This window comes from Physella acuta, unplaced genomic scaffold, assembly GCF_028476545.2.
Source record: "Physella acuta isolate Inbredline_101_S28 unplaced genomic scaffold, ASM2847654v3 ptg000794l, whole genome shotgun sequence".
NCBI lineage: Eukaryota > Metazoa > Mollusca > Gastropoda > Physidae > Physella > Physella acuta.
Genome location: NW_026732312.1, coordinates 311,261 through 539,272, shown reverse-complemented (window position 1 = coordinate 539,272; position 228,012 = coordinate 311,261). Strand labels below are relative to the sequence as shown.

At 39.0% G+C, this 228,012-nt stretch overlaps 17 protein-coding genes and 1 non-coding gene across 40 annotated transcripts; 12 read left to right on the top strand and 6 right to left on the bottom strand.

The window, feature by feature from the left end:
- The first annotated feature begins 4,048 nt into the window (after positions 1–4,048).
- Positions 4,049–9,746, top strand: LOC131951010 (uncharacterized). Its single transcript, XM_059313257.1, has 2 exons — positions 4,049–4,304; positions 7,242–9,746. Exon 2 carries the CDS (start codon positions 7,262–7,264, stop codon positions 8,024–8,026), a length of 765 nt encoding a protein of 254 aa, XP_059169240.1. The 5' UTR covers positions 4,049–4,304; positions 7,242–7,261; the 3' UTR covers positions 8,027–9,746.
- Positions 9,747–15,144: 5,398 nt separating this feature from the next.
- On the top strand, positions 15,145–24,656 carry LOC131951026 (uncharacterized). 2 transcript variants are annotated; one of them, XM_059313283.1, is made up of 4 exons: positions 15,145–15,295; positions 20,819–21,035; positions 22,350–22,449; positions 23,283–24,656. In XM_059313283.1, the coding sequence occupies exons 2-4, from the start codon at positions 20,853–20,855 to the stop codon at positions 23,720–23,722; spliced, it is 723 nt and encodes a 240-aa protein (XP_059169266.1). In that variant the 5' UTR covers positions 15,145–15,295; positions 20,819–20,852; the 3' UTR covers positions 23,723–24,656. The 2 variants fall into 2 exon arrangements, with proteins under 2 accessions (XP_059169266.1, XP_059169267.1); XM_059313284.1 differs by lacking the exon at positions 15,145–15,295 and adding an exon at positions 20,375–20,406.
- Positions 24,657–25,918: 1,262 nt separating this feature from the next.
- LOC131951040 (uncharacterized) lies at positions 25,919–26,776 on the bottom strand. Its single transcript, XM_059313304.1, has one exon. It carries the CDS (start codon positions 26,774–26,776, stop codon positions 25,919–25,921), a length of 858 nt encoding a protein of 285 aa, XP_059169287.1.
- A 328-nt stretch (positions 26,777–27,104) lies between these two features.
- Positions 27,105–39,279, top strand: LOC131951039 (uncharacterized). Its single transcript, XM_059313303.1, has 13 exons — positions 27,105–27,265; positions 27,916–28,031; positions 28,486–28,612; positions 29,370–29,516; positions 29,969–30,105; positions 31,308–32,792; positions 33,245–33,357; positions 33,474–33,611; positions 34,129–34,284; positions 35,370–35,861; positions 36,115–36,326; positions 36,893–36,953; positions 38,894–39,279. Exons 1-13 carry the CDS (start codon positions 27,245–27,247, stop codon positions 39,265–39,267), a joined length of 3,579 nt encoding a protein of 1,192 aa, XP_059169286.1. The 5' UTR covers positions 27,105–27,244; the 3' UTR covers positions 39,268–39,279.
- Positions 39,280–41,658: 2,379 nt separating this feature from the next.
- LOC131951042 (fatty acid-binding protein homolog 8-like) lies at positions 41,659–45,445 on the bottom strand. Its single transcript, XM_059313309.1, has 5 exons — positions 45,370–45,445; positions 44,318–44,760; positions 43,407–43,576; positions 42,860–42,976; positions 41,659–41,941 (listed from the first exon to the last, which is right to left on the bottom strand). The coding sequence occupies exons 2-5, from the start codon at positions 44,664–44,666 to the stop codon at positions 41,855–41,857; spliced, it is 723 nt and encodes a 240-aa protein (XP_059169292.1). The 5' UTR covers positions 44,667–44,760; positions 45,370–45,445; the 3' UTR covers positions 41,659–41,854.
- Positions 45,446–48,399: 2,954 nt separating this feature from the next.
- On the bottom strand, positions 48,400–59,276 carry LOC131951041 (vacuolar protein sorting-associated protein 33A). 3 transcript variants are annotated; one of them, XM_059313306.1, is made up of 16 exons: positions 59,161–59,276; positions 57,626–57,691; positions 57,267–57,397; positions 56,976–57,063; positions 56,685–56,789; positions 56,129–56,245; positions 55,836–56,010; positions 55,144–55,340; positions 54,894–54,984; positions 54,435–54,509; positions 54,057–54,223; positions 52,894–53,025; positions 51,457–51,625; positions 50,908–51,030; positions 50,398–50,527; positions 49,345–49,469 (listed from the first exon to the last, which is right to left on the bottom strand). In XM_059313306.1, the coding sequence occupies exons 1-15, from the start codon at positions 59,272–59,274 to the stop codon at positions 50,403–50,405; spliced, it is 1,875 nt and encodes a 624-aa protein (XP_059169289.1). In that variant the 5' UTR covers positions 59,275–59,276; the 3' UTR covers positions 49,345–49,469; positions 50,398–50,402. The 3 variants fall into 3 exon arrangements, with proteins under 3 accessions (XP_059169291.1, XP_059169289.1, XP_059169290.1); XM_059313307.1 differs by having other exon boundaries at positions 49,361–49,469; positions 50,387–50,527; XM_059313308.1 differs by lacking the exon at positions 50,398–50,527 and having other exon boundaries at positions 48,400–49,469.
- Positions 59,277–64,195: 4,919 nt separating this feature from the next.
- Positions 64,196–96,873, top strand: LOC131951023 (small G protein signaling modulator 1). Its single transcript, XM_059313279.1, has 25 exons — positions 64,196–64,433; positions 65,926–66,001; positions 79,189–79,366; positions 79,461–79,598; positions 79,746–79,813; positions 80,174–80,328; positions 80,559–80,702; positions 81,379–81,509; positions 81,731–81,798; positions 82,662–82,838; positions 83,526–83,672; positions 84,289–84,502; positions 85,593–85,657; positions 87,138–87,283; positions 88,343–88,411; positions 88,653–88,889; positions 89,777–90,036; positions 90,678–90,946; positions 91,591–91,670; positions 92,025–92,149; positions 92,368–92,450; positions 92,710–92,819; positions 93,441–93,537; positions 94,453–94,620; positions 94,928–96,873. The coding sequence occupies exons 1-25, from the start codon at positions 64,350–64,352 to the stop codon at positions 95,014–95,016; spliced, it is 3,378 nt and encodes a 1,125-aa protein (XP_059169262.1). The 5' UTR covers positions 64,196–64,349; the 3' UTR covers positions 95,017–96,873.
- A 4,014-nt stretch (positions 96,874–100,887) lies between these two features.
- On the top strand, positions 100,888–107,619 carry LOC131951024 (uncharacterized). Its single transcript, XM_059313281.1, has 4 exons — positions 100,888–101,101; positions 104,551–104,698; positions 106,230–106,347; positions 107,295–107,619. Exons 1-4 carry the CDS (start codon positions 101,084–101,086, stop codon positions 107,518–107,520), a joined length of 510 nt encoding a protein of 169 aa, XP_059169264.1. The 5' UTR covers positions 100,888–101,083; the 3' UTR covers positions 107,521–107,619.
- Positions 107,620–112,232: 4,613 nt separating this feature from the next.
- On the top strand, positions 112,233–122,315 carry LOC131951011 (uncharacterized). 8 transcript variants are annotated; one of them, XM_059313262.1, is made up of 11 exons: positions 112,738–112,834; positions 113,327–113,417; positions 114,264–114,353; positions 116,327–116,442; positions 116,702–116,851; positions 119,635–119,672; positions 119,922–119,974; positions 120,272–120,396; positions 121,043–121,204; positions 121,553–121,599; positions 122,117–122,315. In XM_059313262.1, the coding sequence occupies exons 3-11, from the start codon at positions 114,304–114,306 to the stop codon at positions 122,249–122,251; spliced, it is 876 nt and encodes a 291-aa protein (XP_059169245.1). In that variant the 5' UTR covers positions 112,738–112,834; positions 113,327–113,417; positions 114,264–114,303; the 3' UTR covers positions 122,252–122,315. The 8 variants fall into 8 exon arrangements, with proteins under 8 accessions (XP_059169248.1, XP_059169246.1, XP_059169247.1 ...); XM_059313258.1 differs by having other exon boundaries at positions 113,327–113,524; positions 122,117–122,314; XM_059313265.1 differs by lacking the exons at positions 112,738–112,834; positions 113,327–113,417 and adding an exon at positions 112,233–112,251.
- Positions 122,316–125,551: 3,236 nt separating this feature from the next.
- On the top strand, positions 125,552–142,761 carry LOC131951049 (uncharacterized). Its single transcript, XM_059313316.1, has 13 exons — positions 125,552–125,754; positions 128,616–128,749; positions 129,625–129,846; positions 130,577–130,818; positions 131,906–132,212; positions 133,302–133,405; positions 134,131–134,276; positions 139,013–139,145; positions 139,613–139,764; positions 140,297–140,433; positions 140,853–140,984; positions 141,519–141,759; positions 142,106–142,761. Exons 2-13 carry the CDS (start codon positions 128,695–128,697, stop codon positions 142,248–142,250), a joined length of 2,016 nt encoding a protein of 671 aa, XP_059169299.1. The 5' UTR covers positions 125,552–125,754; positions 128,616–128,694; the 3' UTR covers positions 142,251–142,761.
- A 3,250-nt stretch (positions 142,762–146,011) lies between these two features.
- On the bottom strand, positions 146,012–149,327 carry LOC131951027 (uncharacterized). Its single transcript, XM_059313285.1, has 4 exons — positions 148,611–149,327; positions 148,131–148,279; positions 147,829–147,953; positions 146,012–147,643 (listed from the first exon to the last, which is right to left on the bottom strand). Exons 1-4 carry the CDS (start codon positions 149,299–149,301, stop codon positions 147,445–147,447), a joined length of 1,164 nt encoding a protein of 387 aa, XP_059169268.1. The 5' UTR covers positions 149,302–149,327; the 3' UTR covers positions 146,012–147,444.
- Positions 149,328–150,875: 1,548 nt separating this feature from the next.
- LOC131951006 (BTB/POZ domain-containing protein KCTD7) lies at positions 150,876–156,678 on the top strand. 4 transcript variants are annotated; one of them, XM_059313251.1, is made up of 4 exons: positions 153,018–153,078; positions 154,652–154,673; positions 155,037–155,218; positions 155,343–156,678. In XM_059313251.1, the coding sequence occupies exons 3-4, from the start codon at positions 155,042–155,044 to the stop codon at positions 156,042–156,044; spliced, it is 879 nt and encodes a 292-aa protein (XP_059169234.1). In that variant the 5' UTR covers positions 153,018–153,078; positions 154,652–154,673; positions 155,037–155,041; the 3' UTR covers positions 156,045–156,678. The 4 variants fall into 4 exon arrangements, with proteins under 4 accessions (XP_059169232.1, XP_059169233.1, XP_059169235.1 ...); XM_059313249.1 differs by lacking the exons at positions 153,018–153,078; positions 154,652–154,673 and adding an exon at positions 150,876–150,956; XM_059313250.1 differs by lacking the exons at positions 153,018–153,078; positions 154,652–154,673 and adding an exon at positions 151,009–151,060.
- A 4,497-nt stretch (positions 156,679–161,175) lies between these two features.
- LOC131951028 (clathrin heavy chain 2) lies at positions 161,176–169,672 on the top strand. Of its 8 annotated transcripts, none has more exons than XM_059313292.1 (11): positions 161,176–161,210; positions 162,287–162,405; positions 162,668–162,787; positions 162,984–163,086; positions 163,399–163,557; positions 164,887–165,005; positions 165,709–165,741; positions 166,131–166,295; positions 166,534–166,650; positions 167,761–167,934; positions 168,225–169,672. In XM_059313292.1, the coding sequence occupies exons 2-11, from the start codon at positions 162,313–162,315 to the stop codon at positions 168,327–168,329; spliced, it is 1,188 nt and encodes a 395-aa protein (XP_059169275.1). In that variant the 5' UTR covers positions 161,176–161,210; positions 162,287–162,312; the 3' UTR covers positions 168,330–169,672. The 8 variants fall into 8 exon arrangements, with proteins under 8 accessions (XP_059169275.1, XP_059169274.1, XP_059169272.1 ...); XM_059313291.1 differs by having other exon boundaries at positions 161,200–161,273; XM_059313289.1 differs by lacking the exon at positions 161,176–161,210 and adding an exon at positions 161,219–161,337.
- Positions 169,673–177,244: 7,572 nt separating this feature from the next.
- LOC131951022 (ceramide glucosyltransferase-B) lies at positions 177,245–184,887 on the top strand. The gene is made up of 10 exons (XM_059313278.1): positions 177,245–177,375; positions 177,581–177,736; positions 178,375–178,516; positions 178,858–178,960; positions 179,119–179,220; positions 179,477–179,589; positions 179,746–179,924; positions 180,103–180,189; positions 180,473–180,662; positions 182,692–184,887. The coding sequence occupies exons 2-10, from the start codon at positions 177,633–177,635 to the stop codon at positions 182,878–182,880; spliced, it is 1,209 nt and encodes a 402-aa protein (XP_059169261.1). The 5' UTR covers positions 177,245–177,375; positions 177,581–177,632; the 3' UTR covers positions 182,881–184,887.
- A 1,727-nt stretch (positions 184,888–186,614) lies between these two features.
- LOC131951043 (putative uncharacterized protein DDB_G0271606) lies at positions 186,615–197,119 on the bottom strand. Its single transcript, XM_059313310.1, has 8 exons — positions 197,090–197,119; positions 196,150–196,234; positions 192,438–192,473; positions 191,393–191,455; positions 188,427–189,935; positions 187,942–188,001; positions 187,521–187,623; positions 186,615–186,898 (listed from the first exon to the last, which is right to left on the bottom strand). Exons 2-8 carry the CDS (start codon positions 196,232–196,234, stop codon positions 186,682–186,684), a joined length of 2,073 nt encoding a protein of 690 aa, XP_059169293.1. The 5' UTR covers positions 197,090–197,119; the 3' UTR covers positions 186,615–186,681.
- Positions 197,120–199,378: 2,259 nt separating this feature from the next.
- On the top strand, positions 199,379–209,412 carry LOC131951009 (TRPL translocation defect protein 14). Of its 2 annotated transcripts, none has more exons than XM_059313255.1 (13): positions 199,379–199,651; positions 202,114–202,181; positions 203,023–203,060; positions 203,171–203,208; positions 203,849–203,977; positions 204,436–204,518; positions 204,790–204,906; positions 205,496–205,573; positions 206,568–206,663; positions 207,221–207,317; positions 207,690–207,781; positions 208,113–208,228; positions 208,981–209,412. In XM_059313255.1, exons 1-13 carry the CDS (start codon positions 199,438–199,440, stop codon positions 209,114–209,116), a joined length of 1,302 nt encoding a protein of 433 aa, XP_059169238.1. In that variant the 5' UTR covers positions 199,379–199,437; the 3' UTR covers positions 209,117–209,412. The 2 variants fall into 2 exon arrangements, with proteins under 2 accessions (XP_059169238.1, XP_059169239.1); XM_059313256.1 differs by lacking the exon at positions 199,379–199,651 and adding an exon at positions 199,959–200,056.
- A 1,468-nt stretch (positions 209,413–210,880) lies between these two features.
- LOC131951050 (coiled-coil domain-containing protein 63) lies at positions 210,881–222,727 on the top strand. Of its 2 annotated transcripts, XM_059313318.1 has the most exons (13): positions 210,881–211,004; positions 211,569–211,688; positions 212,023–212,234; positions 212,956–213,145; positions 213,994–214,110; positions 214,354–214,535; positions 215,381–215,571; positions 216,535–216,678; positions 217,703–217,830; positions 218,407–218,513; positions 219,022–219,166; positions 219,434–219,552; positions 222,183–222,727. In XM_059313318.1, the coding sequence occupies exons 3-13, from the start codon at positions 212,050–212,052 to the stop codon at positions 222,340–222,342; spliced, it is 1,668 nt and encodes a 555-aa protein (XP_059169301.1). In that variant the 5' UTR covers positions 210,881–211,004; positions 211,569–211,688; positions 212,023–212,049; the 3' UTR covers positions 222,343–222,727. The 2 variants fall into 2 exon arrangements, with proteins under 2 accessions (XP_059169301.1, XP_059169302.1); XM_059313319.1 differs by lacking the exon at positions 211,569–211,688.
- Positions 214,981–215,053, bottom strand: Trnat-ugu (transfer RNA threonine (anticodon UGU)). The gene has a single exon. It is a non-coding gene; the product is annotated as a tRNA-Thr (tRNA).
- Positions 222,728–228,012: the final 5,285 nt, after the last annotated feature.

The following is a 228,012-nucleotide window of genomic DNA, read 5'->3' as shown; positions in this document are numbered from 1 at the left end:
GGAAAGCCAGGTAAAAGAACCAAATTTGGACAAAATAAACCCATTTAAATCTGTAACGGCTAAATGAAACGAATCTCGCAGGCAACAAGGCACATTACAGCAGTAGCGTAGCGAAGGGGGGGGGGGGCGGGGGGGGGGGGGTGGGGGGGGGACATATGTCCCCGGGCGCCGACCTTAGGGGGGGGCGCCAATTTGAAAGGTTTGAGGGGGGGGGGGTGCAAATGAAAAGTTCGAGGGGGGGGGGTTGCAAATCGAAAGTTTGAGGGGGGGGGGGTTGCAAATGAAAAGTTCGAGGAGGGGTGCAAATCGAAAGTTTGAGGGGGGGGGGTGGGTGCAAATGAAAAGTTCGAGGGGGGTGCAAATCGAAAATTTGCTCCCAAGGGGGCGCCAAATTGACAGTATGTCCCCGGGCGCCGGGAAGGGTCGCTACGCCTCTGCATTACAGCAGCCACAACATGATCCGGGAAAAGGCCGACATGGGCAAAAGGCCGATAGAAAATTAGGCCGACAAGAAAAAAGTCCGACATCAAGAAGGCCGACTGGCCTTATAAAAATAACAAACTCCAATAACATACAAGTTTGGTATTTCTTGAAGACAAGCTATAAAATGATGAAATAAAGTGAAACATAGATCTTGAGCCTAGTAAGGCAAAAATTGCATACATTGCACGTAAACATTAATCAATAGATTTGATTTAAAACAGATTTTAACAAGTTGTTCTGGGGCATGCAACTTTATTTTTTTATCACCCAGCGAGAACATTAGGAAAAGTATGATCACCAGTAGGAGCATGAAACAAATAAAATATGAAACTATAATGTATGTCGGAGAAACCGGGCACTGAAAACAACTGAAAAAATACGGAATATCTGGGAAAGGAATATCGTCATGAAAATGTAAGGGTCGAATGGGTGGAGAATTCGAACCCAACATGAGATTAAAGATATAGCAGCTTGGAGTTTGGAGACCAGACGTGGAAGCTGTAGACAGCAGACGTCTGAATGGAAGAAAGTGGTGTAGTGGCCAAACACCTCCAAGGGTTGTAGAGCCGCAGAATGGATAGATGTGATGGAGCGATATAGAAGTAAAAGCAAAAGTTATGATCAGAAAATGTTTTTGAACAGATTTATAGAAACGCTTTTATTTTTTATTATTGACCGAACATCCAGTAGACCTGTGTGTCCGTTCATTAGCCAATCAACGTGCTTGTGTTAGCTGGTGTACCACTAACATTAGTCCAAGCACAGCCAGATAAATTTGTGGGACTAGAGGCCAAATAATTTCACGTATGAAGCTAAAATTTTGGCTTAATGTTTTGACTTGACCAACATTCTCCCGCTACTTAAGTTGACCGTATACAAACCCTTTCGCGTATTCGTGTTCTAGTGTGGAAATTAGGTCAGGGACGCTATCGATTATTTATGCAAATTAGCACAGGAGGTAAATGTCGATAAACGTAGCATACAGCTCCCCTCGCGTCTATCTGGTCCCCGCCGCCTACGCTTACATCCAGCGCTACGTACCAGGCCAGTGATTCATGCATTGTTTGTTATTGTCACTGGGGTTTTTTTTTTTATTGTCAATGTTTATTTTCATTGTCACTGGTTTTTACTGTCACTGTTTTTTCATTGTCACTGATTATTTTTATTGTCCCTGTTTATTGTCACTGTTTATTTATTGTCTCTGTTTTTTTATTGATACGGTTTACTGTCACTGTTTATTAATTACACTGTTTATTGTCACTAGTTATTATTGTCACTGTTTATTATTGTCTTCACTGTTTAATATTGTTTTATTTACATTATAACACATTATTGTGTGCATTTATTTGTAGTGTTCATAACTAAACGCAAAATAAACACATTGAAATATTAAGTCAGTTAAGTCATTTCTAAAATTGAACTATCTTTTTACGATTTCGAAGTAGTGGCGTAGCTACCGTAAAGCTAGCGTAAGCAAGGCACAGGGGCCCAAGGCAAATAGGGGCCTTTTTTCAAAAGTTTGAGGGGGTGCAAATCGAAAGTTTGAGGGGGGGGGGTTGCAAATCGAAAGTCTGAGGGGGGGGGGGGGTTTCTAAAATGCGACATAAGGGCTAAAATTCGTTTTCTAACATTGCTTTTTTATAATGCAAAAAAGTGACGTCACACCATCTGAACACGCCGGGAAAGGTCGCTACGTCTCTGAGGGGCCCACTAACACTTTTTGCATAGGGGCCCAAAAATCCTAGCTACGCCACTGTTTCGAAGGGCCATTCTAGTTAACCAAAGCGGTTTTATTTACTACGAGCCGACCCGCTGCGTATCATACGCCGCTATTTAGTTTTTTTTTCTACTTTTCAGTAATTTATAATTTGTGAATTCGACAGTACCAATGCTGCCACTGAAAATATGTGCTTAAAAACACTAAACCCCCCTTCCCCCCCCCCCCCCACGTGAAAGCAGCCTCCTCTTAGTTACCTCCTCTAAGTTTAAAATCGTTTCAAACTAAATTATCTGCCCCTAATAGCCGTCACCAAACCCGTCTCTATGATTGTAAAATGTAAACAGCGTGACCACAGCTCACCAGACAATGTTGGGGTGGGGTGGGGGTGGTAGTGATAGTGATAGAGAGAAAGAGAGGGGACTGCAAGGAGGCGCTTGCAGCTTGTTTTCTAACGGCTCCCAGAAGAGAATTATTATATACGAGCCGACCCGCAGCGTATCATACGCCGCTATTTAGTTGTTTTATTTTTTACTTTTCAGTAATTCATAATTTGTGAATTCGACAGTACCAATGCTGCCACTGAAAATATTTGCTTTAAAACACTAACCCCCCCTCCCTTTCCCCTAACCCCGACTCTACACCCCCCCCCCCCCCCCCGTGAAAGCAGCCTCCTCTTAGCTATTTCTTAGTTACCTCCTGTAAGTTTAAAATCGAACTAAATTATCTGCCCCTAATAGAAACCCTGCTCTACGGCTCTTCGATTTGTAAACATTTATCTTTGTAAACATTTAGAGTGAACACCGCTCACCAGACAATGTGGGGGTGGGGTGGGGGTGGTAGTGATAGTAATAGAGAGAGAGAGAGAGAGAGAGGGGGGGACTGCAAGGAGGCGCTTGCAGCTTGTTTTCTAACGGCTCCCAGAAGAAAATTATATATACGAGCCGGCCCGCGGCATAACATACGCCGCTATTTAGTTGTTTCTAATTTTCAGTAATTCATAATTTGTGAATTCGACAGTACCAACGCTGACACTGAAAATATTTCTTTAAAACACTATAAGTAGCTCGTTTAGGACCGTACCCCCCCCTTCCCCCCCCCCTACGTTTAAAATCGTTGGCTCTGCTTGTAAACATTTAGAGTGAACACAGCTCACTAAAACCATGTAGGGGTGGGGAGGTAGGGAGCGCGTTTACATCTTGTTTTCTAGGCGCGTTTGCAGCTTGTTTTCTAGCGGCTCCCAGAAGAGAATTACATATATAGAAGATAGATATATTTTGATAAAGAATTGCTTATAATTAAATAACATCCCGTGGAATTGGGTGACCTCAAAATGCAGGCATTAAGTTATTTGAAATGCTAATTTCCGTTTCCTAATGAATCCTATAAAATGCAAAACCAAATTTAGAGCAAGAGATTTAGAAATAGGACCATGGTATGGGGTAAAGTTTATTTTTAGAAGCCTTCTTTTAAATGTGTGCTATAATCTAACACTCTGCTTTCGCATACATGCTCAGAAAATAAAAGAGAATATTCCAATATGCCAGAACAATATTTGATGTCAGGCAAGCAAATTTAAAATCCAAGCGTCCAAAATCTTAGTTTTGTCTGGAGTAATCCCCCCTGAGCATCCCTCTTCAATTCTGTCGCGAAGGAGATTAAAACCTCCCCTGACGCAAGAGCCGCGAGCTTCACGCCTGGTTGGGTAAGGAAGACGTCATCAAAATGCACGCGGCCCGCGCGGCTGGTGAATAATTCAGGCCGTCCTGTGTGCGCGTGCATCGTGGCGACACGCGACACGTGCGGGTGAGTCGTGCTGTAGGTGTGACGCGCCAACCGTTTCACCAACCCGTCCGTGTGTCACTCCCGTGACTAGCTCTCGTCAGAGAGGGGAGGTAAAAAAATTACAGGCGATCAACATGACTATTGATCAGCTGTTGATATCGTCAGCGGGTCGAAGCTAAAGGGGGGTAATTTCGCGTTTTTATTTTTTCATCGATATACTGGTACACTGTGCAGTTCATGCTCATCACACGATGCAGTGAAGCGAGATAAAAATAGCCTACCACATCGTGGATCTCGGGATAGTCTATAAAATCATTCCGTAAGTGTCATTGTTTTATTTGTAATTATAGTCTAAAGTAAATACAGAATCTATATTCCCTTCACCGAGTAGCTGTTTATTAACACATTTTGTAAAATGATTACGTCACATTATACTGTAGTGTTGTCACGAGCGAATCTCTATGTGACGTCACCAGCACTCAGAGTGTTGTGATTTATCTTGTAACCCAAGAAACAATGTCTTAAGCCCGTGTTGTTCATTCTAAAAATAGACTTCAAACGGTTACTTTTTTTCTTTACTGGATTGAAGTATCGATGTATGCGTGTGGCAGGTGATTGAGATTTGGCCTGACTTGCCGCTGATTTTGTAAAAGCTAAATCATGTCTACAGCGTCTATCTCGTGGTGTTGGTAGAGGCTGAACAAAAGTGGGATTTTCTTTTTACATTGTGGATACTCGTGCTTTTAGAGGCTCTACAAAAGTGGGATTTTCTTTTTACATTATGTATACACACGCCTTCAGACGGCCGAACAAAGTGGGATTTTCTTTGTGGGTTGTTTGTACACATGAGAGGCTGCACAAAAGTGGGATTTTCCTTTTGTTTTTTATACACATATATGCCTACACATACCATTAGAGACTGCACAAAGTGGGATTTTATTTTTGGAATGTTTGTGTACATATACACATACTATTAGCTACCCGGTCAGCACTGAGCTTGCTGTTCGTTGTTTGTAGATATGTACAGATGTGTGAAAATTGTACACTTAGCGCTTATTCTACTTTGAAATTTAACGAAGTGTCAAGTAATGTGTATTAATAAATGCCAAGTAACTAAGGCTAGAGAAATGTCAGATACAACATTTAACAATATTTCAACGACTGAATATTGACATATGTCACAGATGACAAATGCCATGTAGAGTAAAAGGCTTTTGTTTAGGAATAATTTTTTTTAGTTTTACGACATCTGATATAGCAATGCGTCAGTTTCGTAATGTCAAATGTTACATCCGTGTAATTAACGGAGAATAACCTATTGTATGTCACTGTAATCTATACAGCACCATGCATTCTGACATACGTTGTGGCACTGTGTTGCGAATCTGCAACATCACAGCAAGACCAGAACAAGATCAGAACAAAACCAGAATAAAACCAGAATAAAACCAGAACAAAATCAGAACAAAGTCAGAACAAAGTCAGAACAAAGTCAGAACAAAGTCAGAACAAAGTCAGAACAAAGTCAGAACAAAGTCAGAACAAAGTCAGAACAAAGTCAGAACAAAGTCAGAACAAAGTCAGAACAAAGTCAGAACAAAACCAGAACAAAACCAGAACAAAACCAGAACAAAACCAGAACAAAATCAGAACAAAACCAGAACAAAGCCACCGTTAAACATCATCACAATGTCGATAGTCCCCTGGTAATCGAGAACTCTTCATCTTTAATGGCAAACTCAAAGTAAACAAACATGGCGGACACAGTTCATTCTCGGCTAACTACCCCCCCCCCCCTCCCCTCCACCCCTATCTCACCGACTTGCAGACGACTCAATGCAGCGTGATCAAGTTACAACATAATGTACGCGCAGCGAGATTTGAATGTTAGATTGTTGCACAAAAACCTAATGCGTTTTTTTTTTTGTCGATCTACAAACAGGAACATCTGAGTTTCTTGTTAGTGATGTGTATTAAAATTAGTGGTGTGGGTGTGTGTAGTTAGAGGTGTGTTTAGGTTTGTTGTGAGTGAGTGTGTGTGTGTGTGTATTTCTTGATATAGTTTGTGGTGTGTTTATTTGTTGATATAGGGCGTGTGTGTATAGTTTATCGATTGGCCTGTAGCTCTATGTGCAGGGAATTTTAAACGTTATCTGTCAATTACATATCATTAACTCATATTACAAAGTAGATCAATTTTGAAAAAAACTACTCAGCTTGTATCAAAGTAGGTCAGATGAAGTAAACAACTAGAAGTGAAGTTCAATTCCCTAGTTGATGTCACAACAATATAAACAACTCACACAACACACGTAGTTCTACAACTGTATGGGAACACAGGTTCGTGTTGACACTAGAATCCATTGACACATTCAATATTTGAGACACATCAAGTTCACTAGAATCCAGTTGACACAGTCAAGATGTGGCCCACGTGACGTTAATCAGACTAGTAGAGAGTTGTTAACGTCAATGCGAGCTGTGGAAATGTGTATGTGTATGTGTCGTGTTGCTGTGTATGTGTCGTGTTGCTGTGTATGTGTATGTGTCGTGTTGCTGTGTATGTGTATGTGTCGTGTTGCTGTGTATGTGTCGTGTTGCTGTGTATGTGTATGTGTCGTGTTGCTGTGTATGTGTATGTGTCGTGTTCCTTTGTATGTGTATGTGTCGTGTTGCTGTGTATGTGTATGTGTCGTGTTGCTGTGTATGTGTATGTGTCGTGTTGCTGTGTATGTGTATGTGTCGTGTTGCTGTGTATGTGTATGTGTCGTGTTGCTGTGTATGTGTATGTGTCGTGTTGCTGTGTATGTGTATGTGTCGTGTTGCTGTGTATGTGTATGTGTCGTGTTGCTGTGTATGTGTATGTGTCGTGTTGCTGTGTATGTGTCGTGTTGCTGTGTATGTGTCGTGTTGCTGTGTATGTGTCGTGTTGCTGTGTATGTGTCGTGTTGCTGTGTATGTGTCGTGTAGACAGTCAGGACTTTAACATAGCAGGACATAACATCATGACCTGTCCACAGATCCCATAACACGACTGACCGTTGGTCTATTATCTGACGTGATCGTGCATTAAGTCTTTAAACTAATGAGAGAGGACCACATATATGATTAGACGTAGGATCACAGACTAGGACCAGACATAGGACTACACGAGAGGACATAAAATACACAGATGTAGAAAGCCTTAACGTTAAAGTCTCAGCTACAAACAGGCAAACAGCCACTTGTACTAAAACCATGTTCTCTTTATCTCCAGGCGCCAAAGAACCCACTGCCATGGCCCGCTTCTTGCTGCCTCCACTTTCATGTAAACATTTGTACACGATTTGTGCCTTCGCTCTTTTAACCTGGGTTGTCTCCGCCAGCGACCCACTGGACACATCCAACATTGACCACCACCTCAACGTCTTCAGCCACTTCCGGGAACCTTACGACCAGCGCTTGTACGGGATCCTCCACATCGAAGCTGGCGACATTAGCACGTCGTCAATCCAGGTCAAATGGAGCTTAACCAACCGCACGTCGTCAGACAGCAAGATGGAGGCTACTGCACTTTGCGAGACACCCAACGGGAAGATCGTGTCGAACAAGCTGACCAGCTCGACCCGATCGTTCACGTTTGAGCTGCTGAGCTCCAACACGAAGTACCTGGTGTGCGTGTACCTGCTGGAGAAGTCGTCCTCCAGCAACACCAGCATCCTGCACTACAGCTGCGACATCATCAGCACCATCCCGCTCATCCGCGTCGACAGCGTGGTGGGCGTGCTGCTGACCCTGGGGTACATGGGCTCCATGGTCGGCCTGGGGTACGTCGCCTGGAGGAGGAAGGTCCGACAGGTCCGGCTGCAGGAGGAGAAGCTTCTGGAGGAGGAGGAGGAGAGGGAGGTGTACCCGAGCAAGGGGCAGCTGGGGGTGTATGAGGGCGCGGACGGGGCGTCGATGAAGATGAGGGCGGGGTGCAGCGGGAGCACGAGCTGCATCAAGGGGGAGAAGGAGGAGATGATCCACTATGACGCCAAGAGCCGGGAGATTTCCTTCTAGAGGAGGGATGGGGGCAACCATGTGGGCTTAGAGCAACTATGGGGGCTTACGGCAACATGATGTGGGCTTAGGTCAGTGTGATGTGGGCTTACGGCAACATGATGTGGGCTTAGGTCAGTGTGATGTGGGCTTACGGCAACATGATGTGGGCTTAGGTCAGTGTGATGTGGGCTTACGGAAACATGATGTGGGCTTAGGTCAGTGTGATGTGGGCTTACGGCAACATGATGTGGGCTTAGGTCAGTGTGATGTGGGCTTACGGCAACATGATGTGGGCTTAGGTCAGTGTGATGTGGGCTTACGGCAACATGATGTGGGCTTAGGTCAGTGTGATGTGGGCTTACGGCAACATGATGTGGGCTTAGGTCAGTGTGGTGAGGGCTTAGGGCAACCATGGGGGCTTAGGGCAACATGATGTGGGCTTAGGTCAGTGTGATGTGGGCTTAGGGCAACCATGGGGGCTTAGGGCAACAATTGGGGCTAAGGGCAATACGTTGTGGGCTTAGATCAGTGTAGGGCAATATATTGGGGCTTTAGCGAAAAATAATGGGCGCTTATGTCAACATAATGGGGACTTAATCCAATCTAATGGGGGCTTACGGTAATGTAATTGGGCTTTAGCGCAATATAACGGGAGCGTAGGCCAATATTTAGGAGAAAATTGATTGATTGTAGAATGTTAAACACAGGTTTAACACTGAACAATCACACTGAAACATTGAGTTGCAGACGACCAATAATAACACGGACTTGCTATTGATAAAACCATGAATTCTAGCACTCTGGGAACCAACGTATGCCGAATGACGACATTAGGATTCTAACGAACTGTGCCGCACTAAAGGTTTAGCCGTTAAACGCTTAGCCCAGCCTTGACCTTCTTTTACTCACAGGGTACGACTGGCCAATCAGGGCTTAACTATCCCCTCGGGGCCATCGATCTACACCGGGCATGCTGGGATCGCATTTCGGCTGGGCGTGGGGAAGCTCAGGGTTGTGGTGAGTGAGGGGAAAATTAAACTTCTGGTCAGGACCCAGTCAACATCAAGGTTATATTTTTATCAACAACAGCCAACATCAAGGTTATATTATATCAATAGTCAACATCAAGGTTATATTCTATCAACAGTCAACAGTTTATCAATAAACTTTCAACATCTCAACATCATATTATACCCTAACATCCAATCAACATCAGCCATCAAACATATAGTCAACATACGGCCCATATTCAGAGATTGTGTTATGTAACTCTTCATGAAGACAATCAGCAGAGACCATGTTTTTGTTTATAAACATTTCTGCGCCAACTGAATTGCTCTAACATTGTTTATTTGCTTGTTGTCTTAGGTAGTAGTTAGCCTGTCGTACCACTAGGACATAGTCCTGTCGTCTCACTAGGACATAGTCCTGTCGTATCACTAGGACATAGTCCTGTCGTCTCACTAGGACATAGTCCTGTCGTCTCACTAGGACATAGTCCTGTCGTCCCACTAGGACATAGTCCTGTCGTCCCACTAGGACATAGTCCTGTCGTCCCACTAGGACATAGTCCTGTCGTCCCACTAGGACATTGACCTGTCGTCCTAACAGGACATGTCTGTCCTCTCATCAGGACATAAGCTGCCGACAAGAACCTCACAAACAACTATGTCCTGGACTAGTTTCCTTAATGATAACCAACCTTTCATATAGCACTCTCCAATGTTATAGTGTTTCTTTCAGGCATTTTTCCGGGTGGGAAGGGGTGTGGGCTGGAGGGAGGGGGGGGGTGGCACCACCTTAGACAAAGTAAAAAAAAATATATATGCTTTAATCATTAACCAGTGTCCATCCCCACTTCGAAGTTTTAATCCCCCAACCCGCTCCCTATGAGAAAAATGTCTGAAAGAAACCCTAGTTATACCATGGGTAGCGTTAGGCTAACCTATCGTCTGGAACTTTTTAAGCACCAGAAGTTTCGATTTCTGAACTTTTCAGAAATTTGGAATTTCGTTCCAGAATTTTCTTTTTACTGCCATCTAGTGTCAGTCTTTGTAATGTTAGATGAACTCACTGGGAATTCTGTTCTCGCTCCAATAATTATTGCAAATGTTTAAATACCAAATATTACCGGAGACATTCCAGTATTTACTTTAATTACAATGTCCGTAAAGATTTTAGAATGTCGAATTATTATAGTCAGGTCTAATTAGTTCAGAATGGTCTAATTTATTTTGCTTGGATTTATTTTTTTAATTACATTAATTATTTTTTTAAGGTAACATTAGTTGTTTAGTTACATTGTATTTGAGTGATACTTTTTTGTTTCATTTTGTTTTTCATTTGTGACCATACATTATTTTATTTTGTACAGCCACAAATAGTGTGATAAGAAATATTGTTATGTACAGCTGCTTCAGATTGTAGAGATCGCTGTAACTAGATCTAATTGTTTAAACAATTTTTAAAAAAAATACAGTTTTTCAAAACTTTATCTCGTTTGTGTTAATCTCGTTTGTATTATATTAATCTCTTTTGTGTTAATCTCGTCTGTGTTAATCTCGTTTGTGTTAATCTCGTTTGTGTTAATCTCGTGTGTGTTAATCTCGTTTGTGTTCATCTCGTTTGTGTTAATCTCGTTTGTGTTAATCTCGTGTGTGTTAATCTCGTTTGTGTTAATCTCGTTTGTGTTAATCTCGTGTGTGTTAATCTCATTTGTGTTAAATCTCGTTTGTGTTAATCTCGTTTCTTTTAATCTCGTTTGTGTTAATCTCGTGTGTATTAGTTAATTCAAACTGGCCACGACTTGGTCACTAATCTACATCTCAGAAAATCTGGCACCCCCAGCACTGACAGCCCCAAAATCGAGCAGTGACAACCCTTAAAGACTGACAACCCCAGGGTTTACTCACCCGCCACCCCCCCCCCCCCCGCTCCCCTTTGACAACGCCCACACTGGTATCCCTAACACTAACATTCCCAATACTTGACAACCCCATCACTAACCCCCACCAAAAACCTCAAACACACCACAGACAACCTCGTGGTTGACGACCAACCCGGCCAACCCCTGTGCCGGGTAATTAAAATTCTGGTTCTCTCCCCTGACAGGATGGACGGAAATCTCCTTGAGAAAATGCCGGTCTGCATTTTGTCAAGATATTGGAAACTCCCCCCCCCCTCCCATCAACTCTTTTGTGTTGCATTTCTTATTTGTATTCGCCTTATCTCGGAAAGTAATATAAGCGTTGAAGTTTGCCAGCCCGCCCCTTCAAGCTAGTCGACGTCACAGAAAAATCAATTCTGTAGACATATTTCTTACAGCTTTTTTTTTTGTTGTGTCTACACTTCCCCAACCACCCCTCCCCCCTACTCCCCCCCCCCCCTGTTTACCATTACCCAGTTTACCCAAGCTGAATCTATCGCCTAACGTCTTTTCTGTGTGCATTCTTACCAAATGGGCCACGAGGAGCGATAACTCATAACGCCAAACTTCTCACCATAGAACTGGCCGTAAGTTATCTCCCCATATACAATAGACCGGGGAAAAGGAGATGTCGGTTTGGGTAAGGTTGTATTGAGAAATGGGGCTGAAGGTCACGTTTGTGGTCTAGTTGTGGTCAGTTGGTGGTCTAGCTGTGGTCAGTTGGTGGTCTAGCTGTGGTCAGTTAGTGGTCTAGTTGTGGTCAGTTGGTGGTCTAGTTGTGGTCAGTTGGTGGTCTAGCCGTGGTCAGTTGGTGGTCTAGTTGTGGTCAGTTGGTGGTCTGGTCTAGCTGTGGTCAGTTGGTGGTCTGGTCTAGCTGTGGTCAGTTGGTGGTCTAGCCGTGGTCAGTTGGTGGTCTCGTTGTGGTCAGTTGGTGGTCTAGTCGTGGTCAGTTGGTGGTCTAGCCGTGGTTAGTTGGTGGTCTAGTCGTGGTCAGTTGGTGGTCTAGTCGTGGTCAGTTGGTGGTCTAGTCGTGGTCAGTTGGTGGATTGGTCTAGTTGTGGTTAGTTGGTGGTCTGGTCTAGCTGTGGTCAGTTGGTGGTCTAGTCGTGGTCAGTTGGTGGTCTGGTCTAACCGTGGTTAGTTGGTGGTCTGGTCTAGCTGTGGTCAGTTGGTGGTCTAGCCATATTCACATGTTCATAAGGTCCTGTCCTGGTCACATATGACCTTTTTTTGTCACATGATACTGGTGTGGGTTATCTAAGTGGCTGCTAGTTTGTTTTACTGTTAAGGTTATCACGTGTTTTGTCCACTTTACTTTTAGGTGAGCTATCAATTGTGTAGTTAAAAAAAACCCACTGCATTATGATACGCTGTTGAGTAATTTACAGAATGGGGAGGTGGGGGGGGTGGGCACACCGCGCCTTATCTTGACATATAGATCCCCACTCCAGGACACATTGACCCATAGATCCCTACACTAGGACACCTTGACCCTATAGATCCCCACCCTAGGACACCTTGACCCTATAGATCCCTACACTAGGACAGCTGGACCCTATAGATCCCCATCCTAGGACACCTTGACCCATAGATCCCCTCCTGTGGACGTGTTCAATAACTCTGGCCTATGTAGTGTGAGATAAAGGACACATGGAAACTGGACTGACCGCGTTTCTTAAAGTTAGATGCGCGTTCTGTTTGCCTTCACTATCTTTTAGTGTTAGAATATGGGGCATTGTTTTATTTAAAAAAAAAACATTATTAAATGAGTGTAATTATGCGATGGCTTCTTATATTTATGCTAAAACCATGCATGCTAATAAGTGATATTAATCACATCTTAAATTTGCATTATGAATGTCATTATCAAGTTTCAGCTGTAAAATAGATTAAAAAACGTTTCGATGGTGTGGTTAGTGTGGTCTAGTTATACAAGATACAGAGATAGCTCAGAGTTTACCCCCCCCCCTCCCTCCCACAATATCAGACGTCATAATTTCACTGAAAAAAAAACCTACCATTTTCATACATGCAGTTAGGGCTAGATTGCTGGGGACAGCAACTCATAAAGGAGAGACAACTCTAAAATCAAACAACTGCTGCCCTGTAGCTTTCTCTTACATGGACAAATGCTATGGAAGCAAATCCAGAAAGGAAAGCAGGCTGAAATCGGAGTCAACGAGCCATATGGTGCATTACATGTTGACACGCATTGTAATAAAAAAACAAAGAAAAAAGACGAAGGAGAGAAACAAACATATAACCATCTGCCAGTTGAGAGGTCTGGCGTTACAGATCAAGATACAACCGTATAAAATAGAATTGTTGACTTCCAGATAATTACAGTGTAAAACAGAAATGTTGACATCAAGACACACTAACAACGAGTTGACATCAACATATTAAACACTAACAACGAAATGGTGACATCAAAATATTACACGTTAACAACGAATTGACATTAAGAAACTACACGCCAACAACGAAAGTCGAAATTTTGCTGACATTCTCTGCTAGATGAGGCAGAAATTTCCGTTGTGATTAGCCGGCAGCTGTTTGCTAAATCTGGACAAATGACCCCAGTCTGACCTTTGACTTTTGATTGGGTCGAGGACATCTCTCTGTCCGTGAGTTTACTGTTACAGTTTACCTATTATTTGCTTATGTGGTTAAAGTAGACACACAAATTAATCGATAAATTGAGAGAAATCTTTGGTGGTAGATATCGAAATGTGGATGGAGTGGCTAGTTTGTGAGCTTATGTTACCTTGGTATAGTTAGTGCAGACATTCGACTAGGTCGTATCGGTGTCTCTATGTTTCAGATTGACAATTTTGCGTCTATGTTAAATTAGTATCTCTATCAAATTGACAATTTAATGTAGTCTTCTAAAAAAGTTTTCCAGCTTTGTTGAAGATTTATAGAAGGAAATTAATAATTTTATTACTTCCGGTGTTTTATACAACAACTATATGCATATGGACTTAGTTGGACAAGGCCAAAGTTACAACGACTGTTTTAAAAGACGCGAATATTTAAAGTTTAGTCGTCACCAGTTCGAATGTTAGGTCGGTAGGTTGGTAGGTTGGTAGGTTGGTAGGTAGGTTGGTAGTTGGTAGGTAGGTGGGTAGATAGGTTGGTAGGTCGGTAGGTTGGTAGGTAGGTTGGTCACAGGCATTTATTTTATTCCAAGGTCAGCCTAGACAGACAGACCTCTCCCCTCAGTCCACCGCTGCAGGCAAGTTAATTTTTTACATGTACGTGTCCATAAAAGATGTCAGCGTTTGTAATCTGAACATTTATACCGAGCATTAAAGTCTTTGCCGCGATTATGTATGACACAATCATTCGTGCATGTCTGTATGATACAGCCTATCTGCGTATAAATGTGTACAACCATATGTATATGTACACATCTATGTACGCGACAACTGCGCATATCGGAAAGATTTTAAACCATCTAGTCTTGACTGTGTACACAAAAACTATCTGCGCGTGTATGTGTACAATACAATCATATGCGCATGTCTGTGTACACGATATCTGTCTGCACATGTTAGTGTACACTAAAACTGTCTGCGCATGTCTGTGTACACGGTATCTGTCTGCGCATGTCTGTGTACACGATATCTGTCTGCGCATGTCTGTGTACACGATATCTGTCTGCGCATGTCTGTGTACACGATATTTGTCTGCGCATGTCTGTGTACACGATATCTGTCTGCGCATGTCTGTGTACACCACATCCATCTGTGGGCATGTCTGTACTATGCCTCTGTCGGCTGATTTACAATGCTAAACAGTGGGCGTACACACGTTTGCTAATTTACACAAAAATTGTGTTTAGTTATAAGCGATACCCGCATCTTGATTATATTGTCCTCTCAAATCTTTATTAATCTCATGTGTTGTTATTTCCCCTGTTTTAAGCATACCACCTTATCTTCTTGCTACACGCCCATATGGGCGGCATGTTTATGTGTGTACTATATGTGCACATCCACGTCAATATGTTGTGCACCTTGTCATCACGTCTGACATCAAACAACATCACGTGACCACGTGTGACAGTTCATCCAGAACAAACAGCCCGCAGTAAATATGAATATTCCGGGCTCAAAAAATAACAGAGTTGTCGCTCTTCTGACAAGTTCTGTTCACTCATTCTATTTTTAGCCTGGGTCGTCAGACCAACCCTTTGGAGATTATAAATGCGAACTTCGTCCATTAGTCCCAGCACTTTTCGCGTGTTTGGTTAGAAGATGCAGTTTTGATTAGATTAAAAATTTTAAATTAGAATAAATAAAATATTTATTTCATTTTTTAAAAACCTCATTAGGACGAATACGTTTTCAATTAAGGTGAGTAAATCCATCCAAGAAAATTATGCGCGATTTTTTAAAAAACCTTTAAGAAATAACAAATGTTGAAAGTATATGGTGCTTTTAGTTTTTGAAAAATAATGTGCTTTCTTTTAAAATTCTGTAAATTATGGACAATATATTTCTATGCTGTTGAAATAATTCACGCTCCTGCAGAAATTTTATCGTTTGGCCTCTTTTTTGGCCTTGGTTTTTTTCTTTGGTCTTTCTTTTTGGGACTTATGGCCACCAACTTTATGTGATTTCTATTTAGTGTGGTTTTTCGACTACACTTCTTTTCGTGACTTTCGGCCTTTTTTTCTCAATGGGATCTTTGGTCTCATGTTTTATGTGGATCTTTGGACCCCTCCTTTTTGAGATCTTTGAACCCTCCCTTTTTGAGATCTTTGAACCCTCCCTTTTTGAGATATTTGAACCCTCCCTTTTTGGGATCTTTGGACCCCTCTTTTTGGGATCTTTGGACCCCTCCTTTTTGGGATCTTTGGACCCCTCCTTTTTGGGATCTTTGGCCACCTATTATGTAGATCTTTATCAGATAATTTTTAAAGAAATAGAACCACCGTTTATGGATATCTGTGATCTTCCGCCATTTTTGGGTATTTTCGTGACAGTCTTTAACTATTGTGATATCTCGCCACACTCCCACCAAATGCAGCCGGCATATCCGGAAAGGGAAATCGATCACTTATTTACGACTCTGAGAGAGATTGACAATCAAGTTATTTGAAATTAGTAGACTTAATTTAAAAAAATATTTTATAAGACCTAATTAATTATAGTTATCCTGTGATTGCGTTGATATCTTTCATATGCCGGTTAGTATTTTTGGGCGTGCAATGGATGGGGGCTGGGTCAGCGCGACCCACTAGATCTATATTGAGATCATACATGCGGTCATGTATGACTTTACATACTCCATTTCCTGGCAGTGTTAGCTCCAGAGCTCTTCATAGATGATGATCTTAACTCTAACCCAAACACATGTTTCATCTACTAAATGGTCCTAACCCGATCATATATTTTATCAATCAGTGTTTCTTCCAGGCATCTCGTCTTCCACCCCCTCCCCCTCCTACGAAATTGAAATTAATATAGAAAATACATACTTTTACCAGTATCCGCCCACTCCGGAAAATTTTGTCCGCCCCCCCTGGAAATATCAAGGGCCCCTCCGGAGAAAAAAGTCTGGAAGAAACACTGTTATCAACATGATCCCAATTCTAACATAATTATATTTCTTCTATACGACCCAAACTAAAACTGTAACATATATTTTACCCACATGACCCTAACTCTATCCCAACCACATATTTCATCCACTACGTTTTTACCTTTCACTAAAGTGCATTTCTTGTACCGACCCTCATACCGAAGTTTTATAATTTACTGTGTTTTTATTTGTTGTTGTGTTTTTCTCTGATACGCATCACTGCAAAGAGGAAACTTGACAGCGCCATACATTCTAATCCAGCAATTTGTACCGGTAGATTTTATTCATAAATCTTGTTACAAGTTCGAGTCTTTTTGTCAAATTAAGAAAATTGTCATTCTAGCAAAACGTTGAAACTTGTCAGTCTAACAAAAATGTGTCAGTTCAGCATGAATTAGTAGATTAATAGACTGAGTTAATATTCCAATATTTGAATGGTGCGTGAGGCTTCACTCCATACCCAACAGTCAATGATTCTTCCAGGCTTTTTTCTCCGGGGGGTGGGGGGGGGGGGGTCACTTGAACTTTTCGGGAGAGTTGGGGGGGGGGGGGGGAGGGGAAGGGAGCGACACACTGGTAAAACTATATGTTTTCTGTATAAATTCCATTTCGAAGAGATGCCTAGAAGAAACTCTGCCAACAGTTCAGACTGTATTAGAAAATTTAGCCGGAACTTGACAATAATATACTTTTATGTGCTGGTGTGCCTTTTAAACAGTGCCATGGTGTATAATTAGGGCTGTCACAAACTACTAAACTATAGACACCTTCCCGGGGACAAATTTTCGATTTGCACCCCCCCCCCTCAAGTTTTTCTCTATATATTTTGCTATTTTGTTCCTTGGTGTCACCCCTCTAAATGGTGTCACCCGGTGCGGTCCGCACCCCCGTCCTCCCCCTTCGCTACGCCTCTGCTATAGACACCAATATTATGGTGTATTGAGTAAGGCCAGTCTCAACACAAACTATAGCCACCAATCTTACGGTGTATTGAGTTATGAGATTCTCAAGCGATGAACCCGCCATCTTTACGTAATGGAGCCCCATGTCTCGAGAGAGCACTAAAATACATCTTATACAGCCTGGAACATTCTCTCGCTATTTGCACCATTCTGAGACGGAAATCAAACAAACGCCATAAAAAGGAAATTACTGTCTGTGGTTCTTGTTGGCATGGAGACAAAACTTTAGCAAGATCACCATGACACGTTTACTTGCCTTCCATATGCTAGGTACTCGTTAGACCTGAGCTGGTCAGTGAAGTGTTTGAGATCTAAGCTGCCGTAGTGTATAAAGACACAATAGAGGATGGTTTAGCATGGAGGCGCTGGTTTGTTAACTTCTTCACAGGACACCTTCATTATGGTGTTCTACAGCAGACACCATTCCATGAGCAAGTGCGCCGTGATACCAAAACACCGTATGACGTCACATGAATGCTTTAATGTCGCGTGAATACGTCGCGTGAGGCGCCACGAGCGACACTTCTGACGTCATTGGCTGACAGTTCAACGTGTGGATGGTAGCAGCAGTTAAAAGAGAAAGTCACAAACTGACAGGGAGTTTGTTTTATGGCCATGTAACACTCTAGTGGGGGAGGGCGAAGTAGTAGGCGTCTGTAGTAAAACGTAGTAGGTCGGGGTCAATAGAGGCAGATGAAGCTTAAAACACTTTGAGAAATTTCTTTCCGAGTAATTATAAGAATAATTGGTCCAACTCATTTGATGAAGGAATGTAAAATAAATATGTGTTAGAACGAATAACAGTCGCGTAGAGAGGGATATGTCGTGGAAGGAGGGTTTTACACTTGTTCCATATATCAATGCAAGAAAGTACCACTGTGTGTGTTTTTGTGGAATATTTTACAACTTTTAAAACTGACGAAAGGTGAGGTAAACATTGCTGAAGAATGTCAACAACACAGCTCGTCAGCCGACGTAAACAAAGTCAACATACTAGAACGTCAACAACACCCAACGATCATGTTTATCTTGACGTCAACATCACCCAACGATCATGTTCATCTTGACGTCAACATCACCCAACGATCATGTTTATCTTGACGTCAACATCACACAACGATCATGTTTATCTTGACGTCAACATCACCCAACGATCATGTATATCTTGACGTCAACATCACCCAACGATCATGTTTATCTTGACGTCAACATCACCCAACGATCATGTATATCTTGACGTCAACATCACCCAACGAGCATGTTTATCTTGACGTCAACATCACCCAACGATCATGTTTATCTTGACGTCAACATCACCCAACGATCATGTATATCTTGACGTCAACATCACCCAACGAGCATGTTTATCTTGACGTCAACATCACCCAACGAGCATGTTTATCTTGACGTCAACATCACCCAACGAGCATGTTTATCTTGACGTCAACATCACCCAACGATCATGTTTATCTTGACGTCAACATCACCCAACGAGCATGTTTATCTTGACGTCAACTAATTTTATAGTGAACTTAAGCTTTTCCAGTTTGACATTTAACCTCTCATCCCCCTCCCCTCCCCACCCAGCACCAGCTTAAGGTACATTTGGTACACATTTTTGAAAAAATTCCATTTCTTACATTTTAAAAGTTTCGATTTGCTATTTTTGAAATTTGCATTTTCATTTTTGCTAATTCAACATAACCAGAGAATATATTATTACTCATCATTTTCGCTGTTTTACGGTAGTTGTTTTTCGCTGTTTTACGGTAGTTGCTTTTTTTTCTGCTTTATGGTAGTTAATGTTGATTGTATTACGGCTGTAATTTTTATCTTTAATGTATATTATATTTATTTTATTAGCGGCAATTCTCACTGTTTTAATGGCCGTTGTTTTTGCCCGTTTAACAGTCGATTTTTGCCTTTTTTTAACGTCTATTTTTTGCCAGTTTAACGGCTGCTGTTTACATCTTTACATGTTACTGTTAAACCTGTCAACAGGCAAGATGACAACCAGTCTAAAATCTTCTTAAAGTTATGCAGCGTCTTGACGTAATAGCACGTAAAAAAAAAAAGAGTTGTCCCCCTTCGTACAGGTTACCTATTTATCCGCCCCTAGTTTCTCTTTCCGTAGTGTAGCCTTCTAAGTGCGATAATCCAGCACATCAGCAACTACCTCAGGCCAGCTAAACACAAATAAGCAAATAAAGTCGGGATTATCTGCCCCTACTTTGGCGTGCCTGACAACCAAGAATTTTTTACCTCGACGTTTTGACGAATAGCCAGGTTTTTTGGTCGTTGGTATGCAAAAATTTTTACTTTGGTTTTTCGTGTAGCTGTTTGGTTGATCGTGATTATGTGTGGATAATCCTTGCAGGAGTTTGCAAATTAGATTCAGATTAGGGTCTTTTGAATGTTTTAATTTTAATAAATAATTCTTAAAGTTACACATACCTTTAAAAGCTTTGGACATTATTTTTAAAATCTTGATATCACGAGACTTGCGGGAAAAAAAACCTAAAAAAAAAAAAAAAAAAAAAAAATAATTTGAAAATAAAACAATGTGTGTAATTATATGAGTTTATTACTATTTGTTAACCCACTGAAAGTTTATATCAAAAAGTTCAGGGAAAAAATGTTTCTAGTAAATTTTATGTACGGAAATCTACTTATCCTTTTTAAATCACTTTAATGCCCTTAAAGATCTTGTACCCAGATTTGGCAGCCAAAAAACGCTGGCCAAATCCGGGACTGCCCCACATTTGTCCTGATGTCCTATAGGACAGATGGTAGAAAACACACCTGCTTTATAATTTCAGCATTTAGGAATATGTCCAGCTGTCTTTTTTTTCCATTTCTTGAGTCAGGTACCCGACAGGGCTGGGTGGACTCAGAGGCACCTCAAGGACTCCATAACGGTAATTGAACACGAGAATTTTGGGTTAACATCCGCGTGTTCTACCACACAACCACACCATCCAATGTGAACTGTGGCTGTAAAAATACGTGGACTCTACTTCACCTGCTGTTTTTTCTCCCTCTAATGACCAAGTTACCCCATCCCATTTATCGTCTTTAGTTAGCTCCCCTTGACCAGTGTTTCTTCCAGACTTTTTTCTCCGTGGGGCACTTGAAATTTTCGGGGGGGGGGGGGGGGGGCGCGGTAGACTTTCTTCGGGGGGGGGGGGGGGGCGGACACTGTTAAAAGTGTATATTTTCTATATAAATTATATGTTTCATTTCGTTCGGGGGGGGGGGGGGGGGAAGAGATGCCTGGAAGAAACTGCCCTTGACTATATGTAATTCCCAACTTTTGACAAATCTATGCAGGAACAGCTTTCCACCTGGGATTAGATCCTGCAACATGCTGAGTACGTCCCAACTGCTGTACAGCCTGTCGGCTGTCGTGTTTGCTGGTGTATGGGCGGGGCCTACGCTGAACGTCGTCGACCTGAACACGCCCACTCTGCAGAAGTTGTACGGGACACAGAGGAACCGGAAGGAGTTCAAACTCTGCCGGATATTCAAGTGTCTGTACGTGGAGATGGTGAGTGGTGACCTGTACACAGTAGTGACCTGTACACAGTGGTGACCTGTACACAGTGGTGACCTGTACACAGTGGTGACCTGTACACAGTGGTGAGCTGTCAGTGGTGACATGTACACAGTGGTGACCTGTACACACTGGTGACCTGTACACACTGGTGAACTTTACGAACTGGTGACCTGTACAAACTGGTGACCTGTACAAACTGTTGACCTGTACAAACTGGTGACCTATACACAGTGGTGATCTGTATACAGTGGTGACATGTACACACTGGTGACATGTACACACTGGTGACCTGTACAAACTGTTGACATATACAAACTGGTCACCTGTACACAGTGGTGACCTGTACACACTGGTGACATGTACACACTGGTGACCTGTACACAGTGGTGACCTGTACACAGGGGTGACATTTACACAGTGGTGACCTGTACACAGTGGTGACCTGTATACAGTGGTGACATCTGGTGACACACTTGGTATTCGAAGTACGGACTCGCAGGAATGACTTGATTCTAGAGACCGAATATGACTTGATTCTAGAGACCGAATATGACTTGATTCTAGACACCGAATGTGACTTGATTCTAGACATCGAATGTGACTTGATTCTAGACACCGAATGTGACTTGATTCTAGACACAGAATACGACTTGATTCTAAAGACCGAATATGACTTTAACATAGAAACGGAATATTTATCGATTCTAGACACGTAACAGAAGATACTGAAATATAACCTTATTGTAAATTTTGAAAATAACTTTGTTTGAGGTAAGCGCCTTTTTGAACACACAAAAACGGCTTTACTCTAGGGAGGAAAATGCCATTATTGCAGGGAGATAACTCTATCCCAGATATCAAAATTGACATCATAAATTCCGAAAATGGATCTATTTGTAACAGTTCCGTCACAATGTAATTTTGCACTGAGAGTAATTTTTGCGTTGAGAGTTCTTGTCCTGCTTATCTCCCCTTGATTTTTTTTCTTGTCACATCTGACATTAGGTTTTTAACTCCCCTGACAATCCCAGTAATGAGGTGCTGTAGGTCTGTTTCAGATGTCTTTGACTGATACAGAGCCTTGACTTATCCCCCCTGATCTCCAAGGAGATAAATGACACGATTTAGTCCTTATCTGATGAGCACTACAACTGCTGACGTCACGACGACTTAACTCCCTGTAACCTACAAATGAGCATTCAGCTCGGCTCAATCCGGTAAGTCTAGTGACTTACTTCCCCTTATCCCCTGGACTATTGACTTACCTCCCCTCCAGTCTGACGGCTTATCGCCCCTGTCCCCCAGGGTTGTGCCGACCTGCCCCTCAAGCAGGATGACGATTTGTGCCGGGGGAAGCTGTACGAGTCTCTCAAGATGGCCGACAGCCGCACGTGTCCATGGCGACGTAAGTAAACAATCAACTCGCCCCTTGTTTCGATTTGTTTTTACTTCATCATTGAAGGTTTGGAGAGTAGTGAAAATACGGGGGAGGGGGGGGGGTTAGATTTGGTTGAATGGTGGCGATTCGATGTTTGAAATAGAGGCGATTTGTTATTCGAAGGGGAGGCAATTCTTTTTTCGAAGTGGAGTCTATTCGCAGTTTGTCAAAGTTATGATGGATTTTAAAAATGAGTAATAAAAGACAAAGAAGACGTTCTCAAGATAGGTTGTTGGCAAGGTGACAAATTCTCTCAAATTCAGATTCCCACTTTTTCGGTTGTCAGTTGGCACCTAGAGTCATCGTTTGTATGATGGTATTTGGGATGAGAAGAAGATGGAGGGTTTGCGTTCAGGGACAATTCTAGGTTAAGATCTGTAAAAACCCTTGTGGTCTTGAAAACCTGGTTTTTGAGTGCTTTTAAAAATGTCTTTAAAATGTTTTTTAATTAGCTGTCATACATAATTGACGTATTCCTACTTAAATACTTTGATAAGCTAACATTTTAAATTAGCTTCGATTATTAATTAGCTGCAGTTTTTACTTAGCTGACATGTTTAATTAGCCGCCATTTTTAATTAGATGCTGTAATTAATTAGTTCCTATTATAAATTAACGACCATTATTAATTTACTATCATTATTAATTAGCTATCATTATTAATTAGCTGCAATTTTTAATTAATCTCCATTATTAATTAGCGGTCATTATTAATTAGTTGTCATTATTAATTAGTGGTCATTATTAATTAGCTGCCATTAATTAGCTGCCATCATTAATTAGCCGCCACATTCTTCCAGCCTGTGAGGGGTACGACCAGCCTGAGCACCACTTCTGCCAGCCTGGACCCACCGAGTGTCCCGTGACCGACGTCCCCCACGGGCTGTGTGGGGAGGGGCAACGCTGCTGTTCCACCAAACCCGTTCGTTCACCCGACACGCCCGAATTCGGCGCCACGTTCACCGGCACCCCCCTGACCACCAGCGCCCTAGTTTCGTCCTCCGCCAAGCCCGCATCACCCTCACGGGCGCCGCCCCACCCACCGGCGCCCCACGAGATAATCAATCCGTCCCTGCAACAGCCGTACGTCCGAGAGAGCACGCCCTACTGTGAGGACTCCAACTACCCCGGCAGGCGGTGTTTGCTGGGCGCCTTCTGCTCGTTTGACCCTGCGGATAAGATGGTGCCCAACCATATATGCAACAACCCTGAAGAGATTTGCTGCGAGTCGACTTTATGAACCTAGCGCCTGGCTCATCTGGTTAGCAAGAAGATGGAGTGCGGTTTTTTCCAACCATTTCATGTGTGTGTTTAACGTTGCGAGATTTATTAGAAGGAAAACATTTGCGCTGTATAATTTTAGGATCCGGTCTGCGACACACAGACACACTGTGACACAATTACAAACAAATGCAATCTTACGTACACGCAAACACACACATATCACACATTCACACGAAAAGACATACACACATAGATACACACACACAAAGAGACACTCACACAAACACACACATACACACACGCACAAACACACATATTCACAGACACACGGGCGCAGACACACACATAGATACATACAGACACACACACAAACACACACATACACCATACACATACAAAGGGACGTATATGTATCGATATAGAAGGGGGTCATCCATAGATGACGTCACATTCCAGGGCAGGGGTCGGACTAATGATGGCGTGTGATGAGAGATTCTAGGGATATACCGACGTGGGTGGAAGCATTGACATTTTTTAGACTGAAGGACCATAACATTGAGAGAAAAAACTTTTCTTTTGTTTTTAGTTCTAGTTAGTGGCGAGGGTGGGGTAGTGGTAGAACTTGCGTCTTCATTTTAAGTGGGTGGGGTGGGTGAAATCCTGCTAATTAAGTCAATCCTTAAAGGTCTTGAAACATTTTTAAAATATTAAAAAATGTGTTTTGCACTTTGTAAAATGTGTAAAATTTTTTTTGATAAACAAAACATAGCTCTGATTTGTATATGTGTGCATATGTGTGTGCGGCGTTGTGTGGTAGGTATAACACAATAGTGTAGCTGTAAGATAGGTATTCTGTCGCTGGGAGTAAATGCAACAAGACCATTAGGATACTTCCTCGAGATTATACGATGCCGAATGTTCATAGAACATTATCGTGATATTAAAACCTGTTGTGGTACTAATGTGGGGGGGGGGGGGGGGGGGGGGGGGGGGCTGTACGTGGTTGTATGTTTAATTTGTTCACACTTCTTGTGTGCTCATACACCACCATGTTTGATTGTGTTTGATTGTGTTTTGACATAAACTTTATGCTGTGCTGTGTATTGATTGGGTGATGGAGATGTAAAAAGACATAAAACATGTTTTTGATGTTTTGTAAATATGTAGTCAAGAGGCGAATTAAAAAATAATTGATGAATCAATTTTTTAGCGTTCTTGCACTGACCACATGTTGCACTGACCACATTCTTGCACTGACCATATTCTTGCACTGACCTCATTCTTGCACTGACCACATTCTTGCACTGACCACATTCTTGCACTGACCACTTAGCCCACATTCTTGCACTGACCACTTGGACCACATTCTTGCACTCACCACATTCTTGCACTGACCACATTCTAGCACAGACCACTTGGACCACATTATTGCACTGACCACATTCTTGCACTGACCACATTCTTGCACTGACCACATTCTTGCACTCACCACATTGTTGCAATGACTACTTGGACCACATTCTTGCACTGACCACATTCTTGCACTGACCACATTCTTGCACTGACCACATTCTTGCACTGACCACATTCTTGCACTCACCACATTGTTGCAATGACCACTTGGACCACATTCTTGCACTGACCACATTCTTGCACTGACCACATTCTTGCACTGACCACATTCTTGCACTGACCACTTAGCCCACATTCTTGCACTGACCACTTAGCCCACATTCTTGCACTGACCACTTGGACCACATTCCTGCACTCACCACATTCTTGCACTGACCACATTCTAGCACAGACCACTTGGACCACATTATTGCACTGACCACATTCTTGCACTGACCACATTCTTGCACTCACCACATTCTTGCACTCACCACATTGTTGCAATGACCACTTGGACCACATTCTTGCACTGACCACATTCTTGCACAGACCACATTCTTGCACAGACCACATTCTTGCACTCACCACATTCTTGCACTCACCACATTCTTGCACTGACCACATTCTAGCACAGACCACTTGGACCACATTATTGCACTGACCACATTCTTGCACTGACCACATTCTTGCACTGACCACATTCTTGCACTGACCACATTCTTGCACTCACCACATTGTTGCAATGACCACTTGGACCACATTATTGCACTGACCACATTCTTGCACTGACCACATTCTTGCACTGACCACATTCTTGCACTCACCACATTGTTGCAATGACCACTTGGACCACATTCTTGCACTGACCACATTCTTGCACTGACCACATTCTTGCACTGACCACATTCTTGCACTGACCACTTAGCCCACATTCTTGCACTGACCACTTAGCCCACATTCTTGCACTGACCACTTGGACCACATTCTTGCACTCACCACATTCTTGCACTGACCACATTCTAGCACAGACCACTTGGACCACATTATTGCACTGACCACATTCTTGCACTGACCACATTCTTGCACTGACCACATTCTTGCACTCACCACATTCTTGCACTGACCACATTCTAGCACAGACCACTTGGACCACATTATTGCACTGACCACATTCTTGCACTGACAACATTCTTGCACTGACCACATTCTTGCACTCACCACATTGTTGCAATGACCACTTGGACCACATTATTGCACTGACCACATTCTTGCACTGACCACATTCTTGCACTGACCACATTCTTTCACTCACCACATTGTGTTGCAATGACCACTTGGACCACATTCTTGCACTGACCACATTCTTGCACAGACCACATTCTTGCACCGAACACATTCTAGCACAGACCACTTGGACCACATTATTGCACTGACCACATTCTTGCACTGACCACATTCTTGCACTGACCACATCCTTGCACTGAGCCCATTCTTGCACAGACCACATTCTTGCACTGACCACTTGGACCACATTCTTGCACTGACCACATTCTTGCACTGACCACACTCTTGCGCTCACCACATTGTTGCGATGACCACTTGGACCACATTCTTGCTCTGAGAACATTCTTGCACTGACCACATCCTTGCACTGACCACATTCTTGCACTGACCACATGCTTGCACTGAGCCTATTCTTGCACTGACCACATTCTTGCACTGACCACGTCCTTGCACTGACCAAATTCTTGCACTAACCACTTGGACCACATTCTCGCAACAATCCCCCGTGCCACGGTGTGTCTAGTCCTGGTCAACACTGGGAGCATGTCTGTCAACGTGTTCTAATCGGATCAGGGGTCAGAGTTCACCTGGCCACGGGTCACAGGGCAGCCGTGTTTGGCCAGGCCAGGTATAAGGGACTCAACACGCACGGCCGGGGCCACTCGACGCCACGTGTTGTTCCGTCTGTCACGGTGTCGTCTGGCAAGGATGCCGGTCGGTCATGAGTCACGGCACCAGCAAGGATTTCTGTAAGAAAGAGAATTATGTAGTAAAACAGTAACGTAACATAGCTGAGTGAAACAAACATTGTTCTTATATCTAAACCTAAGTTGGAAAGTTTCCTACCCCGTCAGCAAGTCAAATGGATGTTTTGTCATGGATGGTAAGAATTTCTGTGTACATTTCATGTTGTCGGTATTTTAATATTTTTTCTTTAGTCTTTTAACCAAATTTGAAAATATGCAATATTATTTTTCATATCAACATTCAGAAAATACACTAAAGTTAACATTCACAATTAATATGGTTAAGTTCCTTTCGAACCTGAGTGTCCATGAGACAAGAGAAATAGAATTCATCAGTTTCTGTGACCTCGGCATATACCCAGCCGCCTTTACTTTCCCTACGTGAGTTGGGTACCCATCAGAGCTGGGTGGACTCAGGGACATTCTATTGACTTGAACTCGGATTAAAACTCGGGATTCGAGAAAAAATATTGAACATTCCGTCGGACAATATACTAATCTTAATACCTCCGACAATAACATTCCCCAGTCAACAAACTTATGTTAACGCTTCCCACCCAAGACAAAAATATATTAATGTTTACATTCCCCAGACAACAATTCTAACATTCCTGTGACATGGAAATTAACGTTAACATTCCCCAATAACAAACTAACGTTAACATCCCCCCAATAACAAACTAATGTTAACATTTCCCCAATAACAAAATTAATGCTAACATTCCCTTGACAACAAAATTATTGTTAACATTCCCTTGACAACAAAATTATTGTTAACATTCCCCAGACAACGTTGTCCGTGTGGTTAGCCTTCAGCAGCACAGTTTTGTTGCTGACCTCCCGAGTGTCGTTGCTATGGTTACTGCGCCTGTACAAATACGAACAGATACATCCGGTCACGTGGTAAGTCTCTGCCCTTATCTTTTTACTTGACGTCCTTATGAGTTGTTTCTTGGTCACATAGTAATGTGACTGTGTTGTTAAGGGGTAAAGCACTCGACGACTGGTCAGAAACTTTCAAGTTCAGTGCCTGCACTGGAGTTCCAAGGACCTCACTGAGTCAGTTCAGCTGTAATAGGTACCTGGCTAGAGTCGGGGGAAATGCAGGCAGCTGTGCATAGTGGTGACCACACAACACCTTCAGAGAGTCGAACAAACAGAAGAACTCTACTTCACCTATCTTATTGACGGTCGGGTCTGAAGGCGGCACTAAAACATGTAAAGATTCTAGCGACCGTGCACGTATAAAGTATCTTCCAAGAGTACTCTACACTCGCCGATTGTTTGTTGTCTCCCCTTAACTCTAAAAACAAAAAACAACCTTCAGTGATTCTGTTTCCGGTCGTGTTTTAATCAGGTATCTGATCATCGCCTTTGTGCTCGGGACCCCCCACCTGACGGAGACGGTCCTGGCATTCTGGGGCACGCCCATCATCAGCGGCGCGCGGGGATGTCGTCTGCCTAGACTCTCACGTGTGATGATGGTAAGTCTTCAAGTCCTAATATTGTTGGATGGCAGGGATGTTAGGGATAGTTGAAATAAGGGATGTTATACAGTGTTGGATGGGATATGAGATGGGATACAAGATGGGATACAAGATGGGATACGGGATAGTATACGGGATGGGATATGGGATGTTCTCCTTTCTCCAGGATCAAATGGGTTGAGAATGCATTGGATGAGGGCTGTCATTCTTATTTCATTCAGCTAACAACCCCCCCCTCCACCCTTGCCAATACTTGACATCCACCAACCACCTTCCATATACCATCTACTCGCCCAATAACTTCCATCCACCATCCACCCACCATGCTACCATCTACCATCCACTCCCCCAATAGCACCCCCGCCCGCATGCCAATAACACCCCTCCACCCCCACCCGCATGCCAATAACACCCCTCCACCACCACCCCCATGCCAATAACACCCCCACCCCCATGCCAATATCACCCCTCCACCACCACCCCCATGCCAATAACACCCCACCCCCATGCCAATAACACTCCCACCCCCATGCCAATAACACCCCCACCCCCATGCCAATAACACCCCCACCCCCATGCCAATAACACCCCCACCCCCATGCCAATAAGACCACCATCCCATGCCAATAACACCACCACCCCCATGCCAATAACACCCCCACCCCCACGCCAATATCACCCCTCCACCACCACCCCCATGCCAATAATACCCCCACCCCATGCCATTAACACACATCCACCCCCTGTCCTGCAGGGTATGATGGCCAGCACGCTTGAGGGTGTAGCTACTGCCGTCTTTGCTACCGAAGTCGCGCATGCGCTACCCGAGCCTGTGCTCACAACACTACCTTATGCGACCCTAACCTTCCTCATCATCAAAGATGTCTACACGAAGGTCGCAGTGAGTAAAAATCAATTATTTTAAAATTATTTTGAAATTCGGAAATACATTAGTTTAAACTTATAAACATTTAATTTTCCAAACACGCTTTTGTTCAAATATAATTTAATTTAAAATTTCTATTCCAAGATTTAGAGAGAAAAAATGTGTCATTGTATTGATTAAATTTTCTTTCGTTTTAAAATTTAATTCGGAGTTATTTCCCATGAGACTGCAATACTTCTTGAACTCGTTTTTTTTTTAGCTTATAAATTAATTAAATTTTAAAAAAAAAACTGTCACATTTCCACTCCCCCCACTCCCAAAGCATTTATATATTTTTTTATATAGTTGAGTCATTAATTAGAAAAATTAAAATAGTTAAGTCATCAATTTAAACCCCGAGAAAATAGCGACCTACAATGTTCAGCATCCAAGAATTTTTTAAAAAATTATTTTTTTTATACCCCCAGCAGACGACGCCCGAGGGTGGGGCTCTGGATTCTGTCAGACACAACGCCCGGAGCTGGTGTCAGGCTGTGACAGCTGGCTACATGATGTGTGTCACACCGGCTGTCGGAGTCGTGCTGAGTGCCTGGTCGACGTTCGGGTCAGTTCATTCTACACAGTTTCTTCCAGGCACCGCTCCCCCCCCCCCTCCCAAATAAAGTCTACGCCCCCCCCCCCCCCGAACGAAATGGAATTTATATAGAAAATAAATACTTTTATCAGTGTCGTCCCCGTCCCCCCCCCCTCCGGAAAGTTTAGTCTTTAGTCCGCCCCCCAAATATCAAGTGCCTCCCCCCCCCCCCCCCCCAAGAAAAATTTCTGAAAGAGACACTGCATTCTACAATGATTTACACTCATTGCTGAGCTAAACAATCAAACTATAGTTTTCATTCATCAAATAGGCCTTATTTACGACTTAGGTAAACATTTTTGTTTGGATAAAACACCTGCACATGTCTTAAGTTAAACACCTGCACATGTCTTAAGTTAAACACCTGCACATGTCTTAAACACCTGCACATGTCTTAAGTTAAACACCTGCACATGTCTTAAGTTAAACACCTGCATATGTCTTAAGTTAAACACCTGCACATGTCTTAAGTTAAACACCTGCACATGTCTTAAGTTAAACACCTGCACATGTCTTAAGTTAAACACCTGCACATGTCTTAAGTTAAACACCTGCACATGTCTTAAGTTAAACACCTGCACATGTCTTAAGTTAAACACCTGCACATGTGTTAAGTTAAACACCTGCACATGTCTTAAGTTAAACACCTGCACATGTGTTAAGTTAAACACCTGCACATGTCTTAAGTTAAACACCTGCACATGTCTTAAGTTAAACACCTGCACATGTCTTAAGTTAAACACCTGCACATGTCTTAAGTTAAACACCTGCACATGTCTTAAGTTAAACACCTGCAAATGTCTTAAGTTAAACACTTGCACATGTCTTAAGATAAACACCTGCACATGTCTTAAGTTAAACACCTACACGTCTAAAGTTAAACACCTGCACATGTCTTAAGTTAAACACCTGCACATGTCTTAAGTTAAACACCTGCAAATGTCTTAAGTTAAACACTTGCACATGTCTTAAGATAAACACATGCACATGTCTTAAGTTAAACACCTGCAAGTGTCTTAAACACCTCCACATGTCTTAAGTTAAACACCTGCACATGTCTTAAGTTAAACACCTGCAAGTGTCTTAAACACCTCCACATGTCTTAAGTTAAACACCTGCACATGTCTTATGTTAAACACCTGCACACGCTTAAGTTAAACACCTTCCCACAGGTTGAGTGTCCAGGGCTGCGTGGTACTGACCATGTCCATCACCATCCTGGCAGCGGTCTGGCACCCGGATGTCCAGAGAAAGATTCGCCTGTCCGAGTCTGGCACCGTCCACTGCCCCCTGGCCGACCTGCTGTACGCGCCCATCAAGCTGACCACAGTCCTGGTCACCGTCTACCTGTCCATCTTCTTCAAGCTGGACGACTTCCGGGTGTCCCCCCAGAGTTGCCTGACCTTGGCCCTGGAGGAGATCGCCAAGGTCAAGGTCTGGCTGCCGGTGGTGCTGTGTTGCCTCTCGGGGCTGCTGTGTTTCCTGAATGTGCTGGCGGCGTTTAAGGTCGGGTTGACCACGGCGGGGGTCAAGCTGCCCATGTTTGTGTGTCCGGTCTTCGCCTCGTTGGCCACCACGGTGTTGTGGGATGATTTAGAAACAGATGCATTCTGGGAGGTCACGGGGATCGGGGTGTACGCCTGGACGGCGATTGGTCTATCGGCGATCACGTGGCTGATACCGTTTTTTCTCCCCATTTTTTCGGGATTTCAAAACTTTAAAAATAAACGGTATACCATCGGCGCATGCGTGTCGTGGAGTTCGTTTTTTCTAGAACCCAGACTGATCATGAGCAACTATTTCAACACGGACAACGACACACCGGACGAACTTTCTGGAAAATTTCAAGATTTCCCCCGAAAAAAAACTGTGTACATTTGCACTACCATGTACAAGGAAAGTGAACCAGAGATGAAACGTTACGTGGCTAGTATAAAAAACGTGTTTGAAAAAAACGACCCCAAGAAAGTGAACTTGGAGGCCCATGTGTTTTTCGATAGCTCGGTCGTGGACGGGAAAGTTACCCCCCTTGGTCGGCAGTTACTGGCCTTGCTGTGTCGAACTTTTGGGCTGAAGCTGAATGACCTTGAGAAGAAGGCCACACCCTACGGTTGCCAGGTCAACACGCGCAGCTTAATTAATTACCCGGCGTACATCCATTTTAAAGACACTTCAAAGGTCAAGGGCAAGAAGAGATGGAGCCAGGTCATGTACATGCATTATGTGTTGAACTTCCGGCATATCGAGTCGCAGACTTCCGGTTTCTGTAACATGGAGTACGACGACAAAAGCTGCCGATTCCAGACCGGATGTGCTGAGCCAAGAGAGCCGGCTTGGAGCTGTAGTCACGGCTCGCGTGAGCCGGCTTACAGCTTACCTAACTACTGCACGCTGCAGGACTCCACGGCTTCCAGTACCTGCTCGAATTGTTACGTCAGAGGTCAAGTGTCACTTCCGTTTTGTAAGTCAGACTCGCGGCTGTGCGAGGAGTCGAAAGAGTCGAGCGTTTTAGACTCGGCGGGGTTTTGGACGTCCTACGATCACGTGACCGGTGGGGGGTACGGCAGGGAGTGCCAGAGCAGGGAGCTCCAGGCGAAGGTGTGCTCTGTGTCTCTGGGCTCGGTCAATGACGACAGTGCCATCTCGTGCATTTCCAGGTGAGGCAATGGAATTGTGGGATACGAGGGACTTGTGTGAGAGTGTGTTTGTATATGGATAGAGAGGGTGGGTCTGTATTTAGATACAGAGAGTGGGTCTGTATGTAATAAAGAGTCGGTTTGTATGTGGATAGAGAAAGTGGGTCTGTGTGTAGCTGATGAGATGAGGTCTGGGTGTGGATAAAGAGAGTGGGTCTGTGTGTAATGGCGATTTTTGGAATAGATATGTCTTAAAATTAAGAAAATAGATATTTGCCTGTGCAGCTACAACTGGTGGTTATGAGTAGACCTAAAGACTAGATGTGGCTTCTTTACATTTAAATTTAATGCATGAATGCGCTGCTAAAACTACAACTTAAAAAAGGTCTTTCTTCCTCTAGATTTGTAGTTTATAATTTTTCAGAAAAATTAATTATTTAGCAACTCAATTAATTTTTTTTTAAATATTTCAGTTCCACCAGCTCTTCCCCGTGGTGCAACATGAAAACACACATTCTACCAAATACACACGAAACAGCTACGTCACTAGATAATGTGTACCTGCTGACAACGGACGCGGACACAGGTGACGCCCACATTTCTCATCATGACTTTCCTTGTTTCAATCCCCACGGCCCATTCCCTGGGGCCGTCAACATCAAAGCTACAATCCTAGTTATTTTAAACCGTTATTTTCTCCAGAATTTAGTGCTGACAGTTTGGCGAATGTTCTAGAACAATGTGAGACTGACCCAGATATTGGAGCCGTCTGCGGACGGACGGTGCCCATTGGTTCCGCCAAACCTATCGTCTGGTACCAGAAATTCGAATACGCAAAAGGTAACATCCCCTCATGTCCAAAAGTTAACAATCCCTGCATGTCCAAAAGTTAACATCCTTGTATGTCCAATATGCCATATTTTGTAAATACTATACTACATACTATACTAACTACCGTATCTCGTATTCTGCTATTTTTAAGTTTACATCCCAAACTTCCACATCTCGCATTCTGCTCTACTTAAGTTTACATCCCAAACTTCCACATCTCGCATTCTGCTCTACTTAAGTTTACATCCCACACAAACTTCCACATCTCGCATTCTGCTCTACTTAAGTTTACATCCCAAACTTCCACACCTCGCATTCTGCTCTACTTAAGTTTACATCCCACACAAACTTCCACATCTCGCATTCTGCTCTACTCAAGTTTACATCCCAAACTTCCACACCTCGCATTATGCTCTACTTAAGTTTACATCCGACACAAACTTCCACATCTCGCATTCTGCTCTACTCAAGTTTACATCCCAAACTTCCCCATCTCGCATTGAGCCCGGATGTTCTCTCTCCCCAGATTTCTGGCTAGTCAAGTCCTCACAGAACGTCATCGGCTCCGTGACTTGCTGTCCGGGCTGCTTCAGTATCTACCGCGGGGCGGCCATGGCCAATGTGTTCCAGCAGTTCTGTACGCCCCCACACTCGGCCTTTGATAACCTGGTCATGGACCACGGTAGGTTGGACCCCTGTATCGTGACCCCTGTGTCGTGAACCCTTCTGTCGTGACCCCTTCTGTCGTGACCCCTTCTGTCGTGACCCCTTCTGTCGTGGCCCCTTCTGTCGAGACCCCTGTGTCGTGACCCCTTCTGTCGTGGCCCCTGTGTCGTGACCCCTTCTGTCGTGGCCCCTGTGTCGTGACCCCTTCTGTCGTGACCCCTTCTGTCATGACCCCTTCTGTCGTGGCCCCTGTGTCGTGACCCTTGTGTTGTGACCCTTGTGTTTTGACCCTTGTGTCTTGACCTATGTTCGCGACCCTAGTCCATATGATGCATGAACAATAATGTCCGTGTTACATTACTACAAATCTCCTATGATAAAAAAATCAACATGACAAGTCAAGTGACACATACACCCTGTGTCAAATGACATCTCATCTAGAGTAAAGACAAGGTGGGGAGGGGGGGGATTACACAAATATGTCACTACGCTTTAAACGTTTTATATTTTAAAAAAAAACAACAGAATAGCAAATATCATACAAACATTTTCATTTTGGATAATTAGATGTTAACAGTTTAAATGGGCAACGCAACAGCTCAGAATTGAAACTTCATTGAGTTGTAAAAGAATTAAATTGCGATGAATATTTCTAAAAGAAACAAACCAAACCAACGAACATATTCCTCTCAAATGCTACAACTAAAAAGTATATTATGCACTGTGTGTCCACCCCAAAACATCCCCCACCCCTCCCGTTCCTTAATGTTCCACCAACTACTCTTATGATAAGAATATGTCACGTGAATCATCTTGTATAATCTCAGCTATGTGACATCTGCTCCAATCGTCATCGATTCGCCATGTAAATGAACCAAACAACATAGCACCATGTCATGTATTCCCTTATCGTTAATGCAAGCTTAGGTGATCGTTCTTTAGCCATTCGAGCCTGTAACACATAGAAATATACAGAACTGTGCATACAGTTGTGTTCACAGTAAACAAATTACATTATTATATCTAGATCTATGTGTGCCTTTATCTACTGACGAAGTGTTTGTCCACAACTGATCTAATTCTTACATCAACTCCACGCAGGCGAGGACAGATGGCTCTGCACCCTACTGATGCAGGCTGGCTGGCGACTTGCATACTCCTCCCAAGCCCACAACTCCACCCACTGCCCGGAGACCGTCGGCGAATTTCTCCGACAGCGGCGACGCTGGGTCTTGTCAGAGCTATCCAACATGGCCGCCATCTTCGTCACCCTCCGGAAGCTGGTCAGAAACAACGCGTCGTTTTCTGGAATGTTCCTGATCTCGCTGTTGACGACCTTCCTCTGGGTAGTGCTGTCCCCTGCCACGACGCTGGTCTTCATGTGTGCAGGTCTGGAAGTGCTGTTCTCCGTTACCATGGCGATCACATTACCGGTGGCGCTGGCAGGATTTTTTTGCTACTGTATCGTGTGCTGCGTCGCGAATCAGCACAAGCAGAAATTGGTTTCCATAGCAACGACGTCGGTTGTGGCGGCCATTGTTGTGTCATTGGGTGTTGGTTTTGTTTTCTACGTCATAAACGCTGTACAAACAGGTGAGTATTGTACAGGTGTGTTGTACAGGTGTGTTGTACATGTGTGTTGTACAGGTGTGTTATATGGTACACATGTGTTGTGCAGGTGTGTTGTGCGGTATACGTGTGTTTGGAGGTATGTTATTTGGTATATCTATGTAGTGTGTGACATAAACAACTTGAAGAAACTAAATTTATTTTTAAAAAAAAAAAACAACATCTCCCTTCAACTAAATATTTACCAATTGTAACCAAGTGACGTTTCTATTTTTAGATCTGGAGGTCGAGGGCAAAGTTCACTTCCGGCCCTACTTTCTTGTGTTCATCTTGATCATCGCCATCGTGTACGCCGCCGTCCTTCACCCCAGTGAGCTGACCAGCCTGGTGTACGGGGTGGCATATGCCCTGCTCTTCCCCTCCATGTTCATCATACTTCCGGTCTATGCCCTGGCCAACATGCTTGACCAGTCGTGGGGCACGAGAGAGGTGAGTACACCCCCCACCCCGTTTAGAGGTCATGGTTTCTGGTCAAAGACTGAGATCTTTGGCACAAGATTCAAAATGGAAAGATTTTTTTGGTTTGGCGGAGGGAGGGGGAGGAATCTGAAGAATCTCTAGCAAAATATCATGTGGTATTTTTTAAGATAAATGAATACCGTATTTCGGCATAGAAGGACTTGGGTGAAATATCATAAAGATTGTTTTGAATCAACACACACACACACATCTTTGTAAAGGAAGCAAAGCTTAAATAAAAGTTTCACCCTTGACCTAACTCGCCTGTATAATTCAAGTAGTTGGTTGTTAACGTCTGGTTACTTCAAGTAGAAATAATACAAGGTTGCAGTTGCATTTGCAATAGGTTATAATTGGGAGAGGGGAGAATTTTAGGATTAAAAAAATATCTATCCATAATATATATATATATATATATATATATATATATATATATATATATATATATATATATATATATATGGGTTCGAACCCCTTCCTCTCCACATCCTCCCTGCCTACACCAGTGTAAGATATTGACGCTCATATTTTCTCAGGCGGGGTCACATGGATGTTGTCAGCAGCCTCAGGTGGAGGAGGATGAGGATTTGTTTTTAGGTAGGTTTACATACAGGTACATAGGTGAGGTAAACTACAGGTAAACTATTTAGGTAAACTACAGGTAAATAGTTGAGGTAAACTACAGGTAAACAATTCAGGTAAACTACAGGATGAGGATTTGTTTTTAGGTAGGTTTACAATATACAGGTACATAGGTGAGGTAAACTACAGGTAAACTATTTAGGTAAACTACAGGTAAATAGTTGAGGTAAACTACAGGTAAACAATTCAGGTAAACTACAGGATGAGGATTTGTTTTTAGGTAGGTTTACAATATACAGGTACATAGGTGAGGTAAACTACAGGTAAACTATTTAGGTAAACTACAGGTAAATAGTTGAGGTAAACTACAGGTAAACAATTCAGGTAAACTACAGGATGAGGATTTGTTTTTAGGTAGGTTTACAATATACAGGTACATAGGTGAGGTAAACTACAGGTAAACTATTTAGGTAAACTACAGGTAAATAGTTGAGGTAAACTACAGGTAAACAATTCAGGTAAACTACAGGATGAGGATTTGTTTTTAGGTAGGTTTACATACAGGTACATAGGTGAGGTAAACTACAGGTAAACAATTCAGCTAAACTACAGGATGATGATTTGTTTTTAGGTAGGTTTACATACAGGTAAATAGTTGAGGTAAACTACAGGTAAACAATGGAGGTAAATTACAGGTAAACAATTCAGGTAAACTACAGGATGATGATTTGTTTTTAGGTAGGTTTACAATATACAGGTACATAGGTGAGGTAAAATACAGGATGAGGATTTATTTTAGGTAGGTTTACATACAGGTACATAGGTGAGGTAAAATACAGGTAAATAGTTGAGCTAAACTACAGGTAAACAATTTTGGTGAACTCCAGGATGAGGATTTGTTTTCAGGTAGGTTTACATACAGGTAAATAGGTGAGGTAAAATACAGGTAAACAATTTAGGTAAAGTATAGGTAAACAATTTAGGTAAACTACGGGATGAGGATTTGTTTTTAGGTAGGTTTACATTCAGGTACATAGGTGAGGTAGAATACAGGTAAACAATTAAGGTAAAGTATAGGTAAACAATTTAGGTAAACTACGGGATGAGGATTTTTTTTTAGGTAGGTTTACATACAGGTACATAGGTGAGGTAAAATACAGGTAAACAATTGAGGTAGAATACAGGATGAGGATTTGTTTTTAGATAGGTTACATACAGGTATATAGCTGAGGTAAAATACAGGTAAACAATTAAGGTAAAGTATAGGTAAACAATTTAGGTAAACAAATGTCATCCCTTTTAAAATTGTTTATCAAGACAAATGTCGTCCCTCTTATAATTGTTTACAAAGACAAATGTCATCCCTCTTATAATTGTTTACAAAGACAAATGTCATCCCTCTTATAATTGTTTATCAAGACAAATGTCATCCCTCTTATAATTGTTTACAAAGACAAATGTCATCCCTCTTATAATTGTTTATCAAGACTAATGTCACCCATCTTATAGTTGTTCATCAAGACAAATGTCATCCCTCTTATAATTGTTTATATAGACAAATGTCATCCCTCTTATAATTGTTTATATAGCAAATGTCATCACTCTTATAATTGTTTATAAAGTCACATTTCATCCTCTTATAATTGTTTATAAAGACAAATGTCATCCCTCTTATAATTGTTTATAAAGACAAATGTCATCCCTCTTATAATTGTTTATAAAGACAAATGTCATCCCTCTTATAATTGTTTATAAAGACAAATGTCATCCCTCTTATAATTGTTTATCAAGAAAAATGTCATCCCTCTTATAATTGTTTATCAAGACAAATGTCATCCCTCTCATAATTGTTTACAAAGACAAATGTCATCCCTCTTATAATTGTTTATAAAGACAAATGTCATCCCTCTCATAATTGTTTACAAAGACAAATGTCATCCTCTTATGATTGACAGATTACTCCCTTGATGTTGACTCCCTCCCAAACATGGAGGACACCGACAGCAAAGAGAACAAGTTCTGGAAGAATCTTCAGCACAACGTCATCGGCAACTACGTCAACAACGGCAAATCTGGACCCCAGTTGGCAGACGATTTGAGTCGTCTGCGTCGCCAAGCCATGTCCGGGCTGGTCGCTTCCAACTTGGTCTGGTTTGTCTCCCTTAGCCTCATCTACCTGCTGGCCGGAAGTGACGTCATTTGTTATTTGGTTGCCGCCGTCTTTAGCTTCTCCTTACTCGTGCAGCTAGTGGGGCTAACATGCTACAAGTTTAACAGCGTCATTGAGGCACAGCTGAAGGAAAATGTCAGTGACTACATCAAGACCTAGCCACATCGACAGTTGAAGGAGAATGTCAATGAGTACATCAAGACTTAGCGACATCGACGGTTATAGGAAAATGTCAGTGACTACATCAAGACCTAGCCACATCGAGACAAAGTTAGAGGAAAATGTCAGTGACTACATCAAGACCTAGCCACATCAACAGCTGAAGGAAAATGTCAGTGACTACATCAAGACCTAGCCACAACACTTGAAGGAAAATGTCAGTGACTACATCAAGACCTAGCTACATCAACAGTTGAAGGAAAATGTCAGTGACTACATCAAGACCTAGCCACATCAACAGCTGAAGGAAAATGTCAGTGACTACATCAAGACCTAGCTACATCAACAGTTGAAGGAAAATGTCAGTGACTACATCAAGACCTAGCTACATCAACAGCTGAAGGAAAATGTCAGTGACTACATCAAGACCTAGCCACATCAACAGCTGAAGGAAAATGTCAGTGACTACATCAAGACTTAGAGACATAGACAGTTGAAGGAAAATGTCAGTGACTACATCAAGACTTAGAGACATAGACAGTTAAAGGAGAATGTCAGTGACTACATTAAGACCTAGCTACATCGACAGTTGAATCAAAATGTCAGTGACTACATCAAGACCTAGCCACAATAAAAGTTGAAGGAGAATGTCAGTGACTACATCAAGACCTAGCCACATCAACAGTTGAAGGAAAATGTCAGTGACTACATCAAGACCTAGCCACAATAAAAGTTGAAGGAGAATGTCAGTGACTACATCAAGACCTAGCCACAATACTTGAAGGAAAATGTCAGTGACTACATCAAGACCTAGCCACATCGACAGTTGAAGGAAAATGTCAATAACTACATCAAGACCTAGCCACATCAACAGTTGAAAGAAAATGTCAGTGACTACATCAAGACCTAGCCACATCAACAGTTGAAGGAGAATGTCAGTGACTACATCAAGACCTAGCCACAATACTTGAAGGAAAATGTCAGTGACTACATCAAGACCTAGCCACATCGACAGTTGAAGGAAAATGTCAGTGACTACATCAAGACCTAGCCACAACACTTGAAGGAAAATGTCAGTGACTACATCAAGACCTAGCTACATCAACAGTTGAAGGAAAATGTCAGTGACTACATCAAGACCTAGCTACATCAACAGCTGAAGGAAAATGTCAGTGACTACATCAAGACCTAGCCACATCAACAGTTGAAGGAAAATGTCAGTGACTACATCAAGACCTAGCCACATCAACAGTTGAAGGAAAATGTCAGTGACTACATCAAGACCTAGCCACAATACTTGAAGGAAAATGTCAGTGACTACATCAAGACCTAGCCACATCGACAGTTGAAGGAAAATGTCAGTGACTACATCAAGACCTAGCTACATCAACAGCTGAAGGAAAATGTCAGTGACTACATCAAGACCTAGCCACATCAACAGTTGAAGGAAAATGTCAGTGACTACATCAAGACCTAGCCACAACAACAGTTGAAGGAGAATGTCAATGAGTTCATCAACTTTGAGCATACTTATGAATTATTCACTACACTCAGAATGTAAATGTGTTAATTCAAATAATGTAACCGCTTACTCAACTGCAATAACAAATGCATTTTTCCACACAAAGCTAAAAATGTGGTCTACACACGGAGCGTGTTAGAGACAAATTTCTGCGACCCTTCCTGCAAATTTTTTGGAGTAGCCATATTTAAAGAACAATGTATATTTTCTTATGGTTTTAAAAAAAAATGTTTTGAGGGTTTGTAGTTAATTATCCCTCCCCCACCCAATCACCGCCATTTACCCATCAAGTTGATTCTGTAGAGCAGGATAAGACCGTAGGCGTACAATATTCTCTGCAATAGCATTAAATGTAGTGAAATCATTGTAAGCAAAGTTAGTAGGCTATTACAAAATGTAACATTCATTTTAGTGGTGTATTTGTTGTACTGACAATGTTCAGTTTATTTACAGTCTATTGTTTAGTGAGAAAGATTGATGTAAATAGCAGCTTAATAGCACAGTCAATGGTAAAGTAACAGGTAGCTGTGATACACTGAAATACAAGAAGGCCAAATTATGAGAACATTTATTGTTTATTTTAAATTTGGTTGATATCCTGAATGTAAATAAAATACAACGCTAATGTCATGTTGTGTGTGTATGTGTAGGATCAGAGTTGTGAATGTAGCTTGACTGGTCAAATAATGTAGCGATTGCATTTCCATAAACAATCTTCTAACTAGTTACAGTGTTAGGAAACAGCTCATAACTTTTGAGCATGCAACTTTTGCTTCCGTGTTGATGTCTATAGAGCGCAGTGAATAGTTAAAACAAAAACTCACACAAAGTGACAAAAAAAAAGACAAAAAGAGAAGATGGATTTTAAAAAAATACTCAGTTCCTTTATTGGAACATTGTTACTTTCATCATGAGACTATTGCATTGGAAAAATAAAAACAGAAATCTTCCCAGAATTATCTGAACAACGCACGTGACCAAACCACGTGACTAAACCCCTTGCCTGGCCACAGTGGGTGCCCCACTCTATATACAATCATTTAACAAAACACCAGTGGAATCCTATCACGTCAATGGTGGGGGTTCCAGGCCCGTCGCCGCCAACATTTTGGCAAAATATCGTCTGCAGGTTGCACTTCCACACGTGTAGATCTGATCAAAGAAAACGTGGAATTAGAAAATTATCTCCAGCAATCAACTCACCATACCAAGCTCCCCCACCCCATTAATTAAATACTTCATGCTCCACCACCCCATAAACTCACCACACCATCCTCCCCTACCCCATCAACTCACTACAATACTACCCCACCCCTCAACTTACCACCATCCTCCCCACCCCTCCTCACCACCGTCATCCCCACCCCTCAACTCACCACCATCCTCCCCCACCCTCAACTCACCACCATCCTCCCCCACCCTCAACTCACCACCATCCTCCCCCACCCCTTAACTCACCACCATCCTCCCCCACCCCTCAACTCACCACCATCCTCCCCCACCCCTTAACTCACCACCATCCTCCCCCACCCCTCAACTCACCACCATCCTCACCTACCCCTCAACTCACCACCATCCTCCCCCACCCCTCAACTCACCACCATCCTCCCCACCCCTCAACTCACCACTTCATGCTCCCCCACCCCTCAACTCACCACTTCATGCTCCCACACCCCTCAACTCTCAACTTCATGCTCCCCAACCCCTAACCCCCCCCCCCCCGCCCCTCATCGTCCCCCACCCCTCAACTCACCACCATCCTCCCCCACCCCTCAACTCACCACCATCCTCCCCCACCCCTCACCACCATCCTCCCCCACCACTCAACTCACCACTTCATGCTCCCCCACCCCTCAACTCACCACTTCATGCTCCCCCACCCCTCAACTCACCACTTCATGCTCCCCCACCCCTCAACTCACCACTTCATGCTCCCCCACCCCTCAACTCACCACTATCCTCCCCCACCCCTCAACTCACCACCATACTCCCCCACCCCTCAACTCACCACTTCATGCTCCCCCACCCCATCAACTCACCACTTCATGCTTCCCCACCCCATCAACTCACCACTTCATGCTCCCCCAGATTATTAACGTCCCAGACGACCTCCTGTGTTTTGCCCCACCCCTCCTCTACGGGTGTCATTTGCAGGATTAGCTTGCCGTCCTTGAAAGTTGTGAACACCTGGGGAAAATAAAGTGGTTGCTCACCTTCATATCTGGATCTGTTCCGTTAAGTCACAAGTCGGGGATTAACTCGTCTGTTAAACTCATGTTCCCTCTACGGTCCATGGGGCAAGTGAAGTAGAGTTCACCTGTTTCTATGACCTCGGCATATTAATGAATAGTGTGGTTATCAACTTGCCCAGTTAGGTACCCTTCGGAGCTGGGTTGACTCAGCGACCTTCCACTAATTTGAACCCGGCATTCGTACTCGAGACTTTCGGGTTAGTAGTCTAGCGCTCTACCTCTAGGCCACGCCTGTTAAACGCAGGTGTGTGTTTAATTATTCTGTTAAACACATGTGTGTGTTTGACCACTCCGTTAAACCCATCAGTGTGTGTTTAACCACCCCGTTAAAGCCACCAGCAGTGTGTTTAACCGTGTGTACTCACGCTCTGTCGTGACTTCTCCACCAAGTTCTCCACCGTCTCCCCCAGGGTGAAGACGTAGTTCTGGTTGTGGAACGTCGACCGGAAGCTGATGTAGATGCGGCCATCTTTCACCAAGAAAATTTCTTCCGGCGCCCCACTTCCGGCCACCTTACGGTTGAAAAAATTGATACCTGGGATCGTAAAAATTATTTATCAAGGGGGGTCATCCATAAAGGACGTCGAGCTTTTAAAAAAACGAATTTTATTCACGAGCTCCCCATGATCACAAAAAGACAGACTCCCCGCCTCCCTTAAATGACATCCCCCCTCTTCCACCCCTACCCCCCCCCCCCCCCTAAGGCTACTAAGCTCCTCAAAAGCGCAGTTTTTATTTTTACAACCACGAGATCTGTTAACATTAATTTTATTAATTAATTTGTATTGAAATGTACAAATAAAGTCTTTAATTCACGCAAACTAGGCTAACGGCTGAAATTCAGTTCATGAAATAACTTTTTTTAAATGCACATCATCTCAAAAGTCCGAACCCTAGATCCCCTAGGAGTTTGAAGTCGTTTTTTAACGACGCCCTAACAACTAGTTCAACGTGATTTTATAGCTGTGTTCTATAGTCTATATTATTTTATATACAAATCTAAAACAGAACAAAATTTGGCATCTAATTCGATAAATCGGCAAAGTAACTTACTCTTTTTGAGTTTCTACTTTACAATTGAAAAATATTGTCCAGTATATTCTTCTTCATTACAACAAGAAGGACTAAACAAAAAAAAATACTCTTAGAAAAAAGGTGAATAAAATGTGAGAAATGTGTATAGTATCCCTAACCCAGATGGTCTTAAAGTCAGCCCCAATCCTAAAACAAGCCGGACCAATCAACAGTAGCAATAGACCAAGAGCACAAGTCTCACCGACAGCCTTTAGGTATTCGTCATATGGATCAGACCGCACAAGCTTCCATTGACCTCCGAATTTAGCCTCGATTTGTTTCAGGTCTGCATCTGAAGCGCTCACTTCCGGTTTTGTTTCAGGCGCCGACGTCACTTCCTGTTTTTGTGGGGAGGGTGGGCTGACCTCTGCCGCAGGGAGGGGAGCTGGGGCTACAGCTGGTGGTGCTACAGCTGGTGGTGCTACAGCTGGTGGTGCTACAGCTGGTGGTGCTACAGTTGGTGGTGCAGCCTCGGTTGGAGGCTGAGCGGTAGAGCTCGGAGCTTGGGACGGCGCTGGTTCGAATCCCAGTCCCAGCAAATCCCCGTCCATTGTTTATATTCTATTTCTACACAACACGACGTGAAAACTATGTGACCTCTCAACTAATTCACCTTAGTAGTTTTGTTTTGTTCATAGAATAGTGCTGTAAACAAATCAAAAGAGTATTTTAACTGAGGAGAAATTCAATACTTTTGAATGTGTACTAACTAGTTATTAAAAACACTTTTAAAACAATGAATATATATATATATATATATATATATATATATATATATATATATATATATATATATATATATATATATATATATATATATATATATATATATATATATATATATATATATATATATATATATATGTGTGTGTGTGTGTGTGTGTGTGTGTGTGTGATCAAAAATGATCAACCAATGTTATTTTTCATGTTAGGACTACGATAATTATGTGGGGAGAAGTGGAAACCGTGTATTCATCTTTAGGAGAGGGGGAGAGGGAAGGGGGTGTCTGACTTTTTAACAAATTGGTATACGACGATAAAATTTTAAAAAATTGTTTAACATCAGGCGTAATGAATGTTCGAAAATTTAAACGAAAAAAAAACACGCAATTTGTTACAAAAATTTAATCACCAAACCACGTGTAGATAAAATTAATTTATTTAAATGATCTTACATCTTAGATGTGTTAAATTTCACCCTTTGTTACATAAAATAAACAGAATTCCGTACAGAAGGAAAAATTAATTACTTACGGAAATGTATGTATCCTATGGTAGCCTATGACCTGAGCTGAATAATTGCATTACACTGTGGAGTGGACGAGTCAGAGACGAGTTATCTGCGATTGTTATCGTGATGTGGGTTCAAAGATTAGGGTAGGTGGATCTATAAATAGAATCATAAAGTAGCAACTGTTGGCGAAATTGAAAGCTGTATTGGGATGTAGATTGACGCTGGAGATTGGAGCTATACTGTGGAGACCTTTCAAAGGGGGAACCGGAAACAGCGGAAGTGAAAGTAGGCTCTTGTGTTGATGCCAAGACTTGTGTTTTGGTGCCCGACAGGCGTTGATATATTTAAACGCTTGTATTTAGTTTGACTGTATGTGAGTCATAATGCGCTAAGAACTTTCTTATGACATAAAAAGTATAGAACCCATTCATGCCATATGGGGTCTATGGGGCAGGTAGAGGAGGGTTCACCTGTTTTATTGACCTTGGCAGAGTTTCTTCCAGGCATCTCTTCGGGGGGGGGGGGGGGGGGCGAAGTAAGTCTACCGCCCCCCCCCCCCCCGAACGAGATGGATTTTATATAGTAAACATACACTTTAGACAGTATCCGCCCCCCCCCCAAATGTTGATCGCCACCCCCCCCCCCCCCGAAAATTTCAAAAGCCCCCCCCCCCCCCCCCGGAGAAAAAAGTCAGGAAGAAACACTGGACCTTGGTATATAAATGGATAGTGTTGTCAGCACTCTTCCCAGCCGCCTTTAGTTTCCCTAACTTGAGTCAGGTACCCGTCAGAGCTGGGTGGACTCAGTGAGTCAGGTGCCCATCAGAGTTGGGTGGACTCAGTGAGTCAGGTACCCATCAGAGCTGGGTGAACTCAGTGAGTCGGGTACCCATCAGAGCTGGGTGGAGTCAGTGAGTCGGGTACCCATCAGAGCTGGGTGGACTCAGTGAGTCAGGTACCCATAAGAGCTGGGTGGACTCAGTGAGTCAGGTACCCATAAGAGCTGGGTGGACTCAGTGAGTCAGGTACCCATAAGAGCTGGGTGGACTCAGTGAGTCAGGTACCCATAAGAGCTGGGTGGACTCAGTGAGTCAGGTACCCATAAGAGCTGGGTGGACTCAGTGAGTCAGGTACCCATAAGAGCTGGGTGGACTCAGTGAGTCAGGTACCCATAAGAGCTGGGTGGACTCAGTGAGTCAGGTACCCATAAGAGCTGGGTGGACTCAGTGAGTCAGGTACCCATAAGAGCTGGGTGGACTCAGTGAGTCAGGTACCCATAAGAGCTGGGTGGACTCAGTGAGTCAGGTACCCATAAGAGCTGGGTGGACTCAGTGAGTCAGGTACCCATCAGAGCTGGTTGACTCGGGGCGTCGTACGGACTCGAGCCCGAGATCTGAACTCGACAGTTTCTGGTTAGCATTCGATCGCTCAACTATTCGACCTCACTGTCCCAAAATCACATGACATAGGCCTGTATAATGAAATAAATCTCAACCATTCATCCAGGCCTTAATAGATCATTTATTTATTTCTCTCTGTGTCTCTAATACGGGCGGATCAATGCTCTTAAAGTTTAAAGCAGACATGTCGCACTCTAAGATAAAGATTCCACTCTCGCTAGCTCAAGTACCATCCATGTTGCTAGTCCCTAAACCCGTGGACATCCTGCAGGCTTTTACTCGCTCCCTTTGAGCATCGTACCACATGGTGGTGGGGGGGGGGGGGGGGCGGGGGGAAGGAGATTCTATCTTTAGAAAAGTTTAAGTCTCATGGGTAGGGCGAGAAATTATTAAAATGGACGTTAATGAGGGTGATTTAATAATATTTTTTACCAAAAGCAGGCGAAATTTGGGAAACCCCCCCCCTCCTCCATTAATGAAGGATCTCCTCGATTAATGAATTATCTCCCCATTAATGAAGGATCTCCCCATTAATGAAGGATCTCCGACATTAATGAAGGATCTCCTCATTAATGAATGATCTCCGACATTAATAAAGGATCTCCCCATTAATGAAGGATCTCCGACATTAATGAAGGATCTCCCCATTAATGAAAGATCTCCCCATTAATGATCTCCCCCATTAATGAAGGATCTCCCCCATTCATGAAAGATCTCCATTAATGAAAGATCTCCCCATTAATGAAGGATCTCCCCATTAATGAAGATCTCCATTAATGAAAGATCTCCCCCATTAATGAAGGATCTCCCCATTAATGAAAGATCTCCCCATTAATGAAGGATCTCCCCCATTCATGAAAGATCTCCATTAATGAAGGATCTCCCCCATTCATGAAAGATCTTCTCCATTAATGAAAGATCTCCCCCATTAATGAAGGATCTGCCCAGATCTGAGCTGTACGTCCTGTGACATAACGTGACGTCAGGACGACGGCGTTGATTGGTCCACTTTGTAAACCGGACATCAGTGAGATGTGGGTCAAGGCGACAGGACGTTGATTGAATAAACCGGCGATTACGTACAGATAAGTACTTGATATAGATACGAGGACACGCCCCTACACACACCATGCGTGCTGCCGCGTGCAGCGCTAACATTACATTGTGTGTTGTTTAAAGTTTATCTGCACCAAGCTATGTGGTGGGAGTGATTAATCAAAACAATTTGCCCCCCCCCCCCCCCCCCCTCTACCCAAAAGAATTTCGTTGAGCCTTAGGTTGGACTGCTATATAGATCTAGGTATCACCCGCAAAAAAAAGCAAGCTATGCAATTTGACACTTAAAAGTAAGTTTGTAACAAACACCTAACCCTAACCCATACTTTGACTGGGTTTAACAAGGGATATATTCACGGGCACGATTATTTTATGAATAGAAACATCATAGCGATCTTAGATTCTTCAAGCTTATCTGAGCAGTATTGAATGAAGGAAGATGTTGCTATTTTATCTTGAACATTTCCCCTGGTCCATCTTTAGTAGAGGTGACTAAAGATGATGCAGTCTATTTAATTCTTTACAAGTAATTATGTAAAAACAAAAGAATCATGCTTGTCAAAATAAAAATTGTATGCATAAACAAACACTTGAATTCTAGTAAAGAAACAAGCCAGTGATCATTTTAATGAACATTGACTGATAAAGTACATATCACAATATGTATCACATAATAAAAATACATTACACGCCAATCTTTCCACACACCAATCATTCAGCACTACAATCTTTCAAACTGAAAAAAATACAACCAGTGTGTACATAAAAACCATGATGTGTACATCAAAATACTTCTTGGCATAGTCATTTAACCATAATGTGTACATGAACACAGAACTACAATCTGTACATGAACATGCTCCTTCAACTCAGTTCTTCACTCATTCAGACACATATATCCACAAGACAACCTTGCTATTGTTGTATTTTCTATCTAGATGTCAACATTGGTCTATTGTGTCTGTGTTGCTTATTTGCTACATCTGCCTTGTAGATCAATAAACATCAACTTTGCTTTTCAAATAAAATCCTAAAATCTGTGTAATGAAGATTACTAACTGTTTGCGGTCTGATTATTTGCTGTCTAGCTGTTTGCGGTATGGCTGATTGTTGTCTAGCTGTTTGCTGTATGGCTGATTGCTGTCTAGCTGTTTGCTGTATGGCTGATTGCTGTCTAGCTGTTTGCTGTATGGCTGATTGCTGTCTAGCTGTTCGCTGTATGGCTGATTGCTGTCTAGCTGTATGCTGTATGGCTGATTGCTGACTGGCTATAGGTCTGTTTACTGTATAGCTGTGTACTTATGGTATAACTGTTAAGTAAAAGCCCCTTTTATCTCCATTAGGAAGACAACCATCACTTGCAGTCTCACCATCAGCTAGACCCACCACAACAGTCAATGACCTGCTAGTGGTTAGCTAGACCCACCACAATAGCTGGTGACCTAATGGTGGTCAGCCAGACCCGCTCCACAGCTAGTGACCTAATGGCCTCTGACATTAAACAAAAAGCCACCACAGAAGTGGAGAAGCTGAGCATTTGCTGACAAACATGTTAGAAAGACTAAAATGGGTTCAACTTGACGGGTTCGATGGTTTCCTTGAGTGAGTTGATGAGTCGCTGACCTGTGATGAGGCTGGTGCTGGCCACAACGTAGTCTGTCCCTCCTGTGGAGAAGACAGTCAAGTATGTTAATCTGGACAGGACAGGTATGGAGGTCAATTCGGACAAGACAGTCAAGTATGTCAATCTGGACAAGACAGATATTGAGGACGTGGAAGATACTTTTGTTAAACTGGTTTCAAAATTTTTAAGACCAGGTTTTGTATTTTAATCCAATAAAACATAAAAACTAAAAATTGTATCTGCAACATACATTTGATTGTTAATTAATAGAAAATTCAGAATAAGGGGTTGTGGGTGTAATAAAAACAAGGATTCAAACGGCAATGAAAAAATCTTTAACAAATCAGCCTGGCAATTCAGATCATAAAAAAAACTGACACATTTTTATTTGAACAGTATACTTACTATTGTCTACAACTGTTAATTATTCTTACATTTAAAAGAAAAGTTGATTGAAATATAACCTTGGGGTATATAGGGTTTTGTATTGGTGTATTGCATTGATTAGATTTTACATATGGTCTACAGTCTAGCAGCTATGGTATAGCAATAGATTTAAGGGAACATTTTAGAGACAACCGAGGCTGCTTATAGAAATAGGGGTGGGATATCAGGGGTAAAGTAAAAAAAAAACTGATTAAGAAGCAAAAGTGTTGGGAAGTAGTACAGTATGCAGTAAAATAACTGAACTAGAGTTCTGTATAAATTATCAGAGCTTCAGAATACATACAAGGTAGCTGAAAAATGCTAACTATTAGCCCAGGTTGAGAAGTTTAGGATTTTGGTTGGAAGTTATAAAAAAAACTGGGTTTGATGTGTGAGAAAATTTTAAGCTATTCCCTGAGGCCTGAAACCTTTTTGTCCTAGTGTCACTGTTCTCCAAGGTTTGGCTTAAAAGACAAAGCTGGTGGGGGAGGGTGACACATCTACAGGAGAATCAAACTGAAAAATAAATCACCAAGCCCTAACTAATGTTAGTATAGCGGAACCCCTTCCCGGCTGTAGCGCTTGATGTCAGCTGTCAGCGTTTCCATGATGTACGTGCCGGTGATGATGTGGGTTGTAGCCACTATGTAGTCATACGGGACACCTGCGTTGGCTAACATGGGACAAAAATGGTTCTAGCACCTTATGTAACAATATATCACGTAATCATACGGGACACCTGCGTTTGCTAACATGGGACAAAAATGGTTCTAGCACCTTATGTACCAATAGTTACATAACAGTAGTCATATGGGATAACTGCGTTAGTTGCCATGGGACAAAAATTGTTCAAGCACTATGTCACTTTATAGATAAACACATAGGGCCAACAAAAAAACAAAAACATCTGATTTCAATACTAAATTTTGATTCTAGGAATGATTTTTTCATGCTTAGTTTTTAAAAAAATCTTGAACAGAGGTTCTTGTCAAGATGGTTTATGTTCAAAATGTTTTAGTACGTAAGCCAACACATACAATAACACATACATACCATCATCCTGCTGAGCTAAAAACCGTAAAGCAGCAACTTCCGCCTGTGTAACCCCTCCAAGAAAAAAAACCAAAGTCAGCTTTTGCTCCCCCATACTTGACTGAGATGAAGTCACAGAAGCTCCTGGAGTCAAGTAAATATACAGGGCATATGTAGTACACAGCTTACAGCCCTATGTAGCAAGCACTCTATACACAGCTTGTATACCATTAATACACAATCACAAGCCACACCCCATCTTGACCCAAGCTCCATTGCTCAGGGACATTATTGTCTTTATAGAAAAAGAGATTTTAAGTGTGTGGTTCTCATAATAACAGTTGGACTATTCATGTATCTGCTATATTTCTTGATCATTATGGTTAATGGCTGTTGAGGAACAAAATGCTGGAGACTAACCTATATTTGATATTATATGTACAACACCAGACTTACATCCCTTGTGTAGACCAAGTTAAAATGTCATATATAATTCCCTATGTTTAGACCTAGATTTACTTCCCTTGTGAAGACCCATTTAAAACTATGTTTAGCCCAAGACTGACTTACTTCGCTTACGTAGACCCATGGGAATCTGTTGCACCTCCTCCACCTTGGGCCCAGGTAACATGTTGAGCACCTCTGTTATACTCCGCCATCCAGGTCGAGCCAGGTACTGAGCAAGTCTGACACTCAATGGGGCGTAGCCACTATACACATAAGCTATATCATTGGGATTCTGAAAAAAATATATTTAAAATATGGGACGTAACCACTATACACATAAGCTATATCATTGGGATTCTGAAAAAAATATATTTAAAATATGGGACGTAACCACTATACACATAAGCTATATCATTGGGATTCTGGAAAAAATATATTTGAAATATGGGACGTAGCCACTATACACATAAGCTATATCATTGGGATTCTGAAAAAAATATATTTAAAATATGGGACGTAGCCACTATACACATAAGCTATATCATTGGGATTCTGGAAAAAATATATTTGAAATATGGGACGTAGCCACTATACACATAAGCTATATCATTGGGATTCTGAAAAAATATATTTAAAATATGGGACGTAGCCACTATACACATAAGCTATATCATTGGGATTCTGAAAAAATATATTTAAAATATGGGACGTAGCCACTATACACATAAGCTATATCATTGGGATTCTGAAAAAATATATTTAAAATATGGGACGTAGCCACTATACACATAAGCTATATCATTGGGATTCTGAAAAAATATATTTAAAATATGGGACGTAGCCACTATACACATAAGCTATATCATTGGGATTCTGAAAAACATTATTTAAAATATGGGACGTAGCCACTATACACATAAGCTATATCATTGGGATTCTGAAAAACATTATTTAAAATAATATATTTATACATATGATCCACATTTGGGATTCCAAAGAAAACACAAAAAGAACTGAAAAGCTGCTTTTAAAAGTATTTTCTTTAGACAATTGATTTCTTCATTTCACTAACAACACACATGTGACTTTGGCTGTTTGAAATAAAAATATTAAAACTAACATCTTTTGTAATAACAAAAGAACCCATATGCCAGCATTTTAACCCCAAATGAGCCCAGGATTTTTAATAAGCTTTATTTATTTATTTTTTTTTTTTAATTTTTAAATTTTTTTTTTTTTTTTTACAAATTCTGTAGTTATATGCTTATATGTTCATAGGTTAGAGATCCTTTTTGTTTGAATTAAAATAAAATAAGTGATGTGGTTGAAAAAGATATCCTTTTACTTTACTACTTAAGAAATGTTAAAATTTTTATTGCCCAGAGATTTGAAAATCAACATGTCTCTAGTGTGGGAGCTCAGAAAAAATAATTATAAAAATTTTAAGTTCAAATGTTGCATTGTAAAAAAAAAAAAGCTTTAAAGGAGTTACTTTAGCCAAACTACACTTTTACACCTTAAGATGACTTTTGACCTGTTATAAAGATAACTAGGACCCACCTGCTCATTAACATCCTCCACTATAAGCCTCAAAGTTTTCCTGATCACCTGGTATGTTTTGTTGGAATGTGGTCGCAAGAAGCCAGATTTTTCCAGGTTAGACAAGGTGACTAGATGCTCAAAGCCGTAGGTCTGAAACATTTGTTTACATGATGTAGGTACAAGTTTGTCAATACATAATATGAAAAGGTTTCTAAACATAATGTAAAGACTACTCTTAAGACCTAGAGATCTATTGGGTAAATGAAGTATAGTTCATATGTTTCTTGACTTCAGCCTTTGAAGGGATGGTGTGGTCAGCACATGCCCAGCCACCTCTACTTTAAGGTAGGAATTTAGAGCATTAATTGTTTAAGGTAGGATTTTAGAGCATTAATTGTTTAAGGTAGGATTTAAGAGTATTAATTGTTTAAGGTAGGATTTTAGAGCATTAATTGTTTAAGGTAGGATTTTAGAGCATTAATTGTTTAAGGTAGGATTTAAGAGCATTAAATTGATTAATTGTTTAAGGTGGGCTACATTAAGTCATTTAAGAGGATGTTTTTAAAAGCAACCACATCAAGAATTAGCCATTTAAATTACGCCCAATAAATCCTACCCAGTCTTCTTCTTCTTTTTCGTTCTTAATTTTTATTTTTGGAAGGGATCGAGCCTTATCTGCGGGACGGTTTGACTCAAGACTTTTTCGAATTTATGAACCATGACCTTTTGGACTCGACCACGCCTCCATCACAATTAAGGATACGTGTCAACTGGTTATGCGCCATTGAGGCCATTGACTCAGATTTCAGCCTGCTTTTCTTTTTGGATTTGATTCCATAACCTTTGTCCAACCAAGAACAAACTACAAGGCAGCAGTTGTTTGATTTTGGAGTTGTCTCTCCTGGAAGAGTGGCTGTCCCCAGCTAACGAGCCTCATCTGCCCGAGGGTTCAAACTCGAGACTTTTCGGTTGAGCAACCATGAGCTTTACCGACTTGACCACGCCGTCCCCCCATCCTACCCAGTAATAAAAATGGTTTTAAAAAAGGCCTGGAAATTTTTAGCTTATTTGTTTCTGCAGATTATGCCACAGAAATAATTTGTGCGGATAGTGAGATACCATCACTTTTGACAAGCTTTTTGTCACTTTGTAGAAACATATATATCTTGTATATAAATTACCTGGATTATTTCCCTTTTATAGTATTCAAGGACCTTAGGTTTTAAGCCATCATTACATATAGACTGTATGCAAATGAGGCGCAGAACACTGGAAAGAGGTTCCATTTTGGCTATACTGTCTTCTATATAAGGATTCACTTTGTCCGTGTCAATGCCATGAATCAACTCTAAGGAATAGAATAGTGTTTGTTACATTGGTTGGTGGATTGATATTGATCCCCCCCTCAATATTTCATAAGCTTAAACCTCAAGCTAACATTAGATTATCCTGACACCAGCTATATTTTTATTTTGATATCAAGTCATTATTACCTCTAGTAGGAAATTCACTGCTCACCTTCACGATCATAGAGACATGTAAAAGAATATCCAACTCACCTTGCTGGCAACGCAAAGAGTCCAAGAATCCTTCTGAGTCTGTCACTTCTTTGATCAACTCTGCTATTGATGTGTCTGTGAGCAAACAAAACGGTTACTGTAAGCACATGACAAAATGATTTCTATAACACAAGATGGCAAAATATAAGGGACATCACTAACTCATCAACAACAAAAAAAAACAGGGACACTACTCAATGAAATGAAGACATAACTCTCCAAACAAAATTGTAATATTTTAAGTGGAGACAGAGGGTAATTTGTTTACTTAATTAAAAGAAAAGGGACAAATATTGGGCAGACTACATGTAAATATGTCAACGCATATCTTGATAACTGGCGTAAGAATTCACAATTTTGTGTTAATAAAGTGACAGAAACCTAAAAAGTGAGTTAAGTTTAGTTCATAAAATATAAAATGAGAAAAAATTCCCATCAAGCGTAGCTAAACAAACTCACGAATGGCAAGGGAGTTGCGAGCAGCCTGCAGATGGGGCAGTTTGGATACAAATTGTTTCATCTCACCAACAGTCTTAGCCGCATGTCTTTCCTGGAGAAATATTCATTAAACACATTTACAGCTGTAAAAATTATACTCCTTTCAGACAAATGATTAAATCTTCCCAAGATATAAAAAGATGTTGGTTTAACTTTTAAAAAATCAAACAAAAACAAATTTACCACTAAATAACAATAAATGTCAGCTTACATCAAATTCAGCTGTAATAGTTTTGGCTTTGCGACTAACAATTGTGCCGACGGCATTGAAGTTTTTATCCCTAAGCTCAGCAAAAAGCTCATCTGCAGAGTTGAGGATGAACTTCTTGGGCTCTGTTAGAGCTTCTTCCTTGCTGTTCTTCTTTTCTTCTTGTGTCAGGAACTTTTCTGGTGGGAGCTTCACATTTGCTGCACAAGTAAAACAAGGAAGTGTGTGGAACATTCAACGGAAACTTAATTGTTTACATACAATAACTCAACATTTCAAGTGGTAGTTTCACGTGTTGCAAAACAAGGAAGTGTGTGCCACATCCAACTGAGACTTAGCTGTATACATCTGATAGTAAAGTTCCCTTTCAAACCTGACCTACAGGGCAAGTGAAGTAGAGTTCACTTGTTTCTGTGATAACTTTACACAAATGGAACTGAGGTAGAAATACTTTTTTTAAAGATGTGATTATAAAATACTGAATCAACCACTTATAGCCTTCAGCAACAGGTGTTCTGTTTTTTCTTCTTACATAAGCTTTTTAAGCTAATTTTGAAAACAAATGTTGCAAAAGAAGTCTGTTGTGCGTAGCTAAAAGATTATCTTAGTTGAGCTTAAAGGATGTTTTATTGCGACAATAAAAAAATGAATTTTAAAAATTCCACGATACAGCTAAAAACAATTTTTTGCCTTACTGTTTTTAATGTTGAAAACTTCATCAATGAGACCTTCATAAGTCAGCTGATATAAGAGAGGGGTCAAAAGGTCAACACTGCGATCAAGAATCAGAAGATTATCTATCTGTGGGCTTATCTGAGGTTCAAATCCACCCTGCTCCATCTTCATCCTTCTAAGCATTTCAACAACTTGCTGATTGCCATCATGAAAGAGAAAAACAAAACACTTAAACTTCACCTTCAAAATTTTAAGGATTTTTTTTGCAAACTGAAAAAAAAAAAATAGAGTTGACAAAATGGTGATTTGTTACCTTGGCACAGTCACCTTTCCCATAGATGTAAGGTATAGTTCCGTACAAGGCTTGTAAGGTCATCAAAGACTGTGCCGCAAAAAACATGGAAGTGAAATCATTTTCCAGGTAGCATTCCTGAAATAGAGAAAGCCTGCTTTAAAACTGAAATTTCTGAAGCTGATGAGCTAATGATACACATTTTTTATATAGTGTAAAACAATGTTTTCAAAGATTCTGTCATAAAATCCTTAACTAAATCTGAATTTACGTCATATTGAAACATTTCACGCAAGGTAAAATTTAAAATAGTTACTATGCTAAAATTAAATAAATATGTATTCTAATTTTCCTAGTTTTTTTTTTATTTCAGCTGGAAAAAACAGCATTTGGGCTGATCTTGTTGAATGTCTTCATAGCATGACAAGACAGTTTTAAGTCATGTATTAGTGTTACTGTAGTGTTTGGTGTTCAACAAATTAGCTCTACACCCCAGCAATGATGTTTGATTGACTCCACATAATCAGTTAGCAGAAAAGCTAAAGTTGTCACTAGAGAATTAAAAACATCAACTTACCCTGTAGGACTCATCCATCTCCATAGAGAGAAGATCTGAGTCAAATGGGATCAAGCCTAGGTTAAACTCCTCCACACTGGCAAACGATCCATACACACCAGCTTCCTGAGGGAACAAATTTATCTCCATTACCATCATTTAATCTCTGATATTTACGATATTAAGTAACGTTTTATTTTATATTATCTAAATGAGTAAATTTTGGTAATTGGGGTTTGGTTCTTATATAAAAAAGCTTTTATTAACTACAAAGCTGTGTGTAATTAAGGTAGGTTTATTTTTTGCACTAACTTTTAATTTTTTTTCACACAGTAAACTTTTGCGAGGCACAAACAACAAATAAAACTCCTTTCTTGACTGACCCCCTTTTGTTTCTTCACTGAAATGACACAAATATTTTGCAAAACATTTATAGTTTGAAGGGATTTAAAAAAAAAAATATACAGTTTATTAAAGAATTTGTATTTTATAATTTGTTCATGGTTACATTTTTTCCATTAACAAATACATTTCCAATCTTCTATAATCTATGGTAGATACAAATTTGTATACACATTTCTTTAAAAACAAAATGTAATCAACCTGACTAAACAACTGGCTATGGTTGACATCAGGCTCAACTTGGGTCGAGTGATGAAGATGATATTCTGTACATTGCTGGCTGGCAGACCTGTAGACTGGAGGCGGAACATGCGTTCCACTTCATGCTGTTCCTGTGAAGTAGACGGAGGTTATGTTAAGCATCAATGTGACATACTGTTATACATACGTAGTCATACATAAATATTTTTAATTCATAAATACTGTGAGATAATAAAATGAACGTATAAAAAATGCCTGTTAATTATCACCACTTTTCAGTAAGATACATAATGATAGAGGAAATACTGCATATGATTTTAGTGGACTAATAGAAGCTAATAAAATTAGCAAAAAAATACCTTGAGCAAAGAAGCCTCAGCTATCAAGCCAAATGGTCCAGTCAAACCATCATCCCATACTAAAGCCTGAAATATAAAAAGAAGTAGGAAATTAGTTTCAAGTGTGTATAAAAGAAATAAGGTGTGTGTTAAACCTTTAACTTCAGTAGTACAAAAATGAGCAGTTTTAACTTCATACAATGTCATACCTACCCTTATTACTACTGAACTATGCTGTAAACAATACATGTGTCAAGTCTGTCTCCCCCCCCCCCCCACCCCAAACTCACAATATTATCATGCTTTTTATCTGCATGTGTTATCACAAAAATCTGTTTACATTTGCTTGCATTTCGCATCTCACCTAAAAGCACAACTAAATTTAGTTAGAATAACTAACCCAATAGGGAACAGTGTGGTTGAGCGGTAGGGCACTTGACAACTAGCCTAAAAGCTTGAGTTTGGATCTCAGTTTGAATTGCCCTTGAGTCCACCCAGATCTGATGGGTATCTGACTCATGATAAGGAAAGTAAAGGTACAGTGATGACCACACCATCCTTTTAACCATCTGGTTATTTCAGCCTGCTTTTATTTTTGGATTTGCTTCCATAGCCTTTGTCCAACCAAGAACAAACTACAAGGCAGCAGTTGTTTGATTTTAGAGTTGTCTATCCTAGATGAGTGGCTGTCCCCAGCTATCGCGCCTCCTCTTCCAGAGGGTTCGAACTCTGGACTTATCAATGCAGCAACCATAAGCTAAACCGGCCCGACCATGCTGACATCCCTAAACATTTAAAAGAAAACATTTAGGCCTATGTTTCAGTTTTTATTTATATCTATGTTCTTTAAAACTAGAATGTTTCCTTCAGCTACACATTAGTAGGGTAAACAATTATGTTCACATTATTGAGAACAATGAAATAAAATGTACAATTCTATATGGTACATTTTACTTTACGGTATGTCTCTTACTTATACTTATAGGTTTGACCATGGATACTTATATAAAAAGTATATAGCCTATTATATAGGCCTATTTTAAAGGATCAATTATTCAGAAATTAAGCCTAACTTGTTTCTCAAATGAAAGAACTACAAAAAATGTCTCGCAAATTGTGTCTCCATATTTACTAGTGACGTATGGAGAGATGGTAGGACCAGGGTTGGGGTTAGGTACAGGGTTAGCATTGACATTAGCCAGCCATGTGTGTATTATTTAGTTAACTACCAGTCACCTGACACCCCTTTTTTAAAGAAGATTCCACTATCGAACACCGGTATAAACATTCTCCCATGAGATGCATGCTTGCTTGTAAGAATGTAAATCTACGACTCATTGCAGTCTGCTGATGAGTCTACAGTGCGAGACAGGCAGTGTGAGTGCAAGAAAGTTTAGAAAGATGTCAGTCTGTCATGAGATGAGCTTCCGTCACTTAGCTTTTTTTCGGTTTTGTAATGAATGCTGGTGGATGCGTTACTAATAAAAATGAATTAATTCGTTAGCTTAATGTAGTTATTTCTATTATTTATAGCTAAAAATGTGTAGCCTTTAAACCTTTGATCCAATACATTTGTCGATACATTCGAGAAATTCACGACGATAGAAATCTCTTAATATTCCTAAGTTTAATTTGGATGTATTTAAGTGGGCAGCACCGGAACCGGCCATTTTGTTACAAAGAAAATATTATTCTCCCAAACTAGAGGATTTATTATATAGCATAACTTCCCGGTAATTCTTTTTATTTCCAAATAACATCCATTAATATTAAAACAGAATAACGTTATTTTAAAAAAAGAAATATTTATATTAGTTTAAATGGTATTCATATGTTCTTTTAAATCATTGTGGGAATACTTAGAGACAAATTACTTTAAAATCAAATTACTCTCAACAATGATGCCTCATAAAAACGAAACAAGAAAAAAGGTGGTACTATTTTCCAGGAACTTTGGGAATTGTTGCCCATTTACTTGTCAACTACAAAAAGATCTCTACATTCAATGGATTATATACTACATAAGCCATATATAATTATATATAGGCCACACACACACACACACACATATATATATATATATATATATATATATATATATATATATATATATATATATATATATATATATATATATATATATATATATATATATGAAGCTTTTATTCAATCTAGGTTGGATTATGCTTCTGTAGTGTGGAGCGGCAGCTTTATAACTAAGCAGCGTCCTCTTCTATCATTACAAAAAAAGGGCTATAAAACTGGTTTCTGGCTTGTCTAGTAGTCTGGATTCTTTTATTACAACTAAAATACTTCCATTAAATAAAAAGATAATATATACTAAATCAATTTTTTTATATAAAATATTCCACGAAACAGCCCCCTCTTACTTATCAGACCGATTTTCTTTTAACATAAAATTAAATCGTCGTCTTAATTTACCGTTCCCATATACAACTTTTTTCCAAAAACATAGCTTCGCCTACTCTGGTTCTAATTTGTGGAACAATCTTCCTAATAAAATAAAGCTATCTAGTTCTGAAAATATATTCAAATCTAAACTAAAGCAACAATTATTTAATGACCTCTCTAACTGACTCATTGAAACATTTCTCATTCATCTATTATATTCTTTGTTTAAAATCTCATTTTGTATTATAACTATCTAACATTATTTTTTTATTCCACATTTTTAGTGCTGTGCTATGTCACTGCTATGTGTTATTGAATTGTTGTTTTATTTGTTTAAACGGCCAATGTGAAAAGAGGCCTTCGTGCCTACAATTGTTACCGTTTTTTTAATAAAATTGAATTTATATATATATATATATATATATATATATATATATATATATATATATATATATATATATATATATATATATATATATATATATATATATATATATATATATATATATATATATATATATGATATACATGCACGAATTCAGATTATTGTTTAACCTTTCCTATAGCAACATTATGTTTATCATTATGTATCTACATTGTATATACATTGACGCTCCTAGGTTTTTGCATGAACCCTAAGTTCTAATTTACTGGTTTTGTTAGATCTACAATTTAACTCGACTTTTTGGCGCTAAAACATTATATGAAAATTAGCTGTAATTATATATTAGGTACTTTATTTAACATGTGTACCCTCCTCCATTTCGACAACCGATGGTTATTTTTTTCTTTTTGTATTTTAACAGATCGCATGAAAGCTATAAGGAAATTTTGATGACGAGGGGGGGGGGGGGGGGGTCAATGTGACGAAACACAAAAAAGCAATGTTAAAAATTGATTTTTTTCTCTCGTGTTTTTAAAGATTATTTTTGTAAATTGTAATGGAAAATGATTAATTCGCTCAAGAAATATATGTTTTAAAACAAATAAAAAAAACAACAACTGCACTGCAATTTAGAGGAGGTCAATTGCCGGTTAAAGGGGGGGGGGGCGGTTAAAAAAAGTCAAAAAGTGTGATGCCATTTATGAATGACCCCTAATTAGTTTCACTTTCTGCCTGTATGAGACCAATGTCCATGATGCCGTTGATATTATTGAATTGCCTTATGAAATAATGAATTCAATTTCCGTTAGCAGGATATGCGAGCTGTGGGCCAAACGCCAGTTTGTATTTTTCTGTATCTCTTGACCGGTTAAGGCGATGAAATAAACGGTAGAACCAATATAGTTCACTTTATGTTCACTTAACATGTTTACTTCGAATGCCTAGCCAATATATGATCACATGTAGGATGTATAAGATGGAATGTCATGTATAACATGTGTAAGATGGAATGCCGTGTGTGGCGCGTGTATGATTGGATGTGTCTGGTGCGTGTAGGATATGATGTGTCTGTCGCGTGTAGGATGGGATGTGTCTGGTGCGTGTAGGATGGGATGTGTCTGGTGCGTGTAGAATGGGATGTGTCTGGTGCGTGTAGGATGGGATGTGTCTGGTGCGTGTAGGATGGGATGTGTCTGGTGCATGTAGGATATGATGTGTCTGTCGCGTGTAGGATGGGATGTGTCTGGTGCGTGTATGATGGGATGTATCTGGTGCGTGTAGAATGGGATGTGTCTGGTGCGTGTAGGATGGGATGTGTCTGGTGCGTGTAGAATGGGATGTGTCTGGTGCGTGTATGATGGGATGTGTCTGGTGCGTGTAGGATAGGATGTGTCTGGTGCGTGTAGGATGGGATGTGTCTGGTGCGTGTAGGATGGGATGTGTCTGGTGCGTGTAGGATGGGATGTGTCTGGTGCGTGTAGGATGGGATGTGTCTGTCGCGTGTAGGATGGGATGTGTCTGGTGCGTGTAGAATGGGATGTGTATGGTGCGTGTAGGATGGGATGTGTCTAGTGCTTGTAGGATGGGATGTGTCTGGTGCGTGTAGAATGGGATGTGTCTGGTGCGTGTAGGATGGGATGTGTCTCGTGCGTGTAGGATGGGATGTGTCTGGTGCGTGTAGAATGGGATGTGCCTGTCGCGTGTAGGATGGGATGTGTCTGGTGCGTGTAGGATGGGATGTGTCTGGTGCGTGTAGAATGGGATGTGTCTGTCGCGTGTAGGATGGGATGTGCCTGTCGCGTGTAGGATGGGATGTGTCTGGTGCGTGTAGAATGGGATGTATCTGTCGCGTGTAGGATGGGATGTGTCTGGTGCGTGTAGGATGGGATGTGTCTAGTGCGTGTAGGATGGGATGTGTCTGGTGCGTGTAGAATGGGATGTGTCTGGTGCGTGTAGGATGGGATGTGTCTCGTGCGTGTAGGATGGGATGTGTCTGGTGCGTGTAGAATGGGATGTGCCTGTCGCGTGTAGGATGGGATGTGTCTGGTGCGTGTAGGAAGGGATGTGTCTGGTGCGTGTAGAATGGGATGTGTCTGTCGCGTGTAGGATGGGATGTGCCTGTCGCGTGTAGGATGGGATGTGTCTGGTGCGTGTAGAATGGGATGTATCTGTCGCGTGTAGGATGGGATGTGTCTGGTGCGTGTAGGATGGGATGTGTTTGGTGCGTGTAGGATGGGATGTGTCTGTCGCGTGTAGGATGGGATGTGTCTGGTGCGTGTATGATGGGATGTGTCTGGTGCGTGTAGGATGGGATTTGTCTGGTGCGTGTAGGATGGGATGTGTCTGGTACGTGTAGGATGGGATGTGCCTGTCGCGTGTAGGATGGGATGTGTCTGGTGCGTGTAGGATGGGATGTGTCTGGTGCGTGTAGGATGGGAAGTGTCTGGTGCATGTATGATGGGATGTCGTGTCTGGTGCGTGTAGGATAAGATGTGTCTGTCGCGTGTAGGATGGGATGTGTCTAGTGCGTGTAGGACGGGATGTGTCTGGTGCGTGTATGATGGGATGTGCCTGTTGCGTGTATGATGGGATGTGTCTGGTGCGTGTAGGATAAGATGTGTCTGTCGCGTGTAGGATGGGATGTGTCTGGTGCGCGTATGATGGGATGTGTCTGGTGCGTGTATGATGGGATGTGTCTGTCGCGTGTAGGATGGGATGTGTCTGGTGCGCGTATGATGGGATGTGCCTGTTGCGTGTATGATGGGATGTGTCTGGTGCGTGTAGGATAAGATGTGTCTGTCGCGTGTAGGATGGGATGTGTCTAGTGCGTGTACAATGGGATGTGTCTGGTGCGTGATGTCATGTGTAAAAACCTATGTCACCCTCTATAATCAGACCCTTATTACAGATTAGTGAGTTAAAAGCATTGGCCCCTCCCAAATCTAAACCTTGATTACAAATGGGTGAGTTGCAATCGTGTAATCAGGTCTTGATTACATCACATTACCTTATTTTCATCATATTTGCAAAGGGTTTGTGTTAAAAATATTTTAAATAATACTTTTAGTTTTTGGGCTACTAAATCATGATTAACTATATGCGGTTTTTTTTAAAAAAAAAAAAAGATGAATACATTCATAACTTCACCACAACACATTCAGTGGTTTTCCAGACTTTTTTCTCCGGGGGAGGGGGGGGGGGGGCACTTGAAATTTTCGGGGTGGACCCGTAGAGATGACCGGAAAAGAAACTCTGAACACATTAGACTTGGATTTAAAGATAAACACAATAGAACAAAATAATAAACCACTCTCACCTCTCGTGTTTTTTTAAAGGCTTAATATAATGCATTTTTTTAAATACGCACGATAGCCCACGTTTTAAATGTTTATTGCCGCTCTACACTACTTACAGAAAATGTAGAAATGGCGCTTTCATTTGAGAATCGACTGCGCTTAATTTCTGAATACTTGACCCTTTTATAATATAATATAGGCTATCATGGTCAAACACAGATCCAAAGTTAGAGACAAATCAATATATCTCAATCATCTGTTAAAATGTACCATAAAGAATTGTACATTTTATTTCACAACAATGTGAACATAATTTTTGACCCAACTAATGTGCAGCTAAAGCAAATGTATTTAAAAAAAAACATTATAGTTTTAAAGAACGTAGATATAGATAAATAATGAAACATAAATTGCTACTTTTGAAATGTTTGAGTTTTATAATTAAGAGACAAAAAAGGACACCATACTCTGAACTTTTTGTTGCATTAATGTTGGGAGTGTAAACATCCGGGAGTGATGAGGCTGTGTAGGCGTGTATGGAAACGGAGAAATTATCGATGGATGGAGATGGCGGTGGACAATCTATTGCGCCATTGACGAATTATTTGCACCGTCTTTCTTGCGCAGATGCTATTGGGATAGTAATTACAGGATGATATCGGAAAGAATGGCATCAGAAAGAATGGCATCTGAATCTGAAGAGCGTCAGCGACTTTTAAGAGCAGTGAAAAAAGAGGTGAGCTTCCTTAAATTACAGCGTAGTTCTTCTGAATTTTATGTAGAATAGTTCCTATGTCGAAATTCAATTCGCATAATTTATTTAGCATGATTTATGTTTAATAATAAGAGCTCCAAAGCAAAGCCAACTAGAATCTATATTCTAGTTGTACTGAGAGTTAGTTACGAATTTAGTTTCCCACCTTTTCACCTTATTAGATTAGTCTTGATTACTTAACTAGACATAACTTGATTGTTAAACTAAAGATTTAGATAGAATTAGAAGAAATGATTAAGTTAGAGAAACAATAAGAATAGCTTAGGCATGCCCTCTTATTATAGTATACTATTTGTCCAATCAAATATTAATAATAAACAATGTAAAAATGTAGGCCTATTCAATATATAGTATTGGGGACCACTGGGCCTTGATTTTAGTTCTATTGGATAATTGTGGTATGCTAAATAAAAATATATTAGGGCCTAATTAATAAAGTTTAATTTAGGCCTAATTAGTAACCTATAAATATAGGCTTACTTAGTAATATTATACTATACTTCTATAGCAGCAACTCTAGCTTTTACTTCATCACATTTTAATTGTTTAATTAATTTTTTTTTACTTCAGCCTACAACATTCATTTTTTTGAAAGGTTAAAAAAAATCTAAAATTCAACTTTAAAACACTATCATGGGTTTCTGTTTTTACTTGCAGCACTCTTGAAAGCTGTGTAATACATAGAAAGAAGAGCTTGATTTCACTCTGATTTTCAAGCTAGTAATCAGAGTATCAACAAGCTCATGAATTAGACCAGTAAAATCATTTGTAATTTTTTTAAAAATCTGAATATACCAGAATATATAAGTTTTTAGCCCAGTGCCTATATATTCTAGTACCTTTTTATACTCTGTTCACAATGTTTAAAATATAGCTAATAATATTCTTACTTATAATCATGTTGTATTCATAGTGACTAGTATACTCCATTCTTAGTGACCAACATACTCCATTCATACGGACCAAGATACTCCATTCATACGGACCAAGATACTCCATTCATACGGACCAAGATACTCCATTCGTACTGACCAACATACTCCATTCCTACTGACCAACATGTGGACTAATATATACAGATAAACATACTTTTTCCTGTCTCAATTGACCAAATAGCAGAAATTTTAATTATAAACATAATGCAATCATTTCTATGATAATCAGAAATCCCAAAAGCAACTAGTTAACAGTGTAACCAATAGGATAAAATATCACACTAAAGACAGCGTGTAACTAATAGGATAAAATGTCACACTAGAGACAGCGTGTAACTAATAGGATAAAATGTCACACTAGAGACAGCGTGTAACTAATAGGATAAAATGTCACACTAGAGACAGCGTGTAACTAATAGGATAAAATGTCACACTAGAGACAGCGTGTAACTAATAGGATAAAATGTCACACTAGAGACAGCGTCTGTATGTGTTGTTTTATTCTCCCCACCTGTCAGGTGAAACAAATCATGGAAGAGGCTGTCACACGCAAGTTTGTCCATGAAGAGAGCAGCAGCATTACATCCCTTTGTGGTAAGTTTGTAGGAATCTAGCCGCAGCATTACATCCCTTTGTGGTAAGTTTGTAGGAATGTAGCCGCAGGATTCTTAATGTAAATCATCCATTAACCCTTGTTTTTTTTTTTTGGTGGTTGGGGCACCACTGAGTGCTGTGTCTAGGGCATAGTGTCACATGACGCTGCCCACCAATCTCCAAGCCTGACCACAGCCAGATGCCTCCTTTTAGGTGGCTCACCTTGGTCAACAACATGTGGCTGTTGAAGTTCATCTAGTAACTTTTGCACCCTGGCCGGGGACCTTTACTGGAAGGTCATATTTCCAGCATTATGTCCATTTATACTTTATTCGTGTAGGAATCCAGTAGCAGCTTTATTCCCCAGTTTGTTGACATGTAGCACAAGATTATGCCCCTAAAAGTTTGTAGCAAATTAAGTGATGTTATACAATGTTTTGTCCCTTTAAGTTTTAGGAATGTAGCATTATGTCACTATATGTTTGTAGGAATGAAGCACAGCATTTTGTTTTTTAGGTTTGTGGGAATGTAGTATTATGTCCCTTTAAGTTTGTAGGAATGTAGCATTTTGTCATTTTTTATAGAAATGTAGCATCATGTCCGTATGTTTTGACTGCACTGAGTGGAGATATGAGAGAAACTGACTCGTCAGACATCTTGTTTGTTATGTCTAGTGATATGTTAGTGTAGCAGAGGTCTCTAGTCCATCAAGTGAGAGGCTGATGTGGTGTACAGTAATGGTCATTTGAATACTTGAACATTCTGGAATAAAACATTTAAACCTGAAAAAAACATGTAATTTGTGTGCAGTTGAAGTTCATTATTATACTAGAACTGTTTGGATTTTAAGAGCCAATTTTATCATGTTGAAGTTCAGAGCCACGTGCAGCTGTTGTTCCCGGCCCTTGTAGATGCAATGGCCCTTATATACTTTGTAGATGAGATGACCCTGGTAAACTTTGTAGATGAGATGGCCCTGGTAAACTTTGTAGATGAGATGGCCCTGGTAAACTTTGTAGATGAGATGACCCTGGTAAACTTTGTAGATGAGATGGCCCTGGTAAACTTTGTAGATCAGATGGCCCTGGTAAACTTTGTAGATGAGATGGCCCTGGTAAACTTTGTAGATGAGATGGCCCTGGTAAACTTTGTAGATGAGATGGCCCTGGTAAACTTTGTAGATGAGATGGCCCTGGTAAGCTTTGTAGATGAGATGGCCCTGGTAAACTTTGTAGATGAGATGGCCCTGGTAAACTTTGTAGATGAGATGGCCCTGGTAAACTTTGTAGATGAGATGGCCCTGGTAAACTTTGTAGATGAGATGGCCCTGGTAAGCTTTGTAGATGAGATGGCCCTGGTGAACTTTGTAGATGAGATGCCCTGGTAAGCCTAGGGGCCGCTTGTTGCCATAAAGCATGCTGTGCCCTGAAGCACTCACACGGTGGGGAGGCTGTAACAGCCTCTAAACACGCACATCTGGGGGGGGGGGGGAGGGGGGTACGAAGGACGACATATTCAGTCTTGTAGAGGTAGGATTTGTCATTAAGTCTTAATGGGATGGGGTGCTATTTTGAGTTGTTAGGGTTCGGGCGTCACTTTGATCTGTTGGGGGGGGGGGGGGGCATTTTGAGTTGTTGGATTGCCACTTTGATATGCTGGGGTGGGGCATTTTGAGTCTTGTTTGGGTGGGGGTATCAATTTATGTTGTCGGGGTAAGGCATTTAGAGTCTTGTTGGGGTGGAGGTGCCGCCGAGTCTTGACAGGGTGGGGGTGCCGCCGATTCCTGTTGTGGTGTATCGTACTGTCGTGCCGACCTACCGTATTTGGTATCAGTACCGACCGGGTGCGATATCGCCGGTGACCTTGGCGGAGGCTGGCGAATAAAATTCTCCCAGCAGACGAACAAACAAGAAAGAAAATCGATAACCACAGCGTTCAAGTCTGACGTCAGCATTCTGTGTGTACAGTGCCAGAATGGTGGAGGCCTCAACACATTCCAATGTTTAGATGGGGGGGGGGGGGGGGTCGGGGGTTAATCCGTATACAACTACGCAGAGAGTGCTATTTTGTAGCCAAAAATCGTAGGATCAACTTTAAATCAATAGCTTCACGTTATAAAAAAATAAATTAATTAGTCACAGTGACTGAGTGATGTTAAAGTTCAATAATACTTTCTTGTTCATCAAACATCGCACTCATTACATCACACGTTTAACATCGCACTCATTACATCACAGTTCTAACAGCGTTTATATGTCCAACTTTTCTACCACCTCTAACATATGTCTGTATGTCCGACATGGCTTCTATATCTGACATGTCCAGCATATGCCTGTATGTCGAACATATGCCTGTATGTCCAACATATATCTGTATGTCCAACATTGCATGAGCCACCACGTGCCCAGTCTACATCCATCATATCGTTGACAAGGCGATCCCTAGCGTATCCTATCAGAAGGGATAGAACGGAAAATAGATCTCAATTTCTTTATTATCATCCAATGGCCAAGCTTCGATTTTGTGAACGGATGTGGGGGGGGGGGGGGGGAAAGCAGATATGCCAGGAGTTTGGGGAGGTTTAAGGCAAATGGATCTACTTAGAGTACAAAACAGACCCCCCACCCCTCTCAACAATCCGTTGTGTAAGTCTCAGTTCAAGCTCAGTATCTATACGTCTTGTCATTCTGCTCGCAGGTATAGGTTGGGCTGTCTGTCTATTCACTTGGATAAACTAGGCTATCAATCTATTCCCTTGTGTAGAATAGGCTATCAATCTATTCTCTTGTGTAGACTAGGCTATCAATCTATTCACTTGTGTAGACTAGGCTATCAATCTATTTCATTGTGTAGACTAGGCTATCAATCTATTCCATTGTGTAGACTAGGCTATCAACCTATCCCCTTGTGTAGACTAGGCTATCAATCTATTTCCGTGTGTAGACTAAGCTATCAATCTATTCACTTGTGTAGACTAAGCTATCAATCTATTCACTTGTGTAGACTAGGCTATCAATCTATTCCCTTGTGTAGACTAGGCTATCAACCTATCCCCTTGTGTAGACTAAGCTATCAATCTATTCCCTTGTGTAGATTAAGCTATCAATCTATTCCCTTGTGTAGACTAGGCTATCAACCTATCCCCTTGTGTAGACTATGCTATAAATCTATCACCTTGTGTAGACTAAGCAGTCCATCTATTTTCTTGACCTTAATCAGACTAATCTTCACTTTGATACTACTTTGACTTCGATTGTCGTGTCACTTCATGTGAAAGACGTGTTTTGATGTATCCTGTTGTTGAGATGTTAGTGACACCTTCACCGTGGTTGACGGTTCTCGTGTTTTGATGTATCCTGTTGTTGAGATGTTAGTGACACCTTCACCGTGGTTGATGTTTCTCGTGTTTTGATGTATCCTGTTGTTGAGATCTTTATGTTAGTGACACCTTCACCGTGGTTTCTCATGTTTTGACTCCATTGTTAGCCCACAATGTCTGGCCTTTGATCACACGATTGGAAAGGTTGTGTACTTTAATATATCGTAACGTGGGCAATTTAATTTTATACAAACAAACCGGTCATAGCAATAATGAAAGTTTCCGGAGGGGTGGTCTAAGTGAGAAAGTGGGGTGGTCTTATTGTGGAGTAGGGGTGGCTTTAGTGTAGAACAGGGGTGGTTATAGTATGGAGTAAGGGCTGTGTGGAACCATGAAATTGTCCTGAACATTTTGGTAAACACATACACGTGAATCTTTTGAATCACCTCACACAATATATAACACCATACACTTTTATCATCAAACGTCCATCACACCACACATCAAACACCAATATTATCCCCACACACCTGTAACACCACACGCCCCTAACACACCATCGCCACCCGCACAACACCTCACCTAGCACTTGACATCCATAAACCAATGATTCCCTGACACGACTTCACCGCGTTGAAACCCCCAACATTGATGGGAACTAAATGTTAACCAACAAAGCGGGAGAACTCTATTGATCTATTTCGTTTCTTTCGTAATACACCTTTTGTCATTCTTTGAGATTAAAATACCAGCGCCCCCAACATAAAACGATCGAAAGACACAAGAATTAAAAGGTGCAGATTGTAGTTGAAGAATGCAAGGTTTATTTTTAAATTTTTACCCATTGCGTTTTAAAACAACTTCGAGTTGGCGAAGTTTTTGGTGTCTTATAGATTGTGTTGTCGATGTTGTCTGGGTGTTGTAGATAGACTGGTGTTGTTTTGTAAAAGGTAAAAGTAAAACAAGTCGGGTGGTTATAAAATAGTGGAGTGTCAGGATGGACGGTTGTATGGTAGCGAGGTTCAGACTTGGGTAGGCTAGTGTCGGACCTGGGCGGGCGTCACCTTTTTGGTGGGGGTTGTGGTGGTGTGGACTAGTGGTTGTGTTGATGTAGACTGATGGTTGTGTTGATGTGGACTGGTGGTTGTGTTGATGTAGTCTGGTGGTTGTGTTGATGTGGACTGGTGGTTGTGTTGATGTAGTCTGGTGGTTGTGTTGATGTAGTCTGGTGGTTGTGTTGATGTGGACTGGTGGTTGTGTTGATGTGGACTGGTGGTTGTGGTGGTGTGGACTGGTGGTTGTGTTGATGTCTGGTGGTTGTGATGATGTGGACTGGTGGTTGTGATGATGTGGACTGGTGGTTGTGTTGATGTGGACTGGTGGTTGTGTTGATGTGGACTGGTGGTTGTGGTGGTGTGGTTGTTTTGATGTGGACTGGTGGTTGTGTTGATGTGGTTGTGTTGATGTAGACTGGTGGTTGTGTTGATGTAGACTGGTGGTTGTGTTGATGTAGACTGGTGGTTGTGTTGATGTAGACTGGTGGTTGTGTTGATAACTGGTTGTTGTGTTGGTGTAGACTGGTGGTTGTGGTGGTGTAGACTGGTGGTTGTGTTGATGTAGACTGGTGGTTGTGTTGATGTAGACTGGTGGTTGTGTTGATGTAGACTGGTGGTTGTGTTGATGTAGACTGGTGGTTGTGTTGAGGTGGTTGTGTTGATGTGGTCGTGTTGATGTAGACTGGTGGTTGTGTTGATGTAGACTGGTGGTTGTGTTGATAACTGGTTGTTGTGTTGGTGTAGACTGGTGGTTGTGTTGATGTAGACTGGTGGTTGTGTTGATGTAGACTGGTGGTTGTGTTGATGTAGACTGGTGGTTGTGTTGAGGTGGTTGTGTTGATGTGGTTGTGTTGATGTAGACTGGTGGTTGTGTTGATGTAGACTGGTGGTTGTGTTGATGTAGACTGGTGGTTGTGATGATGTAGACTGGTGGTTGTGTTGATGTAGACTGGTGGTTGTGATGATGTAGACTGGTGGTTGTGTTGATGTAGACAGGTGGTTGTGTTGATGTGGACTGGTGGTTGTGTTGATGTGGTTGTGTTGATGTGGACTTGTGGTTGTGTTGTAGACTGGTTGTGTTGATGTAGACTGGTGGTTGTGTTGATGTAGACTGGTGGTTGTGTTGATGTAGACTGGTGGTTGTGTTGATGTAGACTGGTGGTTGTGGTGATAACTGGTGGTTGTGTTGATGTAGACTGGTGGTTGTGTTGATGTAGACTGGCGGTTGTGTTGATGTAGACTGGTGGTTGTGGTGATGTGGTTGTGTTGATGTGGTTGTGTTGATGTGGTTGTGTTGATGTGGACTGGTTGTTGTGATGATGTAGACTGGTGGTTGTGTTGATGTGGACTGGTGGTTGTGGTGATGTGGACTGGCGGTTGTGTTGATGTGGTTGTGTTGATGTGGTTGTGTTGATGTGGACTGGTTGTTGTGATGATGTAGACTGGTGGTTGTGTTGATGTAGATTGGTGGTTGTGGTGGTGTGGACTGGTGGTTGTGTTGGTGTGGACTGGTGGTTGTGTTGATGTAGACTGGTGGTTGTGTTGATGTGGTTGTGTTGATGTAGACTGGTGGTTGTGTTGATGTGGTTGTGTTGATGTGGTTGTGTTGATGTAGACTGGTGGTTGTGTTGAAGTGGACTGGTGGTTGTGTTGATGTAGACATGTGGTTGTGGTGGTGTGGACTGGTGGTTGTGTTGATGTGGTTGTGTTGATGTAGACTGGTGGTTGTGTTGATGTAGACAGGTGGTTGTGATGATGTGGACAGGTGGTTGTGTTGATGTAGACTTGTGGTTGTGTTGATGTGGACTGGTGGTTGTGTTGATGTGGTATGTTGATGTGGACTTGTGGTTGTGTTGTAGACTGGTTGTGTTGATGTAGACTGGTGGTTGTGTTGATGTAGACTGGTGGTTGTGGTGATAACTGGTGGTTGTGATGATGTAGACAGGTGGTTGTGTTGATGTAGACTGGTGGTTGTGTTGATGTAGACTGGTGGTTGTGGTGATGTGGTTGTGTTGATGTGGTTGTGTTGATGTGGTTGTGTTGATGTGGATTGGTTGTTGTGATGATGTAGACTGGTGGTTGTGTTGATGTGGACTGGTGGTTGTGGTGATGTGGACTGGCGGTTGTGTTGATGTGGTTGTGTTGATGTGGTTGTGTTGATGTGGTTGTGTTGATGTGGACTGGTTGTTGTGATGATGTAGACTGGTGGTTGTGTTGATGTAGATTGGTGGTTGTGGTGGTGTGGACTGGTGGTTGTGTTGGTGTGGACTGGTGGTTGTGTTGATGTAGACTGGTGGTTGTGTTGATGTGGTTGTGTTGATGTAGACTGGTGGTTGTGTTGATGTGGTTGTGTTGATGTGGTTGTGTTGATGTGGTTGTGTTGATGTAGACTGGTGGTTGTGTTGAAGTGGACTGGTGGTTGTGTTGATGTGGACAGGTGGTTGTGTTGATGTGGTTGTGATGATGTAGACTGGTGGTTGTGTTGATGTGGACTGGTGGTTGTGTTGATGTAGACTGGTGGTTGTGTTGATGTGGACTGGTGGTTGTGTTGATGTAGACTGGTGGTTGTGTTGATGTAGACTGGTGGTTGTGTTGATGTGGTTGTGATGATGTAGACTGGTGGTTGTGTTGATCGCTGGTGGTTGTGTTGATGTGGACTGGTGGTTGTGTTAATGTAGAGTGGTGGTTGTGATGATCGCTGGTGGTTATGTTGATGTGGACTGGTGGTTGTGTTGATGGCTGGTGGTTATGTTGATGTAGACATGTGGTTATGTTGATGTAGACATGTGGTTGTGTTAATGTAGAGTGGTGGTTGTGATGATGGCTGGTGGTTATGTTGATGTAGACATGTGGTTATGTTGATGTAGACATGTGGTTATGTTGATGTAGACATGTGATTGTGTTAATGTAGAGTGGTGGTTGTGATGATGGCTGGTGGTTATGTTGATGTAGACTGAGGTTTGTGTTTATCCAGTCTGTCCGCTGTTGATAAGGTTGATGCTAGGGTTGAACCAGACCTTAATGTCCACGCCTACCTAAAATATTTATGCTCCCCTCGTTGTTTCGCCATCTGGCTGTGATTTCGCCCTGTGTAGCCATGGCGACATGACGATTAAAAAACTATATGTCAGATCGCCGCGAAACAAAAATATCAACCAGAACTGGCGGGTAATTAAAAAAAGCGATACAGTTATTGAGCCACCTCATGTAGACGACACATTCCTGTATCACCTCACATATGGTCTACATACAGCCTTGTGTCACCACACATATGGACCAAATACAGCCTTGTGCCACCACACATATGGACCACATACAGCCTTGTGTCACCTCACATATGGACCACATACAGCCTTGTGTCACCACACATATGGACCACATACAACCTGTGTCACCTCACATAAGGACCACATACAGCCTTGTGTCACCACACATATGGACCACATATAGCCTTGTGTCACCTCACATATGGACCACATACAGACCAAATACAGCCTTGTGTCACCACATACAGCCTTGTGTCACCACACATATGGTCCACATACAGCCTTGTGTCACCACACATATGGACCACATATAGCCTTGTGTCACCTCACATATGGACCACATACAGACCAAATACAGCCTTGTGTCACCACATACAGCCTTGTGTCACCACACATATGGTCCACATACAGCCTTGTGTCACCACACATATGGACCACATACAGCCTTGTGTCACCTCACATATGGACCACATACAGCCTTGTGTCACCACACATATGGACCACATACAGCCTTGTGTCACCACACATATGGACCACGTGTCACCACATATGGACCACATACAGCCTTGTGTCACCACACATATGGACCACGTGTCACCACATATGGACCACATACAGCCTTGTGTCACCACACATATGGTCTACATACAGCCTTGTGTCACCACACATATGGACCACATACAGACCACATACAGCCTTATGTCACCACACATAAGGACCACATACAGCCTTGTGTCACCACACATAAGGACCACATACAGACCACATACAGCCTTATGTCACCACACATAAAGACCACATACAGCCTTGTGTCACCACACATATGGACCACATACAGCCTTGTGTCACCACACACATGGACCACATACAACCTTGTGTCACCTCACATATGGACCACGTATCACCACATATGGACCACATACAGCCTTGTGTCACCACACATATGGACCACGTGTCACCACATATGGACCACATACAGCCTTGTGTCACCACACATATGGACCACATACAGCCTTGTGTCACCACACATATGGACCACGTGTCACCACATATGGACCACATACAGCCTTGTGTCACCACACATATGGACCACGTGTCACCACATATGGACCACATACAGCCTTGTGTCACCACACATATGGACCACATACAGCCTTGTGTCACCACACATATGGACCACATACAGCCTTGTGTCACCACACATATGGACCACGTATCACCACATATGGACCACATACAGCCTTGTGTCACCACACATATGGACCACGTGTCAACACATATGGACCACATACAGCCTTGTGTCACCACACATATGGTCTACATACAGCCTTGTGTCACCACACATATGGACCACATACAGTCTTGTGTCACCACACATAAAGACCACATACAGCCTTGTGTCACCACACACATAGACCACATACAACCTTGTGTCAACACACATATGGACCACATACAGCCTTGTGTCACCACACATATGGACCACATACAACCTGTGTCACCTCACATAAGGACCACATACAGCCTTGTGTCACCACACATATGGACCACATATAGCCTTGTGTCACCTCACATATGGACCACATACAGACCAAATACAGCCTTGTGTCACCACATACAGCCTTGTGTCACCACACATATGGTCCACATACAGCCTTGTGTCACCACACATATGGACCACATACAGCCTATGTCACCACACCACATATGGACCACATATAGCCTTGTGTCACCACACATATGGACCACATACAGCCTTGTGTCACCACACATATGGACCACATACAGCCTTGTGTCACCTCACATATGGACCACATACAGCCTTGTGTCACCACACATATGGACCACATACAGCCTTGTGTCACCACACATATGGACCACGTGTCACCACATATGGACCACATACAGCCTTGTGTCACCACACATATGGACCCCATGTCACCACATATGGACCACATACAGCCTTGTGTCACCACACATATGGTCTACATACAGCCTTGTGTCACCACACATATGGACCACATACAGACCACATACAGCCTTATGTCACCACACATAAGGACCACATACAGCCTTGTGTGACCACACATAAGGACCACATACAGACCACATACAGCCTTATGTCACCACACATAAAGACCACATACAGCCTTGTGTCACCACACATATGGACCACATACAGCCTTGTGTCACCACACACATGGACCACATACAACCTTGTGTCACCTCACATATGGACCACGTATCACCACATATGGACCACATACAGCCTTGTGTCACCACACATATGGACCACGTGTCACCACATATGGACCACATACAGCCTTGTGTCACCACACATATGGACCACATACAGCCTTGTGTCACCACACATATGGACCACGTGTCACCACATATGGACCACATACAGCCTTGTGTCACCACACATATGGACCACGTGTCACCACATATGGACCACATACAGCCTTGTGTCACCACACATATGGACCACATACAGCCTTGTGTCACCACACATATGGACCACATACAGCCTTGTGTCACCACACATATGGACCACGTATCACCACATATGGACCACATACAGCCTTGTGTCACCACACATATGGACCACGTGTCAACACATATGGACCACATACAGCCTTGTGTCACCACACATATGGTCTACATACAGCCTTGTGTCACCACACATATGGACCACATACAGTCTTGTGTCACCACACATAAAGACCACATACAGCCTTGTGTCACCACACACATAGACCACATACAACCTTGTGTCAACACACATATGGACCACATACAGCCTTGTGTCACCACACATATGGACCACGTGTCACCACATATGGACCACATACAGCCTTGTGTCACCACACATATGGACCACGTGTCACCACATATGGACCACATACAGCCTTGTGTCACCACACATATGGACCACGTGTCACCACATATGGACCACATACAGCCTTGTGTCACCACACATATGGACCACGTGTCACCACATATGGACCACATACAGCCTTGTGTCACCACACATATGGACCACATACAGCCTTGTGTCACCACACATATGGACCACATACAGCCTTGTGTCACCACACATATGGACCACGTGTCACCACATATGGACCACATACAGCCTTGTGTCACCACACATATGGACCACGTGTCACCACATATGGACCAAATACAGCCTTGTGTCACCACACATATGGACCACATACAGCCTTGTGTCACCACACATATGGACCACATACAGCCTTGTGTCACCACACATATGGACCACATACAGCCTTGTGTCACCACACATATGGTCCACATACAGCCTTGTGTCACCACACATATGGACCACATACAGTCTTGTGTCACCACACATATGGACCACATACAGCCTTGTGTCACCACACATATGGACCACATACAGCCTTGTGTCACCTCACATATGGACCACATACAGCCGTGTGCCTAAAATCTGTTTGTTGCTAGTTCTCATGGAAGAACATCAATACCTAATCTTTAGCGTGTGGGGGGGGGGGGGGGGGTGAGCATCTAGGTTAAAGGACTCTGGGAGATCGATGTCACCCCGCTATTGATTCGGGCGGCTGGTTTTAACAGATCGATTAGCCCCTCCCTCCCCCTCTCGTTTTTTGTAAGGTATGTTTCACACGAACGCAAATACCGACCGGCATATCAATTCCGGCAAGTCGCTCAGCATTAGCCGGTACGTCTCAGCGGCCGATTTGCCGGAACGTCTTCTTATCAGCCGGCAAGTTGACAAACAACCGGCATGTAAATATATGGACCGGCATGTCAATTCCGGCGAATTTTAGCCGGCACGACTCATCAACCGGCGAATCGGCCAACATTAGCCGGCCCGTCTCCGCGATCAAAACAAACCGGACTGTTCTGTCCGTGTCACCTGATAGCTATATCAAGATGAAGCCATGGCCGGCGCCGGTTGTTTACCGGCAGTTCCGTGTTCCGGCTGATCTCAGCACGGCTGTAGTACAGTGCACGGCGTCATCAGCAACAGATGGCTGGAGCTACTTGTGTACTTGAAGAGACGAGTTGTGTTCCCTGATCTCTTCCTAGAGTTGTGTTCCCTGATCTCTTCCTAGAGTTGTGTTCCCTGAACTCTTCCTAGAGTTGTGTTCCCTGATCTCTTCCTAGAGTTGTGTTCCCTGAACTCTTCCTAGAGTTGTGTTCCCTGAACTCTTCCTAGAGTTGTGTTCCCTGAACTCTTCCTAGAGTTGTGTTCCCTGAACTCTTCCTAGAGTTGTGTTCCCTGAACTCTTCCTAGAGTTGTGTTCCCTGAACTCTTCCTAGAGTTGTGTTCCCTGAACTCTTCCTAGAGTTGTGTTCCCTGAACTCTTCCTAGAGTTGTGTTCCCTGAACTCTTCCTAGAGTTGTGTTCCCTGATCTCTTCCTAGAGTTGTGTTCCCTGAACTCTTCCTAGAGTTGTGTTCCCTGAACTCTTCCTAGAGTTGTGTTCCCTGAACTCTTCCTAGAGTTGTGTTCCCTGAACTCTTCCTAGAGTTGTGTTCCCTGAACTCTTCCTAGAGTTGTGTTCCCTGAACTCTCCCTAGAGTTGTGTTCCCTGAACTCTTCCTAGAGTTGTGTTCCCTGAACTCTTCCTAGAGTTGTGTTCCCTGATCTCTTCCTAGAGTTGTGTTCCCTGAACTCTTCCTAGAGTTGTGTTCCCTGATCTCTTCCTAGAGTTTTGTTCCCTGAACTCTTCCTAGAGTTGTGTTCCCTGATCTCTTCCTAGAGTTGTGTTCCCTGAACTCTTCCTAGAGTTGTGTTCCCTGATCTCTTCCTAGAGTTGTGTTCCCTGATCTCTTCCTAGAGTTGTGTTCCCTGATCTCTTCCTAGAGTTGTGTTCCCTGAACTCTTCCTAGAGTTGTGTTCCCTGAACTCTTCCTAGAGTTGTGTTCCCTGATCTCTTCCTAGAGCTGTGTTCCCTGATCTCTTCCTAGAGTTGTGTTCCCTGAACTCTTCCTAGAGTTGTGTTCCCTGAACTCTTCCTAGAGTTGTGTTCCCTGATCTCTTCCTAGAGTTGTGTTCCCTGATCTCTTCCTAGAGTTGTGTTCCCTGATATCTTCCTAGATCTAGAACAGTTCTAGCTAGGTATAGCGGGCTTTCGTGTTGGGATAAATGGTGTTATGGTGGTGAGTTGAGCTGACAAGCGGAAGGGTGGGTGGGGTGGTGGTTGTATTTACCATTTTTGTGTCAGTGGTGGGGCAACGGTGGCTTTTTTTTTTTGTTTGGGGATTTGCTTACAAGTAGACAGATGTTGTTTTACCCCCTCCCCCCCTGTAGCAACTACCTCCTCCCCCTTCCTGCCTGCCACATTTGTCACAGTTTCTTTCAGTTATCTCTTTTTGGGGATGGGGACAGTACCCCTGGGGTGAGATAGAAACTATATGGTTTATATAGAAAATATATACTCTAACCATCTCTTCTCTCCCCCACCAGAAACACCCCTACTGTTGCAACGTACCCCCCCCTGCCCCACCCCTGAAGTAACAACTCCTCCTCTACCCCCAGCTGCTGTCGAGGCCTGCTTGTTGCACTGCTTGAAAAAAAGAGCGCTGGGCCTCTTCAAATATGGCTCCACAATGGCCCTCCTGCAGAAAGTCTCCAAAACCTTCGAGCCAGCAGCAGAAGTCTCCAGACTGGCCTCTGACCTTGAAACTCCGAGTTCTACAGAACTGTCTGGCTCCAGGTATCACCTTGACCCTCATCCTAGTTTTACAGTTACAAAATGTTTATTTTTAAAACTTTCAATGACTTATTTCTGTTTTACTTGTTTTACTCAGAAAATCTCTGGACAACAATAAAAATCAAACCAAAAAAACTGCCACTTCTGTGACAACTCCAAAATATTTGTGGCTTCGTTTGGCAATTTTTGAAAAAAAGTTGGCTAAAATCTTGGACTACTTGGTTCAAAATAGCAGGTATGTCATTCAAACCTGTTCACATTTTCAAACAGGAAACATTCCCACTTTTCTTTAAAATGTTTGAAATTTTTTTACTAAATTTTGTGTTGTATTTTTTTGTTATTTTATTGGTGTTTTGTAAATTTGTATACAAATATTTTACAGTAAATATTATGAGCAAGATGCTTTGCTGGCAGATCCTGTGGATGGCCCTATCTTGGCATCACTGCTAGGTATGTTTTTACGTCTAGGTATATTTTTAGTGCTAGGTATGTTTATACTGCTAAGTATGTTTCTAGTGATAGGTATGTTTTTATGTCTAGGTATATTTTTAGTTCTAGGTATGTTTATACTGCTAAGTATGTTTTTAGTTATAGGTATGTTTTTATGTCTAGGTATATTTTTAGTGCTAGGTATGTTTATCCTGCTAGGTATGTCTAGGTTTTATTTTTAGTGCTAGGTATGTTTATACTGCTAGGTATGTTTTCACTGTTAGGTATGTTTTAATGTCTAGGTATATTTCACTGCTAGGTATGTTTTTAATGCTAGAATCCTAGAATAGCTTACATGAAACTTTTTTGTCTGGTCATCAGTTGGACCCTGTGCTCTGGACTACACAAAGATGAAGACATCTGACCACTTCTGGACTGACCCCCCTGCAGATGAACTGGTCCAAAGGCACAGGATTCATTCCAGCGGCAGCCATGTGTTCACATCACCAGGTTCACCCAAACGACAGGGGTTGCAGGTAGATGTTTTGGGTTGGCTCATTCATAGGGTGATTAATAGGAGTGGCAGGTATGGGTTAAGCATTTTCTGGCATGGAAAAAGAAATTCATAATATTATCAGGTGGTAAATTAAAAACAATTAGCAAACAAAAAACATAAACCGTATGTAAATAAAACAGAGTAATAAAATAATGCATTATAACCAAAAACATGTTTTGATTGGTCCTAATGTCACTTCCCGTGTGTCAGGTTCGTCGTGACGCCAGTAATGCAACAGAGGAGCCGAGAGACCCCAAAACATTTCATATGTCAGCCAGGGAGTACGTGGAGTCCTTGCACCAAAACTCCAAGCTGACCCTGCTCTACGGCAAAAACAACGTCTTGGTCCAGCCGGTAAGCTACTGTACTAACACACATGGGTATAATAGAGGGGTAAATTGTACTTGATATGGGTAATATTAGTTTATGCTTTAAAAAATAACTAAGCATCCAAACAATTCAAATTTGATGTCATATTGCATTGTCATTGGTTCTTGACCCACGTGATGAGCTTGTGATAAATTGGTCAGTTAAAAGTGGTTGAAATTTCACTTGCTAGTTTTGATCTAGACAGAAGAAGCAAGTAAAATAAAAACTTTTTAATAACAGGCTTTTATATTTTAGTAGTATTGTAATATCAGGTTTAATGTTGGGGTCAAAGTTAGGGAATGTTTATGGTAGGATTGTGGTTAGGGTTAGGTGTTATCATTGACATTAGCATGTTGTACTACAACAGTAGCCTAACACCCCTGTTTTTAAAATATGCCATTACTGTTGCATTATTGTGAGTCTGGTATGGAGCCAACACCAGATTGTGGTGCTGTTGGTTCTTACACAAAGCTTTGGTTTTGTTGTAGACAAAAGGTTCTCTCACTCTATGCAATAGTCTGTGGAGCAGATGAAGTAGAGTATTTTCTATTTCCTATGCTACTTGACTGCTCCATGTCCTACTCTACATGACTGTCCTCTGTCCTACCAAACATGACTGTCCTATGTCCTACCTTAGTTAACTGTCCTCTCATCTGGTCAGAAGGAAGACAAAGAGGCCCTAGCTGGTTACCTGTCGCTCCACCAAAGCTCAGATGGCCTGATCATCATGTGGACACCCAACCAGTTAATGAATGGATGTTGTGAAGATTCTGCTGATGAAACTGACCGAAGGTACGTTTTTTTTTTTAAATTAAAAAACAAAACAAAATTAATATCATAAGTTTACTAATGTCCACTGTTTTAACCATTTATTATTTAATTTTAGCTAATAGTCTTGTTTATTTAGCAAATTAATGGGTTTTGTGGCAACCTTTTGGCCATTGGTATACTAGTGTCATTATTTTCTTCCCTCTGATCAATTAATAGTCATTTATTTCATTAATTTTCTACAGCCAGTATTGGGAGTTTGCTATGACCATCTATATGGAGGACATTGTTTACATTCACTGCCACCAACAGCGTAAGTGTTTATGGTGTTCTTTGTTTATCTCTGACTACACATACGTTGGTATGTCACCTACTAAATTAGTTGTTTTTTTTTGGTTCATTTGTTTATTTTATATGTCGTCTCTTTCTAAACATCATTTTGAATTGATTTCTATTCATGCCATTATAACAGTATACAAAAACTGGGTTTTAGAAATTGTTTAAAGAACATATTCATATTTTACTAAAGCCATGTTATATATCAAATAATTTTCTGCATATTTGCATGATTACATTGTGGTTTATTTATGTGTTCCTTTTGGTATGTTTGTATGTGTGCGTTTACTACATTTGTATGTGTACCTGATGGTATGTTTGGATATGTGCGATTTACCATATTTCTATATGCACCTGATGGTATGTTTATATGTGCTATGCCATATTTTTATGTTTACCTGATGATATGTTTGTATATGTGTTTTGCCAAATCTTTATGTTCACCTGTTGGTATGTTTGTATATGTGTTTTGCCATATGTTTATGTTCACCTGACAGTATGTTTATATGTGTTTTGCCATATGTTTATGTTCACCTGACAGTATATTTGTATATATGTGTTTTGCCATATGTTTACGTTCACCTGACAGTATGTTGATATGTGTTTTGCCATATGTTTATGTTCACCTGACAGTATATTTGTATATATGTGTTTTGCCATATGTTTACGTTCACCTGACAGTATGTTGATATGTGTTTTGCCATATGTTTATGTTCACCTGACAGTATGTTTATATGTGTTTTGCCAAATGTGCATGTTCACCTGATGGTATGTTTGTATATATGTGTTTTGCCATATGTTTACGTTCACCTGACAGTGTGTTTGTTTCCACTTCCCCAGCTGACTGCCGAGGTACAGTGGTGTTGGTCGGCCAGGATGGCGTACAGCGTCCCCCCATACACTTCCCTAAAGGTGGACACCTGCTGTCCTTCCTCTCCTGCCTGGAGACCGGCCTGCAGCCCACTGGTCAGCTGGACCCGCCCCTTTGGTCACAAAAGGGCAAAGGTAAAAGCACGGGCAAGTGAGCTTCTTTTTCTCCCTTACTAACCTTGACCTTTGTGACTTGTGTGAAGTTGTAACTCTGTTAGCTATTTTTCCTTTGTTTTATCTGGATCAGGTCATTAAGGTCATTACACTTTTTTTTTAAATTTCTTTTTTGGACCACAATGTCTTGAATAGTCACATCCACCTTCCAAAATGAATTTACCCCTTAGCCTTCACCCTCCCCTCAACACTATAAGATAATTGTTTTTTCTGAAAACATTACTAATCACTATTTAATACTGAACATTTTAAAGCTGTTTCAATTTACAAAAAAAAAAAGAAAAACTTGGAAAAAAAAAGAAAACATAAAAAGTTTTTTAATTTTTAAAATTTCCCACAACCCTAGGAATGTAAAATAATTGAAAGATTACTGAAATATTAAATTGATAGTTACATGTCAGTTGGTGTTTCTGTGAAAATTGTTTGTCAAAGTTTTAGTTTAGCTAGCTCTCTCCTTGCCCCAATCTGTCCAACTTGTCTGTATGCTATTTATAGCAGTCACATGATGATGTCTGTTTTGGTTAAATGATTCTCTGCTATTCTTGATCATTAAAAATCTTTCAACTATTGTTAACATTAGCAGAGTTTTATCTTTCTTTCTGATGATGGAATAATTTTAAATTGGGATAATGCACTGATTTTCTTTTCCATCTCTCTCAGGTAAAGTTTTCCCCAAACTTCGGCGGAAAGGTAGTCGCCTGTCCAGCAGTAGCAGCACCAGCAGTGGTAGCACCACCAGCATGGATGAGGAGGAGGCGGCCGACTACGTCTTCAGGATTGTGGCGTCTTTCAAACCGGACATGCTCAGTAAGACTTAATCAATACATCCTTGTCTCAGTGCAATAAATCAATCAATACATCTTGTACTTGATCAATACATCTTGTACTTGATCAATACATCTTGTACGTGATCAATACATCTTGTACGTGATCAATACATCTTGTCTCAGTAAGACTTGATAATCTTGCCTCAGTAGGACTGTTTGAGTCACTATTTACCTTCCAATTCCTGAAACTTTTAATGTTTGAGTCAATATTTACCTTCCAATTCCTGAAACTTTTAATCTTTGAGTCACTATTTACCTTCCAATTCCTGAAACTTTTAATGTTTGAGTCAATATTTACCCAATTCCTGAAACTTTTAATCTTTGAGTCACTATTTACCTTCCAATTCCTGAAACTTTTAATGTTTGAGTCACTATTTACCTTCCAATTCCTGAAACTTTTAATCTTTGAGTCACTATTTACCTTCCAATTCCTGAAACTTTTAATCTTTGAGTCAATACTTACCTTCCTATTTCCTGAAACTTTTAATGTTTGAGTCAATATTTACCTTCCAATTCCTGAAACTTTTAATGTTTGAGTCACTATTTACCTTCCAATTCCTGAAACTTTTAACGTTAAGTCACTATTTACCTTCCAGCCCCTGAAATGCTTGACCCCAAAGCTCCATGGTCCCCCAGGGCATCACCAGAGAAGTCGCCATGGCCAGTTAGGCGCCAGCTGCCTCCCAGCCCGTTAGTCCGCTCGTCGATGCAGTCGTCAATGCAGTCGTATGCCCGTACACAAGAGGAGCAGAACAACTGCTGCCTCGTACAAGCTTCCAATGATGCCAACCATAGGTACAGTGGCTATGTGTACGTAAGTGTTGTCATGATGTATTTGGTTCTTGCTACCATCATATCACACATATACATATGTACGTCATCAATAGATAAATAATGGAACTTTGTAATGGCAGTTATAAAATGAACAACACAGAACATGAGCCACAATAAGTTAAACTGGTGGTCCAAATGACAGCATTTAATTTGTTTTCACCACCCCATATCCTGACCATTTGTCCGCCCCACATCCAGTACAAGACCAGCAGACTTGCATGAATTACTTATTTATTGAAAGTTAAATCTTTAGCATGGCATTTTATAATGTTGTTTTGTAATATAAATATAATGGAACATTTTTGTGGAGTTGGAAGGTTTTATCCATTAATTAATTAAGAATCATGATAGACAAAATGCTTAAGAGTAGTTAATGGGAGCAGAGTTAAAAGGCTCTGTTTACATATAACATTAGCAGGTTATATATATATATATATATATATAATGGTTAGATGTTATAAAGGCTTTATTGTTGTGAGCTTTGATGTATAATTATTATCATTAATTTTATCTAATTTTTATTTATATTTTTAATCACTTGCTTGACTTATATACAGTAATATTTACAATACTGTAATTATTGAATATTTATCCTTTTATAAGTAAGCTCTTTACTTATTTGATTGAATTTTTGAAATTATCAGCATGAAAAATAAACTCATTCCTGATGTTTTAATTATATCAAATTTTCATTGGAAAAGAATATTTTTAATGTTTTATTTATTTGTCCAAAAATTTATTTTACCACAAAAATTCTGAAATATCTAGCCATTATTTCATCTGTTTACGATCTCTGGAATAATTAGCCAAGCCTAATTGAATAATTAATAATTACATTATTAAAATGGAAATGTTTAAAAAAATCATAATAAAACTGAACATTTTTAAAAATTAGCAAAATATTTTTATCTATTTTTCTTACTTTGAGCTTCTCAACAAATGTTACAACACACATCAAAAACATTTTAATTTAATTAAAGTAATTAAGATGTGTTTTAAAAGTTTTTTTTTTTCCATAAGTTGAGTATTGATGTCATGATGATGTGTAATCTGCTGTTGTCATCAGAAACCACATCAAACAGCTGTGTGACATCATGACCAAACAGATTATCTCGCGGGCATTCTATGGATGTAAGCATTTACTACCTAAAATTTTGTTCACCTGACATTTTGTTCACCTGACTTTTTGTTCACCATGTTATGAATTAGATGAAGAACTTGTTTATAAGAAAGATGAATGTAAATGCAATCACTTTAAGTTTCTAGAATGTAAAAATTCCATCAAGACATTTATGTGTCCAGATTGTCACTTAAAAGTACTAACTTAAAAGTAATCTTACTTACTGTCCATTGGATAGTGTGGTTAGCACTATTCCCAGACTATTCCCAGACTATTCTTAGATGAGCCAGGCATCTGAACTCGAAACTTTTGAGTTAGCAGTCGAACGTTCTACCATTCGACCACACCATCCTGAAAAATGTCACTTAAACAGTGCTATATTTTTCTGTATACCATGTCATGTTCACATGCAACAAACACATGTCTCACTTCACATACACCTGTCCCATACAATATCACATGCCACATACACCTGAACCATATCACATACAGTGGGAAGGCGTGGCCTAAGTGGTAGAGCCCTTCTGCCAACCAGAATCCGGGTCCAAGTCTGATGGGTACCTAACTTATGTTAGGGAAAGTAAAGGCGGCTGGGCATAGTGCTGACCACACTTTCACTCCCGAGGTCAAGAAACATATGAACTCTCCTTCATCTGCCCAATGGATTGCTAGGTCTAAAGAGAATTCTTTATGTCCCATACACCTGCTCCATGTCCCATACACTTGCCCTATGTCCCATACACCTGCCGTATGTCCCATACACCTGCCCTATGTCCCTACATCTGCTCCATGTCCCATACACTTGCCCTATGTCCCATACACCTGCCGTATGTCCCATACACCTGCCCTATGTCCCATACACCTGCTCCATGTCCCATACACCTGCCCTATGTCCCATACACCTATGTCCCTATGTCCCATACACCTGCTCCATGTCCCATACACCTGCCCCATGTCCCATACACCTGCTCCATGTCCCATACACCTATGTCCCTATGTCCCATACACCTGCTCCATGTCCCATACACCTGCCCCATGTCCCATACACCTGTCGTATGTCCCATACACCTATGTCCCTATGTCCCATACACCTGCTCCATGTCCCATACACCTGCCCCATGTCCCATACACCTGTCGTATGTCCCATACACCTATGTCCCTATGTCCCATACACCTGCCCCATGTCCCATACACCTGCCCCATGTCCCATACACCTGCCCCATGTCCCATACACCTGCCCCATGTCCCATACACCTGCCCTATGTCCCATACACCTGCCCCATGTCCCATACACCTGCCCCATGTCCCATACACCTGCCCCATGTCCCATACACCTGCCCCATGTCCCATACACCTGCCCCATGTCCCATACACCTGCCCCATGTCCCATACACCTGCCCCATGTCCCATACACCTGCCCCATGCCCCATACACCTGCCCCCTATTAACATATGTGAACAAAGTTGAACCTGCTGTCTGTACCTGCCGCAGGGCTGGCACACTGCAGACACCTGAAGACAGTGAGGACACACCTGTCAGGTTTGGTCTATCACAGTGTCGTGTCTGAAGACAGCCCGGTGGACGCCAAGAAAGGTCTGACCTCGGAGATGTGGGGTCAGCTGTGTCAGGATGGCATTGTAAGTACTTTACTGACATTGTAAGTACTTTACTGACATTGTAAGTACTTTACTGACATTGTAAGTACTTTACTGACATTGTAAGTACTTTACTGACATTGTAAGTACTTTACTGACATTGTAAGTACTTTACTGACATCGTAAGTACTTTACTGACATCGTAAGTACTTTACTGACATCGTAAGTACTTTACTGACATTGTAAGTACTTTACTGACATTCTAAGTACTTTACTGACATTGTAAGTACTTTACTGACATCGTAAGTACTTTACTGACATCGTAAGTACTTTACTGACATTGTAAGTACTTTACTGACATTGTAAGTACTTTACTGACATTGTAAGTACTTTACTGACATTGTAAGTACTTTACTGACATCGTAAGTACTTTACTGACATTGTAAGTACTTTACTGACATTGTAAGTACTTTACGACATTGTAAGTACTTTACTGACATTGTAAGTACTTTAATGACATTGTAAGTACTTTACTGACATTGTAAGTACTTTACTGACATTGTAAGTACTTTACTGACATTGTAAGTACTTTACTGACATTGTAAGTACTTTACTGACATTGTAAGTACTTTAATGACATTGTAAGTACTTTACTGACATTGTATCCGACTTTATACTGACATTGTAAGTACCTAGCTCTATTCTGACATTGTAAGTACTTTACTGACATTGTATTCGACACTTTACTGACATTGTAAGTACCAGGATCTTTGTAAATCAACAACTGGAACACCATCAATTGTTTACTAAAATACTGACTTTTTAGTTCTTAAGATCCATTTACCAAAGCAACAAAAAATTATGGTCCACTAAAAAAAAACCAATCACCTGTAGACCACAAAAATATTCTTTTGGTTTAATAACTTGACATTTAACCTATATGGCCTCTGAGCAAAAAATTACTTTAACCTCAAGGCCATTGATATAAACTCGTATGAGACAACTTGTATGAGACAACTTGTATGAGACAACTTGTATGAGACAACTTGTATGAGATGTGTTGATTTAATGAAGCTCCATTGTTGTATTTCCCTGTTGTAGGTGACTAACTCAGCAGAAGTCTACAGGCTGGTGTATTTTGGAGGTGTGGCCCACGAGCTCAGGAAACAGGTGCATTTTTTTTTACAATTTTTTTTTACATTTTTGGTGTTTGTTGGTGAAAGGTCAATATATTTAAGGTGAAAGGTCAAGGCTTTTATTATTTTGGGATTTCCTGGTTTTGTTTTGTTACGGGTATTGAACGGTTTGAATGTGCTCATTTTTTAAGTTTTAATTTCTTCTGGGTTTTAACTTGATGAGTTTGGCTTTTTTTTTGGTACCTGGCCACTCTAAATGTAGTTGTCTTGTCTAGGTTTGGCCATACCTACTAGGCCACTACAAATTTGGCAGCTCCCCAGATGAGAGAGAAGGCCTGGAGCAAGCTGTCAGGACAGAGTACGAAAAGGTCATGTCAGAATGGCTGGCCATCGAGGCCATCATCCGCCAGCGGGACAAGGAGGTCATTGCGGCCAACCTGGCCAAGCTGTCCCAGGAGAGCACGGACGGCCACATCCCTCTGGTGCGCAAGGACTCCAGCCTGAGCAACGAGGTGTGGTCACCCTTGCAGATTATAAGATTCCTTAAGGCATGGACGTATGTGTATGTGTGTGTCCGGTGTTGTGGACGGTGTGCCGCACTTTGCAGGAGCTCCTGCCCTCTCTCACACAGCTCAACGTTTGTTTAGAGACAGAAGTTGTTTTTTATTAGCTGTAAACATTTGTTTTCGTCACTTCAAATAGCAAAATCTGTGTTATTTGTATGTTAAAGTAGGCTATATTTTGAAAGAAAATTAACATAAGTAAAAAAAAAATATTTGGAAATGAGATTTAACTCTTAATTCAAACTAAAACTTAACTGTTAACTGTGGGAACATTTCAAGTAGGTTTGTATAATTTGATCTTCACAAGTGTTGACATAATATCACATGACTAGTTGAACTATAATACTGCTGAGCACGCTATTTTTAGTTGTCTAGTAAAGTGATTCAACATTGTCTAGGAGAAGCTAACTCTTGCCTCTCTCTTAAATCACTCTAATGCACTTATTACATGTTTCAAAACTAGCTTTCTTCTAGCTAGATAGTTTTACTTTCAATTTTATCTGGAATTGGAATTTTTTTTAAATTGTAGATATTTTGGGTATTATTTACAGTAAACAAGTATAAGTGTTTAGAGAATTAGTAAATTAATATTTTTATTGTTTCTTGAAAAGTAATAAAGTCATTTACATTATTTCTTAAATAATTTTTATAGTTAACATCTCTTGTATTCAACAGAGGTTAAATATAAAATTCAACTTTAAAAAATTGAAAATATTTACAAAAATTAACAAATCAAAATTGTGTTTTTTATGATGTTCGGTAAATTTCCAGTAGTGATGATAGAGGTATAGGCCTGTGGAATAACCTCAGGACACAGTGGTTATTTTCTATTTCAGGTTTTTGTATCTTTTGAGTCTGAAGAGTTATCCAGGCCAGAAACAGTAGTTGAGGAGAGCTCCACCGCTCGGACCACGCCCTCCTCGGACAGGAAGACCAGCATGGAGCTGTCCATCACGTCTAGCACCATGGACAGGGCTGTGGGGACAGAGACGCCACCTATGGCCATCAAGAAAGGCAACTCCCTGCAGTACAGCCCTGATGATGGGATGGGGGACTCTATAGCCAGGGGGAGCTCAACTACCACAGAGACAGACAAGTAGGGAAACTCAGTTATCTTTCAGGGAGTTATCTTTCCTGCCCTGCTAAAAAAAAAATTGAAGGGTAGGAAATGAGTTACTGTCCATGACTGTCAATCCAAAAGTGCTGAGTTCTGACCTGCTCACCCTGCAGTTGTTAGCTAGGGACAACATCTAGGAGAGAAAACAGCTCCAAAATTAAACAACTGTTGCCTTCCAGATTGTTCTTTGATGGACAAATGCTATAGAAGCAAACCTAGAAAGAAAAGCAGGCTGAATTATAGTCAAAGCACCCAAACGCCTAATTAATTATATTGGAGGAAATTTCCTCCAATATTACAATTAAGATTAATACAATCGTTACTGTTGACATGACTTCAATAAAACTTACCAATTCAAATTTTAAAATACTATTATTAATCTTAAAAGCTAAAGTATTAATCATCTCAAAAGCTAAAGTAATTCAGTGGTTCCTATTATATTATAAAATAAAATTGTGACCAAACTAGAAATTAATAACCAGTATTTTTTATATTCCGTACTAATTTTTAAAATTAATTTCATTTATTTTTCTTCTATTAGCCTTTGTTGTTTTCTACCCAGCAGATTCAATACAATTAATTTATTTTTCTTCTATTTGCTTTTGTTGTTTTCTACCCAGCAGATCCAAGACGGACTCCGTCGGTGACTCAGGTTTCCTCACGCCACTGACTCCGCGCTCCCTGCCCGCAGACGTTACTGACCGCATCACCATGACGACCAAACTCTCTGTGGACAGCGCCGTGGTGGACGAGGAGAATGCTAACCCCTCTATTGCAGAGGTCAGCTCCAGGACAAGTTCCACCGTGGATGACTCTGACAGCAGGACTGAAGCTGGCAACAGATTGGGCCAGGAAACAAAAAGTGGGCAGGACTATGAGCCTGGGCTAGGTAAAGTTAATTAATTAATGGACAGAACTATGAGCCTGGGCTAGGTAAAATTAATTAATTAATGGACAGAACTATGAGCCTGGGCTAGGTAAAGTTAATTAATTAATTAATTAATTGGGCAGGACTATGAACCTGGGCTAGGTAAAATTAATTAATTAATGGACAGGACTATGAGCCTGGGTTAGGTAAAGTTAATTAATTAATGGACAGGACTATGAGCCTGGGCTAGGTAAGTTAATTAATTAATTAATTTATTGGGCAGGACTATGAACCTGGGCTAGGTAAAGTTAATTAATTGGACAGGACTATGAGCCTGGGCTAGGTAAAGTTAATTAATTAATAAAGTGGGCAGGACTATGATCCTGGGCTAGGTACAGTTAAATAATTAATAAAATGGACAATTATGAACCTGGGCTAGGTAAAGTTAATTAATTTATGAAGTGAATAGGACTATGAACCTGGGTTAGTAAATTTAATTAATGAACCTTGCTAGGTTAAATAAATTAATGAATAATTAAATAATTAATTAATTAATAGAGTATCCTGGATTAGCAATCTTCTATGTGGTATGTTGGATGATTAGTAGGCGTTTCAAACTGTTGATGTAAAATGTATTGTTTTAATTCTATTTTTCAACTTGTCAGAGGTCAGCCGTCACCTGTCAGCCAGTCGTGAGAGCCTGCTGTCACCTGCTTCACCTGCATCAAACGGTGGAATTTACTCTGTAGGTCAATTTTTTTTAGTTTGACAAAATTTCCAATATCCTACAAATATTGTTTTTTAATTTTGCAAGTTTTGAGTAAAAAAAAAAATTCTAAATAACTGGAAGTTTTTTACTTTAATAAAAGGGTTTGTCTCCCTTTGCTAGCTGTCCCATATGTGTTCTTATGTTTGTACATTCTTTTATTACTTGCGAAAAATAAATAGAAATTACTGTAAAGATATTATTAACAATTTTTTTAAAGTGCTGTTAAACTACTGAATTTAGGTATTTTGTAAACATTTTTACAAAGCTTGGTGATCTAAACATTTTTCCTCTTCCCCACCCCCCCCCCCCCCCCCCCCCCCCCAAATTCAGGCTGAATTGTTGGACAGTGTGGCATTGAACCTGCATCGTATTGATAAGGACGTACAGCGATGTGACAGGAACTATCATTACTTCAACCCTGAGAATCTGGACAAACTGCGCAACATAATGTGCACGTAGGTTCTATCGGGGTGGGGGGGGGGGGGCAAAGACACATTAAAGCTTGTGGGTAGGAACTGTGGTTAAATGGAGGGGGGGGGGGTGTGCTAAGAGGGATAACTTGGGGGAGGGGCTAGGGGTGGGTTAACGAATTTAAGTTTGGGGCTAGGAGCCATGAGTAAGTCTGATGGTTAAAATACCTTTAAGTATAACTTGTGTCTGAATAAATCCTCAGGTATGTATGGCAACACCTGGATGTTGGCTATGTTCAAGGCATGTGTGATCTGGCGGCGCCGCTACTGGTCATATTTGATGATGGTCAGTCATAGTTACTGCCATACTAATCAGTCATAGTTACTGCCAAACTAATCATTCATAGTTACTGCCAAACTAATCATTCATAGTTACTGCCGTAATGATCAGTCATAGTAACTGCCATACTAATCAGTCATAGTTACTGCCATACTTATCAGTCATAGTTACTGTAACAAAAAGATGATGGTCAGTGAGTGATGACTAATTAAAACTATGAATAATTTTTCATGTGTTTACTCTATAACCTTTGACCTTTTGACAGAATCCTTGGCATTTAGTTGCTTCTGTCAACTGATGAAGAGAATGTCATGTAACTTTCCTCATGGAGGCGCCATGGACACGCACTTTGCCAACATGAGGTCCTTAATACAGGTGGGTTTTTTGTCATTGATTGGTACAGGTACAATTTTTTCTAGTTTTAGATAGGTAAACTTGTATCTGGTCTTTAGTAAAGCCAGATCTAATCTTTAGCATAGGCACATTGTGATCTATTCTTTAGTACAGTAAACTCTGATTTAGCTCATCACATTAAAATATTGATTGCAGATCCTTGATTGTGAATTGTTCACACATTAAAATATTGTTTGCAGATCCTTGATTGTGAATTGTTCACACATTAAAATATTGTTTGCAGATACTTGATTGTGAATTGTTCACACATTAAAATATTGTTTGCAGATCCTTGATTGTGAATTGTTCACACATTAAAATATTGTTTGCAGATCCTTGATTGTGAATTGTTCACACATTAAAATATTGTTTGCAAATCCTTGATTTTGAATTATTCACACATTTAAATTTTGCTTGCATATTCTTGATTGTGAATTGTTCACACATTAAAATATTGTTTTTTTGCAGATCCTTGATTTTGAATTATTCACACATTTAAATTTTGCTTGCATATTCTTGATTGTGAATTGTTCACACATTAAAATATTATTTGCAGATCCTTGATTGTGAATTGTTCACACTTTAATATATTGTTTTTTGCAGATACTAGATTGTGAATTGTTTGAGCACATGCATCAACATGGAGACTACACACATTTCTACTTTTGTTACAGATGGTTTTTATTAGACTTTAAGAGAGGTGACTTTTTTAAAAACTTTTTTTGGTGTGGTACATTGTTTTTTAATTTTCACATCCACTTGTTTTAATAATGTATGAATATCTATATATATAATTCTCTTCTTCGAGCCGTTAGAAAACAAGCTGCAAACGCTCTCCCTACCTCCCCACCCCTACATGGTTTTAGTGAGCTGTTCACTCTAAATGTTTACAAGCAGAGCCAACGATTTTAAACGTAGGGGGGGGGGGGGGGGGAGGAGGGAGGGAAGGAAGGGGGGGGGGGGGTTATGGTCCTTAACGAGCTACTTATAGTGTTTTAAAGAAATATTTTCAGTGTCAGCGTTGGTACTGTCGAATTCACAAATTATGAATTATTGAAAATTAGAAACAACTAAATAGCGGCGTATGTTATGCCGCGGGCCGGCTCGTATAAATATATTTTGTTAGTTATGTCTTGTTAGTGATTATCACATCTCTTGTATGGTGTATATCATGATTATTTCCCTTGAGTCTTCAGTGTGTTTACTGTGATGTATATCTGATGTGTAGTTGTGCAGGAGTTAATGAAAGGTAGAGCCAGGGATAGAACTGCAGAGTTTCTTCCAGGCATCTCTTTGAGGGTCCCCCCCCCCCCCCCACCCCCCTAAGAAAATCTACCCCCCCCCTACCGAAAAAACAACTTATTTTTGGATTGTGTATTTTAAACTTATGGTGTATTCACAAAGACCTAAGGGACATAACTAAAAAAAATATCTCGAAGGTTAAACTTAAACTCAAGCTGTGCCAGATTTTTAAAAAATGTAAACTAATTTTAGTATGCTACCTTTTTGGACTTTTGGATTACTTAAATGAAAAATATAAGTTTATTATGCTATTTTCCAATACATTACCCTAGTAATGCTTAAAAAAATTAATGTTTTGATGTTTTTCTTTCAGAGTTGATCTATGAGGATGTGTTCAGTGTATGGGAGACTATCTGGGCGGCCAAGCACATGACCTCCAGCCATTTTGTTTTGTTTATAGCCCTGGCTCTGGTGCAGGTATATAGGGACATTATACTGGACAACAACATGGACTTTACTGACATCATCAAGTTTTTTAATGGTCAGTATACCTTGTGTCAGTGGTCATTACGCTGTGTGTGGTCATTACATTGACTTAGTGATCATTACATAACATCAGTGGTCATTACATTGTGTGTGATCATTGCATAACATCTGTGGTCATTACACTGTGTCATCAGTCATTACATAGAGCTAGTGGTCTAGTTCTAGTTTAAATTGGGATAATAGAAAAATATTTTTTTAAATAACTGTTCATATTTGGTTTTAAACAAACATTGTTTTCATTATTTTTTCATAACGTTTTTTAAAATTCAAATTTGGATTACCAATATTTTAATTTTTTTTAGAAATGGCAGAACACCATAACACCAAACAGGTTCTAAAGATTGCCAGGGAACTGGTCTCACGTCTGCAGACATTGATTGATAATAAGTAAATCAAAGGGGAATAAACTGTTATTCCAGGGAAGCAATTATGCACAATAAAGGTTGTCAAGAGTTAAGTTTTCTTTAGTCTTCAGTTAGTGTGTGAAATTGTTCATGGTTTTAGAAACATGCATCATACATTATTTATTCCCACCAAAAAAGGAGAGTGATTGAATAATGGGCTGTATCTGTACGTGAATTTTGGTTCAGGTTTGGTTAATTTTATTCAAGTAATTTCTCATTCAAGTTTTTAGTTATGGTTATGAATTAAATTCCAGGTTGTAAAAATTGTTCATTTTAAAATTTGTTTTTATAATTATATCGTATTATAAAAGAACAAATTAAATATTTGTCTTGGTGATGTAATTCAACATTAATGTAGTTTTTATTATGAGACACAATTTTTGTAATATATTCATATACTATTCCAAAACAGTTCAAGTTATTGAAATTGTTTCTTATCTTTTATGTCAGCTAGTCATTGTTTTTAAGCTTTTGAATCAGGTTTTTGTCAAGATTCAACACTGCCAATCAAAAGATCTTTCATTTATTTTATTTTTTTGTACATTTTTATATTTTTACTTTTGATATGAACATTCCTAAATGAGAGAAGATTCCTTTTTTACCGAAATCTTAAACTGGCATTTATAAAAAAAAAAACTATAATCATGTCTACTTATTTATTAAAGTTTAATTGTAGATAAATATATGCTAATTTTGATGTTTTCTAAAAATCAAAATTTAAGTCTTTAATAGGAGGCAGACATAAGTTTTCTCCCCTTGAAAACTTGTGCATGTTTTTTTGTATGGAGGAAGAAAAATACAAGAGTTTCTAATTTTAGCTGGATAAGCTGTTGTTAGACAAATATTGTGACCATTAACAAATATATTCAATTTTGCTCTTTCAATTGGTTAGGTTAAAACACCATATGGACAGCATCTGCTATGTATTTTGGCCACTGTTTCAGTGATACTCCAAATTTATAGTGTATATTTAAGCCTAGTTCTCTATGTTGATCCTGGTAATATTTTTATGTTAAATTTAAGAGATTTCTTTAAATTTCACTTTATTAAAACTGTTGTAAAGTATTTAAAGAGTAAAATAATCAATACAGAATTTTAACTGGCCCTAGATAATTTTCTTATATTAAACTAAAACTTTTTTTAAAGAAACATCAAATCTCAAAGAAATATTTTTTATCTTTGAAAATTATAAAATTCATTGGTTTTATAGTTCCCTTGCAGAATTATCCCAAAATGTATTATCTCCTTAGGGCTATTTCCCTTGATATACCTCAATAATTTTTTATATTTCAGATTTATACATGGTTAGATACTACTTAAGTTTTTTTATTTAAAGAAAATCTCTTGTAATTATGTGATCACTTTTTCACTTTTTTGGTGATTTAAAAAAAAAACGATACTTGCTAGCACTGAAAGTATGTATAGCTGTTAAATACTTTTGGATTAGCTCAGCAGCTAACAGCTGTTAAAAACAACTTTAAAAATTCATAAAACTTTCACTTTCATAACTCATTCTTGAGGGGAAAAACCATCAGATCAAACTAATTTATTTATAAAATGTACTAGTGAATCAAATATCAAAATGTTCAATTCCCACCAAATTGTGTCTGCCTCCAGTGTCCTGTAGGACATTGTTCTTCAGGACAAAGTCCTCTTGGAAATGTTGACCAGAGCTGTGATGTACATGATAATGGCAAATCTATTTTTAGAATCAAACTTTGTTTTGTGACTCCGTGATCTCTTTTTGTTGACTTTTGTTTAACGTGATGACAATTTATTTTTGTTATTATGGGATGTTGAAACAGGAAGTTCTCTTTGATTGGTGGAGAGAATTAGAATGTGATTTTAAAAAAAGGGGAGAGGGGGGGGCTAGTGCGGGAAATGTTTGTTCATTTATTGCTCATTTTTTTAAATATTAGAATGAAAATATGCGTTTATTAGTTTTAAAAAGTTTAAATCAATTAAACAATCAACAGTGCAGCTAAATATTTCTTTAATAGCTGGAAAAAATTGTGGCCAAAAAATAAATAATGAAAAGACCAGCTACTGAACTAGTAACAAAAACCTTTGGCTCAGTGTTGGAGCCACTAAAACTTAACTGTGGCAACTTCTTTTTCTTTTGGGTAAGAAAAACTTTTGACTTTCGAATTTGACAGCCTGAAAGAAAAGAGACTGCCATGGAAGACGTTTCAACCACAATTTTGTTACTGCTGCAGACTGGTTAGTTCATTGACTCAAAGATTTGATTTTTTTTTTAAAGCTGATTTAGTGTTATAAGTGTAAAGCAATCAAATTAATTAAGATAATGAGAAGTACTGGTAATTCATGGAGAAGTTCATTGTTTTTTAATGATGTGAAATTCAGAATACCTGTATGTGATAACAACACTAGATGGTTGTTTGTTTGTTTAAAGGAATTTCACATCCCCCAAAACATCACATTTTCCCTGTGTGGGACTGTATTTACATTGGTCATATTCTTCAACCCATTCCATTTCCACATTGTTTGGTTGATGATAGTCTAGTTAGTGTAGCTATGTACAATTTGTATGTTCTTAATGCAAAAGTGTCTGTATATAAATATGGATATATATATATATATATATATATATATATATATATATATATATATATATATATATATATATGCCCATATATTTATGAAAATATATTGGGCCTACATATATGTATGTATGTATATGTATGTATGTATATATATGCCCATATATATATATATATATATATATATATATATATATATATATATATATATATATATAAATATATATAGGGCCTACATATATATATATATATAGGCTATATATATATATATATATATATATATATGTATATATATATATATATGTATGCTATTTATAAAATGTTATCATATCATTTAATTGAATGAATACATATGTGTATCTAATTATATCATTATATTAAACTGTAAGTCTAAAATGTTGATTTAATGTAACTAATACTTATACAGTTACACAACAGATTGCGAGAATAAGATATTCAGTCACGTGGTGACGAAATTCAGGCGTTCACGTGACGGTCACGTGACGAAATGTAGTCAATGCTTGTGCCGGGTTTGTTACTTCCACCTTGTGTAGTAGTGTTGATATCCTGTTGTACCTAGAGTTGTATCGTTGATCCCCACCGTCTGTGTACTAGTTCTGTCTGTCAAATAAAAGCGTCCGCCACTCGCTGGGCAAGACCGAAATCAGTTTCGTCTTTTATTTTTTCTCATCATTTTTTATCTGTACTGAATGAATAAGTGCTAGAACTGTACATTGTTTGGTCATTGTTGATCCACGGAACTGCAAGAGAAAAAATGCCACTTATCCCTTTGATAGTGGAAAGAGCACCGTGCAAAACAAGAAAATCAAGACGCTATGGGCATGTCTCCCGAACCAAAATAAATATATTCTTTAACTAGTGTCCGTCCGTTCCCCCACCCCTCCTAAAATTTCAAATGCACCCCCTTCCCCCAGAAGAAAAATGTCTGAAAGAAACACTACTTGCTTTAGACCTTCGCCGTAAAGATGCAGAAGAAAGATGTCACATTCTGCTGAACGATAAAGAGGTTGGGTGTAGTCGGGTCATTGCAAGGTCAATATACTGAATATCAGTCCCCCCACCCCTCATCATCAGATACCCCACGGGGAAGAAGGGGGGGGGGGCCGCGCTCAGTAGAGAACAAATAAATATTTTAATTATAAATATATTGATCTACGCGGCTGATCCCCTAATGGTGATAATTTAAAAACTTGGATTAAAATCCCCGAGCCAATGAAACACGGTCCACGTGTGTCTCTCCCGTACAAGACGAGATTATTATTACATCAAGTCTGCTGCTGTGATCTGGCCATAGCTAACAACAGTGGCGTAGCCAGGAATTGGTCATGGGAGGGGTTCAAATATTTTTCCATATGAATATAATTATATATATATATATATATATATATATATATATATATATATATATATATATATATATATATATATATATATATAGGGATGTGAGTGCATGTGAGGGGTTATAACCCCCCCCCCCCTTGCCTACGCCACTGCCTAACAAAATATATAACACTCACGTGTGCAGAGTTTTTCCTCACAGTTCAATAAACTTGCCGTGTGGTCAGATGTTATTACTTTGCAATAACGAATCACCTACAGAGCGGCGGGTATGACCGGATGTGGGTAAACAAAGTTTATTGCTCACACGTTTGTGGTCACGTGAACTCAGTCGTGTCTGCAAGATCATTGGTCCATTCTTCTGACGTGGCAATCGAGAGGGCGCGAAGGCGAAACAGTGGCGTGGGTTAGGGTTAATCTTGTTGCAAGTGTTAGTGTGGGGTTTGGGTTAGGGTTAATCTTGCTGCAAGTGTTGATGTTAGGTTTGGGTTAGGGTTAATCTTGCTGCAAGTGTTGGTGTGAGGTTTGGGTTAGGGTTAATCTTGCTTCCAGTTATAGTGTGGGGTTTGGGTTAGGGTTAATCTTGCTGCCATTGTTAGTATGGGTAACTGGGAAGGGTGGGGGGGGGGGGCAGTGCACCCGGACTGATGCCTGAAAGAAACACAGATTTAAAAAAAAAATTATGTGTGATCGGTGTATGTTTGTGTGCGTGCATGCGTGCGCCTCCCCCACTGCTGTTGATATCAGCAGATAAAAACAGACCATCTAGCCATTAGTGGCTAAATTAGCATTGTTTAAGACCACCTTTGTAAATATGTTTAAAGGGTGAACGCCAGCTTAAAATTTTCAGACTGATTTTAAACTTTTCTTTTACTTAAATAGTCCACGAAATTTTTTTTTTTTTTACGGCAAAGTGTAAAATTTCTCGAAACATCCATTTTGTGTAGGATGTTTGGTGTCTGATTGTCTGCTACTAAACCAGCCAGCACCGACTATTTTTGTACAGGTAGTGTCCACTTACCGAAACACTTTTTCGTCATGAATCACCCAGACGCTGCCTACGAAATGCCGAATTTGGCTTCCAGAAAGGACCATTAGGAACATGTTTATTTTCGAGAGGGTTAGAGTTGCAGGATTATTTTTAAATGGGTAAGCTTGCGAAGAGCCAAAAATAAAGGCGTGGGAAAACCCAAATCGTCTGTAGTACATCATTCTGTTATGGACACAACACCTGTTAAAAATGAAGTCCTACCCTGCGCCCCTTCTTTTGATGTAGAATGAACACTCCAGCATATCATGCGTCGTCCCTTATTATTTAGTTCAGGACGTCCCTAAGTTTACCGTCCCCTGCTTCTTACTCCATCACCACAATTCTATCGATAATGTTTATCCACATCTTTATTTTCCAGCTGTAAAATGTTTGATCCCATTAATTTAAATCTGCCAACTTTTCATATGTCTTACCCCACGGAACTATATTTGAGTTCGAGTAAGTTCTATGAAAGAAATCTTCGTTTGTTGTTTATGTTTGCTGGGCAAGAAATTTTCATTCCATCCCTAATCATTTTCAAAAATGTACGTTTGAAAGTGTCAGTGTGTGTATGGGTATGGAGAGTGTATGTTATGACAACCCGAAGGTCTAATTTTCATGGTAATTATAATTTTTCGCGATCTATCAAAAGCCCAAAACATGGGACGTGGTAGACTGCATTTTGTCCAACTTGGGCAGACTACTGAGCTTAGTACCTAAAATAACGGCAGATAATTTTAGTGATGATGTTATCGACTAACCAGGCGGCCATCTTGAGGCCTGGGGTCTGCCGGTAAAAAGAGCAGCGTTTCCGGTTGTTTTATTGTATCACGTGACAAGCGAAAAATACACTGGCTATTTCAACCTTCTCTTTTAAAACACCCTTATAAAAGTCTAGCCCAACATGTCTTCACTACAGTTAGGTTTAGAACATTTCTAATCTAACTAGTCGAAATCAATCTAATATTAATTTTTTTTTACATTTTGTTTTGAAACATCTGTCATTTGGATTAGTTAGATTAATCAGTAAAATTAATTAAATGTGTTGAGGTTTTTGGGATAAAATTTATAACTAGCTAGTGAAGAAGGACAGAAACACGACTCATGGCGACTTTAACTTCGGTAAGGTTTTTAATTTTCTTGTAAGTTACTGAAGAAAAGATACGAGATGTACACTCTATAGGCTAACTGCACTGTGTTGCACCGGGGTGCAAAGGGTTGGTAGCACCGGCGCGTAACAGATATCATCATCATGATAATCATCATCATCATCATCATCATCATCATCATCATCATCATCATCATCATCATCATCATCATCATCATCTTCATCATCATCATCATCATCATCATCATCATCGTCGTCATCATCATTATCGTCTTTTCCCGTTCTTGCCCAAGACATGGGACAGATGAAGTAGATTTCATCTGTTTTAATAACCTCAGCTTATGAGGAGATAGTGTTGTCAACATTATACCCAGCCGCCTTTTTTCCCCGTTAGTCAGGCACCCATTACAGCTGGGTGGACTCAATGACATCGTACAGACTCGTGCCTTGAATCCGAACTCGAAACGTTCGGGTTAGCAGTTGTAAGCTGTTGTAAGTTGTTTACCTCATGCTACGTCACTGACGCAATAACCTCCATGCTACGTCACTGACACAATAACCTCCATGCTACGTCACTGACGCAATAACTTCCATGCTACGTCACTGACGCAATAACCTCCATGCTACGTCACTGACACAATAACCTTCATGCTACGTCACTGACGCAATAACCTCCATGCTACGTCACTGACGCAATAACCTCCATGCTACGTCACTGACGCAATAACCTCCATGCTACGTCACTGACGCAATAACCTCCATGCTACGTCACTGACGCAATAACCTCCATGCTACGTCACTGACGCAATAACTTCCATGCTACGTCACTGACGCAATAACCTCCATGCTACGTCACTGACGCAATAACTTCCATGCTACGTCACTGACGCAATAACTTCCATGCTACGTCACTGACGCAATAACTTTCATGCTACGTCACTGACGCAATAACTTCCATGCTACGTCACTGACGCAATAACTTCCATGCTACGTCACTGACGCAATAACCTCGATGTAACGTCAGTGACGCAATAACTGAAGCTTTAAAATTTAAAACACACTATTTTTTCAAGACCACCAATTCTTTTGTTTTTAATTTTGTTGATGTTGATGTTATTCAACATGGACCGTAAGTGCTGCCTGTTCTATTGATGTTGTTGTTATTCTCACTTGTCAGTTGTGCAGTTTGTTCTATTGATGATGTTGTTATTCTCACTTGTCAGTTGTGCAGTTTGTTCTATTGATGTTGTTATTCTAACTTATCAGTTCTGCTGTTTGTTCTATTGATGTTGTTGTTATTCTCACTTGTCAGTTGTGCTGTTTGTTCTATTGATGTTGTTGTTATTCTCACTTGTCAGTTGTGCTGTTTGTTCTATTGATGTTGTTGTTATTCTCACTTGTCAGTTGTTCTGTTTGTTCTATTGATGTTGTTATTCTAACTTGTCAGTTGTTCTGTTTGTTCTATTGATGTTGTTATTCTAACTTGTCAGTTGTGCTGTTTGTTCTATTGATGTTGTTGTTATTCTCACTCGTCAGTTGTGCGGATTGTTCTATTGATGTTGTTATTCTCTCTTGTCAGTTGTGTTGTTCTATTGATGTTGTTGTTCTCACTTGTCAGTTGTGCTGTTTGTTCTATTGATGTTGTTGTTATTCTCACTTGTCAGTTGTGTTGTTCTATTGATGATGTTGTTATTCTCACTTGTCAGTTGTGCTGTTTGTTCTATTGATGTTGTTATTCTCACTTGCCAGTTGTGCTGCTTGTTCTATTAATGTTGTTGTTATTCTCACTTGTCAGTTGTGCTGTTTTTTCTATTGATGTTGTTGTTATTCTCACTTGTCAGTTGTGCTGCTTGTTATATTGATGTTGTTATTCTCACTTGTCAGTTGTGCTGTTTGTTCTATTGATGTTGTTGTTATTCTCACTTGTCAGTTGTGTTGTTCTATTGATGTTGTTATTCTCACTTGTCAGTTGTGCTGCTTGTTATATTGATGTTGTTGTTATTCTCACTTGTCAGTTGTGTTGTTCTATTGATGTTCTTGTTATTCTCACTTGTCAGTTGTGCTGTTTGTTCTATTGATGTTGTTATTCTCACTTGTCAGTTGTGTTGTTCTATTGATGTTGTTATTCTCACTTGTCAGTTGTGCTGCTTGTTATATTGATGTTGTTATTCTCACTTGTCAGTTGTGCTGTTTGTTCTATTGATGTTGTTGCTATTCTCACTTGTCAGTTGTGCTGTTTGTTCTATTGATGTTGTTGTTATTCTCACTTGTCAGTTGTGCTGTTTGTTTTATTGATGTTGTTGTTATTCTCACTTGTCAGTTGTGCTGTTTGTTCTATTGATGTTGTTGTTATTCTCACTTGTCAGTTGTGTTGTTCTATTGATGTTGTTATTCTCACTTGTCAGTTGTGCTGCTTGTTATATTGATGTTGTTATTCTAACTTGTCAGTTGTGCTGTTTGTTCTATTGATGTTGTTGTTATTCTCACTTGTCATTTGTGCGGATTGTTCTATTGATGTTGTTATTCTAACTTGTCAGTTGTGCTGTTTGTTCTATTGATGTTGTTATTCTCACTTGCCAGTTGTGCTGCTTGTTCTATTAATGTTGTTGTTATTCTCACTTGCCAGTTGTGCTGTTTGTTCTATTGATGTTGTTGTTATTCTCACTTGTCCGTTGTGCTGTTTGTTCTATTGATGTTGTTATTCTCACTTGTCAGTTGTGTTGTTCTATTGATGTTGTTATTCTCACTTGTCAGTTGTGCTGTTTGTTCTATTGATGTTGTTGTTATTCTCACTTGTCAGTTGTGCTGTTTGTTCTATTGATGTTGTTGTTATTCTCACTTGTCAGTTGTGTTGTTCTATTGATGTTGTTGTTCTCACTTGTCAGTTGTGCTGTTTGTTCTATTGATGTTGTTGTTATTCTCACTTGTCAGTTGTGCTGTTTGTTCTATTGATGTTGTTATTCTCACTTGTTAGTTGTTCTGTTTGTTCTATTGATGTTGTTATTCTCACTTGTCAGTTGTGCAGTTTGTTCTATTGATGTTGTTGTTATTCTCACTTGTCAGTTGTGCTGTTTGTTCTATTGATGTTGTTGTTCTCACTTGTCAGTTGTGCTGTTCTATTGATGTTGTTGTTATTCTCACTTGTCAGTTGTGCTGTTTGTTGTATTGATGTTGTTGTTATTCTCACTTGTCAGGTGTGCTGTTTGTTCTATTGATGTTGTTGTTATTCTCACTCGTCAGTTGTGCTTTTTGTTGTATTGATGTTGTTGTTATTCTCACTTGTCAGGTGTGCTGTTTGTTCTATTGATGTTGTTGTTATTCTCACTCGTCAGTTGTGCTGTTTGTTCTATTGATGTTGTTGTTATTCTCACTTGTCAGTTGTGTTGTTCTATTGATGTTTTTGTTATTCTCACTTGCCAGTTGTGTTGTTTGTTCTATTGATGTTGTTATTCTCACTTGTCAGTTGTGCTGCCTGTTTACCCTGGCGGTGATGACGCACTACATGTGCCACGTCACAGCATATCTACAGTGCACAGAAAATGACGAAAGTGTAAGATTGTGGATCAACTTCACCAACAATCTGAACTACGCTGTCAATCTTACAATTCCTGGTAAGTTAAGCCCCACATACAGGGTGAGTTATACCTCACATACTGAGTTATACCTCATATACCGCGTGAGTTAACTTGTTAGACCGACTGATTAGTAACGATGATTGTCACAAGTAAATACACAAGTAAACACTACGCTATTAAGTAAACACTCACACAAGTTAACACTCACATCAGTAACCACTCACACAATTAAGTAAGCACATAATTAACAACTCATATAAATAAGCACACGCACAAGTAAACACTCATATAGGTAAACACACACAAGGAAACTTTCACACAATAAACTTTCCCCCCACTTAAACACTGATATAAATAACCTTCAGCTCCGAGTTCAATTAAGCAAGTAACCAAACAGAACTAGAACATTCATAAACATTTTAATCACACCAAGTTCTATTTATTTGATAAACAACTTTGTTTCCATTAAATTATCAACAAAATTCAGTCCCTTAGATCCGGGTTTCCATTACGCTTTCTTTGACCACCAAGGTGCTCTTTTTAACTTCGTGTAAAATCAATGCTGCTGTATGGGGCTGTGACATGGAGGACGACGAAGACCAACTTTGGTAGTCCCGACCTTTATAAACAGCTGTCTTACACAAATACTCAGAATCCGCTGACCCTACATCGTTAACAACATTTACCTACGGGAAACGACACGAGAAATAAGGAAAAAAAGATGAATAGGGCCCACAAAGCATACTACGCCAACAACATCACCAGACAGGGATTGAGTTGGAACCCACTAGGAACGCACAAAAAAGTTCGAGCACTTGGCGACGAGACCTTGAAGCGGAAACAACAAATATGGTTTAAACCTGGAGTCAGGTTGAGAAAATGACACAGGTTGGCGACCCATACCCCAGCAGGACAGAGAACTCTGGTGATCTTTGTTTGGCGGCCCATACTCCAGCAGGACAGAGGACTCTGATCTTTGGTTGGCGGCCCATATCCCAGCAGGACAGAGGACTGGAGATCTTTGGTTGGCGGCCCATACCCCAGCAGGACAGAGGACTCTGGAGATCTTTGATTGGCGGCCCATACCCCAGCAGGACAGAGGACTGGAGATCCTTGGTTGGCGGCCCATACCCCAGCAGGGGTGCTGGGCAGTAATCACGAGTCACTCAAAGTTATAGTTTACAAGATTTAATTTTTTTTTAAATTTAGATCGTCCCTTTTTAATTGTGTACATGATTCAAAACTTCCCCCTTTAACTGCTAATCTGATTATGATAGTCCCCCTTTAACTGCTGATCTGATTCTGATAGTCCCCCTTTAATTGTGTACTGATTCTGATAGTCCCCCTTTAACTGCTAATCTAATTCTGGTAGCCCCCCCTTTAACTGCTAATCTGATTCTGGTAGTCCCCCTTTAACTGCTGATCTGATTCTGGTAGTCCCCCTTTAACTGCTGATCTGATTCTGTTAGTCCCCCTTTAACTGCTGATCTGATTCTGATAGTCCCCCTTTAACTGCTGATCTGATTCTTATAATCCCCCTTTAAGAGTAAAACTTGTGACTCCCCAGAGGACAACTATTTCGGCCACGACCTGACCTCGACCTGCCCAGAACTCAGCTCTGGCAGAAGTCAACAGGGCCGGTCTCTGTGTCCGTGGACATACCAGATCAGCTATGACTATAACAGGTGAGTCAGGGGAGTCAGACACCATTCCAGGTGAGTCAGGGGAGTCAAGCGACATAACAGGGGAGTCAGGTAACAGTCCAGGGGAGTCAGGGGAGTCAGACAATAGTCCAAGGGAGTCAGTGGAGTCAGATGATAGTCCAGGGTAATCAGACAACAATCCAGGGGAGTCAGGGGAATCAGACAATAGTCCAGGGGAGTCAAGCAACATTCCAGGAGAGTCAGACACCATTCCAGGGGAGTCAGACAACAGTCCAGGGGAGTCAGACAACAATCTAGGGGAGCCAGACAACATTTCAGGGGTCAGGGGAGTCAAACAATAGTCCAGGAGAAGTTTTGACCATGGTGTTATACACATGTTAGGTTGATGCTCTACATAAGTGAGATAATATACACAGGAGAGTTGTTAGGTAATAGGTTGATGCTATACACATGTAATAAACAGGTAAGATGTTATACGCAGGTTATGTTGGTGTTTTATACACAGGTGAGATATTACACACAGGTAAGATATTACACACAGGTAAGATGTCATTCGCAGGTGAGATGTTATACACAGGTAAGATATTACACACAGGTAAGATGTCATTCGCAGGTGAGATGTTATACACAGGTAAGATATTACACACAGGTAAGATGTCATTCGCAGGTGAGATGTTATACACAGGTAAGATATTACACACAGGTAAGATGTCATTCGCAGGTGAGATGTTATACACAGGTAAGATATTACACACAGGTAAGATGTCATTCGCAGGTAATATGTTATACACAGGTGAGATATTAAACACAGGTACGATGTTATACACAGGTGAGATATTAAACACAGGTAAGATGTTATACACAGGTGAGATATTAAACACAGGTAAGATGTTATACACAGGTGAGATATTAAACACAGGTGAGATGTTATACACAAGCCCGCAGCTCTACCCTTGTCTGATATACAGGTACCCCATCGCCATGCATTACGCGCGATGCAACTGTGGGCGGTGCCCACCCCCGGGCGCCATACACTACTACCAGCAGCACGTCTGCAAGCCCCTGTACCACATCTACACCGTCGTCAGGAAGAGATGTAACGCCAACAACAAGATCGAGTACTACATGACCTCGGAGACTCTGCCCGTCGCCTGCATCTGCTCTCACCTCGCATATGACGTGGCCAGCGGGTAACACAAAATGTGGAGCGGAAAAGTTTGGACGAAAGAAGAGATTTGTAGCTAGATCTGGTTACGATAGCTACAAAGCTTAGACTAAAAGTAAATAAAACAAAAGATCATGAAATATGTCTGGTTTTTTTTTTAGTTTTTTGTTTTTGTTTTAATATTATTTTTTTTTTAGAATTTTGGATAAAAATTGACCATTCTCTTGAAACTTTATGATGTTTTTACAAGGTTTTATTTAACGTGTTTCCTCTGTCGACAGTCTGTCGTTTTCGATCGAGCGAGCGATATTTCAGGCAATTCTAACTGACAGATTCGTTTCAAAGTTGGCACGTGGGTCAAGACTAAAAGACAATGCGCAATACGACATAAAATTTGACTTAATTTAATTAGATGACTGATTAATTTTGTATGAATAAATTAAAATTTTCTAAAATTAGCAAGAAGTCACGTACTACTCTTGCCGCACTATTATATGCGCATTTTCATGTTCATTTGGTGCGCAATAGCTTTTATTTAATTTATGCAACTCTGTTGTAAATAAAAATATTTATTGCATTTTAAAAATTCATTAAAAAAAACGTTTTAATAACAAGCTTTTACGTAATAATGCACTAAAAAGTAGAAAATAAATTATTTTCTTTAAATATTTAATAATACACTACCATTTAAATAACTATAAAGAAAAGCGTGGGTCACTTTATACTATTTTAGATACCTTTACTAATATTTAGGAAGAGGGAGTACTATGGAGCTGCATGACTAAAAACCATTGCGCACCTAATGAACGCGCGTATAATAATGCGGAATAGTTGGATAAGACAGCCTACTAATTTGGACAAAATTTTAATTAATTCATAAAATTAATTAGGCATTCAACTGAGTCAAATTTAATATCAGATTGCATCGTCTTCATGTCTTGAACCACGAGCCAACTTTGAAAAGAATATGTCAGTTAGAAGTACTCGAAATTTCGCTCGAGCGCTTCGATCTAGACAAACTGACGACAGCAGACCATCGACAGTAGACTGTCGACAGACAGAGGAAGCAAATTAAATAAAAGCTTGTAAAAAACGTTTTAATAACAAGCTTGTATGTAATAATGAACTAAAAAGGAGAAAATAAACGATTTTCTTTAAATATATTAAAATGCTCTACCATTTAAATAACTATATAGAAAAGCGTGGGCAGTGCCGGCACCAGGTTATTAAGCGACCTAGGCAAAACTTATTAAAACGCCCCCTTTCACGCAGATTTATTAATAAAACATAGGTATAAGAAAAAAAACAATTTATTAAAAGTGACATATCATTTTATTATCAATTGCATAAACGCTATAAGTAGACATCAAAATCAAATTATTCTTGCCTCCTTCGTCGCAAAAGTTTGCACTAATTCCTTCAATTCCAGTTTGCAAGCGTAATCACATTCTATTGAAATTGTCCACGAGTCTACTTTGTACTTACAGACATAGCCCCCCCCCCCCCCATAGGAAATTTCAAATGTTTCTCCTTCCCCCCCCCCCTCCCGGGAGAAAAAGTCTGGGGAAAAAACACTGGAAAAAAAACAATTCTTGTAGTGTTGGGCTCTCTGCAGACCTCCCAAGGTGAGTTCCAGAACGGAACTTACCTGTTTTACGCTTGACTGTCTTTAGTTATAATTGTAAAATGTCTATATAGTGAGATTGTGTAACGATTTGTTTTTGTTTTTGGAAAATAAAAAGGTTAAAAATGTTATAGATTCCAGCCTACAAATGTTATATATAAATCCTTTAGGAGAGGTAGAAAAAAATTAAAAGACAATCAATTCGATGATTAGTATGCGACTAAGACGATTTTAGACGCATTTGTTGTACTATTTCATACTAACATTAATTATTGCAACCTAAAACGCCTACTGATGTATTTGTTTTTCAACTGGATAATGCTAAAAAAAAATAACTAACAAACTATTTTGTTTAGAACTTCTGCTCTATATAATTGTTACAATAGTAAATAGTAACTTAAAGTTGTATTTATATGTAAGTTGTCAACCTAAGGTGCAGGAATTTGAAATGGATGAATTATCTCCCATTTGGAAATTTAAGTACCAAAATCTTTTCAAGGGATATAACGTTTTTAAAAATAGCTAAATTAACCAAGTGTAACTAAGACATACTTGAAAAACATAATTAAATTATCTAAATTTCATTAAATAATAATTATAAAATCTTTTATATTAGCAATGTAACCGTGGCAAAAGAATATATTTTATCAATTGACAACTTAACTGTAGGTTTAGTTTGAAAATCTGAACACGGTAGCTTTATTATAACATACTTCTAGTAAAATTTGATGACATCCACATAATTAATTGTAGTTTGCAAAAATATGTTATTAATAAATTTTGGATCCCTTAAACAAAGGGACAGTTTCCAAAAGTATCAAATTCGGGCAACTGTCTAGTCTAATACATTGCTATAATTATTGATTAAATGTACAAAAAATTATAATTTGAAAAAAAAAACAAAGTTTACGGTTAGTTATAAATTCCAACCTATATAATATTATAGTGGTAATATAGAGTCCTAAAAAATCTAAAGATTTTTCAGTAGAAAACGCCTACATTTCTTTGTAGTGTGTTCCGTCCTGAATTGAAATCATCTAACTTACGATAAACTCAACTACTCGATATACTCTACTAAATTCACAGTATTCGATACCTAAATATAACTACACTCGATGCTCTAGAACTACGACACCAACTCGCTTAACTTCACCAAGCTTTACAAACGATTTCACTGGACCTACTACTACACGTTAACAGTCAACACAATTCAATACCTTAATACCACAAGAATTAATATTCCCGAACTCCAGAACTACGATACCTCATCATCTACATTCTCATTTCTCTACAACCAATCAGATTCCACTAAACCTACAACTACAGAACAGCCAAAAAAAGGACGACACTTTTAACACTTCGATAGTTTATACTAACGAAAGCGTAACAGTGACAGATTCGTCAAAACTTACCAAACAAGTACAATACTTTGAAAACCCCGTCATTAGCAAACTGTATACACCAGACAGTGGCGTAGCTAGGATTTTCGGGCACATATGCAAAAATTATCAATGGGCCCCTCCGTCAGCTGTAAGGCTACAATGGAGTTAAACGAAGGAATCAAATGTTATTTAAGATGGAGGGTTTTCAAAAATATAAATATTATGTACATTATGTATTTTATACACCCTGATTATGTATTTCTACTATGTTATTATGTTGGCATACTACCCCGTAGTTTTGTAAAATGTTACAAGCTTACACTTTTTTTTTTACGTAACCAAACACAGTAGCGTTACAAAGTGGGGGAAGATGTGCGGTCCTCATCGGATGACATCATGACAAAGCATTGTAAAATTTACTGTCAAAACTGTGTTATATCCAGCAAATATAATAAAAGATAAGTCAGAGAGGGGTGACACCCCACCGAAAGGGCGATCGGGTGACACCTTTGGTTAACTTGTAGGGTAACACTCGACCTTGTGACGCAACTGACAACATTTTTCTATTATTTTTAAGATGGATATACAAAGTATGTAGTATCCTATAAATCCAGGCACTATATATATATATATATATATATATATATATATATATATATATATATATATATATATATATATATATATATATATCCATGTGACTGTTTTATAAAACTCCCTTATGAATGGTGTCATGTTACTTCTGGTCGTTGACACGAAGTGACATAAGCGAATGCTAATATGTTAATTTATAAAACCGGTTTGATACACTCACCGTTAGCAGGCAGACATAGGATGACAGTTCTAACACTTGAACAGAATCAGAAAGATAGTTTTTCACTCGATCTAGTGAATGGGGGAAAATGTGAACAACACGGCGGAAAATATGAAGAAATAAAGCGGTAGTGATCTCCCCTAAACTTTCTGTAGAGAAGTGCGGAATATTAGTACTTTATAAATTCATATTCGGTTTTGACAAATCGGAAATAGCGTAAATTATTACTTCCAGTCAACGAAAATTACTAAAAATTTGATAAAATGCAGAGAATGATATCTGTTTCTTACGTGTGAAATTTTATTTATCTATGAAAAATAGTACTCGAGTTATAAGCTTTTGAAAATTGAAAGTAGAATAAATTTCACTTCCGGTTACCGGAAATTACTGAAAAGTTGATACAGAACTAAAAATTTGATATATTACTTATACATAAAATCTCATTAACCTAGCTATAACGGTACTCAAGTTAACGGGTCCACAGACATACACATACACACAGACATACGAACAAAATTGAAAAACTGTTTTTCCTACTCAGGAAGGTGTAAAACCTCGAGATTTGCGAAAATCTCGATTTCACCAGCAACATTTGAGTTCTACTGTAACAAAAATAATAATAATAAAAACATTCACTACAACGCAACACCCGATCATTCACCAAACTCTATAGAGTAGAGCTTTACTTTGCGTCAATAAATCAATATGAAAAATTCGTTAGTTTACCTTGTGTGCAGTGGGGGCCCCCTGGCCCGTCCCTTTACGCCGGCCACAGAATGGAGAAGTGTAAACACGAGGGGTGGGTAGGGCGTAAGGGGGGATTCTTTTCATCGTAAGGTGCATTAGTGCACCCGTGCACCAAAACATGTCACATGTCAAGTACACCATTGGCTTTCTGCGTTAGGGAGACGAATTAGCATAAAGTAGCGTGTTCATTTAGGTGTGTCTACTGTTATATGTGTGTAGGTGTGTCCGCTGTTATATGAGTGTTCATTTAGGTGTGTCCACTGTTACATGTGTCTTCATTTAGCTGTGTCCACTGTTATATGTGTGTAGGTGTGTCCACTGTTTTATGTGTGTTCATTTAAGTGTGTCCACTGTTACATGTGTCTTCATTTAGCTGTGTCCACTGTTATATGTGTGTAGGTGTGTCCACTGTTTTATGTGTGTTCATTTAGGCGTGTCCACACTTACATGTGTATGTTCTTGTGTCCAATTTTTATCACTGTATGTGGGCATGTATAGTGTCTTAATCTCAAAGAAACTCGTCTTCTGGTAAATATGTAAATATTGTTACATATGATTTTTTTATGTGCAAGAACAGTAATTTGTCAGTATGTTGAAGGTTTTTAAATAGATTTATTCAAAGTGTTGTTTTTTCTGAATTTTGATTTGGGAATGCTAAATAATGATGTGCTTACTTTAGGGTCTGCGTACATTAGGATACGCTTATATATGGATATGCTTACATTAGGATATGCTTGTATTAGAATATATTTACATCAAGATTTCATTAAGCACAGGTGAGTTAGTAGCTTAAACCTGTTTGGGACATATTGATCATTGAGTATAGGAAGAGAATATATTTTCTGGGATTACAGACAGAGAGACAGAGGCAGACAAAAAGAGAGACACATAGAAAGACAGACGCATACACACAGAGACACAAACTTATACAAGAACAGACTAAAACAGACAGAGACGCAGACACACAAATACAGAAGACACATAGAAAGACAAACACAAACACGCAGAGACACAGACGTATACAAGAACAGACATAGACGCAGATACACAAGTACAGAGAAACACATGGATAAAGAGAAAGACAGACATACAGACAGACACACGCAGACAGACACATAATCAGACATGCAAAACGGGCACTAACACTTGCAATCATGCACGGCTAGATAAGTGAAAGAACTCAATGAAAACGTCTTTGAAATAAACGTGCTAACACTTCACGCCCATGCGCATTACTCGTTTTCTATTTTTATCTGCCCATTGAAAAGCCATTGAACTGGAGAATTCAATAGCTGTTTATTGGATCAGTAAAAGAAAGCTATAATCGAGGCTAGACAACTTTTACTTTGTGTGCGGCAGGTTAGTTTCCTCTAGAATGGCTGAATTCGTGGGATTCTTTAAGACAAATTTGGTTCATTTGTAATTTTAAAGAATTCGTTTACTTTGTGAGGGGATACTAAGAAAATGTAAGTAATGTTTCATTAAAAATAGCAATTTGGGGTTTCGTTTTTAACACATGGGTTAAAGTAGAAGACGTTTAAATTGTGAGTTCTGGTGGTTTTAACACATCAAAAACATAATTCAAACGCCTGAATGAACATTTTTAATCACCGGGGTGATCTTTTAAACTATCGGGGGAACTTAAATATATGTATAATATTTTTAAGAATATATATATATATATATATATATATATATTTAATTTTGAAAAAGCGGAACAGCTTAAAAGTCTGAAACTGAAAATATTTGAGAATGTCTGAACTGTTTCTAGCAGGCATCTTACATGGGTGGGGTAGGGCGGGGATATTTTACATAGAAAATATAGACTTTAACCACACCCCCCCCCCCAATGTCTGAAAGAAACCCTGCTTTAGACAAGTTAGGTTGAAAGTGCTGCTGTGAAATGAGATTCGGTGTTAATGGGATCTCGGTGTTATTGACGTAATCTGTGTCAATATACCAGGTACCCGATTGACAGGTAAGACGGGTACCGTATCAAGGTGTGGCGTGTGTAGGTTGTGTGGTTTGTGGGGAGAGGGCAGGAGTAGGTGTGTGTGTGGGGGGGGGTGGGTGGGGTCACTACAGAAGGTTATGATGACGTAGGGTGGGAGGAATTAGTTCCTGTGATGATTTTTAAGCTGTTGCATTATTTAGTTTATGATTTGTTTCATGCAGTTCATATACAAAAATTTAACTTTCTGACAGTTATTATTAGAAGGCAGCCAAACGAGTTGAACGTTAGAAAATGATCTGGCAACTTTACACAGTGGCAGTTATTTTTACAGCTTACATCAGGTAAATCTGGACACAAATCTTAGACAACACTGACACTAAATCTGGACACAAATCTTAGACAACACTGACACTAAATCTGGACACAAATCTTAGACAATAACGACACTAAATCTGGACATAAATCTTAGACTATAACAACACTAAATCTGGACACAAATCTTTGACAATAATGACACTAAATCTGGACACAAATCTTTGACAATAATGACACTAAATCTGGACACAAATCTTGAGGTTTCAAGAAATATTCTTAAGTCAGATTTGTCTATAAAAAGGTCATCTCATATTTTATCAATCTAGAATTGGCAGGATTCTATTTTTAATGTGCAACACGACATAGATGATTCTTGAGTGATTCATTACAGTTTTATTCTTTGAGGAAGGATTTAAAAAATGAAATAATTATCAGATTTTCACTAGTTCATTGGAATAGTCTGGTGTGCCTAGTCTTTAACTACATTTTTTACAATTTTAATTAGCTTTAGTAACTAATTATTTTTTGTCAAACGCTCTGTCTAACCAGAAATTCCGTCTGATTAAACTACGCAAAAAATTACAACTACTACCAAATTTTTGTTACTGTAAATTTTTCTCAACCCTTTAAGACAAGGGCCTAATATTTTTGTGTCTTTGCGTGTTTAGGTGCGTAAGCGTATGGAGGTAGGTGTGTGTGTATGTGTGTGTGTGATTTTAAATTGTTATTTCTTGAGTGGGGAAGTGGTGGTGGTTAAAACTATGTTGTAAAATTGCTAGCTGGTAGTGCCTGAAAGTCACAATATTTCCAGGATTCCAGACCAAGACGGTCCATCGGGCAGTTGAAGTAGAGCTTATCTGTTTCTCTGACGGCATATGTGGGGATAGTTTGGTCATCACTATGTCCAGCTGTCTTTGTCATGTAAACGTGTACTCACGGTCTACTATATAACGCCTATCTTTATTTGAACACTGATGTCTAGTTGTAGCTTTTATGTAAAGATGGCTGTACATGAATGACATTGATGTTGGGACACCTCATGGCTGTATGGAGGAGAGCATTGATGTAACAGTGTTGTACATGTGATTGTACCTTGATATGAATATATAACAGTGTTGTACAGGTGGTTGTACCTTGATATGAATATATAACAGTGTTGTACAGGTGCTTGTACCTTGATATGAATATATAACAGTGTTGTACATGTGGTTGTACCTTGATATGAATATATAACAGTGTTGTACAGGTGCTTGTACCTTGATATGAATATATAACAGTGTTGTATATGTGATTGTACCTTGATGTGGATATGTAACAGTGTTGTACATGTGATTGTGCCTTGAAATGAATATATAACAGTGTTGTATATGTGATTGTACCTTGATGTGGATATGTAACAGTGTTGTACATGTGGTTGTACCTTGATATGAATATATAACAGTGTTGTACAGGTGCTTGTACCTTGATATGAATATATAACAGTGTTGTATATGTGATTGTACCTTGATGTGGATATGTAACAGTGTTGTATATGTGATTGTACCTTGATGTGAATATGTAACAGTGTTATTCATGTGATTGTACCTTGATGTGAATATGTAACAGTGTTGATGCCCTAATACTGTATACATGTAACATTGATGCCCCAATGCCTGTGTACATGTAACATAGATGCCATAATGCCTGTATACATGTAACATTGATGCCCCAATGCCTGTGTACATGTAACATAGATGCCATAATGCCTGTATACATGTAACATTGATGCCCCAATACCTGTGTACATGTAACATAGATGCCATAATGCCTGTATACATGTAACATTGATGCCCCAATGCCTGTGTACATGTAACATAGATGCCATAATGCCTGTATACATGTAACATTGATGCCCCAATGCCTGTGTACATGTAACATTGATGTCTAACTGCCTGTAAACATGTAACATTGATGCCTCAATGCTGTGTACATGTAACATAGATGTGTTCCTCTCCACTAGCTCCTGTTGGTGCCAGACATTTAACACAGACAGACTTCTCAGTGCCATAAACTCAGACAGAAATGGCACCGTCATCACGTCTGCAGAACTGGACAACTTCTTCTTGAAGATCTCAGGTAAGGTGCGAGGTGTGGGGGTGGGCTGTGGGTAGACGTGTGGGGGTGGTGAGGTATGGGTGAGGTGAGGTCGGGTGTGGTGAGGTATGGATTTTGAGGTTTGGAGGTGGTGTAGTCTCGGGGTGGTAATGTCTGGGGGGGGGGGGGGGTAGGTCTGGGGTGGTTAGGTGTAGAGAGATCTAGGGCGTCAGTCTTTGAATGGGCTAGTGTATCAAATCATCAGACTGACGACTTATAAACGTCCTTGACCCTCGTCTAGGTCAAGAGAACGTGAGCAGGTGTGAGTTCATCGACCAGATGGTCAGCCAGTACGCTGGAAACGCCACCCGTGTGTCCGTGCTGTTTGACGTCATGCAGCAAGCTGACGGTGACAGTCTGGCAAAGTCTGAGTGGACGTCAGCCTTACAAGGTGAGCCCCGCCCCTCACAGCTACACCCCCTCAGTGGACATCAGCCTTACAAGGTGAGCCCCGCCCCACCCCTTACAGCTACACCCCCTCCTCCTAGTGGACATCAGCCTTACAAGGTGAGCCCCGCCCCACCCCTTACAGCTACACCCCCTCCTCCTAGTGGACATCAGCCTTACAAGGTGAGCCCCGCCCCACCCCTTACAGCTACACCCCCTCCTCCTAGTGGACATCAGCCTTACAAGGTGAGCCCCGCCCCACCCCTTACAGCTACACCCCCTCCTCCTAGTGGACATCAGCCTTACAAGGTGAGCCCCGCCCCACCCCTTACAGCTACACCCCCTCCTCCTAGTGGACATCAGCCTTACAAGGTGAGCCCCGCCCCACCCCTCCCAGTGGACATCAGCCTTACAAGATGAGCCCCGCCCCTCACAGCAACACACCCCACCTCCCAGTGGACATCAGCCTTACAAGGTGAGCCCCGCCCCGCCCCACCCCTCACAGCTATACACCCGAGTGGACATCAGCCTTACAAGGTGAGACCCGCTCCGCCCCACTCCTCACAGCTATACACCCGAGTGGACATCAGGCTTACAAGGTGAGCCCCGCCCCACCCCCACAGCCACACCCCCACCTGCCAGTAGACATCAGCCTTACAAGGTGAGCCCCGCCCCCACAGCCACACCCCCACCTGCCAGTGGACATCAGCCTTACAAGGTGAGCCCCGCCCCCACAGCCACACCCCCACCTGCCAGTGGACATCAGCCTTACAATGTGAGCCCCGCCCCATCCCACAGCTACACCCCCACCTGCCAGTGGACATCAGCCTTACAAGGTGAGCCCCGCCCCTCACAGCCACACCCCCACCTCCCAGTGGACATCAGCCTTACAAGGTGAGCCCCGCCCCTCACAGCCACACCCCCACCTGCCAGTGGACATCAGCCTTACAAGGTGAGCCCCGCCCCATCCCACAGCCACACCCCCACCTGCCAGTGGACATCAGCCTTACAAGGTGAGCCCCGCCCCCACAGCCACACCCCCACCTGCCAGTGGACATCAGCCTTACAATGTGAGCCCCGCCCCATCCCACAGCTACACCCCCACCTGCCAGTGGACATCAGCCTTACAAGGTGAGCCCCGCCCCACCCCTCACAGTCACACCCCCACCTCCCAGTGGACATCAGCCTTACAATGTGAGCCCCGCCCCATCCCACAGCCACACCCCCACCTCCCAGTGGACATCAGCCTTACAAGGTGAGCCCCGCCCCCACAGCCACACCCCCACCTGCCAGTGGACATCAGCCTTACAATGTGAGCCCCGCCCCATCCCACAGCTACACCCCCACCTGCCAGTGGACATCAGCCTTACAAGGTGAGTCCCGCCCCTCACAGCCACACCCCCACCTCCCAGTGGACATCAGCCTTACAAGGTGAGCCCCGCCCCTCACAGCCACACCCCCACCTGCCAGTGGACATCAGCCTTACAAGGTGAGCCCCGCCCCATCCCACAGCCACACCCCCACCTGCCAGTGGACATCAGCCTTACAAGGTGAGCCCCGCCCCCACAGCCACACCCCCACCTGCCAGTGGACATCAGCCTTACAATGTGAGCCCCGCCCCATCCCACAGCTACACCCCCACCTGCCAGTGGACATCAGCCTTACAAGGTGAGCCCCGCCCCACCCCTCACAGTCACACCCCCACCTCCCAGTGGACATCAGCCTTACAATGTGAGCCCCGCCCCATCCCACAGCCACACCCCCACCTCCCAGTGGACATCAGACTTACAAGGTGAGCCCCGCCCCATCCCACAGCTACACCCCCCACCTCCCAGTGGACATCAGCCTTACAAGGTGAGCCCCGCCCCATCCCACAGCTACACCCCCCACCTCCCAGTTGACATCAGCCTTACAAGGTGAGCCCCGCCCCATCCCACAGCTACACCCCCCACCTCCCAGTGGACATCAGCCTTACAAGGTGAGCCCCGCCCCATCCCACAGCTACACCCCCCACCTCCCAGTGGACATCAGCCTTACAAGGTGAGCCCCGCCCCATCCCACAGCTACACCCCCCACCTCCCAGTTGACATCAGCCTTACAAGGTGAGCCCCGCCCCATCCCACAGCTACACCCCCCACCTCCCAGTTGACATCAGCCTTACAAGGTGAGCCCCGCCCCATCCCACAGCTACACCCCCACCTCCCAGTTGACATCAGCCTTACAAGGTGAGCCCCGCCCCATCCCACAGCTACACCCCCCACCTCCCAGTGGACATCAGCCTTACAAGGTGAGCCCCGCCCCTCACAGCCACACCCCCACCTGCCAGTGGACATCAGCCTTACAAGGTGAGCCCCGCCCCACCCCTTACAGCTACACCCCCTCCTCCTAGTGGACATCAGCCTTACAAGGTGAGCCCCGCCCCACCCCTCACAGCCACACCCCCCACCTCCCAGTGGACATCAGCCTTACAAGGTGAGCCCCGCCCCACCCCCACAGCTACACCCCCACCATCACCAACCTGTTTAGTTTCAACACTTACCCCCCATCCATCTTTCCCTCACACACACCAAGCGAAGAAAATATTGTTCCCTTTATTCAATAGATCTCAAATTTTGGGTATGTTTGGATTTAATGTCAGTGGTTCTCATGTTATCTAGCCATCATCACACCAATTAAGCTCGTCTAACTGAAATAAAATCGACTAAAATCAGGAGTGTTTGAAGGGAATGTTTACATGCTGCTGTTTTTAGTTTCGCCACTAAGTTTAAACAACATTTTTATTTGTAGGTGGCACTGTTGCAGATGTAAGGAACAAGATATCGGAGGTAAGGGAAAACTTACACATCTTGAATAATCATTACAGTGTCATGTAGGCTCTACGTGTATTGATATAAACTAATAATTTTGTGAGGAATTGTAAGGCAACGAACATACCGCGTTATTAAAAAGTACATCTATTTCGTAGATAAAATTATTTATAGAAATGCCTTGGACTGGACTAAATACGGTTTTTGTTGATGTGTTACAACCAAGTCTTGTGGATGAATCATGTGATCACATCCTTCTATTTTTAGCTGGAGGGTCAAGTTGACCTGGTTTTAGCAGCCCCTTACAAGTACACAAACAAGTAAGCGTTCAATAGATCTTTTTATTTTTGGGTGGGTTTTTTTGTTTTTGTTTTTTGTCGTCTATACAAGCTTGTGACTCTCTCGTTGATGTTTTAATAGTGGAGTTGATATTTAGGTTGTGGGTTTGACATGTGGGTTATCTCGTTGATACTTAAGATGTCTCGGCGTTTTGGTAGTTTGAATATTCAAAAATCACTGGACAGTGTTATTAAAAGAGATGTGGTCACAAAAACTTGACTGTGTTGTTTTTGTATTCGTTCTGTGCTCAGTCCTGCTGAATTAATCTCCTCTAACAGGCCCCACTGGTACAAGTACACCGACTTTCAACTGGAAAATCTGGTCAAATACTTTAACGCTGACGGAAATGACGTCATCGATCGTCTGGAGGTGTCGTCTGCAATGAGAAAAATGGATAAACATTGTAAGGTCCAGTTTCTGCATCGTATTGTGTGTATGACGTAATAAGACATGTACAAAAAAAAATTAAAAATCGTCGATGAGCGACGCCATGCCTTTTGGACCATTCCCCACCCCACTGTCACTAAAAGTCAGGCCCCCTACAATGACGTCACACTACCTCCACTCTAAAATAGGACCTTATTTGTGTTATATCTGTAAGGAGAAATAACCAAGCTAAAAAGTTTTTTTTCAAAAGTATTAACTGATTGTATCAAATACGAATCAATATTTGACCCCTTAATCGATTTTGAAAACAATTTACAAAAATAGTCTTTTTTTAAATTAAAAAAAATGTTAACCCGCTCACCATTGTCACAAAATTCATACCCCTTTAAAGTGTGAGGTCATTTATAAATGACCCTCAAACAGTTACCTGACTTTCTTATCGAAAAACGTAAATCCATAAAATATTTTAACAATAACTGCTTAGTCAGCTATTAGATATATTTTCCCAAAATCAAACTTGCTGTAATTTGTTAATTGTTCTGCGTTTTTTATTTCATAATTATAAACTATTGCATTTAAAAAAAAAAAAAACTACATTTACTTTGGCAGGAAATTCACCCAACGTATAATTAACATATTTCAAAAACTTATTCTATTTTTAGACGACTACGGCGTCAGGCGGTGTTACTTCGTCAATCACATGACGTCATACAGCCAGCATTCCGTGACGGCGAACAAATTGTATGACGTGGTGTTTGCGTATCGTGACATCACGTGGGCAGACGTAGACTCGGACTTCCTGCTGAAGTTGGCAGACGACAACAGTAAGTTTCGCTTAACTTGAATTAACTTACTTAGAAGAAAATCAATATCATTTACCTGATACATATATTTTTTACATAAGCTTGTTGCAAGATACGTCAATTATAGTGTGTTGCAAATCGTTGTTATTAAGGCTGGATGAGAGATTTTGCATATTTGGAAAAACGTTTATTGTCCATTTGAAATGGAATTGTTTTTTTTTTATAAATTGTATGCAAAAACTAAAAGTGGTCGCATTTATTTCATTCCATTATTTTCATTTTTGTGCCAACAAATAAACATGAACGCCCATTTATTGTAAAATGTTGAATATTTATAAAGGGAGATAATTATGTTTTTCACCGTTGCAGACGACAACACCGTAACAAAGCAGGAGTTCATGGACTTCTTCAATGTGGTAAGTGGGCGCGATAATATGTACAACAAGACACACAGAAATAACATCATTTATTTCATGAAAATCACCAGAAAAAAAAATATTACAAAAAATATTTTAGTACTCACCTAAATAAATTAATATTTTGTTTTTATGGGGGTAAAAATAGATTTAGCATGTGTATGCAAATTCCCCAAAACCCATATACAAAACTTCCCTATAAATCAACCCACCCCAATATAACTCGCTTCCCCCCTCCCCCCCCCCCCCCCACACACACACCAATTTAACCTTCCACACTTAACCTGCCACATTTAACTTTTCCAAACTTTAAAACTGCATACAGTTTAATCTCCCCACTTTAGTTCAACCTCCCCAGTTTAACCTCCCAAGTTCAACCTTTCCAGTTTAACCTCCCACAGTTTAACCTCCCACAGTTCAACCTCCCCAGTTCAACCTCCCACAGTTTAACCTCCCCAGTTCAACCTCCCCAGTTCAACCTCCCACAGTTTAACCTCCCATTTCTAATCATTACCAGCAAAACCTGGAGGCCGCTGGCCTGATTGTGAAGACAGGAGTGACATTTGATGGCCAAGGAGACAGCGCAGGGTTGGCCAAATGTTTGTCGGTGTTCTGGTTATTGGCCATGGTGGTAGTAGTTCGATTTGTGTGATATCTGACCATCTTACTTCAGCATTAGATATCTATGTCGTTTTTTTTTTAATTTATATAATAAAATATTTATTTAAAAAATTATTTCGTTATGTGTTTAATTTTTTATGCTGAATATTAAATCTAAGTTTGGCTGTTATTTATAAAAAAAAATCGGGCATAGCTTGGTTCCCTGTAACGTAGCGTCATCTCTAGTTACGATACTAGCTGTATGACAACTTTAATCTGATTTAATAACTGCAGAAGCTGGTGGAATTTAAAATGTCTCGAGTTCGAATCGGTTTCAAGTCAGTAGTCCACCCAGCTCTGATAGGTACCTAACTCACGTTAGGGAAAACAAAGGCGGCTGGACAAAGTGCTAAGTACACTATCCCTTCGTATGCCGAGGTCACAGAAACAGGTGAACTCTACTTCACTTGCTTGGAAGGGGAGCTTACTTTTACTTTACAAATTAAATCTAGCTGCTAACCTCCTTCACAAAGCTGTCTGTTAAACAGTGTTTCTTTCATACTTTTTTCTTTGGAGGATGGGGGCACTTGAAACTTGTGTGTGTGTGGGGGGGGGGGGGTAAATGTTTCGAGGGGGTGGGTATATATTTTCTATGTAAATTATATTTTGTCCAAGGAGGGGGGGGGGGCCGAGGTGAGAGATGTCTGAAAGTAACACTACTGTTAAAAGTATCATTTCTTTCTCAGTGGCTTAAACTGCATCAAGACCGATTTGAGAAAGTTGATTTGTGTTGCTTCAAGAGGCGTCAAACACGATGTTGGGTCTTCCATTTTCTGTAAAAATTGTTTCTATTTCCGGTGTGTAGACCTACTGGTGTGTCGTTGACTAATTTGACGGGTAAACACAGCGTAAGCAGTATACCATTCAATGGTTGTGGGTAGCACTCAAGAGAGGCGCCCTCTGTCGCTCAATGGAGTTTTCGCAATCAGGACAGCACGTCACTCAGTCTTCGCGTGCTTTCACAAACTGGCTGATTTAAATTCATTTTCGGCAGTGTTTCTTTCAGTCTTTTTTTCTCCGAGGTGGGGGGGGGGGGGCATGTAAAACTTTATCGGGGTAGGGGGGGGGCTAAATTTTCAAGGGAGGTGGAGGCATTAGTAAAAGTATACATTTTTAAATGTAAATTCTGTTTAGTTCGGGGAGTGACGATTTTGATGTGCCCCCCCCCCCCAATAGATAGATGCCTGAAAGAAACTCTGATTTTGGGGTGAACAATGAATGGAAACTAATGCACGTTGACATACACATACACACAGGCATGCATACACATACGCAATAATACACACTCCATACGCACAACACACATGCAAAGGCGCGTACACATAGAAAAAAAAATTAAATTTACACTATAAATTTGTTTTCAAATTGGTTTAATATTCGTAAAATCGTGTTAAAATAGATTTAATTTTTACATTAAGAATACCAATGACACACCATCACATACATCCCAGCATGCACCATTAGAGTATTAGACATTGTAACCTAGTAATTCACTCTACACGACACTACTTACACACGGCGATGGTCGACAGTACTGAACGTATCAAACCAGGATACGCTGAAATACGCGTATCGTCGCCTATCGATTTGTGAATGCTATTGATTTTGTTTAATATATCGACTTGTGTGCAAGATTTATATTACTGACAACCCGGCTGTACACCCCCCACCTCAAACCGTGTGGCCCAGAACCAAACCCTGGCTAGGATCTAGCTGAACCGGGATTCGAACCTGCACCATCAGAATGGTGTACTTGTGATGTTATTTCATACTCGGTTCTAATTGAAACACCAGCTAAACAATCAGTATCGTATCGATGTTTTGCCAGCTGGTATCGCTGTAATGCCAGTCGGTATCGATGTTTTGCCAGCTGGTATCGCTGTTTTGTCATCAGTTATCAACGATATTGATATTTTGTCAGCCGGTATCGAAATTTTGACAATCAGTACTGATAATTTTTGCTAGCTGGTATCGATGTTTTTGTTTAGATTTTAGGTTAAGGTTTAACCTTGGCGAAAAGTTTTTTTTTTACTGTTGATGGGGAAGTTGCCTACTGACTTAATCGCTTGCTACGGTAAAAATGGTTTTAATATTGCTTTGGATTAAATCGTTAACATTACCACTGGATTAAGGCTTAAGTTAGCACTAGAGATAATACGTTACTGTATGTGAATGCGTTGAGTAGCCGTTATTTGTTTTTTAATGTCGGTCTGCCGTGTTTTTCGCTCAGTGTCAAGGGTTCGACACACCCCAGCTACGCCCTTGTCAAGATAGTTATTTAAAAAAATTACCCCATCCAATTATGTGATATTTTCTTTTGATGAAAAGGTGTTCATGTGTACCTGAAGGCAAGTTATTTTTAACCCCAGATAAGCGGGTTGGTACATTCCTTGATCTAGCGGAGCTAAACGGCACGCCAACCAAACTGGATCTGAACAAACACAAGTTTAATGTTCAATGTTTCTTCATAGAGGACAGAGTCACGCAACTGTGTCAATCTTGGGACTGGTGATACTGCTCTATGCCAGCGTAAAACTCGGTAAATTCACGGGATACTATACTGTTAATGTCATATAACTCAATGGTTATCTCCGCGTGTAGACCTGTATGCTTACCTAGGGTAAATCTAAGGATTAATTCAGAGGTAACTTTACTCCACGGGTAGATTTACAGGTCAATGAGCAAGGTACCCAAAGGGAACTTTAAATCTAAGGGCAACTCCGCGAGTAAGGTCAATTGACTCTATTATTTATCTAATTTCCGCAAGGAAAGTATTTGTTTTCTTAAGTCAAGCGAAAAAGGAAAAGAAAATATTTACTTGAAATGTAATTGACCACTGTTTATTTACGTTTAAAGAAAAAGCGCAGGTTGAAAAAGCTGGTTCCAAATGTTTCTAATATTTCTAAAACTTGGAACCTGCTGACCGCTGCCCTATACAATAAGTCCAGGTGGCAAAACCTTAAATACTGCATTTCCATAAAGCAATATTACATATGAAAGTGCCATCAAATGTCATGTTTTTTTCATAAACTTATATCAATTAGCTATAGAAAGCAACTACTACAGCTGTTCAACTTAGAGAGAAAAAGTGTGTGTGTAAGTGCGTGAGTGTGTGAGTGTGAGTGTACAGTGGGGAGGTGTTGCCTTAAGATTTCGTTACAACTGGGTAAAGCTAAATTCTGATGTAGAACGGCGGTTCACGCTGCTTTGTGGAAGTCAAAAGACGTCCCAGCGTGTAGCAGTAATATGTTTACTGACACACCAACGCTATTACTACTCGATATTTGGGGAATATCTTACTTGTCGTATGTTACTAGTGTGTTAAGTTGTTTTTATACACCAGGAATTCTTACAATCCCGTTAGCACTCTCAGCGATGACAGGATAATAAAATGTTAGTATCTATGCATGTGGATAAAATAAAAGTGACTCTGTTTCTGTTATAAGGATATTACGTTTTAGAGAAAACAGAAGCCCATACAGGTGCATGCAACAGGTAAGAAATTAGATCAGGTAGTTTTAAAGTTTAGATCTCAACACTTGACAAGTGAGATTTTTTTGTTACGAACGTGTTGAGTATTGGCAAGTATGCGGAATGTTGACAGTATTGCCAAGTGTGTGTTTGTGTGTGTGTGTGTGTGTGCGTGCATGCGTGTGGGGGGGGGGGGTGTTGAAGATGTGTTTATATCTATAAAACGTCAGTTGTTGAGTAGGCGCCTACTAATAAATGTACAGGGTTTTGCATGTAATACCGGCACTTCTTTGATTTTTGGAGTTTTCTCTCCTTGTTGGGTTGCTGGGGTTGCTGTTTCCGAGCAAACTACCCCTTTTCTAGAAGTAGGGGGGGGGGGGGTCAGAACTAAGGACTTTTGGTGTTAGCAGTTACAAGTATTGCTATAGCTATCGTTTTTTACTTTCTCGTATATACGAAGTATAGAGAAAGTATTGTAATCGTGCACAAAAATCACTTGAAATTTTAACTATTTTCACCGTATTACACCTCAGTCCTTCATCACATCCGAAGTATAGAGGACTTATTTTAATCGGGCAAAAATTATCAATCCAGATTTATCAAAATTAAAAGGTTTTATGCGTATTCCAGTCTGAAAAACTGGGCTTTGCAATTCTGTCCGTATGTCTGTGTGTCTGTGTGTGTGTGTGTCCGTGTGTAAACACGATAACTTGAGTACCGTTACAGCTAGGTTGATGAAATTTCATATATAAGTATTTTATCAAAATCGTAGATCCGTATCAACTTTTGAGCGATTTCGGATAACCGGAAGTGGTACTTTTTCTACTTTGAATTTTTCAAAAGCCTATAACTTGAGTACTATTTCAGATAGATAAATGAAATTTGATATGTAAGTAAAAGATCTAATTCTCTACCTTCTGTCAAATTTTGAGAATTTTTCGTTGACCGGAAGTACTTATTTACGCTACTTCCGATTTCTCAAAAAACTAATGTAAATTTTAAAAGTACTAATAATATTGCGCACTATTATGCGCTTTTTTATTCGCGTTCACTTGGTGTGCAATTAATTTGTCTACGAGATTTTATTCTATTTTTAAAACTTTAAGTATTTAAAATGGATTAAAAATCATGTCTATAGCCCGAGTTCCCATCCCCTGTTATTTTATATAAGAATATTCGAGAAAGTTTAGGGGAGATCACTCCCGGTTTATTTTTTACGGTAATTAATTATGTTGATTGTATACAGTCTAGTTTTATGCGAGTGGATTACGCAATGAAACTTTAACCTAAGTTGTAACCCATGGGCTATCACACCGCTGAGATAACGATGAACATGAAGATAAATATAACGATAAGTGCTGTTGTCTAGCAGCTTCGACATGGCATTACACACTGTATAAAATCGACAATTTGAAGTTTACGATCCACCATATGCTTTTATAACACTTATATAGACCACCACTGCTCATATTAAATTGCATTTCCGGGTATCACCCCATCTCCACCAACCCACCACCATTTCCGCGCATATATACTGTTACACTTCGATACAACATCACTTTACGATTAAAAATAATAATTTATAAATCTCATATAATCTGAGAAATAAATAGCTTTATACGTCCTCGTTTGGATATATATATATATGTATATATATATATATATATATATATATATATATATATATATATATATATATATATATATATATATATATATATATATATATATATATATATATATATATATATATATCGTTAACATAATGCGACTCGAGGGCACCATCACTAGGGGCTGTAACATAACGTTCATTTCGAGGGTCAATTTTGTATGTTAAGTATTAAAAGTTGATTGTTGCATACCCATGCCTAGCGAAAAGAGGTTTTTTTTATGACTGACAGTAAATTGATCATCTTTAAAAACTTACTTGTAAGCCTACAAGTCTATTCACTTGAAACCAGTTACACAAGTTGCTGTATGTCGTTGTACGGGGCATGAGATCGTGTTACGAGATTGACTGGTCGATTGCTGTATGAAGCATAACATCATGACATCGTATATAACTAATTTGTCTGTCGCTATACGAGACATTAGATAGTATCACGGAACTAATTTGCCTGTCGCTATACGAGGCATTAGATAGTATCACGGAACTATATTGTCTGTCGTTGTACGAGTCGTGAGATAATTTCACTGAACTAATTTGTCTGTCGCTATACGAGGCATTAATTAGATCGTGTCGGAGAGACGTCTTGTCTGTCGTTATACGGGACGTGAGATCGTAAAACGGGACAGCCTTGTATGTCGTTATATGGGACGTGAGATCGTATAACGGGACAGCCTTGGCGGGAACTGCTTGTCACGTGATGGTTATCTCTGCGACCGTTTTACTTGTGTGACCCAGTCACCTGGAACACCGCACTTGAATAGCCAGTAAGGCATTCAAGCTTCCGGGTGTCGCAGGCTCTCAGTGAGACCTTCAGATGCCAGGCTATGTAAGTGTAGAGTTCTAGAAGTAGGCCTTGGTTTCCTAAGTTATTTACAATATGTGACACATAGGACTTATGGGAGCAGGAAGGGTATGTTCGGGTATGTATGTATTGCCGTATGTATATATTTACGTAAAAGTGTTTATGTTAGCATAGGGATGTGTACGTGTATGTTAATTCGTGCAGTTGTTGCAACTTTATTGAACGTATGAGATAACAGGTACATACTTCGTGCAAATTAGACCCCACCCCCGCCCACCTTCAAGTTCTTTCAGAGTTTTCTGGATTGTCCTCCTCAATAGAAAGAGCTACTTGCGCAATACAAGGATACACAGACACACAGGCATATATTTATGTGTATGTATATATCGTGGTTCGGTTTTGCTCTATTTCCAGCGCCCCAGCTGAAAATAAATGTGCAGGGCGCCATATTAAGATGAAGAGAAGAACGTGACGTCACTAGAGAGCTGTGACCATGGGGAACTGCCTGGACACTCCAGCGCCACCTGTGGAAAGACGCAGATATGCTGGTGAGTAAAACCTCACGTGTAGCATCGTCTGTGTGAGCAGACACACTGCAGCAATGTACATCTGCTGAATGTGGGGCGTTCTGAATTTTCACGAGGGACATCCTCACATTTTGTCAGACGTCAATTCGTTTATCAGACGCCCTTTTTTTTGGTCATGCAAAAACTTTCTAGACGCCCATTTGATTTGTCAGATGCCCCCTTCATTTTGTCAGACGCCCACCCCAGTTCGTCAGACGCCCCCTTCATTTCGTCAGACGCCCACCCCAGTTTGTCAGACGCCCTTTTTATTTGTCAGACGCCCCTTTATTTTTCAGACGCCCTCCCCAGTTTGTCAGACGCCCTTTTATTTTGTCAGACGCCCTTTTTATTTGTCAGACGCCCCTTTATTTGTCAGACGCCCCTTTATTTGTCAGACGCCCCTTTATTTTGTCAGACGCCCCTTTATTTTGTCAGACGCCCCTTTATTTGTCAGACGCCCTTTTATTTTGTCAGACGCCCTTTTTATTTGTCAGACGCCCCTTTATTTTTCAGACGCCCTCCCCAGTTTGTCAGACGACCCTTTATTTTGTCAGAAGCCCCTTTATTTTGTCAGACGCCCTTTTATTTTGTCAGACGCCCTTTTTATTTGTCAGACGCCCCTTTATTTGTCAGACGCCCACTCCAGTTTGTCAGACGCCCACCCCAGTTTGTCAGACGCCCACCCCAGTTTGTCAGACGCCCACCCCAGTTTGTCAGACGCCCCTTTATTTTGTCAGACCCCCCAATGACCACACACCCCATGTGTCAGACCCCCCCCCAATGACCACACACCCCATGTGTCAGACGCCCCAATGACCACACACCCCATGTGTCACACAAACTCCACTTTCTGCCAGATCCAGCCCGACCCAGCAGCCTCTACCAGCCGTACACCCTCTACCCCGGGTACGTGCGGCACAGCAAGTTTGCCGGGCAGCCCGAGTATCCGGCCGGCAGACTCTCGGCCTACCCGGTCACGTCACCGTACCCCCAGTTTGAGGACCGCCACTCGCTGAGCTACGATGAATGGTCAGCTAAACAATATTACGAGCAGGTGCAATTTAGGGGACAATATGGAGGTGGGTTTTGCTTTTCTATGTGGAAAAACGATGTTTTTTTAGTTTTAAAATGCAGTAAAATTCCCTTTGAAACTTGACAGTCCATTGGGAAAGTGAAGTAGAGTTTACCAGTTCCTGTGATCTCGGCATATGAAAGGATAGTGTGGTAAGCACTATGCCCAGCCGCCTGTACTTTTCCTTACGAGAGGCAGGTACTAATCAGAGCTGGGTGAACAAAAATTCTTCTTAAAAGTCTGACGACCGTAGTTTTAAATTAAGAAACCTCGCTGGATTAAATGGTCGATAAACTGTCCTTAAGAAAATAATATAGGCTACTTTTACCTCGACTACCAACGAAGTAGGCCTATATGTTAATCAACCATACGATTTACTCGTGTTGATTAGTGAGTCACGGTGGACGAGTGGGAGGTATTTGTCTGGGCTTGTACACAAACATGTCCAGAACAATCTTCCAGAAGCTGTTGTCATGGAAACAAACAAGTGCAATAAAACATTTGGTATTCTTGTGTTGGAAAAGACGCTTTAAGTCTAGACTGTATAAAATAATTTCTGATACGTCGGATGCGAAAAACTGTCTTTGCTGATGCTTGCTGTGATGGCGTATATAAAGCTGCAAATATTTGTCTTAATTTTTTTTTCGTACCGTCACATACTTGGTAATTTAAAACAAAAAATTCTTGTGTGATTTTGATTTTATGTTAATTTTTAACGTTGTTACTTCCATCACCAGTCCTCCCGCCGAATGCTGTCCCCCATTTTACCAATGGTGTCACCCGTCCAGCAAATGGTGTCAAACACCAAACAAATGGTGTCGCACACAGGGATAAACCGAAGGACACCAAGAATCGCCAGTCAACCGTCATCAAAACCTTCCCGAACCCACAAGATGACGTCATCAAAAGGGGGACCCAGGTCATCCTAGCGAGCAGCACGGCCCCCGTCTCCCTGAGCATCAACGGGAGGGACGCGCAGGTGAGTCTGGGCAGTGGCGTAGTCGGGGGTTGGTCATGGTGTGTGGGGGCTGTGACACTCCCCCCCTACTTAACACCCCCGGCCTTCGCCACTGTATCGGAGTATAAACACTGTGTGTGAGCAGAGTTGAGGCGAGCGAGTGAGTGAGGGCGTCCCTAAATGAAGTCTCTTAAGACATTACACTCTACAGGGATGGAGATTCGAACTGGGGGGCGCACAGGTTTGAACTGGGAGACTGGGTTGTTTAAATATTTGTGACGAAATATTATGAGTAAACTGGGGTGTAAGAAAGTGTTAATTAGGATTTATTTTATATAATGTATATGATAGAAAATTTGAGATACAATCATTTTTGTTCAAATCCAGAGGAGGTTTTGAACTTAGTGGCGTCGAATTAAGGGAGGGTGTGTCTGATTTTTGTGAATATGTGTGACAATTCAGGGAGGGTGGAGTATAAAAACTAGCTTGAATCAGATCTTTTATGGGCGTCCCCTAAGCATAAATCTTTGAACAATAACAAACTGTCAAGTTTCTCCAACCCGCTGGCCGGGTGTATAAAGTTTGTAAGATAACCCGTTCACATAGGTAATCACGAATCTACCTGTGGCTTGTATTTATCTGTTGTAGTTGCAAGGCTACGCGGCAAGGTACACGGTTAGCCTAGTGACAAGGATGTTACATAATGATTCTACAAGACACGCCTCAGATCATTTTTTGTACTGGCGAAATTCTTTGAAGCAGAACCAGTCTGTGAATCAAAGTTATCTCTCTTTTTGACTCGGTAACTTCAGAGGCGTAGCGATGGGGGGGGGGGGGGGGGGCAGGGGGGTACATATGTCCCCGGGCGCCGACCTTAGGGGGCGCCTAAATGGGTTGTAAAAACAAATTAAACTGGCATTTTTGCAATATAAATAGTTTGAGGGGGGTGCAAATCGAAAATTTGAGGGGGGGGGTGGTGCACATTGAAAATTTGCTCCCGAGCTGGGCGCCAAATTGAAAGTTTGTCCCCGGGCGCCGGGAAGGGTCGCTACGCCTCTGGGTAACTTTATCAAAATGTGTTTCTAAAACGAATCTTTATGCTTGGCAGCAAGTCCCAGCCTCAAAAGAAACATCCGGCAAGAGGGGTAGCACTTACATCACCTACATACAAGACCCGCCCCCACCACCCCCCGAAGATGACGTCAAATCGAGCGCGTCATCGAACCACGACGAGCCAGAGGTGGTGCAGACGACCTCGCAGGTGTTCCAGCTGTTCATAGACGAACCTTTCTCGCCTCCCCCCAGCAGTCTGGTGAAGAGCTCCGACACGGTCACCAAGATGGCGAGAAAACTGCCGCCCAAAGATGTCGTGCTGTGTTACGGCGCTTTGGATGATACCGTCACAAAAGTCAAAAGTATGTCCATGTATTTAACCCTTAAGTCGGCCCTTTGGTTCATCAAATTGCATCTAAGTCACAAAAGTCAAAAGTATGTCCATGTATTTTAGCCTTAAGTCGGCCCTTTGGTTCATCAAATTGCATCTACGTCACAAAAGTCAAAAATATGTCCATGTATTTAACCCTTTAGTCGGTCCTTTGATTCATCACATCGCATCTCCATAGCTGACATTGAAAAAACAATCATTCCCAGTTTTTATTATATCAAAGTAGCCTACCCTACTTTATCTGTGTTGAGGATTTATTTGTAGCCAGAGTCAAGCATGGAACAACGCAGTGTATTGAGAGTAAAGTGCCTTTTCCGAATCTGACGGTCCATGGCGAACTTGAAGTAGCGTTCACCTTTTTCTGTGACCTCGGCATATAAAGGGTTTGTGTGGACAGCACTATGCTCAGCCTTCTTTATTCTCCCTAACGTGAGTTAGGTACCCATCAAAGCTGGGTGGACTCAATGAAGCTCTACTGACTTGAACCCGGACTCGAGTTCGGATTAGCAGTCTAGCGCTCTACCGCTATGCCAGGCCGTCATTAATTATCATTTTAAAATATGTATTTATTGAAGAAAAAAAATATTTAATGATTTTTTAAATTTCAAGTTTTTTAGCCTAGATACTAAAAATAGACACCCCCCCCCCCCACCAAAAAAATAAAAATAAAATAAATAACTAAATAAAAACATGAAAGCGACAAGTGAAGTTTCACGTTTGTTGAGATGTTCTTTACAACATGCAACAATGTCATATGTCAAGTGAGATTGCATACAGGCACTGTGTCATAATGTTTTACCGCAGCGCTACAACTATAAGTTATGTGTATTAAAACACTAGATTATGACAGTAATTTTTTTAAACGAAATCCTGTTATTTATGTAAACACAAACTTATGCCCGTACCCACTGTTACAAACTGTTATTTCTGTAAACACAAACTTACGCCGGTACCCACTGTTACAGACTGTTATTTATGTAAACGCAAATTTATGCCGGTAGCCACTGTTACAGACTGTTATTTATGTAAACACAACTTATGCCGGTACACACTGTTACAGAATCGATGGAGTCTGCAGGTCTGACCGTCTGGCTGTCTAGAATCAAATCCATCACCACTGAGGAAGATTTTCAGTTGGCCGCTCAAGCTGTGGTCAACTGTAAGGTGAGATTTTATTACAAACGTAAACAGAAAGATTTCATTGGGAGATTTCCTGTCAAACTTTAAGGAAGATTTTATCGTCAACTATAAAATAGTGTTTTTGTCAAAGCTACGAAGGAAGATTTTATCGTCAACTGTAAAATAAAGTGTTTTTGTCAAACTTACGATGGCTTGTTTAACGCTGGAGGTGAAGATCCTCCCCCCCCCCTTGCTGGAGTCTACCCGTAGATCTCCACAGCCAGGTGAGGCACCAGATGACGCGGCGTCATCCCGAAGATTCCAAACCTGGACTGTGTCATTAGACTCGTGCTTGATTGTTCAAGTCGAGGATCAAACTTGAAGAACATTATTTAAATATTTTTTTTATTGATTGATGATTGATCCTCTAAAGTCGTGTCTGCCCTAGATTAAGAAGAAAAAATATTTAACAGAATACGTCTAAAACCAATTAGCCACGATTTAATAATGTAATTAATTAAAATAAACTAGTTTTAGCGTTAATTAATTAATGCTCTTATTTTATAAGTAATATAAGCTATAGTTCACCCTGATGTATTTCTAACTAAATATTAATTTCTAATTAATTTTATGTTTCTGTATTACGCATATAAAGCTATTGCCCGTTTTAAATAAAATCTGGAATCCATTTTTCTGGGTGCTTGTAGTTGTGCTAAATCTGGACACGGTTAGTCTAACATCCCCAACTTTTGTTAAAATCTGTTTTCTAGATGCTGGTGGTCCTTCTAAAGTCGGACACGGTCAATCTTCGACCGTTGAGAGACCAAGTCTCATTGGCTCAGATCTGCGACAAGGTCATCTTTCCCGTCTCGGTTGACCTGCCGCTTGACGTCATCACCACGATGGAGATGGGCATGTAAGTTACATGATAATTACACTATCATTGGTTGAAATGTGTTGTAAAAACTAAAGAGATATTAGTGTTGAGTGTGAAGTATTTTTAAATTTGTTTTAATTTTCTTGATCTCATAGTTAAGAATGTAAAACAGAATCTGTTACTATTAGTATCCCCAATGCCCCTCCCCCCCCCCCCCATTAATTTTTTTTATCATCTCAAAAATCCGTATGGTATATGTGTGTGCATGTAGGCTATTTGAAGTATTTACCGATGTGTTAAAAGTGGATTGGGGGTATGTGTCTTCATGTAATTCATGGTAAATTCGTGGTTGACGTGTAATCGTCGCTTACATCACTACACATATCAACTGGTGTAGTACCCAGTCTCACCCCCCCCCCCCCCCACCCAATCCCACAACCCCAACCTTGTGACGCGTATGCATAAGCCAAGCCCTAATGGTAACTTATATCACGAAACGCTGACTCTACGAAACTGACAAGTATCATCAACGCCGCCACCAACCAAAGATTCCCAGAGTGCGCTGTCCTGCTCCAACTTCTCAATTTGATTCCCAGTGTAGCCCATTTTTGTGGTGTCGGCATCAAGGTGTCGACCTCTTCCTATGCTTTCCTCGCGGGTTCCATCTAAATGATTGCCTAGGTTAGGCTGAGTGCGTATGGTGTACTCTGTTCAGTCCCATCTTCTCTTCATGATTTCCTCATCAGCAGAACATTTTCCGGTTCTTTCCCGGTAGCCCAACAGGCGAACTAGGCGGTCGCCCAGGGCGCCATCCTTAGTGGGGGGGGGGGGGGGGGCGCAAAAAAGGTTTAATCGCTATTATCAAAAAGTACCTAATAATTAACAACTTTGATTATCTTTTACAATCTATGGATGGTAATATAGAAAAGAATAGCGATCTGTTTCGGCGCCCAGGACGAACTATCTATTATGCACCCTCACCCCAAAATTAGTTCTATATAGACCTATATTTATTCGCGAAGGTGAAAATCCAACCCCACCTCCCTAATTTGGAAAGGTCGGGGCGCTTTTTACCAGTCACTCTGCCTTTTTAGTTTGGTGTCACATAATTGATGTAGAAAACGATTAAATACGTTCGTAATTTAAATTTGGAACATTTCAAACGGTTATCTAATTTTAATGTTGATTTAGTGATCGCTCCAGCGTATAACGAGGCGTTCAAAAACACGTGCACCTTTTGTGTTTTAATAAGGCTTGTAAAAATCTGGTTTTCTCTGACTGAATTAAAAATCTGTTCTGGTGTATAGAGTTTTGTAATGACGGGGTTTTTTCAAAGTATTATCACTTGTTTGGTAAGTTTTGATGAATCGTTTAGATTTGGGAGTAACGGTGGAAGGTATAAAGTAATAAGTGTCTAAGTGTCGTATTTTTTATTTGGCTGTTGTCGTGTAGTTTGGTCTAGTGGAATCAGATTGGTAGTAGAGAAATGAGAATGCAGGTGATGAAGTATCGGAGTTCTGGAGTTCGGGAGTATTGATTCTTGTGGTATTAAGGTATCGAAATGTGTTGGCTGTTAGCGTGTAGTAGTAGGTCCAGTGAAATCGTTGTTGATTTGGAGTATCGTTTGTAGAGCATGGTGAAGTTAAGGGAGTTGGTGTCGTAGTTCTGGAGCATCAAGCCTAGTTATGTTTAGGAATCAACGTTTGATATGTGTTGTGAATCTAGTACGGACGGAACATACTATAAATAAATGTATGCGTTTTCTAGCTGAAAAATCTTAGTTTTTTAGGAATCTATATTACTGCTCTTAAAGTTTTAATATATAATATATTGGCTGGAATCTGTAACTATTCGTAAACTTGGTTGTTGTTTTTTTTTTTCAAATTATAATTTTTAAAAATATTCAATCAATAATTTTAGAAATACTTTACGTATTTATTTTTGTGAAAGATGTCCCTTTATTTTGGGGGATCCAAAATTGTAACTATTCAGATTTTGAAGTCCAATCATAATTAGGGAATGTATATCATTAAAATTGGCTAAAAGTGTGTTATAATAAAGCTACCATTTTTTAGACTTTCAAACAAAACCTATAATTTAGTAGTCAAATAGTAAAATATTTTTTTGACACGGTTACATATTTAATATAAAAGATATCTTATAATAATGATATAATGAAATTTAGAGCGTTTCATTGTGTTTTTCAAGCATGTCTTAGTAACACTGGGTTATTTTAGCTATTTTTGTGAAAGTTATTTCCCTTGAATACAATTTTGGTATCAGTATTTCCAAAGCAGTTTCTTCCAGGCATCTCTTCGGGGGGGGGGGGGGTTATTTTTTGTTAGTCCTCTTTGCTCCTTATGGAGCATAGGGCCTCCACCATTTCCTTCCATTTTTCCATTTCTTCCTATCCTCGGCTATTAATTTTGACATCTCCCAAGACATCCCTGTTGGCTTCAGTTCTTCAAGAAGACTCCGCCTCCAGGTCTGTCTTGGGCGCCCTCTCTTCCGCTTTCCCTGGGGATCCACTCAAGCGCTTGGCGTGTAACATTTGTGTGAGCCTTTCGCAGTGTGTGACCCACCCAGCGCCACTTCCTCCTTCTTATTTGCACACCTATAGGCTCCTGCCTAGCTTTCCTCCATAGTTCCAAGTTCGTCACTTTGACCTGCCATCTCAGTTTCAGTATCTGTCTAAGGCATCTATTCATGAAGGTCTGAATCTTTGCTGTGCTTGCCTTGGAGACTATCCATGTCTCTGCTCCATACAGCAGAACTGCCTTGACATTAGAGTTAAATATCCTAATTTTTGTGGTAATGGAGATGGCCGAACTTCTGGAAGTTCGGGGGGGGGGGGGGGTGGAATTTATATAGTAAACATACACTTTTACTAGTGTCCGCCCCCCCCCCCCGAAAAATGTTGACCCCCCCTCCCCGATAATCTCAAGTGCCCCCCCCCCCCCCGGAGAAAAAATTCTGGAAGAAACAGTGTTCCAAAGGGGTCGTCCATAAATGACGTCACACTCGTAGGGGAGGGGGGGTCCGTAATTGTGTGACGGTGCGTGATGAGGGGGTGGGGGGTGGGGTTCAGATTGTGCGACGTCACACTTTAGCATTTTAAAAAAAGCAATGTAGGAAAACGAATTTTAGACGTTATTTCGCGTTTTAGAAAACGGTTTTCATAAATTGTAATAAGAATTGATCAAAATACTCTATTTTGACAGAGTTCAGACAAGAATTTGGGTAAATATCGGTGTTTAAAAAAAAATTCAGCTGCAATTTTGAGGGGGTTGTAGGCTGAGGAGTGGCGTCATTTTAGGGGGGGGGGGTCTGGCTTTTTGTGACAATGTGTGACGGAGGGGAGGGGGTAACAATCGTCAAAAAAAGCGTGACGTCATTTATGGATGACCGCAAATGCACAGGTGTAGCGACCCTTTACGGCGCCCGGGAACAAACTTTCGATTTGCACCCCCCCTCAACCTTTCAATTTTTTTTCAAACCCATTTAATCGCCCCCTAAGGTCGGCGCCCCCTAAGGTCGGCGCCCGGGGCAGAGGCGTAGCGATGTGGGGGCTGGGGGGTACATATGTCCCCGGGCGCCGTCCTTAGGGGGCGCCAAAATTGGTTGTAAACCCAAATTAAAATGTTATTTTAACTGCATTTTTCAATGATAAATAGTTTGAGGGGGGGGGGTGCAAATCGAAAGTTTGAGGGGGGTGCAAATCGAAAGTTTAAGGGGGGGTTGCAAATCGAAAGTTTGAGAAGGGGGCTCTAAATTGAAAGTTTGTACCCGGGCGCCGGGAAGGGTCGCTACGCCTCTGGCCCGGGGGACATATGTCGTCCCCCCGCCCCCCCCCCCCCCTCGCTACGCCTCTGCCCAAATGTGAGATAATTCGTTGCTTAACTTTACATTCATTTCAAATTCCTGCACTTTGGTTGACCGCTTTCTTATAAATACTTTAAGTTATTATTTGCTATTGTTAATATTATATAGAGCAGAAGTTCTAAACAAAATAGTTTGGAAGGTTTTTTTTAGCATTATCAGGTTGAAAAACAAAAACAGCAGCCGTTGTAGATTGCAATAGTTAATACTATTAGACATACAGTATAAGATAGTGCAACTAATGCGTCTAAATTCATCTTAGACGCAAATTAATTAACTAATTAATTAATGTCTTTTTCATATGTTTCATCCTTCCTTAAGGGTTCATATAGACAATATAGACATTTTACAATTATAACTTAAGACAGTCAGGCCTAAAACAGGTAAGTTTCGTTCTAGAACTCACATTGGGAGGTCTGCATAGAGCCTACACTACAAGAACTGTGTTTTCTTCCCAGTGTTTTTTTTCCCAGACTTTTTCTCCCGTGGGGGGGGGGGGGGGGGGGGGGGGGGCACTTGAAAATTTTCTAAAAGGGGGGGGGGGGGCTATGTAGTAACGTACAAAGTAAACTCGTGGACTTAGCAACAATTTCAATAAAATGTGATTACGCTTGCAAACTGGAACTGAAGGAATTAGTACAAACGTTTGCGACGATGGAGGGAAGTGAAATGTGATTTTGATGTCTACTTATAACGTGCATGCAATTGATAATAAATTAATATGTCACTTTTAATTAATTGTTTTCTTATACAGATGTTTTAGTAATTAATTGTGTGAAAGGGGGCGTTTTAATAAGTTTTGCCTAGGGCGCTAAATAACCTGGCACTGCCAACAGTACCAACAATTAAATAATTAACAATCGCACGAACTTACCCCACCCCCTCCCCTTCCACAGCAAGCTGCAACTCGGGTCCTACAAGTGGTTTGAGCTCTCTGTCAAGAACACGCTGGACCTGTCCATTCTACAGATGGTGCGCCACGTCAAGGAGGAAATTAGCGTAATAGGTGGATATGACGTCATTGACGAGGTACGTTCTAATTTTAGGGATTGTAAGCCATGTGATCTGTCAAGTTAGATGTTCTAGAATGGTCGGCGTAGCGAGGGGGTCGGGGGTGCGGACCGCACCGGGTGACACCAAGGCAAAAAATAGCATAATATATAGAGAAAAACTTGAGGGGGGTGCAAATCGAAAGTTTGAGGGGGGGGGGTGCAAATCGAAAATTTGAAAGTTTGTCCACGGGAAGGGTCGCTACGCCTCTGGGGGGTGACACCATTAAGTGCCGCACCGGGTGACACCCGACCTCGCTACGCCACTGCTATGGCTAGAAATGGTTAGGGTATTGTTGTGCTGAAACAAGAAAGAAAGCCAAAAGTTATTACATTGGTTTACTGTTGCTATAAATAAGGCTTGTTCTGACGAAGACATAAGTTAGAAACTTTATTTTAGGTAGGCCTACTCTACGATTTTCGAATCATTTGTTTACTTACTGGCAGGACTTTGGTCAAGTCAGCTCTAAGCCGAGAAGCGAGAAAATCTCGCGCCAACACAAACTGAAGCGGATGTTGTACCTGGGCAATCACGTGACCGCTGCGCACTTCTGGGACACACACTATGGTGACCTTGGCCCCAAGGTCACGTGGGATAGGTAACGGCTGTTTTATTTTTATTTTTTTATGTAGATTAAGATCTCAAAAATAGACATTAAACTAGCTCACGCCCCAGGGACACTTGGTTAAGCTTATAAAAGACCAGATGAAACTATTGTCGATGTAATGAATGGTCAATGTTGATCTCGATTAAATATGTGTGGCCAAGGTTGACCTTTTTACAACGACCTGGGGAAAAAATCTATATAAAATCACACAAGTCATATCCTTGATAAAAACGACGTGAATTTAATCAACTTATAAGGGTGCCTCCTACAACGTTGACAGGACGTATATAACGTTTGTGCGCTCAGACTCACGCTAACCATAATCCTCATACCAACTCTTGCCCTATCCGGTAACCTTTACCTTTAACCCGACTCAAAACTATGCTTTCTTTGAATACACTGATTTTTTTTTACGGTTGGTTTTCATGTGTTTTTTTTTTTTTTTTTTTTTTTTAATTGTACATAAAAATACTTAAAGCAAATCGTCAAATCCGACTGCTAATTAAAACCCACGACTGCGCAGGTTCCTGCAAGACCTGCGGCAGGCGTACCGTGAGTTGATCAACTGCAGCATCCCTAAGTCCTGCCACGCCCACCTGGACCACGTCCTGCGCAGTGAACTCACCTTTGACGGGACGGTACGCAAGGAGAACTTCATAGGTGAGGGCATCTCAACCTTTACACTTGACCAGTGACCCGGGCTACACGGGGGGGGGGGGGGGCTGAGGGGGGGGGGGGGGGAGATAATTTGATCGGGGTAACGAATGTGTTAAGCTTTAAAAAATATTTGTTCCACTCTAATAAAAAAAATTAGATGCAAAAATGATAATACGTTTGAGATAAAAATATTGAATTAAAAAAAAAAATATTAGTGAAGTTATCTTTTTAAACATAGCGGTCCATGGGGCATATAAAGTATAACTCATCTGTGTATGTGGCCTCTGCATATGAATGAATAGTGTGGTCAGTTGTATGCCCAGCCACAAACAATCCTCAACGCCTTTAGCTGTTTTTATGTGTATGTCGTACAAGTATTTAGGGTTACAAAACAATGTACATTTTTAACTGTTTTTTCCCAGAATTTTGCAAGGATTTGGGAACAGACAGAGATGTTTGGGAAGTGGTTCACTCTGTTGCCATGGTAACGCAGGCCATGCGTGACGTCTTCGATTCCAATTCTACTGTGAGGGCAGTGGCTATTAACAATATCGGTAAAACCCCCAGATTCTGTCTCTTTAGAATAGAGAGCATAGCATTAATAGTCCAACATAGCGTGTTCATATTTTACTTGCCTTTCACTTTCATTGAGTGGGGTCAATATTTTGTTTGTAAGAAAATAAGTAGACCTATGTGTTTTTGTTGGAAATAATATTTGAGGGATAGTTTTTTGTTTTCTTTTTAAACTCAGTTTACCAATACAATATAATTAAATATTTTACAAAGCATGTAATTCGACTTTTTCACGCGAAAGGTAAAATAAAAAAATTGGTTGGCATTTTCGTTGTCATTGGCTACTTTTGGACACACAAATAAACACGAAACATATTGAATTATTAAAATGAAGCAGGCTGGATTATTTGTTGTATATTTTTGTTAATATTGATTAAATTAAATTTATACTACACTTTTTGAAAAACTGCATATCTAAATGCAACACACACACAAATCTAACTTGTTTAATAAACAATATTTTGTTTCGTGAATGTTGACAAAGAAAACTTATATGAATTTTGATTTTCACGCAGGCAAGTTCCTCAGCTCGACAATCCTGACGTGTCTGAGGTCACTCATGGCTGACGCTGACCCCAGCATCCGGTCTGCCAGTGTGTCCACCCTGGCCACCTGCATCCAGGCCACTGACCACGTCTCGGTCAAGGCTCTTGTCGACTCGCTAGATGACGGGGATCACGTGGTACGACTGGAGGCCTGTAAAGCGGTGGCTTGCCTTAAAAGCCAGGAAGCCGTTGAGAAACTCCTGCTTTTGTGGTCAGTTTTCACACTCCTATGGCAAATATACATTTCCTCTTTTTGGCGAAATACTTGGGGAGGTGGTGCAAAATAGATTGTTAATGAATTAATAAAACAATCGGGTTTTTTTCCTCCATCTTAACACGCTTTTTAAGTACAAGAATTTTTAAAAAAAATGTATATGTAATAATTGTAAAAACGTTGCTGACCACAGCAAAAAAAACCGCCTCTACCCGGGGTCTTAACTCTACACTTTCTGAGTTAGCACTTAGCATCCGATGCTCCCTTGTCCGACTACGCAAGGCTACATTAAATTGCTATAATGATCACACGTTCAAAGCTGTCCAATCCAAATCTTCCCCAGGCATAATGACGTCATACCCCAAGTCCGGCACGCTGCTGGGGCGGCCTTGACACAGATTGGCGGACGAGAAGTTCAGCAGGCGATGAAATCAACAAACGTTCAGCCAGCAGAAGTCAGCCAGAGAGAGTACATCATCAGCAGTTGAGACGTCTGGCTCTCAAGATGGCGCTGGGACAGGGGCGGAACTACCATACCGCCAGACCCCGCAATGCGGGGGGGGGCCAGGACGTTTAGGGGCCCAGTTCCTACCAAAAAACATTGAATTTTTTTTTCAAAAATTATGTTTTTCATGCATCTTGAAAGTGGTTTTGTAAAAAAAAAACAACAGATCTACTATAGCAGAGATTGTTGCGTAGAAAAATATTTTAAAATCTACAAGAGCTATAGTTTGAAAGGTAGGTAAACATTCACACTACTTCCATGACTTACTGCCCTTCTTTAAAATAGGGATGCCCACGAAGCTCATTTAAATAGTTTTGTACTATGTATATTAAAAAGCAATTGATTCTCTGAATTGCTACTTAAATATGACGTACTATACAATAATATAGATATAAAAATCAATGTTTTCAAAATTGATATTATAAAAGCCAAAAATGAAAAAAATAAACATAACGCGAGAAACCATTCACGAATCAAGCTAACGTCTTTATATATTTTTGACCAGCATTTAAATGAGTGTTTCGTACAGCTAGATGAGTTTGGACTAAATTTTTTCTGGTTTGATCTCTCAGAATGGTTATTTATTGCAATGAAGTAGACTAAATTACTCAGTTAGGATATATTTATAAATAAATAAATAAATAAATAAATGAATATATATATATATATATATATATATATATATATATATATATATATATATATATATATATATATATATATATATATATATATATATATATATATATATATATATATATATATATATATATATATATATATATATATATATATATATATATATATTTATATATATATATATAGGGGGCCCTAATCTTTTCTTTGCGGGGGAGCCTTTTTTTTTCTAGTTCCGCCACTGCGCTGGGACCTGATTTGTTGGAATGTGAACATACCAAATTGTTTATTTTGTTTACCGATTCATTCGTATCATAATATCCGCACTTACATTTTATTTGACATTTGAAAATCCAGAAATTGTATTGGCCTCAATTAAAACGATAACTTACATGATTTTTGTGAATGTGTGGGGTATGACGTTTTGCGACTCAAAAGTTCTTTCAGTGTGTAAATTAATAAACATATCGGTTACTTTATGTCCACATGTAATCATCACACAACAGATAGGCCTAGGTTCTATACTTTAAATGATATTTGGTATCACCGTGCAGAGGCGTAGCGACCCCTCCCGGCGCCCGGGGCGAACATTCAGTTTGGCGCCCCGTCATATATATATATGTGTGTGTGTGTGTGTGTGTGCGTGCGTGTGTGTGTGTATGTGTGTGTGTGCGACAGTCTTGAAAAAAATTAATAGTTACGCTGTATGATTGTCGTTCCCTAAAACTTAACTCAACGCCAATTAAATTCCTCTTAAGATGCATTATCCTTTAAAGATGATGATTAGTAATGTCAGAAAAAAAAATATTGTAGCGGTGCTAATTCGTTTAGGACAGTCTTTTTATGTTTTGTCTTTGGAACAGTCTCTGTTATGATATAGTACATATTTGGGTTATAAGTTTGTTAGATTAAGGTCATACAATTGACATACAATAGCAAATTATTGTTCACATTGGAATACCATATGGGTATTTCGTTGACCGGTTGATTGTATAATGAAACAAGCTAGAGGAAAAAAAATTCTTTTCTAAGTGTTAAAAGAGTTATCTAGTAACCGATCCAGTACAAATCCTGCGATTTTTGTGGGTGAAAAAGCCCCCCCCCCCTCCCCACCATCTTGGACAAAACTGGTAGAGCGGATTTTAAACGTCACTAACTCTTGTTTTTATGTTACACAATCGCTTTAGTTCCATGGGTTCTTTTCTGAGTGATAAGGGTTATTTATTCCTTAATTTTTCCGATTTTAGGCTTCGAAAAAGCAGTTTTCCGGTCACTGTTTCTTAAGGATATACCTTTAACAGTTACTCAATCAAGGTAGAAAACAGTTAAATCAGTATGAAAAGGCTCTCAGCCGTTAAATTTCTTTACTTTGACTGTTTATAATTAAAAACTGCAGCTTAAAATGAGCTTGTAAATATTTGTTTCTACCCCTTTTGGCGCCCCCTTAGGGTCGGCGCCCGGGGCGGCCGCCCTCCCCGCCCTCCCCTAGCTACGCCTCTGTCACCGTGTGTCATATTATAGTATGCGATGTAATATTAGTAATATACTGAAAGCTATTGGGTCTCGACTTCCCGAAATCTGGCACTTTACGAAATCAGGTACTTTTTGGTTTAGCATTGGTTAAATTGCATTTTTTAGAGCATGCTTGTTTGTATGTATTGAACCTATCTATTTTTGCGTTTGTCTATGCGTTCCACGATGGCAGGACCGCGTGATAGTTAAGGAGTCCACTTATAGCTATGTGTACCTGCCCCTCACCCTTCAACTAAAGATGACATTGTTGACGTTATTGAAATTTATGAATGGCCCCTTTTTTTACTGTATATACCATTTAAATTGACTATTTATCAGTGACGACTGGTGTTTTATATATTTGCTCAAATACTTCGAGACAATGATTTTTTTCTGCATTGATTTTTTTCTGTAATTTAATGCATATTAAATTATTGTTTTTATAGAAATGTGCATTTTAATTATCATATTTCTTGCTCTCTCTCTCAAAGTATAATAAATGGATTGTATCCCTTTATGACAAATTTTTCATTATCTCCCATGTTTTTCTGTGTTTTGCTTTCAAAAGAAATTGAAAAAACTTTTTTAAAAGTAGGCATTGTGGCAATACGTATTCATAAACTTAAATTTTTGTAAACATAACTATTAATGTAGGTTTAACTAGCTGTCTCACATATACCATATTTATAATTGTATTTAATAATTTTTTACTCAAATATTTCACTTATCTAAATAAAAATATTAATCTTTTAAAATTTTAGTTATGACTATACAAGGTGCACTTAGACCAGGTCATGTGACTAGACAAGGTATATTTTGACTTGGTCATGTGACTACAAAAGGTATATTTTGTCCTGGTCATGTTAGACAATTTATAGTTTGACCAGGTCATGTGACTAGACAAGGTTTTTTTTTTTGTCCTGGTCAGTTGGCTGTCACTGGCACATCATGGAACATGTATACACACGTATAGTTTTCTGCCAGGTGATATACAGCTCTTTGAATTGCTTCACCTCCATTTTTATATGACCTATCTTTCACTGTACACTTTCAAGATATTGTAAGACTTAAAAAATATTTACATTAAATGAAATGTACAAGGTGGTAGAATCTAGCTGTCTATCATAGTTAACATCAACCATACAGATCTGGCATTTTCAATTAATAAATAAATCTGTATTGTCTTAGGTATATAAGAATTGCAGAATTTTGTAATTTTTATTTTCATTAAGTTTTATTATATAACACTATAACAACATACCTCTATGTTATTATTTTCAGGTAGATTGTTGGTAAAAAAAAATGTATAATTTATTTGATGACCATTTAATAAAACTAATGAAACAAATTTTTGTGCCTGCTTTTTAATATTTCTGGTAAACATTTTTGTTTAGTTTTAGTTTTATTCAACAACGTAAAATTTCTCTAGATTGATTAAAGATATACATTGTTTGTTTATTGCAAAGTTGTAGCATTTCAGCCTTCCAACAAGAAGAGAATAAGTACAATTTCTAAAAGAAAACTTGTTATTTAAATATGAATTATATAATCAGTGCTTATGATCGGTATGTGAGTTTAAAAAAATTAGATTAAGACAAACTACATCAGGTTGATTGTAACATTTTATTAATTTTAAAATTGTTAATGTTACATTAACAAAACAGTTCCAAACTATGTTAAACTGGTTTTTAATATAAAAATATTACAATTGTGTATTAAAAAGAAAGGTGGTTACAAAAAAAATTCCTTTAAATTAAACTAAAACTTACAACCAAATTTTATCTGGCTAACTCCCACCAGAAACATTAACATACAATCCTTTTACAACATTGATATGGGTATAAGTGCTCATATTTTGACACTTTAAAAAAATGTAAATAACAAATATTTAATGTAATTGTGAACTATTTTTTATTATTTACACTTATCTTGCAATGTTTGGGTTAGGGTTTAAGGTATAATAAAATTTAATAAAATTTAGAATCACACTGAAACAAAAGATAGTTCTTGTCTATAAATATAAAGCTGGCCATTGTGTTAAGCTTAGAGAGAGGTTACGTAATGGGTTAAATTTAGGGTTATGTTTTTATAATTTGTGTGTTCAACTAATTATAAAATTATTTTTAACAAGTGAGATCTTTCATGATTAAACAATATTCAAACAAAATTTGATAAAAAACCTCATATTTTTAAAGTGTCAATTCAGTTTTTTAATATAACTAGAAAATTCATCATATTATACAAGAAATTAAAGTAACACAACTATCATAGCTATTATTTCTAGAAAAAAAATAGCTTTTCTTAGTTTTTCATCTACTTCTCTAAAATACTTTGAAAAAAAAAAACTTATTTTATTGTGACCAACATTTTACTTCTTTTTTTTTTCAGTGTAGAAGTAGATTGTAGTAAATTTCATAAAGTAGGTTTATCATCAATTTAAATAAATAATTTAATCAGAATATACATGAAGAGAAAAAGGTTTTGTAAACATAATTTTAGTTTTGATTGCATTTTGAATAGAATATCACTTACCAGTATATTGAAAATTCAAGAGCATTCTTTAAAAGGATATATGTAAAATACTACATAATATGAATTCTACAAAAAATTGATAAAATAAAAAAAAATGACTGTGATATTTGTAAAACTCAAAAATAATCTTATCTGTGTAGAATAAGACAACAAGAACATATATTTTTGTAACCCGTAGGCATATGTGAGTGTGAGTTACAAAAGTTATGGTAGTCTGGTCAAAGAAAAAAAATTTTAAAACAGTGAGTTGACTGAAGAGGTGCACAATAGCAAGCAAAGTATAGATCAATGATGGCCAATTGTACCAATGTTTAACTTCAGGCTAAAAGAAAACCCAGAACCATAAGCTTATACTGATGCAATAAAAAAAAATCTTTACAATGACTAGTGGGTATTGACCTACAACTTGTAACAACATCAAATATATTTTTACAAATATCTTTCTTTCTTAACAATAGTAGTACTTTTCTTGACAGATTAGAAAATAACAGCATACATTAATGTGTAGATTTTACAGATCTTTGCTTAACAGTTCCCTCCAAAAAATTGCTAGATTGATTGATATTACTCATTGTTTCTTGTGACTTGTCTTGCATTGATGAACGTGTATACTTAGGCTCTAACTGCTCCTTTAATACTTTTTGCTCCTCAAGACCAAAACCAATATGTAACATATAATTCTCAATGGATGAGTACCTGTAAAAGACACCAAAACATGAATGGTATCAAAACAACTATTTTAATCAGTGACAAGAAACAATTAAAAATTAAATGCTTAATTGAGGATAAGAATTTTCACTGATAAGAGCAAAAACTGCATTTTATTTACAAAAGAAAGTAATATAACAGTTGTCTTAACAAAATAGAATAGTTATACTAACTCTCTCTCAATATAAGTGAGAAGTGCTATCATTGTCTCAGTTTCAGCTCTGCAGAACTCCTCTTTGAAGTTGTATTTCTCAACTAAATCTTTATATAGAAGATGCTTGATTGGTTCTAGTCCATCCTAAAAAAACATTCATTTACAATATTCAATAAGTTAAAATATTTTTTTTTCTTAAAATGCTAGTGCTGTTAGGTTCTGATAGGGAACATACATTATAAATACTTAAATGCTCTTTTGTATAGTAAAATAATCACACAACTCACATTACCTAAGTTAGTAAATGAAAAAGATATTTACAGATGATAAAGCATATTCTTCAGCAACTTCTTCCTTGGATAAGCCCAAACAAGTCAAAATTAGAGCCGACACAATTCCTGTTCTATCTTTTCCATAGGCACAGTTAATCAAAACCGGATGGTTTTCAGGATCCGCAATAAGTTTAAGTGCTAGATGAGATTTTAAAAAATATAACAATTAGGCCTAATATAACTACTTTGATATTCCATATTCATAGCCTCTTAGGGGCTTATGTAATTAGGCTATAATTATGAATAAAATTATTCAGTTAAATATGCAGTCCTATATTGTAGGCAGCTCCATTAAATAATCGTAAATAGACCTTATCATCTAATCTAGTTAGTAATAAGGCTTAGAGGTTTTATAAGCCAAGGAACAGAATTCCCAAAACATCTAAAGACTGATTTAGTTACTAAAGTTACTTTGACATTTTAATTAGCCTAATAAATAATATTCAATTATTCCATGAACAAAACTAACCTGAACATATTGCTGGCTGGCTGAAATTTACAATATCTTTGTACTGGCCGTAAATACCAAATCTGTTGACAGCATTTGAGACAAAGAATTTTGTGAAATTCTTAAACTTGTTTCGGGTTATAAAATCATAAAGATAATAAAGAATTCCAACACACCAAAGGTGCCATGGCAATCTATTAAAAACTGATAATATGTATTTCATTGAAAAAAAGTCAATCAAGTAATGCTGTTTCAAGTTTTTGGTTCCTTCTGGAGTGGTTTCAGAAATACTATCTTTTACATCTTTAGTTGATGGTTCTGATTTCACAATTAAATCATCTGGAATCGGTATTTCTTTCGCCTGGATAGATTGACCGGGTTTGTAATTTTCCTTGGGAAGGCAAACTTTAAAAAGAGAATATTCTTTGTCTAAAAGACGGTGTCCTTCTGAACTAAAATACTCATCTTTAGATCTAAAATCAATAATGCATTTGATGCCTAGTTTTCGAAATTCGTCCAAATGGGCAGATATAATTTTATCCGGTTTGGACGATCTGTAAACAGCAGCTGTGTTTATTACTAGCGGGTTGGTGGTAGAGCTGGTAGGTCGCTTGCATAAAATTCTTAGATTTGGCAAAGAGTCTATTTTCATAATACTGCTTGAAGAATCTAAAGATGGATCGGACGGAGGTGTTGTGTTTGTTGACTCCATTGCGTTCGATCTGGTTCTTCCAAATACCCGATACCGCAAACAAACTTGAAGTACAGTTTCATCAATAATAACTACGTCTACTGATAACCATCATTAATTATTATCTTAAATATACAATAATCATTGTATATGTTATTTGAACTGCTTTGATATAATTATAATATGTTTAATAATGCAATCTTATTTTAAGCTTTAATTAAAGTCATATTTTCTTCAGTGGCGAGTGGACGTAGATTCTAGAATAAAATGTAAAAAATCAAATAGATCTAGATCTAGAATCTAGCTAGATCTATGTCCAATCTTTTAAAAAGCATACCAAAAAATTATTAAATTTCACAATCAATAACTAGAGTTTACATCTGTTTTAGTAACTAATACCATTTAATATCGCACACGATGTTATTTTTTTTTTAATAATTATTTTTACTTTCTAGTATACAGAGTATAGAGGCAGTATTGGTATTCGTGCAGAATAACTAACAGATATTTTGAGTTTTCACCGTTTTATAATTATAGATCCCTACTTTATCGTATACATAATATAAAAAATATATTGTAATCGTGCCAAAAATCTAAATTGAGATTTTGACAAATTTTGACGTTTTTCAACCTCCTGAAGCTTGAGCGATTTCCAGTAAACGGAAGTGGTACTTATTCCACTTTCGGTTTGTTAAAAGCCTGTAACGTTAATACCGTTTAAATTATGGGTGGACGCAATTTACTATGTTTCCGTGGAAACCCGATAACACGAGTTCCGTTTCAATTAGGCAGACGAAATTGCATGTATAATTATAAAATCTTACAGTTTGATTACTCTCTAGTAACCTCCGATATCCGAAAATGGTACTGTATTAAAGTAAACTCCACTTTGTTACCCCCCCCCCCCCCCCCCCCCGCTACGTTTAAAATCGTTTCAAACTAAATTATCTGCCCCTAATAGTCGTCACTAAACCTGGCTCTGTTTGTAAACATTTAGAGTGAACCACAGCTCACCAGACCATGTAGGGGTGGGGGTGGTAGGGAGCGCGTTTACAGCTTGTTTTCTAGCGTCTCCCAGAAGAGAATCATATATATAGATCCCAGAAGAGAATTATATTATATATAGATAGGCCTGCGGTGTCAAAACCGTTGACTACGATTTAGCCTGCTTTTCTTTTGGGGTTTGCCCTTCTACCTGACCTGTGCCATAAAGTATGAATTAATTAGATGTTTATTTTTTTTTTTAATAATCAATGTTTCCCTTATTTTTTTTACTAATTTTCCGCTCTCGTTCGTTTTGTTGGGCAATTCTCTTTTTCTACTAAAAAAATAAGTAGGCCTATTAAATGAATTAATAAAAACATTTTTATAGCTAAGTCATAGGTCGAAGGTTAAACACAGCATCATTTCATTCGCGTAGTCTGGATTTACAAAAAAAATACAGCCCTGCTATAAGCCGATGTTACTAATAGTTAAAAGTTTAAAAGTGCCATCTCCCCATGGTAGCCTTTTAAATAATAAAATTGTACAAGAAAGTTAAGGCTAGGGGAGGCTACTCCCGCTTTATTTTTTCTTTAAAAAGTGCTTCTGTAGACGAGACAATTTTAAAGGGAATCCACTCTTGCGATGGCCTCTGTTATACAATATACATTGTATTGTTTTTAATAACAAATCTTGTAAGCTAAAGCAAACGTAGTTGTTAAAAGTAAATCATTAATTGGATTGTCACAAGCAATTTAATTTTAATGTACAAGTATCTAGTCAATCTACTCATTCTAGTGTAATATCTTCATCTATAATAAAAAATATGTAGACTATATAAAATTATTTAAATTAAGGTAATCTATCGTTTTGGGTACGTAAAATCGCCCGCGGCAGTATTAATGTACGAAAACGTTACCTCATTGTCAAGGCTGTAATAGAAGTATATTGTGATATGTTTGTGTCAAATATTATAGATAAATGAATAATAAACCTAAATCAATGGCTAAATAATTAAAATATAGCAATTATATAGGCCAGAAATTAACTTTAAACAGCAGTGTCTGCAAGCAAGATTTGCTATATATTCTATATAAACAGCAGCCATTTGTAAAATAGAGTGACTTCCGCCTGAATCTCGCGCTATAAGTCTATAAAAATAAAACTTTAACAAGATGGCTGCTATAGTAAATGAGCATGGTTGCATCTGTTGGAAACATCGCTGGTGTTCATTTATTACTGAAAAGTTTTAATTCAATTGTTTAAAAACAGGTACATAAATGAAACAAGGAAACATTTTTGTATTTTTCAAAACACAAATCCTCCTCAAAATGTTAAATAATTATTAAAATTTAATGAGTCACCTGTTTTTCACATTACTAGATCTAGTCGCGGGCGATTTTACGTACCTAAAACGATAGATTACCAAAATTTAAATATACCTAAGTCAGATTAGAATTGATAAGGCCCTAGCCCTAGTAAAAGCTAATGATTATGATTAATCAAATTATTAAATTAATGATAAGGAATGATTGATTAGAATCTAGCTAGAATCTAGATTGCCATTTCTTAGTCTAGAATCTAGATCTAGCTAGGATCTAGATCTAGATCTAGTAGGCTATTCTCTAAACTCTAAACCACTAGAGTCTAGACCTAGTAACTAGATAGTAAGTAACTCTAATCTACTTAAATTTTAAATCTAGTTACTAGATCTAGTAGTTAGTAGATCTAGTAGTACAGTACTAGATTCTAGATCTAGAATATAGTACTTGCTCTCAGTCTCAGTTTCTTCCAGGCAGGGGGGACGCCCCCCCCCCCCCCCCCACTGAAAGAAAACTAAATGGAATTTGGTAATCTATCGTTTTAGGTACGTAAAATGGCAGAGACTAGTAAGGGGTCATCCATAAATGACGTCACGTTTTTTTTGTGACAATTTTTACCTCCCCCCTCCGTCACACGTCGTCACAAAAAGCCAGACCCCCCCCCCCCTAATTAAAATTGACGTCACACCTCAGCCTACAACCCCCCTCAAAATTGCTGTTGAATTTTTCTTAAAACATCGATATTTTTCCAAAATATTGTCAGAATTCTGTCAACATAGAGTATTTTGATCAATTCCTATTACAATTTATTAAAACCGTTTTCTAAAACGCAAAATAACTACTAAAACTAATTTTCTAACTTTGCTTTTTTATAATGCAAAAAAGTGACGTCACACCATCTGAACCCCCCTCTCCCTCGTCACACACCGTCACAAAATTACTAACCCCCCCCCCCCTCCTCCCTACGAGTGTGACGTCATTTATGGACGACCCCTAATGTGAAAAAAAGGTGACATTAAATTTTAGTAATTATTTCACAATTTAGGAAGATTTTACCTTTTGAAAGTACAAAAATGTTTTAAAGTTCCATTAATGTACCTGTTTTTAAAGAATTGGATTAAAACATTTCAGTAATAAATAGATTAGTGATGTTTTCATCAGATGCAACTATGCTCATTTACATTAGCAGCCATCCAGTAGCGTACGCAGGGGGGGGGGCAGGGGGAGCGGCCGCTCCCCCTCTGGCCATTTTCATCAAAGTGGCGCCTTTTTGGAAACTTTTTAAACGCAAAGATTTAAACAATGATATTCGTTAAAAAAATATTTTTGGTCGGCACATCTATGTAAATCACAAGATTTCTTTTCATGCAGCAATTAAGCATTATTGTACTAGTCTAGTAGTTTCTACGTTTACAACACGTATTAACAGCTGCATCAGTTTGCCATTCTAAAAATAACCATTACGATGCATTGCAATGTTTAAAAAACCTCTACGGTAGTACCACTTGGCAAGAGGGGTGTTAAGTTTAGGGCAACTGTATAATGTATGTGCTTACGAATAATTGAATTAGAAAATGTTATACATAAAACTTCACACGTAATTACTTTATATATACTTTATATATACAGTTTGAATAGTGTGATTAATTTTTGAAAAAATTACAATACAGAAACAAATATAACTAATGTGGCACCTCTATTTAAATTTACTTATGAGCAAACTGCTTAGTGGTGGGGAAATTTTGACAAGTTCAACAACGTTATCACGATGAAGTAGTAGTATTCTTACAGTTTGGGCGATATTGATTACGATTACAAATTATTTGAAACAGTTAAAAGCCCCCCTCCCCCATGGACCCTTCTGTAAAAAAAATATTGTCATAATACCACTGCTACTTATTTAAATCTATTTCTGTAATATATATTTGTTTAATATATAATTGTGTAATATATATGTATGTTTAGAACAGTCATCTAAAAACTGACGCTATGTTCACTCTGAGTTGGTAACCCCCCACACCTCACCACCACAATTGTGTAGAGCGACATTAATGTCACACCTAGGTATACACTGGGTTGGATAATTGACCTAAAGTGAACCGACAGTGGTGAATGAAGTTGAACCAACCCCCACCCCCAACCCACCCCGAACTGATCTGTTAAGTACATGTAGAAAAACGCGTAATGATGTACCAATGTAACATGCCGCCAGAAAATTAGCTTTTTAAACGTAAAACTCTGTGAATATTGTTTTTGCAATTACCAGTAAAAAGGTGTTTGATCAATACAGTGATCCAACCCATCACTATCACTATGTTATATAATAATCTTCAAAGAACACAACGAAACAGTAGTTAAATAAATATATGATCTGAACTATAAGACCGATATTTAGTTAAATGTAGGCTGTTATTCCGAATGTTTTTCTATTGTATCGAAAAGCGTGGTTTTATACCAACTCAGATTTTAAAAACTTTCATTATGCTGTATTACTTTAGCATTTATGATGACGATATATTAAATTCTGATTATAGACAAAAACATTTTGTAAACATGAATAGTGTTAAACAATTTCATTATATTCTAAAGTAATTATTTATTCATTTTGACATTTATAATTAAATGTGTAGATATATACATATTTATATTAAGAGAGTGATTATTTCACCTATTTCACTTGTCTTAAATAATTTCCCAGGAACTATTATGAATTTGTTTTTACAAGAATTACAAAACAGATTGTGTTACGTTCATTGTTTTTAGTTGTAGTGTGTGTATATATATTTTGTTTTGTTTAGATTGATACAATTTTTGTTTTGTCGGCCTACATTGTGTTTTTTTTCTTATTTCTTCAGAGTGCTACTTTCAATTTATTTTACATCATAGCGAAGTAATGACATACAGCTAGTAATTATATATATGTATGTATATATATATATATATATATATATATATATATATATATATATATATATATAATACACGTATATAGAACGTGCTAAAAATTCGGCGCCTTTTTTTGCTCTTTTCGCTCCCCCTACAACGAAAACCTGGATACGCCTCTGCAGCCATCTTGTTCAAGTTTTTTTGGTAAAATTATAGTTTGAGATTCAGTAGAAACCACTCTAATGGCCGCTGTTTATATAGCAAATCTTGCTCGCAAACACTGCTTTTTTAAGTTAATTTCTGGTCTATATTGATATATTTAGATATTGATTTTGGTTTATTATTCAGTTATCTATTATATTTGACACAAATTTATTACAATATACTTCTATTAAATATAAAGTTAATTAAAGCTTAACAATGAGGCAAGTTTTTCTCACATTACAAGTCTCGGCCGATTTTACACACTTAAAACGATAGATTACCTGGAATTTAAATAGAAAACATATTTATGATCTATATTGACTATATAGGAGATGTTTGACTTGCATTTTCTCTAATTAATAGTAACCATGGAAGATAACCAGAGTAACAGTAATGATGAAGAGTCTGACCAAATGGAAGAAATTATTACAGTTCGACCAATACCAACACCTAGACTACAAGCATTCCAGAATCAGCACTATATATTAGGAGACTGGACAAAACAAAGCCATGATGGCATACTCTTCAAAACAAAAGAAAATGGGGTAAATTGTTGTGTCAGAATACATGATAATGAATGTTAATATCAATTATAAACATCTGTTATAATGTTTGAGATGTGCATTTGCTAATTTTTTTAACATGTTTATTTTCTGTATCTTTCTTCAGCCAGAACTATCACCACAGTCTTTATTTCCCCCAATAATTCCTCTTAATGTTGGTGGACATCTCTACATGACCAGACTTTCAACACTACTCAAATTTCCTGATTCTATGCTCGCTGCCATGTTTAGCGGGCGTCATAAAATAGATAAAGATAAAGATGGAAATTTTTTCCTGGACAGCAACGGTATTGTGTTTGAGTATATCTTAGAATACCTCCGCTATGGGACATTGCCACCTAATGATAAAATGACATACCTAATATTTCGAGATGCTAATTATTATGGATTGCATGACTTGGTTGAGAAGCTGCAACTTAAACCCGAGATTGCATCCCTTGCAGTGAAACAGGCACAAAGAGCACAGTTTCCAGAGTATGAAATTGTAAAAGAACAAGTAATTAAAGCAGCCATGAGCCGTGCCTCCATTGCTCGCATGGGTGATGTATATATTTATGCATTTCGTAAAGAACTCAAGTCTAAATTCTCTGCATTAAATCAAAAACATGGATGCATAGTAGAAACAGCTCATGTGACTGTTGGGCCATGGGAAGCACCTGCTGATGAGGACACTTTAATCCGATGTCTGGAGAACGACTTGATAGAAGAAGGCTACAACTTGAGGCCTCATGAAGGAAAGAAAAAATGTAAATATTTTGGCCAAAGCTGTCACAAATTTATTTTTAAAGTGTCCATTATCTTTGATTGACACAGGTGAATTTGGTTGTTGTGATTGTTACTATTTTAAGTATTTATAGACATGATCATCAACAATCAATAATATCAATATCAAGTTTTAAGAAGTTTTAAGCCATGCCTTGTAGATTTTATAACCAGCTAAGCATTTTAAAAACCAAATAATTTTACAGTGGGATTAGAAAAGCAATAGTATTTCATTTAGATTGTAAGTAATACTCCGTAATAGTTTCAATTTTGATGACTGTTTCACTTTCCAACCAGTTTCCTTTAAATTATTTAATTGATGAAGTATTGAACCATTTATGTTGTTTTGGTTGCATGAAAAGGAAATGTGTTACCATTATTATTACTTGTATGATCTTTTTACTTCTGTACCTATGAAAATTAATTTTGCCTGTGATCTCATTTTATGATCTTTGTTAATGTTAGTGTTTTTCATTATACAAAAGGGCACCAATGTAAATTTCAGCCACCCCGATATTCATGTTTCTAGCCATATCTATGAAATTGTGAGTAGTTTCAATTAAAAAGTGGATATTATATTTGGTGTGTACAATTACAATCGCTGTTTCACTGACTGTGTGATTTATTTAAATGTTTTCAAAATAAAAGTACCAAGTCACTTCAAGTTGAAATAAAATGTCTGTGATAGTTAGATTTTAAAAATATTTATTACTATTAGGAAAAAATAATAATCATTAAAAAAGTTTTAAAAAACCCACGTTTTCTGATTGAACTAAAAAGTAGAAAATAAACGCTATACATCACAATAATGCAAGCGATCACTCTACTATAAGCGATCAAAAACGTGGGGCGCCGTGATTTTCTTACAGTTTCTAAAACTGTTGACTCTCTACAAGCTCCCTAATAAAAGTCAATAGTATTATCTAATCAATAGTAATATAACTTTTACTTCGGCGCCCCACGTTTTTCATCGCTTATAGTAGAGTGATCGCTTGCATTATTGTGATGTATAGCGTTTATTTTCTACTTTTTAGTTCAATCAGAAAACGTGGGTTTTTTAAAACTTTTTTAATGATTATTATTTTCTACTTTTTAGTCTTTGTCTGTTTGTTTGCATTAAAATCTTGCTATCGATTTTATCTTTTCACTTTTTTTGGGTAAACGAAGACAACTCGTAAAAAGACAACTCGTAAAAAGACAACTCGTAAAAAACACGTTGTTTGAATACGTTACTGACTAGAACACATAGATTTGAACCCGTGTCGAGTGGGATAGCAATCGTGTGCCCAACCACTCGACCATATCGTCTCCCCCAAACTGGCCTACCTCCTGTAAGTTTAAACTCGGTTCAAGCTAAATTCTCTGCCCCTAAGCCTGTGGCGACATGTGATCGTTCGCTTCACTGCGCGCGAGGTACGCGTCGCTGGTTTTTTTTGTAATGGCTAGCAGAGGAGAATTATATATATAGATTATATAGCGGTCTAAAATGCTCAATAAAATGTTTCCATTGATCAATTTAGTAATAATAACAATTGAATATTCAATGGTCATCCAAAAGAAAGCTTCCCTGAAAATTTCAGCGCGCTAGCTAACTGGGAAGTGCCAGAAATTTCGATCGCAAGATTTGATTGGAAAGACAAACACACAAACAGAGAAAGCAAGTTAAAGAAAACGTGGGAAAATAAAAACATATCATTATGTAATAGTTGACTTTTATTTTTTTTAAAATACGGTTATGTGTCCAGCGTACCCAATAATAAAAAAAATGTGTCCATTGTCAACTGTCATGCAAGAAATCAGCCATCCATGACCGAAAGCCTGTTGACACGATCACATAATCACAAGTATTTATTTAATCTTGTTAGCTCCCCTTTTGGTACTAATTTTTTTTTTAAATCAGTGTTGTGATTCAATGTTTTAGTATATTGATTAATTTTCTCCAGACATCGGCCACAAATTACTTCAAACTTTTCACAATTTTTACCACCACCCCTTCCCTACACACATTGCCTTGAAAAGTTAGCCTCCTCAAAGTGACGTCACACTTCACCCTAGTAGCCTACCTGCCACCAACATCTCCATTGCAATTTTTCTTTTATCTAGCAGAGCGTACACAATTAAACACAAAATATCAACAAAAGGCCTGGAATTCTTTTAAGTTTCTTTAATCAATTCTTTTTTTTTTTCATTTCCAATACGCACAACAAATGTGTCTTTCCCTAATAAAAGTAATATAGTTAATATATTGCTTAGTAACACAATAATATTGTCTGAGACTATACTCTATAGCAGGGGTCTCCAAACTACGGCCCGCCGGCCGGATGCGGCCCTCGAGGTCCTCTCTTCCGGCCTGCGGAGATCTTTTTGTTCGCGGAAAAAAATGTTTGTTAGAGGTGGATGAGGAACTTTGCCCAGAAAATGTAAAACAATTTGAATATGTTAGCTTTGGGCGCAAATACCATTGCCCTCCGTTTTGCTGACATTGATGAAAACATTGTGACAAGTTTCGCAATTTTTCAATTGCAATGGACGAGTCGCTGGACAGTTGTTCCATGTTTTTGGAACAAGTACAGGGCAACAACTTGACGCACTTTCAGCTGTGCAAGGTCTTCATGGGCGAAGCAACAGCTGTGTTCCCCACATAATTTACATGCGAGATCATCAAAGACCTCCAGCTGCAGTTTCAGTAGCCGCTTTCTAGCTAGAATTCAAAGGCAGAAGAAGTGAGACTGTTTCAAACCCCAATTGAAGCCAATGTAACCAGTTGCCCAGATGAACTGCAAATGGAGGTCATTGAATTGCAAGCAAATGACCTCCTTAGAGACAAGTTCAAAAAATGGCGGGTGGGTTTTTGTGTTAGCCCAAGGAGAACAAACTTGGACCTCGAGTGTGTTGTCGGCCCCCGACAGTGTTTCTTTCAGAATTTTTCTCCTGGGGAGGGGGGGGGGGGGAGCATTTTAAATGTGTATATATATTTCTACATACATTTTATTTATTTATTTTGGGAGGGGTAGCGGGGGACTCCGCCACCCCAAAGAGATGCACGGAAGAAGCTCTGGCCCCCGAATTGATAATTTATAGTTAATGCGGCCCTCGGGCTGAAAAGTTTGGAGACCCCTGCTCTATAGTATACCAGAGGCGTAGCGACCCTTCCCGGCGCCCGGGGCGAACTTTCAATTTGGCGCCCCCCCCCCCCCCGCTTATATATATATATATATATATATATATATATATATATATATATATATATATATATATGTGTGTGTGTGTGTGTGTGTGTATAATTATGTGTGTGTGATAGTGTGTTTATATATAAGCTTGTGTGTGGGTAAGAGTGTATTTGTGTGTGTAAGCGTGTGTGTAAGCGTGTATGCTACAGTCCGGACAAGGTTTAATAATTACATTGTATGATTTTCATTCCTTAAAACTTTACGACAATTTAATTCCCATTAAGATGCGTTTAACTTTTTTTGCGAAAGATTAGTAATGTCAGTAAAAAAAAATAAGCCTGATCTGTGTTAGAGGGTAGTTTGTAGCTAACGCTAATATGTTTAGACCAGCCTTTTATGTTCTAGTTTTGAACGATCTCTGTTGTGATATGGTACATATTGGATTCGAAGTTTGTTAGAGTAAGGACACACAAGTGACATACAAGAAGAAGTTATCAGAAATATTTATTGTTCACATTGGAATACGACATGGGTATTTCGTTGATTGGTTGATGGTATGACAAAACAAGCTAGAGAAAACAAACTGGAATCCAACGGATGTTAACAGCTCGTAGTCTTGGATTTCGCAGATTTGCCCTGCCTTCTCGCACACAGTTTCTTCCAGGCATCTTTTCGGGGGGGCGAAGCCCCCCGGAAAAATTTTTACGCCCCCCCGAACGAAATGAAATTTATATAATTTATATATAGAAAATATATACTTTTAACAGTGTCCGCCCCCCCCCCCGAAGAAAGTTTACCGCCTCCCCCCTCCCCCCGAAGATTTCAAGTGCCCCCCCGGAGAAAAAAGTCTGGAAGAAACACTGATCAAAAGTATCTGATCTCTCACGTTGAAGTTGAGAGAATCGTAAGAATCTTACAAAGAACTAGTCGCGTCTTTTTTTTTTAACAAAACTGGCTATTGAAATTGTACATTACGCGTTAATACACTTGGTTTCTTTACTAAGTGTTAAGAGAGTTATCTACTCACCAATCCAGTACAAATACTTGCGATTTTTGTTAGCGAAAAAAGCGCCCCCCCCCCCCACCCCCACACACACTCATCACAACCATCTTGGACAAAGTTTGTAGAGCGGTTTTTAACGTAACTAACTTTTTTTTAAAAAAATGTTACACAATTATACAATGCACAGTACAATTCGTTTCTTTCTGAGAGCTAAAGGTTGTTTACTCAGAATCCTGTGTAATTTTGCTATTTTATTTAGCCTAAAAGCGCCCCCCTGCACCATCTTGATAAAAGTCACTAACGTATTTTACAGTTCAACAATCGTACAATACGTTTTAATACAATTGGTTTCTTTTAATAGTGGTAACGTTTATCGACTCAACAATCTAGTGTAAATTCTTCCGTTTTAAGTCTCGAAAAAGCGCCCCCCCCCCCCATCTAGGAAAAGCTTCAAAGCGGTTTTGCCGGTCACTGTTTCTTAAGAGTATATGTTTTACATTAAGAAATCAAGATAGAAAACAGTTAAATCAGTATGTAAATGCGTGTAGCCATTATATTTCTTAACTTAGACAGTTTATAATTCAAAACTGCAGCATAAAATCAGCTTTAAAAAATTTTTCCCACCCCTTTTGGCGCCCCCATAGGGTCGGCGCCTGGGGCGGCCGCCCCCCCCGCCCCCCCCTAGCTACGCCTCTGTAGTATACCTATGTCTACTTTTGGCATTGAAAAAAACATCCAGACTACATTTCTATGACAATATTTTTTAAAGTTATTTTGTTATTTGAGTTGATAATGTCACAACAGATGTAGGCCTACGTCGTTTTTAAATTTCATTATCTCGGATTTTTAATTGGAAGTCTGGATCATATTTTTTTTAATATTCAGAGAACCTCAACGTCATTAATAAAGCGAATGAATTAAAGGAATAGCCTAACATAGGTTGAGACTTCCAAAAATGTTTGTTGGTAGTATTTATGACGCAGTTAACTTTTCGGTCGTTAGTTCAGTTTTAAAAAAAATACACAACAAAAGAAAATTAGTAAAAATCTATTCTTAGATTCTAGATCTAGACTAGATTTTCTAGATCTAGAATCTAAATACAGTAAATAGATCTATCCCTAGATCTAGATCTAGGTCTAAATCTAGGACCTACCCTAGTATTTAAAGTATTAGCAATTGGTAGTATTGATCTAGATTCTAGATCTAGATCTAGTTAGTTAAGTTAGCCTGGCCTAGGGCCTAGAGTAGTGGCTCATCATAAGAGGACGACTGTGTAACTGTAACAGTAACACTAGTAACAGTGTTGACTGTTGAGTGTGTAACTTTGTAACTGTACTGTAACTTTGTAGATCTAACAGTAACTGACTGAGTAAGACTAAGATTTATTTAAGACATTTTAAGAATAGTGTGTAATAGATCTAGTAAGACTAAGACAAGAAGACGAAGAAGTAGTAGAAGTAGAAGTAATGTGTTATTGTGTAGGGCTGTTGTTACTGGTTAGTTAGTTGTGTTAAGTGTACTGACACTGTTAAGTAAGAAGACCTAAAGTAAAAGTTAAGTTAAATTTAAAATTAACTGTTAAAGTAATCAATAATTAAAAGTAAGAAGAAGTGACGTAAGCTAAAAGTCGGCTAAGATTTAGGTTAGACTGGCTAAGATTAGTTAGAGGAGTAGATCTAGATCTAGGGATTCTAGGCCCTAAATAAAAAAGAAGTAGAATCAAACTTAATCAATAAGGCCTAATCTAATAAGGCTAAGGCCTTAAGTCAATCTTAAACTTTCTCTCAAACACTAACTTTAACATTTAAACTATTTAAACTTTTTAAACTTAGATCTAGAATCTAGGTTTAAATAAACTAGACTTACTTAATATATAATTAAGGCGCCTAAAAATAGTAGTACTAAGTAGTAGATCTAGATCTAGTAGTAGTCTATGATAGTTGACAATAAGAATGATTAAGTAAAAGTAGCACATTTACGACAGTAGGCTAGATCTATATTCAATATTGAACATTGAAAAGGAGCTAAATTATTTTTTTTAATTTTTTTCGGTGTTGATACAGATCTAACAATAAAAACTAAAACTCAATATTTTATCTCTCTCTGCTGCTGTAGCACTGGACTGATGTAAAACTCAAAGCATGGAAGGTCCACCTTTAGAGTTAGTGTGTTCATCTGTTGGTTCTGATGATTCTGGTAGAGGGCCTCCTATCACTATCAATGAACTTGTACAGGTATAGAAAACCCAGTTTTAAAATAACAATTCTTTGTTTTGCATAAAAAATGTAATTAAGACTACTTAACTATTTAAGTCTATTTTAAAACTTCTTTTAAAATTATTTCAAAATTAAAATTTTTTGATGTTCATGTTGAAATTACAAAATTTAACACTGATAGATGTTAGAACTGTATTTGATTTGAATAAGATTTTTTTTTTAAATGTACTAATACTCATGTCATATTGAACCATAAAGGGGATAATGTGACTTTTTTCAGCTTGCCCATATTGGAATCCCTATTGACCAGGTCACCTGGTCTAGAGTGACCATGACCTCAGATAAATGGATTGCAGTTCGTCATGATAGTCGTTCAGACTTTTCAGCCAAAAGAGCAGTGGTTAGTTTATTTTCAATTTTATTATGGCTTTTACATGCAGACTATATGTTTAATAATAAGTGGCTTAACTGGGTCTGCATACTTTTGTACTAGTCACACAATTAATATGAGTCTAGTGATCTACTCAATCTGCAATTGGGTTTTGAAAGTGTTTATTTCTTGTGAAATAAAACTATGTTTTAAATCTTTGCTGCAGGTGACCGTGTTAAGTCCAATAGAAGGCACAATATCCTATGCAGGCTCTACTAGTGCTGACTCAGTGCTGATGAACCCTGTCTATCCCAGGATTGCTTTAAAAGGTTAGCAGTGTAGTTAGTGGAGGGGCATACATGATTAATATTGTGCAAATCAGATGAGTATGGTACAGTTAAGAGGTTGTGATTGTTTACATGACTCTCTGGATTTAGGCTGCTGGCTGCCTTAAAGTCATTGCATTTCTAGTCATAAAACAGCTGCTACTCTGTCCCTCCATCATGTGATTTACCACTAATCACAGATTCAGATTAACTCTACTCTAAATTTCAGTCCCTACGTTCAGGTTTGATAAGCCACTTATCTTGCCTGTCTGTTAGAAAAGCTTCTCATGTAATTCAACATCTTGTCTTTCACAGCTGGTCTAAGATTTGAAGTTTTTAACTTGGACACAAAAGAGCTGGTCAACAAAGTCAAGTTTCATGAGCCTGTGATCTTCTGGACATGGTTAACAGCTGATGTCATCGCCATGGTAACAGACTCTGCTGTGTACCATTGGAGTATCAATGAAAGAGAAGGTCAGTTTGTATTCTAAGTGAGGTTATAGAGTGAAGTCAGATTTTAAGTTTAATTTTTTTCTAAACACATAAAGAATAGTTTCAGTGTTTCTTTTATTGTCACAGCCCCTGAAAGTTTAAAGTACTCCCCCCCCCCCCCCCCCCCCCCCCCGTATAGAAAAATATCTGAAAGAAACCCAAATATTTTGTTAAATTATGTTGAGTATGTTCCCATCCTATTTATCCCCCTTTGACCTTTAATTGGTTACTTTTTAGCTCATGGATAACTCTTCCATTTCCATCACCACAAATATCCCATATATTGTTAGATAGTCTTGATTTTACCTGAGCTAATCAGAATATTTACTGGCCCCAATAACATTTTTAAAATATATTTTATAGATTATATTTTGCTTTATATTTACAGTGAATAATATTTTCAATCATTTACTCACATCAATTCATAATTTCACTAAAACATCAGAACTGATTAATATAGAAATCAAAATATCTCTTTAAAATAAACAAAGTTACTATAAATATTTAAATACTTTACTGTCATTAATAAAAACGGATTGACTAAACTTAAATATTATTATTATTTGTCAACTTAATTTATATAAATTAACTTTCTGTAGTTTCAAGTGAGAGTGTGGGTTTTTATCTTTTCCCAGAATAGTTTACAGGTCTCAACTGGTGAATCACCAAATCACTGCACCACATCACTGCACCACATCACTGCACAACATCACTGTACCAAATCACTGCACCACATCACTGCACCACATCACTGCATCACATCACTGCACCACATCACTGCATCACATCACTGCACCACATCACTGCATCACATCTCTGCACCACATCACTGTACCAAATCCCTGCACCACGTCACTGCATCACATCATTGCACCACATCACTGCACCACATCACTGCACCACATCAGGCTCAAGTCAGACACTGGCCCCTGCTCACCCCACTCAGGGAAATATTACATGGGGCACCTGCTGATCTGGAGACCACAGTCTGGTTTATTCAAGTTGGACTTGTTGTCTAAATCCTCCACCATATTCTCAATTAAGAACGAAGAAGAAGACTGCACCACATCACTGCACCACATCACTACACCACATCACTGCATCACATCACTGCGCCGCATCACTGTGCCACATCACTGCATCACATCACTGCATCACTGTTCCACATCACTGCATCACATCACATCACTGCATCATATCACTGCATCACATCCCTGCACCACATCACTGCACCACATGACAGCAGTATGGAACAGCTGTAAGTGATGATCACAGACACATGTGCAGAAGTCTTTTGTTTTTCATCCCCAGCTGCCACAACCCCAGAGCAGATTTTTGTCCGCCACAACAGACTGGCATTTACAGAAATTGTTGGCTACAAAGGTGACCCAAGTCTTAGGTGGCTGGCCCTAACAGGACTTACACCTGAGGTATGTTTTAGACTTATTTGCTGGATCAAACAGGTTTTTTAAGACATACACCTGAGGTATGCTGTATCAATGGGTCATTTTTAGACTTGTATGTAGGATTAAACAGGTTATTTTAGACTTACATCTGAGGTATGTTGTATTAATGGGTCATTTTTAGACTTGTATGTAGGATTAAACAGGTTATTTTAGACTTACATCTGAGGTATGTTGTATTAATGGGTCATTTTTAGACTTGTATGTAGGATTAAACAGGTTATTTTAGACTTACATCTGAGGTATGTTGTATTAATGGGTCATTTTTAGACTTGTATGTAGGATTAAACAGGTTATTTTAGACTTACATCTGAGGTATGTTGTATTAATGGGTCATTTTTAGACTTGTATGTAGGATTAAACAGGTTATTTTAGACTTACATCTGAGGTATGTTGTATTAATGGGTCATTTTTAGACTTGTATGTAGGATTAAACAGGTTATTTTAGACTTACATCTGAGGTATGTTGTATTAATGGGTCATTTTTAGACTTGTATGTAGGATTAAACAGGTTATTTTAGACTTACATCTGAGGTATATTGAATTAATGGGTCATTTTTAGAATTATCAAACAGGTTATTTTCAAGTTCACTGTAGCAAAAAAGTTAATATAAAGCTTATATTTTGCTAACACTTTATTATCTGATTTAAGCTTATTATAAAATTGCAGATTATTTTTTCAACAAAACCTTCTACTAAAAGAGTTGGTGAATATTTAATTTCATTAGTTTTTTTTTTTCAAAAAGCATTTTAAAGTTGGGTTTTTTAAAGTTTCATTTTATGTTTTATTTAAAGTTTTATGAATTCTAATAAAAAAGTATAGGACTCCGATTACTATGGCTTGTTTGTAGGTAGATTTTTCCCTACTGTAATAGTGCTAATCTTAAGCATAAAGGATGCCATGTTTCTCAAAATATTTTTGTTTAGTTTCCTTAACAACTTTTCTAACTTTTGCATCTATTAAATAAAAAATGTATTTGTTCTGTAAATGCTGCTATACCAAATTTGTTTTTTACTAAATCCTAAAAACAAAAAAATAGAAATTTTGTATAATGAAACAAAGTTCTAATATTTTCTTATTGCCTCATTAAGGATGAAAGAATATCAGGAGTGACCCAGCTGTACAACAGAGATGAGGACATCACCCAGTGTATCACCGCCCACGCCGTCTGCTTCTCTACCTATCACTTTCCTGGCAACCCCTACCCCTCTACTGTCATGTGTGTCAGCTCTAGAGAGGCTCAGGATCATGGGAAGGTAGGGACACCTGGTCTTGTTGCTACATGCTAGGGAAGGTAGGAACCACCTGGTCTTGTTGCTACATGTTAGGGAAGGTAGGGACACCTAATTTTGTTGCTACATGCTAGGGAAGGTAGTTGTTGCTACATGATGGATAGTATTGGAACATCTGCCATTGTTGCTACATGCTTAAGTTGAAGATAGGGGTGAAAATAATGTTTCTACTTCTATCTATTCAATTTGATTTTCCTCAAAGGTGCATGTTATTGAGCTTGGGCCCTACAAAACTGGCAACTTCGCCCCGAGAAATTCTTATGATCACCTTCATTTCTTGGATGACCTTGAGCGCTATGACTTCCCCATTTCTTTGCAGGTAAAAAAAAATTAAATTACATGTTACTTAAGTCTAACTTACTATACCTTTGCTATTCTGGAATGAAAATTGATTTAGCTTTGTTGGCAACACCTGCAAGTTGAAGGCTACTATTTTTATTAGAAATAATCTTTACATTTTTTTATTGTCCTTTAAGTTACTTTTTTGTATTGTTTTTGTAATCTTCAAATTTAATTTTGTGTAAGTAATGTTAATTCTCTAAAGATCCACTTAACTTGTGTTTCTCTGGATATCTGTTGACTATGGGCTTTTGTTTCTCTAGATATCTGTTGACTATGGGCTTTTGTTTCTCTAGACATCTGTTGACCATTGGCTTTTGTTTCTATAGATATCTGTTGACTATGGGCTTTTGTTTCTCTAGATATCTGTTGACTATAGGCTTTTGTTTCTCTAGATATCTGTTGACTATGGGCTTTTGTTTCTCTAGATATCTGTTGACTATGGGCTTTTGTTTCTCTAGATCTCTGTTGACTATAGGCTTTTGTTTCTCTAGATATCTGTTGACTATAGGCTTTTGTTTCTCTAGATATCTGTTGACTATAGGCTTTTGTTTCTCTAGATATCTGTTGACTATGGGCTTTTGTTTCTCTAGATATCTGTTGACTATGGGCTTTTGTTTCTCTAGATATCTGTTGACTATGGGCTTTTGTTTCTCTAGATATCTGTTGACTATAGGCTTTTGTTTCTCTAGATATCTGTTGACTATGGGCTTTTGTTTCTCTAGATATCTGTTGACTATGGGCTTTTGTTTCTCTAGATCTCTGTTGACTATAGGCTTTTGTTTCTCTAGATATCTGTTGACTATAGGCTTTTGTTTCTCTAGATATCTGTTGACTATAGGCTTTTGTTTCTCTAGATATCTGTTGACTATGGGCTTTTGTTTCTCTAGATATCTGTTGACTATGGGCTTTTGTTTCTCTAGATATCTGTTGACTATGGGCTTTTGTTTCTCTAGATATCTGTTGACTATAGGCTTTTGTTTCTCTAGATATCTGTTGACCATTGGCTTTTGTTTCTCTAGATATCTGTTGACTAATGGCTTTTTGTTTCTCTAGATATCTGTTGACTAATGGCTTTTTGTTTCTCTAGATATCTGTTGACTATGGGCTTTTGTTTGTTGTGACCAAGTACGGCTACCTGTACATGTGTGACATGGAGACGGCCATGTGTCTGTGCTGCACACGTGTGGCTGTAGATGTCATCTTTGCTGCTGCGCTCAACACAAACTCACAGGGTATTCTGGCCATCACACGGGGAGGACAGGTAATTATTTCTTCTAACCTAAACTGGGGGAATCTGGCCCCCCACTGTATGCTAAATTTTTAGGCTAGTCAGACCACATTTGCTAAATGTGAACCTGTTAAATGTTAACATAAGCTAGAACATTCTCTCAACCTTCTTTTATGTCATGTAATTAATTTATTGAATGCCAACATAAGCTAGTCCAGGCCAATAAATTAATTGAAATAATCTACATTTATTCTTTGATTTTTTTCTCACCTTCATTGATACATTGTCCAAAGTATTTTCTAACCAATCAACATATGTTGCAGGTGATCACAGTGGACCTAAAGAAGGATGGATTCATTTCTTTCTTAAGAGAGCAAGTCAAGACAGCCTACAGGGCTAACCGGTTTGAAAAAGTTATCTGCCCTTGATGGCCTCCAGCTTTAAGCCCTATCAGTATTAGCAGGGTTGTCTATATCCCTATATCTCCCATCTTGTTTATTGGCTTCTGCTATATAGTTGTGTACAGCAGTAAACATCTAATCTTGTATCGTCTAGTGAAAGATTTGGAAGTTACCTTTTAGATTAAGTCAGGAAAAATTTGAAAACCCCTTTAGTTTACTCTATCAAGCTATATTTTATAATATAGTCATCTTTAGCTACTTAAATGAAATGAGTCCAGTTGTTTTAATGCACCCCTTTTTACACTAACTTGTCTTACATATTTACTCCCCATGTACTGGACAACTTTTTTGGTCACATGATGTACATAAAACCTGTCTTTCAGAGACTTCCTATATTTGTACCATAATGTTTTGGTCCCACCATCGACATCAATGCACTGAGCTATTTTATTTATCATTTTACACATTTTTCTTTAAAGAAATGTTGGTACTGAATTGATTATAATTATACATCAAATTTATCTTTTATTTAAGCACAAATTTACCAGGATATCTATACTGTTACAGTGATATAAAATTTAAAAGGTCCTTGTAAAAGTTGTGATACTTATTTATATCAAGTTAAAGATCTTGAGCAATGTTTATTGTGGTCCCCATGTTTCAAGTATGGCCCTCTGACTTTTGTACAGCTGTGATTGTATGTGACAGCCAGTTAAGAAAATTTTCAAAACTCTTTTACCGATTAAAAGCTGAAATATTGAGACCAATTTCATTTTATGTAATTTCTTTATAAAGAAAATTATTTAAGTTCTGAGATTTACTTTTAATGAATATTTTATCACACATTTTAAAATTTTGATGTTCTAATTTAGGTTTTAAATTATCTAATTACAAAAATTACATGTTATTTATTGTTGGCTGTTAATTAGGTGATACTTTTTAACTAGCTACAAAGCTGCCATCTTGATTAAAAAATATGATTTGGAAAAAAAAATAGCTGAAACAAAATATGTAAATAAGAATCTCTTTGATGTAGACCTATGTATTGGTGCTATATGCTTTCTCTTTTGATGTCATTACCAGCATTTGCATGTTTAAAACAGTTAACTGTTGATGGTATACTTATGCATGACTGTTGTAGCTAAGTAGTTGAAGTAGATTTGATGTTGTGTTCATTTAAAGATTTTTTTTGGTTGCTGCTGTGATAATCTTGAATTTATTGGTCTTTTTTTTTTTCAGGTGCAATATTTGTAGCATAAAACTGAGTTATGTAACCTCATTTTAAATTGTTATTTAAGAAGGGTAGGGGGGTATAAATGAACATTTCTTGTCTGTTAGACATTTTGTGTTTCAATAAAAAGTGAAGATTTCTTGTTGTCTTATCATTTGTAAAGGTTTTTACAGTCTAAAGGTGAGCTAAAGTAAAGAGCTGTTGAGGTAGCTATTCATAAAATACTGTCATTTTAAAGTAGGGGTAAAAAAGAAAGGGAAAATTGTGGGGGTTTTGGCAGGCCGTCACCAACAGCTGTCGCTTTATGGGTCCTCCCACCCGTTTGTTAACGACAGCTCTAACTTAAGGACATTTCTCGCTGTGATCAGAGTTTCTTCCAGGCATCTTCTACCGCCCCCCCCCCCCGAACGAAATGAAATTTATATAGAAAATATATATTTTTAACAGTGCCCCCCCCCCCCCCGTGAAAAAAAAGTCTGGAAGAAACACTGGCTGTGATTCACCCACCTGTAAATTCGACAGCGTGTAAACCTAATCGTAACCAGTTTCTTCTCAGCGGGGGTGGTGGCTGACACTGTTTTAAGTATATTTTTTTTCTCTATTTCGGTCGGGAGGGGGCGGTGGTTGTAAGAAACTTTGATCTTAACTAGCCCGACTTCGGCTTCAACTGGCTAAACGAGCGGCCATGCCTTGATAAGCTAACGTGTTGGTTTCCATCCTATGGATTCATGAGGTAAACATTTCTGCTGACATGACGTAAAGTGTTACTAGAGCCGCGGTTGTTCAACATAACGACAGGTAACTTGGGTGTCATGTGACACCGTGGAAGTATTTCCCCTGCTAAAAGCGACTGGCCTACATTCTGCATTGAAGGTAGTCACGTGACTGTATTCAGCAGCATAGAACGAGATAATGTGAACCAAAATACATTAGAAACAGAACAGAAAGTAAAAATAGCTTTCCAAAAAAATGGACTAGCCGGGATTGTTCTGCTCAAGTCACATGATGTGTCTAGTGACAACATGCGGCCGTTTAAACAATTAGCGACACCACCGACACCAGCAGTTTCAAGACTAGCGCTATAATGTGCAAAAGGGAGGAATTCTTGGGGGGAGGGGGGTTCGGGATTTCCTATCGTATATAATATAGGCCTTTATTATTTATCTAAAAATTTCTAGATTTTGAATGTTATAAAAACAACTTTATATCGTTAGGGAAGCGAACTAATATAAAAGATATATACTTTTACCAGAGTCCGCCGGCCCCCGAAAATATCAAGTACCTCCCTGCTCCCTGAAAAAAAAATCTGAAAGAAACGCTGCATATTACAACCTTTTCGTAAGCATACTTCCATTTTAAAATATATTTAACGTCAGATGTGTTGTTGTTCAAAGTTTTATCTCTTCAGGTTGTCAATAGAGTGACAAAATAAACCATCAATTTTACTGTTTCATTAACAGTGTTGGGTGTTCAGAGCATGTCGATCCACAATAGAGTTTTTAAAAAAATATTTGTCTCAGTTTCTAACCCGGTTTTTTTTTAAATTATTATCTATCTTTCACAACCATTACGACTGCCGGGTTTTAAATGGTAGCCTTAATAATATTTAACTGTATTATACTTGAACCAAAGTATTTCTATTTCGATAAGTAGATTTATTGATCGACAGAACATTGATCCCCGGTACCCTTTCAACCGCTGGTCATGACATTGAAAATCCCGACAATAAAAGCCCGAAGTTTAATAGCGGCTGTCAATTGAATTCTCGAGTGACACCCTCTATACAAATTACACTCGCTACGCAATACCAGCCGTATTTGACAATACATTTTTCTCATAATAATTGTGTCGTTCTTTGTTCTGCGAATTATATACTTAATTAAGCTATCTGTGTTGTTTTACAGCATTAGTTTAAAATATTTTAGACCGCCCCCTACCCCCTTAGTTTAAAATATTTTAGACCGGCCACTACCCCAATCTTCCTCCTTCCATTTCACATATCTATAGAGAAATGACGTAGTTACCACAAATTCCGTCAGCCAAATAGGACACGAAGTCTATCGCCGCCTACACAGTTATTTTAGGCAACGAAATGCTATAGGACCTGCTGTGACGAGAGACGCTATTTTAAAAGGTTCCAACGTAGCTTTCGGATATCAGATTCTAGTGGAAATATCGTGGCCGGTCTTTACAAGTATTTCTTCTGTGTTCCAATGCTGGTAAATTATGGAACACTCCCCGGGGGTGGGTCTGATTTTTGTGACAAGGTGTGGGAGGGGGTGTTCAGAAACTGTGACGTCAAACTTTATTTTTATTTTAAAAAGCTATTTTTAAACTATATGTTTACAGCTATTTCGCATTTATACAGACTTTGGTGTAAATTAAACGTTATATATAATTAACGTGGTTATAAGATAAATATTGCAATTCACACCGAAGTGTGACGTCATTTTTGTGTGTAGAGGGTCTGACGTTTTGTGAGCATGCGTGTCGATAGGTGACAGGGGAGGTAAAAATCGTCAAAAGAATGTGTCGATGTGTATTTCACCCCCCTCCTGATGTTCTCCTATGCCTCAAGATGTACATATTGTGAACGCGCGGGCCCACAATTAAATGTGCAGCACTACCTAGAACAAACAGATAAAACAACGACAAACACGAAACAAAACAACACACACACTAGAGATTATTAAACAAAAGTTTCGTTAACTCAAGATAAAGGTTTCATATCTAAAATATTTACACCACAAACTTTCATGGATAACAATGCACTATAAAGAACACAATAGCACAGTTAATATAATCTATGGTACTCTAAAAACAGATATCGAAAATGCAAGGAAATAATAGCATGCAACACTACATTCACTTCCATTCAACATTACATTAACCCAGCAACTCCCATAAAATATTTGTCGGCACTTGAAATTTTCATGGGGTTGTGGGGCGGATTTATATTTTCGGGGGGGGGGGGGGGGGACGACACTGGTTAAGTAGGACTATATAATTTCTATTAAAAATTACTATTTCTATTTTGTTAGGGCGGCGGACTTGCTTTAGCATTCAGGAGAAACTCTGTGCATTTGATTCTCTGTCAGTTTTTTTTTTAAATTTGATCCCTTAATATGATTGTAAAGTGAATTAAGTGTTTGGGCCATTTGTTAAAATAATAAATGTCAACTCACATGGCGCATAAATATGTAACCCAATAACCAAATACACAGAAAGTAGTTCCAGAAACGCTGAGGGAAAATGTACACACAAATCGATTCCCCGTCCCATCAACAATGGGGCTTTCAAAGGTCACTTACTATGTTCATCTCCATTGTCTTTTACGACTGAGGGACGCCGGTGTCGATACACGGAAATCTATGATCTACACAGAGGCGTAGCGATCCCTCCCGGCGCCCGGGGACAAACTTTCAACTTGACGCTCTCCCCTCTATATTTTTTATGTTTATAACTCAAAACTGCAGTCAAAATGAGCTTTTAATTTTTTTCCAACCCATTTTGGCGCCCCTAGGGTCGGCGCCCGGGGGCATATGTACCCACCCCCCCCCCTTCGCTACGCCTCTGGACCTACACAAATTAACTGGTCATGTCCTTATAAAATAATCGTTTAACATGTCTGCCAAATGAATATTAAATGATCGTCCTGAAATGACGTAATACTTTTAGGTTGGAGGGTGGTTCGGACTTTTGTGACTTCGTTTGACGATGGACATGGTTTATGGACGACTCTTTGGAGGTGCCAAAGACCGGCACCGTTCATGTGTATGCAGCTTGCCTGCCATTATTTAATTACGTTTCTTTAAACAGCGATCGGTTGTTCTTTCATGTATTCCACGAAATCCGTTTGGAGGCGATGACATTCAAGACTATTGACGTTTCATGTTAAGGTCAACCATAGAACCTTATATATAATCGGTTTACACATATGTTTTTTTCCTCGCTGTTACTGCACACGTATACACACACACATACTATACACACACACACACACACATATATATATATATATATATATATATATATATATATATATATATATATATATATATATATATATATATATATACATATATATATATATATATATATATATAGCCTAATACATTACTCCCGGGTAAATACCCCCCCCCGATTGAAAAAACATTATTTGTAACTATCCATATCCTTCTAAATGTATTCCTTTATTTTCCTCAACTTATCATAAATGTATCCCTAACGTAAACCTTTTTCCTATTATATATTGCCAATAGGGTAAATTAGTCATATACTGGTGGGGGGGGGGGGAGTGTAATACTCCTACTTGGGCAAGGGGTGATTGATCTAGGGGTCGGATGGTATAGACGGCTGAACGGGGGTAATGACCAAGGGTAATTGACAGGAGGTAAATTCCTGCTCGCCAATATATATATATATATATATATATATATATATATATATATATATATATATATATATATATATAAAGATAGAATGACAGGATAATAGCACCCATGTGTAGGTTATGAATAATAAATCTAAAATCATTTTCTAAACCAATTAGTTTAGGTATTTGATTGCTTAATCTACTTATTATAGATTGCCTTCTAAATATACAGCGGTGACCCTAAAAAAAGGGAGTTCTCAAATATCGCCAAGAGGCGGATTTGATCGGATTCCCCTCAAAATAATTTAAAAAATACAATTTATAAGAACACTAGATGAACCTGTTTCCCGCCTTATTTGCTATCGATCCCCGTGCTAAGACCACAGACACCAAAGGCTGCTCTAAGACTTGGCTTACTTATTCTTCGATCACCACTTGAACTTGGCCGTGGGTCTAGAGACGTCAAAAAAATTCTCATTGTACCTTTGTGGCTGGCGGTTTGCCATTAGACGTAGGAAATGTCTCACAGATTTACTGCCAATGTCTCCACAAACAAACTGACGTTTGTCCAAACATTTGACGTCACACAACAGCATTGATTTGAAAATCATTAACGCAGGTCATTTAGTTCATTAAGCTATTTACATATTAACACATACATGTTTATATATATATATATATATATATATATATATATATATATATATATATATATATATATATATATACAGTGGCGTAGCGAGGTCGGGTGTCACCCGGTGCGGCACTTAATGGTGTCACCCCCCCCCCCAGAGGCGTTGCGACCCTTCCCGGGGACAAACTTTCAAGTTTTCGATTTGCACCCCCCCCCCTCAAGTTTTTGATTTGCACCCCCCCCCCCCCTCAAACTTTCGATTTGCACCCCCCCCTCAAGTTTTTCTCTATATATTTTGCTATTTTTTGCCTTGGTGTCACCCCCCTAAATGGTGTCACCCGGTGCGGTCCGCACCCCCGCACCCCCCTCGCTACGCCCCTGTATATATATATATATATATATATATATATATATATATATATATATATATATATATATATATATATATATATATATATATATATATATATTTGGTGTCCGGAAAGATGCGCAATTGAAAACTGCGCACAAAAAAAAAATGCGCATGGGCATTTGTTTTCATAAATCGAGCATTGCTGGAGATAAACAAAACAAGTTAATAAAAAGTCTAGTGACAATTTAAGCGCAATTTCCTTATGTTATCCATAACAATTTTAAATCGAGATAAATCATATATTCAGCAAATTTTTTGTGACCGAACGAAAGGACATTTTTGAAAACGTTCTTCGGCAATATTGTTCTAAATTATGGCAGGAATCGATTGGTAAATGTTTCAAGTCGCTAAGTGGTCTGGCTGCCGAGATATGGGCAAAAAACTGCACTTTTTCGAGGTTTTTTGGCTTTTCCGGGAAATCCAGGAAGGAATTCCAGGAATTTTTTTGGCCCACAATCATCCTCGGAACTTGCTTAACATATTTGCTTTGGAACTAGTCCTCGATATTGCTTCGTAGAGGAGGAGATACGACTTAAAGCTGCGGACACACATCCATCCATCCATCCATCCAGAAATAACGAATTAATAATCGCAATAGTCAGAATTTTGTAATTGTGCTAAAAATGACCAGATGTACAGATAAAACACTTGTACATGAAATATGACTATAAAAAAAAATCACCTTCAATACAAATGATGTTTGGCGGTTTGGTGCGGCCAGTGCAAGGTCTAAACTGTTAGTGCAGATGCACATTCCTATTTGATATTTATAAATGTTATTCAAAGTTAAGAAAAAATGTATCCGACTAATTGGCCGACAATAACATATACGACTATTAAGGCATTTATACTAGTCAAGATGGCCGGCTTGTGTATCTCTATAAAAACTGCGATTAAATATCAGGTAATGATCAACATGCCAATTTAAATATACACTTGAACTTCTAAAGACAACGCAAATCCGCCTCGTGACCATGAATTATCAGGCTGGTAGAGAGTTAATAACTTGTATTTATAATCAATAATAATAGTTTTTTTTAAACAGTTGACGCTATGTAAAAGTTGTAAGAATTTTATCTACCTCTATTGTACATACCAAAGTTTGAACAATGCGATGTCTCAACAATATAAGAGTTTAATGTTAAAAAAATAAATCCCAACACGCAGTAACCAAGTACCAATGCAAACAAGTCATCGACAAGGTCAAGATGTAAATTCTATCGGATATATATATATATATATATATATATATATATATATATATATATATATATATATATATATATATATATATATATATATATATATATATATATACATACATATATGAATGTATAAATAACATCTTGGCACCCAATAATTCTTCCAGACTTTCTTCTCCGTGGGGGGCACTTGAAATTTTCGGGGGGGGGGGGGGGCGGACACTGTTAAAAGTATATATTTTCTATATAAATTATATAAATTTCATTTCGTTCGGGGGGAGGGGGGGGGGCGGTAGAATTTTTTCGGGGGAAGAAACTCTGTTGGCACCTGTGTGGGTTTCCCCTTTCTGTGAAAGTGATTTCTCTTAAACCGTCTTTATTGGGATGTCAAACTTGGACGACAGAACATCTGAAGTGACGAAATCATCGACCCCCTTACCCCCCCCCCCCCCTCTCAGACATAGCCTTTAGGTGTAACATCCTTGAACCAACAACTTCCCCATACCCACGCGATTATCCAGGAAGAATAAATCCAAAAGCTCTATACAACCTCGGCCTAATCAGATGGTAGGCTAAATTCAACAGTAAAAACAATTTAATCTATCCTAATGTAAACCCAACTCTAACCCCAATTGTTGAGTTAAAGCATTGTAATCTCCGATTGGCGTAATACGATTAGAAATGTGGGCACGCGGGTAATCGATAAAAATGAGAGAAAAAAGTCGGCATTTAAAGTTACTAGATCTAGTAAAACAGCTTTTAGGCTAATATATTTGAAAACAGAAACGAACAAAAATGTTTTTAAAAGATATTGGCCGCATATATAGGGACTCGGCACACAGCTCGGTCAAAAAACATAGCTTTCTCTGAGGACAAAATCAATTACAGCATTTTAGAATGACGTCTGTGGCCCCTATAAAGGTCAACGGGACATTTGATCAGTTCAATCTATAAAAAAAATCAATTAGATCTATATGTAAAAAGGAAAAAAAATCTTTAAAAACAAGTTGAGAACTTTGCCGTAGTTTTACGTGGAGACGTCACAAGCAAGTCGATTGACCCAATTGTCACAACACGCAGCACATTCATAATACACTGCGCCAACGTAAACCAAACAAAAGCATAGGCCTAGCTACCATAGTGAATGTAGGCTACTCTGAATTCCCAGGTAGTCTAGCCAGGTAGTTCGCAGCTGTGACATTTCGAATTCGGTCCACAGGTATGTATCCAAATCAACCACCTCACTTTGAATTACATTAACTCTTTGTTAGTTAAACATCTATTTATCATTGTTTGTATAAATTTAACTTAATTTTGGAAAATATCAATTAAAAACATAACGTTTTGAATTTAAAATGTTTTTGCTTACCTGGCAATCATTGATGATATACGTCACTGAGTCATTCTTTACACTTTCCTGATAGACGCCTAGATCTAGTCGGCCCTCAAGAAACTAGCCCAGCCCACGATGAAGCTATGAGTGTTGATTATTTTGCCATTGGGGCTACGGTCATAGCTTCTGCCTTTTTAATAGGATGGCTGTGCCAATGGGCCATTCACATTGTTTCTATTTGTTTCGGGTGAGTCTTTCATTCCAATATAAATTTAAAGATTGTTGTCCTGTTAAATCAAGTGGCCTACAATATGTAGTTATCTGCTCTTGCCAGCAGTCAACACACCATTTTGGACTTTGGTGTTTAAATCATACCGTTTTTATTTTTAATGAATGAGGACATTTCAGGTTATGTACTACTAGATGATGTATAGTAGTAGACCCCCAAAACTTTAGTAAAGGGTCATTGTGTGATATATGTGTGGTGTGTAGTGTAGCCTATGTAGAAGGATAATGCCACTCTTAACATTAAACAACTAAGAAATAATTATTAATAAAATATGTAGTCTAATAATAATATGTATTAGATCTAGTATTATGAATATGTTGGCCTATATTATGTAGGCTACTCAATTTGTAGTTTAGTGGAACTACACAGACATTTTTTGGTCATTGTTGTTATAAAATATATAGGGGCCTAGATAATCAAAACTACAAGAGTAGGTTAATTAAAATATTCAACAGCAGTAAGCCTTATTGTTAAAAAACTGTGAACAAAAAATGTTTGTTAATGCGATTATGTCAACCTTATAAACATAACACATGAAATGAATTCAGATGTTTTCTATATCTGTGAAACTTATAATTAATTTTCTTTTCCGGCAGCCTTTGTCATCTTTATAAGAAGTTAGAACCAGTCATCCCGAAAGAAAAACTACCAGGGATTTCTATTATCAAGCCACTGACAGGTGTTGACATTAATTTGAAAAGTAACTTGGAAACATTTTTCACACAGACTTATCCTGTTGTAAGTATATTTTTTTGCATGTGGCGGATTAAAACATAAAACCTAACTTTAAACAGAAATTTGAGCTCACACAGTAATGCCCTAAGGCTGGGTTAGGGTTGCAGACATCACATTGTGACACGGTCCAGGGGGGGGGGGGTGACAATAAACCCTGACTTAGTCAAAACTACACTTCTTTTATTTGATCTGCTTGTATAATTTCTCTTATGCTACAATTTCCATGTAATTTACTAATCTAAACTTATTTGGATTTTTTGTGAAGTTCTTGTTAAATGTGATCTGCTTTTTAGCATCTGTTAATGTCATCTACTTTTACACAGACTGCATGTTGTATTCCACAGTATGAATTGTTGTTTAGTGTTCAGGATGACAATGATCCAGCAATCCTTGTAGTTAAAAGTTTGATTGATAGTTACCCTAAAGTAGATGCCAAACTTTTTATTGGTAAGCTTTCTAACTACTAAACAAGTTTGTTTTATTAATAGCAACTATTTTAATTTCATTTAGTTAACTATTAAATATTCTCTATACCTTTTGGCTCTTGCTTTGTCTTAACTAATTGTTCCAAGTTATTAAACCAAAAATATTTGTCTGTTTGCCAGGTTTAAAAAATGTCGGACCAAATGGGAAAATTAACAACATGGTTAGGCCATATGAAGCAGCTCAATATGATAACATTGTTATTTCTGACACTGGGATTAAAAGTAAGTTTTCACTCTCAATTTGCTTTTGAAGACAGTTTTGTAATGAGTACTTTCCTGATAGCTCAAAAATAGAGCAATATTAAGTATCAAGTTGTCTCTGTAGTTTCTCAGTTTTGACTTCACATAAGAAGTAACCTTTCTGTATTAAAAAAAAAAATGTATCCTGATTCAATCATTTAGTGTCAAAATGATTTCTGTAAACTGTTGTAAAAGTATTTAGTGATGCCCACAACCGTTATGATTTTTTTTTTTAAAGTGACACCCACAACCCTGTATGAAATGTACCACCTTCTGAAGCCTGATGTAGGATTAGTTATCCAGATGCCTTACTGTGCCACAAGAAAAGGGTTTGGTGCAGTTTACCAGCAGGTTTGTACATCTTCTTGACATGTTTACATTGAATTTTAAAAGATTTCACTTTGTCAATAAGCCTTTATGTTTTGTTATATATGGCCTTGTGGTTTTATGTGCTGTATGTGCAAACATACTCTAACAACTTCTTAAAATTCCTTGATTTCTATTTAGGTTTACTTTGGAACTATGCAGGCCAGAAACTGTTTGAGTGCCAATGCAGTTGGCATCAACTGTTCTACTGGCATGTCTAGTTTACTGCGACGAGATGTCCTGGACAAAGCCGGAGGCCTGGCTGAGTTTGGGAAGTATCTTGCAGAGGACCATTTCATGGCAGAGGCCATCAGAGCTCAGTGAGTAGATTACCAACTTTCTGGAATTATTTTTACATAATCTTCACAATAATTAAGGAAAATTTAACAAGCTGAGTTTAATTAAATTAAGTTGTAGTTTTGATGTGATTGCATTGTAATTATCTTTAGCTATACATTCCATTTTCATATTATGATATTTTTATGTATGTTGTTCCAGAAACTATAAAGTTGTTCTGGCAACAACACCAGCTCTACAGAACTCAGGGAATTGTTCTATATCTGAATTCCACAATAGATTAGTTAGGTAGGTTGCTCATACTGTTCATCAGTTGCTAGTCTATGTTATACTTTTTAAAATTTAGTCCTGAACATTTATAGCAGGATATTTTAATTTTTGTATGGAGGTATGGGGACTTTGTGACATTTTTTTTCAGTTAAGTAGAGATCATTTTAAATAAAAAAGTAAACATTTAGTAAACAAACTTAATAGAAATATTAGGTTTAAAATCTTATACAAATTTTACTGTTGTTTTTATTCTTGAATTTAGAGTTAAATTAAGAAAACTTGTTTTAATTTTTCTCTCTAGGTGGGCCCAACTTCGAATGACGATGGTGCCAACTTTAATATTCCTTGAACCTCTAGGAGAGAGTGTTGTGTTAGGGACTTTCACAGCTTTGGCAGCCAATTTCATTTTTGATATTTCTCCATTGGCATTCTTTTTAGGACACTTTTTACTGTGGTTTCTCAGTGATTATATTCTCTTCAGAATTGTGGAGGTAAGTTTATTATTTAAACAGAAGTAATCACTCTCTATCTGTCATTTTCTCTCTTCATCTTATTAATGGTAGACGTAGTGTACAAAGAATAGATGTTTTCAGTCACAGTTTCCATCCACTTTTCTTTACAGTTGAGGACGAGAGGAATTGGCATTATTCTCTCTCTCTCTTACTACTTCCTCTCTCACTCCTTTTAGTTACTAACTCTTTCTGACTCTCCATTTCCTTTCTGTGACTACTTTCTCCATTTCCTTTCTGTGACTACTTTCTCCATTACTTTGACTACTTTCTTCATTTCCTTTCTGTGACTACTTTCTCCATTTTTTTTCTGTGACTACTTTCTCCATTATTTTCTGTGACTACTTTCTCCATTTCCTTTCTGTGACTACTTTCTCCATTTCCTTTCTGTGACTACTTTCTCCATTACTTTGACTACTTTCTCCATTTCCTTTCTGTGACTACTTTCTCCATTACTTTGACTACTTTCTTCATTTCCTTTCTGTGACTACTTTCTCCATTATTTTCTGTGACTACTTTCTCCATTATTTTTTGTGTCTACTTTCTCCATTTCCTTTCTGTGACTACTTTCTCCATTTTTTTTCTCTGACTACCTCTGTCTCAGTTTATAATAGTTTTAAAAACACAACTAATTGAGTATAAATCTATCAACATAACTATAGTACACAAAACTTGTGTTGCAAAAGGTCCCAAGAAGTATTGTTCACATTTTAGTATTATAATAATCTTGTTTAAACTGTTCATGAGAAGTATTAAAAAACGATAGTGTTGGTTTTAAAGACTAGCCACTGTTCAATTTTAAAGTTATGTCTAATGAGTAAAATGTATAGACTTTTTTTTAAAAATTATTTGCCATCTTTAATAATGTTGATGGGAAAATATAAATGGGCAACAACAACAGCTAATAAACCTAAACTTATCTTGAAGTAATAGTTGTATGCAGATAAAAAATTTTTTATCTGTCTACAGAGATATAGTTAACACAGTTCTATGGTCTTTTTCTACTTTTTAATGGTTCATATTATCACACTTGGCCCAAACTCTGCTGCTACCTTTCTTAACAATTGACTAGTCAGTTTATCTAATTGTGTGGATGTGATGCCCACAGGAAATATCTTTTTGGTGGGCAGATTTTAGTGATAACTGTTCTGATAAAAAAAAATCTTGCTAAGTTCACCATAGTGTGTTTTGTAATCTTATCAGTACTTTTATTCATTCTTTTATTTGTCAACATACGCCTGGTTAAAAAAAAAATTTAACCAGAATCCACATTCAAAAAAATCTATTTTTACCTCATATAATTTTTTTAGCAGTGTAGCAAAAGTTTAGTTTTAGTTTTCTGACACTCCAGTGACATGTCATTGATTTTGTGTTAACATGTAACAGAGTAAAAGTTCTGGCACATTCAAAGAAAAGTTGAGTAATGATCATAATTTGGTGTCTCTAATTGTAATCAGAGCCTTCATTGTGTTATTGTTGGGGGGGGGGGGGGGGAGAGGCAGTTGGAACCTTTTCACATGAAGCACACACCCACTACTGTGATGTGGGCCAGAAATCAATCATGTGTAACAGGAAGGTTGCTAGCCACCCTTGTTACCATAAACATTGTGTTGACCTGCTTGGATTGTTGCCAGATTTTTGCCAGCAGACATTTCCTCTACGCTTGACTGGCTATATGAACCGGTTCAAAAGGGGATTAGATATTATTAATGCAGTTGAACATTGCACATGTTTAAAGTAATTTATTGATGTCCTATTGATTTATTGGTTTAGTTGTCCCCTTTAAAAGGGTTTTTTTTTTTTACCAATGTCAGGGCTTGTTGTTAATAAGGACATTTTAGCTGAAGAGGTTGTAAAGTGGTTGCAATTTACTAGGAGGTTTTTTTTAGCTGCTGTGTGCAGCATTGCACATAGTGTTAAAATAGTTGACATTGCATTGAATAAGGTCATTTTTTATTTTAAAAAAAGTAGGTTTATTTTGCTAATATTTTTTCTTTTTTGTTTGTTTTAGAATGGTCCCATGCCTTTCTCAAAGTTTGAGTACGTGGTGGCGTGGCTTCTGCGTGAGTTCCTCTCCCCTTACATCATTCTCATGGGTCACTTAAAGGACCATGTGGTGTGGAGGAACCGGAGATACAAGATCAAGTGGGGTGGGAAGGTTGTGGTGGATAACAGTTTAGAAAATGTGTCTGTGTCATGAAGGTTATGTTTGGGCATGCTGGTGTGTATGTGCGTGTGTGCTTTGGCATTTGTATGAAATCTTTGATCACGCAAATGAGGAATTGTAAAAATTGTAAATAAGATTTTATGTTAGGAAGACAGGAGTGAACGGGAGCATGTCCCAGAAATAAAATTAATGATATGCCTTGATGTAGCAGAATTTCATTGTTATCTGAAATCAAAAAAGTTTTATTAATTTATTTATATTGGATTTTTAACTAAAAGTCTTGACCTTAATTTGATATTTAATTGCAATCCAAACTCAAAAAAGTTTAAACTTAAATTTCAAATACCTATTTTTTTTGTATTTTTAACACTAACCAGAAAAACATTTTAAAAAGTTGTGATGTTAACTGTATTTAAAGGACAGCCTCTGTCTAGTTAGAAAACTCCCTGTACTTACCACCAGAACTATTGTGGACATGTCTTAGGTTTGTGTCATTAATTTTATTTTCTTGTTGTCTACTTGTTTTATTTATCAACCTATTTTTATCAAATGTTCTAAAGTAATCAACCAGGCTGATTTGTAACCTTGTTTCATGTATTTACACCCTGCGCTTCCAAAAATTTTCTTTCTTCAAACTGTTTACTTAAGTGTCTATTGTTTTGTAGAGTGGCTTTAGATAATAACAGCGGGTTGCATAATGAACTAAACAGTGCAATCTATATGTGACCATAGTCATCTCTAACACCAATTTTGTACACTACTTTAATGGATTAATTTATAAGCTTTTAATAATTTTTTGTTGTTAAGAAACTTGAAAAAGTTGACAAAAAAAACGTCAGTGCGAGACAAGAATGTTTATGTTCTTCTGTGAATTTCTGTACTCTTTTATCTTAGGGAGCTTGTGCTATGAATAATTTAGGATAATTTTTGTGCTAAGTGTGGATAATGTGTTGAACTCTTCTAGGATAAGGTGTTGTGATACAGGATATCATGTTGCGAATTGAATGATTTAAGATAACATGCAGTGATTTCAGATAATTTATGATGTTATTCAGCATAGCTCCTTGTGTTATGTTCTAGGATTTGTGCTAAAAGCTAGGTTGTGCATATATTGAAGCATGCATATTTTTTTGAAAGTTTGATAATGTGAAAGGGGAAATCTGTGCTCGTTTAGAGGGTACTCTATTCCTTCAGTTATTTATTTATTTTCATGACATTTGAAATGGCATGTCTAATGTCATTGCCAACTGAGAATGAATATGACTTGTCATCTGTCAGTGGCTTGAGTTGCCGTAGCTGATATTGATAATGATCTTCTCCTTCTGTGTTGGTCTGATTTCACTGATTTCAGTGGCTCACAACATGACGACCTTCACCTTGGTTTGTGACTTTCTTATTACTTTTTATCCAACTTTCATTTTAAGAAATATCTCTTCATTATCAGATTTTCCTAACCTAGAGAAAAGTTCAGGCTCTGAGTAACTTTGGCAGTTTTTGAAAAAACATATGGCTAATCATAAATTGAGAATAATTTACAGCATCAGACTACTGTGTCTTTTATGAAGGCTAGAGAAAGTTTTAATTATTTATTTGGTTGCTGCTAGCATAAAAACACAACATTCCATTGTTTCTGTTATTGTATGTGTGTTGCCCCATGTTATAATGTAAGCAGCAAAACACATCAACATTCCATTGTTTCTGTAAGTGTGTGTGTGTGTTGCCCCATGGTATAATGCAAGCAGAAGAATGTATAAACATTCCATTGTTTCTGTTAGTGTGTATAGGGCGCTGGTAGCCTGGGTTGTGTGCACATTAAAACAAAAACTTCCTAGAAAAGACTATTTGGAATAGGTCTTCTTTAAAACTTCTATATCATTCAAAAGATATATATTTACATCTATAAATTAAAAAAATATATATATACACATGTATATTTAGAACAAAAAAAGCTAACCTAAAGATATCTACATTTTATACAGATGTATTTGTGTGTGTATGGCTTGTTTTATGTAAATATTTAAATAAAACCATTTCCATTGATATTTGTGTACCACATTTATTGGGTTGTAAATAGCACTTTTTTTGACCTTGTGCTGTTTTATATTATAGTGACCATTGAAGGCAATAATACTTTCACATAATTATGGTGGTTTCAACATGTATTGTACAAGTGTAATCTGCCTTAAAGCTGACATGAATGGGAGTGAGGCTTACAGCACTTCTACAACAGATGAAGGTTTGATAACAAGTGAAGCTTACAGCACTTCTACAACACAGGAAGGTTTGATAACAAGTGAGGCTTACAGCACTTCTACAACAGAGGAAGGTTTGATAACAAGTGATGCTTACAGCACTTCTACAACAGGAAGGTTTGATAACAAGTGAGGCTTACAGCACTTCTACAACAGGAAGGTTTGATAACAAGTGAGGCTTACAGCACTTCTACAACAGAGGAAGGTTTGATAACAAGTGAGGCTTACAGCACTTCTACAACAGAGGAAGGTTTGATAACAAGTGATGCTTACAGCACTTCTACAACAGAGGAAGGTTTGATAACAAGTGAGGCTTACAGCACTTCTACAACAGAGGAAGGTTTGATAACAAGTGAGGCTTACAGCACTTCTACAACAGAGGAAGGTTTGATAACAAGTGATGCTTACAGCACTTCTACAACAGGAAGGTTTGATAACAAGTGAGGCTTACAGCACTTCTACAACAGAGGAAGGTTTGATAACAAGTGAGGCTTACAGCACTTCTACAACAGAGGAAGGTTTGATAACAAGTGAGGCTTACAGCACTTCTACAACAGGAAGGTTTGATAACAAGTGAGGCTTACAGCACTTCTACAACAGGAAGGTTAGATAACAAGTGAGTCTTACAGCACTTCTACAACAGGAAGGTTTGATAACAAGTGAGGCTTACAGCACTTCTACAACAGAGGAAGGTTTGATAACAAGTGAGGCTTACAGCACTTCTACAACAGAGGAAGGTTTGATAACAAGTGAAGCTTACAGCACTTCTACAACAGGAAGGTTTGATAACAAGTGAGGCTTACAGTACTTCTACAACAGAGGAAGGTTTGATAACAAGTGAGGCTTACAGCACTTCTACAACAGAGGAAGGTTTGATAACAAGTGAAGCTTACAGCACTTCTACAACAGAGGAAGGTTTGATAACAAGTGAGGCTTACAGCACTTCTACAACAGAGGAAGGTTTGATAACAAGTGAGGCTTACAGCACTTCTACAACACAGGAAGGTTTGATAACAAGTGAGGCTTACAGCACTTCTACAACACAGGAAATGATATACCACACCACATCTAACGAGAAAGAAACTTTAAATCTAATAACTGATTTAACTCGTTACACACAATATATTTATACAGAATTTTTGTAAAAATACGTTTTTTAGGGGGGCGGGGGGAGGGTTAATTAGCAAGTCTCGTTAATGTATATTTAAAAAAAAATAAGCTAACATTAAATCAAGGGAAGCAACCTTTCACGTAAATTGTGCTTTTTAAGGAACCTAAGCGAACAATTTAAAAAGTTAAAAAAGCGAAACAATTATTCATTTGTTCAAATTTTATTTTTTAATGAATATTAATTATACTACTCTTACTGTGTATTTACAGAAGAGATTATTCTGTAATCTAAACTACTATTAAAGGTTTCAGGTGAGGTTGTCGTAGGCTTCTAATAGGAAAATAATGTTATATTTTTTACAGTTTATCAAACACGAAACGTACAGACTCAAAAATTTCAAAATAATAGTTTTAAGTCGTTGATCTGTTTTGTTTATTAAACAAAACAAAAAAAAATCATTTACATTAAAATTCACTCTTCAATTTTAGACGTATCAAAGCCCTCCCCTCGAAGTTTGGTGACGATAGTTGCCGATTGCTGCTCGCCCATTGGGGGGCTGACGCCAGCGATAGGACTTGTCACCATCTTGGCTAACATCCCTCTCATGGGCGCCAGCTGCATCTCGATCTGTTGCAACATGGACAGTTTGGCGCTCAATTGGCTACGGAAGAATTGGCCGAGCTCTTGGCTGAAATTTTATTTGGAGATTTTAAAAAAATTAAAAATCTATTCACGAATAACTTCTGTTGTTAGTAGAGTTTCTTCCAGGCTCCGCCCCCACCCTTCCACGAAGAAAGTCTACAGCCCCCCCCCCCCCCCGAATGAAATGGAATTTATACAGAAAATATAGACAATTTTAACAGTGTCCGCCCTCCGGAAATTTTAGTACGCCCCCCACCCTGAAAATTTCAAGCCCCCCCCCCCCTCCCCGGAGAAAAAAGTCTGAAAGAAACACAGTTTTTTTTAAAGAAAAATAAGTAAATATGAAATGATTTTCATTACAATTGCTCTGTCATCATGAAGATCAAAATTGTAATTGGAATATGTAATCTCCATTTGTTAATTTTAGGGCTTTGACGTTATTTGTACATTATCCAAAAGATTTTGGCATTCTGTAGGTTGTGAATATTTGGTTCTCGGATTTACATTTTGCACTCGACCATACGTTTGTTTATTGGATTTAAACTTGCACTAGACTATGTGCTTCTTGGATTTAGAATTTAGACTTTATACTTGATTCGCTTTGCCAAGTAGCTTATTCTAAATTCTGCACAGTTTTTTTTACACGACTCTATGCTAGCTCTACTTACAATTTAATGAGGTCCATGTAAAAGCCTTTGATGATGTTTCCTCTGGCTTCCTGAAGTCTGGACTCTGTCATCATTGCACTTCCGAGGTTGGGCATAGGGAAAGCTGTACAGGGTAAAAAATATTTCCGATTAGTACAATAAAACTACAGAGAGCAATATAAGTGTGTTTAAAGAAAATATTTCCGATGGCTAGAATAAGGCTATGGAGAGCAGTAGAGGTGTGTATAAGTAAAATATTTCCGATGGCTAGAATAAAGCTATGGAGAGCAGTAGAGGTGTGTATAAGTAAAATATTTCCGATTAGTACAATAAAACTACAGAGAGCAATATAAGTGTGTTTAAAGAAAATATTTCCGAAGGCTAGAATAAGGCTACGGAGAGCAGCAGAAATGAAGAAGTAAATCCCATTGAAATAACTTACTGGCCAGTTCTTGTTGACTGATGTTAAAGTACTGGAATCTGGCCGTTGGTTCAGGGGTGGCTAAACAGAAATAAATTTAAAATACACGTTTGAATGCAATAAAAAGCACGTCAAAATAATGAATGTTTATGATACAAATATAAAAAATATAAAAAACACGAAATAAGTCAACATTTTATTGTCATAAATTATTTTTATAAGTTGGATTTTAATATTTTCTAAAATTTGGTGGCAAAAGTAGTTGTAGTATGAGCAATAGGGCTTGTAAGTCTCGTTCTCTCTCGCTTAAAATTCATAGTTCACGTTAGCCAGGGCGAGATATAAATTTTCGAACTAAATTAAATTGTTTTGAACTCTTCAAATTAAAAAAAAAAAATTAAAATATTCACATTTGTTTTAAAAATACTATCTGGCAAGAGATAAACGAGACACTTGTGACCTACTTACAAGCCCTATTGGTTCAGAACAGTAACACGAATTCTTACCTTCTGTGTCCGGTTCCTGTTGTGAGTTAGTTGGGTTGTGCCCCTTGACCCTCTGTAAATAAGAGCTGACAGATTCGGTACTTTGTTGGTTCGTTTGTTCACTCATCATTTGCTCATACTGTTCTCGTGTTGGTGTTTGTTGTTGTTGTTGTTGTTGGGCCATCATTGCTTGCTGTTGGGCCAACATCTGTTGGTATTGTTCTCTAGTTATGGCTTGCTGTTGTTGTTGTTGCTGAGCCATCATTGCTTGTTGTTGGGCCAACATCTGTTGGTATTGTTCTCTAGTTATGGCTTGCTGTTGTTGTTGTTGCTGAGCCATCATTGCTTGTTGTTGGGCCAACATCTGTTGGTATTGTTCCGTAGTTGGTACTTGTTGTTGTTGTTGCTGGGCTAAAAGCATCTGTTGATACTGTTCCTTTGTTAGTGCCTGATGAAGTTGTGATTGTTGATTCATTGCCTGTTGTTGGGCCAACATCAACTGTTGGTATTGTTCTCTGGTCGAAACTTGTTGTTGTTGCTGGGCCATTATTGCTTGCTGTTGGGCCAACATCTGTTGGTATTGCTCTCTTGTTGGCACTTGCTGCTGCTGTTGTTGTTGGGCCATCATTGCTTGTTGTTGGGCCAACATCTGTTGGTATTGCTCCCTTGTTGGCACTTGCTGTTGAGGCTGTTGTTGTTGTTGGGCCATCATTGCTTGTTGTTGGGCCAACATCTGTTGGTATTGCTCCCTTGTAGGCACTTGCTGTTGAGGCTGTTGTTGTTGTTGGGCCATCATTGCTTGTTGTTGGGCCAACATCTGTTGGTATTGCTCCCTTGTTGGCACTTGCTGCTGCTGTTGTTGTTGGGCCATAATTGCTTGTTGTTGGGCCAACATCTGTTGGTATTGCTCCCTTGTTGGGACTTGCTGTTGTTGTTGTTGTTGGGCCATCATTGCTTGTTGTTGGGCCAACATCTGTTGGTATTGCTCTCTTGTTGGCACTTGCTGTTGAGGCTGTTGTTGTTGTTGGGCCATCATTGCTTGTTGTTGGGCCAACATCTGTTGGTATTGCTCTCTTGTTGGGACTTGCTGTTGTTGTTGTTGTTGGGCCATCATTGCTTGTTGTCGGGTCATCATCTGTTGGTATTGTTCCCTAGTTGAAACTTGCTGTTGAGGCTGTTGTTGTTGTTGGGCCATCATTGGTTGTTGTTGGGCCAACATCTGTTGGTATTGTTCCCTTGTTGGGACTTGCTGTTGTTGTTGTTGTTGTTGGGCCATCATTGCTTGTTGTTGGGCCATCATTGCCTGTTGTTGGGCCAACATCTGTTGGTATTGTTCCCTTGTTGGGACTTGCTGTTGTTGTTGTTGTTGGGCCAGCATTGCTTGCCTCTGGGCCAACATCTGTTGGTATTGTTCCCTAGTTGGTACTTGCTGTTGTTGTTGTTGGGCCATCATTGCCTGTTGTTGGGCCAACATCATCTGTTGGTACTGTTCCCTAGTTGGACCTTGCTGAGCAGAAACCTCACTAGGACCTTGAGAGATTTTTTAATTCAATTTCATCTGAACAATCGACAAGCCCTTAACTAGAGTAGCCTACTGTGTTAGTTAGGTGGGCTAAATTTCATGTATTAGTATTACATTATTTGCAGCCCCCTCCCCCCGGATTCACCAGGCTCTGCTGGGCATCTGACTCACCATAGTGGAAAAATGGCCCCAGGATTCAAAGTGTGCATGCAAGAAACAGACTTGTCACAAAAATGTACCATAGCCTCAGCATTTTTTACTTTCTCGTATATACGAAGTATAAAAGAAAGTATTGTAATCGTGCAAAAAAAATCGAGATTTTTACAAATCTCGACGTTTTACACCTCACTGATACGGAAAAAAATAATTTTGCAATCTTGTCCGTATGTCTGTGTGTCTGTGTGTGTATGAACACGATAACTTGAATACCGTTAAAGCTAGGTTAATGAAATTTCATATATAAGTATTTTATCAAAATCGTCGATCCGTTTCAACTTTTGAGCGATTTCCGATAACCGGAAGTGGTACTTTTTTCACTTTGAATTATTCAAAAGCCTATAACTTGAGTACTTTTTCAGATAGATAAATGAAATTTCACACGTAAGTAAAAGATCTAATCCTCTACCTTCTATCAAATTTTGAGTAATTTCCGTTGACCGGAATTAGTAATTTTCGCTATTTCCGATGTTTCAAAAAACGCTTGTAAATTTATAAAGTACTAATAATATTCCGCACTATTATGCACATTTTGTTTTAGCGTTCGCTTGGTGCGCAATTCTTTTTTCTATGAGATTCTATTCTATTTTAAAAAGTTTAAGTATTTAAAATGGATTAAAAATCATAACTATATCCAGAGTTCCAATCCCCTGTTGTTTTATATAAGAGTATTCGAGAAAGTTTAGGGGAGATCACTCCCGGTTTATTAGTACATCACAGGAGCCCTGGAATTTCTGCCTCAAAATTATTCGACCTCGGACATTTTGAACCAGCTAATGACCAATAACCAGTAATTGACCAGCAACTGACCAACAACTGATCCGATACTGACCAGCAAATTACCAACAACTGACCTGTTACTGGCCAACCACTGACCGTCCATTGACAAACGACTGACCAACAACTAACCAGTAACTGACCAGTAACTAACCAACAACTGACCATTTACTGACCAACAACTAACCCGCAACTGACCAACAACTGACCAACAACTGACCAACAACTGACCAACAACTGACCAGTTACTGACCGTCCATTGACCAGTAACTAACCAACAACTAACCATTTACTGACCAACAACTGACCAACAACTAACCAGCAACCGACCAACAACTGACCAGTTACTGACCGTCCATTGACCAACAACTGACCAACAACTAACCAGCAACCAACCAACAACTGACCAGTTACTGACCGTCCATTGACCAACAACTGACCAACAACTGACCAACATGTTGACATAACCTACCTGTGGCTCCACTGGCTTGTGAAAGACTGCTTTTTGCTTCTGGCGCTGCAGGTGATGGCCTGGCTGTAGAATTATCATTACAATCATAAGTTATCGTTGTGTGACAGTACAATCATAAGCTATCGTTGTGTGACAGTACAATCATACGTTATCGTTGTGTGACATTACACTCATAAGTTATCGTTGTGTGGCATTACAATCATAAGTTAGGGTTGTGTGACAGTAAAAGTTATCGTTGTGTGACTGTACAATCATAAGATAGGGTTGTGTGACAGTACAATCATAAGTTATCGTTGTGTGACAGTACAATCATAAGTTAGGGTTGTGTGGCATTACACTAATAAGTTATCGTTGTGTGACAGTACAATCATAAGTTTTCGTTGTGTGACAGTACAATCATAAGTTATCGTTGTGTGACAGTACAATCATAAGTTATCGTTGTGTAACAGTAAAAGTTATCGTTGTGTGACATTACAATCATAGGTTATCGTTGTGTGACAGTACAATCATAGGTTATCGTTGTGTGACAGTACAATCATAAGTTATCGTTGTGTGACAGTACAATCATAAGTTATCGTTGTGTGACAGTACAATCATAAGTTATCGTTGTGTGACTGTAAAAGTTATCTTTGTGTGACAGTAAAAGTTATCGTTGTGTGACAGTACAATCATAAGTTATCGTTGTGTGACAGTACAATCATACGTTATCGTTGTGTGACAGTACAATCATACGTTATCGTTGTGTGACAGTATAATCATAAGTTAGGGTTGTGTGGCATTACAATAATAAGTTAGGGTTGTATGACAGTAAAATCATAAGTTATCGTTGTGTGACAGTAAAAGTTATCGTTGTGTGACAGTACAATTATAAGTTAGGGTTGTGTGGCAAAACAATAATAAGTTAGGGTTGTATGACAGTAAAATCATAAGTTATCGTTGTGTGACAGTAAAAGTTATCGTTGTGTGACAGTAAAATCATTTGTTATCGTTGAGTGGCAGCCAAGTCATAGGATCTATTCATTTGTAGACTTTAATGTTTACTTACCCAGTTTCTGTGGAGTCGAAAAGTCAATGGCATTGCCTGGAACAAAAAGTGGACGAATAGGACATGAGTTTAAACAACAGGAAAGTTCAGTTAAGCTAACATTCAAGATCGTTAAAAACGTCAAACATTCTTCTGATTTTGTGTCAAACCACCCAGTGTTTCCCTGATGCATGTGATCAATAAGGTGTTGCTGACATTTTACTCTATTGTGACATGTTGTACATTTGTGTACACATGTCATAATTTGCAAAATACTTGAGCGATGGAGATGAATTTTTATGTAGCATGTCATGACACCCACAGTATCATTTTCCATAAATGGAATAATTTTCGGGACAAAACTCCTGAAGTCGTGTTGGAAGGTGGTAGAGCCTGAATATTTCACACTTCTCAAGATCTCCCAGGTTATGATACTTTCTCAGCTACAAGGATTTAGATTTTGTTACCCAGGAGTTAAATCACGGAAACTCAAGAAGCAAATTTGTTAGCGATGAGGTTAAAAGTGAAGAGTCAAAGATGGCGGAGTCCAGTTCTGTCATGAGCACTCCGGTCTTCATAGCTGACAGATTAGTGGACAGTTAAACAATCACATGTCTTTTAGCCCCGAGATGATTGTACGTGCCCAGATTTATTGCTATTTTATTGTATGTACATTTTTATCAAGTTAGAAGTGTATTAGATGATGCACAACTAGGCTCGTCTCTATGACACGGCATAAACCGGCAACGGCTGTCTACTGGGTGGGATAGGACTACTGATAGACACGACTCGGTGCAGGCCTGTCCGAGTGTTAATGATTCATAATCTGGTCCTGTACGTAAAAGGGAACCCCACACCAATACTACGAGCGGCGCACTAGGACACACGGCCACCACACCGAACCCCCCGTTCGTTGCACGGAATGGAATCAATACGACGTCACTGTCCACCCAGCTATAGTGTGTATTAGCCCCACGCTCTGGTCGAAGAGGGAAACTGGCCCCACCACATATGCCCCGACAGCTAGTAGGAATGTTCCGTTGTGACCCGTACAAAGTTGGTGTGGTCCTCCATCTATTCTTGTGGTGTTGTGTTAATGTTTACTCATCATGTCTGAATACTATGTTATAATGAGGGAGAGTGGCGGGGGAAGTGTTTAGGATTAACATGTCACAAATATAAAGGGCGACATAAATAATAGTCTCCTAAATAGTTAAGTCTACCCCCCCACCCCCCTTTTTAAAATTTTTTTTTACAGGTAAGTCTAGATAAACAGCTCGCACAAGGTAATAGCGATACAGTAATCCACATCCAGATTAAAACACCAAACCCTCGCTACTTGCTGTTACCCAGGGGCATCAAGAGACCGAACCATGTGTGCGCCCCCAGGGGTACACGCAGCCCCCACCCCACCCTACCACTCCTTGAGTTACACCACTTGTAAACAATTTAATCCCCTTAGGCTTCCCAGTCCTGTCTTAGATTACTAATTAAATTTTTTATACACCGATGATATTAGAAGTGTAACCATCTACGACAGATTTATTGCTACAAACTAATCCAACATTAATAACAAAATGTCACTGTCATGATGTCATGACAACAAATTCTAACAGCTTTTCTGGCTCTGGTAACTCGAAGGTTTAAAAACGACATTAAAAAAACAACAACAGTTCAGCCACCGAGAGACGAAGGAATACATGAGAAAACAGGAAGTTGATCTACCTGGCCAGTGATCAATCGGCGGATTATTTTCTGTGTCAGAACGCGAATCTCCTGCGGCGGGTGTACGGACCAATCACTAACCAATCGGACTGCCTACACGGTTTATTTTTAGCAGTCAAGTTTAGGCTACATATTTCGACATTGTGATGTAGGCCCTACTTATAGATTTACATGCGATGAAACATTCTTGTTTTTTTTTAATAATTTTAAATAAATCGACATCCATTTATAAAAGTCTGGGATTTCTGAAAATTGAAAAACGGAAAGATCTCAATATTTCTGAGCTTGAAAGATCTTTGAGATTTTACTTGAACGAAATCTTCAACCTTTCTTCTTCCTTGTTCTTATTTGTAATAATTTCCCCCAAGAGTTGAGTATTGTGTGTCAATATATACGCCAAATGGCACTGACTCTGATTTCAGCCTGCTTTTCTTTTTGGTTTTGCTTCAATAACCTCCGCCCACGCAAGATCAATCTGCATTGTAGCAGTTGTTTTATTTAGGAGTTCTCTCTCTTGAATGGGTTGCGGTCCCCAACTAACGGGCTTCATCTGCCCATGGGTCCGAACTCGGCACTTTTGGAGTTAGCAATCTTGATCTCTCTGGGAAATTTTATATCTTTTGCTACGATCTAAGAACACTCATATTTTTGCTACGCTCTAAGAAATCTCATACTTTTTGCTAGGCTCTAAGAAATCTCATATTTTTGCTACGCTATAAGAAATCTCATACTTTTTGCTAGGCTCTAGGAAATCTCATATTTTTGTTAGGCTCTAAGAAATATCATACTTTTTGCTAGGCTCTAAAAAATCTCATATTTTTTGCTAGGCTCTACAAAATCTCATATTTTTTGCTAGGTTCTAAGAAATCTCATACTTTTTGCTAGGCTCTAAGAAATCTCATATCTTTAGAAGATCTCGGAGAATATGTTTAAAGTGCTCATCTCTAAAGATATATTGATCTAAGATATCAGCGATAACATTTTATTATCTCGAAGATAATGTTTAAAGATTTTAGCATCAAATGTCTTATGATCTAAGACATCAGAGATATCGGAGACACAACTTAAAGATCTTAGAAATGTAAATATTTATTGAAATTAATTATCAGAAGAAATTAAGACACATTAAAAAATAAATACTACTTTAATGGAGGCGGGGAGGGTGGGTGTACTGTATGGCTTTAAGTTTGAGGTGCGAGGACCGGAGTTGTGAGAGAGGGGGGAAGTATTCATATATACAACATAAAAATTATTTCAATTTTCTTCTTCGTTCTTAATTGTAATTTTGGAAGGGATTCCCTCCAACACAATTAAGTATTACGTGTCAACATGTTATGCGCCATATAGGCCGTTGACTCCGATTTCAGCCTACTTTTCTTTTTGCATTTGCTTCCATAGCATTTGTTCAACCAAACTGAGTGCAAGGCAACAGTTGTTTGATTTTGGAGTTGTCTATCGTAGAAGAATTTCTGTCCCCAGCTATCGAGCATCATCTGCCCATAATAATATTGTTTTCAATTTTGTGTATCGGTTGCTCTTCCATTTTAGCCACGTATTTAAAAAGGAATTTAACAGAAATAACTTTTTAACTAACTATTACAGCTATACATTGAATGACATGTAAACTGGAGTAAACTCTTGATTCATATTCTGTCGGACTTTGCATTTAACTTTGATCTGCTGAATTTGTTATGTCGTCCTGGTGTCACTCCATCTCTTCCTATGTCGACTAGTGCCCGTCTGTGGCGAATGATACGGCTAACTAATCAGTTAATAACTTCAGGGTATGCATTTTGCCAATTTCGCCATCTTGTGACTTGGAGTTACCCTCCGAATTGTGATGCTACTAGCTTGGAAGGTGTGTGCAAGATAATGCGAGATAAGACTTAGGGTACTTTTTACATGTGACTATGGGGAAATTAGCCAAAGCAGTCACTTTGGTCTATAATTAGCATCAGTCACAGAACTTTCACACAAACAGAAACTCGTCACATTCATCTCGACTTACTGACGTCACGTTTGAACAGATGAGGCCTGGCCGAGGTCAAGGCCACCAGCAGGCAGACGATGAGTGTAGAAACTGCAGTCTTCATCTGGAAGTGGAGGGGCAGGATATACAGAGGGGGTGGTGGGAAACACAGCTCAAACATCACAAATCACACACCGCAACATGCACATCACAAGTCGCACATCATAACACGCACATCACTAGTTACACATCATAACTCGCACATCACAAATCACACATCGTAACACGCACATCACAGATCAACATCATAACACACACATCACAAGCTACACACCACAAATGACATCTCGTATATTACAACTTACTTTTTATCGCACACACTGCAAACTATACATCATGCAGTGTAATGAAGTAAGAATTTTAATTAATTTTCATTTAAATTTTTTTTTAAAAAAAGGCAAATTTTTCCTCAAGTGCAATACATCTAAAAAATTACTTCTTCTAAAATAACAAAGTAGAATTTTGATAAACGTCAAGTCACTTTGTATGTTTATCAGCAATCAATCGTTCTAATTCGCTATGTCTAGCTTTTGTTTTTAAAAAGAATAAAAAATATAGTCTTTTAAAAAACAAAAAAATAGTAACTACTTTTAAGCCTGAAATTAATTATTTTTTTTTTCAATTGAAATTTTTATAAAACTGTATTTCAACTACAACTTAACGAGACTTAGTTCTTTGTTAAGTATTTAAATTAGGAATACATTTATTGTCGACAAAAACACAAACAAACAAAAATCAGAATTTTTCTACACTTAAAAAAAGCAACTCTTTCAAATTTTGCTCATTGAGTCAATTCTTATTCAAAACCATACATCTCTTTTTGCTTGACACAATCAATCTACAACACTCTTCAGTACATACTATGTTAACTGAGCACCAGAATTTATCCAATCACTTTTAAGTAACGATGGTTACCTACCTTGATGCTTGATGCGACGTGCAGTGAAAACCCTGCCCATGGGAGATTTGTCTTTTTTATAGCCCATCTCAACAAATCTCATTACAAATCAATCAATCACCTTTAATTGGCCACGTCACGCTCATGTGACTAGATTCATCATCTTCCTTGATTTCAGCCGTACCCACTAGCTGAATGATCTGAAGCTCTGGGCCCTTGCATTGTCGAGAAGAAATTTCTGCGCGACTATGTTGATTTAATAAGGACGTCATCATTATATTGGGCATCTCACGTCTTTATAATCTGAAGTATTCGTTTTATTAGTGATATACAATTTATAGGATCGAAGGACTTGAGTTTCAACATGATTTTATGTCTCACGTTCAATTTGTTCAGACAAGCGATGTGTACTATAAAAGATGTTGCTGATTATATTAATTCATGCAACACAACTTGCCTACTTGACAAAAAATATTAAAGCTTCTTGTATTTGTTTTCTAGCTAGATTGTTGTTTGCAGAAAACATCAATAAACGCGCAGCAATACTAAAATCATCATAAAGATGACCACACATATTTTTAATTTCAGTGAAAGTAATTTTAAATAATTAAAAAAAAAACAACTAAAAAGTAAACAGTAAAGGTAAGCAGCGAGCAACCGCAGGGGAAATTACTCTGTTCAATACAGAGTACACATGTTTAATTATACTAAAACTTATTTAATTATACACATATTTAATTATTTAATTACACTACGTACAGTTAATAAATGTTTTAAAATGTAAAATAAAATAGCAAATTAATAAAAATTGAAAAGGTATTAAAAAACGATTAACTAAAAACTATAATTAGTATTAATTAGGCCTATAATTGCGCACGGTTTAGATACTGGAAAATTACGAAATAAACCGCCCTTCTCCAAGTGTTACAACGACATACTAACTTTTATAAGCTTTTCAAAACATTGTGTTCAGTGTTTCTTTCGGACTTTTTCTCCGTTTCGTTTGGGGGAGTGGCCAGTAGACGCTCTTCCCCCCCCCCCCCTCTGATTATGTTGTTTATATTGGCGACTGATAATTGCGTTCTTAAGAAATACATTTTGTTTTATAACATTTGGGCTTGATCACCCATCACCTGATAATTTAAAAAAAAAACAATTTTCAGATAACGTCAATTGTTACAAAAGCTGTAGATTGTGATTGCAAAAAAAAAAAAAAAAAGAAAATTAAAAAAACAAAAAAACTTGTTTTTGTTCTTTTTCTGCACTTTGATGATAGGCCTGCATCAGTAGAGTAGCGAGGGGGGGGGGGGGGGGGGTGGCGGGGGGGGGGGGGGACGGGGACGGGACATATGTCCCCGGGCGCCGACCTTAGGGAGCGCCAAAATGGGTTGGAAAAATAAATTGAAAGGTTGAGGGGGCTGCAAATCGAAAGTTTGAGGGGGGTGCAAATCGAAATCTCGAGGTGGGGGGGGGGGGGGGGGGGGGGGGTGGAAATCGAAATCTCGTGGAGGGGGGGTGCAAATCGAAAGTTTGAGGGGGAGGGGGTTGCAAATCGAAATCTCGAGGGGGGGGGTGCAAATCGAAAAGTTTGTCCCCGGGCGCCGGGAAGGGTCGCTTTTCCTCCCTATTTTTTAAAATTGTTTTACCAGAACATGTACCTGATGTTTTAAGCAGACTCCTTTTCCCGACCCATTTTAATATAATTTTTATATTTCGTTGTTATACAAAAAACTGTAGTAAAGACATCTGCACGTGCTGAGAATCTTGACACATATATAACGTAATGGAAGTTGTGTGGGAATGTTCTTTCTTACTTTGTCGTTCTTAATTGTAATGTTGGACGGTAATTTCCTCCAATACAATTAATGATTACCTGCCAAAATATTGAGATATTAGGGGTCATCCATAAATGACGTCAAGCTTTTTTGGACGATCTTTACCTCCCCCCCCCCCTCCGTCACATGTCGTCACAAAAAGCCAGCCCCCCCCCTAAAATGACGTCACACCTCAGCCTACAACCCCCCTTCCCCACCCCCCTTCAAAATTGCTGTTGAATTTTTCTTAAAACATCAATATTTTTCAAAAAATCTTGTCTGAACTCCGTCAACATAGAGTATTTTGATCAATTCCTATTACAATTTATAAAAACAGTTTTCTAAAACGCGAAATAGAGGGGGGGGAGATGCCACCGCCCATGAATCCTCCCGCCTACGCCTATGTATAAATAAAATGCACTCGTTGGCATTAAAAATTTAAAAAGTTAGTAGGCCAACAGGCCCTACTTTCGGGTGAATTGTTTCATTTATTGCATCAGCAGGTTGTGACCCAAACAACATTCATAGTTTTTATGTAACCTCAAATTATGTTGAATGGAGAAATTTCGCATTTTATTCTCTCGTCTTCCATGTAGATCTACAGATTTCGATTGCTTTATTAAATTTAAAATAGCAGCGTTGTCATATTCAAGGCTATTTTATAATGATTATTCTACCTCATCGAAACAATCTGCAACAGTTATTGACATGTCTCAAAACGTTAGTGAAAATCAAAATAAAAAATTCTATAAAGTCGTATTGACTGGGGGTAAGCTTAAGAAAAAGAATAACATTTTTTATTTGACTTTTTTGTTTCGACTTCTGGCTTTTTCGTTTTCGTGACACCAGTCGCTAGATTCTAGACTTAATCTAGATTTTCTTGAGTGTTGCCTTCCATAATAGAGAGGCTGCTAAGTAAACTAGACCTTCTACTAACTAACTAGTACTAGATCTAGATCTTAGATTCTAGATTCTACTTACTACTTCTTAGTACTTAGATTCTAGTAATAGATCTAGATCTAGTTACTAAGTTAAAAGTTAGGGCCTAGATCTAGAATACTATTACTAAGACCCTTACGTCTAACAACAGTAACAACTCAACTAGATCTAAATAACTAGTACTAGCATCCTAATTAATGGCACTAAATGCAATATTGAATAATGAGTTACCTCAGTAAGTACCATTCATTTTTTATTAAATTAAAGTATTAAAATTTTAATGAATATTGAGGTCATCCATAAATCATAAATGTGATTAAATTAAATGATGTCACGCTTTTTTTGACGATTTTTACCTCCCTCCCCTCTGTCACACATCGTCACAAAAAGCCAGATTCCCCCCCCCCCCCCCTAAAATGACATCACACCTCAGCCTACAACCCCCCTCAAAATTACAGTTGAATTTTTTTAAACAGCTATATTTTTCCAAAATCTTGTCTGAACTCAGTCAAAATAGAGTATTTTAATCAATTGTTATTAGGTCCTACAATTTATTAAAACAGTTTTCTAAAATGCAAAATGTCTAAAATTCGTTTTCTAACATTGCTTTTTTATAATGCAAAAGTGTGACATTGCACAATCTGAACCCCCCCCCCCCCCCCCTCATCACACACCGTCACAAAATTGCGGACCCCCCTCCCCCCTACGAGTGTGACGTCATTTATGGACGACCCCATTTTAAGTTATTTTAACATATTAGCCATTAGGCAGATTAGGGGTAGTCCATAAATGACGCCACACTCTTAGTAGGGGGGTCCATAATTTTGTGACAGTATCAGTATGTGATGAGGAGGAAGGTGGGGGTTTAGATGGTGTGACGTCACACTTTTGCATTATAAAAAAGCAATGTTAGAAAATGAATTTTAGCCATTATTTCGCATTTTAGAAAACTGTTTTAATAAACTGTTAGGCCTATAGGAATTGATCAAAATACTCTATATTCTATATTGACATAGTTCAGACAAGATTTTTGAAAAATATCGATGTTTTAACAAAACTTCAACTTCAACTGCAGTTTTGAGGGGAGGGGGTTGTAGGCTGAGTTGTGACATCATTTTAGAGGGGGGTCTGGCTTTTTGTGATATGTGAAGGAGGAAAGGGGGGGAGGTAAAAAATGTTTTTAAAAAGCGTGACGTCATTTATGGATGACCCCTTAACTATAACAGCAATGATTTATTTTAATATTTAGGCCTTTAAGTTAACAATAATTATTATTAAATCCCTAATTAAGTAATACTATTTATTTATGTAAGTAATTTAGGCATAGGCCCTAGGCCTACTTAAACTTTATGCACTAGTCTAATGCTCATCTCTAATGAATTTTTAGTTCTTACTAGATCTAGATTCTAAATTATACTAGATCTAGACTTCTAAGGACAAACTATTTTTTGGTGGTGATAAAATGATATTGGCGTTAAATACAGTGCAGGAGGAAAATACGAGAAAAAAATATGTGACATTACCTGTAGAATTTTATTATGGTTAAGAGGTCATCCATAAATGATGTCACAGCCATAGGGGGGAGTGGGGATTCGGAAATTTTATGATGAGGGGAAGGGGGTTTAGAAAGTGTGACATCACACTATTGCAGTTTTTTAAATTAATCTTAGAAGCTGAATTTTTAGCTGTTAATTCATGTTTTAGAAATCTTTGTAAATTGTATTTGAAATGGATTAATTAAATATACAATATACTCTATGTTGACTGAGCTGAGTAAATATTTAAGAAAAAAAATTGATGCTTAAAATAATAAAACTGCAAGTTTGAGAAGGGGATTTTAGGCTGAGGTGTGACATCATCATCACCTCGCCGTTTTGCATCTCATAAGATTCCCTGCAAATGAAGGGATGGTGTGGTCACCATTCTGCCTAGCCACCTTTACTTTCCCCAACGTTAGTCAAGAGCTAGTAGACCAGGTATAAATAATGAACAGACTCGAGTTTGAGATCCAAACTGATGACTTTCAGGTTAGCTGTCTAGCGCTTTACCACTCAACCAGACCGTCCCATCATCTGTTATTATTTCAGTTAACCAGGTGTTAAAATTAAATATGTTATAGAAGTGAATTTCTACCATAAGGCCATAAATAAAGGGAAAAATAAAAGCCATTATATGTGGTTGCATGTTTTTGACTCTGACCAATTTGTTTTATCTAACTGAAATTGAATAGCAAACAAAGCATTATCAATATTTTGGTTTTTTAATTCTGATTTAAAATTATTTTTAATGCAGGTCCATGTGGGGGTAAAACTACAGGTCAGATCAGGCTTGGAACGTTTTTTGAAAACTTAGGATGGAAGGTAGCATTATTTCATTAGGATGGAAGGTAGCATTATTTCATTAGGATGGAAGGTAGCATTATTTCATTAGGATGGAAGGTAGCATTATTTCATTAGGATGGAAGGTAGCATTATTTCATTAGGATGGAAGGTAGCATTAGTTCATTAGGATGGAAGGTAGCATTAGTTCATTAGGATGGAAGGTAGCATTAGTTCATTAGGATGGAAGGTAGCATTGTTTCATTAGGATGGAAGGTAGCATTATTTCATTAGGATGGAAGGTAGCATTATTTCATTAGGATGGAAGGTAGCATTATTTCATTAGGATGGACGGTAGCATTATTTCATTAGGATGGAAGGTAGCATTATTTCATTAGGATGGAAGGTAGCATTATTTCATTAGGATGGAAGGTAGCATTATTTCATTAGGATGGAAGGTAGCATTATTTCATTAGGATGGACGGTAGCATTATTTCATTAGGATGGAAGGTAGCATTATTTCATTAGGATGGAAGGTAGCATTATTTCATTAGGATGGAAGGTAGCATTATTTCATTAGGATGGAAGGTAGCATTATTTCATTAGGATGGAAGGTAGCATTATTTCATTAGGATGGAAGGTAGCATTATTTCATTAGGATGGAAGGTAGCATTATTTCATTAGGATGGAAGGTAGCATTATTTCATTAGGATGGAAGGTAGCATTATTTCATTAGGATGGAAGGTAGCATTATTTCAGATTTTTTTCAAAGAAAATGCAGTTTACTTGAATGACTGGTTTCCAAAAATTTTCGTTCATCCATACTTCAAAACACAAAGAGCAATGAAATCAAATTGTCAGTCATTTCAAACTGTTATTTCAGGTATATCGCTCCCCAGAATCAGCTTTGGCCTACCTGAGGTGAGTTTTTAAAAGCTTTTTATGTAAAGTTAGATTTGAATGGGGGTAAAATTGTAGTGTATACTTCTTATGTTATGATGTATGTTAAAACTAGTCTATTCTACTTTCAGTGGAGGAGTCAGGTTTCAGGAGTTAAACAGAGAACAAGGTAGGTTATGGCAGTGCTATTTGTATTATTATACACATAGTTGTGTCCAATCATAATAACAGGTGTGTTATAGAACAACATTATACATTGTTTCTGTGGTATCTCAGCTCACTCTGTTTTACTAGCTTTATTCATGCATGTAACTTCCCTAACACCTTGTCCTTGCGTTACCTTAACTGACATTTCAAGTTTCAAGAAGATATCAAATAGAAATTGATAATCCAGTTCTTATCTATATCTCTTTAACCAATATTTCAAGTTTCAAGAAGGTATCATATAGACATTGATAATCTAGTCCTAATCCATATATCTCTGTATCCAATATTTCAAGTTTCAAGAAGACATCAAAAAGACATTGATAATCCAGTCCTAATCCATATAATCTCTTTACCCAACATTTCAGCTTTCAAGTTTCAAGAAGACATCATAAAGACCATGATGGTCCTGTCCTAATCTATACATCCCTTTACCCCACATTTCAGCTTTCAAGTTCCAAGAAGACATCATAAAGACCATGATGGTCCTGTCCTAATCTATACATCCCTTTACCCAACATTTCAGCTTTCAAGTTCCAAGAAGACATCATAAAGACCATGATGGTCCTGTCCTAATCTATACATCCCTTTACCCAACATTTCAGCTTTCAAGTTCCAAGAAGACATCATAAAGACCATGATGGTTATAGAAGATACATTCCACCATCTGGCAGCAGTCAGACAGAAGAATGTCTTGTTGATCTGTGATAGGGGCGTCATGGATGGCTCAGCATGTAGGTCAGAGGTCAACGTGTTTAGTTGTGTGTTTGTTGATATGACCAGAGTTTCTTTTGGGCATCTCTTCAGGGTGGCACTGAGTCCGCCCCCCCCCCCCCATCCAAACACACCCACTGTCCTTCCCTCCTCTGTGAAAAATTAAAAATCTCCCCATCCACTGAGTACAATGTCTGAATGAAACACTGGATATGACCATAGATTTTCTTTCATCTTGTATTGGTTTGTACAAGATTTTGATAATGAGGCAGTGTATCAAAATAGTATGCTGAACAGTTGAGTATGTATAAAATGGATGAAAGAGACCACCTATTTACAATGATAGTCTACACTAATAGCAGATTTATTGTTTATTAATGAATATATTCTAGTAATAATCTGTTAATAATATTTATTAATGAATATATTCTAGTAATAATCTGTTAATAATATGTTTCCTTCCTCTCTACTTCACTAGACCTGCAACCCGGTGATTGGGGCAAGATGAAAGAACTAAATGGCTGGAATGAGGTGAACCTGAGAGATAAACGCTATGACCAGGTATGGTGCTGTTCATTTTTAGTCAATCCTTATCTCAACTGTGCATAAACTTTGACCCCTCCTGTGTAACTAAAAAAAAATGACAACCTTATTTAACAAGACATGTTCTCTTTATTAAGTATAAATTTTGTTCCATATAGTTCCCCTAATTCTTCTGTTATATCGTGCAACTTCTGTGTGTGAACATCAAAAACTGTTCAGTACATTAGTACTGCTGGTAGATCTCTCACTTACGTGTGGGCTAAAGCTGTTTCTGGTCCTCTAACTGCAGGTTATTCATATGGTGTCCTCATCCAAAGGGGCGGAGGCTTTCTACTCCACTGATGGTCACATGACCAGACACGAGGACCTAGAGGATGCCAGACAGCTGGACTCTGTCACAGCTGACGTGAGTGGATGGTTTGTTTGTCTGTCTGACCATAGTGATCAACTGTACTGACCACTGTGTTGGCACAGTTCAACTGTACTGACCATAGTGTTGGCACAGTTCAACTGTACTGACCACTGTGTTGGCACATTTCAACTGTACTGACCATAGTGTTGGCACAGTTCAACTGTACTGACCACTGTGTTGGCAAAGTTCAACTGTACTGACCATAGTGTTGGCACAGTTCAACTGTACTGACCATAGTGTTGGCATAGTTCAACTGTACTGACCATAGTGTTGGCACAGTTCAACTGTACTGACCACAGTGTTGGCACAGTTTAACTGTACTGACCATAGTGTTGGCACAGTTCAACTGTACTGACCAGTGTTGGCACAGTTCAACTGTACTGACCACTGTGTTGGCAAAGTTCAACTGTACTGACCATAGTGTTGGCATAGTTCAACTGTACTGACCATAGTGTTGGCACAGTTCAACTGTACTTACAGCAGTGTTAGCACAGTTCAACTATACTTACAACAGTGTTGTATTTTCTTTTTGTTAAAACATTGATGTTCTATTTGATCTGACATAATTCCTCCACCCCCACAGGCCTGGGTAGGCCACCCCTATTATGATGTGATTGACAACTCCACTGACTTTGACACTAAAATTTCCAGAATGATTGCTGTAAGTAGATTACATTCTCACTCTTTGTTGCACCAGGTTGTTCAATAATTAATATACTAGATTATTTAAAACTTCTTGTTCATAGCAACATATTTAAAAAATAAGATTTGTTTAATAAGATAATGTTTAAACAAACAAACAATGATACACATGTGTAATATTGAGACACAAATGTGATGTATTCTAATGTTGAGACACACATGTGATGTATTCTAATGTTGAGACACATGTGATGTAATGTTGAGACACAAATGTGATGTTTTCTAATGTTGAGACACATGTGATGTATTCTAAATTAGAATACATCACATTTGATTTGTGTCTCAACATTAGACTAATGTTGAGACACAAATCAAATGTGATGTATTCTAATGTTGAGACACAAATGTGATGTGTTCTAATGTTGAGACACAAATGTGATGTGCTCTAATGTTGAGACACACATGTGATGTGTTCTAATGTTGAGACACAAATGTGATGTTGTGACACAAATGTGATGTGCTCTAATGTTGAGACACAAATGTGATGTGTTCTAGTCTTGAGACACAAATGTGATGTGCTCTAGTGTTGAGACACACATGTGATGTATTCTAATGTTGAGACACAAATGTGATGTGCTCTAATGTTGAGACACAAATGTGATGTGTTCTAATGTTGAGACACAAATGTGATGTGTTCTAATGTTGAGACACACATGTGACGTGTTCTAATGTTGAGACACACATGTGATGTATTCTAATGTTGAGACACAAATGTGATGTGTTCTAATGTTGAGACACAAATGTGATGTAATGTTGAGACACAAATGTGATGTGTTCTAATGTTGACTCACAAATGTGATGTGCTCTAATGTTGAGACACAAATGTGATGTGATGTTGAGACACAAATGTGATGTGTTCTAATGTTGACTCACAAATGTGATGTGCTCTAATGTTGAGACATAAATGTGATGTGATGTTGAGACACAAATGTGATGTGCTCTAATCTCTGCAGGCAGTGTGTGCCAGGGTTGGAATTGATGCCCAAGACAGACTGGCACCCAACAGCATCAAGAGAAAGTTTTTGGTCTCATGTCTGCCTACTGATGAGGTAACTGGCTACTTACATCTCAAATGTTTAAGGCTTTGTTTCACCTTGTTTTTGTTAGCATAACGGCTGGCTTGTGGGCTAAAATTAAAATGAAAAAAAAAATAGTATACATTTTGTTAAAAAATCTATCGGCTTTACAAACGGGTATATTTGTGTGTCAATTTGATAGAATTTAATTTGTAGATTGGGCTTGTGTCTTTTATTTAGTTTCATAGTAATGGCTTCCACCAAATATATTTTCTTTTTCACTCACAAGTTTTCTTATTGATCATTTTTATCTCATTGATTTATCCATGTTTATCTAGCTACATGTAACGCCTAATCTCATCTAGCTATATGTAATGTTGTCTAATCTCATCTAGCTATATGTCACTTCTACCATTGATATTGTCTTATCTCATCTAGCTATATGTAATGTTGTCTAATCTCATCTAGCTACATGTCACTTCTCCCATTGATATTGTCTAATCTCATCTAGCTACATGTAACGTTTAATCTCATCTAGCTATATGTAACGTAATCTAATCTCATCCAGCTACATGATAATTCTATTCCAGGAGTTCCCCCACTACCAGGAGTTTGATGTCATCCATGATTATCTAGTTACCCCCAGCAGAAAGATGCAAGCCAGACTTCGGAAACGTGGCCAGGCCAGTAGGTCTAAATTTTCAAAATAATTCAACACTGACCAGCCCTGAGACAAGATTTTTGTCCAATTAACTTTTCACCCATCCAGTGACGTCATTCCCTTCCCCTTCTTCTCTCCCCTGGCACTGTGCCTTTCATTATTGCTTTAGATAGAAAGTTTGATCTTGTCACATGCCCATACCAACTAAGTTTTCTTATTTTGGCATTTGTGATTTTTTTCCCCCCGACTTAAATTAAAATGAGCTCTTATTTGAACATGTTATTAACAAAAACTGCAGTACATTTCAGTAGAGCTTTCTTTTCTTCATTCTGTTACATCTGATTTTATACCTACATGTTCTGAACTTCATTTTGATACAATGCTTTTTTTTGTTCTAGACAACTGGACCTACTCACATACGATACGTCGTCCTGAAATCAATGATCAGAGTGTTGAGTTACGTATGCCCATCTCAGAGAAAGACTATCAGGTTTGTGTCAAACAAATTATGGAATGATAAAATAGGATTGTAAAAAAAGATTGCTGACATGTACACCCTTCACACATTAAGTTGTTAATTAATTTATATATTTCTGATTTTAATTAATTAATTTGTATATTTCTGATTTTAATTAATGAATTTGTATATTTCTGATTTTAATTAATTGATTTGTATATTTCTGATTGTATTTACAAACTGGCTCCCTTGGCAGACAACCACCCCTGCCCCAGCACAGCTATGCCACTTGTTCTGATTTTAGGTTTTTTGGTGGCTAAATATGTGGGTTGAATGTTAACCCTGACCTTGAACCTCTCCACAGATCCTCATGGCCCAGCGTGATGACCATCACTACACCATTTACAAGACCCGGCGCTGCTTCCTGTGGAACAATAACTACTACCAGCTGGACATATATAAGGAGCCTGCTCCCCCAAGGTAAGGCTCCCCAGCTCCCCCAAGGTAAGGCTCCCCAGCTCCCCCAAGGTAAGGCTCCCCAGCTCCCCCAAGGTAAGGCTCCCCATCTCCCCCAAGGTAAGGCTCCCCATCTCCCCCAAGGTAAGGCTCCCCATCTCCCCCAAGGTAAGGCTCCCCAGCTCCCCAATTGTAAAACAGCCCAGCTCCCCCAAAGTAAGGCTCCCCAACTCCCCCAAAGTAAGGCTCCCCAACTCCCACCACTTCCCTGTGGTTAGGTTTACCAGTTCCCCCAAAGTAAGGCACCCCAGATCCCCCAATTGTAAAACAGCCCAGCTCCCCCAAAGTAAGGCTCCCCAACTCCCCCAAAGTAAGGCTCCCCAACTCCCACCCTCCACCACTTCCCTGTGGTTAGGTTTACCAGCTCCCCCAAGGTAAGGCTCCCCATATCCGAAAGTGTAAAACAGCCCAGCTCCCCTAGGTATAGAATGCAATATTTTTGCTTGTCTGCATTCTATGCTGTTTATTAAAAAATAAATTAAATTAGAATGGGAAATATTTAAAAAATAATTATGTTTTTACTTTTCTTGTTGAAACACATTTTAGATAATTGTTCAGATTACCTGTATTTGTTTAGAACAGCTGATGTAATAAGCTTATGACCACTGCCATAATTTGTTTTGAGCAGCTGTTGTGATTAACTTATGACATCATCCATGATATATTTGAACAGCTGATATTATAATGAACCTCTGACCTTTGATTTGTTTCCTCAGGTGTATGGGCTTGTTGATATTAGAGGTTTTCACAACAGAAAGAAAACAGCTAGCATTGCCAGATTTTCTTCAAGTTGAAAAGGAAGTGACTTATGACCCCAATTATTCTATGTTTAACATGTCTATAAAATCGTGAGTTTAGTTCACCCAGAGAACAAAACAAATTGTAAATATTAGGTCATTATATTTATTGATTTGTCATAGCCAACTGTTCATCAGGGTAGGCTCTAACACTTCAGCTGTAGTAGAGAGTAGTGTGTTTGTAGTGCTTCACATACAGGGCATTAGGGTTGTAGCATGACCATATTTACATGGCTAGTTTTGTAAACTGTACAGATGGTATTTTTGTAGAGTTGTAACTTGTAAGGAAATTATGATTGTTGTAGTTTTGTTAGTTGTTGTATTATGAATGTAGTGTTACAGTTTTGTAAACCTTATTTTCTTCATCTTCTTCGTTCTTAATTATTAGTGTTGAAGGGGATCGAGATTTATCTGCCAGTGGGTTTGAACTCGAGACTTTGTTCGAATTTACCAACCATGAGCTTTTTGCCGACTCGACCACGCCTCCAACACAATTAAGCGTTACGTGTCAACTGGTTATGCGCCATTGAGGCCATTGACTCCGATTTCAGCCTGCTTTTCTTTTTTGGATTTGCTTCCATAGCCTTTGTCCAACCAAGAACAATCTACAAGGCAGCAGTTGTTTAATTTTGGAGTTGTCTCTCCTAGAAGAGTGGCTGTCCCCAGCTAACGAGCCTCATCTGCCCGAGGGTTCGAACTCGAGACTTTTCGGTTTAGCAACCATGAGCTTTACCGACTCGACCACGCCGACCCCCTTGTAAACCTTATGAAAGTTTTGATTATAGTTTTGAAAATTGTAATGACTTTGTGTTCATAGTAATTTATTCTATTGTATTAGCTCTAATAATGGATTTAGTAAATTTGTTGTGGTGCTGTATTCTGCATGAATGTCTGAAAGTAAGAATCCAATAAAGACATTATTTTGTAAAGCATTTCAATTTTGGTTTTTACCATTTTAGTTGTTGCCTTGTGTATTCTGAAATAGGTTGCTTCATTAATTTTAGGTTGTTATATCAAGTATCAGGAAATAATGTAGCCATCAGTCATAAATCCAAAATTTTATGTTATCAGTTATGTGGCATAATCTATCTTCCAACCTATCTATTTATATCTAATGCATCTTATCTGTAACTATAAATACATAAACATACATATTAACTACACATACAGTGATCTACACCTCACCCTATGAGCCTACAAAAGTTACGGCTAAGCAGCAGTTGGTCAGTCCTGTTGATTGCCTTTCAATGTAATAATTTCGTCGTCAAAGGTTTATACTGATTTCACCCTTTAAAAAAACCTTGCATTTTTCTGTACCCCACTGTCATTTACACTGTCTATCAATAGAAGAAATAGTAACATTCAACTATTTACCAGAACTACAAGAAACAAAGTAATTTCCTGGTTCGAGTTTGTGAGACGACCTTGAGTCTACCCAGCTCTCATGGGTACCTGACTCAGGGAAAGTAAAGGCGGCTGGGCAAAGTGCTAATCACAGTGGTTACAGAAACTGTGAACTCTTCTTCATCTGCCCCATGAAAAGTAAATTTCGAAAGGGACTTTAGAACTAACAAATGAACAGAATTATAATTCCAGCGAAATGAAGCTTTTTTTCATCAACCATCTGAAAACATTTCAAGTCAAGCTTATAGATCTGGTACTATTAAGTTACGTTTGTTTGAGATGCTTGATTAAACCTAGAGAATCTAAGTGTCTGTCTACATACACTCCGTACACAAGGGCACACTATAGCAGCCGCACCACACAACACCCAGGCTAAATGCTGAGAACCGGAAGTGCCCATTTGTCTCGACTTGAGAGTTATGATAGCTGGCCAAGACTGCAAGCGCGTTTGACCTCTTCGTGTGTCCTACTACTAAAGGTCCCCACCAAGTAGCAGTGTCAGTTTGTTGAATCCGTACTGTGGATACAACTTTAAAAAAGTACATATTTTTAAAATCTAATACTTTTACGGTTATTGGTATAATTGTGGTATAATAACATTCTAAGTAGGCTCGAATAAAAATGTTGGTAGGGCAATATAATATGCCAATATTAATAGTATTTTATAAAAATAGATACATTATATATAGACCTATAAAGCTATAATAAATAAATAAATAAAATATAGCCTATACATATATAGATCTATCTCTCTCTATATATACATATATATATATATATATATATATATATATATATATATATATATATATATATATATATATATATATATATATATATATATATATATATATATATATATATATATATATACATAAATATATATTTGTATATATAATATATAATATATATATATATATATATATATATATATATATATATATATATATATATATATATATATATATATATACATAAATATATATTTGTATATATAATATATATATATATATATATATATATATATATATATATATATATATATATATATATATATATATATATATATATATATATATATATATATATATATATATATATAGGCTATAAATAAGATAACAAGTTGTCATCGACCGACTCTCCCACCTTGACCATTACCCGTACACTGCAGATACGTACTACGTATCATTTACGTACAGATTCGATATCATTTCTTTTTGAAGGTAAAGACGTCTATTAATCAGGGCCTATGCCTATGCTGCCTTTCTCTTTCAGCATTTACGATCCCTACCCCCCCCCCCTCCACACACACACACCCCATCCTTAAATTTTTAAAAGATTAGGTAGTTCTTTGTTTGTTTGAGATAATCACACCTTTTAATCTATTAAATAACACCCCCACCACATTTCACCCTGTTTAATTTTATTAACAGCAAACCAAAAATAATATTTCAAACCACATTCTCAGAAAACCAAAATGTCCCATTCCCAAAACGCCAAAAAAATTCTGTAAAAACCCACCGTAACAACGGCTAATAACTATTTGCCTCGTTTCAGAGCCGAAGATCAGTTTAGCCAATTGGAATGTCTCAAGCCAAGGACATGTCTAAAGAGATTGACCTGGCGGAGCTGATAGAGCTCCAGAAACAGCGCGAGCAGATGGCAGTGGAGGAGAAACTCAAGGCTAAGATGCGGCGTCAGATCCGTATCTTCAACAAGGAGAAGTCCATGTACACCAGGAGGACGAGATACGAGATTAGCAAGCAGAGGTCAGGGGTCAATCGTCAGCCACACTGCTGATTGTGGGGGTTGCTGGTTGTTTTGTGTTGATTGTGGGGGTTGCTGTTTGTTTTGTGTTGATTGTGGGGGTTGCTGTTTGTTTTGTGTTGATTGTTGGGGTTGCTGTTTGTTTCGTGTTGATTGTGAGGGTTGCTGTTTGTTTTTGCTGATTGTGGGGGGTTGCTGTTTGTTTTGTGCTGCTAGTGATTGCTGTTTGTTTCTTTGCTGATTGTGGCGATTTTTTGTGTTTATTGTGAGGGTTGCTGTTTGTTTTGTGCTGCTAGTGATGATTTTTTTTTTTTTTTTTTTTTTTTTGACGGTTGCTATTTTTATCGTGTTGATTGTGAGGGATGCTGCTTATTTTAGTCTAAAAAAAATTTGTGACATTTAAATTCAAAGTAGAGAAATTTTTCGCTCTTCAAAGGATTTAATTTAATTTAATAGATATTTTTAAAATTCAAATTTAGAAGGTGTACATAGTACTTACAAATAACATACGTTTTTCACAATTCCGATAATAAATAGAAAAGTACACGTTTGATTTCTGGTAGTTTTGAGCACGGTGACGGATTGAGATGTGAACTGTTTGAATTTGTTCGGTCAAAGTGTGAACCTTTACATCAGACCATGGGTCTAGGAGTCCTCAATGTATCTAACATCGGTTAGGCTAAATTTAAAGACATGAAGAAGTAAACACCTTACCTGTTTCAGGCGCTCGCTGCAAATTCTGGAACTGGAGCGTGACGTGGAGCTGGACAACTACATCGCCACGCAGTCCGAGGCCATAGAGAACAAGTACAAGAAGGAGGAGTGCGTCGTGCGGGACCTGGTTAGCACCACAGACGATGTGAGGCGTCTGCTCGCTAAAGAGATTGAAAGCACGAACGTTCTAGATACCGAGGTAGGTCTGGGTCAGGACATGGTGGGAGAGGTAAGGTACGCAGGGGGTCGGGCTTTGGTCAAGTGGACAAGCATGGTTGTACAATTCACATTTCCTGTGTACACAAATGGACACCAGCCGTACCTATGTAAAAAAAAGTTAAGTTCCCTTTTTCAAACCTGACGGTCTATAAGGCAAGTGAAGTAGAGTTCACTTATTTCTGTGACCTCGGCACGTGAAGAGATAGTTTGGTCAGCACTATGTTTTTCCCTAACATGTGTTGGGTACCCATCAGAGTTGGGTGGACTCAGGGACTGTCTACTGACTTGAACCCGGATTCGAACTCGAGATTTACGGGTTAGCAGTCCAGGTCTCTACCGCTAGACCACTCCGTCCCCTCGTACCTATGTAGGCCACACCAACTGTTAGACCAGTCTCACCTATGTACACCAATTGTGGGACCACCCTCACCTATGTACACCAATTGTTAAACCTGTCCATCTATGTACACCTAATGTTAAACCTGTCCATCTATGTACACCAATTGTGGGAACACCCTCAGCTATGTACACCAATTGTGGGACCACCCTCACCTATGTACACCAATTGTGGGACCACCCTCACCTATGTACACCAATTGGGGGACCACCCTCACCTGTGTACACCAATTGTGGGACCACCCTCACCTATGTACACCAATTGTGGGACCACCCTCACCTACGTACACCAACTGTGAGACCAGTCTCATCTATGTACACCAATTGTTAAACCTGTCCATCTTTGTACACCAATTGTTAAACCTGTCCATCTATGTACACCAATTGTTAAACCTGTCCATCTATGTACACCAACTCATTATTTCTGTCCAGGTCCGCCAGTTGGACGCCAACAAATGGGAGCAGAAGAAGGCGGTGACACAGAACGCCATAGAGAACTCCAAGTTCAGGCTGCCGGACAAAATGAAGATGGAGAGAAGGATTGAGTGGGTGAGTGAAGGAGCACATCGTTTCGTAGTGAGGCATCATCAGGTCACAGTGAGACATCATCAGGTCATTTCATAGTGAGATATCATCACATCAGGTCATAGTGAGACATCATCAGGTCCTTTCACAGTGAGACATCATCAGGTCAAGTCATCCCCACACTAATTGTTGTTTGTTTCTATCAACTTCCCCGTCCCCCCTCCCCCCACAAACCCCCATGGATGAAATAAACCAACACATCCCCAGGCAAGCGGCAAGTACCACAGCCAGCTGTACAAGAACAAGGAACTGCAGGATAAGATAGACAGCGCCATTTTCCTACGGGACAAGTTCATGAACGAGGAGACGAAGCTGGTCAAGAAACTGGAGGAACTCAACAAAGCCGTCACGACCACCATGAACGAGACGGCCGAGATTTATGAGCAGAGGTCAGTTGGGTTATCCGGGCTTTTCGCTGATTTTAAATTCAAATGACCGATGGACAGGTGGGTTATTTGAGGTTTTTGCTGGTTTTAAATTCTAATGACCAATGGACAGGTGGGTTATTTGAGGTTTTTGCTGGTTTTAAATTCTAATGACCAATGGCCAGTTGGATAGTCCGTGTTTATCGCTGATTTTTAAATTCTAAGACATAAGTACAGTTATATTGTCCGGGTGTTTTCAAAGCATTAGACACTGAACACAATGTAAAAAAAAAAAAAATCAGCAGTGGCGTAACATGAAAATAAAATTAAACACTTTCACTTAGAGAAGGCTGTTTTTAACTAATAACAAGACAATAATTCGGATTTCATACGTTGAAATATAGATCTACACCAGGGTTTTATAAAGTTGTTTTTTTTTTTTCAAAATATGACAAACAAAAATTCAAAGAGCCTCCAGTGAGGATTGAACTCACGACCCCTGGTTTACAAGACCAGTGCTCTAGCCACTGAGCTATGAAGGCCACACATAAACCGGCTACAGAATATAAGATTATGTAACGGACCTTTCGTTTACAGGGGAGATAACGCTATAAAATTTTAAAAATGAGCTTTAGTCAATGGCTACATTCCCTTGAATAGTGTAACTTAAGGATAAAAAAAGTAAAAAAAAAAACAACTGGTTATATGAATCAGAATAATTTTTAGCAGAGTATATTTCCTTGTTTTAAAATATATTTGTTAATAATATTGTATGCATCAGGAATTTTCGTGAAACGGTTCATTACACTATATCATTCTAAAAAGGAATTTGTAAACAATTAAAATTGTATGCATCAGGACTTTTTCAGAGACCGTGCGGAAGGCACGAAGATCAAGGTCAGGGAGCACCTGGCAAAGGTCAAGGATCAATACGAGCGCGAGCTGTTGAACATTAGCCTGTCGATCAATGACGACAAGAAAATGGAGAACTTCATGAGGACCAAGCACAAAGACATCACGAAATACCTGCACATGAAGCGAGAGAAGGAGTTGAAAGATGGTTTGTAACAATCTCCCGTAACAGTCTCCCTAACAATATCCCTCGGTGACTATCCCGTAACAATATCTTGTCACTTGTGACTATCCTTTAACTATATACATTAACTATATACTGTGATAATATAATGTGACAATATATTGTAAGAGGTATAGGCTGACTGCATACCGTGACTTGATACTGTAACAATCGCTTGTGAAATTTAATGTAACAATTACTGTATAAGTGTATGGACAGACCATTCGTCAACACCCAGCACTACTCCTTTGTGCACACCACACATAACTCTCTTGTATGTGATCAGCACGCCCATATAGAACCACACATAACTCTCTTGTATGTGATTAGCACGCCCATATAGAACCACACATAACTCTCTTGTATGTGGTCAGCACGCACATACAGCACCACACATAACTCTTGTATGTGGTCAGCACGCACATACAGCACCACCCATAACTCATGTATGTGATTAGCACGCAATTACAGCACCACCCATAACTCATGTATGTGATTAGCACGCCCAAATAGCACTACACATAACTCACTTGTATGTGATTAGCACGCACATACAGCACCACACATAACTCTCTTGTATGTGATTAGCAGGCACATACAGCACCACCCATAACTCATGTATGTGGTCAGCACGCACATACAGTACCACCCATAACTCATGTATGTGATAAGCACGCACATACACCACCACCCTTAACTCTCTTGTATGTGATTAGCACGCCCAAATAGCACCATCCATAACTCTCTTGTATGTGGTCAGCACGCCCCTACAGCAACCACTGATAATTTTGTGATCGCTGCGCCCTTTCAGCACCACCCATAACTCTTTTGTATGCGAGAGGGTGAGGGGGCTCCGGTCTGATCTGTAATTATCGCACGTCAGCTGCCTGCCTGTGCGTGACGTAACGTGTAGACAGGCCGCTGACGTCATCTAACCGACCCCCGCAGTGACGGAAATGTTGAGCAAGAAAGACAACTTCACCCAGGCCTTCGACACCATCAAGGAGGCGACGGGGAAGGACGACATCAACCAGATCGTGGAGGATTTCATCGAGGCGGAGGAGGACAACTTCAGCACCTTCCTCGGGATAGGTCAGTCGCTGACCTTGACCCTTTGCAGAGGCGTAGCGAGGGGGGGGGGGCGGGGGGTGCGGACCGCACCGGGTGACGCCATTTAGTGGGGGACACCAAGGCAAAAAATAGTAAAATATATAGAAAAAAACTTTAGGGGGGGGGGGGTGCAAATCGAAAACTTGAGGGGGGGGGGTGCAAATCAAACATTTGAGGGGGTGACACCATTAAGTGCCGCACCGGGTGACACCCTACCTCGCTACGCCACTGACCCTTTGTTGTGTGATGTGTTGTGTCCTTGAACTTCCAGTCTAGGTCTACGGTGGTGTGTGGCGAAGAACCAGTTGTCTTAACCTTTGAACTTTAAAAAGTTCATTCTCTATTTGTTTAAAACACAAATCTTAAACTGTTTTTTTAAAGAAACAATTTAATTTTAAATAATTTTGGTTGTTCGTTATCACGAGCTGAATAAGTAGGTCATGTGATTTTATTTTGATGTCACCGTGTCAAATCTGGGTCTTCGCTACACTGTCGTCGATTCAAAGTTACGACATGTTTATTTCTTTCACAATGCTCTACGATATCAGCATGTTCTAGGGTGGCTGTTATCGTTATTTATGTCAGCATTGTTAGGCTTACAATTAATGGTGATATTATTGATGCAATTATTGATGACATTATTGATGCAATTATTGATGACATTGTTGATGAAATTATTGATGACGTTGTTGATGAAATTATTGATGACGTTGTTGATGAAATTATTGATGACGTTGTTGATGAAATTATTGATGACGTTGTTGATATCGTTATAATATTATTTCAAATATCATTTTTATTTCATTATTAATGTAATTATACTTGTGAATATCGATAACAATATTGATGTCATTATAGATGTCGATGCTGATGACACTATTAATGACGGTATAGATGTTAGTATTGATGACTTTATTAATGACTGTTGTGACCTTGATGACTTTATTAATGACTGTTGTGACCTTGATGACCTTATTAATGACTGTTGTGACCTTGATGATTTTAGGAGAGATCCTTGATGAGAACGAACGCCTCCGATCGAAAATTCGCGATTTACGAAACGAAAATGTTAGCATGGAGGAGAACAATCTGGAAACTTTGGCAGACACGGCGGTCAACAACCTGGAGACACAGGTAACTACAGGTGTGACAGTGGGGGGGGGGGGGGGGAGGGCTGGTATGTGTATGTGTATGTCACTGTAAACGTACGAATGTGTATATGCACTCTGAACATACAATAAGACAGAAACACACACACACACATCCACACACAAATACCCCCTGTTACAAACAAACACACACATACACAAAGGCCGCACACAGACCCACATACAAAGATACTTAGCTTGACACACAATGACACAAACACACACATGCAGTGCCACACCTATATACACATACACACCCATACACACACGCTCACACAGACACACAATGACACAAACACACACATGCAGTGCCACACCTATATACACATACACACCCATACACACACGCTCACACAGACACACAATGACACAAACACACACATGCAGAACCACACCTATATTCACATACACACCCACACATACACGCTCAGACAAACATACACACGCACACACCGTACACCCTCACCGACACAGACACCCCTACCCCTCATTTCACCCACCTCTCACCCCCAGCCGTCACAGACACCCCTACCCCTCATTTCACCCACCTCTCACCCCCCAGGCCCGGATTGAGTCCTACAAACTGAAGAGTGAGGCGTGTCAGAAACGTCTAGCCGACCAGAGTAAAACGGTGGATGAGTTTACGGGCTACATTCAGAATATTATCAAGTACGTTCACATGCTGACCTTGGTGCGATCAACCACATGACCTTTGTTTGCTAATGACCTAACGACCTCTATTTGATAATGACCTTTAATTTATACTCTCAAAATCTTTCATTATTAGCATCTGACTATTGTTCTTTCACATAGTTCGGTAGTGATCTACACATCTCTGTCAGGCTTATTGCTTAAGACTATTGTTCTTTCATATAGTGCTGTAGTGATCTAAAAATCTGCAATGCGTATGCTATTTTTGTTATATATCTAATGACAGAGATCAATAACCATAACAATAACATACACGACATAACTTTTAAAGGGGAAACAGCGTCAACTTTATTAGAATTATTGATTTTAAAAAATACGAATAGATTGGGTGACGACACAAAGGCTTTAGTTCAATTCTGTTTTTTCTACGGTCTATTGGGTGATGGAGGTATATGAGTGAATGTGTTGAATGGTCGATGACTTACGAGCTTTAGATAAAAAAAAATGGATGCTGTGTTGTGTGCAGTATGATCAAGTTGGAGAAGGTGGCATTGGGTGACTACATTGAGAAAGATGGCTCCATCAAAGACAGGAACCTGCTTGGTGTCATGACAGCTATTGAAAAGGAACTTGCTGACCAAATGAAGGATTATTATATGGTGGAGTTGTCGGTAAGTTGAGTTTGTGTTAACTTGGTGGAGTGGGTGGAAAGTTGATGGAAGTGGTTGTATTATGGTATATATACATATATATATATATATATATATATATATATATATATATATATATATATATATATATATATATATATATATATATATATATATATATATATATATATATATATCAGAGTTTACGCACACACAAACACATAATACAGATTCGCATTATCGTCATTGATGTCAAAGTTACGTAACTCTTGCTTTCTCTCTAACCAGACAAGGGCGGTCATCAGGGGTAAGCCTGACGTCACACCGGATGAAAAGATGATTACACGCATCCCATCATTCCGTATAGGGCCCCACGCCCCGCCCAGAATCATCCCATCGAACCTCATGTAAGTATCGTGTGCTTAGATACCTCGCGCCGTGGTGATGATACAGTTGTACTTTAAACTTAGTTATCTCGCATTATCCACAGTAAGCAGTTTCTTCTCTCGAGGTATATTTTTCTTGCACACCTATCTTCCATTTAAATTGTTTGTTTAAGTGGAAATTATTTACGAAGCAAGATTTCGGCCTATACAATATGTCTAGTTTGAGGAATTTATATATGATTATTCTTTTTAATCATATAGAAATATTTTAAAACATTAAAGTGAAAAGTATTATTATGCTATTGTTTATTTATTTAAGCTGAGTTTACGTGTAAAAACTGGGATTTTGAGAAATAAACTTAGGTAAACTAGGGGCGAGGTTTTCAGTCGTACTTTTAAATTTTAATTATTTTAATTATTTAAATTTTTTAAGCCGCTTTTCAGTAACGTTATCGACCTTTTCGACATTTAGAACAACCCCCTTACACTAAGAACTATACAGAGCTAGTATTCAACGGAATTGATTGGCATAATTATCTTTTAATTACCAAAGTAACAAACATGTAAATTGTTTTTGAAAAATGTTAAACTCTCGAATCTGTTCGTTCACTGTGTTAACACAATTAACAGCACAGTCTAGTCCTCGGCTTCAATACATTTTTTTTAGTAAATAATTAAAATTAAACGTAGTATGGTGTAAAGGGGAAGAACCTATTATCTCCAAATGTGTCACTGTATCTTCACTATATACCTATGGTGTCTTTAGAGTTTAAATGATATGTTAATGTTAAATTGTGTGTGTGTTGTTTTGTTGTTCTAGATTTGAATGATGTGTTAATGTTAAATTATGTGTGTGTTGTTGTTCTAGATTTGAATGTAGTGTTACTGTTAAATTATGTGCTGCTGTTGTTCTAGATCTGAATGAGGTGTTAACGTTAAATTATATGCTGCTGTTGTTCTAGATTTGAATGTGGTGTTAACGTTAAATTATGTGCTGCTGTTGTTCTAGATTTGAATGTTGTGTTAACGTTAAATTATGTGCTGCTGTTGTTCTAGATTTGAATGTGGTGTTAATGTTAAATTATGTGTGTGCTGTTGTTCTAGATTTGAATGAGGTGTTAACGTTAAATTATGTGCTGCTGTTGTTCTAGATTTGAATGAGGTGTTTACGTTAAATTATGTGTGTGTTGTTGCTGTTGTTCTAGATTTGAATGAGGTGTTAACGTGAAATTATGTGCTGCTGTTGTTCTAGATTTGAATGAGATGTTAACGTTAAATTATGTGCTGCTGTTGTTCTAGATTTGAATGAGGTGTTAACGTTAAATTTGTGCTGCTGTTGTTCTAGATTTGAATGTGGTGTTAATGTTAAATTATGTGCTGCTGTTGTTCTAGATTTGAATGAGGTGTTAACGTTAAATTATGTGCTGCTGTTGTTCTAGATTTGAATGAGGTGTTAATGTTAAATTATGTGCTGCTGTTGTTCTAGATTTGAATGAGATGTTAACGTTAAATTATGTGCTGCTGTTGTTCTAGATTTGAATGAGATGTTAACGTTAAATTATGTGCTGCTGTTGTTCTGTTGTTCTAGATTTGAATGAGATGTTAATGTTAAATTATGTGCTGCTGTTGTTCTAGATTTGAATGAGATGTTAACGTTAAATTATGTGCTGCTGTTGTTCTAGATTTGAATGTGGTGTTAATGTTAAATTATGTGCTGCTGTTGTTCTGTTGTTCTAGATTTGAATGAGGTGTTAACGTTAAATTATGTGCTGCTGTTGTTCTAGATTTGAATGTGGTGTTAATGTTAAATTATGTGCTGCTGTTGTTCTAGATTTGAATGAGGTGTTAACGTTAAATTATGTGCTGTTGTTGTTCTAGATCTAGATTTGAATGTGGTGTTAACGTTAAATTATGTACTGCTGTTGTTCTGTTGTTCTAGATTTGAATGAGGTGTTAATGTTATATTTGTGATGCTGTTGTTCTGTTGTTCTAGATTTGAATGTGGTGTTAACGTTAAATGATGTGCTGCTGTTGTTCTAGATTTGAATGTGGTGTTAACGTTAAACCATGTGCTGCTGTTGTTCTAGATTTGAATGTGGTGTTAACGTTAAATTATGTGTGTGTTGTTGTTCTAGATTTGAATGATGTGTTAACGTTAAATTATGTGCTGTTGTTGTTCTAGATTTGTATGAGGTGTTAACGTTAAACCATGTGCTGCTGTTGTTCTAGATTTGAATGAGGCGTTAACGTTAAATGATGTGCTGCTGTTGTTCTAGATTTGAATGTGGTGTTAACGTTAAACCATGTGCTGCTGTTGTTCTAGATTTGAATGTGGTGTTAACGTTAAATTATGTGTGTGTTGTTGTTCTAGATTTGAATGATGTGTTAACGTTAAATTATGTGCTGTTGTTGTTCTAGATTTGAATGAGGTGTTAACGTTAAATTATGTGTGTGTTGTTCTAGATTTGTATGAGGCATTAACGTTAAATCATGTGCTGCTGTTGTTCTAGGTTTAAATGATGTGTTAACGTTAAACCATGTGCTGCTGTTGTTCTAGATGTGAATGAGGTGTTAACGTTAAATTATGTGCTGCTGTTGTTCTAGATTTGAATGAGGTGTTAACGTTAAATTACGTGCTGCTGTTGTTCTAGAAAAGATAAAGAGGACGTGGAGGAGGTGAAAAACGTCGGCCTGCTCACCCACGAGGAGGCTCGGGACATCGTGGTCAAGTCAATGTTGGACAAGAAGAGCGGCTCGTCTAAGAATGTCGCCGAAAAGAGCTACCACGATCTACCCTGGATCCACAAGTAGTGACGTCATACCGGACGACTCATCCACGTTTTCATATAAAAGTAAAACACAAAAGGTCATGCCTACAGATCTAAAGATTTTACACGCACATCTTTCATTGCAAGATAGAAGTACAGAGATGTTTCAAAATGTGCAGCTAAGAAAAATGTGCGACACAAAAAAATTCTAAATCACCACCTGACTTATTCACACATACAGTCAGCCGAAAGTGCATTGCCCACACCACAACACTCATATACACATACACACACACACACATGTCACCACACAGTCGTAAAAAATACATTTTGTTATTCAAATGTCTTTTTAAATCCACAAACGCTAATGTTTTTTTTATATTTCAGGAATGTTTTATATAGGGTTTTTTTCTTTGATAATAAATCATTTACACATAAATATTAATTATTTTCCGTTTATTTATTCATACTTATAAATGGAGGACACTAAAAAAATGTTGGAAAGGGGATTTTACGATCGATCATTGCTAGAACGTACTAAATATATTGATTGGTTCTGATCGGGAACATTTTTTGTGCGATTGAACTGGTAAAGTGGGGCCGTTACAGGCAGGAAAATGGCGGGGCTAGAGGCAATATTCCGTGTTCAAACGTTCGTCGTCATCTGTTAAGTCCAAGCAATTTCCGGTCCATGGGACCTGGTGTAGGTTGTATTGTAGGACAGCTGCATTGTACTGCTCACATGTAGTACTGGCCACAGGTCGCACTGGCCACAGGTTGTATTGCTCACAGGTTGTATTGTAGGACAGCTGCATTGTACTGCTCACATGTAGTACTGGCCACAGGTTGTACTGGCCACAGGTTGTATTGCTCACAGGTTGTATTGGCGATATATTTTTACATGGACAGTGAATAAAACTTACGACCACACAGTATCACAACCACACAGTCCCACAACCACACAGTCTCATAACCACACAGTCCCACAACCACACAGTAGCCCACCGTTGTCTCTCCTAGAAGAGTTGCAGTCCCCAGGTGTCAAGCCTCACCTGCTTGAGGGTTCGAACTCGAGACTTTTCGATTAAGCAGCCATGAGCTCTACCGACTCGACCACGCCGACCCCTAGACAATCATACAATAACCCACAACCGAGCCAGACAATTAGCATCCAAACAACCACACAAGAACCCACAATTAGCACCCAGACAACCACACAAGAATCCACAATTAGCACCCAGACAACCACACAAGAACCCACAATTAGCACCCAGACAACCACACAAGAACCCACAATTAGCACCCAGACAACCACACAAGAACCCACAATTAGCACCCAGACAACCACGCAAGAACCCACATTTAGCACACAATTAGACAACCACAGGAGATCACCCCCCCCCCCCCGTCAAACAGCCACACAGAGCTATAACCAGGAAGTTGCTCCACCAATCCTCCATTGTCTGATCTGGTATTTCTTAATCACCGTTCCTTCAATCACCTGGTTTCGTGGAAATAAAAGCTGAACAAAAGATGTAAGCACTTTAAAAATTGTTTTTAAATTTGCTAACCTCACGACGATATAAGGTCGAAATATCGACCAACGAGGACACTTAGTAATTGCTGTCACAAAATAAAACTCCACATAATTTAACCTTGGCTTCTTACATAACTCTTCAAGTGGAACGGTTTATTTTTACACACTTCGTTGGTCGCCGTATTTCTGCAGATCCCAGCAGATTACAAAGACTAGTGGCGACATCTACGCCCCCCCCCCCCCCACCCAGCGGTCGGTATGACGTCTTCTTCCCTTACGCGAATTAAACGCCGTTCTTCTTCTTTACAAAAGTAGGTAGGAGATATATCTTGCGTACTCTGGTCTAGAGAATTCACTTCACAAAGATGATCTTTGTATGATACAGGCAAGTAGGTAGAATATATATCTTGTGTATCACGGCCTAGAGACTTCACAAATAGGATCTTTATTTTGTACTGCAATGAAAGAGGATACAAAACCACAGGGACAAGAAGGAAGGAGGGAAATACCCAGAGAGGCTGGGAGATAGACCAGAGGGAAATGGCTAGAGAGGCTGGGAGAGACCAGAGGGAAATGGCTAGAGAGACTGGGAGAGAGACCAGAGGGAAATGGCTAGAGAGGCTGGGAGAGAGACCAGAGGGAAATGGCTAGAGAGGCTAGAGAGGCTGGGAGAGAGACCAGAGGGAAATGGCTAGAGAGGCTAGAGAGGCTGGGAGAGAGACCAGATGGAAATGGCTAGAGAGGCTAGAGAGGCTGGGAGAGAGACCAGATGGAAATGGCTAGAGGCTGGGAGAGAGACCAGAGGGAAATGGCTAGAGAGGCTGGGAGAGAGACCAGAGAGAAATGGCTAGAGAGGCTGAGAGAGAGAGACCAGAGGAAATGGCTAGAGAGGCTGGGAGAGAGACCAGAGAGAAATGGCTAGAGAGGCTGAGAGAGAGACCAGAGAGAAATGGCTAGAGAGGCTGGGAGATAGACCAGAGGGAAATGGCTAGAGAGGCTGGGAGAGAGACCAGAGGGAAATGGCTAGAGAGGCTAGAGAGGCTGGGAGAGAGACCAGATGGAAATGGCTAGAGAGGCTAGAGAGGCTGGGAGAGAGACCAGATGGAAATGGCTAGAGAGGCTAGAGAGGCTGGGAGAGAGACCATATGGAAATGGCTAGAGAGGCTGGGAGAGAGACCAGAAGGAAATGGCTAGAGAGGCTGGGAGAGAGACCAGAGAGAAATGGCTAGAGAGGCTGGGAGAGAGACCAGAGAGAAATGGCTAGAGAGTCTGGGAGAGAGACCAGAGAGAAATGGCTAGAGAGGCTGGGAGAGAGACCAGAGAGAAATGGCTAGAGAGGCTGGGAGAGAGCAGAGAGAAATGGCTAGAGAGGCTGGGAGATAGACCAGAGGGAAATGGCTAGAGAGGCTGGGAGAGAGACCAGAGAGAAATGGCTAGAGAGGCTGGGAGAGAGACCAGAGAGAAATGGCTAGAGAGGCTGGGAGAGAGACCAGAGTTTATTTTAGACACTAAAGAGCAAATTCCCCGCATCCCCCTCCCTGCCGAAATGAAAGAAATAATATATAGAACATAGATACTTAAACAAGTGCCATGCCCCCACCCTCCTCCCCGTGAAGTTTCATTTCGATTGCCCTCCCCCAGAGAAAGAAAGTCTAAAAAAAACGTGATTTAAATATTCTGTTAAAAGCTTCAAGATGGTGTGGAAAGGGGGGGGGGGGGTGCATGGGAACATTAGACTATGTTGAGTTTCGATGCACTTTCAAAAGAAATTACTTGCCCCAGAAAAATTTATTTTCACCACACTTTGAAAGGAGCTTGTGTCTGAAGATAGCCGAGTTTACGGTCTTCTAGCTTTCTTTATGCCTTCAAGTAACCGTATCGTTGTAGGCAAACACATGTATGTAATAGGCAGCTTTGATGTATTCAAGACTTCCCAGCACTAGTACGATGTAATTGCGATATTAAATATTGCATAAGGCACATTGAACTCTGGGTAAATAACATTCAGCACAAAATTCCCTGTATATATTAAATATCACAAAACACACCTTCATAGATCACTTAGAATTCCATTTAGTGCCTTCTTTGAGCCCCACTATCTAAATATGTCTTTTAAACATTATCTCTATACACCCACTAAACACATGTGATGACGCAAAGTTAGGCAAGATTCAAAAATATTTCAAAGATATGCGAGAGTTAGAAAAACAACCATTTTTCTTCTATATATTTTGCAATTTTTCGCCATGGTGTCACCCGGTGCGGTCCGCACCCCCGCCTCCGCCGCGCGACGCCTCTGGCTCTAATCACCCGATCTTAATATGCCATTATAAGCATGGCCTTTAAACTCTTCACTCCAAACACCACCCCCCCCCCCCACTACATCCCCTAAACAAACGATTGGTGGCAAACAATCCACTATACAAATAACCCATCCACTCATCGAGTCAAGTTTAGGGTTAGCACTATTTAAGCCATACTAGGTAAGTGCTTTACAGGGCATGGGATACTGCTCGAATTAATTCACAAGGAAATATGTCTAAATAAACAGATTAACAAAAAACATTGACTCCGATAAAACCACAATAAGATGGCAATGATCAGACCACAATAATCAGACAAATAAAACTGTATAAGTTTAGTACATTTGAATTTATTTTCTTTGAATATTGTATGATAAAGATACTAAAAGAAAACAATGATGTATGAAGAATAAATAGCTGTCTTTGTAATTTATAACTGTAATTATATGATGTGAAAATATAAAAACAACAACATCATCTGAATGAGGAACACAAACCAAAGGTGACTGGTAATTAATCTTAATCTGAATTAATTACTCGAGAGCCGCAACAAAATTAATTTTTCTTTTCGGTGAGACTGCAGAGTAATGTTTAACGTATCAGGTTAACTTGAATGTTTAACCTTAAAGTTTAGCCTGCAAGTTTAACATCAAAATTTAAAACGAAAATTCAATATAGGTTTTAGACATTCACGTTAATCATGAAGTTAAATAATAAAAAATAAAAAAAACACGCATTTGCAGGTAAGTTTTGTAGGCGGAGGGATAGGTCGGTGGGGCTGCTGAAACGAAAGTATTCTGGGTAAATATTTCAAGTTTCACATGCAGCCGTTTTTAAAACGGTGGAATGTCGACTGTCGTGTGTGTTAGAGAGTGGGGTGGGCTAAAAATAACTCCTTGAATAGACCTACTGTAAGCTTATACGTGATGTATGGAACGTCAAATTGTAGAGAAATAGAGAAATTTAATTTTTGTGTTTATAAACAGGGTTTATTTCAAGCATTTTTGTAATGGGAAATGGGGAGTATTTAAAACAAGCTAAAGAAGGGGGGGGGGGGAGGGCGAGGCACACTAAAATGTTCAAGGGGGGCATGTTAAGTATACATTTTCTATGTAAAGTATATTTTTTTGTATTTCTTCTTGACGGGGGGGGGGGGGGGGGGGTGGGATACAGATGTGCTACGGTGTTACACCTGTTCATTTTTATGAAGCGTGTTTCGCTAAAATGATGTGATTCCAATGGTTACTTTAAAATTCACGAAACTGCAGTAGTTTAAAAATGTGTCGTGATTTGAGAGGAGGTTTGGAGTGTGTGTGTGTGGGGGGGGGGGGGGGGAATAGGAAGGCTGCTGAAATGTTACAGATGTTATATAATCATACACGTTTGTGGTCTATGGAAATATTATAACGTTATACAAAATAAAGGTTGGGCGAAAGGAAACTTCTTTTATTATATAAAATATGCACATTCATATATATATATATATATATATATATATATATATATATATATATATATATATATATATATATATATATATATATATATATATATATATTATATATATATATATATATATATATATATATATATATATATATATATCAATAAATAGAAAATGACAGGGGGATAAAGTCCATTTGAGAATAAAATATCCTAGCTAACTACTAGTTGTTGGCAATTAGTATGGCGCCAGATGGAAATAATTATCGGCTAATTAAGTTTAACTATGCTACTATAATCTTTGGCCATTTATGTTGCACATGATGGGTTATTGAGATAAGTTTGCACCTTGTTAGGATCGATACCTCTTTAAAGTCGATATGAGGCGTATCGTGATTTATTATGTCCGATATTAATTATGGTAGTGAAT

Coding starts and splice junctions, on each gene's coding strand:
- LOC131951006 (XM_059313249.1), top strand. CDS start 155,042: ATGGAAGATAACCAGAGTAACAGTAATGATGAAGAGTCTGACCAAATG. Junction 155,219..155,342: donor TCAAAACAAAAGAAAATGGG/GTAAATTGTTGT, acceptor ATCTTTCTTCAG/CCAGAACTATCACCACAGTC.
- LOC131951050 (XM_059313319.1), top strand. CDS start 212,050: ATGTCTCAAGCCAAGGACATGTCTAAAGAGATTGACCTGGCGGAGCTG. Junction 212,235..212,955: donor TACGAGATTAGCAAGCAGAG/GTCAGGGGTCAA, acceptor TACCTGTTTCAG/GCGCTCGCTGCAAATTCTGG. Junction 214,536..215,380: donor GCCGAGATTTATGAGCAGAG/GTCAGTTGGGTT, acceptor GGACTTTTTCAG/AGACCGTGCGGAAGGCACGA.
- LOC131951041 (XM_059313306.1), bottom strand. CDS start 59,274: ATGGCCGGTTCCGGTGCTGCCCACTTAAATACATCCAAATTAAACTTA. Junction 57,692..59,160: donor ACAAATGTATTGGATCAAAG/GTTTAAAGGCTA, acceptor TTTATATTTCAG/GCTTTAGTATGGGATGATGG. Junction 57,064..57,266: donor ATAGCCAGTTGTTTAGTCAG/GTTGATTACATT, acceptor GTGTCATTTCAG/TGAAGAAACAAAAGGGGGTC.
- LOC131951027 (XM_059313285.1), bottom strand. CDS start 149,301: ATGGAGTCAACAAACACAACACCTCCGTCCGATCCATCTTTAGATTCT. Junction 147,954..148,130: donor AAGAATATGCTTTATCATCT/GTAAATATCTTT, acceptor ATGTTTTTTTAG/GATGGACTAGAACCAATCAA. Junction 147,644..147,828: donor CTCACTTATATTGAGAGAGA/GTTAGTATAACT, acceptor TGTCTTTTACAG/GTACTCATCCATTGAGAATT.
- LOC131951028 (XM_059313292.1), top strand. CDS start 162,313: ATGGAAGGTCCACCTTTAGAGTTAGTGTGTTCATCTGTTGGTTCTGAT. Junction 162,788..162,983: donor TTTCAGCCAAAAGAGCAGTG/GTTAGTTTATTT, acceptor TCTTTGCTGCAG/GTGACCGTGTTAAGTCCAAT. Junction 163,087..163,398: donor TCCCAGGATTGCTTTAAAAG/GTTAGCAGTGTA, acceptor TGTCTTTCACAG/CTGGTCTAAGATTTGAAGTT.
- LOC131951024 (XM_059313281.1), top strand. Junction 104,699..106,229: donor TGTCAATCTTACAATTCCTG/GTAAGTTAAGCC, acceptor GTGACTCCCCAG/AGGACAACTATTTCGGCCAC. Junction 106,348..107,294: donor ATCAGCTATGACTATAACAG/GTGAGTCAGGGG, acceptor TCTGATATACAG/GTACCCCATCGCCATGCATT.
- LOC131951039 (XM_059313303.1), top strand. CDS start 27,245: ATGGATGTTTTGTCATGGATG. Junction 28,032..28,485: donor CAGATACATCCGGTCACGTG/GTAAGTCTCTGC, acceptor TGTTTTAATCAG/GTATCTGATCATCGCCTTTG. Junction 36,954..38,893: donor GGATGAGGATTTGTTTTTAG/GTAGGTTTACAT, acceptor TATGATTGACAG/ATTACTCCCTTGATGTTGAC.
- LOC131951043 (XM_059313310.1), bottom strand. CDS start 196,234: ATGAAGACTGCAGTTTCTACACTCATCGTCTGCCTGCTGGTGGCCTTG. Junction 192,474..196,149: donor TCTGTTCAAACGTGACGTCA/GTAAGTCGAGAT, acceptor TTTTTGTTCCAG/GCAATGCCATTGACTTTTCG. Junction 186,899..187,520: donor TACATGGACCTCATTAAATT/GTAAGTAGAGCT, acceptor ATAAAATTTCAG/CCAAGAGCTCGGCCAATTCT.
- LOC131951026 (XM_059313283.1), top strand. CDS start 20,853: ATGCTGAGTACGTCCCAACTGCTGTACAGCCTGTCGGCTGTCGTGTTT. Junction 21,036..22,349: donor AGTGTCTGTACGTGGAGATG/GTGAGTGGTGAC, acceptor CCTGTCCCCCAG/GGTTGTGCCGACCTGCCCCT. Junction 22,450..23,282: donor CCGCACGTGTCCATGGCGAC/GTAAGTAAACAA, acceptor ACATTCTTCCAG/CCTGTGAGGGGTACGACCAG.
- LOC131951023 (XM_059313279.1), top strand. CDS start 64,350: ATGATATCGGAAAGAATGGCATCAGAAAGAATGGCATCTGAATCTGAA. Junction 88,412..88,652: donor CCCACGAGCTCAGGAAACAG/GTGCATTTTTTT, acceptor TGTCTTGTCTAG/GTTTGGCCATACCTACTAGG. Junction 94,621..94,927: donor CATCATCAAGTTTTTTAATG/GTCAGTATACCT, acceptor AATTTTTTTTAG/AAATGGCAGAACACCATAAC.
- LOC131951009 (XM_059313255.1), top strand. CDS start 199,438: ATGGAGAAATTTCGCATTTTATTCTCTCGTCTTCCATGTAGATCTACA. Junction 202,182..203,022: donor TTGAAAACTTAGGATGGAAG/GTAGCATTATTT, acceptor CTGTTATTTCAG/GTATATCGCTCCCCAGAATC. Junction 203,061..203,170: donor TCAGCTTTGGCCTACCTGAG/GTGAGTTTTTAA, acceptor TTCTACTTTCAG/TGGAGGAGTCAGGTTTCAGG.
- LOC131951011 (XM_059313265.1), top strand. CDS start 114,304: ATGATCTGGCAACTTTACACAGTGGCAGTTATTTTTACAGCTTACATC. Junction 114,354..116,326: donor ATTTTTACAGCTTACATCAG/GTAAATCTGGAC, acceptor CCTCTCCACTAG/CTCCTGTTGGTGCCAGACAT. Junction 121,600..122,116: donor TCATGGACTTCTTCAATGTG/GTAAGTGGGCGC, acceptor AATCATTACCAG/CAAAACCTGGAGGCCGCTGG.
- LOC131951042 (XM_059313309.1), bottom strand. CDS start 44,666: ATGGACGGGGATTTGCTGGGACTGGGATTCGAACCAGCGCCGTCCCAA. Junction 43,577..44,317: donor CGAATACCTAAAGGCTGTCG/GTGAGACTTGTG, acceptor TTACGATCCCAG/GTATCAATTTTTTCAACCGT. Junction 41,942..42,859: donor ATCTGGGGGAGCATGAAGTG/GTGAGTTGATGG, acceptor TTCTTTGATCAG/ATCTACACGTGTGGAAGTGC.
- LOC131951049 (XM_059313316.1), top strand. CDS start 128,695: ATGGGGAACTGCCTGGACACTCCAGCGCCACCTGTGGAAAGACGCAGA. Junction 128,750..129,624: donor GGAAAGACGCAGATATGCTG/GTGAGTAAAACC, acceptor ACTTTCTGCCAG/ATCCAGCCCGACCCAGCAGC. Junction 133,406..134,130: donor AAGCTGTGGTCAACTGTAAG/GTGAGATTTTAT, acceptor TCTGTTTTCTAG/ATGCTGGTGGTCCTTCTAAA.
- LOC131951040 (XM_059313304.1), bottom strand. CDS start 26,776: ATGTGGTCAGTGCAAGAATGTGGTCAGTGCAAGGATGTGGTCAGTGCA.
- LOC131951010 (XM_059313257.1), top strand. CDS start 7,262: ATGGCCCGCTTCTTGCTGCCTCCACTTTCATGTAAACATTTGTACACG.
- LOC131951022 (XM_059313278.1), top strand. CDS start 177,633: ATGAGTGTTGATTATTTTGCCATTGGGGCTACGGTCATAGCTTCTGCC. Junction 178,961..179,118: donor AGATGCCAAACTTTTTATTG/GTAAGCTTTCTA, acceptor TCTGTTTGCCAG/GTTTAAAAAATGTCGGACCA. Junction 180,663..182,691: donor TTCTCTTCAGAATTGTGGAG/GTAAGTTTATTA, acceptor TGTTTGTTTTAG/AATGGTCCCATGCCTTTCTC.